The sequence below is a fragment of the Taudactylus pleione genome, unplaced genomic scaffold (assembly GCF_031769625.1).
Source record: "Taudactylus pleione unplaced genomic scaffold, aTauple2 ptg000188l, whole genome shotgun sequence".
Classification (NCBI taxonomy): Eukaryota; Metazoa; Chordata; class Amphibia; order Anura; family Myobatrachidae; genus Taudactylus; species Taudactylus pleione.
Genome location: NW_028284590.1, coordinates 4,275,742 through 4,548,811, shown reverse-complemented (window position 1 = coordinate 4,548,811; position 273,070 = coordinate 4,275,742). Strand labels below are relative to the sequence as shown.

The 273,070-nt window shown below is 45.7% G+C and overlaps 2 protein-coding genes across 4 annotated transcripts; one reads left to right on the top strand and one right to left on the bottom strand.

Annotated features, from left to right (window-relative positions):
* The first annotated feature begins 28,437 nt into the window (after window positions 1-28,437).
* Window positions 28,438-70,633, top strand: SLC19A1 (solute carrier family 19 member 1). 3 transcript variants are annotated; one of them, XM_088476371.1, is made up of 6 exons: window positions 28,438-28,686; window positions 29,514-29,779; window positions 43,325-44,078; window positions 61,126-61,318; window positions 61,928-62,069; window positions 69,624-70,633. In XM_088476371.1, the coding sequence occupies exons 2-6, from the start codon at window positions 29,528-29,530 to the stop codon at window positions 69,804-69,806; spliced, it is 1,524 nt and encodes a 507-aa protein (XP_088332497.1). In that variant the 5' UTR covers window positions 28,438-28,686; window positions 29,514-29,527; the 3' UTR covers window positions 69,807-70,633. The 3 variants fall into 3 exon arrangements, with proteins under 3 accessions (XP_088332497.1, XP_088332499.1, XP_088332498.1); XM_088476373.1 differs by lacking the exon at window positions 28,438-28,686 and adding an exon at window positions 28,743-28,855; XM_088476372.1 differs by lacking the exon at window positions 28,438-28,686 and adding an exon at window positions 28,743-28,903.
* A 21,619-nt stretch (window positions 70,634-92,252) lies between these two features.
* On the bottom strand, window positions 92,253-234,272 carry COL18A1 (collagen type XVIII alpha 1 chain). The gene is made up of 43 exons (XM_088476370.1): window positions 233,279-234,272; window positions 202,964-203,508; window positions 192,925-193,008; window positions 184,465-184,515; window positions 182,808-182,931; window positions 178,800-178,930; window positions 176,502-176,528; window positions 176,224-176,415; window positions 173,990-174,016; window positions 173,605-173,667; window positions 172,098-172,184; window positions 171,395-171,448; window positions 169,482-169,640; window positions 166,931-166,984; window positions 164,479-164,523; window positions 164,316-164,387; window positions 162,516-162,656; window positions 161,030-161,086; window positions 159,515-159,541; window positions 159,242-159,277; window positions 148,917-148,979; window positions 148,324-148,359; window positions 147,922-148,005; window positions 147,736-147,765; window positions 146,376-146,402; window positions 146,230-146,292; window positions 145,585-145,659; window positions 144,722-144,766; window positions 144,587-144,631; window positions 141,983-142,054; window positions 111,672-111,716; window positions 109,684-109,726; window positions 108,334-108,405; window positions 105,525-105,559; window positions 103,812-103,904; window positions 101,870-102,023; window positions 101,645-101,718; window positions 100,672-100,800; window positions 99,254-99,289; window positions 98,365-98,589; window positions 98,087-98,284; window positions 97,061-97,176; window positions 92,253-95,489 (listed from the first exon to the last, which is right to left on the bottom strand). The coding sequence occupies exons 1-43, from the start codon at window positions 234,231-234,233 to the stop codon at window positions 95,276-95,278; spliced, it is 4,905 nt and encodes a 1,634-aa protein (XP_088332496.1). The 5' UTR covers window positions 234,234-234,272; the 3' UTR covers window positions 92,253-95,275.
* Window positions 234,273-273,070: the final 38,798 nt, after the last annotated feature.

Genomic DNA, 273,070 nt, shown 5'->3' with positions numbered 1-273,070 from the left:
CAGTGTGTATGCATTGTGCGCATGCGTATGAATCGCAGTGGGCATGCGCATACCTTAGCGAAAATTCACAATGCATTCGCTCGCTGCGCATAGACAGCCCAGCAGAATGAGTGACAGGGGAAGCCGTTTGTAGGTGGTGACAGGGGCTGGCCATTAAAAACGGGAGAGTGGAGGTGCAAACGCAGGCGTGCCTGAGCCTCTCAACGGCGTTTTAGAGGTGTGCATACTTAAAAGACAGCATCACGTCACCAGGCTTGTTTTTACACTGAAGTGCTCGCAGTGCTTGCGGCAGGGTATGGTCAACCTCGAGCGCTGCGATAGCATCCGATGTACCAATGGTTTCATACACTTCCTGGACATGACGTGCACAAGTGGGCGTCTTAAAACAGGCTGGTGTGTGTCTGCATACACTATGTGATCGCTCTCTGAGAAATCCTGGGCGTGCTAATGCATTGCTGTGCGATAGTACTGCCTATGCAATTTGCATACACATCGTACGAGCGAGTGCATCTATCAAGCGGCTCTGAATCAGGCCCAGGGTTCTCATTCCTAATGCGCTGACTTCCTTGCGTAAATATACCAAAAAATTATAAAATTGTTATAATGCAATACATGTACCACTTGTTTTGTACAGCACAAAGAGTATCCTGATGTTAGATAAAAAATAACAATAATGTTATTTATTTTTTTGTACCTTTGGGTTTTTGAAAAAGATATAAGTAACATCAATGTTAGTAACAATGAAAAGGACATAACATTAGCAGTGACTGTTATGTATGAAAGAAGAGTAGCGATCGTTATAGACAGAACGGCTCATGTGCCTTCTCCCATGTGACAGAACGTGTAGGAGTTAAAAGAGATATGACAGTAGGGAGACAGATGGGAAGGAGGTGGAGGACGAGGGAGGCTTGCATGGGGGTAGATGATGTCTGGCTATATAGACTGTGACCCGTTGACTAGCTGACCTGTTTCTGTCTTGTCTACAGAAATTGCAGGGCACCCAGTGATAAACTAGTGCCGGCTATCCAACATCAGATTCCAGATTTGATATGATAAGCAATCATTGCAATTGTGTTTCTGGAGCAATATATGTGTCTCTTTTTTTTTGCCTTATTAGTAACAATACAACAAATATGAATACAGAACAATTCTGTAAATAAATAGGGGTTGCCTTCTCTCCCTCGCTTATAACACCGAAGGAACAAAAATAAGTTATGATTTTTTTCAACAGATAATACGTACATCTAATTAAGAAAAGTAAATCACCAGTTGAATTGCTCAGATGGCAATAAATAAAAAGGGATTATTGATGCTGTCGACAACTAGCCAAAAATAAGGTACCGTTGTCTACATCTCCTAGGGAGAGACATCCCAGATTCCCAGAGGAGCAGGTAATAACCCCACTACCAGGGTTAGACTGGCCCACAGGGGTACTGGGGAAATCCCCGCAGGGCCCCACCTCCTATTCTAATGTCAGGTTTCAGACAGTACACTTGAATTATACATTGTTACTCTATTACAGGGTTAGTTACCTGGTAGAGCGGTAACGATACTGGATTTAAACCTCAATACACTCCTGCCTATACCTTCTAAATCCTGCCTATACCTTCTAGAATTGTCGCTATTTGCGTACGCAGTCATACAGTAAATAAATGCCTTCAGACTTTGAAATGTGTTTCCAATGCACAAAGGTTATCATTCAACATAAAAACAGATGGTTACATGCTGTGATCTAAAGACAATTTAGCGCAAATAAATCATATAGACCCAAGGTACAGTTATTACATACGCACGCGCTCTGGGACCAGTTACCGGCATCAACAAGAAACCTCCGTCAACAGCATCAGTATGAAGACTCCAGATTGGGGTCTGAATGCACATATATACCCTTACAGGGATAAGCAATACAATAGGCAAGATTGGCATGATTCCATTGGTTTTCCGTCACGGTGCCTCTGTTACAGGACATTTAACAGGTTGATTCAAATGGACACAGGTCAGCCTCCAACAGCCTTTTGTCTCCTTTTTCCCGCCACATGCAAATCTAAGCTGCTAACATTACATAGTACATTTTAGTGTTTTAACTCTCCACAGTCCATAAGTTGCGAATGCATGTTGTGATCTTCTCACCGATGACACCGGAAAGCTGTTGAGACAGAGTAGATCAGTACAACACCAAACACGGTTTGCTTATCATGTACTAAACCTTAGATATCAAATAGTCTTTATTTCACAACATTAGTAATAAATGAATAAACCTTGAATATTACACTTTGAAGCTATGGAACCTTTTATGTGAGTGTGCAGTGTGTAAGTATTAGGGGTTTGGGAAAAGACGCTAGTTAGATTTATGTAGGGAGGACTTTTAACTTGGGGCAGATGCGTATGCATGAAGCTAATAGACAGCGTTCGCATGCGGGGTATTATGCATTCACTAATGTGCATATTTTAATGTGTGTATGGGGTATGGTGAAATATGCGATCGCATGATGCTAATAATAGCATCGCTGTATGTACTTAAGTGTGAGTTTCTCTAAAATGGCGCTGGGTGGCCATTCACAAAATGGCGTCGTGCAGATCTCATTTTTAAGATGGGTGTCTTGTGGCCATTCGCAAGATGGCATCGGTCCAATCTAATTTTAAACTGATTTTGTCTCAGCCAATTATCCAGCTTCGACAGTACACCCTTTGATAGCAACCAACATGCTATCATATACTGGTCTTAAAATTAATTTAGGCTTACATTATGACATATCATTTTAATGTTATATTATGGGATGGCACAAGGTGGTTCTTAATCCATCAATAATGTTTCTCTAGGAGGGGACATAAAACTACCCTTATACGCACACCGCGGATCTTGGGAGATCATGGGAAAGATGTGGGGATGCACCTATCCTATAAAGGAAGTCTTGAGGGGGAATAGGGACTGACATTATTTTAAGGTGTTCAAAAATATCATTTTAATAATAAATTTTCTGCATGTCTAAATTATAATACATTATACGATGGTATTTCCTAGTTCAGGGTTGTAATGCAGTTCTACATTTACTTCAGTATTCATATTGTCATTACTAACCACCATCATAATTTCGTTCTTCCGGTTTACCTTATCTTTACATTTTCCACACTTCAACACAGTAGGAACACACCTGACACATAAGCCAATTACTATGATGACAACCAGTATGAGGATCAGGATTTTACCTATGCTTGCAATCATTTCCTGGACCCACTCTCCTAGACCTGAGAACCATTTCCCTGGGTTCAACCATGAAACCCATTCCTCTACCTTCTCCTCCACTTAAGCCACTGAAGCATTATGGTTCTTTCGAAATTCCCATTTTAGCTGCAGAGTTTCATCCATCTTCCGGTCTATCACCTCCTTGGGGTCGCTGGTATCATTCGTGACATAAGTGCAACACTTCACTCCAAATTGGGTGGCCAAAGTTACGCAGTACCCTCCTTTGACAGCTGTTAAGTAATTTAACACTAGTCTGTGTTGCACCAGTTCTTTCTTGTACGCTTGCAATTCCCTACCTGTATACCTGAAGGTGTCATCATACATCTCGGTGATATTATCTATCAATTTAGCAAGATCTTGGATATATCTAAAATTTAGTGTACCCCGAGCGATCCTGGTGGGATCCAATGCTACTAAAACTTGAAAGCCAGTTGTCTCACTAATTAACTGTGTGGCTTTATGCACATCACTAGGTATCATATTTATTTTGCCTCTGTGTTCATACTGCATGTGAAGATATGGTGATGGTATGTTTTTATGAATACCAAGCATTTCAACATGTGTGAGGGTCATAACCTCTGGGACTACTGTTCCCAGGTAACACAAACCTTCGGAACTCGGAGAGAGCCACTTATACGCTTTCCTTCCACATATAACATATACATCGTCGGGGAGAACATAAGGAACAGTATGCATCATTATCATTAAACACATTTCCCTCGCAAATAATCCTATCTCAGATTCTCCCATCTGGCGAATACGTGTTTCTGATTGTATGACCTTAGCACAGTACCCTTCTGGTATTCTACCAACCATTTCTTTGGTGTTACTCAGTGTATATTTATACCGGAAGTGCCTTCCACCTGACCTAATTTTGCGTAGTAGTTCATAATTCATAGGCTCATGGTCAGCTCTTTGTGAGAAGGTCATCGTCTGATTATTTCCAGTCACCTCCCAACTTCCTGGGTCATTGGAGTTGGTGATGTTTAAACATAGAAGTGTTTTATCTACTTGGCACTTGTGGAGTTTAAAATGGGGTGGTTTGGTATTAAGAAATTTTCCATCCAGTGTCTTCCCTTTTGGCAATTCTAAAATTTCAGAGATATTTAATGGGAATGGCACCAATCCTACATTATGCTGTCCTTGGGGCACGTGAGAGAACACCCAACAGTCGGTTTGGTTCAAAATTTTGCCCACCATGGTGTAATATTCCTCTAAAGGATACCCACCCAAATACTGATTATACTTAGGTTGACAGTGCTGGATGCATCTCCCATCAATTACGGACCCACAGAACTCACACATACAATAATCCTCAGACGACAGACCTTTACACTGTCCCCGAGTATCCAAAATAGCAGATCTCTTAACAATTACAGTACTAAGATTGGTCAGACACTCCCCTGATTGGCATAGTACTCCTCCTCTTGACTCCACTCCATCAGCATTGCCATCAGCTCCCATCTCCTCTATCGGTCCCCCGTCACAGAAACCAGACATCCCCGAACAAACCAGGATGATGGAAACTCTGGAAGATAATATGAAAATGAACACAGCAGACCAGTCCATCGCCGCAGCAAGGACCTGCAAATTTCTTTAGCTCAGGTATCTCACTACAACCGTTTAATCCTCCCGAAACAAGCTCGCGATCGACAGGTCCACGTTATCAGCCTTGTCTCCGCCTTGTTTCTCCACCGGTTGGTTGACCTTTTTGCAGTGAGTGGAATGGACCCAGGTATCTCTCTCTGCCACCTTCAAAGATGTGGTACTCGTCAGCAACACCTGATATGGACCCTCCCAATGATCAGTCAAACAACCTGAACGTAAGAAATTTCTGATCATAACATATTCTCCAGGTTCAACATCATGACAGTTAGTTTCAGGCATATCATGTGACAACAATTTCAGTTTCTGCTGTTGCTGTTTTAACTGTTTACTCATTGATATAAGATACCTTACAGTTACCTCGTTGTTACCCTTCAAGTCTTCCTGTGGACTTATAATCAAATGAGGTTGTCTACCAAACAGTATTTCAAAGGGGGACAGATTTAGAGGGGGTCTAGGAGTGGTCCTTATGCTATGTAGGACCAACGGTAATGCTTCTGGCCATCCTAGTCCAGTCTCTGCCATGATTTTACTTAGTTTATTTTTAATAGTCCCGTTCATCCTCTCTACCTTGGCACTGGCTTGCGGTCCGTAGGGGGTGTGAAATCGACTGTTAATACCCATCAGTTTACACATATTTTGAAAAACATCACCTGTGAAATGAGTACCCCTGTCACTCTCGATAATTTTAGGGATCTGCATACAAACTCCTGCACAATTTTCTTGGCAGTAAACGCAGCAGTATTAGTGGCCGCTGGGTATACCTCAACCCAATTGGAAAACACATCAGTGCACACTAATACATACTTGAGATTCCTGCAAGGTGGTAATTGGATGAAATCAATTTGTGTTACCTGGAAAGGTCCGTCAGTCGGTGGAATGTGTGGGATGGTTCGGTAGGGATCATTTTTCCTCAAGCAGGTCAGACAGGACATTGCTCTCTTTTCCGCTTAAGAAGAAAACCCCGGTGCGCACCAGTATGCTCTCACCAATTTGCACATACCTTGCTTTCCCAAATGAGTCAGACCGTGCGCTGCCTCAGCCAGGCTGGGGTAGTATGCCTTGTCCGTCCCTCCAGAGTCAAGAGGACTCTTGCCCACATCCTTTGGACTTCCAGACTGACTTTTCCTGGATAGAACACAAATTTTGCATCTCAATTAATTTCAGCATATCAGTTGTTTGAAAAGACATAATTTGTTCCGTTGGTATATTCATTTTTATCCCTGCTGCCCATTTTGCAGCTTCATCTGCTCTCTTGTTGCCCAGTGACACCGGATCATCCTCACATGTATGGGCTTTACACTTATTTACTGCCACCGTTTTGGGCAGTTGAATTGCTTCTAGTAATTGTTTTATATGTCTGGAATGTGCAACTGGTGTGCCTGCTGCTGTCAAAAAATTTCTCAGACGCCATAGAGCTCCGAAATCTTGTACCACTCCGAACGCATACCTAGAGTCAGTGTAAATGTTAGCAGATTTGCCTGCTGCCAATTCACATGCTCTTTTTAGTGCTACTAACTCCGCCACCTGGGCTGAGGAGGACCAAGGGGTTCAGCTTCTATGATGTCTGTGTCATTTACAACAGCATAACATGTACATAATTCACCTGTGTCTGTTTGTCTATGACAACTCCCTTCCGTGTAAAATGTCACATCCACATTCTCTAAAGGTGTATCACGTATGTCAGGTCGTGCAGTAAAGGTCTGGTTCAGATATTCCATACAATCATGTGCATCACTATGTCCGCTGAACTCACTTCCCGCCAGCAACCCGTCTCCCTCCACCCTTTGTGCATCACGTTGCACATATGGTAAATACGTTGCTGGATTTAACATATTGCATCGTCTAACAGTGATGTTTGCAGGGGCTGTTAGAGCTAGTTCCCACTTGGTAAATCTAGCCGAAGAGACGTGTCTGGTTTGGGCAGAGTTCAGCAGAGAAGATACAGCATGGGGAGTAGAAACAATCATATCATGGCCTAGTACCACATCCTCACTATTACTGACCAATAGAGCGGTTGCTGCTGCACTTCTTAAACACGTAGGGAGTGATCTTGCCACAGTGTCCAATTGTGCACTCTAGTATGCTACGGGCCTACTGGCATCACCATGTTTTTGTGAGAGGACACCTGCTGCGCAACCATCGGCTTCCGTACAATACAAATCAAAAGGTTTTTCATAATCAGGTATTCCCAATGCAGGTGCTTTTGTCAGACTATCCTTAAGATTAAGGAAAGCCTGCTCTGATTCCTCTGTGCATATGACACTGTCGGGTTTTGAGGAAGAGACTAAGGACCTCATTCAGAGTCGGTTGTTGCGGCTGCACGGTCGTACGCCACCGATGTTCGCTAAACTGCGCATGCGTAAAATTCGCAATGCGCGTGTGCAAACTAGCTATTACGATCAGAAATTGCTCTCTCCTTCAACTTGGCCAGGTCGTTAGTTTGAGTGACAGGATGAGGCGTTTGTGCGTGGTAACAGGGGAAGGTGCTTGTGAATGGGGGAGTGGAGATCCGAACGCAGGCGTGCCTGACTATGCAAACGGCGTTTTATGGGAGTGCATAATTAACTAAGTAGTGTCATGGCACATGTGACATGGGAGGTTTTTACACTGACTAGATCGTAGTGCTTAAGAGAGGGTATGGTCAACCTTAGGTCTACGAGCAGCTCCGATGGTTCCCGATGGTTTTGATTAATCCTTATATGCCCGGAGATGACGTGTAACGGGAACAAGAATGGGACGTATTTTTAGTCTTATGGCCGCATCCTCCCTTCGCTCATCCAGCTAACGATCCCATCTTAATGATGCAACTTGCGAGCGCTTCATTTGCATATCCGGCCCCTTTTACCTTACGACTATGCGGCCGCAACGACCGACTCTGAATGAGGTCCTAAGCCCTGTAATGGCAAGGCCAAAATAGAAAAACCTGGGATCCACATTCTGCAGTATCCACACATTCCCAAGAAGGTATGAATTTGCTGTTGGTTCTGCGGCAGTGTCATGTTCTGTATGGCCTGGATTCAATCAGTAGTTAGATGTCGTAACCCCTGGGTTAGGCAGTGTGCCAAGTATTTTACTTCTGGATTGGCACGGCTGTAGTTTGTCCTTAGCAACCTTGTGTCCTGTTTGCGAGAGATGAAGCAACAAAAGTTTAGTATCACTTAAACATGACAAACGAATCAGAACATAGCAATAAATCGTCTACAAATTGTATTAGAACAGACACATTGGTAGGTTGAAAAGATTGTAAATAGTCGTGCAAGGCCTGGGAAAATATACTGGGGCTGTCTATGAAACCTTGGGGCAATCGTGTCCATGTGTATTGTACACCCCTGTATGTGAAAGCGAATAGGTACTGACAGTCAGGATGAAGAGGCACAGAGAAGAAAGCAGAACAGAGGTCAATGACAGTGAAATGGGTTGCATTTGATGGGATCTGCATGAGAATGACAGCTGGATTTGGCACTACGGGAAATTGGCTCTCTACCACCTTATTAACACCTCTAAGGTCTTCTACCAGCCTATAACCCCTCCCACCACTATTCTTTACTGGAAAGATGGGACTGTTGGCTACACTAGCTGTACAAACTAAAATTCCCTGTTGTAACAATCGCTCAATTATGGGATAAACCCCTAATTCTACCTTCTGTTTTAGTGGGTACTGGGGAATTTTTTGAGTTTGCCTACCGCCTTTTAAATTTACCATTATGTGGCTTACGTTTGCCATTAATCCAGTGTCCTGTCCATCCTTGGTCCAAAGTGAATCTGGAATTTGGGATAACATTTGATCTACGTGAGATGGATTTTCACTTAAACTAGTAGAGTGATACATTATCCTTTGGGGAGTGTCCAACATATCCCTCACCTCGTGCGCAACTCTCTCTGGGATATCTAAAAATACACCATCAGGGGTACAATATATGACAAATCCCATCTTACATAACAATTGCCTTCCCAGTAGGTTAGTAGGAGCTGCTGCTGCCAGGAGGAAAGAATGCCTGGTATGCAACGGCCCGATAGTGACCTCTGTGGATTTTGTTAAAGGATAATGTTGCACTTTACCCGTTACACCCATTGCTGGTACTGTCTCATTGGTTACCTGTAAATTAATGGGAGATTTTATCACTGACCTGGTCGCCCCTGTGTCTACAAGAAAAGGATATTTAGTACCAGCTACATCAACCATCATTACCGGTTCTTCCCTAGTACTTCCCGTTAACCTGACTATATGTAGACTACAGGTGTGACCTGACCCCTAGCGTTGGCTCCCACTCTCCAGTAAAGCATTAACGGCCACAATTGGAGCTGGTGGACATTTGCTGGTCTCTGTGTATATCCTTTATGCGGATATCCAGGTACTCTCTGGTTAGGGGGTCCTACCCTCTTTGCCGTACAGTTCTTACTTAGATGTCCTGGCTGGTCGTGGGTGGGGTGGATGAAAGGATTGTTGTGTGGGTTGAGCAGGAGGGAAAGGTGGTGGGTATGGGTAAGGATATTGAGGGAGAGGATATTGTGGGAGATATGGGGTTTGTGGATAGTATGGGAATTGTGGCTGTGTGTGATAAGTGGGGTAGGGCTGCGTTTGCGGTGGTGTAGGATTAGTGAAGACGTGTAGCTGTTCAGGTGCAGATGCAGGTGTGTCTGCTGGCTGTGATGTTACCGTCATTCCTTCTAGAGCTTGAATACTGACAGCCATTAGTTCTTGCTCTGGGTCTCTCTCTTTTTAGAGATGTTCTTGTCATGTTCAATTGCGGATTCTATGAGGGTGTCTACTGTGGCTCCCCTCCAGTCAGCCTTTGAGGTCTGAACCCGGGTCTTTAGGTTCTCTTTAAGACCATCTATGAGTACAGTGACAATCATTCCCCTGTGGTGAGTGCTATCTTTAATATCTTCTAACCCAGTGTACTGGGTGATAGCCTGCAGAGCCCGGTCACAATAATCTTCTGCAAATTCATTCTCTTTTTGTTTTATGGGGAAAATTTTGTTCCAGTTAACTACTACTGGAAAATATACACCCAATTGAGTTACAATGCGGGAAATGTTACCTTGATTAATTTCATCTGTTAAGGGAACATCTCCATCCAATACACAATCCGTGATAAATTTTGTCACGTCGGTATTGCATGGTAGACAGGCCCTTAACACCACTCGCCAATCTTTGTTGGTTGGCTCGTGAGAACTACCCAAATTTCTCAAAAATCTTTGACATTTGGCTAATTCCTTTTTGGGATCGGGGGAAATCATTCATTATGGAATTTAGCTCCGCTCTTGTCCAAGGACAATGCATTACTACTTCCCTCGTGGGCACTACTCTGTTCGCATCTGCATTCCCATTCGGAACTACTGGCAATACCTTCCACAACACTACCTTGCTGCACGTGCGTGCTATGTCGCGGCTCGCACGCATTGCCATTTAGCGCTGTGGGTGTTCTGGTAACGTGCTCGAGACGCTAGTTTGCGTCTCTTGCACACCTTTAAGTCACGCATCCCCCTCATGCTGCCATAACTTTAAACATTCGTTATATTTTACCTTTTTCACTCGAGAACGCACCAGACTGATATGATCTTGGACATTGTTCAATACATCCTTATCAAAACTACCAATTCTGGGAAACGGCCTTACACTCTTTAGTGTCATCTTAAACCATATATCACAGTACCTAATTGCATAAGCACCATACTTAGTATGCATAATACGACGTGCCGATCCAAGCGGCGCTTCCATTAGCAGCACATCATTGTCTAACATCTCTACTGTTTGCGTGGCTCCCATCCTGGGACAAATCCTATGTTTTTCAATAAAGATTTAAACTGGTGAAAGACAGTCAAGATACTTTCACTTACCTGCGGACGTCTTGGAAAAAGGGTGTATCCACAAACCCTATGGTAGACCTCTAGACGCCTCCACTCACCTATGGAAGAATAGCTGCTCCCACGCAGAAATCCCTTATTGACTACGTTTCAAACGCTAGGGGGCAATATATACCCTTTGTTTTCCAGTTGATTTTGTCCACCCTCTCAACAGTTCACAATCACAGTTTAGTCCAAAACTATGCGGTTCAATTATAGTGCTCAAATAAGCCTAACCGATTACTGAATACTATAATCACACTGGGAGCCGAACCCTAACAAAAATAACAACCCATACACTTGCCTTATGTAAAGTAAACGGTAAGCTGCTACCGAGTCACTAGGCCATTCGTTACGCCTAGCACTTAAGGGTCCTACGGTACCCTTAACATTTAGGTCCCGTGTTACACCCTAAACAAATACTCACAGTTACACACTTTTTTCCTGCGCAGAAAAATACACATTAACCCAGTTATTGGCAACAATTGATAATGTAATCTCAACGGCTGTATAAAACATGTGGCAGCAAGACCGGAAATACGTATACGCTATTGTGCGACTAGTCGCATACAGAATAATGCGACTATTACACAACCGTATTATGACTCTTACACTTAGCTGCGTATGCGTATGCAAACATGCGACTCAGCTGCGTACACAAAAAAGCGACCCAGCCGTGTACGCAATATTGCAAAATAAAATGGAAAAACAACCTATCGACGAAGGAAACAAACTTTTTCCTCCCTCGTCCCTGGATTCTCAATCAGCTCTCCTAAAGTCACAGTAACCAGTAGCGCACTCTCAGCAACAACGGTAGTAACAGATTCCGAACGCACACTGCGTTCTCCTGTCAGGCGCCTCCACCCTTTTGCTGAGAGTTCGATGCAGAGTGTTACAGACCGATTGCGAGATTAACACTGCGAGCCCCCAACTAACGATACTGGATTTAAACCTCTATATGCTCCTGCCTATACCTTCTAAATCCTGCCTATACCTTCTAGAATTGTCGCTATTTGCGTACGCAGTCATACAGTAAATAAATGCCTTCAGACTTTGAAATGTATTTCCAATGCACAAAGGTTATCATTCAACATAAAAACAGATGGTTACATGCTGTGATCTAAAGACAATTTAGCGCAAATAAATCATATAGACCCAAGGTACAGTTATTACATACGAACGCGCTCTGGGACCAGTTACCGGCATCAACAAGAAACCTCCGTCAACAGCATCAGCAAGAAGACTCCAGATTGGGGTCTGAACGCACATATATACCCTTACAGGGATAAGCAATACAATAGGGAAGATTGGCATGATTCCATTGATTCTCCGTCACGCTTCTGTTACAGGACATTTAACAGGTCGATTCAAATGGACACAGGTCAGCCTCCAACAGCCTTTTGTCTCCTTTTTCCCGCTGCATGCAAATCTAAGCTGCTAACATTACATAGTACATTTTAGTGTTTTAACTCTCTACAGTCCATAAGTTGCGAATGCATGTTGCGATCTTCTCACTGATGACACCGGAAAGCTGTTGAGACAGAGTAGATCAGTACAACACCAAACATGGTTTGCTTGTACTAAACCTTAGATATCAAATAGTCTTTATTTCACAATATTAGTAATAAATGAATAAACCTTGAATATTACACTTTGAAGCTATTGAACCTTTTATGTGAGTGTGTAGTGTGTAAGTATTAGGGGTTTGGGAAGAGACGCTAGTTAGATTTATGTAGTGAGGACTTCTAACTTGGGGCAGATGCGTACACATGAAGCTAATAGACAGCGTTCGCATGCGGGGTATTATGCATTAGCTAATGTGCATATTTTAATGTGTGTATGGGGTATGGTGAAATATGCGATCGCATGATGCTAATAATAGCATCGCCGTATGTACTTAAGTGTGAGTTTCTCTAAAATGGCGCTGTGCGGCCATTCGCAAAATGGCGTCGTGCAGATCTCATTTTTAAGATGGTGTCTTGTGGCCATTCGCAAGATGGCGTCGTTCCAATCTAATTTTAAACTGATTTTGTCTCAGCCAATTATGCAGCTTTGACATCGGGAACATAGATGAACAGATTATGCACTGTAGTATCCTTGTTGTCTGCAGGCTGTGACCTCTATAATGGTTAGCCATGCCTCTGTTGTGGCTAGCCTCACCCTTCAAGCACGGGCCCCTACCACTGCATTCCCCGGTGGGCCCTTCATTGCCTAGTCCGACACTGCTCCCTACAAACTCTACCCCTCCCCCCGATCACTTTCTTGCCTGAATGGTGGGCAGGATGTGATGGCACAATACAACTGGTATGCATGAACGCAATGTACATGGTCTACACATGCTCCGATGGACTGAAATTGGCACGTACACAATGGAGGTACTTGGCCAAGTGTGATTACATTATCATGCCTGCCCGACGTACAGAGCGGCCACGTGTGTTCACACACCTGTACACATAGAATGCTGGGGTAACCCTTGGCGAATATCCCTGGTATACAGGAATGCTGTGGTCTAAGTAGATTATATATATATTTATAAACATTAACACTAAAATTATATTTTGCCTTTTTCCCTGCATTATATTATATTCCCTGAATAACGTAACTATAACTACTGCCTGTACAAAGTACTGTTTGATTGATGGAACTATAATAACTACACACTGCTCTATAATTACCACATATTAACTACTGCCTGATTGATATAACCACTGCCTCAACTATAATTACTATATATATATATATAGAGAGAGAGAAAGATAGATAAAAAATAAATAAAAAAATAAATATATATCACACTGTATGTAAATATAGATACAGGATAGAGTTAAAATTCAATGTAGACATGAACAAGTGGTTCAATTTTTCTTCAGACCAAACATTACAATGGGGTAGAAACATGATCTAAGTGAGTGATTGTGGAATGACTGTTGTGCCAGATGGGGTGGTTTCAGTGCCTCAGAAGCTGCAGGGATTTTCATGCACACCAGTTTCCATCCAGTGCATGGCGGGCAGAGGAGAATGGCTAGACTGGCTCAACCAATATCTATTGAGCATTGTTTAAATGCCACCCGCCTTTGTGTATATTGATTCTGACCATGTGCATTCCTTTCTGGCCACAGTCTGCCCATCTTACAAGACGGCTACTTCCAGCAGGATAACGCTCCATGTCACAGTGCACAATGCCATCTGGAGCTGGTTACATGAACATGAGTTCAGAGTACCAATGGAGCACTTTTGGGATGTGGTGGAACAGGGAATTCATAGCATGAATGTGCAGCCGGCAATACTGCAAGCAAGTGCGATGATGCTATTAGGTCACCACGGACCATAATCTCTAAGGAATGTATCCAGCATTGAGCGTGTGTGCATCTATATATATTTCCAAATGTGTACATGAAGTAGTTGCTTACAAAAGTGCTCAAATCTAATCAGTACGCATATAGGAGCTGATTCTGGATGGCATATAGGAGTTGATTCTGGATGGCATATAGGAGTTGATTCTGGATGGCATATAGGAGCTGATTCTGGATGGCATATAGGAGCTGATTCTGGATGGCATATAGGAGCTGATTCTGGATGGCATATAGGAGCTGATTCTGGATGGCATGCAGAGTGGTTGCAGCTGCGGGCAGACACGGAAGCACAATTTACTTTTAATGTGAGAATCCGTATGGCTAATGTGGTGGCTCGTGCGTCTGCCAACGGAGACTCGGGCTGCCCACTGAGTTTACGCCAGCCGCCGCAACATCATTATTATTAACACTTGCACTAGCTCCATGCTAGGATCAAGAGTTCCGTCAGAAACAGGCTTCCCAATACTATACATATGGAGCATTTGATACATGCCCATGACACTCCCACAAGTAAAGGAGGTGCCGTGCGCTCGCATTATTGCCACCCCAAAACGCCCAATTTCATGTAAGGATAGATCTAACCAAGCTCCTTACGACTCATAGTGTGTGGATCTAAATCCCCATTTCCCATTCATTTTAATATACTATACCAGGCCTGCCAGCCTGTGGCTCTCTAGCTTTTGCAAAAGTACAATTCCCAGCATGCTTTACCAGCTAATTGATGGGAGGGTATGCTGGGACTTGTAGTTTCACAACAGCTGAAGAGCCACAGGTTGGCCAGGCCCATATTACACTGTTAGCGCTCTCCTGTGTATATTTTTTATGTGTGTATTTCAGTTTAAAGATTTACTTAAAAGTCTACTAGTTCACAATAATAGCACTGGGCTGGGCCTGATTCAGAGGTGTCAGGACTCGGTGCCGCACTGCGGCATGCTTACCTGTTCGGTGGCTATCTCCGTGGGCATTCAGCTCCCGATGCTGGCGCGAGTCTCTGAGGCCTCCATACAGCTCTACTCGGTCGTGGTCTTGCTCATGGTCGCTGCCATCTTGCTGACCGCACAGGAGTCAATTAAAGGGAAGTTCCTGGTCACATGATTGTGTCCACTAATAGCAGGGAGGCAGGGGGGATAAAAGGAGAGTTCTGAGTTCTGGAAGATGCCAGTACAACGTCAGACACCCCTGCATGAAGTGGCTTCAGGTACTGCGGTTCTGCTGCTGTCTCTGCATACCTTTCAGCATCGCTCCCCGCCAATAATCCTGCAACATCAACATCGGTTCCAGCCGATACTCTTACAACTTCGGTCCCAGACGATACTCCTACAACGAAAGAGAAGGATCAAGAGGATCCGTGCCTCCGCGCTCACTAATGATATAATGGGGTAGTTACTAGTCCTGTTGATCCCTATATATAGATTCCCCAAATCTACAAACACAATAAGAACAAGGGAACATAAAAGTGAGCCACCTTTATGTAAGTGGGGATCGCTCTCTGCTGAGGACTATGGACCTCATTCAGAGTCGGTCGTTGCAGCCGCTCGGGCATACGCCACCGATGTTCGCTAAACTGCGCATGCGTAAAATTCGCAATGCGCGTGCGCAAACTAGCTATTACAATCAGAAATTGCTCTCTCTTTGAACACAGCCAGGTCGTTAGTTTGAGTGACAGGATGAGGCGTTTGTGGGTGGTAACAGGGGAAGGTACTTGTGAACGGGGGAGTGGAGATCCGAACGCAGGCGTGCCTGACTATGCAAACGGCGTTTTATGGGAGTGCATAATTAACTAAGTAGTGTCATGGCACATGTGACATGGGAGGTTTTTACACTGACTAGATCGTAGTGCTTAAGAGAGGGTATGGTCTACGAGCAGCTCCGATGGTTCCCGATGGTCTCGATTAATCCTTATATGCCCGGAGATGACGTGTAATGCGAACGAGAAGGGGGCGTATTTTTAGTCTTACGGCCGCATCCTCCCCTCGCTCGTCCAGCTAACGATCCCATCTTAACGACGCAACTTGCGAGTGCTTCATTTGTATATTCGGCCCCTTTTACCTTACAACCGTGCGGCCGCAAAGACCGACTCTGAATGAGGTCCTATATGTGAGAGAACCCCAGTAATGTATAAAGGACCCAAATTATGTTTGAAACCATGCTAACTGCAAAGAATAGGGCAAGTACCATGTGAAGTTCAAGACACTCCCTTGAAATATGAACAATTAATGATTCCAAAGACCAGTGTAAGTAAAATAAACTCTAATTTAATTGGAAAATGTACTGTTAATGATTACTAAATGGGTAGACCTAGACGGTACAAATATTGCATGTGCAATATAAACTAGATGGGTGTAGTCGTGGTCACGATTTGGAGTGAAAAATGTCCAATCTGACTTTAGATTTATCGTGCATCCATTGCATTGTGTCCCAGATTGTCAGATCTGCCCTACAGCACGGCAGATCTGAAGATGTGATGTACGACGAGCGGGGACGCGTATCGGCATCGTGAGTAGAAACTCACAATTTGGGCATATTTTACACGATTTGTCATCACGATGCAAATCGTGCAAAATATCGCTATACATCTCTAATAGTAATGACAGGTACAAGCTAGGCCTCAATTTATGCCTTGTTTGATCTCAAGGTGATTTGATCATTCTATGAAAAGACTCCAACTGTATGAATACAATCTCTTTTCAACCCTGAATGGGGCCTAGCAAGGGTGCATGTATTACATCTTATATGCCTATGTATAAATTAATTATTTAACACACTGGTTACAGGGTCTATTTACTAAGCCTTGGATGGAGATAAAGTGAACAGAGACTTTTACCAACCAGCCAGCTCCTGACTGCCATTTTTCAAACACAACCTGTGACATGGCAGTTAGGAGCTGATTGGCTGGTACTTTATCTCCATCCAAGTCTTAGTAAATACATCCCTTAGAGCCTTCATGACCAGGTTTGGGCAACCCAGTCAGGGGGCCGCGACCTGCACGTCGGTCGCAGCCAAGTCCAAACTTCCCTGCGGGAGTCCCTGGTGAAGACTGCTGGCGTGTTACACTTCGCTCCCATTCTGGATTTTAGCCAACCCCTCACGCCGGTCCGATATTAGCCATAGTTGTCTAGCTTCCATTTCTCCTCCCCGGGAGATGTCCGGGGACAAGCAAGTGAGTTGTGGCGGGGCCTGACGGTTCGCGTCATTAAGCCCCGCCCCATTCACGTTAAACAGCCGCGATTGGCGCACATTGACATAGGGGGCGGGGCTAAATGATGCAATTCAAGAAGAATCGCATCATTAAGCCCCGCCCCCTACAGGGGAAGCCACGATCGCAGCGGAAATTCTCCCTATTCTTCCCACTTCACTAGGAAGTGGGAGGAATGTGGGAGAAGTGCCTACCCTTCCGGGGGTGAGGGGGGTTACCGCGAAAACTGGGAGAGTAGGCATGTATGATATTAGCCAAGCCCTCACGACGGTCCAATTGCACCACTAATTACATGAGGAAGACTTATATTCGACCACCCAGCTTCCAGCACCTCTACTAACACAGGCCAGAAGTCCCTCCCGGGAACACAAGACCCAGCTTCCCTGATAAGAGGCGCACGCAAAGCCGATATTTGTGCAGTTGAGCAAATACACTGCACAGCAATGAAAATGTTTCCGATGTGAAAATAGTTACTTCTAATTGATTTCAGCATGCAAAGAATGAATATGACATGTAAAACTCTCAGTTAGCTCTGAGTTCTGAGATATAGCCCATTTATGACGATGTAGGGGTATTCCTAGTGAAGTGGGCAGAATGGAGAGAATCTTACCAGCAATCTGCGTTCCACGCAGAGGGGGCGAGGCCTCATGACCCAATTAAATGAATCAGTTATTTGTCCCCTCCCCTATTCAAATATATGCGATTCACGGGATTACCCCCACAAGATAACTGTGGTGCACTGAGTGACAAGCATAGTGAGCGATTCCACCAAGACATTTCAGCAATGGAACAAAGATATCAGGGTAGGTGATCACTACTGTTGGACAGTGACAAGAGATGCCCCAGAAGAGGAGTACAAGCGGCAAGCAAAGAGAAAGCACCCCCATGAATAGGCCACTATATTACATAGTACTTTCCTATGCTGTGTGTTTGTTTTGTATGCTGTATGTTTGTTTCGTATGCTGTATGTTTGTTTTGTTTTGTGTTCTTATTTGTGATTGACTGAATTTAAACAACTGTTATTTATTTTCTAACAAGAAAATATCAGATTATTTTAAAATAGCTTTTCACTATGACTATATTACTAATGTACATACAGTATAGTGCAAGTAGTGTAGCTCAAAAAATAGAGCTAGTAAAAACATTCTGAAATCATTTTAGTTTTTCTTGACCTCAAGTTAGTAATGTATGACTATTTTTAGAAAGGAAACAAATTAAAAGTATTAATTTGTTGTACAGTGTTATTTGCTGATGTGCATACACAAAAAAGACTGAAAACCCCTACAGCGCATGCGCTACACTGAGGGTACGGGACCGCTGGGTCATTCCACGCCAAATCATCACAGCGTCCAACCCGACTGACTTAGATTTTCATGAAATTTGGTAGGATAATAGATGACATAAAGAAACTTTCATATGTAAAATTTTAGCCCTATAAACTGTGTTCATGCAACAGAATTGCAAACATGACAAAACATGTCACATTATTGCCTGCAAGGTCAACTAAAATGAATCATAACTTGGCTTCTAATTGTGGTAAAACTTTCATGTTGGTCTTGTTTTGATGCTAAGGGGCCATAGTTTTCATTAAAAATAGTTTCATATGTAAATATTGACTTTTACATTTCAAGGTCACATGATGTGAACTTTGACCATGAATATCTAAAAAAGTATGTTTAATTTTTTTGTACATAAAGTATGTAATACACTTAAAAACAATGGCCCTCATTCAGAGGCGGTCACAAGAAGCGATCGCTCTCTCTGAATGAGGGCGGCCGCTTCCTTTTTTTTAGAGCGGCCTCCTGGTCGCTAGCTAAGCTGTGGGTTACCACCCACAGCTTAGCGACCGACCAGGTTGATGGTCGCGATGGTGAACACCATCACGACCATCGGGAATTGCGACGAGACCCTAAGGTTGGGTCTCGACAACCGCAAGCCCCAGGGAGCTTCCTGCTCTGATCGAGCAGGAAGCTCCCCACTGACATCACTGATGATGTCAGTGCGGCCGCCCACAAGACGGCAGGCGTTCCTTAAGGAACGCCTGTTTGTGAAACCACCCCCCCCGCCCCGCCTACAAAATGGGGTGAGCTGTCAATCAACATCGACAGCCGCCCCTGTTGTAGAGAGCTCCGGAGCGAGAGAGTTTCTCTCTCGCTCCGGGGCTTGCGCACGCGCATGCGCAGGGCTAACCATTGACGCGGTTGCGAGCGCATCGGTGCTTGCGACCGGGTCTGAATGAGACCCAATATCTCTTTGGTATAAGTTACATTTTTGGCCGTGGTGGCGCATAGGGGGTGAGCCTAGGGATATTACCCGGCATTAGGATCGGAGTGGGGGGCATGACCACACGATCACATTATTTTGGTCCCGCCACCGCTACACAGTGCAGAGGTTACCAGTTGTGAAGCAGGGGACGGGGCCGTTATGACACAAGCCTCGCCTGCTTTTCCGGGGGCTGGGAGCGCCACACGATTTTCTGGAGGCTCCCATCCGTTTGTAGTTTTATCAAGAGTGTGACAAATGGAGAAGCAGTACATTAGGACCGGGCTTGCCTACCCTCCCGAGTTGGTCGGGAGCCTCCCGAATATCAGGTGCCGCTCCCGACCCCCCGAAAAGGCAGGCAAGCCTTCCGGCTGCAGCCTGCCCCCCCGACTCCTTACTAGAAACCCCCCGCAGCGGGGGGCCCGATGACACGATTTGCGCTGAATCGCGTCATTGTGGCTCCGCCCCTTGCTTCACAATGCCTTTATTTTCGGCATTGTGAGGAGGGGGTGGGGCCACGATGATGCAATCATGTGGCTCCACCCCAGGCCCCGCCCCCAACACGGACCCATTGCCTGGCCATGCCCCCCACTGTTTGCAGGCATTCAGCTCCCTCCCGGAAGGAGGCGGTCGTAGGATGCAAGCGGTCGTTCTGAAACACCCACAGCTCTAACGACCGCTAAGGGTGATGGTCGCGATGGTCAAGACCATCGCGACCATCGGGGCTAACGACGAGACCCTAAGGTAGGGTCTCGTCAACCTTAAACCCCAGGGAGCTTCCTGCTCTGTTTGAGCAGGAAGCTCCCCACTGACATCACTGATGATGTCAGTGGGGCCGCCCTCAAACGCAAGCGTTCCGACAGGAACACCTCCGTTTGGCCGGGCACGCCCCCGGCCCACCCAGCAAATGGAGCGAGCTGTCACTCAACATCGACAGCTCACCCCGTCTGCTACGAGACCCCTAACGACGGATCACCCGTCGTTAGCCGGGTCTCGTGCATGCGCATGACGGAGCCGGCTCCGTCGTGCAAATGCGCACTGGAGCAACATCGATTTTCTGTAATCCAGAAAAATATGTTGACTATTTAGGGGGCTAGATACTTTTGCAAGACACTCTATTTACAGTTATAAAACTAAAGTGGGAATTTACTAGAGGCAGTATGGTAAATGTCTGGCCTTGAACCGCCGACCCCAAAAGCTTTAAAAAAAAAAAAAAAAAAGCTTTGAGGATTTTGATATAAATACATTTCTGACCTGATTTTAAGGACCAATACCCTCACGTAAAGGCCATATCTTCTAATTATAAATTCCTAAGTGAGGACTTTGGGCCTGATTCAGAGCTGAACGCTCTGACCAGAGCGCTCGCTCTGAATCAGGGCCCTCCTACCTTTTTTTGGAGCTTCCTCATGGACGCTCGCATAGCTGTGGGTTACCACCCACAGCTATAGCGAGCGTCCATGATGATGGTCGCGATGGTCTTGACCATCGTGACCATCGGGCTTGCGACGGAGACCCTGCGGTAGGGTCTCGCTGCCGCAAGCCCTGGAGTGATTTTGGCTCTACCACTGACATCACTAGTGGGGCCGGCTTGAGACGGTAGGCGTCCCCATGGGAACGCCTCTGTCTGGCAGGCACGCCCCCGGCACGCCCACCAAAGGGGGCGTGCTGTCAATCAACATCGACAGCACGCCCCCTTTGGTGCGAGACCCGGAGCGTTGGTGAGCCCGTCGCTCGCCGGGTCTCGCACATGCGCACGACGGAGCTCCCTCCGTCGTGCGCAGTGGGGAACATCGACCCGCTTGCGAGCATCCTGCCGCTCGCGAGCGGGTCTGAATGACCCCCTTTGATCACAAATTGGTTAGTCAGGGGGGGATGCACAAATATCTGACACAAATCCCATCTCTTTCTATTAATGATTTAGTATGAGGGCTGCTGTGTTAGCGTACACTGCTGACTGCTAGTATATATAACAAGATTTTCTTAAACATGTATCATAGGACTTATTTGTACCCTCACAGACAATATAGAATGGGTTTATCTGATTCTCATATCTGCCCTAGCTCTGCCAGGGAGGAGGCCGCCCTCCTTCTGGAGACGGGTAAGGCGGGAGGCTGAGACTCAATTGGTCAACTATGTACCTTTTACCCCTGAGTGGGCCGTTTTGGGCATTTTTCCGAGGAGGCAGAGACTTACCCTGCAGTAGGAAATTATTACTTACTAATAATTTACTTACTATAAGTGCTGCTGCGATAAAGACCATCTTACAAGAGTGGATACACCCAACTCCTATTCATTTCCAACTATACAGGGAGAAACCCAATTTTATTTTCCGAATGGACCTGGTGGAAACGATGTTTTTTTTATGCCTTTTCCTTTTTTGATACATGGGAAAGCTTTATACAAAACCTTGAATACATCGACACAATCCCAGATCTCCCAATTCTTTTGGGGGATCCTCCCATTACACTGCCCGACAGGTGAGTGCCAGACACCCCCCTTTTTTAAATTTTGATTTTCACTGTATCTCCCACTAATGTTCATATCCAAACACTATATATGTGTTTGTATTTTTGAGTTATGTAAACGCCTACTCTCTGCAAAAAAACGTCACGGTAATGTCCTGGGACATATTTTTACTACATATTGTTTATCACTGTGTGTAATTCTTGGTATTATGCTTGATTTATTTGTTTATGTATTACAGATTTGCTTACGGTGTTTTTGCTTCTATAAATAAAAATATATATATTTTTTTAATATACAAAAATAAAAAGTGAGGTGGTAGTCGAGCAAAAAAGCGCAAGTAACTGTGTACCTGGACAAACAATGCTGCAAAGTAGGGGAGAAAATACATTTATTTTATTTATTTATTGCATGCAGGATAAATATCACACTTACCGACTCTCCTGGTAAAGATGCGGGAGTCTCACAATTTTTTTCGGGTAGTCCCCCGAATGCCCGTGGATGGCTCGCCTACATTCTACTAACTTCCTAGTGAAGCGAACAGGATGTGGAGACAATACCGGGAATCGCGGGCACAGGACTAAAATGACCAGAAACGCAAATTTTTCCCTACCCCTTCCCCACGGACTGCACTTTGCCACGACAGGGGCGGGACTTAATGATCCAAAGAGCCCAGCCCCAGTAGCGCATGCAGGGGGGGTGTTTCTGAGTACCCAGAAACCCCCCCTGACAGACTGGAGGGCAGGCAACATGTTCTTAAGCCCCACCCCCTGGCAGCAATTTTGCCACGATTCGCGGGTCAATATGGAGGAGGCAGAGCCAACATAACGAGATTTAATTAGATTCAAGTCATTTGGCCACGCCCCATCCCTATTGACCCGCGAATCGCAGCAATTTGCCACGAGGAGGTGGAGCTTAGGAACATGGTGCCAGCCTGCTAGATGCTGTCTCTATCAGATCTGCTGCAAGGTAATTTTTTTGTTATGTATGTGACATATATTTGTGTAAGGTATGTATGACATACAGTATGTATGTGTGGTATGTATATATGTGTGTGTATATATATATATATATATATATATATACTGTATGTGTGTATATCATATATGTATGTGTATACAAATATACATATATATATATAATATATATACGAATATATATATATATATGGACACCCCCCACCATAAAAATCCTGCATTTGCAACTGAGCCCAGCACTGAAGTTGTCAGCTGCATCTGGTTCAGAAGTGCACACAGTGTCGATATTCCCGCAGTTGGCCAATGTTGGAAGTACTGCACGCATACATGCCGACTATCTGGCTGCCCCTTCCGGGAGGGAGCAGCCAGATCGGTATTACTGGGGGGCGTGGCCAGCAAACAGGGGCGGGGCCGGCCAGGTGATAAGTTTTTCGGGCGGGGGCGGAGCCACGCGAGCACCTCATTTTGGCCCCGCCCCCGCTACACACTGCCGATATTACATATTCGCGTCACCGCCCCCCTTCGCTGCCGGGGTTATAGAAGTTATTGCGGTGGGACAGGAGGGATCCACGGCAGCCGGGAGACTTGCCTGCCATCCCGGGAGGTCGGGAGCGGCACCTGATTTTCGGGAGGCTCCCGACCAAATCGGGAGGGTAGGCAAGTATGACTGCACCGCTCATGCGCCCTGATGGTTACCGCCGGGAGACGCAAAACAAATTTGGACACAAGAGCAATGGATTTGAGTGGCCATTCCTGGGAAGTGACAGGGGGGTGATTAGGCAGATGCACCCGTGTCACTAACAGCGACTGCATCTAAAGAAATTGCACCTGCTATAGGGCTGGTGCGATGAATGGCGCTTTACGCGGCTAAACGCGGTGCATTTGGGCGCAATATGTGTGATAAGTAATGGGCGCCTGGGGCACTCTCACCCATCGGGAAGACAATTGAATATCACCTATCGGGTAGTACCATCTCCCAAAAGTAAAAGACAAAACACTTTAGTAAAAGAAAAACACTTTAGAAAAATCAATCCTATCTGTGCGGTTCAATGGAACAGAGGACCTCATTCAGAGTCGGTCGCAAGCGCTGAGCGCTTGCAACCGACTCGATGTTTTGGTCCTGCACATGCGCAGCGGCCACACTGCACGTGCGCAAGCCCCGGAGCGAGAAACTCTCTTGCTCCGGAGCTCACTACAAAAGGGGCGGCTGTCGCCCCGTTTTGTAGGCGGGGCGGGGGGGTGGTTACACAAACGGAGGCATTCCTGACGGAATGCTTGCCGTTTTATGGACGGCTACACTGACATCAGCAGTGATGTCAGTGGGGAGCATCCTGCTCGATCATAGCAGGAAGCTCCCTGGGGATTGCGGTTGCCGAGACCCAACCTTGGTCTTGACCATCGCGACCATCACCCTGGTTGGTCGCTAAGCTGTGGGTGTGGTGATTTGTCAACAGTCATCAGGTCGACATGGATGATATGTCGACATGATGAACTGTCAACAAACCGTCTCTAGTGGCCCAGTGGTCACTTACTTTCTCCCAGCTCCAGCGGCTTCTTCCAGGTCATGTGACAAGTCACTTCCGGTGCGGACCTGTGATGCACCAGCGTTCCGATAAGTATTTATCCACTTATATCTAACCCTTATCCCTCCCCCTAGTGCCTAACCCTAATCTCCCCCCACCCGGGTTACTGCTCAGTGTGAAAGGGCCCAGATTAAATAACCCGGGTTCAGCAACCCGGCATTTCCACCCGGGTAACGAGCTGGGTTGAACACGGGTACAACCTGGCTAGCTGTTCACAGCATAGGAAGAGCTGGTCGCTTGGAGATGATCTAATCTCCAAGCACCGGCTTGTCACGCGACGACAGTGACGTCATCGACCCAGCAATAAGCCGGGTCGGGTCTCCAGTCTGAAAGGCGGACTCAGCCGAGATGGATCCGGCAATGGGGTGTGAAAGGGGAATTAGTGGGCATAAGCAAAATTAAGGAGGCTGTCTAAGGTCTCACAGGATGTATTTTACAGCTTGTATTACGGAATGAAAAATCATAGCCAGCATCTGTATTTCAGCAAATAAAAGTACTTAGAGTAGTTTGTGGTACAATTAAATGTATATATTGTGTTTTAAAGTGTGTATATACTAGTATATACAAATGATTAAAATATTGGTAAAAAATAACACTTGCAACTCCCATCTGCAAGTTCAAAGAGCCATTTTCCATCTGTACAACACATCACCATTCAAGTCCATTTTAAAACCTATTTATTTTTTAGAGAAAATTACATTAAAAATAAAGTATCTTTATTTGTCTTATTTTATTATTTCAACACCTACATTATTATTCATTAGCGATGATGAACCAATAGTACTACACTATGGCCCGTATTCAATTTGAGGAGAAGAGTCGGAATTTCGCCAGGCGGAAAAGTATCGCCGTATTCAATTTGAAAGACGTTCTGCCTAGGCGGAAAGTCAATGCAATGTAATAGGCAGAAAAGTTTCGCCTATGAAAAAAAATAAATTGCAGAATTGGGGTTTTGGGGTGCAACGTTGCGGGAACCCCCGTGCAGCCTTCAGACAGTCCCCCAAAGGTAAACTGTGTCAAAAAAAAACAAAAAACACTTAAGGACTTTGAATTTGTGGGCGAAAAAAAAAGAGTTGGGGGACAAAGTTAAAAACTAGCGAACTTGACTCTGGGGGGGGTCCCCAAGTATGCCCCAAGTGTTTTTTTCATTGCAGGTTCTTGAGGAAGGTAGATTTTTCACAATTTTTTCAACTTAACTTTAGCAACTTTAAAATATGCTGACCCCCATTTTCATGTACCCCAAATTTGCTGGGATAAGTTATTTTCTGCAAAAAAACCTCCTGAATACTATTCTGCACCACTTATACAAAAACGCTATATAGCAGCTATTGAGCCCATTTAAAAACACCAAATACCTTCAGCAAGCCAAATCGGGGGTAACCATAGCTAACCCCCATGTCAGAGCATCTTTTGGGGGGGTGTCAGGCTGATTTCCCCAAATCTGACTTTACTTTCTGCCTGTTCAAGTTTGCCGGGTCCTGTTTTCGCGTACTTTCAAATTGATACGGGGATACGCGGGCGATACTTTTCCGCCTACAAAACACTGGATGTAGGCTAAATGTCCGGGAGGTGGAAAAGTATCGCGGGTGCGCTCAAATTGAATACGGCTCCATGGTGAGAATTCAATTACCAGCGATAACCCGTTTTTGCGTGAAAAGTTTTCACTTTTGGCTATCGCCCAATTCACTTGCAGGTGACGTTAACACGTGATAATTCTCCATAGGATTTGACACAAATTTTTATCACCACCCCTGAGCAGGTGAAAAGTTGGGGAAAATTCCTATTTTAAGGTAAAAATCTCGGGAGTTGGTTCAGAACCACTGACAAATTAGGCAACATTTTTTTTGTAATTAGCTTAATTTGGCCAATAGTAATGTCATTTTTGGGGTGAAAATGTTTAAAGTGAAGGAAAGTGGGTTAATTGATGTGGGACAGGTATATGGGGGTGCTGTATTAATGGGACAGGTATATGGGGGAGCTATAAGTATGATACAGGTAATTTTAAGATGCAGATGGGTGTTAGAGGTGTTTAATTAAAGTTGTTGTTTTTTAAATGGATTAAAATGTCACAAATATATACTTACAGGCATTTTATGCACCCCTAATTTAAGTAGAGCATTGTTATACAGAAAACTCTTCCTTTCTATAATTTTTTTCACTGTTTGAGAAAAATGTTTATAACAGCTATTTGACACAATTGAAGAACCTCAAATACTTTTATTACGGTCACTAATAGACTTCTATACTGTTACCCAATATTAGTTTGTCTTTTTTTGGGGTACAGGCAGATTTCTCCATTTTCACCTATACTTAACGAGAGTAAAACCAGCAAGAATTATTGGGTGAACACTCAACACCCATTTACTAATTGGATTGCACGATAAGTTAACACCCATATACAGGCGTAAAGTGAACACAGGTTTGAAGAATGCGGTCACATCTAGCAATTTTTCGTCGTATGCAGTGAACGTACATGTGCAATGTTAGGCATCCCTGAGCGATTCGGAGTTGAAGGCATCTCGCACATTTCTCTCTGTTGCTGAAATGGGTGTTCCCTGGGTGGGAACTGAGCGTGTGCACGTAAGAGACCATCTGCTGGGCATGTAGCCAGAGTTGCACCATATTCGTGCGTATGCCGGGCAAACACCTATTTCCGTTGAATCTCATGCACCTAGCACTGGGTAGGTGTATGCGCCAATAACTATGATAGCGGACAGAAATCCCAGCGACTTAGAAAATGGGCCAACATTACCAGTGATTTATATAGCGCGTGCATATTCCGCAGCACTTTACAGTGGGCCTGATTCAGCAAGGATTGCAACTGTGATTACACACGCAATAGGCCGATTGTTGCGTTCTGTGCATGCATCAAAGTGCGCGTGGTTGAAGTAGCCACTGCGATTGGGACTTCAATCGCAGGGACTACCCAGACCCATCACAGATTGATTGACAGGAACTACCATTTGTGGGAGGTGACGGGGGGGGGGGGGGGTCGGTGAAACGCAGGCGTGTGAGTTTGAACGCTGTTGCGGGGATGTCCATAAATTATCCACTGCATGGCATACACAGCTTGGGCTTTCACTGTGTGCGATGAGGTTAGCAAGTGTGTGTGTGAGGCTCCGATTGTAGTCGATGTTTTCGCAGACTTGCAAAGTATTATGGATGTGTGTAAGCTAAGGTGGGCGTCCTTATGTTATGCTGCAACGGCATAGCGATCGCATTGGATTAGTATATCATCGCAGTGAGACTGTGTGCGGAATCGCAGCCGCAATCCGTACTGAATCAATATTTGGCCAATCACATCAGTCCCTGCCCCAGTGGAGTTTACAATCTATGACCCCTACAACACACTATAGAGTTAATTTATGTCGGGAGCCAGTTAGTATACTGGTATATTTTTGGAGTGTGGGAGGAAACTGGGGTACCCAGGGGAAACCCAAGCAAGCACGGGGAATATATACAAATTCCACACAGTTAGGGCAGTGGTGGGAATCAAACACAAAACCTCAGTGCTGTGAGGTGGCAATGCTAACCATTACACCAACCATGCTGTGATAGAATCCCGCTTGCAGCCAGAATATGGCATTTTGGCAGAGAACATACAGACACCCATTTCACAACTGTTATTGCACAAAAACAATATATATATATATATATTTATATATCTCAGAATAAACAATTATTTTATGGAATCTACACTCATACTGTTCCAAGCAGGTTTGTGCATACTGGGGCTCACCCACTTTTATGGAACTATAAATTCCAGCATACCAAAGGTCCTAGCTGGGCAGAGGGTCTAGCTGACAGGGAATACTGCTGCCTACCTCTAATAATGATTTACACACATACAGCTCTCAGCCACCACTCATGACACTACTACTACTTCTACGACATGACCATGTGTCTATTGGCGCGTTCAAAACCAAACAATAAAGTTGTTTTATCACAGACTCATGCCGGGAGATGTAGTCCTCCAAGCAATGCCTGCGCTATAGTTACCCATGGAATGCCGAACGATGTCGCGCTGGGAATGACGGTTAGTGTCGTCGTGCAAGGCATGCCGGGAGTTGTAGTCACACAATGTGCAGAGCATTTACTTGAGACTGGAGAAGGGACATTTTAAAACGTGTTTGTGACTGAAGGAAGACAACAAGTGAGTACATACAGTACATAGAGTGATGGAGCCGGCTCGCTGGGGGGAGGCGCAGCCGGGCTGGGGTGGCTTAGCCAGGCTGATAGACCACAAGTCCCCTGGGCTACAGTCCCTGCATAGGAGACCACAAGTCCCCTGGGCTACAGTCCCTGCATAGGAGGCACGAGTGGTGGGATACTGATAGATGATATCTCTCTCTTTCTATCACACACACGGGGTGAGGAGACTGGGGGTGGCAGGGGGAGCACATGGCATGATACAGACAGCATGTATGAGTAAGAGACTGTGGGGGTCTGACAGAGAGCATGGATGGACAACAGACTGTCAGGGAGTCAATGCAACCCCATATGTCAGATGATCTCTGTCCCAGGGTGACCCTAGGGTGGGTGGCTGCAAGCAGCTGCTATTGGTGTGCCTGCATAGGCTTTGTTATACTTCCTACTCCCCAATCAGCATGCGGCGTGCATAGGCGTCAGCGTCAGTTCCCCATGTCTAGCTCCATAGCTTATTTTCGTTTTTTCCCGCTCTTCCTGGGTGTCAGCGCATGCCCGGCGCTGCTGGAGTCTGCCGACATTATGCCATAGACACTCAGTGGCCTTTGCCATCTTGTATCATTTTTAATATGTTATTTAAAAAATTAATATGTTATATGCACAGCAAAGGGGAAACATACTTCACATATTTTGATATGACTATACTCAACCAGACAGTTATGGTGCATTCAGGAAACTGGTCAGATCTCTGTTGAGGGGCATGAAGCAGAAGATTAAAATAACGGGTATGAATGTGACACGATTGGCATTAAATGAATATTGCTCTTTGCACAGGATTTAATGCGGTGATGGCTTCAGACTGTGAAAGGAATGGCAATCTAGAACCTCCAGAGGAGGAGGAGGAGAAGGAACATCAGTCACCGATTGAAGAACCTCAGTCTCCTCCTGAAGACCAGCCGCCTCCAGCCGAGGACAACCAGCAATGGAAGTGTCTACTCTTTTACCTCTGCTTTTATGGATTTATGAACCAGCTGCGCCCAGGAGAAAGCTTTATAACGCCGTTCCTATTGAGCCCCGAAAGGAACTTTACAAAAGAACAGGTAGAGTATTCAATAGACTGGTGTTTCTCAAACCCAGTCCTCATGGAACCCTAACAGTGCTGGTTGTCCAGTTCATCTAGCTGGAGCACAGGTGTGTTAATTGACGAATACACTAGATCTACATGTGGCACTAATAATTTGTGAGCATACCTAGAAAACACGCACTGTTAGGGTTTCCTTGATGTCCCAGTTTGAGAAACGCTGCAATGGTCAAACTTGCTCCAGGTTGTTTGATTCATAAATATGCAATCAAGCTTTCTATGATCCTATGTGACCTGTCTCTTTTTCTTGTCTATTATTATTACTTAGTAACAATAATAATTTGTTTATAAGGCGACATAAGTGTTCTATAGCGCCGAACAAGGGAACAGGAGGTTTCTGCAGATTAAGCTGCTATCTGTTTTCCTTTATCCCAGGAATCATACTGTGGTCTTTTAGTTCATTTGTTCAGTTTATTCTAGCTAAATGCCAAGAAAGCAAACATTTTGACACAGTTTCAGCAGATTGCGTTAACACCTAAATTGTTTATAACCTCAGCGCATAATGCAAGTTCTCTAAGGGGCTCATTATAAAAAGAACCTTTCAAGTCCTTTGACCGGCAAGTTAACTAGTAACAAGCGGATTTAAAGAGTTTCACTTCTACTGTACTCCACAATACAGAACAGTCCTTAGCTGACTTCTGTAATTAAAATGGTTATTGGTGTGTTATGATTTACTTGTTGAGGAATGTTGTAAGCAGCACCTGCTGGGTAAGCATATGAGCTATAACCTTTGTTCATTTCTTAACACCAGACCTGAGTCATCTAGCTGATGGCTTGTGAGTCTAAGGGGTTTATGTGCGAAGCAACCTGGCACTTCTGATTGAGTTTGTGGCCAATATTTAAAAGGGAAATGATTGTACTAGCAAGACACAGTTCGTAAAAGCATCACCCCCTTTTTAATATCGGACATAAACACGATCAGAAGCAGCGGCTTTTACAACCCCATACTTTTGTAAATAAACCCCTAAGACACGCGGGCAGCTATTTCTTCAAGAGAAACCATAGGTGCAAGATGTGTCCTCATCAGTTTTATAAAATGTGAAATATAGACCCATATTCAATTAGTTTCGCACCCGCGATACTTTTTCGCATTCCGCACTTTTCGCCGACTTCTTGTGTTTTAGCCGCAGAAACTCTGTGCACGCCCCTGCTATTCGCCATATTAATTTCCAAAGGACGCGAAAAACACGTCCCAGTGAAACTCTAACAGGCGAAAAATGTTGGCAGAAATGGGGAAATCAGCCTGACATCCCCCCGAAAGATGCACTAACATTGGGGATCAATCTAGATGTCACCAATTAGCCCTACTGGAGCTATTTGGGATACTTAAGTGCTGTCAAATGCTCCAAAATAGCAGCTTTGCAGAAGTGGTGAAGAATAGCATTAAGCATTTTTTTTGGAGAAAATAAGTAGTCCTGTCAAATTTGGGGTACTTGAAAATGGGTGCAAGCATAGTTAAAAATCGCTAAAGTCAAGTTTCAAGTGCTGCAAAAAACGCACCTTCAGCAAACACCTCCCCCCATACTATCAGACCCCCCAAAAGTCTATTTAGCAAGTTTTCGCTTTTGTACCCCCACTTTGTAGTTTTTCGCCCCCATTTTCAAAGTGCTTTTTGGGGTGTTCCTCTTTTATTTTTTTTTTTTTTTGCATTTTGTTTGACGCAATTATCCTTTGGGGGTCTGTCCAAAGGGTGCAGAGTGGTTTCCGCACCTTTGCACCCCAAAACCGCAATTCTGCACTTTTTCCACTTTTTTCTGCAACGTTTGGGTACATTGTATTGACTTCCGCACCGGCGAAAAGTCGCAAGAATTGAATACGGCGGAAACCTTCCGCCTGGCAAAATGGTGATACTTTACCGCGGATTCTGACTTTTCGTCTGGATTTGAATACGGGCCTTAGTTGTAGACTATTATTATCAGTGCTGTATATTACTTCCCTACAATAAACTTTGGGTGTCAAAGCAAAAATAACAAACAGCTTGGAGATGTTCTGCAGCTTTGAATGCAGAAATGTAGAAGAAAAAACATCCCCTGACTGCTAAAAGTGTTGACAGCAGAGGCCGTACAAATCATACTGTTGTTTTTTGCTTAATAAGTGCTATTGTTAATAAGCTAATGCAGCACTTTTTATATTGAAATAGTTCCCAGTTGATAGCAGCTCTTACAGTGCAGGAAAGGGAGTGCCTGTGTGTACTACGTACATGTCCTGAGGTGCTGTGTGCTGGGTTTTGCATTAAGAGGAGCTGTCACCTGTCACTCATGAGTTAATACATAGTTCACATAGCGCCTAATACCTCATTTGAGTACTAAAAAAAAAAAAAAAGAATAAGGAAATCTCTCGCTCTGCTTGAGTTGGGCAGAAATCTGATTATTTGCAGCCAAGAGCTCGGATTAAATAAAACCGTTAAATCCACAACCTCATTTGCTTGATCACAAGAGTTCAGTTGCCTTCCCTGTTTGCCCTATTGTACTCTCCATTCTTGCGTATGATTCCAGATGTCTCTAAACTTAAGGAGAAGCTCATTAGTCACATTCTGAGTGCAGCTCACAGTTTGGTCTCGGCACAGAGCTCTCTCCACTTTTCGGCGGTCATCGACAAAGCTTGTATGTCACATGGAGTGCATAGGCCTAACTATCATTGTGCACTCGTGTGCCAGAATAACTGAGACAGTCACCTCCAATCCCAGTACATGCAACTAGACCCCCGCATTAAATGGTATCTTTCGCAATTGAAATACTATATTCTGGCAGGTAACTCTGCAATCCGTTGTCACATAATTCAGTGGAGATGGCAGCGTATCGTGATTTAAGTGACTTTGATAGTAGGTGCCAGGGAGATGGGTCACACTATCTCTAAAATCAACAGTAAATTTGGATTTTCAAGTCCAACGATTTCAAGAGTGTACTGCGCCTACACAACATCAGGGATGACATCCAGCGTGAAACACTTATGAGGCCGTTGAAAGTCTCTGGACGATCGTGTACAGCATTGTCTGGCACACTGTGCAACATTGAAATGACGTGCGACATTGCCAGAAATAACAGAAAAAAATTCATGCTGGGGCAACAAGAGGCCTCAGCGTTCGAACAGTGCAACATTCCCTTTTTTTTTATGGGGTACAGGAGCAGACAGCCCACTTGGGTCTCATTGTTGACCTCACAGCACAAGGCTCTACACATCGCCTGGGCTAGTGAACACCACCACTGGGCACAAGATCACTGGAAACTCATAGCCTGGTCCGACGAGTCGAGGTTCCAACTGTTTCGGGCAGATGGTCGATTATTCGTGTGGGGAAAACTCCATGAGGCAATGGACCCCGCATGCCAACAAGAGATAGTCCAGGCTGGTGGTGGCACTGTTATGTGGGCTGTATTTCAGCTGCAGATGTCAATGACCTGCGGATGCTACGTAACCATCCTCTCAAATCATTTGCACCCGATGGAAGTGGGCTCATTCAGCACAGCAATGTGCCACCGAACAGATCCGTAGCCACCAGATTATGGCTGGAGGAGCTTTCCTCTGGGTTTGGCTTCATGAGTTGTCATCCTTGTTTGCTGGATTTGAACCCAGTAGAACACATGTGGGATGCAGTTTAACCTGCCACAAATGGCAAGGTTCCACCACCAGCGAAACTGTGGACCATTAATCAGGAAGCATGGTGTACACTATCTACACAGTACTTCGGAGAGCTTGAGGAGTCATTACCCAGTTGTGTTGCTGCTGTAATATGATCGAAAGAAGGACCTACGGGTTACTAGACAGGTGTCTCGCTTACAATCTAGAAGAGCTGTGGGTGAATACTGAAGGGAAAAAAGGGCAGAGGCTGAAGACTTAGGAGGAGGGATGGTAAGCTACAATAAAAAGATGAGTTTTAAGGGCATGTATGAAAGGCTGGATGAATGTCTAGTTGAGTGTGGGAAGCAACCTGAGAGAAATTGTGAAAATAAGAGTGGGGAGTGGTAATCAGGGGGGAGGAGGAGAGGTGGCAGTCATTGGCAGAGCGAAGAGGGCGGAAAGGTGAGGAAATTAGGCTGGGGATGTAGGGTGAAGAAGTGAGGTTGAGGACTTTAGGATGTTGAAAAAAGAAACTGCCAAAGCATTTCCTCCCAACATGGGGGAATCAGGATCTCGTGCACGAGCCTTTGGTGTCCGGCCAAAAAGCAGATGTGCTACCCACTAGACTGGTGTGCTTGTAGGTCTTTCCCAGATCGCCAGAGGGAGGAGTTTTCTCTCCCCCACTCCGGCATTCGAAATGTTAATACATCTCGGTGTTATTGCTTCCTGCTTCAACTTGAAAAGAGACAAATGCGGTACAACTAATTTACAATATCTTACCTAACCAAGGGAACTGAAACGTACATTGCATTGAAAAAAAAAAAAAATAATCGCATCAAAATAGTTTGAGAAGTATGAAAATCTCTGCAATAATTCAACTCCACGACTTAGCACATGAGCAACCGGAACCGAAAGAGGCCACCATGGTGTAGTATTTTAGAATATAATTTATTCCAGAATAATAAGATATAAATTAGCCTCTTACAATATAAAAAATATAAAAAGGCTTAGCTGATCCATCCAAAGATTTGACCTTCCACTGGATCTAAATTCCTGCATTATCACTGTGACAAGGGAGGCCTTTAAATGCGCCATTATCACATAAAACACAGGTTTGCGGTAAAAAAAGCTGTAACGAATTTGTGATGCTTATAGATTTTTGGCTTCTGAACACGAAAATTACTCCCGATTTTGCTTATCACATCACGTTTTTCTTCAAAACGTGTATTTATGAATGTAATTTTTTTCATATTCTTTAAAGTAATAAACTGTATTCTGTCTACATTTATTATAAAACATTGTCTTAAATGAATTCAGTCGGTAGTATAGAACGTTGCAATTCAGTTCATGTCATAAAACTTCCCCCCGCCTAGTGCCAGATTAAGGTCCACATGGGCCTGGAGCTGAAATTTACAAAGTGCCTAAACCCCATGCTGTCTAAAGGTGTGTGTATATATATATATATATACGCACGCACACACACACACACACACACACGTTTTGCCCTGTGCTGGCTCATTTTAAACCCTGCCTGCCACCACACAGTACATATACAGTACACACCACTCATACAGTACAGTATACACACTAATTGATGCTACTCATCAAGTAGCCATCATAAACTAAACTGAAAGAAAGCATTTTTACAGGCCCTTAGAAAGTTAATAAAAGATGAACATTTTGGGCTTGTAATGAATATTGTGGAACTTTCGGCGTGGACTTTGTTCAAACAAGTGATTTCAACATTTTTAGGCAATGTCAAGGATCCAAACTACAAAGAAATTGTTAGGGAAATGCTTAATAGTTACAGAAACCTTGGCTGCAATATGAGTTTAAAGGTACATTTTTTTTAATTCCCATATTGAGCATTTCCCGAATAATCTCGGAAACTACAGTGAAGAACAGGGTGAACGGTTCCACCAATCCGTTAAAGATGTAGAAAGAAGATACCAGGGTCGTTGGGACATCAGCATGATGGCTGACTACTGCTGGATAATACACAGACGACACAGAAAAAGCTTATAAGCGAAAAGCGACAAAATGAAATTTGAAGAAAAAAAAAACAAGATATTAACGAATTTTTTCAATAATTATGGTTTTGTTTCTATTATTGTTTGATTTTATTGTTATTTTATTATGTAATTAAGACAAAAGCACAGTCTGCACTTCTTCGTATTTCACAATAAATATGTCAAATATGTCAAAAACAATTAAACTTCTTGTAAACGTCTTGTTTTTTGTTTAAAATGTATATAACCCCCTTATAGGTAAATGTGATTTTTTTTTTTTAATATACTATTTCTTGATGTACACAGGAGTATAATTAAGAATATAAAAGTGTTATTAAAAAAGTTTTCAATACCTTAAATTTTGCAGACCTGTGTAATTATTTGTTTAATTTATACTGATATTATAAGAACGATGAGTCTGTTTGTTCCAAATTGGCACAAAAACTACTAAACAGATTTTCATGATCACTGCATCATTTCGTAGTGGAAAATCCTAGAAATGACCTGCAATTGTTTCATCTCGATTCGTCAAGCGTTAAAGCTGAGCAATAACAAAAACAACATTTATTGACATCATTAATGTAAGAGATAGGTGTGGCACCATGCACGCGGCATGTAAGGGGTGGGAGGAGAGGAGCTTTTGGGCTGTGTTTCACTTGAATAGGATAGGCTACATTGCAGTCTGTGCACAGGGCACACAGTGACATTGGTATGAGTGGTTGGTGAGGGTGCTGCTGCCACCAGTCTGTATAGTGCTGCTCATCACGTGGACCACTCCTGTGACAGTCCCCTATGCAAACCAATATATCTAAAACGCCTAAAATAAAAAATGTTGACAGAAGCAATTTTTTTCGTGGGTGACAGCTAGAAATAAATACATAATATATTTATGCTCTACACTAAATAAAATCTGTAGGAACCTGGAAGTGACAGGTCCTGTTTATTGAAGCAATTTGATCACCATGCCCATTTGTGCATCGGTATACTGGTGGAATTCAACTTAGCACTTGTATCCACTTCTTAACTCACAACAAACAAGAAAGAAACCTCCTCAATCCATTAGGACAATATGGCCTATGTGCCCTGTGGTATTAACTCCACCAATGTCTGAAAAGAGGATTTTTTTTTTTCTATAAGAAAGTCACTCATCTGACATTGATGATGGCGGAAAAAGGTGTCTCAGCATGGTTCCAGGATATCCTACAGTATGAGTGCTCGATTGAGTTCAAACCTGGTGACTGAGAAGGCCATGAAATATTCACCAAGCCATCGGACCACAATTGCCCTGTGTTTGAAAGGAAAGCTGCAAAGTGAGGTGAAGATGATCACTCCGTACCATTAAGTAACAAATAGCATTGACCTTGCTTTTCAAGAAAACATGGACTTAAACCATGCTGGGAATATGTGCCCATCGGAACCCTGTACTATTGAAAAGAAGCTCTCAGGTCTGTAGTGTTCTTTAGGTTGGTGGTGCACCTTCATTCTTCCATTTGTCGTGGACATTTGTGGCAGTGCATTGCCACGTGTGATGGTCGGTTTATACACTGCATCCATACAAGGCTATCCTACTCTGAGTATTTAAACTACGCGCTGGGAGGTAGTGGTCTCTGTGTATACCACTAAGAGCAGCTGTAAATGGGTAGCGAGCCCAATAGTAAAAAAAAAACAGAAACGTTTTGAACAGTGCTATAGTGGGGAAGAATGTCACACACAATATAAAAATATGTATATAAATATACTAATAAAAACCTTATTAAAGGGCATGACAAGTTCAGTCTACATTCATAAACATCATATACAAAAACAACTTATTTCCAATCGTGCAATATTCATATAGATATATAGAATAACCTTTGTGTAGTTCGCATAGTAATAATTAAGTTAAGTCCAGAATACCATGAATATTGTTATAAGCGTTACAGTATCCAAATCAGCCGGTATGCTAAATGGTAAAGAGGGTATTATAAATATACACACATATATGTAGGCTCTGGTGGAGCTTGCTCTTGGCTCTGGTAGTATCGCTCACCACTCCACCTGAATTATATTTCCCCACAATTATGTCAGCAATTGGTAGAGAATCGACAAATAGTCTTTGTAAATAATATTGTTAATAGAGCCGGCTTGCCGTGTGCTCCCAAACAGTCACCGCCGGTTTCCAGGCACTATGGTGTTATGAGGGGGCCGACAGAACTGGCTTGCGACCTGTCAGATGTCGCTCCGATACGATTATATCCCCTGGTCTCTCCGGTGTTCAATCTCACTGGTCTCCAGACACTGATGTATTATAGGGGGCCAGCGGAGCTGGCTTGCGACCTGCCAAATGTAGCTCCGGTGCAAATAAACTCCCTGGTCTCTCCGGTACTCGATCTCTATTAAGCGGGATGTGGAGTACAATCAGTGGTGCAGCAACATATTGATCAGCGTCCTCCTGGTCAATAACATACCAGTTTGTATTTTGCTGGTGGAAAGTAACAAATCAGGGTTGTAGGCTTCCCAAACAGACCTTCTGTGGTGTTCCTTCCGATAAGCCGGATTTTTTCAAAGAAAATAGGTGCATGCTGGGTATCTTCTTAAGTGCACTTATATGTGTTCCTTAATAGGTTTGATAATTAACACCTGAATGGTGTGATTGATTCTCAGCAAACATGCTGTGCAGGTTCATTTGCACAATAACTTAAATATGGAAGCTCAATTCCGCCACTGTGATGAAAAAAAACAACGATGGCCGGGCAGTGCGCACTCGCGAGCGAGAAATCACTCGCTCCAGCGCTCACATCCAAAAGGGGCGGCTGTCTATGTTGATCGACAGCTCGCCCCGTTTGGTAGGCGAGTCGGAGGGGGGGGGGGTGGCTACACAAACTGAGGCGTTCCCGAAGGAACGCCTGCCGTTTGTGGGAGGCACCACTGACATCACCAGTGATGTCAATGGTGAGCTTCCGGCTCTATTTAGAGCCAGAAGCTCACTGGAGCTTGCGGGAACGAGACTCTACCACAAGGGTCTCGTCGCAAGCCCTGATGGTCGCGACCATCACCTGGCCGCTCGCAAAAGCTGTGGGTGGCCGAAACAAAAAAAAAAGCCCTGATTCAGAGCGAGCGCTCTGAAAGAGCATCCGGCTCAGGATCAGGGCCACAGTATCTCAAAATATCGAGGAACTTTCTCACAATATTGACTTGGTATCTCAAAATAATAAGAAACAGTATTGAAGTTTTCATAAGCTTATGTGCTATTTCCATGAGGCAAAGCAACAGAAGCAAGTGTTCAAAACAAAGCTTAGCAGACCAACATGGATACAATCATTGAAGACTATTTTAGGCGTGGATACACAAATCGTGAAATTTTGGAGGAATCGCATAATATTAAAATAAGCCTCCGGACGCTGGAGAGAAAGCTACAAAAAAACATCTTTGGTGGAGACTAAATAAGACAGATGAGGCAGAAGTGGCATCCTTAATTTACCAACAGCTACAAACATCTGGCAAACTGCACGGCTACAGGTGGATGCACCAGAAATGTTGGATGGCCGGGATAATAACTGACAGAGAAACTGTAAGGCAATTGATGTGACTGATGGATGGGAAGGTTTCTGGCTTGAAAAAGGCTACAGTGTAGCCGAAACGCGTTGCTGCTGTTGCCTTTCCTAAAGGATTTCCTGGATTCCTTCCCTGCTTGTATGAGGATCCATTAACTGCATATTGGCGTGAGATTCCGCTGGAGAGAGCAAGATCGTGACGGAGAAGGGCGCTGACTTGGGACTTACTACATGCGGCTATCCCCATCAGTATTCACCACCTGATCGTGCTTCCTAATTGGCAGGTCAGTGAGAGGGGAGCTGCTGACCGCTGCTTGTCCCCCAGCCTTGTCTGGTGAGCGAGACGGGACGATTGACCGCTCACCGCGACTATCCCTTAGCCGCTCCGTCAGACACTTTTTGGGACAGATCTCTCCTTACCCACGGAGCCGCCTACATATGCAGTACAGTGCCCGACTGCTTCTGGCACGGAGTTGAATGGTCCCCGGCACCTGGTCTGATTAGAGACAGGAGTCTCTTTTTTTCGGCAGGTATTCAGGCCGTATAGTGACCTCCCGGGGATATGCTATTTCATATATAGATTCCACTGCATTTTATCTACAAGTACCTCATACACGGGATTTATTAATGCCTGCAGGGATTTGAATTGGAACTTCCAGATTATGAATATGGTTTTATGTGTTTTCAATTAATTTCTATTAATCTGTGCTATACATATTAGTCTAGTGATACCTTTATGTATTTGTTCTTTGTATTTTAATATCCATATTTAGAGCTCTACTTATTTGTTTAGTGTTACACTATCTATGCTTATGTGGACTAGGAACCTGATCAACTGCGGTCCTGTACTTAACTGTTAGATTACTAATTACTAATTTTTATTTGCATTTATTGTATTTTTATGCGTTCACCCTCTATTAAGGTTGAATAAATTGTTTAATTTCAAACTATACTTATACACATATGTGGTATTGTCTATGTCTTGATGAAGTTGTCACTGCCTGGAATGACCATCGCATAAGAACAACCAATAATCCTCGGGCTCCTAATGGTCGCCCTTCCATTATGTAGTTCCCAACCATTATGGGGCTCAGAATTTCTTGCAGCCCGCTGATCAAATGAAGACAGAAATATGTCGAGAGGACTGCAGTTTTAAGGACTATCCTTGTGATGAGGATGTGTTTCACTTATGTATGGAACTTATGACTGAGCACAACCTGGCAATGTCTGAAGATGAGTATGAAATTACTGATCTTTATCTAAGACTTCGTCAAATGATTATGGATGGGCTGGGAGAGTAAAGTACTTGATGTGCTTTGAGAGAACACCATTTGAAACAATTCCTCTGTTTATATAGCTTAGATCTTCCAACTACTGTAGGTGCAGGAGAGAAAGAGAACACTCTGGACATCTCCTTGGCTGCCCCCAGATGCAGAATCACCATATTGGAGTGTTTGGCGCTCAGTCTCACGATTACTACGATTCATAAAGTTTGTAAACACTCATCAAAATCTGATGCCAGAATATTTTGTATACAGACAAAGGTTCATAGAGCAGCACGTCATAAATATTATATTTTTAATTTTGAGCAAAACCATGCGTAGGTGTTGCATCTGTTTTGAGTGTCATTTTTTTCTTAGATTTATTATGTTGCTGATAAATAGTGTAAAATAGATTATGCTTTGTGTGAAGATGGGGCCTAGGTGAATCCTTAAGCAACCTGGTGTGGAGGAGGAAAACTATTTTACGGGTATGTAGACGACGGAGAAATAACACACAGCAAAGAGAAAAAACTTTTAACTAATTCGAAATTTATTTTGAAATTGTTGCAAAGCTGGCATGTATCGAACAATGTAGAAAAAGTCAGCAAAGCTATTAATGCCAAAATGTAACTTTGGTAGTATTAACTCTATATAACAAAAGCATTGTTTCCATAGATATTAATAAACAAGATTATTTAGTAATTGTGCTATCAATTGTTATTTTGAATTTATTTATTTATTATCAGTTATTTATATAGCGCACACATATTCCGCAGCGCTTTACAGAGAATAGTTAGCCATTCACATCAGTCCCTGCCCCAGTGGAGCTTACAATCTATATTCCCTACTACATGTACACACACATAGACACTAGGGTTAATTTTTATCGTGTTTTTTTTGAGCCAATTAACCTACCAGTATATTTTTGGAGTGGGAGGAAACCGGAGCACCCGGAGGAAACCCACGCAAGTCTATTTAGCTAGTTTTTAAGTTTGTACCCCGACTTTGTACTTTTTCAAAGTAACTTTTTAGGAGGTTTTTTTCTGCAGGTATGGGGAGGTGTTTTTTTGATTGCAGGTACTTGCTGAAGGTACATTTTTCACACTTTTTAAGACCTCACTTTTGCGAATTTTTAACCATGCTTGCAGCTATTTTCATGTACCCCAAATTTTCAGGGACTGTTATTTCCACCAAAAAAAACCTGCTAAATGCTATTCTTCAACACTTGTGCAAAGATGCTAATTAGCAACTAATGAGAGCATTTAAGTACCCCAAATAGCTTCAGCAGGTCCATTCGGGGGTATCTCCCATGATCCCCAATGTTAGTGCATCTTTTGGGGGGTGTCAGGCTGATTTACCCAAATCTGACAGCACTTTTCGCCTGTTTGCATTTCGCTGGGATGCGTTTTCGCGTCCTTTGGAATTGAATACGGGGATAAGCGGGGACGTACCCGATAAGTATCCGCTGCCAAAACACGCGATGTAGGCGGAAACTAGATTCTGCTGATGGCAGCAAAATTATCGCAGATAATTGAATACGGCCCATAGTATTCTAGAGATATCCGGATGCTTATGAGTTTAAACATACACAACAATTTAAAAGATTATAAAAGTCTAATTACTATTATAGAGAGAGTTGCAAGGAGAATATATCGAATACTTTTATATGTATGGATTAAATATTTCTTACATTTTTATTCTTGCGTTTCCAAAATAATACAGCATCTATTTATTTTATTTTCAGCATATCTATTCTTAGATACTGTGTATAAAATGTATATTTTTATTTATTGTTTCTATTATTATTCAAGGACTTCCTTAAACACACAGAGATAGTGATACATTTGTAAGAGGCATCGTCTAAAAGAAGTATATAATGAAAATTTCCACATAGGGGGATATCCAATTAGCCGCTGTAAATTACCTCGCCCGGAGCTATCCAATTAGTCCTGAAGGCGACACTTATCAGGGACACCCGATATGAAGGTGTTTTTCTCCCGATCGCGGCAGAGAAAATACATAGGGTCCACAAAAAGTCGCGGATCTATGTATTTTCGTGAGAAAAACAGAACATTTTCGGACGTAATAAACGGGGTTTAATTGGATAGCACAATAAAAAAAAAAAATCACCGAACATCAGCGTAAAAAAAACCCTTTTTTTTTTTACGGGCAAAATTTTTTCGGATCTGATTGGATACCCCCCATAATGGGATAAATATATTCAATTATATAATAAAATCCCATAATATAACAAACTACATAAGGACTTACAATTCTCAGATGTCTATATGTGCATTTATCTATGTACTATCCGTTTGTTATTGGTGTCCCCATTTGTATTTTTGTCAATCAACATTTACCTAATGGGACAGATCATGAAAAGACAGCTACTCATAATACATTGTCCGAACATATATATTCCTCCATATTGAAATTACTATCACCTATCTATAGATGGGTATATATATATATATATATATATATATGAATGTACCGATCTATAGATAGGTGATAGTAATTTCAATATGGAGTAGTATATATTATGAGTAGCTGTCTTTTCATGGTCTGTCCCGTAAGGTAAATGTTGAATGTTATTGTTGTCCCCATTTGTATCTTTGTCAAACGGATAGTACATAGATAAATGCACATATACACATCCGAGAATTGTACCTGTGTATAAATGCAAGACAATAATAGCTATGGGTATGTACCTACAATACCACCTATGGGTGGGTGTAAACCTGCAGTGTGAACGTCCACCAGTTGTTACACCCTGCTGATGGTTTTTCCTCATAGATCTATGCTCATGTGACCTCAGAGACTGTTTATTGTGAAACATCACCAAGTTAAGCTCCTGTTTGTGATCCAGTAAAACGTGCTCCAACAATCGTACACCTGAGGTCTCCTTTTGCAACCATGCTAGCCATTAATATTAACAACTAGGTAAAATCCCGCAGTTTTATACATGACCATATTAGGTTATTTGCTTTATTAAATCTTTTCAACTGAGTTTTGTTAATCAATAGTGCATTCTATTAAGGAGAACTATTGTAGTAGTGTAGATTATGTTTGGTCTTGCCTAATCCCTGTTTGGATGCCCTCAGCTTGGTTCCCTCAGTTTTTGAAATTTCTTCTGTCTTTTTAGGTCACCAATGAAATAACTCCGGTGCTGAGCTACTCGTACATGGTGGTGTTGGTGCCTATTTTCCTTCTGACAGATTACCTCCGCTACATTCCAGTGTTGGTCCTGCAGAGCCTCAGTCACATCTCTGTATGGTTGATGCTCATCTTTGGTACAGATGTCCTTACTATGCAGTTCATGGAGTTCTTTTATGGCATCACCATGGCAGCCCGTGTTGCCTATTCATCATACATATTCTCACTGGTTTCTCCAGCCAAGTATCAAAAGGCAGCAAGTTACTCCCGGTCCTCTGTGCTTCTTGGAGTTTTTGTGAGCTCTGTGTTGGGACAGCTTTGTGTCACACTGGCCGGCGTTCCTTTTCAGACTCTTAATTACATCTCTCTGGGTTTCATGGGGTTTGGGCTGATCCTCACCGTCTTTCTGCAACGTCCCAAGAGAAGCCTCTTCTTCAATAAAAGTATTTCTAAGCAAGAAAATGGGGTGCATCAATCTGAACTTCAAAAGATAAATCCTGAAGCCAAAGATGAAGGATTGTGCTCGGGGTGGAGAGAGTTTGTAATTATCCGAATGCTCTTAGAACTGAAGGGAACTGTCCGTCATCCCAGGCTGCGCATCTGGTCCCTGTGGTGGATTTTTAACTCCGCTGGGTACTACCTTATGCTGTATTATGTGCAGATTCTGTGGAATGAGATCTATCCTCCGGCAGACAACCGAAAGGTATACAATGGGGGTGTTGACGCTGCTTCTACACTTCTTGGTAAGACTACTTAGTGATGCATTATTAACGGAAATTTATATATTTGTTTTCATCTTGACGCATTGGGCTAAATTGTAATAACCTACGAACCGGCTATTACATTTAACCCCTGTGTTTTATTTGTATAAGCGGCACTCAGAGGTTTCAATAATACACAACAACTGTCTTCCTGTGGTCAACGTTTCAATGTCAAAGCATTTTCGTCATTGTGATGTCTTGGGGTAATTAGCTGGTAGATGGGTGTCAGTGGTGCAGATGGGTGTCAATCAGGGTCCACACATCTTTTCAGGTAAAATAAAAGAAAAGTGCTTTACTGTCAGCATACTGTAGAAAGAAAATAACAAATGACTGGCCCCCTTTCAGGGCACTGACTCACTTCTTCACCCCCGACTACCTTTGGGCAGCTAGTCTGTATATAAAGTCTCTGCCTGCTTCCCTGCAGGTCTATCACCAGCTAGGCTTGGTTGCCACAGCTACACAAAGCACAGCTCAGTCCTGGTGGCCTTCCCTGTCTCTTACAGGTATAGGCTCTGGCTTCCTTAGCCTGCAGTGTCACGACTGGCTCAGGAGGATCTCCTACTGAGGAGCTGAAAGCTGAGGTCCTGGGTTGTGAAAGGAATTGGAGGTGAGGGGCCTGGATATATCCTCATTCACAAGTATCGGATGTTGACGAGACCTGACCAAAGGCGCGGAGTCTAACTTCCTGGGAGGTGTTCACTAGTGACCCCTCCAAGCAGAATATGGGTTTAAGCTACACCCAGCAAGCAGGTCGCGGCCCTTTGATCAGCTATCCGATACAGCAGGTGGGAAATGGAGGGAGATAGCACCAATAAGGCCCAGGAGGGTGTACTTCTGAAAGAAGCACTAGCGAGGATTCTGTACTCTCTGGTACCGCGTTGGTACAGTATTCGGATGTTGCACTGAGAACGTGGGCTGAGAATCCGGATGCACCCCTGGCACAGGAGAGTGATACTGTAGCTGTATTTATATGTTGTGCTGAATACGCGGGCAAGGTAACAGATGCACCGCTGGCACAGGAGAGTGATACTGTAGCTGTACTTGAGTGTTGTACTAAGTACGTGGACAAGGTATCCAGATGCACCGCTGGCACAGGAGAGTGACACTGTAGTTGTACTCGGATGTTGTACTGTATGGCAAGGTATCAGACGCACCACTGGCACAGGGGAGTGACTAGAAATGACTCGAGGGCGAAGAGGTAAGGGAACCTGGAACTAAGTGACGGCAAGCAAACACTAGCAGTGACGACGTTGTACAAACTACTTCCTGTTGCCCAGAGCCCAGTAATATACCCTAAGGTAGCAGTCAATTGGAGGGCAGCGTCAACTGACAACAACCATGCTACCATTGGACGAAGGGTCAGTCAGGTGATGAAGACTGTCATGGCTGCGCCCATGACGGCAACCTCAGTAACTAAGTCACGGACCAGCACATGGACGTCCAAGTGCACCTAAGGCATAATCCTCAGCACATCATTCGCTGCCGCACCTGACGTCTGACCGCTGGAGAAGTCAGGGGCAGTCGGCGCTGTTGTGAGTAATAGCCGATCCTAGGCTGAAACCTGACATGCAGCTTAGCGGCTTCACTGTCGAAAAGTTCTGAGATGAGTGGCAGAGGGTATCGTTTTTTTTAATGGTAATTAGATTTAGTCCTCGGTAATCTATGCAGGGTCTGAGCCCCCTGTATTTCTTTTCAAGAAAAAGAATCCAGCCCCCAGCAGGAGAAGAAGATGGTCTGATAAACCCCTTGGTTCGGTTTTCTTTAATGTAATCGGACATGGTTGCTGTTTTTGGAACCGAAAAAGGGTAAATTCGGCCACGAGGTGGCTTTTTCCCAGGAATGAGATCAATGCCACAATCCCAAGAACGATGAGGAGGTATTTTGTCTGTAGCCTGTTCATTAAAAACGTCAGCAAAATCCTGGTATGGTTCCAGCAGACGTGGATCTGGGATAACTTTCAATTGATCAGGAATAGGAGACTTAAGAGAAGGTGTGGTAGAAACTTGATGGGCACGCACAGGAAGCACACTGGACAGACATTGATGGAAACAACTAGGACCCCAAGCAAGGCATCCTACTCGGAGAGAAACCGGGTGGGTAACAGAGGAAATAGAATCTCCTAGAATGACGTTACTGTCTCCCCCCGAGAGAGCTAGCTTGCTGGGTAGAGGAGTGACCAGCATACCCAGGGTACGTGCCAAGGACTCTGAAATAAAGTTCCCGGCGGCTCCGGAATCTACCAAGCCTTTCAAATCTTTTGTACTCGACCTGTAGGAAAGGGACACCGATAAGAGACTATCCATTAAATGGGATGGCTTGATCAATACCCCCAACTAGACGCTCCGAGAATCGGTTAAGGTCTCGCGTTTTCCACGAGAGGACAATTTTTCAGAATATGGACTGGAACTGCACAGTAAAGGCAGAGTTTGTTCTGGAACCAACAGGTTCGCTCAGCCGTGGTTAGCTGAGATTTATTAGCCTGCATAGGTTCTTCTTTACTTGTTGCCGCAGAAGAAGAGTGTGCATCCAGTAATAACTGGTCCCGAAATCGATCCTCTCGTCCTCTACTAGCCAACCGGTCTCTATGGCGTAAATCAATCTTTATACACTGAGAGATTACTTTGGAGAAGGACTCTGGAAGATCCCGAGAGGCTAACTCATCTTTCATCTTCTCTGAAAGTCCATGTAAAAAGGCAGCCTTGAGGACCTCTTAGTTCCATTTTAGTTCAGAAGAAATTGTTGGAAATTGGACTACGTACTGTCCCAACGGTACGGGTTCTTTGTCGGACTCGAAGGAGATCGGAGGAGGCCGAGGCAGTGCGGCACGGCTCGTCGAAAAATCTTTTGAAAGAAGACAAAGTTTTCATAGTTGGACACTAGAGAATCTGCTCGTTCCCATAAAGGGGAGACCCAATCCAAGGCGGTTCCAGTCAGCAGTGAAATAATATAAGCCACCTTTGACCTAGATGTAGGGAAGTTCTGTAGCAGGCATTCAAACTTAATTTTGCATTGATTGATTGAAACCTCGGCAACATCTTGGGTTTCCATCAAAGCGTTCAGGGATGCCAACTGAAGACGAGGCTTCTGAATCACCGGAACTGGAGGATGAGCTGGAGGATTTGAAGAAGCGGATACGGTAGGAGGATGAAGTAACGTGGCCAAGGTTGACTGGATGGAAAGTAGTTGCCCAGAGAGCTCTTGTAGATATTGAGTCACTTGATGTTGCGCTGCCTCCTGATTATTCATGTGAGAGGCGAGATCTTGCAGCGACCCTACATTCTGGGATCCTGTAGCTTTCATAGGGCCTGTACAAACTGTCATGAATGGCTCAGGAGGACCTCCTACTGAGGAGCTGAAAGCGTTCAGGGGATGCCAACTGAAGACGAGGCTTCTGAATCACCGGAACTGGAGGATGTGCTGGAGGATTTGAAGAAGCGGACACGGTAGCAGGATGAAGTAACGTGGCCAAGGTTGACTGGATGGAAAGTAGTTGCCCAGAGAGCTCTTGTAGATATTGAGCCACTTGATGTTGCGCTGCCTCCTGATTATTCATGTGAGAGGCGAGATCTTGCAGCGACCCTACTCTGGGATCCTGAAGCTTTCATAGGGCCTATACAAACTGTCATGACTGGCTCAGGAGGACCTCCTACTGAGGAGCTGAAAGCTGAGGTCCTGGGTTGTGGAAGGAATCTGAGGCGAGGGGCCTGGATATATGTCCTCCTCATCCACAAGGATTGGATGTTGACGAGATCTGACGAAAGTCTTAACTTTCTCGGACCCCTCCAAGCGGGATATGGGTTTAAGCTGCACCCAGCAAGCAGGTTGCAGCCCTTTGGTCAGATATCCGATACAGGTGAGAAATGGAGGGAGATAACATCGATGAGGCCCAGGAGGGTGTACTTTTGAAAGAAGCAACGCGTTGGTACAGCATTCGGATGTTGCACTGAGAATGTGGGCTGAGAATCCGGACACACCCCTGGCACACCCCTGTAGCTGTACTTGAGTGTCGTACTAAGTACGCGGGCAGGGTATGCATATGCTCCGCTGGCATAGGAGAGTGACACTGTAGTTGTACTCAGATGTTGTACTGAGTACGCTGGCACAGGAGAGTGACTGGCTAGATATGACTCGAGAGCGGAAGAAGCAAGGGAACCTGGAATGAAGGGACGGCAAGCAAACACTAGTAGTGACGACGTTGTACAGGCAACTTCCTGTTGTCCAGAGCCCAGTAATATACCCTAAGGTAGCAGTCCATTGGAGGGCAGCGTCAACTGACAACGACCATGCTACAATTGGACGAAGGATCAGTCAGGTGATGAAGACTGTCATGTCTGTGCCCATGACGGCAACCTCAGTAACCAAGTCACTGAGCAGCACATGGATGTCCAAGTGCACCTAAGGCATAATCCTAAACGCATCACTCGCCGCCGCACCTGATGTCTGACCGCTCGAAGTCAGGGGAAGTCGGCTTTGTGGTGAGTAATGACCGTTTCTAGGCCGAAACCTGACATGCAGTTTAGCTGCTTCAGTGTCCCACAATCTGAGATTTGCGGTCCTCTCTGCCTCCTGCAGGTCTGGACTCAGGCCCCCTGGCCACAATGGCCTCCAGGAACACTGGGTTCTGTAGCTGCCAGTCCTCCTTGGACTGATTCCACATCCAGCCTGAGTGTCTGGCTGCCTCGTTAGCCCTCACCTGAGCTCCCTTCACAAGGCAGCCCCTAGGTGCCCCGTATCCACTTGCCAATTAAAATGACCGATTGTTCATTAATAGTGCATGAATTGGGCGTGAATATGTCGAAAACGACCAGCGATGCGCGATTCTGCTGGTCGTTTTTGACATCAATTATCGCCTGAACATGCTGGTCAGTCTGCCGATAACGACAGTTTGACCATGTTCAGGGATGAGGGAGGGTGCCTACACTGAACGACATATCGTTCAGTGTAGGCACTGCAGGGGAAGAGGAACGACTGTACGATTACAATGTTGTAATCATACGGTCATTCCACTATCTGCTAGTGGATACTCAGCATTAGTTTAACGACCCTGTGTGGGCATATCTTTCCTGCCCCACACACAATCTGCTTCTCACCAGCATCACCTCTGGTGTATGTACGTACCAAATTTTAGATGCATACCAGCTTGTCAATCACTTCCTTTACTTGTCAGACGTTTCTGTTTCTTTGAAGCTCAGAAAGATACAATTTAAAACATATTAAACATAAAAAATTAGTCGTATCCGCTATAATATTATAATAATATATATAATTAATAATTATAATACAGCTGAAGTTATTGCAGCATCGAGGAAATCATGCTAGTGGAGAGGAAGGGTGGTCCAAGATTGTGTCCTAACACATTTTTATCTGATATGGATTCTTAGGACTTTATAAGGGGTTGTGTATGATATACAGACAGTCGAGATGCCGGCTGTCAATAGACTGACAGCGGCATCCCGAGGCCTACAATCCCAACAGGGGAACGGTAAGTACTGTTTCCCTGCCCTATTCACTCCCTAACCCTCCTTTCCTGCACCCTAACCCTCCCCCCTTAGTGCCTAACCCTAACCTCCCCCCGGTGGGCCTAACCCCCCTCCTGTATGGAGCCATACCTAACCCTTTCCCCCATGGCTAACACCTACCCAGCCCCGCTATACTTATGACTGGGATTCCAGCGTCAGCATCTCTAGCCTTGTCGGGATTTCGGCGCCGGTCGTCTCGCCTTGATTGGGATTTCGGCGCTGGGATTTGACAACATCCCCTTTTATAAGGTATACACTACTCACACATTGCACAAATAGTGTTCTGTAATTCTACACTACTCACACATTGCACAAATTGTGTTCTGTAATTCTACACTACTCACACATTGCACAAATTGTGTTCTGTAATACTTCATGTAACGACAACATGCCCAGCCTGTGCTCAGATACGCCAACATGACGCAGCTGGGTGGTTGTGACGTGGGTTTCACCTAAGCTGCCACCACGAAGAGTATTAAAATATCGCTCTTACGTTCGCCAGACACTTAAATCTCACTTAAACTCACAATTATTACACAAATATAGCATGGGCCACTCCAGGCACATGAATTCAATAGAGCACAGAGATAACGCTGATAAAGTTATAGGATTTATTGAGAAATATCTCCAGGATTATATTCCAAGAAAAATAGGTAAATAAACAAGACATACATATAATTACACAGAATGACTTAAAGTAAAAAGAAAAGGTATAAAGGATCAGAATCCTAAGGGGTCTTACACTGAGATCTGGATGGAGGGAGACCACCAGGCATCACGATGGGTAGCACCCTTAGGTTCCAGCTACACCCTGAGAGTGAACAACTAGCAGTGTGGGTTGCTGGGCCTTATAGTCCCATGACCTTCTCTCCCCCAGCAGCCTCCACCCTTACAAGGCTCAAAAATACTGTCCTTTATTCTCCCAGGGTCTGTGTAGATGCAAATTAGCACAACTACAAGACCCAACACTCGTATAACTCCCTGGACCTTGAAGGTATTTTATGTTCGGAAGACTGATAGCATAAGGTGTTACAAATGACCCTTCTAGCAGCCACTGTGACTGTGTACTGGACTTGCACCATGGCCCCCCTATGGTAAGAGCAAAAGTTACATCCAGGAAGCTTTTTCTTCACAAGCTAGGTATCACTTAGCCATTTGTTCTGATTAGCTTATGGAATCCAGTTTTTATACACTGTACTCATTCCTAGCCATTCCTGAAGTATAGAATTATAATAACACACACATTTTATTCAGAGCACACAATATACATAAAGTCATGACATGGGGCTTTGATGAATCGCCATGATCCATGGCGATGGTCACACTACACTACTCACATATTGCACTAATTGTGTTCTTTAATACTACACGACTCACAGATTGCACAAAGTGTGTTCTGTAATTCTACAATACTCACAGATTGTACTAATTGTGTTCTGTAATACTACACTACTCAGATTGCACTAATTGTGTTCTGTAATACTACACGACTCACAGATTGCACAAAGTGTGTTCTGTAATTCTACACTACTCACATTGCACAGTGTGTTCTGTAATACTACACTCCTCACACATTGCACAGTGTGTTCTGTAATACTACACTACTCACACATTGCACAAAGTGTGTTCTGTAATGCTACACTACTTACACATTGCACTAATTGTGTTCTGTAATAGCTCACTACTCACACATTGCACTAATTGGGTTCTGTAATACTACACTACTCACACATTGCACAAAGTGTGTTCTGTAATGCTACACTACTCACACATTGCACTAATTGTGTTCTGTAATACTACACTACTCAGATTGCACTAATTGTGTTCTGTAATACTACACTACTCACACATTGCACAGTGTGTTCTGTAATGCTACACTACTCACACATTGCACAAAGTGTGTTCTGTAATGCTACACTACTCACACATTGCACTAATTGTGTTCTGTAATAGCACACTACTCACAGATTGCACTAATTGTGTTCTGTAATACTACACTAACACATTGCACTAATTGTGTTCTGTAATACTACACTACTCAGATTGCACTAATTGTGTTCTGTAATACTACACTACTCACAGATTGCACTAATTTTGTTCTGTAATACTACACTAACACATTGCACTAATTGTGTTCTGTAATACTACACTACTCAGATTGCACTAATTGTGTTCTGTAATACTACACTACTCATATTGCACTAATTGTGTTCTATAATACTACACTACTCACACATTGCACTAATTGTGTTCTGTAATACTACACTACTCACAGATTGCACAAAGTGTGTTCTGTAATTCTACACTACTCATATTGCACAGTGTGTTCTGTAATACTACACTACTCACATTGCACAGTGTGTTCTGTAATACTACACTACTCACATTGCACAGTGTGTTCTGTAATACTACACTACTCACACATTGCACAAAGTATGTTCTGTAATGCTACACTACTCACACATTGCACTAATTGTGTTCTGTAATAGCGCACTACTCACACATTGCACTAATTGTGTTCTGTAATACTACACTACTCACACATTGCACTAATTGTGTTCTATAATACTACTCTATTCACACATTGCACTAATTGTGTTCTGTAATACTGCACTACTCACATTGCACTAATTGTGTTCTATAATACTACACTACTCACATTGCACTAATTGTGTTCTATAATATTACACTACTCACACATTGCACTAATTGTGTTCTGTAATTCTACAATACTCACAGATTGCATTAATTGTGTACTGTAATACTACTCTACTCAGATTGCACTAATTGTGTTCTATAATACTACACTGCTCACACATTGCACTAATTGTGTTCTGTAATACTACACTACTCAGATTGCACTAATTGTGTTCTATAATACTACTCTATTCACACATTGCACTAATTGTGTTCTGTAATACTACACGACTCACACATTGCACTAATTGTGTTCTGTAATACTACTCTATTCACACATTGCACTAATTGTGTTCTGTAATACTACACTACTCAGATTGCACTAATTGTGTTCTATAATACTACACTACTCACACATTGCACTAATTGTGTTCTGTAATTCTACAATACTCACAGATTGTACTAATTGTGTTCTGTAATACTACACTACTCAGATTGCACTAATTGTGTTCTATAATACTACACTACTCACACATTGCACTAATTGTGTTCTGTAATACTACACTACTCAGATTGCACAAAGTGTGTTCTGTAATTCTACACTACTCACATTGCACAGTGTGTTCTGTAATACAACACTACTCACACATTGCACAGTGTGTTCTGTAATACTACACTACTCACACATTGCACTAATTGTGTTCTGTAATACTACACTACTCACACATTGCACTAATTGTGTTCTGTAATACTACACTACTCACACATTGCACTAATTGTGTTCTGTAATACTACTCTATTCACACATTGCACTAATTGTGTTCTGTAATACTACACTACTCAGATTGCACTAATTGTGTTCTATAATACTACACTACTCACACATTGCACTAATTGTGTTCTATAATACTACACTACTCACACATTGCACTAATTGTGTTCTGTAATACACTACTCACACATTGCACTAATTGTGTTCTGTAATACTACACTACTCACACATTGCACTAATTGTGTTCTGTAATACTACACTACTCACACATTGCACTAATTGTGTTCTATAATACTACTCTATTCACACATTGCACTAATTGTGTTCTGTAATACTGCACTACTCACATTGCACTAATTGTGTTCTATAATACTACACTACTCACATTGCACTAATTGTGTTCTATAATATTACACTACTCACACATTGCACTAATTGTGTTCTGTAATTCTACAATACTCACAGATTGCATTAATTGTGTACTGTAATACTACTCTACTCAGATTGCACTAATTGTGTTCTATAATACTACACTGCTCACACATTGCACTAATTGTGTTCTGTAATACTACACTACTCAGATTGCACTAATTGTGTTCTATAATACTACTCTATTCACACATTGCACTAATTGTGTTCTGTAATACTACACGACTCACACATTGCACTAATTGTGTTCTGTAATACTACTCTATTCACACATTGCACTAATTGTGTTCTGTAATACTACACTACTCAGATTGCACTAATTGTGTTCTATAATACTACACTACTCACACATTGCACTAATTGTGTTCTGTAATTCTACAATACTCACAGATTGTACTAATTGTGTTCTGTAATACTACACTACTCAGATTGCACTAATTGTGTTCTATAATACTACACTACTCACACATTGCACTAATTGTGTTCTGTAATACTACACTACTCAGATTGCACAAAGTGTGTTCTGTAATTCTACACTACTCACATTGCACAGTGTGTTCTGTAATACAACACTACTCACACATTGCACAGTGTGTTCTGTAATACTACACTACTCACACATTGCACTAATTGTGTTCTGTAATACTACACTACTCACACATTGCACTAATTGTGTTCTGTAATACTACACTACTCACACATTGCACTAATTGTGTTCTGTAATACTACTCTATTCACACATTGCACTAATTGTGTTCTGTAATACTACACTACTCAGATTGCACTAATTGTGTTCTATAATACTACACTACTCACACATTGCACTAATTGTGTTCTATAATACTACACTACTCACACATTGCACTAATTGTGTTCTGTAATACACTACTCACACATTGCACTAATTGTGTTCTGTAATACTACACTGCTCACACATTGCACTAATTGTGTTCTGTAATACTACACTACTCACAGATTGCACTAATTGTGCTCTGTAATACTACTCTATTCACAGATTGCACAGAGTGTGTTCTGTAATTCTACGCTACTCACAGATTGCACTAATTGTGTTCTATAATAGTGCACTACTCACAGATTGCACTAATTGTGTTCTATAATAGTGCACTACTCAGAGATTGCACTAATTGTGTTCTTCGGGTGACTGAGTCATACTCTCTGTATGAAGTGCTACGATTCAGCGGCCACAGGTTTTTTTTCCACGCCAAGTTCCTTGTGCTTCATTTACATACTCAGTCGCACACAGATATACAAGTGTCACATATCAAATTAATCAGCGCAGTCTCCTCCAGTTTCTGGCATGGCGCCCAGGACCCAGTGGCTGATTTACGCCAGGCATGTCGCACCGCATGGCGTATTGAGGCTCGGTGTTTGAGGACACATCTGTAACAGCCATCCTTCATTTTTATATAAGTATGCGTATAAATATAATGCACACACACTTTCCTTTACTACAAAGTTGAGCATCCTGTCTATAACCAGTAAATACACACCGAGCATAAGAAGATATGTCAATAAGAATAGAAACGTGTAATTCATTGACATTAGAAATATTGACATGAGATACAGTAACAAAGGGTCGTTGACAGAGGATTAGAGCGTGTTTTGCCGAATGAGTAATGACGAGTTGTTAACCAGTGTTTGCGCAATATCCAGGGGGGAGGAGGGCGTAAGGGGTTAAAAGTGGATAGAAGGAGTTATTCCCAGAAGGGGGAGGGGACAGTACGGCCGGGAAAGCATGGCTATGCGGTATTATGTTGTATTATGTGAAAGTTAAGAATCGTTCTACAAAAGGCACTTGCGTTTTGTTGTGTGGTTCTCAAGTTTTTGTAAAGGTTTTTGTAGAGGCGTAAATGACGGTGCCATATATTCCTTGTGCTATGTGTTGCAAATTCTCCTCCGTACAGCCGGAAAGGAAGGAGATAGTGGAGATTTCCTATAGTTCATTCTAGCACCCTGCACCTGTCATAACCCACGCGGTTTCTCTTTCCTGCCTGGGGTGTCGCTCTCTGCTCTGGTGCTTCTAGCACACTCTGGTCTGTATCTCCGCAGTTTGTTCCATCAGCTGAGTGTGCTAGAAGCACCAGAGCAGAAAGCAACACCCCAGGCAGGAAAGAGGAACTGCATGGGTGCAGGGTGCTAGAATGAGCACGAATTTCCAAACCGCTGCAAACTGGCAGGTCACGGCGGAAATGAAATGGTAAGTAACTTTAGATTTGGTGTTTTGTGGCTCCGGGGAGCTAGAGGCATAGATGTTACTTTGGGAGACATGGGAGATTGAAATGGAGAACTGAGTGAACTCAGTGGTCAAAACATCATCCCAATATGCAGAATGGCCGGAGACTTCCACCAGATGTGAATATATGTGCTGCTCTGCCCACAGTGACACCAACCTGAATCTGACGCCTGTGGATAAATGGCGTGGAGTTTAGCAGGCACCATATACCATTGGTAGTAGTGGATAGATGGAGTGGAGTTTAGCAGGCACCATATACCATTGGTAGTAGTGGATAGATGGCGTGGAGTTTAGCAGGCACCATATACCATTGGTAGTAGTGGATAGATGGCGTGGAGTTTAGCAGGCACCATATACCATTGGTAGTAGTGGATAGATGGAGTGGAGTTTAGCAGGCACCATATACCATTGTTAGTAGTGGATAGATGGCGTGGAGTTTGGCAGGCACCATATACCATTGGTGGTAGTGGATAGATGGCGTGGAGTTTAGCAGGCACCATATACCATTGGTAGTAGTGGATAGATGGCGTGGAGTTTAGCAGGCACCATATACCATTGGTAGTAGTGGATAGATGGCGTGGAGTTTAGCAGGCACCATATACCATAGGTAGTAGTGGATAGATGGCGTGGAGTTTGGCAGGCACCATATACCATTGGTAGTAGTGGATAGATGGCATGGAGTTTAGCAGGCACCATATACCATTGGTAGTAGTGGATAGATGGCGTGGAGTTTAGCAGGCACCATATACCATTGTTAGTAGTGGATAGATGGCGTGGAGTTTGGCAGGCACCATATACCATTGGTGGTAGTGGATAGATGGCGTGGAGTTTAGCAGGCACCATATACCATTGGTAGTAGTGGATAGATGGCGTGGAGTTTAGCAGGCACCATATACCATTGGTAGTAGTGGATAGATGGCGTGGAGTTTAGCAGGCACCATATACCATTGGTAGTAGTGGATAGATGGCGTGGAGTTTGGCAGGCACCATATACCATTGGTAGTAGTGGATAGATGGCATGGAGTTTAGCAGGCACCATATACCATTGGTAGTAGTGGATAGATGGCGTGGAGTTTGGCAGGCACCATATACCATTGGTAGTAGAAGTAGTAAAAATTCTCTTTAATAGCCACAGTTAACAAAAACTATGCAACATGTTTGTGGATCATCGACCAGTCCTCCTTGTCTAATGAAGTCCCTATGCCTCTCTCCCAGGTGCCCTAGGGTCCAGATGATTCCCATATACAGTATGCTAAAGGAGGGAGGCGGTTCCCTGTAGATCAGGAGTGTAAATACACAGTCTCTCAAAAGGTACTAAAGTCCTTAGGACAGTGAACTTTGTGGCTGAATGAATCCTACACCTGGACATAACATAAGTGGAGAGATTAAGGGAGAAGATGTTTATCTTGAAAGTCACAAACTGTTGCTGGGGCCTGATTCCCCCAGTATATGCAAATATTAGTGACTCTAGTGTGAAGCCAGTGCAAACTGCAGACCCCAGAGGAAAATCTGTATGCTTCCAGATTGAGGGGTAAGAAGAGAGGGGTACGGTGGCAGAGTAAGTTGCCTATTCCGTCTATCTCAAAGAGACAGGGTGAAAATTACAGATCACGGGCAGAGGCTCTGAGTGGACTGCAGGGTCTGGTTGAAGGATGCGGGTACAGTGATCGGGAGGGTTTGATACAGTCCTACTAGCCCAGGAGATGTATAAAGAGATCTTTAAGCCAATAGATCTTGTTTAATAGCCATCAGCATATTCGTGTTCTTAGCACCTAAATATCGGATAGTTAATGGCATCCATACAAAAATTAAAATAAAGCGCACAGAACAAATATTTATAAACTCCACTAAAAAGAAAATAAAAAAAATCTGGTTGCTATGGGCAACAGTACATTATTTGTGTGTGTCCCTCCATGTTCCTATGCTACTACTTCATCTTTCACCTTGATGTGTGGGTGTGTTGCCATGGATCACTTAGAATGCAGTGTCACTGCTGTGGTCTTTCATTCCTTTGCTTAGAGGTTTTTGGAAATAGAGGTATAAAAACCATGCACGCTTGTAAAGACATTTTTGCTTCTGGTGCATTAAAAAGCAACAGAATGTGAGGCCGCGAGGTTATAGACCTACTTAATGTCCTCTCCTCTGATGGCATTCCAGAGCACCTTCCGCACTTAGGCCCTCATTCAGAGCCGTACGCTCTGAGCAGAGCGCACGCTCTGAATGAGGGCCGGGCTCCATTTTCATGGAGCGTCCTCCTGGACACTCGTATAGCTGTGGGTCACCACCCACAGGCTATACGAGCGTGCATTTTGATGGCCGCGATGGTCGTGACCATCGCGACCATCGAAATTGCGAGCCGGAGCCTGTGGTTGAGGTTTTCAACCGCAAGCTCCGGAGTGATTTTGGCTCTATCAGAGCCAAAATCACTCCCACTGACATCACTAGTGATGTCAGTGGGCCGGCTTCTGACGGGAGGCGTTCCCGTGGGAACGCCCCCGTCAGGGAGGCACGCCCACCAAAGGGGGCGTGCTGTCTATCAACATTGACAGCACGCCCCCTTTGATCGGACACAATGAGCGAAGGAAAGTCCTTCGCTCGTCGTGTCTGGCGCATGCGCACGACGGAGCTCCCTCCGTCGTGCGCATGCTCAGTGCAGACCATCGACCCACTTGCGAGCGGACAGCCGCTCGCGAGTGGGTCTGAATCGGGCCCTTAGTCCTACTGAGCAACACACCCTCTCGCTGAGGGAACCCTGTACACTTTGCAGGACTTGAAATTAAGGTTCTAATAACTTGCTCGGAGTAGCACAGAGAGCCTAAGGAATAGAGCTTGGTACAGGGTTTGACAAATTTTTCTAAAATCTAGGAGCCAAGATGAAAGTGTAGGAGCCACCACCGTCCCCCCCAAAAAAAAATTACAGGAGTGAGTGAGGAGCACAGCTCTGTGTGTTATGCAACTGTTATACACACTATACTACACAAAATGGTCACAATTGAATGGATACAGGAAAATGGAGGCCCCCTCACTGCTCTGCACAGCTCCCCTGCTCCACCCCCCACCCTCCAGTAAGAACGGACCACGTTTCACATAAAAATAATAGTGCCAGAAAGTACAACAAAACCCCCCTCCCCTTGTGGTCACACCATAGACCCTACTGCCGGAGAGCTCTATGCAGCCGGATATAGGAGACAGTAGAAAACCGGGACGCACAGGAGGATCATCGTAGACTGGGACAGACAGCAGGGATCAGAGCAGGCCAGGATGGAGAGGAGTCGTCAGTGCAGGCTGGGACGGACACAGGCACAGCAGTCACCGCAGGCGACACTCAGCACATACACTCCTGTGCATGATATGAACACTGCAATACTATAGGCAGGAATCTCCGCCTGAGCTGATGAGGATCTGCTTCCTCCCTCACTGCTAAATCTAGTAGCCAGCAAAATCTGGTAGCCATGGCGACCTGGTCCCCGGGATTTGTCGAGCCCTGGCTTGGTGTACATTCTCCGGTGGCCAGGTAGATGCATAGACAAAGATAACAGCAGATTCATAAGTCCCCTTTTCTGTACCTGGGATAGTGGGGAGGCTCCTCGATTTATCTGTACCATGTTATGGGGCAATATCTATGGGCATGTAATAATTGTAGCGTGGATGAGCGATTGTAAATACAGTGGCTTAACTCTTAAGCTGGGTACACACTACACGATCCTGGGTCGCGGCCGACGACACGACCGATATGTCGGTCAGCTGTACACACTAAACGATATATTGTGCGAACGCACGATATATATCATTCAGTGGCCACAGGGTGTCATTCAAGTTCCCTTCTGATCGGCCTGCACTGCAGGCACATCAGAAGTTGCGATAAACGACCGGCAGGAACGCGCAATAGTTCGTACACACTAGAATATGTGCCCGATAAGTTGCCCCGCTTCGCCATGTCGGCTATTTCTTTATGTTCTCTCTCTACCCTCGAGAGTGGTGGTGCGTATTATGTTGCAAAAAAACTAGATGACCACTTAGGGGTATATTTACTGAAGTGGAGACGTTGCCCATAGCAACCAATCAGATTCTACTTATTTATCTAGCACGTTCTAGAAGATAATAGCCACAATCTTTTTGCTGGGGGCAACATCTCCACTTCTAAAACTCTAACTTTAGTAAATTTACCCCTTCGAGACTGAATGTATAACCATCTTTTGTATGTAAGAAATGGCGATCGTAGAACATCTCTAGCTCTTTTTATTTATTATTTAGGTGGCGTGTCGGATTTAGAGACCTGGGGGTCTATTTACTAAGCAGTGTTAGGAGATAAAGTAAACGGTGATAAGGTACCAGCCAATCGGCTCCTAATTGCCATCTCACAGGCTGTGTTTGAAAAAATGGCAGTTAGGAGCTGATTGGCTGGTACCTTATCACCCTTCACTTTATCTCCTAACACAGCTTAGTAAATAGACCCCTGACCTCAGACGGTTAATGACTGTCTGCCATTGCCACGTCTACTTCTAAATTGCAATAGTTATAACAAGTACTAAAAAATATTATACTCCAGAAATGCTATGGCATTTAGGGCCTGATTCAGAGCCGGACGCAATTAGCGCTCGCTCGTCCAGAAAATAGGGTTGGCTATTCAAATGAACCGTTCGCTCTTTGCGGTCTGTTCACGCCTCTAGGTCTGAACGAGCGAACAAAACTTGCGGTCGTTTTTTGGGAAACTACGCCCCCTGGCCGCTCGCATCCTACGTCATGTCCGCTATTTATTAGATTAATCGAGTACATCGACCAGGGTATGAACTGCTCGCTATTCTTGTGGTTGGTTTTTGCTACCACAATTTTGCGAGCAGTTCTGGCTATTAAATAACCCAGTGACGTGGTCAATGACGCTGCTGTTTTAATTATGCACACCCGTAAAACGCCCGTTTTGACCTTTAAGCACGCCTGCGTTCGGATCTCCACTCCCCGTTTTCAAGCACCTTCCCCTGTTTCCACCCACATACGCCTCCTCCTGTCACTGAAATTATCAGGCATTCGCTATTTTGCGAGCACATGAATTTTGACCGCACTGACTGGTTCGCGCATGCGTATAACTATCCGTACGCATGCGCAGTTGGGCAAACATCGCTCGGAGCGAACGAGCGGCCGCTTACGAGCGGCTCTGAATCCGGCCCTTAGTCCCGGGGAGAATGGAGCTGCCATTGAATTAATAGTACTCTGCCTAAAATTTGGCCAATTATTTCTGCCCTGTATAGTTTCCTAAGCCTGTAGCAGCCCATTCCCATGTGAATGCAGAGACAGCGATGCCCCTGAAAGGAGGGCTATCCAGTCAGTGGTGTATATCGTACTGATAAGCTGCCAGGTGTACTAGGATTATTTACTTAAGAAAAATCCTTGGTAATGACTTTGTTTATGTTTGGCCCCCAGGAGCCCTCACCTCGTTTGCTGCCGGCTATGTGAAGATCCGCTGGAGTCTGTGGTCCGAATTGGTCATTGGATTAGTCACCGCTTTCCAGGCCGGACTTCTCATCCTCATGAACACAACCACAAATATCTGGGTGTGCTATGTGGCTTATGTCCTTTTCCGCAGTTCATACCAATTCCTGGTTCCCATCGCCATGTAAGTATACTGGTAGTTTCACACACGTTGAAAACCGCTACAACTAATTCTGCCATTGACCGTAGGGCTGTGCAAACCACAGGAGCCAGTTAGCCAACGTTCTGGCAAAGAAATGACTGCTGGTGCCGAATTGTTGGGAATCCTTTTTATTGAGGTCAATTGATATACAGTTCCTCAGAGAACATGATTCTTCTAACTCCAAATTGTACATTATCTTGACCACCCTTGAATTATAGTAGTAGAGATGTAACAATCTCTGAAACTAGTTTCCGATGATTAAAGGAAAATGTATGTTTTGGTGGAATATTTAAAGTACTTTCCAATATGTTTGACATTGTTCCTTGCTACTGGTGACCGAGTCTTTTCTCGCAATGGCAACGTGTCGTCCTCCGATAAGATGCCACCAGCAGAAGCATAAGGGAGACGCCGATAGTCAGGACTCCAGAGCCCAGTAAAGAATCCTTTTGGGACCTGGTGGTACAGTACTTTGGATATTCCAAACGTGATTTGTGTAGTGTGAAGGGAAATTACTGTTTAACTATTAAGTTGTGATTTACATCATCATGTCACAGAGTCTTGTGCACTAAATATTTATTGATGTATTTTAAGTTTCCAGATTGCAAGCTCTTTGTCCAAAGAACTTTGTGCACTAGTGTTTGGAGTGAACACTTTCTTTGCCACAGTCTTGAAAACCATCATTACCATTGTTATCGCTGACAAGAGAGGCCTGGCTCTCTCTGTGCACCCACAGGTAACAGATGTGTGATCGTGCAACCGTGACAGAAATGTGTAACCATGTAGGGAAACATTAATAGGTTTGATTGTTTTATATGAGGTTCATCTATGTACAGTATGCCAGAGGGCTTATGTTATGGGCGTTATGAGTACATAGTGCTCTGGTGAGTGTGTGTGTTATGTAATTATGTGCCCCCATGGTAAACAAATGTCTGTGTGTGTTTGCTTGGAGCAAGCCAATAATTTACATCCACCATGTCGACCCCAGTTTGTACCCTTGAGTAATATAAATATATATAATCTGTCCAAGGATTCGGCACTCAGGTCATATCGTACACAATTATTGAGTAAAAATCTGAACAACCAAAATGTATTTATTATATTGTGACTTTATAGCTAGCACACACTTAGAGCGTCAGTTCAATGTCACCAGGGTCCCGCCCCCCTTTGCCACGGTGCTTTGTACAAAGCAGCTTGTACAGTGGCGGAACTCCCGGAGACAATGGAGTCAGTTGCCGCCGGGCGCCCAGCCCTGAAGGGGGCATCTGGCTCCATTGTCTCCAGGGTCCCGGCCGTTCCACTTCCTTCCACCTACCTACCCCTATACCGCTACCACCGGCTTCACTGTAAATAAAAGAAAGCCAGAGAGAGGAGCCGCAGAGCTGAGCGCCAATCAGCATCAGCGGCGCTCCTCCTCCGGCTCTACTACACACTCTGTGCTCTCGGGTGGCTGCGGACGTCACCACATATCATGTGACCGCCCGCGACCTCACCCTGTGCCTGCCCTGTGCTCCTCTGAAGAGCCGCCCAACACTGCAGAGTGCAGACGGACCGTGGTGGTGGAGACAAGACACTGTCTGTGTAGAGTGCGGCTGGGACCCGGGAGACAGGATCTGCGTGGGCAGCGCAGCGGGCTGTGGCACTGGGGAGACAGGCAGCAAGAATCAAGTATCAAGTAAGTCTGTCTGTCTGTCACAGTGTCTGGCAAGCCAAGCAAATGGGGTCATTGCCTGGCGTTGGGCTCGGCGGAGGGGGGGGGGTGTTGAGGGAGGGGGGGGATAATATATTCACTATGCATATATTTTGTCACTCTGCCATGTTAGGGGGAGGAGGGGTGTGCTGAGAGAGCGGTGGATGATAGATTTATAAAGCTTATTTTTTATCACTGCCATGTTAGGGGGGGAGGGGTGTGGTGAGGGAGGGGGGTATGATATATTTATAAAGCATATATTTTATCACTGCCATGGTAGGGGTGTGGTGAGGGAGGGGGGGGATGATATATTTATAAAGCATATATTTTATCACTCTGCCATGTTGAATCATTGTACATGCCAGAGTGATAAAACATATGCTCTTTAAATATACTCCCCCCCCCCCCCCCCCTAACATTACAGTGATAATAAAACATATGCTCTATAAATATAACACCCTCCCCCTTACATGACATAGTGATAACATATATACTCTTTAAATATATCACCCCCCCCCAGCACCTACCCCACCCCCGTAGCCCCCCAAATTCATGATGCATTTAAATTTAGAGCAAGGTTATACTGTTTTATATATATATATATATATATATATATATATATATATATATATCATAAAGATATTATTTGTCAAATAAAAGGTGGGAGCAGTGATTTAGCAAAAAGTAAAGTGAGACATTTATAATCTTTCAGTGCTACATGTGTAATTGGGTAAATCTTGCATCATGTCATAGGGGCCCATTTATTAATAATTGCCTTTGCAATGCGATCAGGGCATGCCAGTAACGCCCCTGACTGTATTGCAAAAAGCGATCCTATCAGCCGAATGTATCATCCGGGACATGCAGGGACACTGGGCCTAATTCAGACCCGCTTGCGAGCGCAGGACGCTCGCAAGCGGGTCGATGGTGCCCTAATGCGCATGCGCACGACGGAGGGAGCTCCGTCGTGCGCATGCACGAGACCCGGAGAGCGACAGGGTAGCCGTCGCTCGGGGTCTCGCACCAAAGGGGGCGTGCTGTCGATGGTGACTGGCGGGGTCGTGGCTTCCAGACGGAGGCGTTCCCATGGGAACGCCTATTGTCTGGGTCCGGCCCCACTGACATCAGTCTTGACCATCGCGACCATCATCATGGACGCTCGCATAAGCTGTGGGTGGTAACCCACAGCTATGCGAGCGTCCAAGAGGCCGCTCCAAGTTGAGGTAGGAGGGTCCTGATTCAGAGCGAGCGCTCTGGTCAGAGCGTCCGACTCTGAATCTGGCCTTCGGGCTCCGAAAGGATCCCGTCACTGCGATGTCTCCAGAGAGTGGCCGGCCAGTGCAGGGGGTGGTGCGCATGCGCAGTTCTGTGGACTGCACATGGATATCCGCTGTAGCCGGGGAGGGTTCCGGCGTATCCCTCCGCCGACTAATAGTGCGCAATGTAGCCCATAGGCTACAGCGGCTAACGTCTTCTTCAGATGGCGTTAGCTGCAGGGGCCAATATTGGGAATGCATCGCATTCCGGATATTGGACCATTTGGCAGCATCGCAGGAGGTGTGTCTGCCAGCGGGACTGGAGGGACCGTAATACATTTGGGGAATTTACCTCAAATATTCAGAGATAAAAAGATGTGTGTTCCTGTGGCAGTGAAATGTGGCAAATATAAATGGGTTAAAAGGATTTGTGTACTTTGTGGGTTAGGGGATACGAAACGATGGTATGGGTGGAGTAAATGCATCCAATAACTGTTACTGTATTTAACTGAAAAATTTAAAATAATTACACTATATCTTTGAATTAACAGTCCATCTACCCCAGTGATTCCCAACCTCGATCCTCAAGGCACACTAACAGTCCTGATTTTAATGACATCCATGCTTAAGCACAGATGGTTAAATCAAAATACCTAAGGTACTAATTAATACACCTGTGCTCAACTATGGCTATCCTTATAACTTGGACTGTTAGTGTGCCTTGAGGACCGTGGTTGGGAACCCCTGATCTACCCTATCAATTATTTAGCAAACACCCCATGAACAAACACACATACTATGAACTCATTCGTAGCCATTACTCCTAGTGTTATAATATTTATTCTCATTATCTGGATCCAATTATCTGTTGAAGCTTGGGGAGTGCTACAGCGCACTCTCCATGTTTGCTCCTACGGGGAGGCTTCAATCTATAACAAAGATGGCTATCATTTTGTATTCTGCACATGTGTGGTGCCATCTTGTATTCTGTGTCAGAGCGCCACGGTGGGACACGGGCGTGACCACTTAGCTCAGTGAGACCCCGCAATATACTGCAATCCACAGCTATCATACCTGCTTGTATCCTGCACCACTACCCCCATACAATCACGTCTGGTGACGGTATGCTCCGCTCCAGCTCCATGCTAAGAGTCTGTTACAGTCTTAACATGGAGTATGGCTATACATCCACATTACAACTAAATAAACGGCGCCACTGGTTAAGTATTGGGCCTTTTGATTTGGGAGGGCTCGCGTGTACTATTACTCTACCATACCACAGCCAACAGTACACCACATACTTTAGTATTCGCTCCCCTTAAGAAATGCTCTATGGCTTTTTCTGGAGCGCCATGAGCTGCTTGAATACAATCCTAAGAGTAGGGATGTGGTAATTTAGGGGAGGCTGTTGGCCCTTGAAACTCTAGGGGCCTGATTCAGACCCATTCGCTAGGCTGCGTGCGCTCGTAGCTGGCCGATTTTCGCACACTGCTTTTAACATAAATTATAACCACAAAACTTAAAAAAAATTAAATGAACATCATTCATAAGCTTCACTTAATGTAATTCCCTAGTATTTAACAATATACCCCTACATCATCATAAATGGGCTAACAGAGTTTTAAATGTCATATTCGTTCTTCCCATCCTGAAACCAATTAGAAGTAACTATTTTCATATTGGAAACATTTTCACTTTTGCGCAGTGTTATGGGATACTTGTACATTATAGTAATTTCTGTCACCTGATTGTTCTCCACTTATTACAATTTGCACTACATTTGTATTTGAGTAAAGCAGTTGGATATTCCAAAACTTGGACCATGTCTGCAAATCCTGGTAAAGGAAAACTCATTGGTGCTGCACGAAGGACAATTAAGAAACGTAAGCAAGCTTCAGAAAGTGAACTATTGCAAAAGATTCCAAAACTTAGTACTTATTTCAGTAACCCATGTCAAAAAACTTTGGTGCATCTTCAGAAGAAACTGAAGAGTGTCAGAGCAGAATGCGGGAGAGATTCAGAAAGATACTGATGAGTCTACTTCAGAACAACTACTTGAAGGGTCTGCAGTAGCACCTGAAGAACAGAATGATGCTGAAACATTTCCTGAAACAGAAAGAGACTGTGAATATACTACAACAGTAGAGCGTTTACCACCGACTGCTGACAGAGCTCATTTTGGAGCAAAAACTCTGAATTCTTTTGAAAAGAAATTTGTTGTTCAAAGTGGCTTCTATCAGCCAAAGGGCCCTTTCCCAAAACAGAAAGAGGGCTCTTCCAAAGGTCGCAGTTTCAGCGAACACTTTTACACACGCCGCACAAAGTCTGGCTTAAGTTTACAAAGAATATGGCTCTCATATAGTCCAATTGCTGACAAATGCTACTGCACCCCATGTCGGCTCTTTAGTACAACACAGAATCAAGCGTGGACTGAGGGAACAAATGATTGGAAAAATCTGCCACGCAGCATAGAGAGACATGAGAATTCTACAGCACATTCAGAAGCTTGTCAGGTGTACAACATGTGGAAAACTGATTGCACTGTGGATCTCTTGGCCGACAAGCAAATATATGAAAATCAGAAATACTGGCGTCTTGTACTGGATCGTATTGTAAATGTCATCATTACGCTTTCCAGATGCAATCTAGCGTTTCGTGGTCATCGAGAGCAGGATTATGTTGAGGATAAGCCTGTGCTTGGCTCACATGGAAACTTTCTTGAATTTATTCATCTGATAGCTAGATATGATCCAGTACTTGAAAATGTACTGAGTAAGCCAAAGGGGTCCACAAAATATTTAAGTGGCTCCATCCAAAATGAGATCGTTGACATTCTTTCCAATCGTGTGAAGCAGCAAATCATAGATGAATAGCACATGCTCCATTTGTCTCTGTGATTATGGACACAACAATGGACATTTCAAAGACAGACCTATTGAGCAAGATATTTCGTTATGTCACAATTGAGAAGAATGATGACTGCATACCAGTCACTTTAAGAATTAATGAATCTTTTGTGGGATAAGGTGAAGTTAAAACTCAAAAAGCAGATGATCTGGCAGCAGTCATACTGGAAGAAATTGAAAACATCACAGAACTGCGGAAGTTAAGAGGGCAAGGATACGATGGGGCAGCCAACATGAGCGGGGCATATGGTGGAGTCCAGACTCTGATGAAACAGAAGGCACCAAAAGCTCAGTATATTCATTGTTGTGCTCATGCTTTAAATCTTGCCATCAATGATGCAGTGAAGCATGTACAGGATTTAAGGCAATTTTTTGATCTGCTTGAAAGACTATACATCTTCAGTGCTATCAGTAGGTGGAATCGTCTACAAAAGGAAGGCAACAGCTCAGTTACTCTCAAGCGACTTTTCCCTACTCGCTGGTCATCCAGGAATCAAGCCTTACTAGCTCTTCGGACTCGATTTGTGGATGTCATGAAGCTGCTTACCATCTTGTCATTCGCCGGGAAGAATGGTGAGGAAAAATGCGAAGCAACATCACTTAAGAAATATTTTGAGAGTTTTTCCTCAATTGTAACTGGGATTGTCCTGTCAAAGGTTCTTGGACCACTGGATATTATATCCAAATCAATGCAGTCACAGTCAAGTGATCTTAACACTCCTGTTGTGCTACTGCAGTCATTTGTACAGGATATGTTGGAATTACGCAACAACTGGGAAACTACGGTGTCCTTGGCAAAGGAGTTAGCAAGTAGTTGGGGGATAGAATGCATGTTCTTTCCATCAAAACGGATTCGCCAAGTCAAAAGTTTCCATGATGATCTCTCAAGGGATTCTAGACTACAGTCTGCTGAGAAACGCTTTCAAGTGGAAGTTTTTAATGCACTTATCGACATCACCATTATTCAAATGGAAACCCGTTTTCAGGCAATGCAGAAGATTTACAAACTGTTTATGTGCATACAGCCAAAGATCATTCTTGAGAAGAGCGTTGAGGAACTGATCGGGCTCTCGAAGTTTCTCACCAATCAGTATTCTGATGATATTTCTGATGAACTTGCCGACCATTTAGTGCTATTTAAATTGACACTCAGTGTAAAACTTGGTAACATTAATTCTGTTAAAGAATTAGCAGAGTTCCTGTTGATCAATCATCCGGAATTGGCCAGCAGTTTTTCAGAAGTGATCATCGCAAGCCTGTTGTATTTAACGCTTCCTATCACAGTTGCATTAGCAGAAAGAAGCTTCTCCAAGTTGAAACTCATTAAAACATACCTGCGCAGCACGATGTCCGAAACTCGATTGAGCTCCCTTGCAATTTTATCAATAGAAAACCAACGATTGAACAGTGTAAACACTGAAGAGCTAATTGACAGTTTTGCAGAATCAAAGGCCCATCAAAAACCTTTCTGAGCAACTCTACACTGCTGGTTTATTTATATTTTGTTTGTGTTGTGAGGACTTTAAACTGACTCAATTCGTTCATAAAAAAAGTGATCATATAATCACTATGTTCAACGCACTTAGTTTAAATATAGTTGGTGAGGTGTTAATTTACCTGATAATAAATCGTAATTTGTTTCACTCTTCATTGACTTCAACTATGTATCATTTTGAATGCTAGGTGTGTTTACAAAGCCATGTCAAGCTTAAATTTGTTTTAAACTTGTGGAGGGGAGGGGGGGGGGCATCAACATTTATCTTGCCTCCGGGCAACTGAGATGAAGTTACGCCACTGAGCTTGTATGTCCTGCAGTATACTCGCCTTTTCAAGGGGATGTAGTTAGTATGCCGGCCGTCGGAAGCCTAACCCTAATGCCGAACCCAAACCCTCCACCTAGTGCCTAGCCCCTAACTCTAACCCCAATTCTTACTGTTGGGATGCTGTCTCCGGAACTCTGACCGGCGTCCGGATTCCTGAGCTGGCATTGTGAGCGTCAACATCCCGACAGCCGGCATAATAACTATATCCCATACAGAGAATTCGTCTCCTTTTTTTTTAAATGGTTTTGCAGAATGTGGTGGTGTGTAGTGGTGTAAGGTGGAGTTGTGAGCAGTCTTGTGTTCTTTTTCTATTGTACAGTACTAGGCAACACAATGAGTGTGCTGTGATTGCCATTGGGATACAGGGTGAGTTGTATCCAAACGTCTGTGGAGGACAAGTGAAGTAGTTGCTTGCAGCAACCAATCGCCTTATATTATTCATATAGTATATTCTATAAAATGATAGCTGGAAGCTGATTGGTTGCTATGGCAACTTCTCCACCTCCCCCACAGTTACAGAATGATCAGTATTGTACAAGAGTGACTGCTATACGTGGTGACACACTCAACCTATTTTTGACGCTTCACTCTTTTTTTTCTTTTTTTTTTCCTTAGTTTTATGTCTACTTTGCCTACTTTACACTCCTGGCCCTGGCATACCTTGTTGCTGCTGCCGTGGTTATCATCAAGCACAAGCAAGTTGAGCGTGTTGAAGCGAATGGCAAGACGCAACCGGAGGCACCCGCCGAGCAGAAGGCGGTGACTGATACAATTGCTAGCATCGAATCTCATGCATAAAGCCACCAGACCGTCTCCAAACACAAGAAAACAGTATTCCAGTATTAGCACATACTCCTAATCAGCCTGTGCTAAAAGCAATGCTGCTGTCATTAGGACAATATATTATTAGGAATAGTGAGAGCAAGTTGTGCTAGTATCAAGGTACCTATTGTACACGCAGCGAGATCTTGCCTCTCCGCATAAATGAAGAGTAGGTAAACATAGCTGCTTTGGGTCATTCCCATCTAGAACCCTTAACACTGGTTGGCAGACTGAAAACTGATGATCGAATCCACTGCAGAGAATGTGAGAAGGATCTCAGGGATTTGGCATTGCCATAGGACAGAAGTTCTCGATCTTGGCTGTTAACAAAGTAATTCATTAAGAAAGTTTATACGCCTTAGAGAACATTCTCGCTGCACCATCCGTGCCAGGAGGTTAATCTTTGGATGACTTTTAACATCTCTACAGTTTGAGAAGAGTTGCTTAACTAGAACTCTGAGTACAAGAGAAACGGTTTTGGATGTCCGCACAGTCTTACACTGTAATCACTGGAGGAACAATGAACTTTAAACTGTGAAGTGCCCGAACAAAGATAATTTATTGTCTGGTTCATTATTTAATGAAAACAGTTTTAAAGGACAGTGATAAGCAAAATAGTGTGACAGGTATACACTAATGATGGGTCCCCACTATGGGACTAAAAGTGCACTTATAATTTTTATTGCCTTAGCTATACAACAAAGTATGCGGTTAATTTAACAAACACCTATTATTTTTTTTCCAGCAAAATGTACTGTGTGCACTATTTTCATACCTGCTGTACCTTTGGACCAAAATAAATACAGAGCTACAGAATGTGCGTGCATGAGTTTGTGTGGGTTTTTTTCTTCCTTCATTAAGATTTATTATATATACAGATACACTGAATATACAGTCAGGTGCATAAATATTGGGACATTGACAGAATTTTCATATTTTGGTCTCTCTTCACCACCACAATGGCTTTGAAATGAAACAAACAAGATGTGATTTAACTGCAGACTTTCAGATTTAATTTGAGGGTAATTACATCCAAATCAGGTGAACGGTGTAGGAATTACAACGGTTTCTATATGTGCCTCCCACTTTTTAAGGAGCCAAAAGTAATGGGACAATCTAAACAATCCTAAATCTAACTTTCACTTTTTAATACTTTGTTGCAAACCCTTTGCAGGCAATTACAGCCTGAAGTCTGGAACGCATAGACATCACCAGATGCTGGGTTTCATCCTTGGTGATGCTCTGCCAGGCCTCTACTGCAAATGTCTTCAGTTCCTGCTTGTTCTTGGGGCATTTTCCCTTCAGTTTTGTCTTCATCAAGTGAAATGCATGCTCAATCGGATTCAGGTCAGGGGATTGACTTGGCCATTGCATAACATTCCACTTTTTATCCTTAAAAAACTCTTTGGTTGTTTTTGCAGTATGCTTCGGGCCATTGTCCATCTGCACTGTGAAGCGCCGTCCAATGAGTTCTGAAGCATTTGACTGAATATGAGTATATAATATTGCCCGAAACACTTCAGAATTAATTCTGCTGCTTTTGTCAGCAGTTACATCATCAATAAATACAAGGGAACCAGTTCCATTGGCAGCCATACATGCCCACGCCATGACACTACCACTACCATGCTTCACTGATGAGGTGGTATATTTTGGATCATGAGCAGTTCCTTTCTTTCTCCATACTCTTCTCTTCCCATCACTCTGGTACAAGTTGATCTTTGTCTCATCTGTCCATAGGATGTTGTTCCAGAACTGTAATGGCTTTGTTAGATGTTGTTTGGCAAACTCTAAGCTGGTCTTCTTGTTTTTGTGGCTCACCAATGGTTTACATCTTGTGGTGAACCCTCTAATATTCACTCTTGTGAAGTCTTCTCTTGATTGTTGATTTTGACACATATACACCTACCTCCTGGAGAGTGTTCTTGATTTGGCCAATTGTTGTGAAAGGGTTTTTCTTCACCAGGGAAATAATTCTTCTGTCATCCACCACAGTTTTTCTCCGTGGTCTTCCGGGTCTTTTGCTGTTGCTGAGCTCTCCGGTGCGTTCTTTTTTAAGAATGTTCCAAACAGCTATCTTTTGCTATCTCTCTGATGGGTTTGTTTTGATTTTTCAGCCTAATGATGGCTTGCTTCACTGATAGTGACAGCTCTTTGGATCTCATATTGAGAGTCGACAGCAACTGATTCCAAATGCAAATGTCACACCTAGAATCTACTGCAGACCTTTTACCTGCTTAATTGATAATGAAATAAAGAGGGAATAGCCCACACCTGTCCATGAAATAATAGCTTTTGAGTTGATAGTCTCTACTTTTGGCCCCTTAAAAAGTGGGAGGCACATATAGAAACCGTTGTAATTCCTACACCGTTCACCTGATTTGGATGTAATTACCCTCAAATTAAATCTGAAAGTCTGCCGTTAAAGCACATCTTGTTTGTTTCATTTCAAAGCCATTGTGGTGGTGAATAGAGGCCAAAATCTGAAAATTCTGGCAATGTCCCAATATTTATGCACATGACTGTATATATGTGTGTGTTTTGCAAGAAATGTTTTATTTACTATAATATCGGTGATTATGTATCTATACATAGTATAAAATAAAGTCCCTGGTAGGCGTCTGTGTGTGTGTGTTCGGGCTTCCAACTAAAATGCGGCATGAGGTGTCTGTAGGAAATAAACACCTCCCGCATGCAACTGCGATCTGAGGGTGGCATCCGCAGACGCTGCTTTGGATCACCATCGATACACGCCCCCCATTTACATGAACGCAGCCCGCTGATGCCCCCAAACGGCATGGTGTGGCTAATGCACAGGGCTTAAACTGCACGTGCAGACCGCAAGCATCGTATATGTACGTAAACCATCGTGCCCACAGTATTGGAGCCACCCTGCAGCATGTGTTCAATCAAATGACCTGCTCTTGGAGATTGGGATGTTGTAGCTTTACTTAAATGGTCACTCACTTCCCAAAATGATCCAACGTAGATTACCACTAGTTGAATGACGTGACCATGGCTGATGCCTGCTAGAGTACCTGTCATGTATTGATTCTTTGCTAGATGAGTTGGCTGGAACAAGGTAGATTTCTACTCTACTCGTGCCTTGAATAATGGGTATTAGTTGATGAGTTGGCCCCAGATGCTCAGAAACAGTCTGTGATCATCACCCCGTTTCACCTGTGCAAGTGTAAGATTATGCTGATTTTGATGGACAACGTCCAGCGCTTGGTCAATACCCGGCTGCAAGGGTTCAAAGGCTTGACTCAGGCTTACCTGGATGACATTTCCATATTCTGGTAAGACCAGTTGTTAGTGCATGTAGGCAAGTGTTAAGAAAATTATAGGGGCCAAATCTGGCAAATGTGAGGATGTCAGAGGTGCAATACCTTAAGCAGTTTTGGGGGAAGATGAGTTGGGTCAGAACAAGAGAACGTAGCGGCGAACTGAGACTGGCACCAACCCATGACCCAATGATACTGGCATTCAGAATGACTGCAGTATACTACAATTTGTCTGTGACTTTTGTGCTCTAACCAAACCTCTGACAAACTTCAATCAGAATTGGAAGTGTAGAAATGGAGATGTCTAGTCTATAGCTGTCATTAGCCATTGAAAAGGCTCATGTACCGTGGGTGCTGAACTATAACCAAGATGTTTTTGGGTGTGTGTGCAAATTGATGCATCATAGTATGAGCTCGGACCGTTACTCAACCAGGAGGGGCCCGGCATTCCACCAAACGTAGAGTTGCACGCATTTCGCGATGCAATCTAATCTGCATGCATGCCTGGTTTACCACCCAGGGGCGTAGCTAGGTATTTGAAAGCTCCATAGCAAAAGTTTGTAAGGGCCCCTATGTTCCACTCAGTGGCGAAAAATGTATATAACACATGTAACTTTAACAAAGGAAGATGGTCCCCCCTCAGCTCTGGGTCCCATAGCAACTGCACCCCTTGCACCTATGGTAGTTATGCCAATGCTTCCATCCAACCTATATTGTGTGCAAACTTAATGTCTCCAACCCGGGTAGCCTGTATTAGCGTGAACACACTCCCACTGAACTCTGCCTGCGTTGAGAACCAGTTACAGCGCAGTTCTAACTTTGTTTGTTAAGATAGGCACACACTGTGCGAAAATTGGGCCGAGCAGCCAATTTTCAGCTGCCTGATCCGATGATTCACAGTGTGTACACAGCACTCATGGCCGATTATTGTTTAAAAACCAGTCAGCGCTCCTCATCCATTTGTTCCTGCTGCGTGGCTTTTGTCAGAAACGAGTTGAGACTGCAAATTTCACAGTGTTTACACCAGGGGTAGCCAACCCACGCCTCGAGAGCTACTAACAGTTCACGTTTTCCAGACCACCTAGCGGGTGCACAGGTGTATTCATTACTGACTAACACATTTTAAAAAATCCACAGGTGGAGGTAATTTTTTCACTTGTGATTCTGTGAGGAGACCTGGAAAACATGCACTGTTGGTAGCTCTCGAGGACCAGGGTTGGCTACCTCTGGTGTACATGATTTCTCCAACATTTCTGCCCAATAGTTTATTTATAACACAACCTTTGGCAATATTAAGAACAGATAGAAATTATAATTCAGTAGTGTGTACACTGCAAATCGGATGTTCTTGTGATAGTTTCTTTGATCAGAAAATCGTCTACTCAGTAGGACCGTGAGTAAAAATTTTCAGGTGTGTACCTAGCTTAAATGTAGATGAATTCAAGAGATCTGTGCCTCTGGCATTGTGTGGAAAGGGGGAAGAACAACCCTGCTTATAATGTTAGATTAGGAACAAGAGCCCATCTAATCCTTGTGATAATTTGGAGAATCAGGTCTGAATAAATGTTAGGGGACAAGGACTTGATTGCTTCCTTCTAAGGAGCTGTTGGTGGTAGCGATTATTCTATAAGTGAAGGCACCACCCTGTTGCAGAGTTGACACAGTCAGTGAGTGTCTGCTTTTGGCAACACATCTGTAGGAGTGTTTATTAAGGGCAGGTTGCTGACAGTAAGTAAAACCTCTTAAGGATTTGCAAACCACATAACATGGCCTTCTTGGTTGCCCTGTACATACTTACAGTGCATCCGGAAAGTATTTCCAGCACTTCACTTCTTCCACATTACCCCATAAAGACAATGTGTAAAAAAATTTTTTTAGATTTTTGCAAATTTAATTTAAGAAAAAAAAAACTAAGAAATCACATGTACATAAGTATTCACCGCCTTTGCTCAATACTTTGTTGATGTACCTTTGGCAGCAATTACAGCCTCAAGTCTTTTTGAATATGATGCCACAAGCTTGGCACACCTATCTTTAGGCAGTTTCGCCCATTCCTCTTTGTAGCACCTCTCAAGCTCCATCAGGCTGGATGGGAAGCATCGGTGCACAGCCATTTTCAGATCTCTCCAGAGATGTTCAATCGGATTCAAGTCTGGGCTCTGGCTGGGCCACTCAAGGATATTCACAGAGTTGTCCCGAAGCCACTCCTTTGATATCTTGGCTGTGTGCTTAGGGTTGTTGTCCTGCTGAAAGATGAACCGTCGCCCCAGTCTAAGGTCAACAGCGCTCTGGAGCAGGTTTTCCAGGATGTCTCCGTACATTGCTGCATTCATCTTTCCCTCTATCCTGACTAGTCTCCCAGTTCCTGTCGCTGGAAAACATCCCCACAGCATGATGCTGCCACCACCATGCTTCACTGTAGGGATGGTATTGGCCTGGTGATGAGCCAGGTTTCCTCCAAACATAATGCCTAGCATTCCTGCCAAACAGTTCAATCGTTATCTCATCAGACCAGAAAATTTTGTTGGTTGTCCTTTCTGAAAGGTTCTTCTCTCTCCACGGAGGAATGCTGTAGCTCTGGCAGAGGGACCATCGGGTTCTTGGTCACCTCCCTGACTAGGGCCCTTCTCCCACGATCACTCAGTTTAGACGGCCGGCCAACTCTAGGAAGAGTCCTGGTGGATCCGAACTTCCATTTACAGATGATGGAGACCACTTTGCTCACTGGGACCTTTAAAGCAGCAGATATTTTTCTGTACCCTTCCCCAGATTTGTGCCTCGAGACAATACTGTCTTGGAGGTCTACAGACAATTCCTTGGACTTCGTGCTTGGTTTGTGCTCTGACATGCACTGTCAAGTGTGGGACATAACATAAACAGGTGTATGCCTTTCAAAATCATGTCCAAACAACTGAATTTACCACAGGCAGACTCCAATTAAGCTGTAGGAACATCTCAAGGATGATTCAGTGGAAACAGGATGCACCTGAGCTCAATTTTGAGCTTCATGGCAAAGGCTGTGAATACTTATGTACATGTGATTTCTTAGGTTTTTTTTTTTAAATTAAATTTGCAAAAATCTCAAACTTTTTACACGTTGTCATTATGGGGTATTGTGTGTAGAATTTTGAGGACAAAAATGAATTTATTCCATTTTGGAATAAGGCTGTAACATAACAAAATGTGGAAAAAAAAAGCACTGTGAATACTTTCCGGATGCATTGTAGATACATACAGTACATGTCATAATATTAAACTACTAAGTATATGTGTCTTTTATATTATTTTAACTAGTGACCCTGAATTTACGGTGATTATCTTTTTTTTAACCGAGCTCTTATAAGATTCCCTTGTAGACGACATTAATTGTTTTTCCTCCTGACGGGAACGCGAAAAGATTTAGTTTTGACATGACACTCAAGAGGGCCATGTAAAGTCATCCATGAGAAAAACTTAGGTCAACTCCAGCCACATTAAGTGTCTGTCCCTGTGCTGTATTTACTGTCATGCCAATTTAGCCAACACTTACCGGGAATAGGACTCATTTGAAATTAAAGAATAATTTTTCACATAAATGAGATAGGAACGGTAATATAAGAGAAAAACTGAAATTCGAAATCAGGGCTTACATCAATTTTTTGGAGAAACTGGATAATACGTATTAATCTCTACATGGTATAAAATAAAGTCCATCGTTGTGATATATCTGTAATGGTTTAGGCAGCGTAAGCCAAGAAAGTGCTTGGACGTCCATTTTTTCATTGACTTGTGTCACTAAAATCGTTACTGCTCAGCTCCCTTTAGTCAGACATTAATGTTTCATACACCTAAATCTTCCTTGATAAATGCTCTATAGAACAGTGACAACTGCATCAAAATCCATCCAGTGGTTCTCTTTATTTGTGCTTGTTTTGTCAGCCAGCGGCACTGTAGCAAGCCTCGCCATCTTAGCGCCTCGCCATTTTAGCAAGAGGCTCCCCCCTAAGAGTGATAGTAGATGGTGGTCAGCCAGCATAGAGACGCCCACTGCTGGCCACTACCGCTATGTCACATCCGTAATACCTTGCAGTCCTGCGTATACATCGGCCCCTCACGCACAACTGCAACAGGTCTGACCTTACTCAGAAATTGCTAACCTCATCGCACGCAGTGTGTACTCCAGCTGCGCATGCCGTCGCAGTGGATAATTTATGCACGTCCATGCAACTGCGTTCAAACCAACAGGCCCGCCTGTGTTTCTCCAACCACTTCCCCGTCTCCACCCCCAAACGCGGTCTACCTGTCAATCACCCTGCAATGGCTTACCGTGCCCTGCGTGATCGCAGTGTAGCAGTCGCACACGTGCACTGCGATGCATGCGCAGTATGCAACAATCAGCCATCTGCGTACGCTGTTGCAGTTGTGGTCTGTAATGAATCAAGGCCTAGATGCATATATTCTCTGTGGCTGGACCTCCTTATGCGTACGTTACATTTCATAGCCATTATCATCATCATTGTGCTCTTGCACCAGCCCTATCCCTGGTGTAAAAGGTGAAACTAGTACGCACAACTCTCCATAACCCATAATTCCGTCCAGTGGTTCTCGAGGTTAGCTCGAACAAACAGACAGGCGCCTACCAGGGACCATTTTTTCATTGACTTTCTTCACTAAAATCATCAGTGCTCGGCTCCCTTTGGTCAAACATTAATGTTTCATACACCTAAATTTTCCTCGATAAATGCTTTATACAACAGTGAAAATGGAATCAAAATCTGTCCAGTGGTTCTCAAGATTAGCCTGAACAAACGGGTGTGGATTGAAAGATAGGCAGTAAAAAGGTCTACAATGTCTATATAGACACCAGTTGTTAGACAGTCAAAAGGTCGACAGGTACAAATGGTCAACAAAAAAATGGTAGACACATTTTTTTTTTCCCAACCCTAATCTTCCCCCTAACCTTCCCCTTGGTGCCTAACCCTCCCTCCTGGTACCTAAACCTAACCATCGTAGTAGGTGTCTAACCCTAACTGTCCCTTCCCCTCTGGTAAGAGCCTGACCCTCCCTCCTGGTGCCTAACCGTCGGGGTAAGTGCCTAACCCTAAAACAAAAACCTATTCACTGTCTAACATCTGGTGTCTATCTAGACATTGTTGACCTATTTACTGTCGATCTATAGACCGGATCCCCGAACAAACAGACGCCTACCAGGGACTTTATATTATACTATGTATGAATTAAGCAATGAGCTCTGGTGGGGTTGGTACAGGATCTTCCAGGTTTAAAAAGTGAGACCCAATCAAATCCTATCCAGTTTACAGGTAACACGTTCATCAGTAGGAACCTCCTGTGTACTTATAGCTGGAAAGAAATGTTCTCCAGAAAATTGGAAACTCTTTGCTCTACATTTAAATTGAAGACCGGAGCTCATGCAGCCTACATGGTGCAATCTGTCCTGTGTAGCCTAGGATCCATGAGGAATACGGATTTGTATTTGTAGAAGGTAAAAAAATTGCACTTTCGCTTTTAATGAAAGATTGAGGAACTGTTGAGCACCAACCTAGGTTCATGGGACATGGGCCCTCATTCAGACCCGGACCTGGTCGTTAGATGTAAGCGGTCGCTCTGAATGAGGGCGGCCGCTTGCATCTTGAAGTGCGGCATCTTGGTCGCTAGCTAAGCTGTGGGTTACCACCCACAGCTTAGCGACCGACCAGGGTGATGGTCGCGATGGTCAAGACCATCGCAACCATCGGGGCTTGCGACGAGACCCCAAGGTTGGGCATCGGCAAGCGCAAGCCCCAGGGAGCTCTCTGCTCTGATCGAGCAGGAAGCTCCCCACTGACATCATTGCTGATGTCAGTGGGGCCGCCCCCAAACAGCAAGCGTTCCGTTGGGAACACCTCCGTTTGGCCGGCCACCCCCCCTGCCCGCCTCCCAAACGGGGCGAGCTGTCATTCAACATCGACAGCTCGCCCCCTTTCGTGCGAGACCCGTAGCGACGGAGCGCCCGTCGCTAGCCGGGTCTCGCGCATGCGCACGTCGGAGCCGTCTCCGACGTCCGAATGCCCAGTGGGTCAACATCGAGCCGGTTGCGAGCGCTCAGCGCTTGCGACTGCGTCTGAATGAGACCCATGGTCCTTAATGAGCACATGGTAAAAAAGAATAAAGTTTTCATGCGATACATTAAAAGGCAAAACTTCAGAATGATGTACATGTATAATACTACATGAGGCCGATTATTCATACCAAACAAAAAATGTGTCAAATATTATAATCACACCATGTTTGAGGGTTATGATTATAGCCCCCCCATATGAGGTTGCAATCCAGGAATTGGAAAGAGAACGTCTCTGATAAATTTGGGCCCCCAGAAAGGAGTCTGTTGCCCTCCGTTTAGGTGATCAATGTGTCGAGCCCTTTTCAAAACTACTACTCACGGTAGTTTTTGGCCTGTCAATTGCACCAGTTCTAAATCGACAAGTCCCCCAGTCTTATTCGCCTCCTCTTCCTGAATTATTGCTAAGGGACATGCCTTGGAGCTGTCATAGCACCCACCACGGTACTCTAGTTGCCATTTATACAGTAGATTTCTACATCCAATAGTAACTGGCTGGTGCTATTCATCTATCATAGTCTAAATGTATAGTGGTCACCCTACAGGTGCAGACACAGGCTATTAATGCTGCAGTACATTTTATTTGTGCTTGTTTGTCAGCCAGCTACACTGTAGCAAGCCTCGTCATCCTAGCCTAATGCTGCCCATCCACTAGGCGATTTTGACAGGCGATTGCACGATGACGACGTCGTTATCGTGCAATCGTTTGCAAATCGCCCACAAATCGGGCACTTTATAGTCGGAAACGACCGGCGATGCGCACACCCGCTGGTCGTTTCTGACATCAATCATCGGGCAAACATGCTGGACAATCTGACGATAACGTCAGGTTCAGCATTTTGCCAGATGATTGATGAGCCTGCACTGAACGACTGCTCGCTCAGTGTAGGCTTATCACAGACATAGAAACTACAGCACGATTACAATGTCGTAATCGTGCTGTTATTTTTATGGTCTGCTAGTGGATGGGCAGCATAAGGGGGATAGTAGATGGTGGTCTCTCCTAGTGCAAAGGAGCTAATGTACAGTTGATTGAAAATTGGCTGTAACTGTGCCCGTATTGCATGCACGGAACTAAGGGTCTCATTCAGACCCGCTCGCGAGCGCAGGACACTCGCAAGCGGGTCGATGTTACCCCAATGCGCATGCGTACGACGGAGGGAGCTCCGTCGTGCGCATGCGCGAGACCCGGACAGCGACCGCCAAGCTGTCGCTCCGGTTCTCGCACCAAAGGGGGCGTGCTGTCAATGGTGACTGACAGCACGCCCCCTTCGGTGGGCGTGCCGGGGGCGTGGCTGCCAGACGGAGGTGTTCCCATGGGAACGCCTACCGTCTGGGTCCGGCCCCGCTGACATCACTAGTGATGTCAGTGGGAGTGATTTTGGCTCTGATAGAGCCAAAATCACTCCAGGGCTTGCGGCCACGAGACCCTACTTCAGGGTCTCGTCGCAAGCCCGATGGTCGCGATGGTCATCGCGACCATCATCATGGACGCTCGCATAAGCTGTGGGTGGTAACCCACAGCTATGCGAGCGTCCAAAAGGCCGCTCCACATTTAAATAGGACTGCCCTGATTCAGAGCAAGCGCTCTGGTCAGAGCGTGCGGCTCTGAATCAGGGCCTAAATGCATAAACTGTCTGTGGCTGCACCATCCTTTTCCGTACGCTTCGTTTCATAGCTATTATAACTTGCACTTCCCTATCCCTGGTGCAAAGGGTGATATTAGGCGGAATTATGAGTACGCACAAATCTGCATAACCCACAGTTCTGTTGATGTAGCTGCTCTGAACATTGGCCCTGATTCAGAGCCGGACGCTCTGACCAGAGCGCTCGCTCTGAATCAGGGCCCACCTCCATTAATATGGAGCGTCCTCCTGGACGCTCGTATAGCTGTGGGTCACCACCCACAGCATATACGAGCGTGCAAAATGATGGTCGCGATGGTCTTGACCATCGCGACCATCGGAACTGCGAGTAAAAGCCTGCGGTTGGGTTTCTCAACCGCAATGCCAGGAGTGATTTTGGCTCTATCAGAGCGAAGGAAAGTCCTTCACTCGTCGGGTCTCACGCATGCGCACGACGGAGCTCCCTCCGTCGTGCGCAGTGGGGAACATCGACCCACTTGCGAGCGTACTGCCACTTGCGAGTGGGTCTGAATGACCCCCATTTTCTGTATGAGATATGTTCCGCAAATAGACTTGTGATCCAACACAGCACCAGCCCCAAATAGACTAGTGATCCAACACAGAACCAGCCACCAACCTCCCCTCGCTAACTCTAACCCCCCCCCTCTATTATACTACCGTGTATGCAGTATTATATCTACCATGTACAGTATGTCCCGGCATTATGTGTTCTCCTGATTCCCTACAGTCCGGTGCGGTGGAGCTCTGTGGCACTTACACAAAATAACCATTATTATTGTCGCTGATTTGTGATTATTTTGCTTTTTCCCCGAATCCTTCTAATAAGAGACCGAGGGCCTGATTCAGAGATGTACACAATGGTGATTACGTAACACAGATCGGGCAATAGTTTGCCAGTGCGCATGGATATAAGTTGCACCGCACGCGTGCAGTGATTGCATTGCCATTACGGACGCACAGGGGATCCACTCACAAGTTCAGTGACAAGTAGTCAGCATTTGGGGGAGCTAACGAAGGCTGGGGGCTGTCAGAAAAACGCAGGAGTGTCTGACCGTTTAAACGCCGTTACATGGGCGTGCATAAATTAGCCCCTGCCATCTCCTACGGGGCATGAGAGCCCTCTGCGTGTCAGGAGAGCTGCCCAGTCTGCGGCTTGTCAGACCTTCCGCAAGGGCAAGAAGGACTATCGATGTACATCGATATTTCTGTAGGTAATAGATGACGTGCGTATGTAAGAAAGCTGCAGTGGGCGTCCTTATGCTCAGGTGGTCTTTGGAACCATTAGCATTGTCAAAGCTGGATAATTGGCTGAGACAAGACCAGTTTAAAATTGTATCGCAGCGACGCCATCTTGCGACTGGCCGCAAGACACCATTTCAGAAAATGAGATCGCAAGATGCCATTTTGCGAATGGCCGCCTAAGCGCCATTTTAGATAAACTTACACTTTAGTACATGTGGCAATATTACTATTAGCAACATGCGATTGCATCTTTCACCATTTCTCATACACACATTAATACGCACAATTGCGCTGTTAACTAGTCGCATATTAGAGAATGCATAAGACTTTGTATGAAATCGCTGTTTTATTAGCTTTATGCGCACGCATCTGCCCCAAGTTAACTAGCGTGCTTATATCAAACCCCGCATACTCACACATTATATATTCACACATAAGGTTTAATAAGCTTTAAAGTATAAGATTTAAGTTGGTTCAGTTAGTATAAATGCTGTGAAATAAAGATATTTGATAACTAGGGTTTTATACATGTTAAGAAAGCTGTGTTTGGTTTCGTACTGATGCGTACTCTGTCAACAGAATTCCGGTACTATCGGTGTGGAGATCGCTTCATGCATTTTCAACTTATGGACCGCAGAGACTTCAAGCAACAAAATGTATAACTGTTAGGATTTTACATGGGGGCGGGAGGGCAGAGACCCCCAATTGTTAGAGGCTGGGTGAGTCTATTTGATCCAGCCTGTTAAACTCTCTGTAACAGATGCTTCCTCCCTGAGAACCAATGACATCAGCAACAAACTTCTCTATTGTCCGGACTATACTGGGGGGTATAATTATGTGTGCTCAAACACTGGGTTTTTAGTCTTCTTGCTGAATGCTGAATGGCGACGGGGTTTCTTGCTGATGCCTATCATCTGGTCCGGAAGCGCTGCGTATGTATACTGTACTTGGGGTCTGTATAATTCCTTTGCGTCTAATTGTGTCTGGATCAATAGCGTGTAACTGACTGTACTTTTTACTTGAATAATACTTTGTACTTCGGAACCACATGTTCCAACTCTGGAGTCTTTTATTTACTGTATGACTGCGTACGCAAATTAGCATCATCCTTAGAGGTTTATAGGTAGGATTTTAGAAGGTACAGGCAGGGGTATATAGAGGTTCAGTTTCAATATCGTTAGTTGGGGGCTCGTAGTAGTGAGGTCACTTACCTACTCACACGGCAGATACCGCTTTCGATATCTCAGCAAAGGGTGGAGTGGCCACATGCAGGGTTTTCCTATAACCGCTTTGTGCTGAAAGATCGATATCCGTTTTCGTGTGAGCAAAGGAAGCTGACTAGAATCCAGGGACAAGAAAGGAAAAAGTCTGTTTTCCTTTGTTGATAGAACCTAACGTTTAAAAGGGGTACCGCAGTATTGAGTGCGCGGTTGAGTCGCAATTTTGCGCGCAGTAAAGATGCACTTTTGCGTACGCAGCTAAAAAGTCATTATACGGTTGTGTGGTACTCGCATTATTGTGTATGCGGCTGGTCGCACAATAGCGTATACGTACTTCCGGTTCTGCTGCCACGTGTTTAAACAAAGCCGTTGAGGTCTACCTTTTTCAATTGTTATCAATATCTGGGTTAACGTTTGTTTTTCTGCACAGGAAAAAAGTGTGTAACAGTGAATATTTGTTGGATAAAGTTAAGGGTATCGTATGATCGTTAAGGGCTAGGTGCAAGGGTTAGTCTAGCCGCTCGGTAAGTAGCTTTACCGTTCTATACACAGTAGCAGGTGTACATGTTGTCTTTGTTGTAGAGAGGTGCGTGGAAGTGGCCGACTTATAAACTTCCATAGGTGTGGAAGTTGCCTTACTAAATCTTATCCGGGTGTGGAAGTTGCCTTTTTCAAATCTTATCCAGGTGTGTGGGCGCCGCCGACTTAAATCGTCCACAGGTAAGTGAAAGTATCTTGATTGTCTTTCACCAGTTTAAATCTTTATTGAAAAGATTTTGTCTCAGAATGGGAGCCATGCAAACAGTAGAGATGTTAGACAACGATGTGCTGCTAATGGAGGCGCCGAACGGATCGGCCCGTCATATTATGCATACTAAGTACGGTACTTATGCAATAAGGTATTGTGATGTATGGTTTAAAATGACGATGAAGAGTTTTTGACCGTTTCCCAGAATTGGTAGTTTTGATAAGGATGTATTAGATAATGTCCGGGATCACATTGGTCTGATGCGCTACCGAGCGAAAAAGGTCAAATATTGTGAATATTTAAAATTGTGGCAGCATGAAGGGGATGCGTGGCTTAAAAATGTGCAAGCGACGCAAACTAGCATTGCGAGCGCATTGTCAGAGAATGCATCCGCAACGCTGAATTGCAATACGGGCGAGCCGCAAATTGGCGCGCACGTGCGGCAAGGTAGCATTGTGGAGAGTATTGCCGGCAGTTCACGCTCACCTCCCCCACCTTATGTGGATGGAGGTGCAAGTACAGTTACCAAAAATACCAATAAAAATGTAACAAGTAATTTGTACCCCCTCTTAAGTAACCATAAAGAAAATGTTTATGATGTAGAAGATGAGCCTATTGTAATGTCTGCCATTTCCCATGCTGTGCAAATGATAGATGCTGCATCACCACAATCACGAGTGGTGCCGCCATCTCCATCGGTAACAGCAAGGGAAGTGTTAGTGTCCTCTGCACCCGTAGAGGAAGTTGTTCATACCATACGTAGCACCAGCAGATTAAATCCCCAGCCAGGTAACCAGGTCAGAGGTAGCAACGCTACCAGTCTGCATCCCATTCGGATGATAACTGTTCCGAATGGAAATGCAGATGCGAACGGTGTAGTGCCCACGAGGGAAGTAGTAATGCATTGTCCATGGACAAGAGCAGAACTAAATTCCATCATAAATGATTTCCCCGATCCCAAAAAGGAACTAGCCAAATGTCAAAGATTTTTGAGAAATTTGGGTAGTTCTCATGAACCAACTAATAAAGATTGGCGTGTGGTGTTAAGGGCCTGTCTGCCACGCAATACCGACGTGACAAAATTTATCACGGATTGTGTATTGGATGGTGACGTTCCCTTAACAGACCAAGTAAACCAAAGTAACATTTCCCGCATTGTGACTCAATTGGGTATATATTTTCCAGTAGTAGTTAACTGGAACAAAGGGCCTGATTCAGACCCACTCGCGAGCGGCTGTCCGCTCGCAAGTGGGTCGATGTTATGCACTGAGCATGCGCACGACGGAGGGAGCTCCGTCGTGCGCATGCGCCAGACGCGACGAGCGAAGGAAAGTCCTTCGCTCATTGTGTCCGATCAAAGGGGGCGTGCTGTCAATGTTGATTGACAGCACGCCCCCTTTGGTGGGCGTGCCGGGGGCGTGCCTCCCTGACGGGGGCGTTCCCACGGGAACGCCTCCCGTCAGAAGCCGGCCCACTGACATCACTAGTGATGTCAGTGGGAGTGATTTTGGCTCTGATAGAGCCAAAATCACTCCGGAGCTTGCGGTTGAAAACCTCAACCGCAGGCTCCGGCTCGCAATTTCGATGGTCGCGATGGTCTCGACCATCGCGGCCATCACAAAGCACGCTCGTATAGCCTGTGGGTGGTGACCCACAGCTATACGAGCGTCCAGGAGGACGCTCCATGAAAATGGAGCCCGGCCCTAATTCAGAGCGTGCGCTCTGCTCAGAGCGTACGGCTCTGAATGAGGGCCAAAATTTTCACAATCAAGCAAAAGGAGAGTGAAACTGCAGAAGACTATTGCTACCGGGCTCTGCAGGCTATCACCCAGTACACTGGGATAGAAGATATTAAAGATAGCACTCACCACAGGGGAATGATAGTCACGGTACTCATGGACGGTCTGAAGGAGAACTTAAAAACTCGGGTCCAGACCTCACAGCCTGGCTGGAGGGGACTCACAATAGATAACCTCATAGAGTCCGCCATAGAACATGATAAAAACATCTCAAAAAAGAGGAAGATCCAGAGCGAAAAACTAATGGCTGTCAGTATCCAAGCTCTGGGGGGAATGACTGTAACATCACAGCCAACAGACACACTCGCACCTGCACACACACTTACACCTGCCCTCACTAATCCCACACGACAACAAACACTGCTCTATTCCACTAACCCAATACAACCACAAGTCCCATACTCATATCCCCCACAATACCCTTACCCTACCTATCCTTACCCATATCCACCACCTTTACCCTCTGCTCAAACCTCACAACAACACATGTCTTCACCTGATCCACGGACATGTGTTAATTGTAAACAAACAGGACACTTAAGTAGAAATTGTACAGTAAAACGAGTAGGAACCCCACATCAGGGAAGACCTGTATATCCGCATAAGGGATATGCACAGAGACCAGCTATGTTCTGACTCGTTTATGTCATGTTTGAATGATACTAAACTTTTGTTACTTCATCTCTCGCATACAGGACACAAGGTGGCTAAGGACAAACTACAGCCGTGCCAATCCAGAGTAAAATATTTGGGACACTGCCTAACCCAGGGGTTACGACATCTTACAAATGATAGAACCCAGGCCATACAAAACATGACACTGCCACAGAATCAACAGCAAATTCGTACCTTCTTGGGAATGTGTGGATATTGCAGAATGTGGATCCCAGGTTTTTCTATTTTGGCCTTGCCTTTACAGGAATTAGTCTCTTCCTCAAAGCCCGATCGTGTCATACACACAGCGGAATCAGAGCAGGCTTTCCTTAACCTTAAGGATAGCCTGACAAAAGCTCCTGCATTGGGAATACCTGATTATGAAAAACCTTTTGATTTGTATTGTACGGAAGCCGATGGTTGTGCTGCAGGTGTCCTTACACAAAAACATGGTGATGCCAGTAGGCCCGTAGCATACTACAGTGCCCAATTGGACACGGTGGCAAGATCACTCCCTACTTGTTTGAGAAGTGTAGCAGCTAACGCTCTATTGGTGAGTAAAAGTGAGGACGTAGTATTGGGCCATGATATGATTGTCTACACTCCCCATGCTGTATCTGCTCTGTTGAACTCAGCTCAAACCAGACACGTCTCTTCAGCTAGGTTTACCAAATGGGAACTAGCCCTAATCGCACCCGCAAACATCACTGTTAAATGTTCAGCACGCTGAATCCAGCAACGTATTTACCATATGTACAACATGATTTACAAAGGGTGGAGGGAGACGAGTTGCTGGCGGAAGGTGAGTTCAACGGACATAATGATATGCACGATTGTATGACATATCTGAATCAGACCTTTACTGCTAGACCTGACATAAATGACACACCTTTAGAGAATGTGGATGTGACTTTTTATATGGATGGGAGTTGCCATAGACAAACAGACACAGGTGAATTATGTACAGGTTATGCTGTTGTAAATGACACAGACATCATAGAAGCTAAACCTCTTGGTCCTCCTCACTCAGCCCAGGTGGCAGAGTTAGTAGTACTAACTAGAGCGTGTGAACTGGCAGCAGGGAAATCTGCTAACATTTACACTGACTCGAGGTACGCGTTCGGGGTGGTGCACGATTTTGGGGCTCTATGGCGTCTGAGAAATTTTATGACAGCAGCAGGCACACCAGTTGCACATTCCCGACACATAAAACATCTTTTAGAAGCAATCCAACTGCCCAAAGCGGTGGCAGTAATTAAATGCAAAGCCCATACATGTGAGGATGACCCGGTGTCACTGGGCAACAACAGAGCCGATGAAGCTGCAAAATGGGCAGCAGGGTTAAAAATGTTTTCTTCGACTGAAAAAATTATGTCTTTCCAAACAATTGATATGCTGAAATTAATTGAGATGCAAAATTTGTGTTCAATTCAGGAAAAATCCATTTGGAAGTCCAAGGGATGTGGGCAAGAGTCCTCCGGGCTCTGGAGGGACGGACAAGGTAAACCAGTAGCCCCCAAGGCATATTACCCCAGCCTGGCTGAGGCAGCACACGGTCTGACTCATCTGGGAAAACAAGGTATGTGCAAGTTGGTGAGGGCATACTGGTGCGCACCAGGGTTTTCTTCACAAGCAGAAAAGATAGCAATGTCCTGTCTGACCTGCTTGAGGAAGAACACAGGGAAAGCGATCCCTACCGAACCGTCCCACATTCCACCGACTGATGGACCTTTCCAGGTGATACAAATTGATTTCATCCAATTACTACCCTGCAGGAACATTAAGTATGTATTAGTGTGCACCGATGTATTTTCTAACTGGGTTGAGGCCTACCCAGCGGCCACTAATACTGCTGCATTTACTGCCAAGAAAATAGTTCAGGAATTTGTATGCAGGTACGGTATCCCTAAAATCATCGAGAGTGACAGGGGTACTCATTTCACAGGTGATGTTTTTCAAAATATGTGTAAGCTGATGGGTATTAATAGCCGACTTCATACCCCCTACCGACTGCAAGCCAGTGCCAAGGTAGAGAGGATGAACGGGACTATTAAAAATAAGTTAAGCAAAATTATGGCAGAGACTGGACTGGGATGGTCAGAAGCGTTACCTTTGGTCCTACATAGCATAAGGACCACTCCTAGACCCCCTCTAAATCTGTCCCCATTTGAAATATTGTTCAGTAGACAACCTCATTTGATTATAAGTCCACAGGAAGACTTGAAGAGTAACAACGAAGTAACTGTAAAGTATCTTATATCAATGAGTAAGCAGTTAAAGCAACAGCAGCAGAAACTAAAATTGTTGTCTAATGATATGCCTGAAACTAACTGTCATGATGTTGAACCAGGAGAATATGTTATGATCAGAAATTTCTTGCGTTCAGGTTGTTTGACTGATCGGTGGGAAGGTCCATACCAGGTGCTGCTGATGAGTACTACATCTTTGAAGGTGGCCGAGAGAGATACCTGGGTCCATTCCACTGCAAAAAGGTCAATCAACCGGTGGAGAAACAAGTCGGAGACAAGGCTGATAGTGTGGATCTGTCGCTCGTGAACGACTGAATCCCACGGAAATTTTAGAATTACAAAAAGGGAAAACCTTGGATGCAAAATTTCTCCTCATTTCAAACTCTATCAATTCCAAGTAGATAGATCACTTTTGTGTTTAAACATAACCAACCCCAATAAACCAGGGAGTTGGGAAGTGACGGGGAATAATCAGACGATTACCTTCTCACAAAGAGCTGATAATGAGTCCATAAACCATGATCTGTTACCCTCAATTAAATCTAGTGGGAAACATTTTAGGTATCGGTATACACTGAGTTCCACCAAGGAGATTATTGGTAAGGTGCCAGATGGTTATTGTGCTAAAATAATGCAGCCAGAGACTTGCATGCACCAGATGGAAAACCCAGAAATAGGATTGTTTGCAAGAGAAATGTGCTTAATGATAATGATGCATACCATCCCTTATGTTCTCCCTGATAATGTATATTTTGTATGTGGAAGAAAAGCGTATAAATGGCTCTCCCCGAGTTCCGAAGGTTTGTGTTACCTGGGAAGAGTAGTCCCAGAAGTTATGACCCTCACACATATTGAAATGCTTGGTATACATAAAAACACACCATCACCATATCTTCACATGCAATATGAACATAGAGGCAAAATAAATATGATACCTGGTGACGTGCAGGTATCTCACAGTTAATTAGTGAGACAACTGGCTTTCAAGTTTTAGTCGCACTGGATCCCACCAGAATTGCTCGGGGTACATTAAATTTTAGATATATTCAGGAACTTGCTAAATTGATAGATAATATCACCGAGATGTACGATGACACATTCAGGTATACAGGGAGAGAATTGCAAGCGTACAAGAAAGAACTGGTGCAACACAGGCTAGTGTTGAATTATTTAACTGCTGTTACTGGAGGGTATTGCGTAACGTTAGCCACCCAATTTGGAGTAAAATGTTGCACCTATATCACCAATGATACCAGCGACCCTAAGTAGGTGATAGACCGGAAGATGGATGAAATCCTGCAGCTAAAGTGGGAATTTCGTAAGAACCATAATGTTTCAGTGGCTGAAGTAGGGGAAAAGATAGAAGGATGGGTGTCATTGCTGAACCCAGTGAAATGGTTCTCAGGTCTAGGGGAATGGGTCCAGGAAGTGATCGCCAGCATAGGCAAATTCTTGATCCTTATACTAATTGTCATCATAATTGGCATATGCGTCCGGTGTGTTCCTATTGTGTTGAAGTGTGGAAAATGTAAGAATAGAGTAAAACGAAAGAATGAAATTATGATGGTGGCCAGTATGAATACCGAGGTAAATACAGAACTGCATTACAACCCTGAGCTAGGAAATACCATCATTTAATGTACTATATTTAGACATGCATAGAATGTATTATTGAAATGTTATTATTAAAACACCTCAGATAATGTAAAGTCTCAATTCCTCTTCAAGACTGCTTTTATAAGACTGGTGCATTCCCACACCTTTCACATGATCTTCCAAGATCCGCGGTGTGCGTATAATAGTAGTTTTATGTCCTCACCCAGAGACACATTATTGATGGATTAAGAACCACCTTGTGCCATCCCATGATAACACTAAATAATATGTAAGCCTAAGATAAAAATTCCAATAACAGATTGTGATAGCATGTTGTTTGCCATCAAAGGGTGGACTGTCGAAGCTGGATAATTGGCTGAGACAAGACCAGTTTAAAATTGTATCGCAGCGAAGCCATCTTGCGACAGGTCGCAAGACGCCTTTTTTAGAAAATGAGATTGCAAAACGCCATTTTGCGAATGGCCGCCTAAGCGCCATTTTAGATAAACTTACACTTTAGTACATGTGGCAATATTACTATTAGCAACATGCGATTGCATCTTTCACCATTTCTCATACACACATTAATACGCACAATTGCGCTGTTAACTATTCGCATATTAGAGAATGCATAAGACTTTGTATGAAATCGCTGTTTTATTAGCTTTATGCGCACGCATCTGCCCCAAGTTAACTAGCGTCCTTATATCAAACCCCGCATACTCACACATTACATATTCACACATAAGGTTTAATAAGCTTTAAAGTATAAGATTTAAGTTGGTTCAGTTAGTATAAATGCTGTGAAATAAAGATATTTGATAACTAGGGTTTTATACATGCTAAGAAAGCTGTGTTTGGTTTGGTACTGATGCGTACTCTTTCAACAGAATTCCGGTACTCTCGGTGTGGAGATCGCATCATACATTCTCAACTTATGGACCGCAGAGACTTCAAGCAACAAAATGTATAACTTAGGATTTTGCATGGGGGTGGGAGGACAGAGACCCCCAGTTGTTAGAGGCTGGGTGAGTCTATTTGAACCAGCCTGTTAAACTCTCTGTAACAGATGTTTCCTTCCTGGGAACCAATGACATCAGCAACAAACTTCTCTATTGTCCGGTCTATTCTGGGGGGGTATAAATATGTGTGCTCAAACACTGGGTTTTTAGTCTTCTTGCTGAATGCTGAATGACGACGGGGTTTCTTGCTGATGCCTATCATCTGGTCCGGAAGCGCTGCGTATGTATACTGTACTTGGGGTCTGTATAATTCCTTTGCGTCTAATTGTGTCTGGATCAATAGCGTGTAACTGACTGTACTTTTTACTTGAATTATACTTTGTGCTTCGGAACCACATGTTCCAAGTCTGGAGTCTTTTATTTACTGTATGACTGCATATGCAAATTAGTGTCATCCTTAGAGGTTTATAGGTAGGATTTTAGAAGGTACAGGCAGGGGTATATAGAGGTTCAATTTCAATATCGTTAGCATATTATGCAATGCAGCTGCGATAGCATTAGCGTCCATCTCTGAATCGGGTCCTGAGGTGTGTAAAGTGTGTGATACACATGGGTCCAGGGGGTCCCCGTACTGCACACCCTGCACCCAGAGGGTCCCTGCTCCGCGGTGCCATCTTCTCAGTGACATCTTCGGTAAGATGGCGCCACGCAGTGAAAACAAAGACTCTAGCACTATGACAGAGCCTTTGCTCTCTTGTCCGCATACGCCATCTGCCCGAATATCACTGGAAAGATGGCGCCGCGGAGTTGGAGGAGGGACCCGCTTTTCACCACAAGGTAAGATGTCAGGCTGTACGATGCTCTTGATACACATTCCCTGCACACAAAACCTCTTCCCCAATAAAAAAACAAATAACACACAAGATATTAGTCCTAGGAAGTATTTATAGAAATGAACTATAATATCCACAGGTTTGATTTCTTTTCTTTTTTTTGAAATACAAAGATAATGGTAGAAAACTTCCATCTGTTTCCTGTCTTCGAAATATTCTAAAAGCATTTGAAAAAAAAATAAAAAATAAAGACATTTTTTTAGCACCTTTTATTTTAGACGTACGAGGGATTCATGTGCTCTGATGGCTGTGTTGTACCTCACACCTGAGCGCATTCCCAGCCGCACCAGGCCTACCGTTTATATGTACACAGGTAGAAAGCTAGAACCGTCATACTGCAGCTTTTACAGGGCACCATTTCTGCACAATATAGTGCTTACATGAAATTTACTAAGGTATATCACCAGTAAGTTCAGTGAATGCTACACTCGGGTGCTGGTCCATTGGATTAAGTGTGGCTCTCTACAGGCGCACTTGCTTTGAAAACGGCAGTGCCCGGTGGGGTGCTTTGCACACAGCTCCCAGGCCTTTTGGGCCTGAATGCAGATTTCATTGCAGTAACCCCTGTCTTCTGTAACTGGCTGCAGTTTAGGCTGCACGTTATGTAGAAAGTTAGTTGAGCAGAAAGTCCTGTGGCGACAACCAGTGACTGGACTGAAGTCTTTTTCTAAAGCATCTCAGTGTATTCATGTATAAACTCTCTGCCTGTATAAACACTGACGTTTCTGCCCAATGACTGAGGAGGATTATCAAGATATAAAGAATCTTTCTGGTGCACATAAAGAAATGTATAAGCTTGCTAATATCCAGTGTAAAACGGTGCCTAATCAATATTATACAGCACCATGGCTTAGAACTATGTAATGCAAGCAGAATAATAATATGCTAAGAGAAAGAACATGATAAATAGTTATCCCATTTATTTCTGTGGAATTATTTTACCTAATGATCTCTGGTAGATCCAGCAGTAATCTTGTGTGGCTGGATCTGCGAGCAAGTCTAAAGTTATACAACTATTGCAGGACAAAACGTTAACTTGCCACACATCTAAAGATTATCATTCCAACCAGTAGTTGGCTGGAACTGAAGTCTGGTAATATAAGGGAACAAATGACAATTGACCCTTTGCTCCCAAACACGGGAAAACTGTCGTTTTATACAAGTTGCCTAAATCTGTTTGATTTAACCGACTTGTCTGAACAACTGTTTTTGTCCATTTTGTAGCATTGGAAGTAAATGGACGATTGTTATGTAGTCACATACATTACCAGATTTTCCTTCCCTAGATGGCTGGTCGGAATGATAATCTTTAGATGTGTGACCAGCTTTAGACAGCATGTTGCTTAGTGGTATTATATGATAAAATCACATGACTATTACATCAGTTCCCTACTGGGATATTTTCATATCAATGTCTATTTGTGAGGCCTCTATTTTTCACGTTCTTTAAAGGCTTACTTTAGCAAGAGCATTAGCATTTTGTATGTATACAATATAGCATTTTGTATGTATTTTTTTATATCCCACAAAGCATTTATATCTTCATTAACAGGATAGAAACATCAGTCTTAATATTACGTGTATATATATATATATATATATATATATATACACACACACTCTGTATGTGGCTGTGCTTCCTTGCAATAGTTCAATATACTAATCTTATATAATCAATCAGTGCACATAGCATACTCTTATACATTCCTCTCCATTATTGAATAAACAGACTAAGGGGCTTGCTTAACATAAATTACAGTCTGCCATTGTCCTGGTTATGCTATTGTCATTTTCCTATCTGCTTTTGGCTGGTATATAATCATTCTTGAAAGCCTAGTGTCAGATGCAATTACAGATGACTGTTCTATGCTACTGTGGCTCCCCTAAGAGGTATAGCAAGGTACTGCAGCACAAGTGAGTGAAATAGTGATGTTGCTGTCTGACTGGTACCCTGCATACGACAGCTAATATCAACAGAAAATATAAAAAAAACAAAAATTAAATTTGATAATAAATAATGTGATGTTCTCTTCGTTTTGCAGCGGTTGTAGCTGTGTGCACCTGGATTCTAACCTGTATTGTGTACATTCCTGGTAGAGCTGGGAACGGTCAGGCTTAGGTGGAGCCACAAGCTCATCTTTCCTTTTATCTCATCCGAACACGTTAAAGTGTATAAGCGAATACATAACAAAGATTCCTAAACACATTCATCCTGTATTAAAAACTAGAAGGGTAACGTAGCAAAACATGCCCTCGTTAGTACAGAGAGATCAAGTACAAAGCAGCCGCAACATAGTGAGAACTGTATTTACTTAAAGGCTGTCAACCTAAAGACCGCCTGGTGGAAACCAAGCGGATGGACTGGAATGAGTCAGTAGGCTGAACGCTGCTTTCTAAACACTGTAGATCCACAACATTTCGATGTTCATGGCTTTGATTTTTTTTTAAGGTGTATCCTCATAAATATTGTGGTGATCACCTGGTGTTTGCCAAGGAGAGAACTAGGAAACAGACATTGACAAGAAATTAATGCAGAGATATGTGTGTGTCTCTGTAACTAAAAGTGGTTAAATATTACAGAATAAAATAGAGAATATTTGAACTTGGATGCAAAGAGACCAAGGGTTTGAGGCACCCATAAGCTTTGCACCCGACGCACAACTGCCTTGCTCTATCATGCTGGCTTCCTCTTAGGACGACTGGGTCAACCCCGTGCTCTGGAGAAGACTGGACGAAGATGGCACAGCTAGAATCAATATGATCTCAGGTGGATTCTCAAAGCGTGTTTTTGGAATTGCAGCCACTTTCACAATGTGAAACTGAAAGTGATTGGTTTGTTTTTGTTTTTTTTATCTCGAGCTGAGGCAGGGATTAGCTCAAACAGTGTATCCAAGTGATATGGCCCCACGAAGACTGGGACAGTAGCACTGCACATAAATGTTCAGATAAGAGCAGCTTCAGACTCTTTGGTCTTTGGACGCAAGAGATGGAACCTTGGGGGGTCCATGTGCAGCCTCTGTCAGGATAAGCACCACTCCAGCTGTTCAATGTGCTCCTACTTCTGGCCGGTGGACATGAAGCTGTTTTCGATGCACAGGACGATAAAGTTCTTGTTGCAGCTCTGGGGACGTTGCTCTAGGAGCTTCCCGCTTGATAGAGATGATGCCTGACCGGTGACCGCGCTCTCGTCTGTGCGCCAGGTTTCGCAGTAGCTCTCAGTGAGACGGCGGCCTTTTGTGTCGGACCCGTGCCAGATCATCTTCTGTGGCCTAGTGTAGAGACACAGAGTTAGACGTGCCCTAGACATGATACCTATATAGCATGTGCTAAACCAAATGATATTAATAAGTGTACTGTAACTACAGAAACCCTTCATTGCAAATGTAACTAAACAAATTCAGTTTCTATCACCTTCTGCCTACTACATACGTGAAGCGAGGTCATTAAACATTGAGCATTATGGCTTTCTATGGCTTCATCACAGTGGAATAGTCAATAATTAGCACGTAACACGAATACAACAAAGGCACATCAAAAAACTGAATGAACCAAATATATGCAATTTAACTTCCATGAAATAGTTACTTAGAATGGGTGAAATATATTGCTTTCATAGGCAAACGTAGGGGGTTTTCCAGTTGCCTGGAAACCCCCCTCCCCAGACCACATCATGATGACCACAATGTAGATAGCATGTAATACTAAAGTTGCAGGTTTCCTCAGTGTCACATATGAAATAATTAGCACTACGGTACCTGTTGAACTTTTAAAATGTGTGAGCCAGTAATGATTACACTTGTGCAACTAACTGGGAGATCTGGAAAACATGCACTGTTAGGGGTGCACTGATATAGTTAATCTATAGGGTCAATTAGTAATGCTGTATAATAATACACTATCCAGTGCATAAGGAGACCAATCTGTACATATAGGCTGGTGTTAGGTTTTTATGCTGCTCCCCCAGTTTTCCAAACTTGCTCAAATGATCTGGAATGGAGCCCACATCTGACATAATCAGCTCAGACGGGATGGCCCTACTTCCATATAATGGCATACTGTGATTGCTGGTCCTGTGTATGTCAGAATTATTACACACACTATACTTCGTATGACGTATATTATAGCTGGATAAGTGCTGATTATGCCCTCTTCATGTAATGGGCACACTTGCTTTAAAATCAAGCACTTGGATACCCCCTTCTAGAAATCTTGCGTTTGCCCCTGTGCTAGTCTAACATATGGGGGTACATGTAAAAGCCTGTCGACTGCAGACATTGTCGAGTCCCGTGCGAGACTGCTGATGTTTTAAAGTAACAGTTATTTTAAAGAGCAAAATCAACCTGGTTTACCCTGTAGTATTTTAAAAAGGGATCTCTACCATCAGGATACCGTTATTTATTGGTTTTTTACTATTCTTTTGAAAATATTTCTTATCACTGTGCTTCTCTCTGTGTGCTTTTCATCAAGGCCTTTACTACATCCAGGCATTCTCGTTTATTTTAAATTGACTTGAATACAAGAGAAATCTGCTTGGTGAACACAATAGTAGGTAGTGGGTGCATAGAGGTATGGTATGCTACGTTCATGGAGAATGCGACTAAACAACGCCGCCTTGATGGTATAAAGGCCTCGGTGATGCCAGAAAGTTACAGCCGTGTATTTAGTTATAGCTGCAGAAGGACTTACACAAATCAACACATTAAAGTTCTCTGAAGGTTAAAAAACATCTCTTTAAATTTAAAAGAAAAAAGTGAATAACTTTACTATTACTACTAGTAATATGCCATACGTTGGGGATACTTTCCCAGGAAAGTATCAGGTATATTTCAGTTTATCCTACCAAGTAGAGTCAGTTGTAACATCTCTGCCATCAAATGAGTAGATCCGAGCTCCCGGATTCATCTGTCCCTCGGAACCGGAGAAGAGTGAGTCCCAGCTGTCAAACAGTGTCTCATCCTGGAATCAGAGAGTCCCGTATTATGTAGAGTTATGTGACAATATAACATTAGAGAGGTGTCTGAAGAGGGAGATGTTGACCTTAAGATGTAACTGTAAACTTTTATCCACTATCGTCAAACTTAAGAAATTTCTGGTCTCAAAAATCACTGACACTTTTCACATCACACACACACACATATATACCCACACTATCCATCCACAAGACGGCACTCCGCTATTTTGAACTGTATCTCACGGGTGCCGGATCATGGACGTGTATATATATATATATATATATATATATATACACACACACACACACACACACAGAATGATCTACTTTGTAGTCTTGAACTGTGTTTTGTGATTATGTGGAAACATTAACAATTAACCCATGTACAATTATTTCATAAGCTTTTCACTTGCTCATGATTTAGAGCTGAATGTAAGGATGTGGCTCCACATCTATATTTTTAGTTGCATCTTAAGATGTGTTTCTCACAAAGATGCGACAATTATCACCCACTTCAAATATTGCATCCGGTCTTTGCAGGTGCCAAATTAGCGGTTTCAACAGCTGTGTAACTCAAACTAAGATGCATCTCAAAAGGAGCTTGTTAATCCATCAGCTGCACGCCTTTACTGTACTGCATTAGCCCATTACACCCTTCTTTCCAAGGGCAAGGTTCCAAAGTTATATGATATATGTAACTCTTATGAATTCAAGTTGCGTGCGTGCGAAGTGTGTCCGGTAGCGGCTATACATGTATTTACATATTTGCACTAAAGTGCGACTCTAAATCAGGGCTTTGATGTTTTTATTTACAATAGAGATTGTGGAATAATAATAAAAATATGACCGTTACGGACACAGTAAGCAGACCTCAATATCACCATTGAGGCATAAAGTAAGTAACGCCAGGCTCACCCTGAGATTGACAATAGGCACCGAGAGCCTGTCAGCTTTCCGGACAATGCTGTACAGATCCTGCAGGCGGGAGGAGAGGAATGCTCTGAATGTCCCTTGAAGTCCGGCTTTGCGAGCCTGTTCAAAGCACTGGAAATCCACCCCGCGGATGGAACGCATGCTGCCACTTAAGGGACCGTTCAAAGCCACTAGGTGCAGCTGCAACAGGAGAATAAGATGCGTTACATTACATGAAGCCAACACGGGGAAACCTGACAGCACATTGCACCTGCGCTCACCGCGGCCTGGTATTCCTGGTGCCGGTGTACAGGAGAGGAGGGATCATTTCTCTCTGGCTCTACCGGTCCGGGAAACACAGAAGGTGGCTGACGTTCTTCTCTGCCTGGATATATGGGAGGTTGCTGCGCGGGAACTTTCTCCTCTGTAGATTGAAGGTACCCTGAGTCTCTGTTGCTAGAAGGATACTGAACCACAGGCGGCTGTTCCACAGCCACTTCATTGCCCTGCAGGAATAAAATCCCAGTCACAAACTAATCATAGATTTGGCGTACACAACACGGGAAAGTTAGCGGCTATTAAATGCTATCACATTGCTATCAAACAGGTCGTTAAGTTTGCTCCCACTTGTAATGTCTCGCTCTCCTAATGCTGGGCACACACTGTATTGTCAGACCCATGGACATTTTATCTGACAGGCCTGAAACCAGAAGATACCACAGCCATACAGTGCGAGATATTTCACAGTGTATGGCCACAATATCTGTGAATGGAACAGGAGAAATGTCGCACGGTCGGCTGCAGCAGCACATACACCGCCAGCTGCGAGCGACTAATTATAGGGCATGTTTGAAGATTTTTCATGCCCTACCGTCCGTTAATTGCTGATCGGTTGCGGCCATACACTATGCAATGATCGTCCCGATCCACCGATAACCTGCGGGTCGGACAGATAATTACATAATGTATGCCCTGCTTAAATTACAATGTCCTAATCTTCCTTCTCAGCACGCGATGTGTACATTTGCTTCTTCTAGTTATGTACAGATATGTTAGCAGCTGTATGTTTGTAAGATTATTTAAAAGATGAATAAAAACAGACTTGATTTAAGAAAAAAAAAAATAACAAAAAAATGACGCACTCAAAAAAAGAAAAGAATGTGCACTTACCCGGCCAGGACCATTCAGCGTTGCATAATCTCCGAGCTAGCAAAACACAAAAACAGTATTTCAAGATACAACCAAATTCATATCCACCTCTAAAGTAATAAGATATTTTTACCCCAATCCCCCTCCATCTTTAGGGGCTGCTTATGAAATACCGACTGTTCAAATCCCAACCCTGGAAGCCTGACACATCACAATCCCGATGCTGGCTTATAAGTATATTTAACCCTCCCCCTCTCCCCCTAACCCTAATCATCTCTTGGGGGTGATAAACCCACACCCTAAACCTAACCCTCCTGGGGGGGTGCCTAACCCTAAGTCCCCCCAGGGGTGCCTAAACCTAACCCTCCCTCCCCTCCCACGGCTAATAGGTCACAACGCCCGGCAAACCTACGGTCGGTATGCCAGGCCTCGGGATTTCGGCGCTGGGATAATGATAGGAGTCGGTATTTAGACGCCTATCATGGGGCTGGGCTTTCAGTGCCGGGATTCTGGCGGAGGGCATTTTCGACCACCGGCATCCTGACTATGTCCTCTCTTTAGTATGCAGTTAACATAACATCTGGCTGTAGCTGCATTGGAGGGGGACAAGGGCCCCCACAATTTAGTTGCCCCGAGGCTTCCACATGACATACAGGGAGATTTAATAAAGCTTGGAGAGAGATAAATACGAGATAAATAGCACCAACCAATCAGTTCCTAACTGTCATTTTTCAAACACAGCCTGTAAAGTGACAGTTAGCAGCTGATTGGTTGGTGCTATTTATCTCCAATTTTCTCTCTCTCCAAGCTTTATTAAATCTCCCCCTAAATCCGGCCCTGCCCAGCTCGTTGGTCTGAAAGGGTTATAATAACTGTCATTAATCGAGCACAGCCTGCAAAATGCCAAATGCTGATTGGTTGGTAGTTTTATCTATCTTCATTTTATTTCTCTTCAAGATTTGATAAATCTCCCTTTGAATATATATTTTTTTTATATTTCCTACTGCAACTATGAGTTTGAGAGTGAGGGGTATATTCACTAAAGTGCAGGTTTTTAGAAGTGGAGCTTTTGCCTATAGCAACCAATCATATTCTAGCTATTATATTCCAGAAGGTGCTAGATAAATGATAAGTAGAATCTGGTTGGTTGCTATGGGCAACATCTCCACTTCTAAAAACCTGCACTTTAGTAGATATACCCCTTCGTTATTTTTAAAGACAACACAGCTCTATAAGGGGAAGAAACCTATTATCTAAAATTTTTGGCATCTTTTAATATATAAGTAAATGGTTAGTTTATGTCTGCCAACTACCTGACATCATGCCGATTATTCTGTGATATCACTGGCGAAGGTTACAGGTCGCACTTATTTAAAATATTCTAGCTACTTAGAAAAACAAACAAAGGTGCAGATGGTTCTCAGAAGTTGATAACTCACAATAATCTTTCGGAATCCATCCCTCACTCGTACATATAATTCTGCCTGTTCCAGCACCAGGACGATGGTCCCTTCCCGCAATGTATGACCCAGGTGTAGCATGGTCTGAAACGTCTGTAGCACTGTAGCCTAAGAAATAAAGAGGGAGGGCAGGGGGGTTAGATAATATAATGTACTCAAGTAAAAGAAAATCTCTTTCTCCAAATAAAGCACAGATTCTTCAGTGTAGCCTACATAAAGCATCCTGGCATTAAGCATATGTTCTATCCGTCTGGAACAGTTACTGAAAACATTAACAACATGTTCATTTTAGGTTTACCTTTTCAGAATGCACACAAGTGACCTTTGAACAGGAAATGAGCTTTGGTGATTATAATACAAACCAATTACCTAATATGGATTTTAATTAACAGTCTAGCTACATCCTCTGCATGCATCTGACTTATTACAGTAGTCAGTTCTAGGAGATATTCACAACAATAACAGATCACAATGGGCAAAAAATGTTACATGATGTCAAAGGTTTAGGACTGCAGATCTACAGTATATATATATATATATATATAGACTATCGGCATGGGGTAACTATGTGCCTGCTCAGGAAGTCTGAAACTTAAAGGACAGATCTACAGAGAGATCTGCAATATATTCAAACGTTAAACAAAATGTTCACGCGTGTCGACATTAAATATAAGGCTCAGTAAGTGAACTCAAGGCTCTCCACTACAAGTGCCAGCATGCCCTGTAGTCACACAACCGCTGGGTAGATATTAGGCGATATATTGGATGATATGTCGCTTTGAGGCAAATTGGAATGACATACCCTTCACATGGCATAGTGTGCGCGCTCAATCGAGCGTTATGAGGCTTAGCATCAAATAGTAACAATGTATATTGGCAGATCTGTGACTCCATCATAACCCACAATGGTTTCCTATACAGCACACGCTATGAATTCATGTCCTCGTCTTACCGTAGAAGAGCCTCCTGCCCCTCCTGGGATTCCTGGTGGCCCTGGAGGTCCAGGTGGTCCTGGAATGCTCACAGCTGTGAAATACAAATGATGTATTAAAATGACTGTTATTATTCCTGTTCGATAGGAATCCCTCGTACAAAACTAAATAAACAGTCAGCCATGTTAGAATAGCAGGTCTGCATTTGTGCTGTTGATCATAGTTACCAAGTGTAGTCTGCTAACCTGGTCTATTAGGTCCGGGATATGACTGCGAGCCAGGAGGACCTGGAGGTCCAGGAGGGCCTGGCTGTCCGTGTCTACCTTCATATCCAACGCCGGGAGCACCTGGTGGGCCACGTGGACCTGGCGGACCAGGGATACTGTCTCCTTTAGATCCCTGGGAACACGTAGATGATATTGTTTGAAAGGGATAGATTTTGCATACATATTGGACAAACAAAAGGAGGGTTAATGTGAATAAGATATATGGGCACAACCCAAATAACAGATACTGAGGTAGAGCCGCCAAGCGTAACCTCGGGCCCCATTGTAGACACTTTTGGGTCAATGTGCGACCGATTTCCCTTCTTAGGTGCGCGCACAGCTGCAGTGCTACGCTCACAGCTTGGAAGAGGTGTGACCACCAGAGCTCCAGCCTCCCCCACCATCATCATTGACACTGCCAGGAGCTTAATATAGACACAAAGGGCTCTATTTATTAACATTATGTTTACTAACATAAAGTGAAAAAGGGTGTTTTCACACCCTTTTCACATTATTTTAGTATCACCTACAGTTACGAAAGGGCAATTGGAGTAGAATTCGTATAATTCTACTCCAACCCCTAAGTATCACTTATTTTTAGTAAGCAGATCGCATTTCCCATAACTGTAATGGGAAATGTGATCCTACCAAAGTTACTAAAAATGAATTGTAAAAAAATACCGGGGAAAGCCCTGTGATAATAACGCCACCTGGAGATGGCGTTATCCATGGTCTCCCCCGGTTACAGGGCTCCTACTCTGCTCTAATGTGCAGAGCAGAGCCCGGAGCCGGCCCCAGTGATCAGCACGGCAAAAAAAAAAAAAAAAAATTAACTTACCTGACTCCAGGGACCGGTGGTCAGGGCTCCGGTGATGACTCCCATCTGGTCAGCTTTTCTCCCATGGAGCACTGCGGCCCGGTCATCAGGTGATCGGGTCCCAGTGCAGTATGGGATATCAGCTGACCGGAGGCATGGAAGACATCACCGGAGCACCGATGACTGCAGGTAAGTGCTATTAAGGGAGGGGGGGGGTCACGGGGGGGGTCTGCTGTCGCGGGGGTGGGGCTTAGTGTTGGGGGCGGGACTTAGCACCCGGGGAGGGGGTAGCAGCGGTGGCCGGTCGGTGCCTGCGCAGAGGCACTAGTCACGGTATTTGTTTCCGAAAACATTGTGACTAGAGAGCGGAGGGGATTCGCAGGGACAGACCTTTCTCGCAAGCTCTGTCCCTACAAGGGATTTGTAGTAAATCCCTGTGATATTGCCTGAATTCGCAATGCAAATTCACTCGGTAATATCACACTACAATCTACATTACAAATGCGGATTGTAGTAAATACAGCCCAAAGTCACAAACACTTTAACCATGTCTCCCCTATCATTGTCCATGTTGATAGATTCACAGACAGAACTGGGAATTATGAAGAAACTTGTAAATGTGGGTAACATTGGATCAATACATATAGGGTGTGATTCAAGGTCCGACGCTATTGCTATCGCAGCTGCTACCAAGGTAGCATCTGCGATAGAACTATTATAGCAATGCAGCAGGAGGCATCACGTCTCCTGCATGCATTTCTGTTTCGAGCATTGTGTATATGGACGCAGCATCGAAACATCTACGTGATCCTCTGCCGGCTTCAGTGACCATGGGGTCACTCAAGCCGGTGAGCGCAGTTGCTCAAAAGAAGCCAGGAAATCTCCGTCAGCCAACGGAGACTCTGGCCTATTCTCTCCCCCCAACGGCGGTGACGACACGCCTCCATTTGGGGAAGCGGAGGCTATTGCCTCCCCCACCCGGCCTAGAAACGGTAGCAGACTGCCAGTCTACGGCTGCTCTGCATGCACATGTCGTCGCCTGCAAAGAACAGCACAATGGGAGATGTGCGCTAACCATCGGAATTAGACTCCTAGTTCACTTACTGGTAAACCTGGATATCCGGGATTACCAGGGGGCCCTGGAGTTCCTTGGCCATATCCTCCACCTCCAGATTCTCCCTTTTCTCCCTTCTCTCCCTGGTTGAAGAAAACACAACTGTCAGTGAGAACAAGATCTAACGGTCGCCTTTTTTTGTCCATAATAGTTGGATTTTTTGTTTTTAGATAATAAATGCTCATATGTATTTATCAGATACACACACTACTCATCAATACATATAGAAAGTAATTTACAGAGAGCAAAACATCCTCTCATTATCATCATCATTTATTTATATGGCGCCACAAGTGTTCCGCAGCGCCTTACAAAGTACATAAACACATAGGTTGACCAGTGACTTACAGTACAATACAATACAGCACATGAAAAATATACATTGCTACATTCGCGACCATAACACCCAGAGAAGCAACAGAGCAAAGAAACCAAGTGTTAGGTGCCCTAGTGGGGAGTAAGAAGTAGATGAAAGTAGAGAACGGAGAAGCACCAGAGGGTAGAGGGCCCTGCTCGCAAGAGCTTACATTCACTATATACATTCATGTAAGCCAGAGGTTCCTAAACTCAGTCCTCCAGGCACCCTAACAGTCCAGGTTTTAAGGATATCCATGCTTGATCACAGGTGACTTAATTAGTACCTCAGTCAATTTGATTTCACCACCTGTGCTCAACCATTGATATCTCTAAAACCTGAACTGTTGGGGAGCCTTGAGGACATGCGTTAGGAAACCTCTGATGTAAGCCATGAAACAGGAGAAACCAAGTAGTAATTTAGGAATACTTCTTGACTTCAGCGGCGTCTCCAATGAACAAAGTACGCGTGCATCGGTATGTGCGCAGGGCGGAATATCTGGGTGCACTTTGGTAAGACCAAGGTGTTTTGTGGAGCACACCAAGGAGCTCATTCAGACCTGCTCGCAAGTTGCGGCCGCTCGCTGGCATAAAGGGGCCGGATATTTCAATTAAGTGCTCGCACTGCGATGCGTAAGGACGCCCACTATGTTTTAGCGAGCTACGGCAAAGTGTGCTCGCAAGTGTCTAAAGACGCCCCCTTGCCACTCGCAAAAACACACGTCATCTCCGGGAAATGTAGGATTAATCGGGACCATCGTGAGCCATCGGAGCTGCTCGCAGCCCTTGGGGTTGCCTTAACCCACTGGAAGCACAGCGGTCAGTGTGGCCTGAAATACATGCAGGTGATATGTACAATGATGCTACTTTGCTAATTATGCATGCCCTTTAAACGCATTTTGGCGGCCTGACACGCCTGCGTTCGCACATCCACTCCCCAGTTCACAAGCACCTTCTCCCCAGTTCACAAGCACCACCCACAAACGGCACTATCTGTCACTCAAACTAGCGACCCGATAGTGGCTTACGAGCAATCAAAATCAGATCGCAACGACTGGCTTGCGCATGCGCAGATGGGCGAAAATCGCTCAGAGCGAGCGCAGCTTAGCGACCGGGTCTGAATCAGGTCCCAAGTGCACTTCGTATATGAGTTCATATTTTGCAGCATTACTGTTGTACTTTCTTAGCCGACCACGACGTGGGGAACATCTTCAAAACGGCTCTTCGATTAACATTAAATTATAATCTACAGCAAATAATCATTATTTGCAGAACAATTCACTAAAATCTCATGAAATGACGTCTTCTACGTCTAGTTGCACATTGACACTCTCATTCCCAATACTCACCCGTGACAAGGAGCTCAAATCATATGGGAAGGTTCCTGCAATAGATCAAAATACTGTTAATGTAAGATTAATGATATGCCCCTCAATGCACACTTTACAGCCCAATGCTGACTTCAACGTAACTCCGCTAAACTTCCGTCCACCGCCGGAAATTTAATGCGAATATCCGTCTGTATTCTGAGTCGCAACACGGATCCCTGCGACTGTACCACCACCAGTCCTCTGTTTACTCGGTCACTCGGTGACAGTGGCTGATGGGGAGTTTGACTGGGACATCCCATCGGCGTACACAAGAGGCAGAATATGGTGCGAGTCTGGCAACATGCTTGCTGCACGACCACTAGACTCTTCTACTAGGTGCCTACAGCCAGTTGCCACCCAGCTGACAGGCAGTAACACCCACTCAGGGACGCAGAAGAGCGTCAGAGATGCGTCGGTCTCAGAATCGCTCTGAAGTGCACAGAGATGTGTAGGTGATGTGCGTAATACTTAATATTTAATGCATACAAAGACCTGTCATTCTGCAGTGCACAACTTGGGGGAATTGCATGAAAAAGTGGCGAAAACACCCTCAATGCTAAAAAATAGCAAATCATTTTGGATAACAGTATAGAAGGATATTCGTGTCCATTCCCACTACGGCCTTAACTGTGTGGAGTTTGTACGTTCTCCCTGTGCTTGCGTGGGTTTCCTCCAGGTACTCCGGTTTCCTCCCACACTCCAAAAATATACTGGTAAGTTAATTGGCTCCCAACAAAAATTAACCCTAGTGTGTATGTGTGTGAGCATGTGATACGGAATATAGAGTGTAAGCTCCACTGGGGCAGGGACAGATATGAATGGTAAAATATTCTCTGTACAGCTCTGTGGAATATGTGTGCACTATATAGATAACTGGTAATAAGTAAATAAATAAATAAGCAAAGTATTTGAGGTTCTTAAAACATGTCAAATGGTGGATATTTACCTCTTTTTCTTAACAGTGGAAAATGAATAATAAGATAGTAAGGGGTAAATTTACTAAAGTGAGAGTTTTTAGAAGTGAGTTTTAAAAGTGATGCTGCCCATAGTAACCAATCAGATTCTACTTAACATATAACTAGCACCTTCTAGAAGATAATAGCTAGAATCTGATTGTTTGCTATGGGCAACATCACTTTTAAAACTCACTTCTAAAAACTCTCACTTTAGTAAATTTACCCCTAAGTGTCTTTCAACAAATTAAAGCCTCTACATTATTTTGGGGTATAGAAAAATGTACGCAAAGTTACACTTGTAACTCCCATTTGCTGGTTCAAAAGCTCATTTCCCATCTATACAACACCCTTAATTACATGTCCCACATAATTCAACCCTTTTATTGAGCTTTTTATAGAAAATCTCCTGAAAATTAACCTGTCAGTATTGGGCAATTGATGCTAATTATATGCCTCCGGTGCCATGATTATTCATTGGGAGGGATGTATAACAGGTTTTGCACTGAACCCGACATTTTCCTTTAAAATAAAGAATTTTCCTTACTATCACTTACGTATGGGCTGCAAATGAAAATCTGCGCAAACTACAATTGAGACCGTTAACTTAACAATGATTTTGTAATTGAGTAGCAAAAAGTCCAAGCTGCAGGTTTTTTGCCATGTTAAGCAATTTTCTGCCAACTCGCGGTTAATAGAATCGGCCCCTAAGTGGACTTAACATGAAATTTAGGAAAATATAACATTAATAGTATAGGCTGAGCAAATGATGTAAAGTTGTTTTTTAACATACTATTCTTGATACAATAAGCTATAAATCTGTGTACCTCTGTTCCTAAGGGAACGCCTCCGTTTGTGCAGCCACCCACCCCGACCCGCCTACAAAACGGGGCGAGCTGTCATCAACATCGATAGCCGCCCCATCTTGTAGCGATCCCCGGAGTGAGTGATTTCTCGCTCGCTCTGGGGCACGCGCAGTGTGCACTGCCCGGCCATCGACCCGCTTGCGAGCGCTATGCGCTCGCGAGCAGGTCTGAATCAGGCCCCAAGCACCTTCTTGCCAGCATGTGAGACCTTCCCACTGTCATTGATAATCATGAGCATTTATATTCATTAGACGGGTGACATCATGCAGAGATGTCAAAATGTGAATTTAGCAGACACTGCTGTAACATTTGGTAACTGTAACATATGTTTACATGTTGTCTATTCAGATGAATGTTTAATGTGTAGTCATAACTCCAGCACCAACACTCCCTATTCGGAAAGATTGTATTGATTCGTTGACCCCAAAAGGGGTGTGACCTTACTATAAATAGGACACGGTGTAGGCTGATCTTGGCTCAATTATTTCCTTCTGTTGGTTTTTGAAATTTCGGGGTCAGTGGCGACTATAGAGGTGTTGATGCAGCGTAGTTCACGATTCAAATAGGGGAGTCACACCAACTGCCAGTGAGCCCCGGCCGGCAAAGTTTGGCAGCGCTTGGGGTGGCAGTTGGTGTAGCTCCCCTATTTGAATTTTGGACTGCGCTGCAGCCCCGCCTCTGTAGCTGCCAATGGTTGGGGTGTATGTGTAGTTGTGTTTGGATGACAGGCCGGCTGTAAAGGTGGCTGGTTATCACATAATGTATAGCAGTCCTACTGTTCAAGTCTTTCCCTTGTCTCTGCAGATTTGTTCCAATGCGGCAGGCTATTGAAGGTTTTTCATGTCTCAGCGCTGACTATAACATACTGCTACTGTTCCTGTATTACTTATTTTCATAGTTAGAAATAATCCCTTTATACATTTTCTTAGCTTTGTTACTAGTTTTTTTGTTTTTTGTTTGTTATTTTACCTGGCGGACCAGCAGGGCCGACGTCTCCACGATCACCTTGTATTCCTGGAAATCCTCTCTCACCTTTCGCACCTATAATAGTAAAGTGGTAAACTGGAGTAAAATAGGGGTCAAAGGGGTAGATTTTCTAGCAACCAATCAGATTCTAGCTATTATTTCACTGATGCATTCTAGAAAATGATAGATACAGTCTGATTGGTTTCTAGGCAATACCACCACCACCACTAATCTGTTTTAGAGGCTTTAGTAAATCTACTCCAAAGTCCCCAGAGAGGAAGATATGAAATCACTTTACACTTTAAGGGCCGTATTCAATTAGAGGCGAAAAGTTCGAATCCGCAGAACAGTATCGTGGATGACGTCATTTCGGCAGGCGAAAACTTATCCCCGTAATCGGCAGAAAGATTTTGCCTATGAATAGTAGGCGGAAAAAAGTGCAGAATTGCGGTTTTGGGGACAGTCACCCAAAGATAAACTGTGTCAATAAAATGTTTAAAAAGACTTTAGAACACTCCAAAAAAGTACTTTCATTTTGGGGGTGAAAAAGTGAAAAGTTGGGGGACAGACTTAAAAACTAGCGAAAGAGTTCTGGGGGGTCCCCAAGTATGCCCCATGTGTTATTTGTTTGCAGGTGCTTTCGGAAGGTGGATTTTTTACGTGATTTAAAACTTCACTTTAGCAACGTAAAATATGCTAGCACCCATTTTCAAGTACCCCAAATTTGCTGGAAGTAGTTATTTTCAACAAAAAAATACTGCTTAATGCTATTCTTCACCAGTTGTGTAAATGCGCTAACTGGCAACAATTGTCACAAATTAAATGCCCCAAATACCTTCATTAGGGCTTTTCGGGGGCATCTATAGTGATCCCCAATGTTAGTGCATATTTTGGGGGTGTCAGGTTGAGTTCCCCATTTTTGACGGGACTTTTCGCCTGTTTCAGTTTCGCCGGGTGCCGTTTTTGCGTCCTTTCTAATTGAATACGGGGAATAGCGGGAGCGCGCCCGTTACTTTTCCGCATACAAAACCAGCGATGTAGGCAAAAACCACGCCAGACAAAAAAGTATCGCGGGTGCGAAACTAATTGAGTATGGCCCTAAGTCCTTAAAAATATCTGCGCTTCCCCTGAGGGTACATGTACTGCAAGTTGAAAGACAAGTTAAGGAACAATTGTTGACCAGACAGGAAAAGTACACCTAGAACACAGACAGTGTAAAAGTGGCACACACAAGAAAACAACCACAGCGATGTAATCAGAAAGATATAAAATCACATACACACACACTAAAAAAGTGAAAGCAAAACAGTGATCAATGGAAATCTCTCCTTTATTATCTACACAAAACATTACCTGGATATCCTGGTGGCCCAATAGCACTTTGTTCACGGTATTGCTGGAAAAGATTTAAGCAATTGTATTACATCCCATGTGAATGGATTTATAGGTTTCCAAAGAAAATGTTCTATGTTGTGCATAATTTTATACCTAATGGGTTAAATTAGCAAAACAGCACAACGTGCCCGCAGCAAATCAATTAGATGTTTGATTTCATTGCCCTAGAAACTGAGCTAGAATCTGATTAGTTGCTTGGCATCAGTTGCAAACGCAGGATTTCTAGAGGGGGATTTCCAAATGCTTGATTTTAGAGCGAATGTGGCCAGTCCATGAAGAGGGCAGAATTAGTACTCAACCAGTTTTAATAATCGTCATACAAAGTGTATTGTGTATCATAATTCCAGCATATACAGGACCAGCGATCACAGTAACCCATTATATGTGTCATACATAGTGTATTGCGTGTCATAATCCCAACATATACAGGACCAGTGATCACAGTAAGCCATTAGATGTGACAGTAGGGCCATCCTTCCTGAGCTGGATGTTTTTATTTTAGATGTGGGCACCATTCCAGACTATTGGAGCAAGTCCGGGAGCCTGGAGGAGCAGTAGAAGAACCTAACACTGCCCTGGACATATATGTACATATTGGGCTCTATAGCAGTGCATCCCTAATAGTGCATGTTTTCCAGATCTCCTAGTTGGTGCACAGGTTATTTATTACTGTCTGATACCTGTAAAAGATCCACAGGTGGTGCTAATTCTTTTATTTTTGATACTGAGAAGAACACTAGCAAAATTCTATTATAATACTATTTCTACAGTGGTCATGTGTGTACTGGGGAGGGGGGTTTCCAGGCAGACTGAAACCCCCCCTGCGTTTGCCTATGGGCATCACAGTATATCTGTGCACATCTCACCATTGTATTACGCCATATTATTGAACATACTGTCGGGTACAAATGTAAGCAAAACGCTTACCCTTGTATTTTGAAAGCAGACCTGTTTCCGCACAGTACTTAAGTTACTGATTCCGTATTCCCAGTAGCAGCTTGTCGTTTTATTTTCTACTTAAAGGGACCTGGCATATCCCTGGTCACCTCAGAATGCCTGCCGCTCCGTCCCAGCCTGGTCTCTCTCTGTCCGCTGCTCTGTCCTGCCCCGCCCCCGCTCTGTCCTGTCCCGCCCCTGCTTTGCACTGTAATCTCTCTGTCCTCTGCTCCACCCCCCGCTCCCCTCTCTGGCTACGGTCTGTCCTGCTCAATAGCTCCAATGTCTCGCTCTGCCCTGCTCCATCCTGTCCCCTCCCTCCCGCGGCTACCATCGGATTCTCCTCCACTCTAACAAAGTTAGAGTCGGTCCGGTTACTCTAGCAGTGGGAGCTGTTGGAGAGGCGGCGCTCTCCATGGCTCCCACTGCGCATGCATGACGACGGGACATGAGTCGGGACAGTACTTTAAAGATTATTATATAGATAAATACAGTTGTCAGTTAATGAACATATTGAGGCTGACATAGTGTTTTCGCACTGTGCATGCTCCGGAGCCGGGCGTACACTACTATGGGTAATTCATAAACGCATGCAACTCAGTCACATCCCTTGCAGCAGAAGGGACATAAATAGGTGGTAATGGGGAGTTCACATGAAGACAACGTTTAGTGACAGCGTGTCAATGGAATTACGGGCCAGCAACGATGCGCCTGTTTTTGGATGGATTTCTTACACGAAGGATAAAGCTGGCTCAAGTGTGCGCTGACCATGAAATCAAGCGGATGTGAGCAGTGTGGTCGTACAGAGGCGTACAACTTTGCATCAGCCCGAGTCATCCCTCTTAGAGAAGGGGCAGTCTATCACACAGGAAGGAGATGAATGATTATTTTTACGTTTTCCATGTATCTGATGTAAGATGTATGGCGTGTTCATCACGGTATAATTATCATGCAGGGTCAAGATCAGCCCTAGGAACCAAATTATGCACATATTCTTTAAGGATACTTACCGGGCTTCCTGGTGGTCCAGGTGGGCCTGGAGGTCCTGGTGGTCCCTAAACAAAGATAAGTTGGAAACACAGTTGTCAGAAATCTCCACCGGCCCAGTAATAGCGCCCACCCATAATGTGATCAGATATCTCCACCGGCCCAGTAATAGCGCCCACCCACAATGTGATCAGATATCTCCACCGGCCCAGTAATAGCGCCCACCCACAATGTGATCAGAAATCTATACCGGCCCATTAATAGCGCCCACCCACAATGTGACCAGAAATCACCACCGGCCCAGTAATAGTGCCCACCCCCAATATGATCAGATATCTCTATCAGCCCAGTAATAGCGTCCACCTACAATGTGATCAGATATCTCTTCCGGCCCAGTAATAGCGCCCACCCACAATATGGTCCAAAATCTCCACCGGCCCAGTAATAGTGCCCACCCACAATGTGATCAGATATCTCCACCGGCCCAGTAATAGCGCCAACCCCCAATGTGATCACAAATCTCCACCAGCCCAGTAATAGCGCCCACCCACAATGTGATCAGATATCTCCACCGGCCCAGTAATAGCGCCCACCCATAATGTGATCATAAATCTCCACCAGCCCAGTAATAGCGCCAACCCCCAATGTGATCAGATATCTCCACCGGCCCAGTAATAGCGCCCACCCACAATGTGATCAGATAACTCCACCGGTCCAGTAATAGCGCCCTCCCACAATGTGATCATAAATCTCCACCAGCCCAGTAATAGCGCCCACCCACAATGTGATCATAAATCTCCACCAGCCCAGTAATAGCGCCAACCCCCAATGTGATCTGAAATCTCCACCAGCCCAGTAATAGCGCCCACCCACAATGTGATCAGATATCTCCACCGGCCCAGTAATAGCGCCCACCCATAATGTGAACATAAATCTCCACCAGCCCAGTAATAGCGCCAACCCCCAATGTGATCAGATATCTCCACCGGCCCAGTAATAGCGCCCACCCACAATGTGATCAGATAACTCCACCGGCCCAGTAATAGCGCCCTCCCACAATGTGATCATAAATCTCCACCAGCCCAGTAATAGCGCCCACCCACAATGTGATCATAAATCTCCACCAGCCCAGTAATAGCGCTCAATGTCATCAGAAATCTCCACCAGCCCAGTAATAGCGCCAACCCCCAATGTGATCAGAAATCTCCACCAGCCCAGTAATAGCGCCCACCCACAATGTGATCAGATATCTCCACCGGCCCAGTAATAGCGCCCACCCATAATGTGATCATAAATCTCCACCAGCCCAGTAATAGCGCTAACCCCCAATGTGATCAGATATCTCCACCGGCCCAGTAATAGCGCCCACCCACAATGTGATCAGATAACTCCACCGGCCCAGTAATAGCGCCCTCCCACAATGTGGTCATAAATCTCCACCAGCCCAGTAATAGCGCCCACCCACAATGTCATCAGAAATCTCCACCGGCTCAGTAATAGCGCCAACCCCCAATGTGATCAGAAATCTCCACCAGCCCAGTAATAGCGCCCACCCACAATGTGATCATAAATCTCCACCGGCCCAGTAATAACGCCCACCCATAATGTGATCATAAATCTCCACCGGCCCAGTAATAGCGCCCACCCACAATGTGATCATAAATCTCCACCAGCCCAGTAATAGCGCTCAATGTCATCATAAATCTCCACCAGCCCAGTAATAGCGCCAACCCCCAATGTGATCAGAAATCTCCACCAGCCCAGTAATAGCTCCCACCCACAATGTGATCAGATATCTCCACCGGCCCAGTAATAGCGCCCACCCATAATGTGATCATAAATCTCCACCAGCCCAGTAATAGCGCCAACCCCCAATGTGATCAGAGAACTCCACCGGCCCAGTAATAGCGCCCTCCCACAATGTGATCATAAATCTCCACCAGCCCAGTAATAGCGCCAACCCCAAATGTGATCAGAAATCTCCACCAGCCCAGTAATAGCTCCCACCCACAATGTGATCATAAATCTCCACCAGCCCAGTAATAGCGCCAACCCCCAATGTGATCAGATATCTCCACCGGCCCAGTAATAGCGCCCTCCCACAATGTGATCATAAATCTCCACCAGCACAGTAATAGCGCCAACCCCCAATGTGATCAGAAATCTCCACCAGCCCAGTAATAGCGCCCACCCACAATGTGATCATAAATCTCCACCAGCCCAGTAATAGCGCCAACCCCCAATGTGATCTGAAATCTCCACCAGCCCAGTAATAGCGCCCACCCACAATGTGATCAGATATCTCCACCGGCCCAGTAATAGCGCCCACCCATAATGTGAACATAAATCTCCACCAGCCCAGTAATAGCGCCAACCCCCAATGTGATCAGATATCTCCACCGGCCCAGTAATAGCGCCCACCCACAATGTGATCAGATAACTCCACCGGCCCAGTAATAGCGCCCTCCCACAATGTGATCATAAATCTCCACCAGCCCAGTAATAGCGCCCACCCACAATGTGATCATAAATCTCCACCAGCCCAGTAATAGCGCTCAATGTCATCAGAAATCTCCACCAGCCCAGTAATAGCGCCAACCCCCAATGTGATCAGAAATCTCCACCAGCCCAGTAATAGCGCCCACCCACAATGTGATCAGATATCTCCACCGGCCCAGTAATAGCGCCCACCCATAATGTGATCATAAATCTCCACCAGCCCAGTAATAGCGCCAACCCCCAATGTGATCAGATATCTCCACCGGCCCAGTAATAGCGCCCACCCACAATGTGATCAGATAACTCCACCGGCCCAGTAATAGCGCCCTCCCACAATGTGGTCATAAATCTCCACCAGCCCAGTAATAGCGCCCACCCACAATGTCATCAGAAATCTCCACCGGCTCAGTAATAGCGCCAACCCCCAATGTGATCAGAAATCTCCACCAGCCCAGTAATAGCGCCCACCCACAATGTGATCATAAATCTCCACCGGCCCAGTAATAACGCCCACCCATAATGTGATCATAAATCTCCACCGGCCCAGTAATAGCGCCCACCCACAATGTGATCATAAATCTCCACCAGCCCAGTAATAGCGCTCAATGTCATCAGAAATCTCCACCAGCCCAGTAATAGCGCCAACCCCCAATGTGATCAGAAATCTCCACCAGCCCAGTAATAGCGCCCACCCACAATGTGATCAGATATCTCCACCGGCCCAGTAATAGCACCCACCCATAATGTGATCATAAATCTCCACCAGCCCAGTAATAGCGCCAACCCCCAATGTGATCAGAGAACTCCACCGGCCCAGTAATAGCGCCCTCCCACAATGTGATCATAAATCTCCACCAGCCCAGTAATAGCGCCAACCCCCAATGTGATCAGAAATCTCCACCAGCCCAGTAATAGCTCCCACCCACAATGTGATCATAAATCTCCACCAGCCCAGTAATAGCGCCAACCCCCAATGTGATCAGATATCTCCACCGGCCCAGTAATAGCGCCCTCCCACAATGTGATCATAAATCTCCACCAGCACAGTAATAGCGCCAACCCCCAATGTGATCAGAAATCTCCACCAGCCCAGTAATAGCGCCCACCCACAATGTGATCATAAATCTCCACCGGCCCAGTAATAACGCCCACCCATAATGTGATCATAAAACTCCACCAGTCCAGTAATAGCGCCAACCCCCAATGTGATCAGATATCTCCACCGGTCCAGTAATAGCTCCCACCCACTATTTGATCAGATATCTCCACCGGCCCAGTAATAGCGCCCACCCACAATGTGATCAGATAACTCCACCGGCCCAGTAATAGCGCCCTCCCACAATGTGGACATAAATCTCCACCAGCCCAGTAATAGCGCCCACCCACAATGTCATCAGAAATCTCCACCGGCTCAGTAATAGCGCCAACCCCCAATGTGATCATAAATCTCCACCAGTCCAGTAATAGCGCCCACCCACAATGTGATCATAAATCTCCACCGACCCAGTAATAACGCCCACCCATAATGTGATCATAAATCTCCACCGGCCCAGTAATAGCGCCCACCCACAATGTGATCATAAATCTCCACCGGCCCAGTAATAGCGCCCTCCCACAATGTGATCAGATATCTCCACCGGCCCAGTAATAGCGCCCACCCTCAATGTGATCAGATAACTCCACCGGCCCAGTAATAGCGCCCTCCCACAATGTGGTCATAAATCTCCACCAGCCCAGTAATAGCGCCCACCCACAATGTCATCAGAAATCTCCACCGGCTCAGTAATAGCGCCCACCCACAATGTGATCATAAATCTCCACCAGCCCAGTAATAGCGCTCAATGTCATCAGAAATCTCCACCAGCCCAGTAATAGCGCCAACCCCCAATGTGATCAGAAATCTCCACCAGCCCAGTAATAGCGCCCACCCACAATGTGATCAGATATCTCCACCGGCCCAGTAATAGCGCCCACCCATAATGTGATCATAAATCTCCACCAGCCCAGTAATAGCGCCAACCCCCAATGTGATCAGATATCTCCACCGGCCCAGTAATAGCGGCCACCCACAATGTGATCAGATAACTCCACCGGCCCAGTAATAGAGCCCACCCACAATGTGATCATAAATCTCCACCAGCCCAGTAATAGCGCTCAATGTCATCAGAAATCTCCACCAGCCCAGTAATAGCGCCAACCCCCAATGTGATCAGAAATCTCCACCAGCCCAGTAATAGCGCCCACCCACAATGTGATCAGATATCTCCACCGGCCCAGTAATAGCGCCCACCCATAATGTGATCATAAATCTCCACCAGCCCAGTAATAGCGCCAACCCCCAATGTGATCAGATATCTCCACCGGCCCAGTAATAGCGGCCACCCACAATGTGATCAGATAACTCCACCGGCCCAGTAATAGCGCCCTCCCACAATGGGATCATAAATCTCCACCAGCCCAGTAATGGCGCCAATCCCCAATGTGATCAGAAATCTCCACCATCCCAGTAATAGCTCCCACCCACAATGTGATCATAAATCTCCACCAGCCCAGTAATAGCGCCAACCCCCAATGTGATCAGATATCTCCACCGGCCCAGTAATAGCGCCCTCCCACAATGTGATCATAAATCTCCACCAGCCCAGTAATAGCGCCAACCCCCAATGTGATCAGAAATCTCCACCAGCCCAGTAATAGCGCCCACCCACAATGTGATCATAAATCTCCACCGGCCCAGTAATAGCGCCCTCCCACAATGTGATCATAAATCTCCACCAGCCCAGTAATAGCGCCCACCCACAATGTCATCAGAAATCTCCACCGGCTCAGTAATAGCACCAACCCCAATGTGATCATAAATCTCCACCGGCCCAGTAATAACGCCCACCCATAATGTGATCATAAATCTCCACCAGCCCAGTAATAGCGCCCACCCACAATGTGATCATAAATCTCCACCAGCCCAGTAATAGCGCTCAATGTCATCAGAAATCTCCACCAGCCCAGTAATAGCGCCAACCCCCAATGTGATCAGAAATCTCCACCAGCCCAGTAATAGCGCCCACCCACAATGTGATCAGATATCTCCACCGGCCCAGTAATAGCGCCCACCCATAATGTGATCATAAATCTCCACCAGCCCAGTAATAGCACCAACCCCCAATGTGATCAGATATCTCCACCGGCCCAGTAATAGCGCCCACCCACAATGTGATCAGATAACTCCACCGGCCCAGTAATAGTGCCCTCCCACAATGTGATCATAAATCTCCAGCAGCCCAGTAATAGCGCCCACCCACAATGTCATCAGAAATCTCCACCGGCTCAGTAATAGCGCTAACCCCCAATGTGATCAGAAATCTCCACCAGCCCAGTAATAGTGCCCATCCACAATGTGATCATAAATCTCCACCGGCCCAGTAATAACGCCCACCCATAATGTGATCATAAATCTCCACCAGCCCAGTAATAGCGCCCACCCACAATGTGATCATAAATCTCCACCAGCCCAGTAATAGCGCTCAATGTCATCAGAAATCTCCACCAGCCCAGTAATAGCGCCAACCCCCAATGTGATCAGAAATCTCCACCAGCCCAGTAATAGCGCCCACCCACAATGTGATCAGATATCTCCACCGGCCCAGTAATAGCGCCCACCCATAATGTGATCATAAATCTCCACCAGCCCAGTAATAGCACCAACCCCCAATGTGATCAGATATCTCCACCGGCCCAGTAATAGCGCCCACCTACAATGTGATCAGATAACTCCACCGGCCCAGTAATAGCGCCCTCCCACAATGTGGTTATAAATCTCCACCAGCCCAGTAATAGCGCCCACCCACAATGTCATCAGAAATCTCCACCGGCTCAGTAATAGCGCCAACCCCCAATGTGATCAGAAAGCTCCACCAGCCCAGTAATAGCGCCCACCCACAATGTGATCATAAATCTCCACCGGCCCAGTAATAACGCCCACTCATAATGTGATCATAAATCTCCACCGGCCCAGTAATAGCGCCCACCCACAATGTGATCATAAATCTCCACCAGCTCAGTAATAGCGCTCAATGTCATCAGAAATCTCCACCAGCCCAGTAATAGCGCCAACCCCCAATGTGATCAGAAATCTCCACCAGCCCAGTAATAACGCCCACCCACAATGTGATCAGATATCTCCACCGGCCCAGTAATAGCGCCCACCCATAATGTGATCATAAATCTCCACCAGCCCAGTAATAGCGCCAACCCCCAATGTGATCAGAGAACTCCACCGGCCCAGTAATAGCGCCCTCCCACAATGTGATCATAAATCTCCACCAGCCCAGTAATAGCGCCAACCCCCAATGTGATCAGAAATCTCCACCAGCCCAGTAATAGCTCCCACCCACAATGTGATCATAAATCTCCACCAGCCCAGTAATAGCGCCAACCCCCAATGTTATCAGATATCTCCACCGGCCCAGTAATAGCGCCCTCCCACAATGTGATCATAAATCTCCACCAGCACAGTAATAGCGCCAACCCCCAATGTGATCAGAAATCTCCACCAGCCCAGTAATAGCGCCCACCCACAATGTGATCATAAATCTCCACCAGCCCAGTAATAGCGCCAACCCCCAATGTGATCTGAAATCTCCACCAGCCCAGTAATAGCGCCCACCCACAATGTGATCAGATATCTCCACCGGCCCAGTAATAGCGCCCACCCATAATGTGAACATAAATCTCCACCAGCCCAGTAATAGCGCCAACCCCCAATGTGATCAGATATCTCCACCGGCCCAGTAATAGCGCCCACCCACAATGTGATCAGATAACTCCACCGGCCCAGTAATAGCGCCCTCCCACAATGTGATCATAAATCTCCACCAGCCCAGTAATAGCGCCCACCCACAATGTGATCATAAATCTCCACCAGCCCAGTAATAGCGCTCAATGTCATCAGAAATCTCCACCAGCCCAGTAATAGCGCCAACCCCCAATGTGATCAGAAATCTCCACCAGCCCAGTAATAGCGCCCACCCACAATGTGATCAGATATCTCCACCGGCCCAGTAATAGCGCCCACCCATAATGTGATCATAAATCTCCACCAGCCCAGTAATAGCGCCAACCCCCAATGTGATCAGATATCTCCACCGGCCCAGTAATAGCGCCCACCCACAATGTGATCAGATAACTCCACCGGCCCAGTAATAGCGCCCTCCCACAATGTGGTCATAAATCTCCACCAGCCCAGTAATAGCGCCCACCCACAATGTCATCAGAAATCTCCACCGGCTCAGTAATAGCGCCAACCCCCAATGTGATCAGAAATCTCCACCAGCCCAGTAATAGCGCCCACCCACAATGTGATCATAAATCTCCACCGGCTCAGTAATAACGCCCACCCATAATGTGATCATAAATCTCCACCGGCCCAGTAATAGCGCCCACCCACAATGTGATCATAAATCTCCACCAGCCCAGTAATAGCGCTCAATGTCATCAGAAATCTCCACCAGCCCAGTAATAGCGCCAACCCCCAATGTGATCAGAAATCTCCACCAGCCCAGTAATAGCGCCCACCCACAATGTGATCAGATATCTCCACCGGCCCAGTAATAGCACCCACCCATAATGTGATCATAAATCTCCACCAGCCCAGTAATAGCGCCAACCCCCAATGTGATCAGAGAACTCCACCGGCCCAGTAATAGCGCCCTCCCACAATGTGATCATAAATCTCCACCAGCCCAGTAATAGCGCCAACCCCCAATGTGATCAGAAATCTCCACCAGCCCAGTAATAGCTCCCACCCACAATGTGATCATAAATCTCCACCAGCCCAGTAATAGCGCCAACCCCCAATGTGATCAGATATCTCCACCGGCCCAGTAATAGCGCCCTCCCACAATGTGATCATAAATCTCCACCAGCACAGTAATAGCGCCAACCCCCAATGTGATCAGAAATCTCCACCAGCCCAGTAATAGCGCCCACCCACAATGTGATCATAAATCTCCACCGGCCCAGTAATAACGCCCACCCATAATGTGATCATAAAACTCCACCAGTCCAGTAATAGCGCCAACCCCCAATGTGATCAGATATCTCCACCGGTCCAGTAATAGCTCCCACCCACTATTTGATCAGATATCTCCACCGGCCCAGTAATAGCGCCCACCCACAATGTGATCAGATAACTCCACCGGCCCAGTAATAGCGCCCTCCCACAATGTGGACATAAATCTCCACCAGCCCAGTAATAGCGCCCACCCACAATGTCATCAGAAATCTCCACCGGCTCAGTAATAGCGCCAACCCCCAATGTGATCATAAATCTCCACCAGTCCAGTAATAGCGCCCACCCACAATGTGATCATAAATCTCCACCGACCCAGTAATAACGCCCACCCATAATGTGATCATAAATCTCCACCGGCCCAGTAATAGCGCCCACCCACAATGTGATCATAAATCTCCACCGGCCCAGTAATAGCGCCCTCCCACAATGTGATCAGATATCTCCACCGGCCCAGTAATAGCGCCCACCCTCAATGTGATCAGATAACTCCACCGGCCCAGTAATAGCGCCCTCCCACAATGTGGTTATAAATCTCCACCAGCCCAGTAATAGCGCCCACCCACAATGTCATCAGAAATCTCCACCGGCTCAGTAATAGCGCCCACCCACAATGTGATCATAAATCTCCACCAGCCCAGTAATAGCGCTCAATGTCATCAGAAATCTCCACCAGCCCAGTAATAGCGCCAACCCCCAATGTGATCAGAAATCTCCACCAGCCCAGTAATAGCGCCCACCCACAATGTGATCAGATATCTCCACCGGCCCAGTAATAGCGCCCACCCATAATGTGATCATAAATCTCCACCAGCCCAGTAATAGCGCCAACCCCCAATGTGATCAGATATCTCCACCGGCCCAGTAATAGCGGCCACCCACAATGTGATCAGATAACTCCACCGGCCCAGTAATAGAGCCCACCCACAATGTGATCATAAATCTCCACCAGCCCAGTAATAGCGCTCAATGTCATCAGAAATCTCCACCAGCCCAGTAATAGCGCCAACCCCCAATGTGATCAGAAATCTCCACCAGCCCAGTAATAGCGCCCACCCACAATGTGATCAGATATCTCCACCGGCCCAGTAATAGCGCCCACCCATAATGTGATCATAAATCTCCACCAGCCCAGTAATAGCGCCAACCCCCAATGTGATCAGATATCTCCACCGGCCCAGTAATAGCGGCCACCCACAATGTGATCAGATAACTCCACCGGCCCAGTAATAGCGCCCTCCCACAATGGGATCATAAATCTCCACCAGCCCAGTAATAGCGCCAATCCCCAATGTGATCAGAAATCTCCACCATCCCAGTAATAGCTCCCACCCACAATGTGATCATAAATCTCCACCAGCCCAGTAATAGCGCCAACCCCCAATGTGATCAGATATCTCCACCGGCCCAGTAATAGCGCCCTCCCACAATGTGATCATAAATCTCCACCAGCCCAGTAATAGCGCCAACCCCCAATGTGATCAGAAATCTCCACCAGCCCAGTAATAGCGCCCACCCACAATGTGATCATAAATCTCCACCGGCCCAGTAATAGCGCCCTCCCACAATGTGATCATAAATCTCCACCAGCCCAGTAATAGCGCCCACCCACAATGTCATCAGAAATCTCCACCGGCTCAGTAATAGCACCAACCCCAATGTGATCATAAATCTCCACCGGCCCAGTAATAACGCCCACCCATAATGTGATCATAAATCTCCACCAGCCCAGTAATAGCGCCCACCCACAATGTGATCATAAATCTCCACCAGCCCAGTAATAGCGCTCAATGTCATCAGAAATCTCCACCAGCCCAGTAATAGCGCCAACCCCCAATGTGATCAGAAATCTCCACCAGCCCAGTAATAGCGCCCACCCACAATGTGATCAGATATCTCCACCGGCCCAGTAATAGCGCCCACCCATAATGTGATCATAAATCTCCACCAGCCCAGTAATAGCACCAACCCCCAATGTGATCAGATATCTCCACCGGCCCAGTAATAGCGCCCACCCACAATGTGATCAGATAACTCCACCGGCCCAGTAATAGTGCCCTCCCACAATGTGATCATAAATCTCCAGCAGCCCAGTAATAGCGCCCACCCACAATGTCATCAGAAATCTCCACCGGCTCAGTAATAGCGCTAACCCCCAATGTGATCAGAAATCTCCACCAGCCCAGTAATAGTGCCCATCCACAATGTGATCATAAATCTCCACCGGCCCAGTAATAACGCCCACCCATAATGTGATCATAAATCTCCACCAGCCCAGTAATAGCGCCCACCCACAATGTGATCATAAATCTCCACCAGCCCAGTAATAGCGCTCAATGTCATCAGAAATCTCCACCAGCCCAGTAATAGCGCCAACCCCCAATGTGATCAGAAATCTCCACCAGCCCAGTAATAGCGCCCACCCACAATGTGATCAGATATCTCCACCGGCCCAGTAATAGCGCCCACCCATAATGTGATCATAAATCTCCACCAGCCCAGTAATAGCACCAACCCCCAATGTGATCAGATATCTCCACCGGCCCAGTAATAGCGCCCACCTACAATGTGATCAGATAACTCCACCGGCCCAGTAATAGCGCCCTCCCACAATGTGGTTATAAATCTCCACCAGCCCAGTAATAGCGCCCACCCACAATGTCATCAGAAATCTCCACCGGCTCAGTAATAGCGCCAACCCCCAATGTGATCAGAAAGCTCCACCAGCCCAGTAATAGCGCCCACCCACAATGTGATCATAAATCTCCACCGGCCCAGTAATAACGCCCACCCATAATGTGATCATAAATCTCCACCGGCCCAGTAATAGCGCCCACCCACAATGTGATCATAAATCTCCACCAGCTCAGTAATAGCGCTCAATGTCATCAGAAATCTCCACCAGCCCAGTAATAGCGCCAACCCCCAATGTGATCAGAAATCTCCACCAGCCCAGTAATAGCGCCCACCCACAATGTGATCAGATATCTCCACCGGCCCAGTAATAGCGCCCACCCATAATGTGATCATAAATCTCCACCAGCCCAGTAATAGCGCCAACCCCCAATGTGATCAGAGAACTCCACCGGCCCAGTAATAGCGCCCTCCCACAATGTGATCATAAATCTCCACCAGCCCAGTAATAGCGCCAACCCCCAATGTGATCAGAAATCTCCACCAGCCCAGTAATAGCTCCCACCCACAATGTGATCATAAATCTCCACCAGCCCAGTAATAGCGCCAACCCCCAATGTGATCAGATATCTCCACCGGCCCAGTAATAGCGCCCTCCCACAATGTGATCATAAATCTCCACCAGCACAGTAATAGCGCCAACCCCCAATGTGATCAGAAATCTCCACCAGCCCAGTAATAGCGCCCACCCACAATGTGATCATAAATCTCCACCAGCCCAGTAATAGCGCCAACCCCCAATGTGATCTGAAATCTCCACCAGCCCAGTAATAGCGCCCACCCACAATGTGATCAGATATCTCCACCGGCCCAGTAATAGCGCCCACCCATAATGTGAACATAAATCTCCACCAGCCCAGTAATAGCGCCAACCCCCAATGTGATCAGATATCTCCACCGGCCCAGTAATAGCGCCCACCCACAATGTGATCAGATAACTCCACCGGCCCAGTAATAGCGCCCTCCCACAATGTGATCATAAATCTCCACCAGCCCAGTAATAGCGCCCACCCACAATGTGATCATAAATCTCCACCAGCCCAGTAATAGCGCTCAATGTCATCAGAAATCTCCACCAGCCCAGTAATAGCGCCAACCCCCAATGTGATCAGAAATCTCCACCAGCCCAGTAATAGCGCCCACCCACAATGTGATCAGATATCTCCACCGGCCCAGTAATAGCGCCCACCCATAATGTGATCATAAATCTCCACCAGCCCAGTAATAGCGCCAACCCCCAATGTGATCAGATATCTCCACCGGCCCAGTAATAGCGCCCACCCACAATGTGATCAGATAACTCCACCGGCCCAGTAATAGCGCCCTCCCACAATGTGATCATAAATCTCCACCAGCCCAGTAATAGCGCCCACCCACAATGTGATCATAAATCTCCACCAGCCCAGTAATAGCGCCAACCCCCAATGTGATCTGAAATCTCCACCAGCCCAGTAATAGCGCCCACCCACAATGTGATCAGATATCTCCACCGGCCCAGTAATAGCGCCCACCCATAATGTGAACATAAATCTCCACCAGCCCAGTAATAGCGCCAACCCCCAATGTGATCAGATATCTCCACCGTCCCAGTAATAGCGCCCACCCACAATGTGATCAGATAACTCCACCGGCCCAGTAATAGCGCCCTCCCACAATGTGATCATAAATCTCCACCAGCCCAGTAATAGCGCCCACCCACAATGTGATCATAAATCTCCACCAGCCCAGTAATAGCGCTCAATGTCATCAGAAATCTCCACCAGCCCAGTAATAGCGCCAACCCCCAATGTGATCAGAAATCTCCACCAGCCCAGTAATAGCGCCCACCCACAATGTGATCAGATATCTCCACCGGCCCAGTAATAGCGCCCACCCATAATGTGATCATAAATCTCCACCAGCCCAGTAATAGCGCCAACCCCCAATGTGATCAGATATCTCCACCGGCCCAGTAATAGCGCCCACCCACAATGTGATCAGATAACTCCACCGGCCCAGTAATAGCGCCCTCCCACAATGTGGTCATAAATCTCCACCAGCCCAGTAATAGCGCCCACCCACAATGTCATCAGAAATCTCCACCAGCTCAGTAATAGCGCCAACCCCCAATGTGATCAGAAATCTCCACCAGCCCAGTAATAGCGCCCACCCACAATGTGATCATAAATCTCCACCGGCCCAGTAATAACGCCCACCCATAATGTGATCATAAATCTCCACCGGCCCAGTAATAGCGCCCACCCACAATGTGATCATAAATCTCCACCAGCCCTGTAATAGCGCTCAATGTCATCATAAATCTCCACCAGCCCAGTAATAGCGCCAACCCCCAATGTGATCAGAAATCTCCACCAGCCCAGTAATAGCTCCCACCCACAATGTGATCAGATATCTCCACCGGCCCAGTAATAGCGCCCACCCATAATGTGATCATAAATCTCCACCAGCCCAGTAATAGCGCCAACCCCCAATGTGATCAGAGAACTCCACCGGCCCAGTAATAGCGCCCTCCCACAATGTGATCATAAATCTCCACCAGACCAGTAATAGCGCCAACCCCAAATGTGATCAGAAATCTCCACCAGCCCAGTAATAGCTCCCACCCACAATGTGATCATAAATCTCCACCAGCCCAGTAATAGCGCCAACCCCCAATGTGATCAGATATCTCCACCGGCCCAGTAATAGCGCCCTCCCACAATGTGATCATAAATCTCCACCAGCACAGTAATAGCGCCAACCCCCAATGTGATCAGAAATCTCCACCAGCCCAGTAATAGCGCCCACCCACAATGTGATCATAAATCTCCACCAGCCCAGTAATAGCGCCAACCCCCAATGTGATCTGAAATCTCCACCAGCCCAGTAATAGCGCCCACCCACAATGTGATCAGATATCTCCACCGGCCCAGTAATAGCGCCCACCCATAATGTGAACATAAATCTCCACCAGCCCAGTAATAGCGCCAACCCCCAATGTGATCAGATATCTCCACCGGCCCAGTAATAGCGCCCACCCACAATGTGATCAGATAACTCCACCGGCCCAGTATTAGCGCCCTCCCACAATGTGATCATAAATCTCCACCAGCCCAGTAATAGCGCCCACCCACAATGTGATCATAAATCTCCACCAGCCCAGTAATAGCGCTCAATGTCATCAGAAATCTCCACCAGCCCAGTAATAGCGCCAACCCCCAATGTGATCAGAAATCTCCACCAGCCCAGTAATAGCGCCCACCCACAATGTGATCAGATATCTCCACCGGCCCAGTAATAGCGCCCACCCATAATGTGATCATAAATCTCCACCAGCCCAGTAATAGCGCCAACCCCCAATGTGATCAGATATCTCCACCGGCCCAGTAATAGCGCCCACCCACAATGTGATCAGATAACTCCACCGGCCCAGTAATAGCGCCCTCCCACAATGTGGTCATAAATCTCCACCAGCCCAGTAATAGCGCCCACCCACAATGTCATCAGAAATCTCCACCGGCCCAGTAATAACGCCCACCCATAATGTGATCATAAATCTCCACCGGCCCAGTAATAGCGCCCACCCACAATGTGATCATAAATCTCCACCAGCCCAGTAATAGCGCTCAATGTCATCAGAAATCTCCACCAGCCCAGTAATAGCGCCAACCCCCAATGTGATCAGAAATCTCCACCAGCCCAGTAATAGCGCCCACCCACAATGTGATCAGATATCTCCACCGGCCCAGTAATAGCACCCACCCATAATGTGATCATAAATCTCCACCAGCCCAGTAATAGCGCCAACCCCCAATGTGATCAGAGAACTCTACCGGCCCAGTAATAGCGCCCTCCCACAATGTGATCATAAATCTCCACCAGCCCAGTAATAGCGCCAACCCCCAATGTGATCAGAAATCTCCACCAGCCCAGTAATAGCTCCCACCCACAATGTGATCATAAATCTCCACCAGCCCAGTAATAGCGCCAACCCCCAATGTGATCAGATATCTCCACCGGCCCAGTAATAGCGCCCTCCCACAATGTGATCATAAATCTCCACCAGCACAGTAATAGCGCCAACCCCCAATGTGATCAGAAATCTCCACCAGCCCAGTAATAGCGCCCACCCACAATGTGATCATAAATCTCCACCGGCCCAGTAATAACGCCCACCCATAATGTGATCATAAAACTCCACCAGTCCAGTAATAGCGCCAACCCCCAATGTGATCAGATATCTCCACCGGTCCAGTAATAGCTCCCACCCACTATTTGATCAGATATCTCCACCGGCCCAGTAATAGCGCCCACCCACAATGTGATCAGATAACTCCACCGGCCCAGTAATAGCGCCCTCCCACAATGTGGACATAAATCTCCACCAGCCCAGTAATAGCGCCCACCCACAATGTCATCAGAAATCTCCACCGGCTCAGTAATAGCGCCAACCCCCAATGTGATCATAAATCTCCACCAGTCCAGTAATAGCGCCCACCCACAATGTGATCATCAATCTCCACCGACCCAGTAATAACGCCCACCCATAATGTGATCATAAATCTCCACCGGCCCAGTAATAGCGCCCACCCACAATGTGATCATAAATCTCCACCGGCCCAGTAATAGCGCCCTCCCACAATGTGATCAGATATCTCCACCGGCCCAGTAATAGCGCCCACCCTCAATGTGATCAGATAACTCCACCGGCCCAGTAATAGCGCCCTCCCACAATGTGGTCATAAATCTCCACCAGCCCAGTAATAGCGCCCACCCACAATGTCATCAGAAATCTCCACCGGCTCAGTAATAGCGCCCACCCACAATGTGATCATAAATCTCCACCAGCGCAGTAATAGCGCTCAATGTCATCAGAAATCTCCACCAGCCCAGTAATAGCGCCAACCCCCAATGTGATCAGAAATCTCCACCAGCCCAGTAATAGCGCCCACCCACAATGTGATCAGATATCTCCACCGGCCCAGTAATAGCGCCCACCCATAATGTGATCATAAATCTCCACCAGCCCAGTAATAGCGCCAACCCCCAATGTGATCAGATATCTCCACCGGCCCAGTAATAGCGGCCACCCACAATGTGATCAGATAACTCCACCGGCCCAGTAATAGAGCCCACCCACAATGTGATCATAAATCTCCACCAGCCCAGTAATAGCGCTCAATGTCATCAGAAATCTCCACCAGCCCAGTAATAGCGCCAACCCCCAATGTGATCAGAAATCTCCACCAGCCCAGTAATAGCGCCCACCCACAATGTGATCAGATATCTCCACCGGCCCAGTAATAGCGCCCACCCATAATGTGATCATAAATCTCCACCAGCCCAGTAATAGCGCCAACCCCCAATGTGATCAGATATCTCCACCGGCCCAGTAATAGCGGCCACCCACAATGTGATCAGATAACTCCACCGGCCCAGTAATAGCGCCCTCCAACAATGGGATCATAAATCTCCACCAGCCCAGTAATAGCGCCAATCCCCAATGTGATCAGAAATCTCCACCATCCCAGTAATAGCTCCCACCCACAATGTGATCATAAATCTCCACCAGCCCAGTAATAGCGCCAACCCCCAATGTGATCAGATATCTCCACCGGCCCAGTAATAGCGCCCTCCCACAATGTGATCATAAATCTCCACCAGCCCAGTAATAGCGCCAACCCCCAATGTGATCAGAAATCTCCACCAGCCCAGTAATAGCGCCCACCCACAATGTGATCATAAATCTCCACCGGCCCAGTAATAGCGCCCTCCCACAATGTGATCATAAATCTCCACCAGCCCAGTAATAGCGCCCACCCACAATGTCATCAGAAATCTCCACCGGCTCAGTAATAGCACCAACCCCAATGTGATCATAAATCTCCACCGGCCCAGTAATAACGCCCACCCATAATGTGATCATAAATCTCCACCAGCCCAGTATTAGCGCCCACCCACAATGTGATCATAAATCTCCACCAGCCCAGTAATAGCGCTCAATGTCATCAGAAATCTCCACCAGCCCAGTAATAGCGCCAACCCCCAATGTGATCAGAAATCTCCACCAGCCCAGTAATAGCGCCCACCCACAATGTGATCAGATATCTCCACCGGCCCAGTAATAGCGCCCACCCATAATGTGATCATAAATCTCCACCAGCCCAGTAATAGCACCAACCCCCAATGTGATCAGATATCTCCACCGGCCCAGTAATAGCGCCCACCCACAATGTGATCAGATAACTCCACCGGCCCAGTAATAGTGCCCTCCCACAATGTGATCATAAATCTCCAGCAGCCCAGTAATAGCGCCCACCCACAATGTCATCAGAAATCTCCACCGGCTCAGTAATAGCGCTAACCCCCAATGTGATCAGAAATCTCCACCAGCCCAGTAATAGTGCCCATCCACAATGTGATCATAAATCTCCACCGGCCCAGTAATAACGCCCACCCATAATGTGATCATAAATCTCCACCAGCCCAGTAATAGCGCCCACCCACAATGTGATCATAAATCTCCACCAGCCCAGTAATAGCGCTCAATGTCATCAGAAATCTCCACCAGCCCAGTAATAGCGCCAATCCCCAATGTGATCAGAAATCTCCACCAGCCCAGTAATAGCGCCCACCCACAATGTGATCAGATATCTCCACCGGCCCAGTAATAGCGCCCACCCATAATGTGATCATAAATCTCCACCAGCCCAGTAATAGCACCAACCCCCAATGTCATCAGAAATCTCCACCGGCTCAGTATTAGCGCCAACCCCCAATGTGATCAGAAAGCTCCACCAGCCCAGTAATAGCGCCCACCCACAATGTGATCATAAATCTCCACCGGCCCAGTAATAACGCCCACCCATAATGTGATCATAAATCTCCACCGGCCCAGTAATAGCGCCCACCCACAATGTGATCATAAATCTCCACCAGCTCAGTAATAGCGCTCAATGTCATCAGAAATCTCCACCAGCCCAGTAATAGCGCCAACCCCCAATGTGATCAGAAATCTCCACCAGCCCAGTAATAGCGCCCACCCACAATGTGATCAGATATCTCCACCGGCCCAGTAATAGTGCCCACCCATAATGTGATCATAAATCTCCACCAGCCCAGTAATAGCGCCAACCCCCAATGTGATCAGAGAACTCCACCGGCCCAGTAATAGCGCCCTCCCACAATGTGATCATAAATCTCCACCAGCCCAGTAATAGCGCCAACCCCCAATGTGATCAGAAATCTCCACCAGCCCAGTAATAGCTCCCACCCACAATGTGATCATAAATCTCCACCAGCCCAGTAATAGCGCCAACCCCCAATGTGATCAGATATCTCCACCGGCCCAGTAATAGCGCCCTCCCACAATGTGATCATAAATCTCCACCAGCACAGTAATAGCGCCAACCCCCAATGTGATCAGAAATCTCCACCAGCCCAGTAATAGCGCCCACCCACAATGTGATCATAAATCTCCACCAGCCCAGTAATAGCGCCAACCCCCAATGTGATCTGAAATCTCCACCAGCCCAGTAATAGCGCCCACCCACAATGTGATCAGATATCTCCACCGGCCCAGTAATAGCGCCCACCCATAATGTGAACATAAATCTCCACCAGCCCAGTAATAGCGCCAACCCCCAATGTGATCAGATATCTCCACCGGCCCAGTAATAGCGCCCACCCACAATGTGATCAGATAACTCCACCGGCCCAGTAATAGCGCCCTCCCACAATGTGATCATAAATCTCCACCAGCCCAGTAATAGCGCCCACCCACAATGTGATCATAAATCTCCACCAGCCCAGTAATAGCGCTCAATGTCATCAGAAATCTCCACCAGCCCAGTAATAGCGCCAACCCCCAATGTGATCAGAAATCTCCACCAGCCCAGTAATAGCGCCCACCCACAATGTGATCAGATATCTCCTCCGGCCCAGTAATAGCGCCCACCCATAATGTGATCATAAATCTCCACCAGCCCAGTAATAGCGCCAACCCCCAATGTGATCAGATATCTCCACCGGCCCAGTAATAGCGCCCACCCACAATGTGATCAGATAACTCCACCGGCCCAGTAATAGCGCCCTCCCACAATGTGGTCATAAATCTCCACCAGCCCAGTAATAGCGCCCACCCACAATGTCATCAGAAATCTCCACCGGCTCAGTAATAGCGCCAATCCCCAATGTGATCAGAAATCTCCACCAGCCCAGTAATAGCGCCCACCCACAATGTGATCATAAATCTCCACCGGCCCAGTAATAACGCCCACCCATAATGTGATCATAAATCTCCACCGGCCCAGTAATAGCGCCCACCCACAATGTGATCATAAATCTCCACCAGCCCAGTAATAGCGCTCAATGTCATCAGAAATCTCCACCAGCCCAGTAATAGCGCCAACCCCCAATGTGATCAGAAATCTCCAGCAGCCCAGTAATAGCGCCCACCCACAATGTGATCAGATATCTCCACCGGCCCCGTAATAGCGCCCACCCATAATGTGATCATAAATCTCCACCAGCCCAGTAATAGCGCCAACCCCCAATGTGATCAGAGAACTCCACCGGCCCAGTAATAGCGCCCTCCCACAATGTGATCATAAATCTCCACCAGCCCAGTAATAGCGCCAACCCCCAATGTGATCAGAAATCTCCACCAGCCCAGTAATAGCTCCCACCCACAATGTGATCATAAATCTCCACCAGCCCAGTAATAGCGCCAACCCCCAATGTGATCAGATATCTCCACCGGCCCAGTAATAGCGCCCTCCCACAATGTGATCATAAATCTCCACCAGCACAGTAATAGCGCCAACCCCCAATGTGATCAGAAATCTCCACCAGCCCAGTAATAGCGCCCACCCACAATGTGATCATAAATCTCCACCGGCCCAGTAATAGCGCCAACCCCCAATGTGATCAGATATCTCCACCGGTCCAGTAATAGCTCCCACCCACTATTTGATCAGATATCTCCACCGGCCCAGTAATAGCGCCCACCCACAATGTGATCAGATAACTCCACCGGCCCAGTAATAGCGCCCTCCCACAATGTGGACATAAATCTCCACCAGCCCAGTAATAGCGCCCACCCACAATGTCATCAGAAATCTCCACCGGCTCAGTAATAGCGCCAACCCCCAATGTGATCATAAATCTCCACCAGTCCAGTAATAGCGCCCACCCACAATGTGATCATCAATCTCCACCGACCCAGTAATAACGCCCACCCATAATGTGATCATAAATCTCCACCGGCCCAGTAATAGCGCCCACCCACAATGTGATCATAAATCTCCACCGGCCCAGTAATAGCGCCCTCCCACAATGTGATCAGATATCTCCACCGGCCCAGTAATAGCGCCCACCCTCAATGTGATCAGATAACTCCACCGGCCCAGTAATAGCGCCCTCCCACAATGTGGTCATAAATCTCCACCAGCCCAGTAATAGCGCCCACCCACAATGTCATCAGAAATCTCCACCGGCTCAGTAATAGCGCCCACCCACAATGTGATCATAAATCTCCACCAGCGCAGTAATAGCGCTCAATGTCATCAGAAATCTCCACCAGCCCAGTAATAGCGCCAACCCCCAATGTGATCAGAAATCTCCACCAGCCCAGTAATAGCGCCCACCCACAATGTGATCAGATATCTCCACCGGCCCAGTAATAGCGCCCACCCATAATGTGATCATAAATCTCCACCAGCCCAGTAATAGCGCCAACCCCCAATGTGATCAGATATCTCCACCGGCCCAGTAATAGCGGCCACCCACAATGTGATCAGATAACTCCACCGGCCCAGTAATAGAGCCCACCCACAATGTGATCATAAATCTCCACCAGCCCAGTAATAGCGCTCAATGTCATCAGAAATCTCCACCAGCCCAGTAATAGCGCCAACCCCCAATGTGATCAGAAATCTCCACCAGCCCAGTAATAGCGCCCACCCACAATGTGATCAGATATCTCCACCGGCCCAGTAATAGCGCCCACCCATAATGTGATCATAAATCTCCACCAGCCCAGTAATAGCGCCAACCCCCAATGTGATCAGATATCTCCACCGGCCCAGTAATAGCGGCCACCCACAATGTGATCAGATAACTCCACCGGCCCAGTAATAGCGCCCTCCAACAATGGGATCATAAATCTCCACCAGCCCAGTAATAGCGCCAATCCCCAATGTGATCAGAAATCTCCACCATCCCAGTAATAGCTCCCACCCACAATGTGATCATAAATCTCCACCAGCCCAGTAATAGCGCCAACCCCCAATGTGATCAGATATCTCCACCGGCCCAGTAATAGCGCCCTCCCACAATGTGATCATAAATCTCCACCAGCCCAGTAATAGCGCCAACCCCCAATGTGATCAGAAATCTCCACCAGCCCAGTAATAGCGCCCACCCACAATGTGATCATAAATCTCCACCGGCCCAGTAATAGCGCCCTCCCACAATGTGATCATAAATCTCCACCAGCCCAGTAATAGCGCCCACCCACAATGTCATCAGAAATCTCCACCGGCTCAGTAATAGCACCAACCCCAATGTGATCATAAATCTCCACCGGCCCAGTAATAACGCCCACCCATAATGTGATCATAAATCTCCACCAGCCCAGTATTAGCGCCCACCCACAATGTGATCATAAATCTCCACCAGCCCAGTAATAGCGCTCAATGTCATCAGAAATCTCCACCAGCCCAGTAATAGCGCCAACCCCCAATGTGATCAGAAATCTCCACCAGCCCAGTAATAGCGCCCACCCACAATGTGATCAGATATCTCCACCGGCCCAGTAATAGCGCCCACCCATAATGTGATCATAAATCTCCACCAGCCCAGTAATAGCACCAACCCCCAATGTGATCAGATATCTCCACCGGCCCAGTAATAGCGCCCACCCACAATGTGATCAGATAACTCCACCGGCCCAGTAATAGTGCCCTCCCACAATGTGATCATAAATCTCCAGCAGCCCAGTAATAGCGCCCACCCACAATGTCATCAGAAATCTCCACCGGCTCAGTAATAGCGCTAACCCCCAATGTGATCAGAAATCTCCACCAGCCCAGTAATAGTGCCCATCCACAATGTGATCATAAATCTCCACCGGCCCAGTAATAACGCCCACCCATAATGTGATCATAAATCTCCACCAGCCCAGTAATAGCGCCCACCCACAATGTGATCATAAATCTCCACCAGCCCAGTAATAGCGCTCAATGTCATCAGAAATCTCCACCAGCCCAGTAATAGCGCCAATCCCCAATGTGATCAGAAATCTCCACCAGCCCAGTAATAGCGCCCACCCACAATGTGATCAGATATCTCCACCGGCCCAGTAATAGCGCCCACCCATAATGTGATCATAAATCTCCACCAGCCCAGTAATAGCACCAACCCCCAATGTCATCAGAAATCTCCACCGGCTCAGTAATAGCGCCAACCCCCAATGTGATCAGAAAGCTCCACCAGCCCAGTAATAGCGCCCACCCACAATGTGATCATAAATCTCCACCGGCCCAGTAATAACGCCCACCCATAATGTGATCATAAATCTCCACCGGCCCAGTAATAGCGCCCACCCACAATGTGATCATAAATCTCCACCAGCTCAGTAATAGCGCTCAATGTCATCAGAAATCTCCACCAGCCCAGTAATAGCGCCAACCCCCAATGTGATCAGAAATCTCCACCAGCCCAGTAATAGCGCCCACCCACAATGTGATCAGATATCTCCACCGGCCCAGTAATAGTGCCCACCCATAATGTGATCATAAATCTCCACCAGCCCAGTAATAGCGCCAACCCCCAATGTGATCAGAGAACTCCACCGGCCCAGTAATAGCGCCCTCCCACAATGTGATCATAAATCTCCACCAGCCCAGTAATAGCGCCAACCCCCAATGTGATCAGAAATCTCCACCAGCCCAGTAATAGCTCCCACCCACAATGTGATCATAAATCTCCACCAGCCCAGTAATAGCGCCAACCCCCAATGTGATCAGATATCTCCACCCGCCCAGTAATAGCGCCCTCCCACAATGTGATCATAAATCTCCACCAGCACAGTAATAGCGCCAACCCCCAATGTGATCAGAAATCTCCACCAGCCCAGTAATAGCGCCCACCCACAATGTGATCATAAATCTCCACCAGCCCAGTAATAGCGCCAACCCCCAATGTGATCTGAAATCTCCACCAGCCCAGTAATAGCGCCCACCCACAATGTGATCAGATATCTCCACCGGCCCAGTAATAGCGCCCACCCATAATGTGAACATAAATCTCCACCAGCCCAGTAATAGCGCCAACCCCCAATGTGATCAGATATCTCCACCGGCCCAGTAATAGCGCCCACCCACAATGTGATCAGATAACTCCACCGGCCCAGTAATAGCGCCCTCCCACAATGTGATCATAAATCTCCACCAGCCCAGTAATAGCGCCCACCCACAATGTGATCATAAATCTCCACCAGCCCAGTAATAGCGCTCAATGTCATCAGAAATCTCCACCAGCCCAGTAATAGCGCCAACCCCCAATGTGATCAGAAATCTCCACCAGCCCAGTAATAGCGCCCACCCACAATGTGATCAGATATCTCCTCCGGCCCAGTAATAGCGCCCACCCATAATGTGATCATAAATCTCCACCAGCCCAGTAATAGCGCCAACCCCCAATGTGATCAGATATCTCCACCGGCCCAGTAATAGCGCCCACCCACAATGTGATCAGATAACTCCACCGGCCCAGTAATAGCGCCCTCCCACAATGTGGTCATAAATCTCCACCAGCCCAGTAATAGCGCCCACCCACAATGTCATCAGAAATCTCCACCGGCTCAGTAATAGCGCCAATCCCCAATGTGATCAGAAATCTCCACCAGCCCAGTAATAGCGCCCACCCACAATGTGATCATAAATCTCCACCGGCCCAGTAATAACGCCCACCCATAATGTGATCATAAATCTCCACCGGCCCAGAAATAGCGCCCACCCACAATGTGATCATAAATCTCCACCAGCCCAGTAATAGCGCTCAATGTCATCAGAAATCTCCACCAGCCCAGTAATAGCGCCAACCCCCAATGTGATCAGAAATCTCCACCAGCCCAGTAATAGCGCCCACCCACAATGTGATCAGATATCTCCACCGGCCCAGTAATAGCGCCCACCCATAATGTGATCATAAATCTCCACCAGCCCAGTAATAGCGCCAACCCCCAATGTGATCAGAGAACTCCACCGGCCCAGTAATAGCGCCCTCCCACAATGTGATCATAAATCTCCACCAGCCCAGTAATAGCGCCAACCCCCAATGTGATCAGAAATCTCCACCAGCCCAGTAATAGCTCCCACCCACAATGTGATCATAAATCTCCACCAGCCCAGTAATAGCGCCAACCCCCAATGTGATCAGATATCTCCACCGGCCCAGTAATAGCGCCCTCCCACAATGTGATCATAAATCTCCACCAGCACAGTAATAGCGCCAACCCCCAATGTGATCAGAAATCTCCACCAGCCCAGTAATAGCGCCCACCCACAATGTGATCATAAATCTCCACCGGCCCAGTAATAACGCCCACCCATAATGTGATCATAAATCTCCACCAGTCCAGTAATAGCGCCAACCCCCAATGTGATCAGATATCTCCACCGGTCCAGTAATAGCTCCCACCCACTATTTAATCAGATATCTCCACCGGCCCAGTAATAGCGCCCTCCCACAATGTCATCAGATAACTCCACCGGCCCAGTAATAGCGCCCTCCCACAATGTGGACATAAATCTCCACCAGCCCAGTAATAGCGCCCACCCACAATGTCATCAGAAATCTCCACCGGCTCAGTAATAGCGCCAACCCCCAATGTGATCATAAATCTCCACCAGTCCAGTAATAGCGCCCAACCACAATGTGATCATAAATCTCCACCGACCCAGTAATAACGCCCACCCATAATGTGATCATAAATCTCCACCGGCCCAGTAATAGCGCCCACCCACAATGTGATCATAAATCTCCACCGGCCCAGTAATAGCGCCCTCCCACAATGTGATCAGATATCTCCACCGGCCCAGTAATAGCGCCCACCCTCAATGTGATCAGATAACTCCACCGGCCCAGTAATAGCGCCCTCCCACAATGTGGTCATAAATCTCCACCAGCCCAGTAATAGCGCCCACCCACAATGTCATCAGAAATCTCCACCGGCTCAGTAATAGCGCCCACCCACAATGTGATCATAAATCTCCACCAGCCCAGTGATAGCGCTCAATGTCATCAGAAATCTCCACCAGCCCAGTAATAGCGCCAACCCCCAATGTGATCAGAAATCTCCACCAGCCCAGTAATAGCGCCCACCCACAATGTGATCAGATATCTCCACCGGCCCAGTAATAGCGCCCACCCATAATGTGATCATAAATCTCCACCAGCCCAGTAATAGCGCCAACCCCCAATGTGATCAGATATCTTCACCGGCCCAGTAATAGCGGCCACCCACAATGTGATCAGATAACTCCACCGGCCCAGAAATAGCGCCCACCCACAATGTGATCATAAATCTCCACCAGCCCAGTAATAGCGCTCAATGTCATCAGAAATCTCCACCAGCCCAGTAATAGCGCCAACCCCCAATGTGATCAGAAATCTCCACCAGCCCAGTAATAGCGCCCACCCACAATGTGATCAGATATCTCCACCGGCCCAGTAATAGCGCCCACCCATAATGTGATCATAAATCTCCACCAGCCCAGTAATAGCGCCAACCCCCAATGTGATCAGATATCTCCACCGGCCCAGTAATAGCGGCCACCCACAATGTGATCAGATAACTCCACCGGCCCAGTAATAGCGCCCTCCCACAATGTGATCATAAATCTCCACCAGCCCAGTAATAGCGCCAATCCCCAATGTGATCATAAATCTCCACCATCCCAGTAATAGCTCCCACCCACAATGTGATCATAAATCTCCACCAGCCCAGTAATAGCGCCAGCCCCCAATGTGATCAGATATCTCCACCGGCCCAGTAATAGCGCCCTCCCACAATGTGATCATAAATCTCCACCAGCCCAGTAATAGCGCCAACCCCCAATGTGATCAGAAATCTCCACCAGCCCAGTAATAGCGCCCACCCACAATGTGATCATAAATCTCCACCGGCCTAGTAATAGCGCCCTCCCACAATGTGATCATAAATCTCCACCAGCCCAGTAATAGCGCCCACCCACAATGTCATCAGAAATCTCCACCGGCTCAGTAATAGCGCCAACCCCAATGTGATCATAAATCTCCACCGGCCCAGTAATAACGCCCACCCATAATGTGATCATAAATCTCCACCAGCCCAGTAATAGCGCCCACCCACAATGTGATCATAAATCTCCACCAGCCCAGTAATAGCGCTCAATGTCATCAGAAATCTCCACCAGCCCAGTAATAGCGCCAACCCCCAATGTGATCAGAAATCTCCACCAGCCCAGTAATAGCGCCCACCCACAATGTGATCAGATATCTCCACCGGCCCAGTAATAGCGCCCACCCATAATGTGATCATAAATCTCCACCAGCCCAGTAATAGCACCAACCCCCAATGTGATCAGATATCTCCACCGGCCCAGTAATAGCGCCCACCCACAATGTGATCAGATAACTCCACCGGCCCAGTAATAGTGCCCTCCCACAATGTGATCATAAATCTCCAGCAGCCCAGTAATAGCGCCCACCCACAATGTCATCAGAAATCTCCACCGGCTCAGTAATAGCGCTAACCCCAAATGTGATCAGAAATCTCCACCAGCCCAGTAATAGTGCCCATCCACAATGTGATCATAAATCTCCACCGGCCCAGTAATAACGCCCACCCATAATGTGATCATAAATCTCCACCAGCCCAGTAATAGCGCCCACCCACAATGTGATCATAAATCTCCACCAGCCCAGTAATAGCGCTCAATGTCATCAGAAATCTCCACCAGCCCAGTAATAGCGCCAACCCCCAATGTGATCTGAAATCTCCACCAGCCCAGTAATAGCGCCCACCCACAATGTGATCAGATATCTCCACCGGCCCAGTAATAGCGCCCACCCATAATGTGATCATAAATCTCCACCAGCCCAGTAATAGCACCAACCCCCAATGTGATCAGATATCTCCACCGGCCCAGTAATAGCGCCCACCTACAATGTGATCAGATAACTCCACCGGCCCAGTAATAGCGCCCTCCCACAATGTGGTTATAAATCTCCACCAGCCCAGTAATAGCGCCCACCCACAATGTCATCAGAAATCTCCACCGGCTCAGTAATAGCGCCAACCCCCAATGTGATCAGAAAGCTCCACCAGCCCAGTAATAGCGCCCACCCACAATGTGATCATAAATCTCCACCGGCCCAGTAATAACGCCCACCCATAATGTGATCATAAATCTCCACCGGCCCAGTAATAGCGCCCACCCACAATGTGATCATAAATCTCCACCAGCCCAGTAATAGCGCTCAATGTCATCAGAAATCTCCACCAGCCCAGTAATAGCGCCAACCCCCAATGTGATCAGAAATCTCCACCAGCCCAGTAATAGCGCCCACCCACAATGTGATCAGATATCTCCACCGGCCCAGTAATAGCGCCCACCCATAATGTGATCATAAATCTCCACCAGCCCAGTAATAGCGCCAACCCCCAATGTGATCAGGTAACTCCACCGGCCCAGTAATAGCGCCCTCCCACAATGTGATCATAAATCTCCACCAGCCCAGTAATAGCGCCAACCCCCAATGTGATCAGAAATCTCCACCAGCCCAGTAATAGCTCCCACCCACAATGTGATCATAAATCTCCACCAGCCCAGTAATAGCGCCAACCCCCAATGTGATCAGATATCTCCACCGGCCCAGTAATAGCGCCCTCCCACAATGTGATCATAAATCTCCACCAGCACAGTAATAGCGCCAACCCCCAATGTGATCAGAAATCTCCACCAGCCCAGTAATAACGCCCACCCACAATGTGATCATAAATCTCCACCGGCCGAGTAATAACGCCCACCCATAATGTGATCATAAATCTCCACCAGTCCAGTAATAGCGCCAACCCCCAATGTGATCAGATATCTCCACCGGTCCAGTAATAGCTCCCACCCACTATTTGATCAGATATCTCCACCGGCCCAGTAATAGCGCCCACCCACAATGTGATCAGATAACTCCACCGGCCCAGTAATAGCGCCCTCCCACAATGTGGTCATAAATCTCCACCAGCCCAGTAATAGCGCCCACCCACAATGTGATCATAAATCTCCACCGGCCCAGTAATAACGCCCACCCCCAATGTGATCATAAATCTCCACCGGCCCAGTAATAGCGCCCACCCACAATGTGATCATAAATCTCCACCAGCCCAGTAATAGCGCTCAATGTCATCAGAAATCTCCACCAGCCCAGTAATAGCGCCAACCCCCAATGTGATCAGAAATCTCCACCAGCCCAGTAATAGCGCCCACCCACAATGTGATCAGATATCTCCACCGGCCCAGTAATAGCGCCCACCCATAATGTGATCATAAATCTCCACCAGCCCAGTAATAGCGCCAACCCCCAATGTGATCAGATATCTCCACCGGCCCAGTAATAGCGCCCACCCACAATGTGATCAGATAACTCCACCGGCCCAGTAATAGCACCCTCCCACAATGTGATCATAAATCTCCACCAGCCCAGTAATAGCGCTCAATGTCATCAGAAATCTCCACCAGCCCAGTAATAGCGCCAACCCCCAATGTGATCATAAATCTCCACCAGCCCAGTAATAGCGCCAATCCCCAATGTGATCAGAAATCTCCACCAGCCCAGTAATAGCTCCCACCCACAATGTGATCATAAATCTCCACCAGCCCAGTAATAGCGCCCACCCCCAATGTGATCAGATATCTCCACCGGCCCAGTAATAGCGCCCTCCCACAATGTGATCATAAATCTCCACCAGCCCAGTAATAGCGCCAACCCCCAATGTGATCAGAAATCTCCACCAGCCCAGTAATAGCGCCCACCCACAATGTGATCAGAAATCTCCACCGGCCCAGTAATAACGCCCACCCATAATGTGATCATAAATCTCCACCAGTCCAGTAATTGCACCAACCCCCAATGTGATCAGATATCTCCACCGGTCCAGTAATAGCTCCCACCCACAATTTGATCAGATATCTCCACCGGCCCAGTAATAGCTCCCACCCATAACGTGATCATAAATCTCCACCAGCCCAGTAGTAGCGCCCACCCACAATGTGATCATAAATCTCCACCAGCCCAGTAATAGCGCCAACCCCCAATGTGATCAGAAATCTCCACCAGCCCAGTAATAGCGCCCACCCACAATGTGATCAGATATCTCCACCGGCCCAGTAATAGCGCCCACCCATAATGTGATCATAAATCTCCACCAGCCCAGTAATAGCGCCAACCCCCCAATGTGATCAGATATCTTCACCGGCCCAGTAATAGCGCCCACCCACAATGTGATCAGATAACTCCACCGGCCCAGTAATAGCGCCCACCCACAATGTGATCAGAAATCTCCACCAGCCCAGTAATAGCGCCCACCCACAATGTGATCAGATATCTCCACCGGCCCAGTAATAGCGCCCTCCCACAATGTGATCATAAATCTCCACCAGCCCAGTAATAGCGCCAACCCCCAATGTGATCAGAAATCTCCACCAGCCTAGTAATAGCTCCCACCCAGAATGTGATCATAAATATTCAAAAACAAACTAAAACCGGTCACCTAGGTGGTACTGGGGAGCACTCACGCTGAAAACCAATGCTGTATAGTTACTGTACCATATACTGTAATGTGTATTAATGGACCATTTACAACAGAACCCCCACCTAGCCCCAGGTATTATGTTCCTACCTTTAAGCTGGGAGCTCTGAGCTGTTCTATAACAAGAGCCACATACGGTAGGACGTTGGTTTCTCCACTCCTTACCACATACAGTATAGCAAATTTGCTCCCATGCTCTAGAGCTTTTACTATTACTATGACATTGCTGAAATAAAGCTCACCCTGCCCCCGAAGCCACTGGGATCAGATGGCTCTCCTTTCTCTCCTTTCACTCCGTTCATTCCAGGCCGACCCTAGGTATAAAATGTAGAAGATGGTCTCAGTACTGTGCCACTGTTATACTGCGGGGAGGTTGGAACCGCATGGAAGAAGCTCACTGTTAGTTGTAAATATTAAGAGAAAACATAATAAAGATAAAAAAGAAATGGACAGAGGAAACTGACTTAAAAAAGCAGCAAGTTAGTGGGTTCTGGACAAACATATCGCACACTTTGGAGGAGAATGTAATTGTTGCAGGCTGGTGTATATGAACATATGTGTCTGCTTACGTTTCCAAATATGTATTTAAAGATACATGCATCCTAAAACAGGTGCAACCTTAAATCTAGCATATAGATGTATACAGGACCGGAACTAAGGTGCGTCAGTCATCATCATCAACTGGAAGACTGAAATGTGTAGGAGCAGGCTGTACACTTGGTAAGAGTATCGCTAACTATTGGCCCGTATATACGGGTTGATCAGATATCGTTGTCTGATCGTCCTGCATGTGCTGGATGTTTGAAATCGAACATCCAGCAACATGCACCAACCCCCCATCAACTATAATGACCCGTGATTAACGATCGCGGGTCCCTATAATAAAAAGGCTAACCTGGTCGATATCGACCAGGTTGGCCTGCATGCATGGGCGATGGCCGATATCATTATCGACCATGCGTGCCTGCGCATCGACCATCGTTTGAAGGGGCCAGAAACTGGTCGACTTGAATGATAACGATATATCGATATCGTTATCGTTCAAATCGACCAGGGAAATCTGACCGTGTGTATGCACCATATCACAGCAAACCTTGTCCTAAAGTACTACAAACATAATATTTGTACATTTCTACTAGCATACATAGGGCCGGACGGCTGTCCGCTCGCAAGTGGGTCGATTTTATGGACTGAGCATGCGCACGACGGAGGGAGCTCCGTCGTGCGCATGCGCCAGACGCGACGAGCGAAGGAAAGTCCTTCGCTCGTTGTATCTGATCAAAGGGGGCGTGCTGTCAATGTTGATTGACAGCACGCCCCCTTTGGTGGGCGTGCCGGGGGCGTGCCTCCCTGATGGGGGCGTTCCCACGGGAACGCCTCCCATCAGAAGCCGGCCCACTGACATCACTAGTGATGTCAGTGGGAGTGATTTTGGCTCTGATAGAGCCAAAATCACTCCGGAGCTTGCGGTTGAAAACCTCAACCGCAGGCTCCGGCTCGCAATTTCGATGGTCGCGATGGTCTCGACCATCGCGGCCATCACAATGCACGCTCGTATAGCCTGTGGGTGGTGACCCACAGCTATACGAGCGTCCAGGAGCGTCCATGAAAATGGAGCCCGGCCCTCATTCAGAGCGTGCGCTCTGCTCAGAGCGTACGGCTCTGAATGAGGGCCATAGTTACTAAAAACAAGAATGTCCAATAATAAATATTATGTTGTATGAATTTAGTCTTAGATGTAAGATAGGGCTCAATGTACAGCTTGGGTGGGGCTGGTTGGGGCTGTTGCCTGATGTAAGTCTGAGCACAGAGTCACATTTTGGGCTAGGAACAAAGGGAACCGTATTACTAAGGTTATTGTGGGATTAAGACTAATTATTATTAGAGATGTGCGTTTTGTTCTTCCAAAACCACTCTCAATTGTTTTGGATCTGGGTTTAAAAAAAATAAATATATATATATATATATACATACATATCATATATATATATATATATATATATACATATATATATATATATACACAAAAAGAATGTAAATACATCTACAATCATGTAATTTTTGCAATCCAAAACCCGAAATTCAGATTTACAACCCGAATTTCAAGCCGTGGGAAGATCAGAACCGTGACCCGGACCTGTCTAGATCTCCTCAGTAGATCAGAACCGTGACCCGGACCTGTCTAGATCTCCTCAGTAGATCAGAACTGCGACTCAGATCTGTCCGGATTCCCGATATTCAGGTGGATTAGAATTTCTAGAGAGCCGAACGGCGCATCTCTAATTATTATTATAATCATTATTATTAATTTATCTACTGCCCACACATTCGTCACCAATGTACCTACCATGAAAGTAGTGATATCAACATGACATTTATGTTAGTAGATGGAAACACTGCACTATAATTGAGTTGGTTCCATGGATCGGAAATGCTAAGTTATCACTTGTTGTAAATGAGTATTTGTCTTCCAAAGGTCCCCGGGGAGAGTGAGACAGACTAGATGCGGTCAGCATGCGACGGTCACAGCGTCGATAGTGCAAAGTTGACATTTATGAAATGCCGACAGCTAACATGTCAACATCTTCACAATGTCGACATTGCAAATGTCAAAAAGTGAAATGCTGACGTTTTGCAAACTTCCTTAGGTTTAGTTTTAGGATTGGGGTTGAGGATAGGGACATACTGTACTTACTGTACTGTACCATTGTTAGCAGGTTGACATTGCTTCAGGAAAGATAGATAGATAGATAGATAGATAGATAGATAGATAGATAGATAGGAGATACAGAGGAGCTAGAAGACAGAAGAGTCACAGAGTCCTCTACACTACATATTATACTCACAGATCGTCCTGGGAACCCAATTTCTCCTTTCTGTCCGGGTTCGCTCTGGAGACACAATAAGACAATAGGTTACAGTTCTGGTCTCAGCATATCACTTCCTCACTCCTGATGATCGTACTGTTCCATCATACTCACCAAGGGTCCAATGGGTCCAACAGGGCCTCTTGGTCCAGACTCCCCCTATAAACACAAATCAGTGGAGGTTATTATGCTGTTATCTGTAACATAGAAACCGCATCACATTAGTTACTAAAAAAGTAAAGTAATAGTGTTATAAGCTGTGATAAGTGTTTCCCATCAAGGTTCACAGGAGGAATTAGTTTTGGACAGTCTGTCAGTATAAACCGTGCTCAAGAAATCAAGTCACCAAATTACAGCATCACACGGCACGAAAGGAGCCATGCGGATACCATTGTGTCCTGTTGGGTATATATGGGCATACTTCTTCCAGTATTTCCCATAGTCTAGGTCAAGATTTTTATTCCAAGTATAATATTTGCATCAATAACTGTCACTTTTGTGCATTAGATATAGATAACAGAAATCCCTATACATCCACGGTCATGTCACACATCTGGCATAATGATGAGGAACTCAAAGTAGTAGCTCATTAAAGGGGATTATTCCTCATGGGGGAGTGATACTCTTGATTCACTAGATCGGGATTATTTAAATTGAAAAACATTCAAAAACACCTACTGTGTGAGCATGTGTATGGCACAGGCACAGGACATGAGGACCCAGAGATCTGGCCTAGGTCTCACCTAGATAGAGATACTATTTTCTAAAACTTTTTTTATGTGTCAGGATTTCCCAGCTTACGTGCTCCTGAAACAATCTCATATAGATCAGTAACATCTACAGTGCAGATCGCAATCTCTCCTTCTTTATACTGAAAGTTGCTGACCATCACTCTCCATCCTGTTCTTTCTTTATTTACAGCAGAACCCCAGTAATATACCAGTATACTACACTCCAAAGTAACATGCTCCTCTCACCTTCTGTCCTTTGAAAGCTCCGGTAAGTAGGGTGCCATCAGGTCCCAGAATCATGCCAGACTCTCCCTTCTCTCCCTAGAAACAACAAGAACGGCAGTCTCATATAGCAAGCTGGCAATACACAGCAGGGATGGGTAGAGCTGATCATTTTGATGCATAATAGAAACATTTAAAAGGCAACAACTATTGTTTGTGTGTTTTTTTTTTTTTTTTAAATGTCTATGGTTTTTCATCCCATACACAGCAAACTTTATAATAACAAACCCAGAAGTTTCTTTATTGACAGTTTAGCACTTGCGTTTATTCGCTCTTCTGTTTTTTGTAACATATTAACCCATTGCCATTGTTATTCCATTATGTGTTTTCTAATGCATGCAGAATGCTCGAAACCCATGGGTATAGGGTTAGGGCTGTGTCACACTGGCACTCTCTGTCCGGCTGCAGGGAGCCTGCATCTATCTGTGTCTCCTGTCTGCCTGGCATGTGAGCACCAGGTTCATGTCATGCTAACAGTGATATGGTCTACGAGCAATGCCCCAGCCTTCATCCTTGTCGTTCAGATAAATGACACAGCTATACATATGGTTGATGATAGATATATGCGTGCTAAAGGTCCAGTGTGCCTTACATATATGTTGCTCTCACCTTCTGTCCACTCAGTCCAGGGTAACCTTGGTCGCCCTGATCTCCTTTGAATCCTCTGGGGCCCTAGAAACATGAATTATATAATGTCAGCAAGTGCAAATAAAATAACTACACAAGTAAGTAAAACACACATCTGATCAGCTTACTTGGAGTCCAGCGCCAACATCACGGCCCTACAAAGAAATGGATCATAGAGATTATAATGTAAGAAGTGTAACAGACACCAACAGGTTGCTCTCTTCTATCTGCCCCTCTCTCAACTATCCACTAGAAGACAGGCAAAAGACTGCACGATTATGACATTGTAATCGTGCAGTTGTTTGTCAGTCTGTGATGTGCCTACACTGAACGAGCAGTCGTTCAGTGTAGGCACAATCAATCATCTGCAAATATGTTGAACCTGACGTTATCGTCAGGTTGACCAGCATGTTTGCCCGATGATAGATATCTAAAAGACCAAATTTTTAAACAATCTGCAAATTATCGAACGATATCGTTATTGTTCAATGGCTCATTTTAATCGTCTAGTGGGAAGGCACCATAACGGCTTCAATTTAGAAAGTTGTGGCACTTGTAACAAGGGAGAATTATCAAATCTTGAAGAGATTACGTAAAGAGCGATAAAGTACCAACCAATCAGCTTCTAACTGTCATCTTACAGGCTGCATTTGAAAAATGACAGTTATGCCGGGTACACACTGACTAGACGATATGTCATCTGATCCGGCGGATCGGACGATATATTGGGCACATCGGCCAGTGTGTACCCGCTATGCCGCTGACGATGTGCGTTCCCGTGCATCGTCAGCGACATCGCCCGTCGGACCCGCATGCAGGTCCGATTGCAGCATGCCCGCTACCGTCGTTTGTACGACATCAGCGCTGGGTACACGTCGTTTGGTGTATGACCAGCTTAAGAAGCTGCTTGGTTGGTACTCTCTCTCTACACTTTATCTCTCTCCAAGCTTTGATAATCCTCCCCCCATATCTCTCTCCAAGATTTGATAGATCTCCCCCCTAGCTCTGGTCGGATGTATTTAAGTGCTGGATGGGCCATAAACAGTTTGTATTTTTAATGATGGATTATTAAACCAATGCACACATATATAGCGTGTGTATTTACTACAGGAGAGTTAAGGAAATGTCAACCCAAGTACTAGCTAGCACCATATAAATAGTAGGCCTTGGCATCAATGTCTCACTCTCTGGATCTTTAGAGCATTACATGGGTAGTCATTGTTGGATTATCAGGACACATTTGATACAGATGCATTTGGAGCAGGGAATATGACTAAAGGGGTAGATTTAGCAAACCTAATGAGGACAAGTGGAGATGTGGACTATAGCAACCAATCAGATTTGTAGTTAACTAGTACTTTCTGTAAAGTGATAGCTACAATCTGATTGGTTGCGATAGGCAACACCTCCGCTTTCCTCTTTAGAAGGTTTTGATAAATCTCCCCCTATATATGTATCATTTCATGGTAACAGCTCAGAGCCACTTACCTCTCCTCCATTACCTCCTCCAGTTATTTCCTGAAAGAGAAAAAAAAAACAAGGAGAGATGATTAGAGATATTCAGGGTTTCCAATGTGAAGATGAAAAAAAAAAACTACAACAAGATGGCGTAAAAATGAAGACAGAATATAGAAGCAAAGAAGTCTGTGCAGCAAAACGTAGATATCGGCTTACCGAGCTGTCCCTTGATCTGTAAATGACCTGACCAGGAGGTCCAGGTGGCCCAGGAAGTCCAGCTCCGTCACGGCCAGGTTCCCCCTGCAAACAGGATGATATGTTATGATGACTTATCTCTGCCGATGTCACATGGACTGGGGTGAGCTTCGGTTCCCCTGTAGTCGGCTTGCGCATGTGGACCTATAGGTATTTCTTTCTAAATAATACATGTTCTATAACTCAGTCCCATGTTTCGGTCTTATTTAGCAGGAAGGACAATCCTACAACTCCTAGATACTTATGTACTCATGTTACTCATTCCCAGGACATAACCAAACACATCCTCTATTGTTGTAACCCTGAGAGGAGACAGACCGGGTGCCAGGAAATAAATATGATCTGATTATCCATCAAACTCACCCGTTCACCTCGATCTCCTCTATCTCCCTTTGGACCCTGTAGAAACAAAAATATTTTTTTAAATCAAAGACTTTTTAAGTTATGTTCCTATTGTCTACCGTAACAGTATGGAAGAGATAATTGAAGATGGTGAAAATTTAAAGCCTCAATTTATCATCATCATGTATCACCGTCATGGCATATAGGGTAATTAGTTACATAATGCCGCGATTTACCATTATTTTATCGCCATGGCAGCTGAGCAATAATTATAGCGATATTAAAGGGAGAGTTATCAGTCTGGACGCTGAGCAAGACAAACAGGAATGAAAGAGCTAATGTAATAACGAGTGATATTCTTGTGATCACTCTTTACTAATCTTAAATGGTGCTCCAACCAATCAGCTCCGTCCTGTCATTTTTCAAACCCATGACAGTTAGGAGCTGATTGGTTGGAGCACCATTTAAGATTAGTAATGAGTGATCACAAGAATATCACTCGTTATTAATTATGCCCTTTAGTGCTTGCTAGTGAAGGCATCGGTCACACTTTGATAACCGGACTGAAAAGCCCACACAGGGTTACATTTCCTGAAGAGATTTCCATCATTTACCTCAGGACCCGGGAATCCATCCATTCCCGGCCTTCCATCCAAACCATGAGGTCCCCGGTCTCCCTAAGGCAGACGGGAAGGGAAAAGAGAAATTAAATAAAAGCAAACACCTTTTTGATATTATTCCATGATTCCACATGCCAAATAGCAGATTCCCTTCTCCTCTTATTTACTATATTTAGTCAGACTACAGAGGAAAATTAGAACAATGAGATTGGGAATGCAATTAAAATATTGTTGAATTCACAAACACAAATTAATTACAAGATTTTGATATCTTAGGGCCGTATTCAATTAGACTCGAAAAGCCGTTTTCCGCAACAAAGTATCGCAGATGACCTCATCTCGCCAGGCGGAAACTTTTCGCCGTATTCAATTCCAAAGACTTTTCGCGTATGCGAAAAGTCAATGCAATGTAATAGGTGAAAAAGATTCGACTCAGAATAGGTGGTGAAAAGAAGGGCATTTTTTTATTTGGGGGTGCAAAGGTGGGGAAACCACCCAGAACCCTTAAGACAGCCCCCCAAAGGTTCACTGCGAGCACCCCAAAAAAGTACTTTCATTTGGGGGGCGAAAAGGTACAAAGTGGGTGTACAAGCTTAAAAACTAGCAAAATAGACCTTTAGGGGGTCTGCAAGGATGGGCCAGGTGTTTTTGGGATTGTAGGTGCTTGGAGCAGGTACGTTTTTCACAATTTTTTTTTACTTCACTTTAGCGACTTCAAAATATGCTAGCACCCATTTTCAAGAAACCCAAATTTGACAGGACTACTTATTTTCACCAAAAAAAAACTGCTTAATGTTATTCTTCCCCACTTGTGCAAAGACGCTAATAAGAAGCTATTGAAACAACTTAAGTACCCCAAACAGCTTCATTAGGGCTATTCGGGGACATCTACATTGATCCCCAATGATAGTGCACCTTTTTGGAGGGTTCAGGCTGATTTCCCCATTTCTGACAGCACTTTTCGCCTGTTCCGATATCGCGGCTTTCCGTTTTCGCGTGGTTTGGAATTGAATTCTGCCTACAAACACGCAATGTAGGCGGAAAGTCGGACAGGCGAAACCTTTCCGACTTTTCGCGGCTAATTGAATACGGCTCCTAGTCGATGACTCACAATACATTTTTGAAGAAATGAAAGCGTGAAAACAAAGGAAACATTAAATGATAAACTAAATAGTACATTTTATAGAAATAATAACTGGTATGGAGTGTTTACTTAATATAAATCTAGATATTCAATCAACTAAACATATCCACTGAGCTCTCTAACAGTAGGCTGCCATACATGTCCACTGCGCTCTCTAACAGTAGGCTGCCATACACATGTCCACTGCGCTCTGTAACAGTATGCTGCCATACATGTCCACTGTGCTCTCTAACAGTAGGCTGCCATACATGTCCACTGTGCTCTCTAACAGTAGACTGCCATACATGTCCACTGCGCTCTCTAACAGTAGGCTGCCATACATGTCCACTGCGCTCTGTAACAGTAGGCTGCCATACATGTCCACTGCGCTCTTTAACAGTAGGCTACCATACATGTCCACTGCGCTCTCTAACAGTAGGCTGCCATACACATGCCCACTGCGCTCTCTAACAGTAGGCTGCCATACACATGTCCACTGTGCTCTGTAACAGTAGGCTGCCATACATGTCCACTGTGCTCTCTCTGTCATACATGTCCACTGCACTCTCTAACAGTAGGCTGCCATACATGTCCACTGTGCTCTCTAACAGTAGGCTGCCATACATGTCCACTGTGCTCTCTAACAGTAGGCTGCAATACATGTCCACTGCGCTCTCTAACAGTAGGCTGCCATACATGTCCACTGCTCTCTCTAACAGTAGGCTACCATACACATGTCCAATGCGCTCTCTAACAGTAGGCTGCCATACATGTCCACTGCGCTCTCTAACAGTAGGCTGCCATACATGTCCACTGCGCTCTCTAACAGTAGGCTGCCATACACATGTCCACTGCGCTCTGTAATAGTATGCTGCCATACATGTCCACTGTGCTCTTTAACAGTAGGCTGCCATATATGTCCACTGCGCTCTCTAACAGTAGGCTGCCATACACATGTCCACTGCGCTCTGTAATAGTATGCTGCCATACATGTCCACTGCGCTCTCTAACAGTAGACTGCCATACATGTCCACTGCGCTCTCTAACAGTAGGCTGCCTTACATGTCCACTGCTCTCTCTAACAGTAGGCTGCCATACATATCCACTGTGCTCTCTAACAGTAGGCTACCATACATGTCCACTGCGCTCTCTAACAGTAGGCTGCCATACACATGCCCACTGCGCTCTCTAACAGTAGGCTGCCATACACATGTCCACTGTGCTCTGTAACAGTAGGCTGCCATACATGTCCACTGCTCTCTCTGTCATACATGTCCACTGCACTCTCTAACAGTAGGCTGCCATACATGTCCACTGTGCTCTCTAACAGTAGGCTGCCATACATGTCCACTGTGCTCTCTAACAGTAGGCTGCCATACATGTCCACTGCGCTCTCTAACAGTAGGCTGCCATACATGTCCACTGTGCTCTCTAACAGTAGGCTGCCATACATGTCCACTGTGCTCTCTAACAGTAGGCTGCCATACATGTCCACTGCTCTCTCTAACAGTAGGCTACCATACATGTCCACTGCGCTCTCTAACAGTAGGCTGCCATACACATGCCCACTGAGCTCTCTAACAGTAGGCTGCCATACATGTCCACTGCTCTCTCTAACAGTAGGCTGCCATACATGTCCACTGTGCTCTCTAACAGTAGGCTGCCATACGTCCACTGCGCTCTCTAATAGTAGGCTGCCATACATGTCCACTGCGCTCTCTAACAGTAGGCTACCATACATGTCCACTGCGCTCTCTAACAGTAGACTGCCATACATGTCCACTGCGCTCTCTAACAGTAGGCTGCCATACATGTCCACTGCGCTCTCTTAACAGTAGGCTGCCATACACATGCCCACTGCGCTCACTAACAGTAGGCTGCCATACACATGCCCACTGCGCTCACTAACAGTAGGCTGCCATACATGTCCACTGTGCTCTCTAACAGTAGGCTGCCATACATGTCCACTGCGCTCTCTAACAGTAGGCTGCCATACACATGCCCACTGCGCTCTCTAACAGTAGGCTGCCATACACATGCCCACTGCGCTCTCTAACAGTAGGCTGCCATACACATGTCCACTGCGCTCTCTAACAGTAGGCTGCCATACACATGTCCACTGCGCTCTCTAACAGTAGGCTGCCATACACTTGCCCACTGCGCTCTCTAACAGTAGGCTGCCATACATGTCCACTGTGCTCTTTAACAGTAGGCTGCCATACATGTCCACTGCGCTCTCTAACAGTAGGCTACCATACATGTCCACTGCTCTCTCTGTCATACATGTCCACTGCACTCTCTAACAGTAGGCTGCCATACATGTCCACTGTGCTCTCTAACAGTAGGCTGCCATACACATGTCCACTGCGCTCTGTAATAGTATGCTGCCATACATGTCCACTGTGCTCTCTAACAGTAGGCTGCCATACATGTCCACTGCGCTCTATAACAGTAGGCTGCCATACATGTCCACTGTGCTCTCTAGCAGTAGGCTGCCATACATGTCCACTGCGCTCTCTAACAGTAGGCTGCCATACATGTCCACTGCGCTCTCTAACAGTAGGCTGCCATACACATGTCCACTGCGCTCTGTAATAGTATGCTGCCATACATGTCCACTGTGCTCTTTAACAGTAGGCTGCCATACATGTCCACTGCACTCTCTAACAGTAGGCTGCCATACACATGTCCACTGCGCTCTGTAATAGTATGCTGCCATACATGTCCACTGCGCTCTCTAACAGTAGACTGCCATACATGTCCACTGTGCTCTCTAACAGTAGGCTACCATACATGTCCACTGTGCTCTTTAACAGTAGGCTGCCATACATGTCCACTGCGCTCTCTAACAGTAGGCTGCCATACACATGCCCACTGCACTCTCTAACAGTAGGCTGCCATACATGTCCACTGTGCTCTCTAACAGTAGGCTGCCATACGTGTCCACTGTGCTCTCTAACAGTAGGCTACCATACATGTCCACTGCGCTCTCTAACAGTAGGCTGCCATACATGTCCACTGCACTCTCTAACAGTAGGCTGCCATACACATGCCCACTGCGCTCACTAACAGTAGGCTGCCATACACATGCCCACTGCGCTCACTAACAGTAGGCTGCCATACATGTCCACTGTGCTCTCTAACAGTAGGCTGCCATACATGTCCACTGCGCTCTCTAACAGTAGGCTGCCATACACATGCCCACTGCGCTCTCTAACAGTAGGCTGCCATACACATGCCCACTGCGCTCTCTAACAGTAGGCTGCCATACACATGTCCACTGCACTCTCTAACAGTAGGCTGCCATACACATGTCCACTGCGCTCTCTAACAGTAGGCTGCCATACACTTGCCCACTGCGCTCTCTAACAGTAGGCTGCCATACATGTCCACTGTGCTCTTTAACAGTAGGCTGCCATACATGTCCACTGCGCTCTCTAACAGTAGGCTACCATACATGTCCACTGCTCTCTCTGTCATACATGTCCACTGCACTCTCTAACAGTAGGCTGCCATACATGTCCACTGCGCTCTCTAACAGTAGGCTGCCATACACATGCCCACTGCGCTCTCTAACAGTAGGCTGCCATACACATGTCCACTGTGCTCTGTAACAGTAGGCTGCCATACATGTCCACTGCTCTCTCTGTCATACATGTCCACTGCACTCTCTAACAGTAGGCTGCCATACATGTCCACTGTGCTCTCTAACAGTAGGCTGCCATACATGTCCACTGTGCTCTCTAACAGTAGGCTGCCATACATGTCCACTGCGCTCTCTAACAGTAGGCTGCCATACATGTCCACTGTGCTCTCTAACAGTAGGCTGCCATACATGTCCACTGTGCCCTCTAACAGTAGGCTGCCATACATGTCCACTGCTCTCTCTAACAGTAGGCTACCATACATGTCCACTGCGCTCTCTAACAGTAGGCTGCCATACACATGCCCACTGAGCTCTCTAACAGTAGGCTGCCATACATGTCCACTGCTCTCTCTAACAGTAGGCTGCCATACATGTCCACTGTGCTCTCCAACAGTAGGCTGCCATACGTCCACTGCGCTCTCTAATACTAGGCTGCCATACATGTCCACTGCGCTCTCTAACAGTAGGCTACCATACATGTCCACTGCGCTCTCTAACAGTAGACTGCCATACATGTCCACTGCGCTCTCTAACAGTAGGCTGCCATACATGTCCACTGCGCTCTCTTAACAGTAGGCTGCCATACACATGCCCACTGCGCTCACTAACAGTAGGCTGCCATACACATGCCCACTGCGCTCACTAACAGTAGGCTGCCATACATGTCCACTGTGCTCTCTAACAGTAGGCTGCCATACATGTCCACTGCGCTCTCTAACAGTAGGCTGCCATACACATGCCCACTGCGCTCTCTAACAGTAGGCTGCCATACACATGCCCACTGCGCTCTCTAACAGTAGGCTGCCATACACATGTCCACTGCGCTCTCTAACAGTAGGCTGCCATACACATGTCCACTGCGCTCTCTAACAGTAGGCTGCCATACACTTGCCCACTGCGCTCTCTAACAGTAGGCTGCCATACATGTCCACTGTGCTCTTTAACAGTAGGCTGCCATACATGTCCACTGCGCTCTCTAACAGTAGGCTACCATACATGTCCACTGCTCTCTCTGTCATACATGTCCACTGCACTCTCTAACAGTAGGCTGCCATACATGTCCACTGTGCTCTCTAACAGTAGGCTGCCATACACATGTCCACTGCGCTCTGTAATAGTATGCTGCCATACATGTCCACTGTGCTCTCTAACAGTAGGCTGCCATACATGTCCACTGCGCTCTATAACAGTAGGCTGCCATACATGTCCACTGCGCTCTCTAGCAGTAGGCTGCCATACATGTCCACTGCGCTCTCTAACAGTAGGCTGCCATACATGTCCACTGCGCTCTCTAACAGTAGGCTGCCATACACATGTCCACTGCGCTCTGTAATAGTATGCTGCCATACATGTCCACTGTGCTCTTTAACAGTAGGCTGCCATACATGTCCACTGCACTCTCTAACAGTAGGCTGCCATACACATGTCCACTGCGCTCTGTAATAGTATGCTGCCATACATGTCCACTGCGCTCTCTAACAGTAGACTGCCATACATGTCCACTGCGCTCTCTAACAGTAGGCTGCCTTACATGTCCACTGCGCTCTCTAACAGTAGGCTGCCATACATGTCCACTGCTCTCTCTAACAGTAGGCTGCCATACATGTCCACTGTGCTCTCTAACAGTAGGCTACCATACATGTCCACTGTGCTCTTTAACAGTAGGCTGCCATACATGTCCACTGCGCTCTCTAACAGTAGGCTGCCATACACATGCCCACTGCACTCTCTAACAGTAGGCTGCCATACATGTCCACTGTGCTCTCTAACAGTAGGCTGCCATACGTGTCCACTGTGCTCTCTAACAGTAGGCTACCATACATGTCCACTGCGCTCTCTAACAGTAGGCTGCCATACATGTCCACTGCTCTCTCTAACAGTAGGCTACCATACATGTCCACTGCACTCTCTAACAGTAGGCTGCCATACACATGCCCACTGCGCTCACTAACAGTAGGCTGCCATACATGTCCACTGTGCTCTCTAACAGTAGGCTGCCATACATGTCCACTGCGCTCTCTAACAGTAGGCTGCCATACACATGCCCACTGCGCTCTCTAACAGTAGGCTGCCATACACATGCCCACTGCGCTCTCTAACAGTAGGCTGCCATACACATGTCCACTGCACTCTCTAACAGTAGGCTGCCATACACATGTCCACTGCGCTCTCTAACAGTAGGCTGCCATACACTTGCCCACTGCGCTCTCTAACAGTAGGCTGCCATACATGTCCACTGTGCTCTTTAACAGTAGGCTGCCATACATGTCCACTGCGCTCTCTAACAGTAGGCTACCATACATGTCCACTGCTCTCTCTGTCATACATGTCCACTGCACTCTCTAACAGTAGGCTGCCATACATGTCCACTGTGCTCTCTAACAGTAGGCTGCCATACACATGTCCACTGCGCTCTGTAATAGTATGCTGCCATACATGTCCACTGTGCTCTCTAATAGTAGGCTGCCATACATGTCCACTGCGCTCTATAACAGTAGGCTGCCATACATGTCCACTGCGCTCTCTAGCAGTAGGCTGCCATACATGTCCACTGCGCTCTCTAACAGTAGGCTGCCATACATGTCCGCTGCACTCTCTAACAGTAGGCTGCCATACACATGTCCACTGCGCTCTGTAATAGTATGCTGCCATACATGTCCACTGTGCTCTTTAACAGTAGGCTGCCATACATGTCCACTGCACTCTCTAACAGTAGGCTGCCATACACATGTCCACTGCGCTCTGTAATAGTATGCTGCCATACATGTCCACTGCGCTCTCTAACAGTAGACTGCCATACATGTCCACTGCGCTCTCTAACAGTAGGCTGCCTTACATGTCCACTGCGCTCTCTAACAGTAGGCTGTCATACACTTGCCCACTGCGCTCTCTAACAGTAGACTGCTATACATGTCCACTGCTCTCTCTGTCATACATGTCCACTGCACTCTCTAACAGTGGGCTGCCATACATGTCCACTGCGCACACTAACAGTAGGCTGCCATACATGTCCACTGTGCTCTCTAACAGTAGGCTGCCATACACATGTCCACTGCTCTCTCTGTCATACATGTCCACTGCACTCTCTAACAGTAGGCTGCCATACATGTCCACTGCGCTCACTAACAGTAGGCTGCCATACATGTCCACTGTGCTCTCTAACTGTAGGCTGACATCTTATGAGATGTTTTTCTAACTGAACAGACATAAAGTGAGGGGCAGTATTATACACTAAAGGGGCCTATACATCAGCAATCACAAAACAAGATTCATGGATTCTGCGTTTTTTTATCCAATTTTACAATTCTCCAATCCACCAATATGCATCCATACATTGCCGATATTTTCAGTGACTTGCAAATAATTTCCACAAAGGTACGGATCTGCCAATCATGAAAGTTTCATCACTTTACTAGTAATGGTCTGCAAACCAGCTTGTCGCTACCATACACTAGCAATCTACAGGCCCGATTGGTCCGTGAAATCCACGTTGGACAACCTGATTTACCAATTCCGATCACTTTTTGGTCGGTAAACCCCCGTACATTGCCGATATTTTAGGACAATCATCTGCAAAATGCAGAATTGCCCCAATTAATCTCAGATGTATGGGCCCCATTACTCAGAAATGCAGAGCTAGTGATGTCACAGCAGCTTAACAGACTACATTCTCAGTTTTTTAATCTGCATCTCATTTCAGAAGGACGTGGATTAAATAGATGGCTGATAGTGTATCTGTGTTGTGTGTAGGGCTTAACATTTCAAATATAAAAATAGGACACTTATGTGACCAGCTTGCTCAAGCCATAAAATCCACCCTGTGCTTTCTTGTTCGTCTTAAATGCTGTAAAAAATTATTCCATAGCAAAAACATCCACTTGTCTTGTTCATTTGGAGTTAGCAGAAGTTTAAATTAATAGCACAAAAAACAGCCACCATACAAAACTGTGATACAAGGGAGCTGGCTGTAAAGGAATGAAGAGGTAATAATTTAGGGGTCTATTTACTAAGCAGTGTTAGGAGACAGAGTGAAAAGTGATAAGGTGCCAGCCAATCAGCTCCCAACTGTCATTTTTCAAACACAGCCTGTGAGATGGCAGTTAGGAGCTGATTGGCTGGCACCTTATCACTTCTTATCACTTTTCACTCTGTCTCCTAACACTGCTTAGTAAATAGACCCATACTCTCTAACAGGACTGCAGTGGAATGTCAGGTTGACACTTCATAATCTATTTTATCTTCTTCATTGATATCTGAAAATGATGTTCGGGTTAGTAACAATTTAAGGGATTAAGGGGCCTATTTATCATGACTTAATTGTCACAAAAGCATGTGAAAAAGCACATTTTCACCTGCAATTGTGACAATTAAGTATTCGGGCCATTCATTAAGTAGGTAAAGCAGGAGATATCACAGATACTGTATCTCTTACTTACCTTTTGTTTGCGGAATGGCCCGCTGTCCCCATACACTAGTATCACAGATATCTCTTACTTACCTTCTGTTTGCGTAATGGCCCGCTGTCCCATACACTAGTATCACAGATATCTCCTACTTACCTTCTGTTCATGGAGTGGCCCGCTGTCCCCATACACTAGTATCACAGATATCTCTTACTTACCTTCTGTTTGCGGAATGGCCCGCTGTCCCATACACTAGTATCACAGATATCTCCTACTTACCTTCTGTTTGCGGAATGGCCCGCTGTCCCCATACACTAGTATCACAGATATCTCCTACTTACCTTCTGTTTGCGGAATGGCCCGCTGTCCCATACACTAGTATCACAGATATCTCCTACTTACCTTCTGTTTGCGGAATGGCCCGCTGTCCCCATACACTAGTATCACAGATATCTCCTACTTACCTTCTGTTTGCGGAATGGCCCGCTGTCCCCATACACTAGTATCACAGATATCTCCTAGTTACCTTCTGTTTACGGAATGGCCCGCTGTCCCCATACACTAGTATCACAGATATCTCCTACTTACCTTCTGTTTACGGAATGGCCCGCTGTCACCATACACTAGTATGGGGACAGAATTCATCAAGCTCCGAAAATATTATGTCTTCAGAGCTTGACTGCGGGGGCATTCACCATCTTCAGATGGCGAATACCCCTGCTTGGGGTTCGCAACCCGCTCTTCCCTATGGGAAGTAGGTCCGGGTTGTGAGAAGGAATCCTTTCGGATCCCTCCGCCCCTGTCCGGCTCCTTCTGGACGTTGGGGCTCTTGTGCGCATGCGTGACCTGTATGTCGCGCATGCGCACCGCCATCACTGCTCCGACAGGAGCAGTGAAAAGATTCACTGCTCCGAAAAGGTGCAGTGAAGCCGCTCGCGGTGGCAGCTGATTTCCCATCAGCTGCCACCACGCCGGAGCAATGATGAATTGCTTCGGTGGCCGCGGCGAATTAGAATGTTAATTATCGGGGTCCGTTCGGACCCCGATAATTAACATCATGAATAGGCCCCTTAGAAGCCACAATTATAAGCATGTTACTGAAGGATAGGGTTTGTACAATTGCATTCACATTGAATTATAATGTTACCTTTAGTCCTGGAAACCCTGGATTTCCTTGGTCTCCCTGAAAAAAAAAAGCTGATGTGTATAAAAATGTTCAATCCGTAATGTAGCTACAGATATACAGTTCATATACAATGTTCTGCTAACAGCGCTGTAATTTATAGTGTAAGCTTTAATCAGTATGAAACATGATAAACTATGAGACAAACGCATGAGCACAATCCAGTACTATACAGACAGGCTAAATCATCATCCACACACTGCCCACACACATGAGAAATAAAGTAAGAAGTCCAACCTTTGCCCCTGGAATTCTTGGCATTCCCTGATAAAAAAAGAACATTTAGAAATATATTTTAGTCAATACTAAGGATAAACTTGTGCTTATCTTACATGTTTAAAAATAAGTTTACTTGTCAAATGTTATGTAGAAAATTACATTTATTAAAGCTCCATGTTCCCTTTCCAAGACAAAAAATAATTCACCGTTGAAAAAAAATCTAAAGTCGATTTTTTCATTTTGTCAGTTTACTGATCACTTTAAGAGCCGTATTCAATTTGAGCGGACCCAAGATATTTTTCCGCCTCCCGGACTTTTTGCCTACTTCGCCTGTTTTGCAGGCGGAAAAGTATCGCATGCGTGCCCGTGTATCCCCGTATTCAATTTGAAAGTACGCGAAAACGGGACCCGGCAAAACCTAAACAAGCGAAAAGCCTGTCAGATTTGGGGAAATCAGCCTGACACCCCCCAAAAGATGCTCTGACATGGGGGTTAGCTATGGTTACCCCTGATTTGGCTTGCTGAAGGTATTTGGTGTTTTTAAGTGGCTCAATAGCTGCTAAATAGCGTTTTTGTATAAGTGGTGAAAAATAGTATTCAGGAGGGGTTTTTTTGCAGAAAATAACTTACTCAGCATATTTGGGGTACTTGAAAATGGGGGTCAGTATATTTTAAACTTGCTAAAGTAAAGTTTAAAAAAATCAAGAAAAATCCACCTTCCGCAAGCACCTGCAATGAAAAAAACACTTGGGGCACACTTGGGGACCCCCCTAGAGTCTAGTTCGCTAGTTTTTAACTTTGTCCCCTAACATTTTTTTTTTCGCCCCTAAAATGAAAGTGATTTTTTTTGGGGTGTTCTTAAGTGTTTTTTCAAAAAATTTTGACGCAGTTTACCTTTGGAGGACTGTCTAAAGGCTGCACGGGGGTTCCCACAACGTTGCACCCCAAAACCCCAATTCTGCACTTTTTTCCGCCTGCTATTCATAGGCGAAACTTATTCGCCTATTACATTGCATTGACTTTCCGCCTAGGCGGTAAGAATTTCAAATTGAATACGGCGATACTTTTCCGCCTGGCGAAATGACGTCATCGGTTAAACTTTTTTGCTTTTCGTTCCAAATTGAATACGGGCCTAAGAAGGGTAACAATAAGGTCTTAAGGTGCCCATCCACTAGACGATTAAGTTGAGCAATTGAACGATTAAGATCGTTCAATCGTTCATAAATCGTTTGCAAATAGTTTGCAAAAATGTCTAAAAAGACCAGCGATGCGCGTGCCCGCTGGTCGTTTAGACATCTATCATCGTGCAAACATGCTGGTCAACCTGACGACCTGCATGTTTGCAGATGATGGATGAGCCTGTACTGAATGAGTCAGTGCAGGCTCATCACAGACTGACAAACGACTGCACGATTACAATGTCGTAATTGTGCAGTCGTTTTCATGTCTGCTAGTGGATGGGCACCTTTATAATAAAAACAGACCAAGTCTAAGCCGCTAATTCCCTGACAGACAAAATATTGCTTTGATTACCTGTGACACCTGTGAGCCTTGACCACCATAACCAATTCCAGAACCTTCCATGTCATCCTGGAACAAGGAGAATAGAGTGCCACAGTGATTACTTGAAATTAATGGAGCTATTATTGCATTACCCTTTAACCTTCTTCATGTCTTCTTAGCTTGCTCATCCTTTCCCCATCTCTAACTTTGTACTTTCCTTCTTAAATTGGGCTACTAAACACATCTTACTGTCCAATGGTTCATTTTATTTTGAGGAACCTACCATAGGCTCTTGCTTGATTCTTGTGAACAAGTTTTTCAAAAATATTAATCATACCTTCCATGAAAATCTTATACATTATTCCTGGTGTCTTAGAAGAGCGAAACGCGTGTATAAACGATTGCAGGTTATATATTCCCTTCTGGGTGCTTAACTGCTTTTGTCCTTTTGCCACAGTAGAATATTTTAGGTTCTTTACCATTTTTTTTATAACATATAATGAATACAGTAGTCGTATTTGCAAATAGAGAATGTTGTTTTATTTTGAGTCCTTAGTAACTATAAATTTATGATTAATTCTGTTTTTTTTCTTTTTAATATTTGTATATTAATATTTTTTATATTTTGAGGGGGGTCTAAAGTGGTACTAAGTATTATGCACCACACTATTACAGCCATTCACAAACCAATGGGGAAAATATATATTTTTTTTCTATTTTCAGAGTGCCAGTGACTTTTGTAGACTTAACATAAAAGTAGACATGATAACATATTCACAGTCTATTATACAAACATCTATCCTCTGTGCGCTACAAGTCGCGCTATACATAACGCGTGAGCTACGTGTGACTCGGTAGCACCGAGCGTCTTTTCGTGCAACTTTTTACCTTCAGATGCGTCTTATTCGACTGCATGTCCAACTGTTGACCGGTATCAAACCTTACTTTTCTAGGAAAGTTTATTGAGAAAGTGGTGGCAACTCAGCTAGAAGGTAAAAAGTCGTATGAAAAGATGCTCGGCACTACCGAGACCAGACACGGCATGGCGCGACTAGAAGGGCTGTTTACCGTGCAAAAAGGCTAGATGTATAAGGACACATCTGTATTTCTGAGATTACATTTATTATTAATAAAGTATTATTGTTTTAATTCATAGTTGTCTAGTCTCCCGGAATGTTCGTGAGCACTCTGGGGAGACTAGACTGGTCTCCCAGACCCTACACACTTCCCCAGTTAAGGGGGCTTGACAATTGGATTCAAGGCAAATAACATCATTAAGGCTCAGCCCCTCCGCAGCACAATACTGCTAATTGTGTCCTTGTATCATAATGGACGGGGCCACGATTATGTACTACACATACTGTACATCCCCTGCACTTCCCTCATGGACTACCCACATTGGAATTTCCCAAGGGGAGACCATTCTCTAATTTGGTTAAAGCCACATAAGCTTCATTCAGTCATCCTACCATCTCCTGCTAGTCTAACCTTCTTTACCTGTTATTATTCTACTTACAAATCCAACTGCAAAGCCACGTGATGACGGTCCTGGAGGTCCTGGGGGGCCGGGTAATCCTCGTGGCCCAATTGGTCCAGGAAGTCCAGCTAACCCTGTTTCTCCAGAGACGCCTGGAACTCCAGATTCTCCAGAGCTGCCCTGTAATAAAGAAAAAATTATTATAGTAGATTATATATACAGTACCTGCAGTGCAAGCTGGGAATTTTAAACTGGGTACACACTGGAACAACAGGCATTCATTCCGACATCGGAACGAATGCCCTTGAACAGAGATTGCCCGTCCACACTTGAACGAGTTGATGAATGCCGGAACGATCACTGTTCCATCCTTCATTAACTTACCATAAGTCACTATCGATATCGTTAGGCTTGATGTGCAGCACATCAAACCTAGCGGTTGTCGCTAGCGACTGCAGGGGGCGCAATCGTCTGTACACGCTGAGCGATGCAGGTGGTTTGTTGTTAGGAAATGGCAAATCAGCCTGACAGTGCTCCAGTGTGTACCCAGCTGTACCCACAGACACAAAATCATGCTCTAGGACCCAACAACATCAAGCCTTTAAGTTTCTCCTTCTAAATACAAGTCGGATGGGGGACAATTCAATAGGACAGCTACTGGAGTTAAAGGAAATGCAAGCGTAAAACGCACATTATTGTGATATAGGAATGCTGGGCACTGTAACCAGCGGACACTCTGCGAGTGGTCGAGGAGAAGCTCATTGCAGGATGCATGGTTACTTGGTTTTTATTATCCATAATAATTATGTTTGGTACAAATGTGTAGGCAGTTCTGTAAGGTGTTTCCAAAAACATAGCATTTTAAATAAGTACTGTGTGCTTGTCTTTTTGACCCCAGAGAAGGTATTTGGTCCTACACAAGTGTTTTACAATCAAATACACATTGTGATTGTTCATTGTAGACAAAGACCTGTGTCCATTTTGCCTTTTTTTTTAAATCATATCTGACGTGCGACTCAACTCCTGCCTTGCCAAAGTGGCCTTCTGTGCAAACAAGAGGTTATCATCCACTAGGGGGCGCCAAGGTACACAAAAGTGCAGTCCTCTATGTTTTAATGTTGTAGGGTTTTCCCAATTACCTCTTTATTAAAAAAAGTAACAATAATACTGTATGTAAGTGTTCTTTCTGTGTGATTTATGTATGTCTTTGGTCCTAAATCTTCATTTTTGTATCAACACAGTGTTTTTGTACTTTCCGTTTTGTCATTTTTGTTATTTTGGGATTAATAAACCCTGTGAATTAGTCTGCTATCATTCTTTTCCATTCCCTGCTGCAAAAATCACAAAACCATTCCCTTTGCAACACACAAAAATACAAATCCATTAATCAAAGGGTTAAATTCAAATAGCCACGAGAACTGTCGACACATCTGCCTGTGTCTTATCTCAGAGAATGATCTCTGCTCGTGGCCTATGGAGACGGTTTTTATATGTGGCTAATTGAATCTCGACCAAAGCATCACACACAACAATCTACAGCGATGCACTTCAGGTTATGCCACAGGATGCGTTCCTCTTGCACTGAATGCCAGGGGACATTTAGGTTTGTCACCTTCACAGGACATAAAAGAAAAAAAACATTATAAAATTCTAAAAAAAAAAAAAAAAAAGGCAGCCGATGGTATTTGGCCTTCTAAACGCAATCCTATAAATAGTTTACGCAGGAGTCAATCTCCTCTGCATGCTGGGTGAAGGTCAGGACCAACTTCCTGCACTCCATGCTGGTAGAACCAAATACGGCATCAAAACAGTGCATGCTGGGAGTTTGGCGCTTATTACCTGGGAAACCGCCTCATGGGAAAATTGAGCGAGAATCTCCCTCAGATAAGAGGGGATTTGAGGCAGGTTGTTCTGTGAGACATTGAAATATTTCTGAGGAAAATATTCAGATTAAAGTACTGAAAATTCTAATTACGCATAGACACACAAATCCTTCACTTACTTTTTGTCCAGGAGCTCCGGGGAGTCCAATATCTCCATCTTCACCCTAGACAGAAACCAGATAAATTGATTATTTTAGTTTTATTGGAAGTACACATTTGAGATGAAGACATAAGGTACAATAGACAACAGTAATCCGGAACCTCAGTTTTCCAGTTCTTGCATCAGCACACTGGGTTTTGCTTTGCAAGATGACATCTATACAGTTTGTACACATATGCAGAATTCAGGCCCTTTCTTTTACATAACGGTGGTGATCTTTTCTAGAGCTCTGTAATCCTGGATTATTTTTATCTGATCCAAGGCGATACTTAGTTATATTTTCAATCAGAGCATAAAATGTGTTAGGCACAAGCACTACAAATGTAGCTGTAATGAAAAATGGATTTAATTGATTACAAGGAACATTGTAATGACACCTGATTAGATATTACTTGATACACTATAATGTGCCATAACTGAAATTATGGGATGTAGTCGGCATCCCGGTGTGCGGGATGCCGACGGTCTAAATACCGGAGCGGAAATCTCAACAGGTCGGGATCCCGGCACCAGTATCCCAATCGCCGGCATCCCGAAGGAAAGTATCGGGGTGTTAAGGGGAGGTTAGGGTGCTGGGTTAGGCACTAGGGGGAGGGTTAGGCACCTGGGAGGGGGTGTTAGGTTTAATGTGCGGGGAGGGGGAGATTAGGTTAGGCACTAGGGGGGGAGATTAGGGTTAGGCACTAGGGAGGGATGGTTAGAGTTAGGGTAGGGGTTAGGGTAGGGGATGGGAAAATACTTACCATTCCTATGGATGTCGGGATTCTGGCTGTCGGTATTCTGAACAGCGGCATCCCGACAGCCAGGATTTCATACCCAACCCGATATTATAGTGCCAGGTTCTATCTGTGTGCACCTGAGTCTGTATATGAAGCACAATGGAAGTTAAAATGAAAAAAGCTGCGGCCGCTACATTGTAGCACTTCCTATACAGATTCAGGGACTCAGTCGCACACAGATATACCAGAATCACATATCAATTTAATCAGCGCAGTCTGCTGGTGCGTCCTAGTCGCATTGCAGTGCGACTTAGACGCATTTTCGGGCAAAAAAATGCTAGCAGAATCTCACAGGACCTGGCACCCCTAGACGGGCTTTTTAGCGTGACTGTATAAGGACACATATATATAGTATATGATTTTGGAAAAGCATTTTAGCTTTTAGCTTACGTATACACAAGATTAAGAGTTATACCTGAGTTATGTGCAAGGTTTTCTTTCTTAATATTATTCAAACCTAACAATGATTACAAATGTATCTGATGCGTGGGACGTAAACCTGTCACTTATGGTACTGATCAGGGGCGTCTCAAGAGAGGAGGGGGCCCGTGTGCACTCCCCGTGCGAAGCCCCCTCCTCTCTCGCCGGTGGCCGGCAGCCGAATGACGCAGCTGGCCAGCCACCGGAGCCTTAGTAGACTCCGGGCACTAGAGTGTGGCCGGAGTCTACTACGCATGTGCAGAACACCGGAAAAATGGCCTCGGTGGCCATTTTCCGGTGTTCTGAGCAGCGCTGACACCCGAAGCGGGACCACGGACAGGTAAGTTTAAAATAATATGGGTGCAGGGTGTGCGGTGCGGGGCCCCCCTGGACCCAGGGCCCGTGTGCCCCGCACACACACTACACCCATTATAGATATGCCACTGGTACTGATGCATGCATCTTGTGATTCGTATAACTTTGCATAGGTGTGAGTGCAACTGCATTTTATTCCAAGTGCATTCATATTTTACATCTGCGTTTGTGATGCAAATGTCTTCAAACTCAGCATCACCCTCCAAAGGGGGAGATGTAGCAAATCTTATAAAGAGATAAAGTGATGCCCATAGCAACCAATCACCTTCCACCTGTCATTTATCTATCATAGGGGGTGGGGTATAGGGGGAGGAGGAGCCTGTGCTGCTGCCTCAAACTTGTAACTATTTGGTGCCCAGGCTCCTCCGGCTCCACCTATACCCAAGGTCTCCAGTGCCCCCAATTGCATGAAAGTGAAAGGACAGTTAGAAGCTGATGGTTGCTATTGGCAACTTCTCCACTTAAGAAGATTTGATACATCTTCCGCCTAAATCTGCGCATAATACTGCAGGGCTAATGTATGTAACACATATGCACCATTCATTTAGGAGAGAGATAAAGGGGCAGTTCAAGTTAGGTTATTAATCTCATATTTTATATTTTGCATAAGTAAGATATCAATCACAGTTGCTACATTGCTAGTTAAATTTATTATTAGTGATTTTAGTTTTGGCTAAATAAATGGCAGCAGTTATTACGTCATTCAACTGATATTGTCATCAAGGACTGATGTTTCAGTACAATGCTCAGGTATATGCCTCCTTCTTCCACATGTGTGTTCCCAAAATAAAATCATATAATACTATTACTGAACAGGAACATATACAAACACCTTACCCTCTCTCCGGGAACGCCTGAGGTCCCTGCGGCTCCATCTTTTCCAGGGGGGCCCTGATAACAAAATCACACAACACAGTCTGATTTGTGCTCCCACAGGTGGTGCAGGAAAACATACAGTAACTACGTTCCCCATGCAGCCGCTATAAATGAGTTAGGAATCACAGAAGCCGACCAATTGTAGTGTTGAATAAAATGGAACTCAATGCACAATGCAGTGTAGTAGAATGCATGTAATCAACATGTGCTGTCACCCTTAGCAACCAACTAGATATCCGTTTTGTTCATTCGAGAGCAGAGAGAGCTGAAACCTGTAATGTTGGGCTGCAGGTGGGGCCCAGATTGTGTTGTTGGGGTTCCCTGATTATTAGATATAAATACAGACTGTTGAGAGCCACCTGTTTGGGGATAGTGGGGCACCTACACTTGGGGCTCCAGGGATAGAAGCATGGACACTTGTGGTCACAGCTGAAATAGGCTGAGCGCCACTGATCTGGAGACTGCAGTACTAATGCCAGCTGATGTTAGACTGACCGACACTGCTTGCACTATTATATAAAATAAGTTACTGGGTGTTTAATAATCTGCTGCTCTTACAGGTAATGTATAGAATAAATCTCTGACAAAGATGAATGATCTGCTTCAATTCAGTATCTTATATGCTCAACATCTATCTGTAATCTCCAAAGGGCTAACACACACAAAGAGGTCTATGTACTAAGCCTTGGAGAGAGGTAAAGTGGACGGAGATAAAGTACCAGTCAATCAGCTCCTAACTGTCATGGTACAGGCTGTGTTTGAAAAATGATAGATAGGAGCTGATTGGTTGGCACCTCTCTCCACTTTATCTCTCTCCAAGGCTTGGTATATTGGGGTACCGTAGATGTGTTATAGTATATTGGGGTACCGTAGATGTGTAATAGTGGCACTTATCGTGCTGCTATAACTCCTCCTGCTTCATCTCTATACCGAGGCGAAGCAGGAAGCGCTAATGATGAGATGTATTATCATCTCATTGGCCGGAGCGGGGGAGTGATAACTCCACCCCTCTGGCGATCCCTGCCTGAGCATACAGCGCATCAGTCTAGTGCTGATGCGCTGTGTCTCACTCAAGGCCGGCAAAGTATCGCGAGATCCCACGTGCAGCCCTGGAGCCAGCAGCCCCCGCAGCAGGGACAGCGTTGCCCTTGCTGTGGGGATAGGGCATCGCCAGGCTGCAGCTGTCGATAGCAGCACCGATAATGACAGGGGCACATATTGTGGACTATTTATCCCTTATTGTTGTATTTCCCAAATGTGATCTAAGATTCCTCCCCCTTTTCCCCTCCCCTCTTTGTTTTTCTATACCCCCCCCCCCCCACATTATGTTTACTGAGAAATTTTAAAACTCTTTAATAAAAACTACTGATGGAGAAACTCTTCACACTACAAAACATTCCTCCACATAGACTTCTATCATAGGGCCTGATTCTGATTTGCACGTAATCTGCACGCAATTCCGATGTTCATGACATTGAGCGATTATTTGCAGCCGGGCATGCGCAAAAAAATTACTGAGAACCCCTATGGCGCATGCACAAAGGGCGACCGGGTCTGATGGTACCAGAAATGTTGCGGAAAAAAGTGATGGACGTTTTTGGGTGGTGACTGAGAGTAGTGCACTAGTAGTGCCCGCAATAAGCCTAAGGCAGGGATGGGGAACCTCAGGCCAGAGGGCCGTATAAAGCCTCCCGGAATCATATGGTCTGGCCCTCTGAGTTTTTTTCTACTAGCTTCATTTGGCTAGCAGAGTGCCTAGAATAGCACCCTGCAGCCAGAATCTATGCAGCAGTGCCGCTTGGAGCGTCCTTAGGTTGCTTCAGATGGCCACACCGCTGCCCTTACAGCTCACAGGAGCATCCTCAGGATGCTCCGGACAATGCTGTAATCACCGGTGATTGTGGCCCCGCCCCATGTGTGACATCACACTGAGTGGGCGTGGCCTGCACCAGGCTCCCAAATAATGTTATATATATCAAAATGGCCCTCAGCAGAAAAAAGGTTCCCCACCCCTGGCCTAAGGAATGGTGTAATTTTTGATAGTGCGACCAATGGTGGCGCATAAGTACAGTATTACAGCACATATGGGTTCTAAACGTTTATACAAGGGAAGGCACTCGCATAAGATCGCAGATGGGCGACCACCAATAGACACTGCTGTATGCGCTTTTGCATGTGACTCAGCATCGGGCTAATGAGCAGCAGCCACTGTGATGGAATTGAAATTGCAAATATGGCTTCACTACACATCTCCGCACCTGCTCAGAGGGCACCTCTATGGGCACACATTGCAGATCCCCTCACCACTGATTCCATAACGGCAGTGCCAGTTACACCACAGCAATGACTCTTCCCCTTATATTATAATATATCTCAGTACAAAGCGTTTACTTCATACATGTTTACAGCTTAAATATTCTCCTCTCCTGCAATCTGTGCAAACAACGACTCCCTTACAGCACAAGACATGCAGCACCGCTGGATAACCCCATAGAACACTACAAGACATTACCGAAGGACCAGGGAGGCCGGGCTTTCCATCTGTTCCAGGATGACCAGGTAGACCAGGGGGACCTGGCATCGAGGTGGTGTTCGTTCCAAACTGTCCTGGCACACCTGGTAATCCAGGTACGCCAGGAGGACCCGGAGGACCAGGTAAACCAGGTGGTCCCTGAAAATAAAACAGGAGACAAAAGATAAGAACATTATGTCAGACAGCAACCTCGGGAGGACGGGGGGCAGATAAGAGACTCTGGGGGAGATTTATCCAGGCTTGGAGAGAGATATAAAGTACCAACCAATCAGCATCTGTCATTTTACAGGACATATTTGAAAAATGACAGCTAGAAGCTGATTGGTTGGTATTTTAGCTCTCTCCACTCTATCTCTCTCCAAGCTTTGATTCATCTCCCCCTCTGACGTTTCCAAACTAACAGTATTTAAACCTAACTGGGGGAAAAAGCACATAAACAATGTCTGCCTGTCAATGTGAATGTAGTAGTGTTTTATATTGTCATTTATCTAGTCTTGTAGCAAACAATCAGATGTACAAAATATAATTACACAGTATACTGCTGCCAGGGGATAATAAATATAATATATATATATATATACTTTAAGCGGAACAAGGATCAGTAATAATAATAATTTTGGAAACCGGGGAAAAAAGATATCCACAGTGGTATAGCCAAACACAACCAATCAGATGTTAGCTATCTTTTCTCCATAACATCCTAGATAATGATAGCCAAAACCTGATAGTCTGTTTTAAAAGCTTTAGTAAATCCCTCTCCCACATCTTAACAGTAAATATTCTTATAATTGATACTTGTTAGTGGTCTGTGAAGGTATATAGCACAGTGATAGACTTTAAATACTCCATACTCTACTAAGCGGAGTGTACCTGTTAGGCAGGGCTTTATAATATTCCCCTATGCTCTCAATATGCAAACGTTGGGGGTTGTGCAGGTCTTTGATTTGCTTGTAATATATTCAGACCACACCCCCAGTGATATCTGATTTGCCACTGGCACTAGGTCAAGCTTCTAAAATTAGATGATTATTTATTATCAGTTATTTATTTAGCACAGACATATTACTCAGCACTATAGTGGAGCTTACAATCTATATACCCTACCGCAATGGAAACACATATACCCTAGGCTTAATATTTTGGCTAAAGTCAGTCAACCTACCAGCAGGTGTTTGGACTGTGGGAGGAAACTGGAGTGCCCAGAGGTAACCCACGCAAGCACTGGGAGAACATACAAACTCCACACAGATAGGACACCAGTGCTGTGAGACGGATATGCTACCTACTACCACTGTGCTAAGCCATATACATATAAATTATACAATTTTGATACCAAAGTTACGAGTCTGACCCGGGGGTTGGAGCAGGGTTCTAATCTGGATCAGCCCCGGAATTTACCCCTTTCAAACTGCAGCGCCGACCCAGGATATTCCAGAGTCGGCGCCGTTCACACCGGAGCCGGGTCTGCAGTGACCCGGCTCATCCGGCATTGCAGTGAACGCTTGGAGATGATGTCATCACCAAGCACCACTAAAGCCGGCCAATCAGGCGGCATGCTGCATGATCCAGGATCTTGCCGATTATACTGCAGGGTGGCATGGGAACTGCCCATGGTCAACCCTGCAAAGTACCCGAGTGGGATCCCCGGGTCCCTGGAATCGGGTGGATCCATTTACACTGGCAAAAATCCCAGGTTGATGCGCATCAACCCAGGATTTTTAGGTCAGTGTAAAAGGGGTATAAGTAAGGCACCAGAGCTTTGTGAAGCCGATTCCTGCAGTTACAATACAAGACAATACCTGCAATGGGATTACTATGTTAATCTCATGATGTACACAGAGAAAAATAAAGGGAAAATTAAAAACTGAAGCGTCTTTTTAACCCAGACTTACCCTGACGTTCTCCAGATCTCCCCCATATCCAGAACCCTCCATATCAATGAATGTCTAAAAACAAAGGATGTGAAATAAATATATATCATATATGACCAACAATAATTACCCTTTTGTTAAATAAATATTGTATCTACCTATTTCCTGAGTGTCTATTTTGGGACCATTTATTTTGTTTTTAAGAGTTCTCATCGACATCAATTATAAGAGTTTACAAACTACTCAAAACCACATGTTTTCAATTAAAGTTATAATTGTAAAGCTGGCAAAAGTCATCAATGATGTCTGGATTGTGTTAGCAAGTCCAGAATCCTATGATACTTTAGTTTATTTTTTCTATTTTAGTCTGCATTACATCAGATTAAACTAAATGTAGTTTTTTGTGACATAAATGTTTTATATCCGGGTTCTCGTCGTTGTCATTTTTCTCGGCTGATACAGATTCATACAAATACACAGAGCAGGTTCTCATTGATGAGAAATTCTAGGTTTGAATTTATTTAAAAGGCCATTCTGAAAGGTTGAATAACTGTCTGGGATATGCAATAGATCGTTTGCCCCAAGAAATTATAATAAAATTACAGGGCATTTCCTTGGCCTCCCCCTAGCCCACTATGGTAGCCCAGCTTCTGAGAATGTTCTATGAAAAGAGAGTGAATCTTCAAAATTCAACACCAACAAGTGGCTTTGAGAAACTTCTTACCAATTTATCCGTTTTGGAACCTGTGCCAGGTGGACCGGGTGGCCCTGGTGGTCCAGGGAGACCTCTAATGCCAACTCCAGTTTCACCCTAAAAATGGAAACATGATAACCATTTATACAGAAACAAAGATAGTACATACTGTACATTCTTAATTAGGGTGATTGCCTATTGCATCATTTGTGCAGATACATGTATCTGCACAAAGCATAGATATATCTAAGTATACATATGATTGTAACATACATATATAGTACATGTCAAATTGTCTTGTAATGCTGGGTGATTATCATATTGTGTTAAGTGTATATTTTCCAGAAAGCATAATATTGAAATTGGCTGTAATACCTTTTTCTGCCACTAGATGGCACTTTAAGAAAATCGTACTAAACATGTCATATGGATGAAAAGTACGTAGAGAAATGCTGAGATTTGTTGAATTCAACTATTATATTGGTATCTTGCCTTAAAATAAAAAAAAATAATCAATTTAGAACCTCTATGGTCTGAGTAGATGGGACAGTAAGTCACTTGCAGGAACAAAAAAACAGGTATGCGGAGGAATAGTGCCAGTAATTTGACAGTCAATGAAGTTTTTATTTATTTATTATAATAAGCAGTAACCGTCATTCAGTGTAAACTGTGGTTGTCATAGAGACCTCATAAATGTGCAATGATTTAGTGGCAAATCATGCATCAATCGTGGCAAATATATATATTTTGCTTGTGATGGCAGCAGGTTCAAGCTAAAAGGCGATCTGACGTGTGCCAACTGTGTTCTGTCTTCATGTTACCATTAATGTATGTGCGGATCTAATTTACAAAAATAGTTATTACGTAGGATCCCTCCCCGGCACTCGCCACTCTCGCGTGTGCGGTGAGCAGACGTTTCACGCGCAGTAGTGCGGCGACCGTGAAAGTAATGTGATTGTTATGCAATCATGGATGACTATGTTGCATTTTGAAGTGGCGCAGTCCTTATTACGATAGACATACTCACTTTGCCACAGTATGCTACACTCTTACAGCATTCTAAGGAAGAACTCCGTAACATATAACAATACAGAGCTGTTTCCATATACAGTATTCTGTATACCAATCTGCATGCACACCTATGCGACATATAATGTGCCTGCTTATGTATGGGTTGCAGATAAAGTAATACAGCTATACGAATAGAAATGTTGCCCATTGTATGTACCTAGGTGCATGCAGAGCCTGAACAAAGTCAGGTATTTCTTTCGGAGCATAGTGGGTCATATACTATATAAATATATAAATCACAGGTGTGTGTGGGAGGGGCTATACATACTATATAGAACCAGCTGACACTGGAGCCATGTTCCTGGCCAACCAGAATGGTTCATATAAACTTGCACAATGTTAGATGCGTTTCTGCTGCTACATATAAAAAAAAAAAAAAATGCTAAAACAGGCAAATGATCATATCTGTACAAGCTTGGCTATTAATAAACATAAATGGTTCATTTGGGAAAGATATAAAAAATACCTTATCTCCTTTTTGGCCGGAATCACCTGGGGTTCCTGGGAAGCCCTGAGGCCCAATTTCACCCTGTGCGTAACAAAAATTCACAAAAACAATTACACACAGTATATTACATATATATATATATATATATATATATATATATATATATATATATATAGAAATACATACATAAACACATTATATAATAGCAGGATGATATGTAGATGAATATAATAGACTTTTAGGTGGAGGCAGAAGTATAGTCTTTGCTTTTATTCTCACACAAAGCCATCAGGATTATATAGCATTAATAAAACACGTTTTTTTGCCATGCTGACAGATGGTCTGGAATACAATGGGGTCACTGACTATACTGTAACATATATATATATTATAAGTTACTTACAGCTTTCCCATCTTCACCAGGATCACCCTGAAATCACATATAAAGAAAGTTTAGCTATTATTAGGAAATATCAGACTTCTTGATGACCAGCTTTTCAGAAACCAAAATTGTATATAGCACCGCCTGCCTGTTACCAATAACGATCACAATTCGAAATATTAAATATTTAATAATAAGATATTACTCGATACATATTTTTACTCACTCCAGGCCTGAGTAACAATTGCGGATCTCCGTCTGTATTCGGCGTTGGCCACATCTATGCGGCCGCATACAACCCCGTCTATCCGCTTGTTAATATAACCGCCATCACTATCAGTAAGCAATTGCACCAGCCCTATACCTGGTGCCAGACGGATCTCTATGTATACTTAGCTCGGAACAGGTCGCAACTCTGCCTACACGACCCTCGCACTACTTAGCCTAGGTGCGAACAGTTATACTCATTCAGCCGCAGGGGTAGATTCCAATGAGATACCTATGACTCTGACTTTCCCTGTAGATACTCAGCAATGGATTTGTGCTCGGCTACAAAGAACTGCAAGAATGTATTACTGGAAAACTTATCAATCTGTATTTTTTCCCTGTCTCTGCACATGGCTGAGACTTATGGCACTAGGGCAGATCCAGTAGGTCAACCCTGCGGTTGGAACTGTGGATAGTGTGGTAAGAAGCATGGTGAGCCAAATGGTACAGGTTTATTTGTCTGACATTAAAGCCAAACAACCAATCACATGGGGCGCCATTACATATGACCGGTTGATGACCACACATATATCGCTTCGGTTATCAAATTACCAAATTTACCAGCACGTCCGGAAAAAATTCTGGGTTCGTTCCAATATTTTTCTATCGGGCAAAACGATAGTTTAACCTCAGTCCCCTTGCAATGATTGACTAACCTGGCCAACAATGAGGAATCTGACAGACCAGAGCTACTTGTGAAGCCAGCATAAGACTTGGCACAGTGGATCCAGGAAGGATCCATAAAGATTTAAACTGGCCACATATGTAGATATTTTGCCAATTCAAAATGACTGGACAAATATCCAACTCACTTGACTTTCAAACATAAAATGCTTACACATTATGCCAACAGTAAAGCATCCTGAGACCATTCATGTGTGCGGTTGCTTCTCAGCCAAGGGAGTGGGCTCACTCACAATTTAGCCTAAGAACACAGCCATGAATAAACAATGGTACCAAAACATCCTCCAAGAACAACTTCTTTCAACCATCCAAGAACAGTTTGGTGAGGAACAATGCCTTTTCCAGCATGATGGAGCACCTTGCCAAAAGGCAAAAGTGATAACTAAGTGACTCCGGGTACAAAACATCGAAATTGGCCAGGAAACTCCCCAGACATTAATCCCATTGAGAACTTGTGGTCAATCCGCAAGAGGAGGGTGGACAAACAAAAACCCACAAATTCTGACAAACTCCAAGCATTGATTAGGCTAGAATCAGTCAGTATGTGGCCCAGAAGTTGATTGACAGCATGCCAGGGCGAATTGCAGAGGTCTTGAAAAAGAAGGGTCAACACTGCAAATATTGACTCTTTGCATAAACTTAATGTAATTGTCAATAAAAGCCTCTGACACTTATGAAATGCTTGTAATATTACTTCAGTATACCATAGTAACATCTGACAAAAAGGTCTAAAAACACTGAAGCCGCAAACTTTGTGAAAACCAATACTTGTGTCATTCTCTAAACTTTTGGCCATGGCTGTATATCGTACACATCGTATAGTGTGTAGTGTGTACGCCCAATCCATCGATCATTGAATCGTCCCACTAGACGTGCTGCACGTCCAATAGGACGATTCAATGAAAAACATGGTGTAGTTATACACAGCATGTAACGATACATTGCGGTGTCGTACGGCAGATCATGCAGTGTATGTGGCATGTTTGATTTATCGTTACATTGCTTGCCGCCTTGCTGGGTCTCACTGTAGTGAGGTGTGTAGCAACTTTTATACTTCTGCTTTGTTGCTGATTTAAAAAGATGAATGAATAAATACATAATTAAATAAATATAAATAAACGGATAATTGATGCACTGTACATGTATATCCTTATTCTTCATTAGGTTATCAATTTCAGTTTATCACTAGCTTGGCAACCTTTTGGCTCTTCCGTCAGTTGATGAACTACAACTCTCAGAATGCTTTGCCATTTAAAACAGGAAAGAGCCTGACAAAACAAACAACTTCCACATATATAACTTACAGGTTCTCCTTCTTTCCCTAGAGGTCCCTGGGGACCTGGAGGACCCGGGGGTCCTGTTACTTGCTGCACGGTGCTGCCATCACTCTTCTGCAAAACTGACGGCCCTGGTGGTCCAGCTGGACCTGGCGGTCCGGCAAGTCCGGGGTCTCCTTTCTGTCCCTTTGCTCCTGGATATCCGAATCCTGCTCCACCCTAAGGAGAGACAATTTGATTTGTTATTTGTGGGAGATCAATCAATAGAGCTTAATCCACAAGAACATGCCCAAGGAGGTACTCACTTTAACTCCAAGTTCTCCTTTTTGGCCCTACATTAATTAAAAGGCAAGTATTAATATCACATTGTCTGAGTGAAACATATCTTCACAAAGGAAATACAAATTAAATACTATTATTATTATTATTATTATTATCATCGTATTTTATTTATATGGCACCAGAAGGTGTCTACAGCACTGTACAGTATACTGGCCAACATATGATTCCTCCCCTCCAGGAGATGCAGATGACCACTGATGGGGGTGAGGCCGGTGCTTCTTGTCCTTAGACTCGGCCCCCTCACGGCATAATGGGTCTATAAGTCTGTACACACTGGACGATGTGTGTACGGGGCGGTGTCATCAGTGGCGGGCCCGGTGGTATCCATACTTACTGATGCCGGCCACGATGAACGACGGCAGGGGGGGACGGGACCTTGCTGCTTCGGCAGCATGGTATCGTTAACGATATCCCCAGATTGAGTTGCATGTACAGCCGACTGGGGATAACGTTATCGTTCCGCGGGAGCGCACACCGTTCGTCGGTGAGTGCATACACACTGGACGATATAACATTGAACGATATCTTTATCGTTCATGGATATAGATATGTGTGTACGCGGCCTATGAAGACAGGGTAGGTCCAAAATGGCCCAAATCTGAATAGAATCACATTATATTGGTCCTGTCCCCTCCCCATGGACCCGTGATTTGGGGTATTCTGCTCCCCATCCCGTCCATTTCACTAGCAAGTGGACACGATGAAGGAGATTCAACTACTCTTCCAGGAATCCGTGGAGCTTCCTGAAAATTCAGGAGTCTCACAGATTTTTGTGGAGGGTAGATAGATACAGTAGGTATTCTGTACAAGGATTGATAATACAATCGTACATCAATACATAGGATAACTAACAGGGTGGATGAGTGGGGGAAGTGAGGGTGTCCCACTCAAGTTACCAAAAATGTGCTTGTGGAGGGGAGAGGAGTAGGAAGGAAACCAACAGTCAGTTATCCTGTAACCAACGAATGGGCAGGCACCCAGGACCAGTTGCTGGGGGGGGGGGGGGGTATGGAAGGCTGGGGTACAAAGGTGCAATGGCAACAGGGACAGGGCTAGGATAGAGAAGGAGGGAAAAGGGCTCTGCCCGTGAGGCTAGGGCCATTATTTAATATTTGAGGCACAGGTGTATAAAGCTATACAGGGATATAATCATCCTTATCATCAGTTTAGCCAAGTAACTGCAAATATTATAGACACACTAACCCCATTTATAAAGCTTCCCCATACAATTTGCCTAATAGAGTTATAAACAAAATCTATTTATATAGAAATGTGTACAGAGAGGATTTCAGTCCATTATCTAACAATGGCTGCTACATACTGCAATTACACAGCCAATCAGAAGCACCAGCACTGTTCTCATCTCAAGGCTTTAGTGTGTGTGTGTGTGTGTGTGTGTGTGTGTGTGTGTGTGTGTGTGTGTGTGTGTGTGTGTGTGTGTATATGTGTGTGTATGTGTGTGTGTGTGTATATATATGTGTGTGTATGTGTGTGTGTGTATATATGTGTGTGTGTGTGTTTATATGTGTGTGTGTGTATGTGTGTGTGTGTATATGTGTGTATATATGTGTGTGTGTGTAAACAATTCTCATCTGTACATGTACCACTCCCCATCCCAGCTGCAAATATATTTGTATACAGGCAAGGAGGTCAGGAGCGGTACGGACCTCCAAAGACCACTCACGAGTGCCTGGTGTGGCTGTGTGATTACTGACTGTTTTTCCAACTAGTCCGCAACCGTAGGTGGAACATTACACCAAACAGTGTTTCCGCACTTACATGAGTACTGCATACAGCACAAAGGAAGATTTTGATGTTATAATCCCTGTAATAGGAGACAACATATGTAGGGACGGTATAAGGGACAGGATGCTCTCCAGTAGTGATACTTGTGCTGTCAGTCACCAATGTGCTTCTCACACAGTCACTGCCGGAGGTGCATGGTGATTGGTCTGTGTATCACAGAGTTTCCTCGTGTAGTGACTGTACAAGGAGAGCGGTGTCTGGGACTAGAGGAGAGAACCAGGCTTGTGGCTATGTAAGGTGAGGTGGAAACCTAATCACTGTCACCTGAGACAAAGCTCTCACCTCGCCTCAAGGTAGTAATGACCCTGAATGAGCTCATAAGGGAACTTCTCCAGAACCTTAATTCCTGTGTGAAACATTTCGCTCACCCCTTCGAGGCCACAGGTTTCATATGTGCTGCAGTCCCATCTTTTACTTTATAGGAGTTGATAATAGAGGAAACCTATAAAACGTACCTTGTCTCCTTTAGCGTCAATGCTTGAGCTTGTACTGACTCCGGTCTCCCCTTTTGGACCGATTAGTCCCATGTCGCCCTTCTCACCGCGGTCTCCCCGATCTCCCCGATCTCCCTTCTGCCCAGGCTGACCTGTAATAGAGGTTCCACAATCACCTATAGCAGGGGCGCCAACCAGTCAGAGACAAAGGGCCAAAAAATATCTGTAGTCAAGACAAAGAGCCGATAGCATGTGCGTGCGCAAAAATGGAGCGTGGCCTAGCTGTCACAAGTCCACGTCCAATTTTTGTGTGCACGTCTTTGGTATGACATTTGCCATGACCTTGTGTCACACCCCCGTTTTTAGTCATGCTGGGGGCGAGCCCAACACATTGAAAATACAATGTTTTCACTGTTGAAGTAAAAAACCAGAGCAACATAGAAAACATTGAAAAAGCCATGTTCACATAAAATACACAGAAACAAGCCAGAACCACATAAAATACATATTGAAATCCAGAACCACATAAAATACATTGAAAAGCCAGATCCACATAAAGTACGTTTTAAAAACTACATCCATATAAAATACATTTTGAAATCCAGAACCACATAAAATACTGTACATTGAAAAAGCAAGATTCACACAATACAGACTCCAATTCCTCCATGTGCCACTCCAGCCCCCTCCCTTGCCATTCCAGCCCACATTCATGGGTCATTGCAGCCCCCCCCATGCCACTGCAGCGGCCCCTCATGTGTCACTCCAGCCACCCCCCCCTCCCACACACCCGGGAGTTATCTTAACAGCCCCACTCTGCCCCTATAAGCATGAAAGCAGGCATCATCCCCCCAGCAGCTCTCAGGCTGCCAACCTATTATGCTGTGTCTTCTGTAGTTGTGCCCATTATGCAGTGCCCCCCTGTCATTGTGCCCCTTATGCAGTGCCCGCCTGTAGTTGTACCCATTATGCAATGCCCCCAGTAGTTGTGGCCCTTATACAATGTCCTCAGTAGCTATACCATTTATTCAATGTCCCCAGTAGTTATGCCCCTTCTGCAATGCCCCCTGTAGTTGTGCCCATTATGCAATGACCTCAGTAGTTGTGTCCCTTATGCAATGCCCCCTGTAACTGTGGGCCTGATTCAGAGGCGCTCGCTGTTTGCTCAGGGAGGGTTTTTTTGTTTTTTTTCCTGCCTCCAGGCCGCTCGCTAAGCTGTGAGTGACCACCCACAACTTTTGCGGGCGGCCTGGCGATGGTCGATTATCGCAACCATCGGGCTTGCGAGGAGACCTTGTGGTAGAATGTCAGTAGGGCCGACCACAAACGCCAGGAGTTCCTAAGGGAATGCCTGCGTTTGTGCAGCCACCCCCCCTCCCCGCCTACAAAACGGGGCGAGCTGTCAATCAACATCGATAGCCGCCCCGTCTTGTAGCGAGACCCATTGCGACGGAGCTGCCGTCGCAGTACGGGTCTAGCTCATGCGCACGCTGGAGGGCGGCGCATGCGCAGTCGGGGACCATCGACCCACTTGTGAGTGCTGTGCGCTCGCGAGCGGGTCTGAATCAGGCCCTGTGTCCCTTCTGCAATGCTCCCTGTAGTCGTGCCCCCTAAGGTAGTGCCCCCAGTACTAGCTCCCACTCCCCACCCCTGCAAAGAAACTTACCTGTCTTCAAGCTGGCACCGCTCCACGCCGTCAGGGCTCCCGAGTCCCACCGTTGCTGCCGCTTCCGCTGCCTGCTGGATCTTACGTGGGCTCCTCACATCGCCGGTGACGTCATGAGGTTACCCGCGCACTGCGTCACTGGATATGCTGGCCTCTGAAGCGATCAGAGGCTCCTTTATCCTCTGATCGCTTCAGAGGTCAGCGTTCACAGGGCCTGATTCAGACCCGCTCGCGAGCGCTGAGCACTCCCAAGCGGGTCGATGTTGGGCAAGTGCGCATGCGCACAATGGAGGCTGCTCCGTCGTGCGCATGCATGAGACCCGGATAGCGACGGGCAAGCCGTCGCTCCGGGTCTCGCAAAAAGGGGGTGTGCTGTCGATGTTGAGTGACAGCATGCCCCCTTTGGTGGGCGTGCCAGGGGCGTGGCTGCCCAGAAGGAGGCGTTCCCATGGGAACGCCTACCGTCTGGGTCAGTGGGAGTGCTTTTGGCTCTGAGAGCCAAAAGCACTCCAGGGCTTGCGGCCAACGAGACCCTACCGCAAGGGTCTCGTCGCAAGCCCGATGGTCTTGACCATCGCGACCATCATCATGGACGCTCGCATAAGCTGTGGGTGGTAACCCACAGCTATGCGAGCGTCCAAAAGGGCGCACTATGAAAAAAAAAAACGGCCTAATTCAGAGCGGGCGCTCGTTCAGAGCGTCCGGCTCTGAATCAGGTCCACAGTTCCAGAGGGGTCTGCCGAGCCGCGAGCCTCATCGGAAAAACAAAAGAGCCGCATGCGGCTCGAGAGCCGTGGGTTGGCCACGCCTGACCTATAAGATTCACTTATGCTAAGCAATCTCAGGAACTCATTATTATTAGTAATACTATAAAGACAATAAAAGGGATTAAATGAGTATATCATGTCTTCACAATGATGATGAAGCTCCCTTCATGCCCACCACATAACGCATCGATGTGGCACGTGACTGGTCCTCCTAGCGCACATCGAGGTGCACAATCTGGGTCTGATTCTGAGGTAGGAGCTAAGCAAAATATGAGCACGTAACTGTGCATCTTGGTATAACCATGTTACGCTGCAGGTGAGGTAGATGTAAAATGTGCAGAGAGAATTAGATTTGAGAAGAGTGTGTCCAAACTGACATCTAAGTTACAGTGTAAGAATAAAGCTGTCCAGCATCTGTCGGCATTTACCCTGCATGCAAAAATAAGAATTGTGTTTGCACCCCTTGTATTGCAGCATGGTTTGCCAAAGAGCACAGTTACTTGCTATTTTTTTCTTTACTCCAAACTCAGTATCAGGCCCTCAAGCTCCACTCTAGGGACATGTCTCCTCAGCCTAGAAGAGGGCCTAGTTGTGTGGAGAGGTGGAAACATGCTTCCTACCACCATATTTAGTGCAATAAGCTGTCCTTCTAATATACTCCCTGGTTTAGCCTCATTTATGGTTTAACCAATCATGCGAGTGATGGTATACGGGGACTGTCTGTACTATATGTGGCAAATTTGTGTGTGTGTGTGATGTACATAATTGTTTTGCTGTCAGAGCACCTGGATCTCAGCTTCTTCACTGAAGTTCAACATGAGGCACAAAACAAGACCCGATAAAAGAATAGCCCAGTCACTTCCAGCTCTAATGCTGGGTAAACACGGGACGATCTGTTCAGCGAACGATATCGCTGAACGATCTCCCTTGAAATTCCTGGTGTGCTGGATGAACGATATTGTTCATCCACACGCGAACGATTTCACCAACGATGAACGACCAACGATAGTTCTCCCACATAGAAAATTAACAATATCGTCGAGATTGCCCCATGGACGATATTGTTATTGATCAGCGGGATTGCGCATCGTTGGTCGTTCATTGGATACAAACGGAACGATATGAATGATATATCGTTGAACGATATAGTTATCGTTCATATTGTAATGATAGATCGTTCCGTGTGTATGCATCTTTAGATGGTGAAAAATTCAAGCTCTTCTGTGGATTGAAAATGTCTGGCCACCCAAACATCTGCCGGTTCCAGCACAACGCAAGACACTCAGCGTACCCTGAATGGAACTATTCTTAAAAATTCACAATAACAATTCATTATATAATTATATTTTAAATGTAATATAACACAACATTTTCCAATGGCCTTTTCCTATAAAGAATGAAATCCAGACCATGGAGGAGATGTATCAAACCTCCGCAAGATGACAAGTGGAGAAGTTTGACCATAGTAACCAATCAGCTTCTAGCGATCATTTTATAGAATAGCTTGAAACTGATTGGTTGCTATGGTCAACTTCTCCACTTGTTTGATACATCGCTTCCTATGTATTTCCACACAACATTTCATGGGATCCTGACCTGCTACTTCCACTTTCTGTACAGTCTCCTTTGTGATCACAATCTCTCTTTCCACGGCCGGCCTCTGTATGGGAGGTACTGTGATGGGTGCTTGCTCCTTGATTCTTATCGGGGCCCGAGTCACCTAATTGATAATACAGGAACAAGTCACTTAGTTAATGTACCTGCGGGAGTGACATCCTTCCTTCTCACATCCTTGCTCCATTTACAAGGATTAAAAACTGGACGTGCACCAACCACTCACAGCTTACGTTGTCACTGAGCCAGCCATACACAAAGCATTCTTATTATAATCTCTATTAATGACTTATAGGGATATCCACTTGCTGATGACTTTTATTTCTTGGCTTGTACATACCTGGCTCCCAACCGTCCCACTATAAAGACCCCTGACGCTGGGAGGTATGTACTTACACTCCTTTACCTTTTATTAAAAATTAGTTCATTCTGTTTCTACCTTCCCTTTGTGCTTTTTATTAATGTATTTATATCCTAAGACAAGGACAAGCAGCTGTTTATATTTTCTGCCCTTAGTTATGACCCCTTAGTTATGACATAACTTCTCTCTGCCTAATTTTCCTGCTTAGTTTCTGGGATATTTTAAGAGAGTAGTCCAATATGTTACTATGTTGAAAGGAAAAATGTGTGCCGGTATTCATTGTCAGTGTGGCTCCCCTATTTGAATTTTGGACTGCACTTCAGCCCCACCTCTGGAGCCGCCACTGGGTTTAACCATTGCTAAAATTAATCTAACTAAGGGCCTGATTCAGGGGCGCTCGCTAATTGCGAGCGCTCACTCTGAATCAGGGCGGATTTTTTTTTTTTTAAATCCTCCTCCAGGCCGCTCGCATAGCTGTGGGTGACCACCCACAGCTTTTGCGAGCGGCCTGGCGATGGTCGCGATTATCGCGACAATCGGGCTTGCGACGAGACCCTTGTGGTAGGGTCTCAGTTCCCGCAAACCCGAGTGAACTTACTGCTCTAATAGAGCGGGAAGTTCACTACTGACATCACGAATGATGTCAGTAGGGCCCGCCCACAAACGGCAGGCGTTCCTTCGGGAACGCCTCCGTTTGTCCAGCCACCCCCCCTCCCCTCCCCGCCTACAAAACAGGGCGAGCTGTCGATCAACATCGACAGCCGCCCCGTTTTGTAGCAAGCCCTGGAGCGAGTGATTTCTTACTCGCTATGCGCACTGGCCCACCATCGACTCGCTTGCGAGCGCTGAATCAGGGCCTAAGTTCAAAAGATCTAAAGGTTGCTATATGGGCTGGCATAGTACATGTACTTATTCACTACAGAATGTGGGGACATGTCTAAACAAATTCACTTGATACATGGCAGATGAATTCTCCATCAGACACAGAGCTGCTATATAGGTTTCATTTTGCACCGAAAAGCAGTAGAAAATATAATGTTATTATCAAAGAAAAGTTGCACAGACTCCAGTTATACTGTTAAAGCCCAGTGGGTATAGAATACTGGCATATAACTATACTTACCCTGAAGTCTATTTTGCCGCACTGATTACAGATATATAGCAAGTATACAAATTCATTAATGAAATTACATGATAGATGGTCACAACAGAATGTTTGTGAGGAGATATTTTTCCACCCATATAATTCATTAACTTTTTATCAAACATCCATCTTACCTCCACCACCACCTCTTTTTCTGGCATGCCACTGCCGAAGTCTCCAGAGATCTGTAACATTGAGAGCGGAAAACACTGGTTCAGCATATTAGGTCGCCAGTCACCTCTTTGACATTCATAACGTTGACATGAGAATGTCGACACTGTGCAAGTGTCTACAGACATCATGTTGACATGTTCAGCATGTCGGCACTGATAAAATGTCGACGAGGCATTTTTTTTTTTAGGTAACCCTAACGCCAACTCTAACTAGTATGTTGATATTTTGTCTGTGTGCACATCTTGCAGATATCGTTCAATCAATCACAATATCGGCCAGTGTGTATGCGGTTTACGATATCCCCAGACGACTGTTCATGCAGCCCAATCTGGGGATATCGTGAACGATGCCATGCCGCTGAATGCAGCATGGCCCCTCTAACCCCCCCATCGTCGTCCATCGCTGGTTGACATCGGCAAGTGTGCATACACACGCCGATGCCGGCACCACCGATGACGATATTGACGCATACACATAACGTCTAGTGCAGAGGTTCCCAAACGCGGTCCTCAAGGCTCCCCAACAGTTCAGGTTTTATAGATAACCATTGTTGAGCATAGGTGGTTAAATCAAATTGACTGAGGTACTAATTAAATCACCTGTGCTCAACCATGGATATCTCTAAAACATGAACTGTTGGGGAGCCTTGAGGACCGTGATTGGGAACCTCTGGTCTAGTGTGTATGCGGCTTTAGTTTGCGGCTAGATCTCCTTCAGCTAAAGGACCCTGACGTCATCATTTACTATCCACTTTGACATCTATTGAGAATAGTAACCTGTGGCGAGGGTACAAGTTTCTACTGTTGGTGGCCAGATACTACATTTAAGACAAAATAACAGTCCATTCAGGGCATGGAACTGCACTTCCGCCCTCACTTGACAGCACATCCGGGTCCATTAGGTGAAAAGGATCTAGGCTCAACCATATAGCTTATGACTGACAGGGCTTGCAGGGGCCAGTAGTGCCATTGGAGAAAAAAAACAAAACACTGCAAGGTATGTTAAACACACTGCCAGGAATGCTGAGAGACGCCTTAGTAATTCCAGCTTGGGCCTGTGTTTTCTAGGGGTTCATGCTGTACATGCTAGGGACTGGTTGTATGACAGTATGACAGGGAGGACCCTATGCTGAGTTTCCCTGTTATAGTTTAACCAGGCCAGCTTGGCCTATACTAGTGCTGGCAGTGGCTTTTGCACTGTTCATCCCTCTAAATTTGCTGTTATCACCAATGCAGTGGCTCAGTTTAGCCTATATGAAAGCTAGTGCTGCAAACATGTATGTTGTGTTGCACTCAACTCAACCACAAGATGGCAGCACCCTGCCACTAATTTCTAACAATGGCTTATGGCAGAGGTTCCCAAACTTTTTTGAATCACATCACCCTAGTATTAGCACTGTTTTCACGGCACCCCTCAGTTTAAGATTATTATTGAGAGATTCAGAAAAAAATCTATTAAAATAGTACAGTGAAGTAAATTGTGCTGATCTGTCATCCTTAGGCTCAGTTATGTGGTGGTGGACAGGTTTGCACTTCTGTTAGTTCACATGTTTACATTACATTGACCATAAATAACTTGATTTGGTGCTGGACCACCAACCTGAGGCACCCCTGCAAGTGTCCCGAGGCGCCCCAGGGTGCCCCGGCACACAGTTTGGGAACCACTGGCTTATGGCCTTTTTTTGCGGTATTTTTTCTGTTCAAGGTTTTAGGACAGACTAATATGTTTCTCAGGTGCGCACCACTAGCCAATGAAATAGCAATGTTCAGCCGTTAAAAGTCTCTATGATTAGCAGCAATGCACACATAAATACACATAAGTACACATTAATATGCAAAGGTACCTCTTCAAAAAAGAATTGACATTTCACTGCATGAAAGGAATCGGCTGCTCCTGATGCATTTAATTAGCCCTACAAAATGGCTGCCAAGGGGAACAGCTGCATTTTAGTTGATTCCTGAAAGGTACATTTGCAGTATGGACAATTTACTGTCATTAGATAACCAGTCGGAAAATTGAAGAGGATTTTTCCATGTTCTGCGGATGTGCCGTCAGTTATCAGTAAGAACAATAGAAGAAAAGCGCTATCTAATCTTACATATCCTGAGGAAAATGATTGCGCCAAAGTAAATTTCCTAAATAGCTTGATAAAAAGTAAATTCTTCAGTATCTGTGACACCAGCAGACACCAGATAAAAATATACTTCAACATGATGGTTGTTTTTCTCTGGCTTTATCATCCAAGAGGTGTACAGTTTTCTTTTTTTTTTTTCTTTTCTCCCTCTCTCTCTCTCTCTCTCTCTCTCTCTTTCTCTCTCTCTGGGCACATTCCTCCTTATAAGGCGGGAAGTGATTGCCCCATTATATGTCAGCTCTGGAATTCAACCATATGTATATGTCATTGAAGAAGTCACTGAAATCCAGTTTCCAAATGAACAAGTTTTATGTTTCCCACAATAAACCTCTAAACCACTGAGCAGGTCCACGGACCAATGAATAACGCACATCTGCAAAGTGGCCAAACTCTCAATAGCAAGAGAGAAGGAAAACCCCACCCGGACCATCGAGAATAGCTATCCTCAGCCACATCTGGCACATCTCCTCCATGGTGGAATATAACATGGGGCTGCCAAACAGGATAACCAAGTATCATAACACTTGAGAGTTGAGACTCCTGGTACCAATTGAATCACTCACCCCCGACATGAGTAAATTGCCAGCCCCCACAAATGAATAACTAGCCCCCTGTGATGAATAACTCCCTCAATATGGCATGTACACCCCACACCCATTCCCAAACCCTTCTCCCTTCACAGCACCACACAGCCTTAATACTAAACATGATTTCTCTCTTATATTTATGTATCAAGCAGTGAAAAATGTGGAGGAGTGGACCAGTGGAGACGTTACCCATAGCAACCAATCAGCTTTCAAGTAGGGATGTGCGCCGGAACATTTTTGCCAGATTTGGATTTGGTTCTAATTCGTCGTCCGCCTTTGGATTTGGATGTGCCAAACTGCGGTGACTGGCTTTGGATTTGGATTTGGATTTTTTTTTACAAACATTGACAAAAAAAGCTAAAATCACATAAATTGGTCTTTTTTTTCTTCCTAGAGTATTATTAACCTCAATAACATTAATTTCCAGTCAATTTAGACCACTTCACAGCTTATAATATTGTTTTCAACATTATTTGCCAAAGGTTGCAGTGAGCTGACTGGTTACTAAGCGACAAAGCTGCGGCGCAGCGGCACAAACACCACAGTATAAAGCACATCTATGACACATTGCCACACAGCAGTGGCAAAAATGAAAAGTAGTGCACTCACCCAGTGGGGTACGGCCAGCAGAATCACAGTACTTGTTTACATAGTGGGCTACGGCCCTAGGAGTCACAGTGCACAATCTTATTCACATTACACCGCACATAGGCCCTGATTCAGAGCCGGACGCTCTGACCAGAGCGCTCGCTCTGAATCAGGGCCCACCTCCATAATTATGGAGCGTCCTACTGGAAGCTCGTATAGCTGTGGGTCACCACCCACAGCCTATACGAGCGTGCAGGTTGATGGTCGCGATGGTCTTGACCATCGCGACCATCGCCACTGCGAGCCGGAGCCTGCGGTTGAGTTTCTCAACCACAAGGCCCGGAGTGATTTTGGCTCTATCAGAGCCAAAATCACTCCCACTGATGTCAGTGGGCCGGCTTCTGACGGAAGGCGTTCCCTTGGGAACACCCCCGTCTGGGAGGCACGCCCCCAGCACGCCCACCAAAGGGGGCGTGCTGTCAATCAACATCGACAGCACGCCCCCTCTGATCAGACACAACGAGCGAAGGAAAGTCCTTCGCTCATCGCGTCTCACGCATGCGCACCATCGACCCACTTGCGAGCGGACAGCCGCTCGCGAGTGGGTCTGAATCAGGCCCATAGTGCCCCTGATTCACATTACACCATAAAGTAGTGTCTCTTATTTATGTTACGATACACAGTAGAGCCCCTTTTACACAATGCCCACAGTAGTGCCCCTTTTACACAATGCCCATAGTAGTGACACTTTTACACAATGCCCACAGTAGTGACCCTTATATACAAAGCCCACAGTAGTAATGCCCCTTATACAATGCCCACAGTAGTAGTGCCACTTATACAATGCCCACAGCAAAAGTGTCCCTTACACAATGCCCCCAGCAGTGGTGTCCCTTACACAATGTCCCCAGCAGTGGTGTCCCTTACACAATGCCCCCAGTAGTGGTGTCCCTTACACAATGTCCCCAGCAGTGGTGTCCCTTACACAATGTCCCCAGCAGTGGTGTCCCTTACACAATGCCCCCAGTAGTGGTGCCCCTTTGCAGTCCCCTTAGTAGTAGGGCCCCCTATGCAGTGCCCCCAGTAGTATGCCCCCCATTAGCAGGTCCCCAAGTAGTATGCCCCCCATTAGCAGGCCCCCAGTAGTATGCCCCCATAAGCAGGCCCCCAGTAGTGTGCCCCCCCAGTAGTATGCCCCCCATTAGCTGGCCCCTAGTAGTATGCCCCCCCCAGTAGTATGCCCCCATAAGCAGGCCCCCAGTAGTATGCCTCCATAAGCAGGCCCCCAGTAGTATGCCCCCCCAGTAGTATGCCCCCCCAGTAGTATGTCCCCCATTAGCTGGCCCCCAGTAGTATGCTCCCCAGTAGTATGCCCCCATAAGCAGGCCCCCAGTAGTATGCCCCTCCCAGTAGTATGCCCCCATAAGCAGGCCCCCAGTAGTATGCCCCCCATTAGCTGGCCCCCAGTAGTATGCCCCCCCAGTAGTATGCCCCCAAAAGCAGGTCCCCAGTAGTATGCCCCCCCAGTAAATGCCCCCCATTAGCAGGTCCCCCCAGTAGCAGGCCCCCTGTAGTACGCCCCCCAGTAGCAGGCCCCCATACACACATAAAAAAAAAACTTACCTGTATCCCCGCTCCAGCCGCCGTCTGCTCTGCTACCACGCGACGAGGAGTGAGCCGGAAGACGGAGCTCATGAGTGAGCTCCAGCCGGCTCCCTCCGTGCAGCAGCCAATGAGAGTCTGTGTGACTCTCATTGGCTGCTGTAACAAATACACAGCTGCCGCTGGTGGCTGTGTGTTTGTGTCTGTGTAGGGCAGACCGCTATCACAGCGCTCTGCCCTACACTCGAGGAGCCCTGATGTCGGATTCTCTAGTGAGAATGTCACATCAGGCGGCCGCGAACGGGGATCCAAGTCATGCAGGGTTCGGGTGGACTCGGATCCCCTATGTTCGGAGCGGTTCGGATTCCACAGAATCCGAACCGATCATCTCTACTTTGAACTATCATTTGTCAAGTACAGTCTATAGAATAATAGGTAGGAGCTAATTGGTTGCTATGGGCAACTTCTCCACTGATCCAGTACTCCACACTTTTCACTGCTTGATACATAAACCACATTATCATCTGGCTTCAGTTAAGAGCTGTCTACTTTGTATCCATGCCTGTTAATTCCTACGGACAACACGACACATTGCAACCTGGCTCCAACATAGTTGAACAGGCTTAAACATAACAAATTTTTTTTAATCAATTCTAAATATTCTATATAAACTAGTTTGACAAATGATTCATGGTCGCTTCGAGCATCTACAGTCATTATATAAATTTACGTTTAGGATTAGTGTTGTGAATTTTCACTGACAATGCATAGATGTCTACATATCCAGCTGAGCAAATCAGGGCCTGATTCAGAGCTGAACGCTCTGACCAGAGTGCTCGCTCTGAATCAGGGCCCTCCTCCATGAAAATGGAGCGGCCTCCTGGCCGCTCGCATAGCTGTGGGTTACCACCCACAGCATATGCGAGCGGCCAAAAAGATGGTCACGATGGTCTTGACCATCGCGACCATCGGACTTGCGACGGAGACCCTGCGGTAGGGTCTCCCTGCCGCAAGCCCTGGAGTGATTTTGGCTCTATCAGAGCCAAAATCACTCCCACTGACATCACTAGTGATGTCAGTGGGGCCGGCTTCAGACGGTAGGTGTTCCCATGGGAACACCTCCGTCTGGCAGGCACGCCCCCGGCACGCCTACCAAAGGGGGCGTGCTGTCAATCAACATCGACAGCACGCCCCCTTTGGTGCGAGACCCGGAGCGATGGCAAGCCCGTCACTCGCCGGGTCTCGCGCATGCGCACAACGGAGCTCCCTCCGTCGTGCGCATGCGCAGTGGGGAACATCGACCCACTTGCGAGCGTCCTGCCGCTCGCGAGCGGGTCTGAATGACCCCCTCAGTCTTAACAAGTAATGCGGTCCACCATGCAACCGGGTCTGACCTGACGACATTGTCCTCTCCACACCGCGCAAGCAGCCCGCTGGCCACCTAGCTACGGAACACAAATGGCCACCAAGGACTCGCACCACAGCAGAACTCCCCCACCTCGGCTCAGATGTGAGGATTCTGCTTCCCCACAACTCTGCCACATGAAGCTCCTTACAATTCACTTCAGGTGAGAGAATTGCCCATCCCTGGTCTAGATGGACTTTGGTGCATTATAATCTGTATTGTGATGTATTTACGAAACTTGATTAAAATTAAGGGGTCTATTTACTAAGCTGTGTTAGGAGATAAAATGAACGGTGATAAGGTACCAGCCAATCAGCTCCTAACTGACATGTCACAGGCTGTGTTTGAAAAATATGAGTTAGGAGCTGATTGGCTGGTACCTTATCACCATTCACTTTATCTCCTAACACAGCTTAGTAAATAGACTCCTAAATGTCTTTACATTTAAAATCCTTCCCTTCAATAAACACTAACATACAATGCATAGTAAATAAGGGCAAACAGTGAGGACTGCCTTCTGCATACATAGTACTGAGAATCGCATTGTGAATCTGGTCAACATTAAAAAAATGTAGACAAAAATTTTCAGGGACACTTTTAAAAACCGGGAACATTTCTGCAAATTAAGGACGGTTTGCAATAATGGTGAATAAAATGTTAGAATGTATTTCCATTTATACCTAGGGGTCTATTCATGGAGCAGGGCTTTACTCTGTGTGGTGCTATTCACAGAGCGGGATACCGTGGAGAAGTTCATTACTTCTCCAGCGGCACCAGGCCTGGTGACGGGGAGACAAAGGGGACACCTGTACCGGGCCCCGAGATTCTGAGGGGCCCTGAACCCTCAGGAATTTGGGAAGCCCAGTTCATGTGTCCCTGCTGTGTAAGCATGCACACGGCACGACGATTGTGGCTAGATCCTCCCGACTAGTCCTGGCAAACACAGGGAGGCTGGACCGGTGCAGTGTGCGTGACCTCATGACGTCACGCCGCTGAATCAGCCCGAGGAGCCACCGGGTGTGAGAGCCACCAGAGAAGACAGAAAAATACAGGCAAGCGCAGCAGGTAAGTGTTAGCCGTGGCCGGGCTGGGCTAGAGAGTCACGGGTCCGGGGTTGGGAGCTACAGATGAAGGGGGTGGCAGACACAGGGGATGGGGGACATGTGACAGGGCCTGGGGAAGAGGGGGACATGTGACAGGGGCTTGGATAAGGACCAGGAGAGGGTATAGGGGCCCCAAAAACATGAGTGTATCTGGCCCCAAGATTTCTGTAGCCGGGCCAAGAGCGGCACCCACGTTCTGTGAATGAATTGCATCATCATACTTTTGTTTTGTGAGTGCGATTCATAGAAGTATGGAAAGCTCAGCTTTCCGTTTTGCTTTGCATAATCCATTCGCCATCTCAGGACGGCAAATGGATTCTTGTTAGTGGAGAAGAGCAGCGAAGACGGCTGTCTCCCTGCCTTCTCCCAAGCCTCTCCACCCCCTTCTGTGCCAGCAGCCAATCAGAAGAGCCCAGAGCATATGCATATGACGGGCCACCTCCTGCTGACTGCCCCAGTGCCGCTCTGTCCCCTACACCTGCCACAGCTATAGTAAAGTGACCCGTCACCTCCCACACTGACTGCATGTTGCCCCCCGGGCCCTCACACCCCTTTCCTACCCCTGCCACCACTAAAGTATGCCAGGTCACCTCCTCCTCATTGTCCACCACCCCTCCGCTCTGACCCCACCAACCGCTGCCGCCGAGGTGACCTCCGTCTACACAGATGCCGTGCACGGAAGACTCACAGCACACCACCAGATGACAACAGTGCACAGAGAAGACCAGATTGCCGAACCTCCATTTATCGCATCGCATATCAGGTAAGTGTACATGAATTGCTACTTATCAAAACTAAAGATCGTATCGAACTGATGTCATCTATAGTGATAAGTAACAATTCTTTACCGAAGTTCTTCATGAATAGACCCCGGAGACACTGCAGCATGATACAACTTTATTAGAACAAAAATAAAAGAGCGTGATAAGCTGAGGAGAATGTTAGTCATGATGAGTAATGGAGGTTACACAATCTCATACAGATACAGATGATGAACTCACCACATCGGAATCATCTCCTTCTTCATCACATTGTAGCTCCGCTGCCCTCGGGTCATTTTTGATTTTTAACTCTGCTATTACTCCCTAGAAAATACATAAGAATATTGAATAAAACAACCAATCACTCTGAACAAAACATTCAATTATCAAAATGGGTAAAGGAATTGAACAGGTAACATACGTGTCGACACCATTACCCGCCACCATTTATAAGTGTTTGTTAAATATATATTTATTCCAGAAAATAGCCAAAGGGCATAAGTAAAATATTCTAACAATAATGCACAAAATAGTTTCATAAATTGCGACTGACTTTACAACCAAAACGGCATTCCTTACCTGGTGCTAGAAACCCAGACATTGTTTAAACTGGGCTGTACTAATTAATTAAGTGTTGTTCTCTTATTCCAGTTACTACTGTATTTTCATACCATGGGACCTATTTATCAAACAACATTTGCTGCCTATCTCCTGAAAACATACCCAAAAATATAAAGAATTGCCCCCGGTATTTGCTGCAGTCCCTCCAATTCCGACAGCAGACGCATTTCTATAGGGGGCTGTAAAACTCAGATTTATCAAGCTCGGGAATGTTGCAATTTGGGTGGGACTGTCCCGATCTGAGGGTTCTGTCCTATCCTAAGACATCTTTGTCACACAGGGCGGTAAGTCCCGTTCTCTGCCTCGCTGCAGTAGTGAACAGGTGCGCAAGCGAATGGATGGGCGTTTGAAGGGGAACGGTGGCACAAGGAAGTCGAATGGACATTGATTATTTTGCCCCCATATATCAATCGAACACAAAGAAGGGGATCAATGTACATTTAACCTTAGAAATAAAGGAAAGACAGTATATTACTGCATTGTTAAACCAGGCGAATGACTGTAATCCCCAAATATGGTAAAGACCCCTCCTTTTCTCCCAGCTACTGCCTTTATCCCTCCTCAACGTAGATTGGAAATTTTACGGCAAGTTATTGGCTAACAGATGAAGGGGGCTCCTGCCCAATCTTATACACACACTGACCAAGTGTGTTTTGTCCCAGGTCGTGAAGCCTGTGACAATACTACCAAAGTTATCTCCCTCCTGCATTATGCCTACACATCTGATCTCCCGGCATTTATATTATCCACTGAGAAAGCCTTCCTGAGAGTTGACTGGGACTTTATATCAGGTGCGCTGAAACATGGGACTGGGTCCTACTTGCTACCACTGCATTCTTTCACTCCATAGTGCCCCCTCCGCACGAGTTAAGATTAAAGTCTCCCTTTCCACCTCTTTTGACATCCGGAATGGCACTAGGCAGGGTTGTCTCTTTTCCCCATTAATTTATGTGCTTTGTATGGAAGCCCTGGCATGATCCATTAGGTTAAACCCTTATATTTCTGGTTTTGATAAAGCTGTGATGGTGCACAGCGAAACGCGTTAAGGGACTGGCTGATTTACTCTCCACTACTCAGAACCCAATGGGAGCCGACACTTGTCCACTGGCGTCCCTGCATTATTTACCACCTGCAGATTGGACCCGTGCTACAAGAATCTGTGCTATTTTTAAACTCTATACTGGTGTCCCTGCACCATCTACATTACCAGTTGATTTGACATGTGCTACAGGGAACTACGTTAAAGGTGACTACCCTAACACCAACAGACCAGACCAGTGATATATGGGTCTATCAGATTTGCAAAAGCTTTGCCAGCATTGCTATAGGGATACCACTACCTTGGACACTGGATCTGGTAACTATCACTCCGTGTTGGTTTCAGTTTTGTATAGCGCCAAGAGACTGCTCCTTGTATGGACTCATACATAAACTAAAGCCCCAATTAATTACAACATCTGGGACTGAGTATATAGATTATGTGGGTTGAGTGATCTTTTTACTTTTACTAGTATTGTTCTATTTAATTTTTGTATTCTTTTTGTAGTATGTATTTTAGTATTGTGATCATATGCATATGAATTTATGAGATTAAAATTTGTATTTATATGTGATTTATGCTTATGACTATCACTACAGAGCGCTGCGTCTTTCCCCATTTTTTTGTACTATATTTCTGGTATTCGACTAGGAAACAGGGAGCTTAAACTGGCTCTTTTTTTGTGGATGACCTCTTGGTCGCTAACCCAGTAATTTCCCTTCCAAATCTGATGGAAGAGTTTAGATTCTTTGGTGCGCTCTCTCATTTTAAAATAAATTATACAAAATCTGTGGCTCTAAATGTAACTATGGTGGCCCCAGCTCTCAAGAGCTCTCTTAAGCACACTTTCCCCTTTCTCTGGCACCCCACACATTTAAAATATTTAGGAGTTTTCTTGACCAAGGACTTGTCCTTCTTATTTCAGGCCAACTTTACTCCCCTTTTGTCCAAATTACAGGCTGAGTTACAGATCTGGCGATCCAAAGCTTTCTCCTGGTTTGGGAGACTCGAGATCTTTAAGATGAACTCCCTTCCTAATATTGTATACCTCCTCCAGACCATCTCAATACACATTCCTCCCAAGTGGTTCCTAGACGTCCAGAAATGTATGCAAGATTTCTTGTCCTTTATAAACATAGGAAAGATGGCTATCCACCTATCTAATGTCCTTGGCTACTACCAAGCCACTCTCTTCAACTGGGTATTAGAATCAACCAGAGGTACCCCAGCCAGGCAATGGATCTGCATTGAAGAACAGATGTGCCACCTCCCAGTGACTATTCTTCCCTGACTTCCCACCTGCAGAGAACTCTACCCTTTTGAATGTATTTTTGTTTCACCTCGAGCTCCTGAGCATACCCTATATCTACTTTATCAGCTTCTCCTCGACTGTTCAGATGCTCTTTCGCATGGGAGCATGAACTAGGCCGAGAACTTGAAACAAACAGTTCGATCAAAATGTGTAAATTGGTGCATGCCTGTTCTCCGTGTACTTGTGTTGTAGAGACGCAGTACAATTTGATCATGCGCTGGTACCGCTGTCCAGATGTCCTGAGCAAAATACACTTTGGTGTCTCCAAAATTTGTTGGAGATGTTCATTATCTGTGGGCTCTCCGCATTTGGTGAGAATGTCCAACACACTGGCCTTACTGGGATGTAGTACTTAAGCTCTCGGCTGAAATTCTTGGTGAATCAGTACCCTCAGATCCCACTTTCTGTCTCTTTTACCTGTCCTCATTACCCATAGCGAGCTACAAAAGGTTCCTCCTGAATCATCTAAATAATGCTGCCAAAGCAGTTATTCTGATATGTTGGCGATCCTCATCTCCTCGAACCATCACAGACTGGCTTTCCATGACTGACTTTTACATGGACATGGACGACCTATTTCTTTCACTGTCTGATGACTATACGACTTTCAGAGACACTTGCTACAAATCCCATTAACCATCTCCTTCCTTAACCCCCTCCTGTCCATCTCACCCTTAGCTCCCCTCCTGAAGTCCTGATCATTTGGGTTCACCCAAGGGTACTTTGACCGAGACCTTACTAGCCCCATGAACTTCACTATCTGTTTGAAACAATACTATTAGTTTCACCCTGCAGAACAAGTTGACCATTTCGCTCTTCTCCTCTTCCATCCTGATCTTGCCTGACTACTTTCCTCCATTACCCTCCCTTACCCCCCCTCCCTTTTTCTCTATATACTTTTTGACCTGTCTATATTTTGAGCTGTAATTCAATAACTCAATACTATTATTTGCACTAAAACAAGCGACTGAGCAAAATGTTTGATTTTCATTGCCCTGGTCTGCAGGAGCAAATGATGCCTGGAAAGCATGTATTCACAATCATCCACTAAACACAATGGAAATAAACTCAGATGGAAAGGTAGGTACTACGCCCTTCCTATGCCAAAGGTGCCTTGAAACAAACCATTCATATAAAAGCATCATTATTTTCTTGAAGGTGCTGGTCTCCTGCGGCTGATATCAATATTCCAAAATATCGATGTGTTTCTGCAGATTATATTGGGAAGTGTCAATGAATGCTAATGATCAGACCAAAAGATCAATAGGAGCACTGTCCGTCCATCGCTAGAGGAAAGACTAACTCTTCAAAGCACTAAGCACCTCCCCAGGGTGTGGCCACAACCTAGTCTGTTACCACGCCCACATCAAAACATGAACACACCCCCTGTCCTGAATGAAAAAGCCTAGTTGAGGAGTATTGAGTATCGCCTCTGAGGACATATGAGCAGCAACAAGAAGTTCATGCTGACAGTTTAATCCATGATTGGCCAAAAATCACTTGAGAGTGATTTAATCTAGGATCGGCTAGTTAGCATTTAGCAGGCATCACTATTCAATCACCGACTAATACATATATTAACTAAGTGGATTACATCAAACTCATCACCATTATTATTAACCTAGAAAATCCACTTCTTAATAATTGTGAACAAAAAAAAAAAACATGTTTCCTGATTTAGAGAGAGATAATACAGAGCAAACAAACGTGGTAGATTCCAGTTGTCTCCTAATATTTGCACTGCAGTTATTCTGTAAAACAATATAATTGCTAACATGATGTCGCTTTGTGGGGTTTTAACAAAATTAGACTTATCTGTAACTGAATCTTGGACGCCAAGTACAAAACAAATCCCAACAATCCAGATGTAACAAAAAAAAGGAACTATGTCTCTCTTGCAACATTTGCTATATATTGAAACATCTCTGTATAAATAGCTGAACATGTCCAAGTAGATTAGGATGTGTGTGTTCTAAGAATTATCAGTGTTTATAGTTCATTGTTACTTCCTATTCAGTTGAACATAAAGTCCAAATTTACAGACTTGTGACATGCAGTTGAGCGGAGAGGTTCCAGTAAATCCAGGGAGACTTGACATGTGACTAGCCAATGAGCAGCCAATGAGAGTAGGAGCATGGGTGATATTAGAAGGCAAGGGAGAGTGAAGTGTGAGGTGGTATGTACACTGAACTGCCAAAAGTCATGGGATAGCAGTATGTAAAGGTATGTTATGAATTCCAATGACCACTCCTAGTAAGCCATCTAGAACTCAGGCTTTCAAGGTCTTCTGCCACTAACAACCGCCTGTTGTTCCCTTAGAGATTAATAGATCACCGGTACTTAGACGGCCACCTGGACTTACTGCTCAGAGTAGTAGCAGCTTACAGGAGTGTCGGTTGGAATCCAGTGATGAGGAAAAGAGTTAACACAGGAAGAGCCAATGGTGTAGCTTAGAGAGCTGATGGTGCGGCTAGTGTGCCGATGGTGCGGCAAGAGCCGATGGTAGAATGCCAATACCAAGTGCTGCGGCTTTGAGAGTCGATGCTGCGGCTTGTGTGCCGATGCTGCGGCTTGTGTGCTGATGATGCGGCTTGTGTGCTGATGGTGCGGCAAGAGCAGATGGTAGAAAGCTGATTACAAGTGCTGCAGCTTTGAAAGCCGATGGTGTGGCAAACATGCCGATGGTGCGGCTTGTGTGCCGATGTGCAGCTAGAGCCGATGGTAACAAGATAATTACAATCTGCTGCGGCTTTGAGAGCCGATGGTGCGCCAAATGTCAATGGTGCAGCTTGTGTGCCAATGGTGCGGCAATAGTCGATGGTGCTGCAATAGCCGATGGTAGAAAGTTGGTAGTAGGTGCTGCAGCTTTGAGAGCCGATGGCAGCACGGTAGTATTGGTGCGGCTAGGAAGCCGTAGGAGAACTGGAGAGCCGGAGACAGCACAGAATCTTCACCACGAGGAGGAACAGAATGCTGACCATGCAGCCGAGCCAAGGGAGCCCATAGGAACGCTATAGTCGGCGAGGCGGCAAAAGACCAGTGTGTACAAATAGAAGGACCATCCAATCACGCTGTGCTAACTATAGCATGTGACGTCCTGAGGTGTGCCGATCGCCTAGCAACCGAGGGAACCAAAACAACAATATGCAGGAAAGGCGAACTGCTCGAGGGAGACAAGTCGTGACCACGACTTGTAACAAGGCAATGGTAAGTGGTGTCAATGTACTGTGATGTCTTGGAAATGCCCAAACCTGCATCAGTTGAAATCTGACATCTCATGAGTGAGTTTGGACACCGGCTTGAACAGGGCATGATAGTGGGTGCCTGACGGATTGGACGTTCCATTTGCGAAGCTGTGCAGACATTCAACATTCCTCGATCTACGGTGTAATGTGTGTACCGGGAATACCTCATGGAAGGCATTACCACCCACCGTGGAGAGCGCAGTGGACAGCCACGAGTGCTTAATGACCATGACCACCCACATCTGTTCAGAATTGTCCATGGTAACAGTCAAGTGAAACAAATCAGTCCTGTGTTATGCCAACAGTAAAGCAACCTGAGACCAATCAGCAGCGGCTTCACATTAGCGGCCGCTCATTGGCTGGGACCCACGTGGACTCAGCCAATGAGTGGCTCCTCCACGTGGGTCCCCGCCAATGAGCAGCTGCTAATGGAAGCCGCCGCTGATTGGCTCGCGCCCGACACTAATGGTACCTCATTCTCCATGAGCTGTCATTAGCGTAATGTAACTACATGCTGTAGCGTGTAGTTACAGTGTGTCCGGGGCCTTATTTGGATTACTGCAGGACAAAAGGTGAGTATTGGATCTTTTTTACAGGTACTTCCATTGGATGCTTTACGTGGAGAAGGGGACGTGAACACCTGGCAGCAGGTAAGTATGTGTGAGTGTGTATGGATGTAATAAATCTTTATTTTCACGGTGTGTGTTGTTTTTTTTACACATTTCTTTACAGGTGAACTACACGTACCAGTGGGCCCTTAATACCCTGCATGCTGGTACTTGTGGTTCTCCAAATACCATCATGCTGGGGAGGCTTGCTAGGACCTGTAGTTCCACTGTAAAGACAATGTGAATTATTCAAATTTTTACACACTACACCTACACTATCAACCTGCCACCCACCGCCTAGGGGTGGCGGGGATAGCCCCGGGCTATCAGCCTAGGCCAGGGGTGCACTGGAGAGGTCCCCAACTCCCCAGGGATCTCTGGCCTGGGCTGACTAGCGGTCAGGACTGATGCTGCGGCTGGGAGGCCCGGTGAAAGGGCTCCCCTGGCAGTGGAATCAGCCCCCCGCTAGAAAGGGCCCAGAGCTGGTTTTAAATATAGGGGGGACCTCACGCAAAAAAATGTCACCCTATATTTAAAACCATTTCTGGCCCTGCAGCCAGGTGCTGGTTCTTAAATAATGGTGGAACCCTACACATTTTGTTCCTCATAATTTTAAGAACCAGGACAGGCTGGCAAGTCCGGGGCTGGTTAAGCTTTAGGGTGGGGGCCCTATGTAATTTTTTTCTTAAACTTTGAACCCACTTTTTTACAGGCTAGAACACAAGCAGCTTACACATATCTCACTGATATGTGCAGGCTGTTTGCTCGGGAGAGTTTTGCAGAGAGAAGACACTGCAATCTCAGGTGGGTAATCTCCTGCAAAACCTGCTACTCGGGGGAGAAATCTCGTTCTGCTTCACCATCGGTCATCTCACTCTCAGCTAAACTTCCTTCTTTGTAAATTTGCGAGTCTCAGGAGCTTTAAATCACCCGAGTTTCGGTGAAGCTAAGCGAGTTGAAAAAAAAAGCAAACTCTCCCAGACTCGATTCTTAGTAAATTTACCCCACAGTGTTAATACTGATGAAATGCTGACATGGTCACAATGTTGACACTGCGTTTTTAAGGCAATGTTGACATTTTCACATGTTGACATTTTGCCCATGTCGACATTTCGCAGATGTCGACATGTTTATTTATACACGTTACAACCGTATCAACATCATAACATTCCACATTCTGATGTGAACATAACCAAAAGCTTACACTTCCGCAGCACGATAACTTGATGAAAGGGTCATGTACAATATTCTACTACACAAACCAATACACTGCACTGTATAAAGAGATACGGAATTCGTGAAAAAAAGAGCTGGGAGAGTAGGAGAGTATGCTGGGAGTTGTAGTTGTATAGTAGCATAGTTTCCATTACCCTGATACAAAGAAGTATTGTATTGTGTTACTCTTCTAAGAATAATAACAGCAGCGGATACACTCTGATTAGTGATTACAGAGGATATCCCTTCCTAATTGAGTAGCTTAATGTAAAACTATACTTGGTTAAAAGCTTTTTAAGTGATTTGCAAAACAACATTATTTATCTGTGGTTTAGCTCAGTATATTATAAAGGATTATTCCGTTTCCTAAAGCTATCAGACCACACGGATCTTCCCCTCATTGTATCCTCAAGATTTCTGTGCCCTTGCAGACTCTCTCTCTGTTATGTGCAGGGGCAGAGAAAGTGACCTCTCCTATCCTGCTGGCACAGACATCGCTCTACATAAAGTCACATACAACCAACAGACTTGTCATTCCCTCAGCTGTCCAGCAGCTGTAGCGGCCCTCCCTCTGTACAGTAATTGTCACACACATATTCTCCCATTCCCAACTCTCAATTTCCCCTTTGTCTCAGCATCTCCGAAATTTCCAAGGGAGGAAAACGCCTGCTTTGTTCACACATTTCAGACAGTAGATTCCAAGCATTTTACCCAGAATTCATCCATTTACACCCCCAGGAAAGAGTCTGGAAATCCATGTAGCAAGCACAAAAGATATATATCAATGGGAAAAGAAATAGACACAACGGAGGGAGTGAAAGGAACTACTCAGAGATAAGGAGACACTAAGCACTTAGTGATATGACATAATCACACGCCAAGCATGCAGAGTATTGTACATCAGTGTCATTATATGATATATAGCGCTAGATTAAAGTATTCTTGTCCGCAACAACCAGTGGAGGAAGCTTTTCTGGGTTCTGAACTATTTATTTGCCTAGTTGCCTACTCTCCTTCAATGTCAGAGAGACTCCCGAATTAGGAGACCTGTCCGAGGGCAAGTATGCCGGCCAGGAGTTAGTAACAGCCACACGATTGGTGACAAAATGACAGAGATCCTGCAAAAACCCCCAGTAAACACCTGCTGTCAGGGGTGTGATTACGCATGTGAGATACTTCATACATTATTTGTTGTCCGGTGAGCAGCGCCATGAGCAGGGCTCACCGGCGCCCTGTGCCAGCCCCACACACAAACAAGACTTCATGAGAGGACCACTGGAAGGAGAAAGTGTAGAGCTGCCCCAGATTGCTCCGAGCAACACTGCTGGCAGCAGGGAGCCATCACAGACACCCTGCTAGCCAGATGCAGGGGCCATGGGGCAACTGCAGTGTGACACCCACCCTGGGCAACTGCACACCTCCCTAACGGCCCTGCCAGTGAGGTCAGCAGCAATTAATTCTGCCTGTTATTGGGTTGGTTGAATGAAACGTTATCATGATGATTTCTTCCCTATGCACAACAGACTTACTGTCACTAATCCAATATGACTACTAGCAATCCATGGAAACTATAGCTGCTTTAAATCGGACCATGTACATGAGCATTAAAGTTGCCATAGATATTATGTGCGCGGGGTCCAAAATGGCCGCTATTCCAGACTGCTGTGATTGGCTCAGGATTAGATGTCCATCCGAAGTGGCAGAGAACGTCAACACCCAGTGACCATAAAATGTTATTTTGTGCGGTCATCAGGTGTCAGGACAAGGTCTACGATTGTCAGAACAGCTTCAGCCTCCAGTTGAAGAAAATGGCTGATAACAGAGAACAATAGCTTGCATTCAGCTGCACTGTACATGTTATAGCATGTATCAGTAATAACTTTTGCAAATATTTATATATATTTTTTTATTCTATTAGAGGCTATTTACAAAGGCAATTTATATTCTAGGGTTAGGATGCAGGAGGATTTATGTATGTGAGCTGGAATGTGGATCTAATATTCTGGATGTGTTTTATTATCTGTCTGATTAAAACTTCATAATAACAAGCTAGCGTGTAACCACCTTAAGCTAATATATCATGCGGAGACATAGTCATGCAACAGGGGTTTTTTTTGGCTTTGCTTCTGGAGTTTAATATTTTGGCACCACCACCACTACTGTAATCAAACAGAGGATCTCCTTTATTTTCCTGTTAACAGGTGACCGGTTTGTAACTTTATCCTGAAAAGACCTTTACCTGATAGCGATCGAGGTCAGCACCTCCAGCCTGAGCGACGAAAAGCCCGGCCCCATCTTCTAGTTCCATCTCATCAGGTGACCTCTCGAATCGAACCCTCTCCAGCTCATCGCAGTCCATGAATAGCACAACCTCCTCTTCTTCCACACTCAGGGCGAAACGCGTCCAGCGGTTCGTCAGTGATGGGACATTAAAGGTGGCGGCAGCGAAGGATCCGACTGAGCCCGGCTCTGTGTAGTAAAAAATTATCTGCTGCTTACCATCTTTCACTTCAGACAGCTTCACCCCGACGTACATTATGGTCTGTGAGGCGTCAGTAATCGAGAACAGAATTCCCGCCTTGTTAGTGGTCGGCTGAATGTGGAACAGCAGAGAGAAGTCTCTAAACATAGGGTTTGGGAGGTGGTACTGCGCCACCTGTCCCATGTTGGCGTCCTCTTTGAACACATATCCAGGACTCTTGTCAGGACCAAAGATTTGGGTGATCTGTTCTGGAGGTGGATCTCCAATGAGCTCTAAGAGGCCGACTTCTATGCTCCCCCGTTCTGTGAAAAGATCAAAGGACAATGGGAGAAGTTAGAAAATAATTCTACAAAACAAGTAAATCAGACCCATCCATGTGCCAGCAATTCCGTCCGTACAGTAAGACACTAACAAGCATACAAAAACAAAAACCACATAAGTAAATAAATTCTTACAATATGTAAAACAGCCAAGGCATAAACAATGTAACAAGCAAAGGCAACCTAAAATATTTACCAGGCATTATTCAAATATTCATCCATTAAATGGTGTCATAGAACTATCTATGTATCTATGCATCAGCCACAAAAGCAATGATCATTTGTCCCTCCAGTAAACGGCATATTATGGATCATACACACGGTCAGATTTGTCAGATCTGTCAGATGAACGATTGAACGATTTTTGACTGCATTAAAATAAATGGAATCGTCAAGTCTGACTGCAAACACATCAGATGTCAAATATCGTTATCTGACCATCGGGAACGTGCATCGTTCATCGTTCAGGTATGTCAGATTTTCCTTTCATATATGAACGATTGAACGATTTTTTAAATCGTTATCGTTCAGATCTGAAGAAAAATCTGACCGTGTGTATGCACCATTATAGTCAGATTGTTATGTCTTTGTAGATGCACTATATTTGTATTTACGATTAATCTTCAAATAAAAGACACAAACCAAGGTTGCTTCATTTTATGGTAAGTTTAACCTATTATTTTCTAGCAATATAAATAGTAATAATTAATAAACCATTTCAATGGAGTGAGCTGCATTGTAGTTCCAACATACAAATATAGGGTTCAATTCAATTAGGGGTAAGCAGGGAAAAGTGCCAATGCAGTTTACACAATACTTGCAGATTACTGTATGTAACCCTATGGGTCTGCGAGTAAAATTCTGCGAGTCCGGGCTACTCTACAGATGCATCCACATACATCTGTCCTTAGTGCGCTACAAATAACGCGGGAGCTCCATGTGACTCGGTAGCATCGAGCATCTTTTCGTGCAATTTTTAAAATGTGAATAGGAAGCACAAGCAGCTTATGCTGATTACAATGATATGCGGCATGCCTATATTCTGCGTGCGACTGCATCTGCATGCAAAATGCTACGTTACAGTGTTAGCGGCTGTGACACTGTAAAGTAGCATTTTGCATGCAGAAGATACCCCTGCAGTCACACACAGCATATAGGCATGCTGCATATCATTTTAATCAGCATAAGGTGCTTCCTCGCATCACTGTGCAAATAAGACGCATTTGAAGGTAAAATGTTGCACAAACAGACGTTTGTTGCAACAGAGTCACATCACGGTATGGCGCGACTAGAAGGGCTGTTTAACGTGCAAGGAGGCTAGATGTATGAGAAAACATCTGTATATGGCCGCACTTAGGGCCTGATTCAGACCCACTCGCGAGCGGCTGTCCGCTCGCAAGTGGGTCGATGTTCTGGACTGAGCATGCGCACGACGGAGGGAGCTCCGTCGTGCGCATGCGCCAGACGCGACGAGCGAAGGAAAGTCCTTCCCTCGTTGTGTCTGATCAAAGGGGGCGTGCTGTCGATGATGTTTGACAGCACGCCCCCTTTGGTAGGCGTGCCACCCTGACGGGGGCGTTCCCACGGGAACGCCTCCCGTCAGAAGCCGGCCCACTGACATCACTAGTGATGTCAGTGGGAGTGATTTTGGCTCTGATAGAGCGAAAATCACTCCGGAGCTTGCGGTTGAAAACCTCAACCGCAGGCTCCGGCTCGCAGTTTCGATGGTCACGACCATCGCGGCCATCAAAATGCACGCTCGTATAGCCTGTGGGTGGTGACCCACAGCTATACGAGCGTCCAGGAGGACGCTCCATTTTCATGGAGGCCGGCCCTCATTCAGAGCGTGCGCTCTGCTCAGAGCGTACGGCTCTGAATGAGGGCCTTAACCCCAGTCTGTGGTCTGAGTACAAAAGGCACAGCACCACCCAATTTCAGAGAGAGGATCGAGGTAGCTTCCACTGGGATGAGGCTGTCATTCCCTTTATAAAAAGGCAACGACGTTTGTACGTTTAATCTTTTACTTACTCAGACTTGGAAAAATGCCAAACATTATAAAAATGACTGAAACAGAAAACACATGTATATATTTTTTGAGCATAGTTCCACTTTAAATGCAGGGCTATGATAACTTTCCTTGAAACTACTCTATGGCCAATGCAGAGTTGAATGCTAGTCGGCGATATTTGCCCCCGCATTGCCTGCACAAAATTAAGGAACCTGATCCAGAAGTGGACGCAAATGTCGCAGCTGCAGGATGCGTCTTGTGCCCGCTTATCTGATCTGCTGCCTGTGGGCCTGATTCAGACCCGGTCGCAAGCGCTGAGCGCTCGCAACCGGGTCAATGATGGCCCAGAGCGCATGCGCACGACGGAGCCGGCTCCGTCGTGCGCATGCGCGAAACCCAGATAGCGACGGGCAATCAGTCGCTCCGGATCTCGCACCAAAGGGGACGTGCTGTCGATGTTGAGTGACAGCACGCCCCCTTTGGTGGACGGGTCGGGGGGGTGGCTGCCCAGACGGAGGCGTTTGTGGGAGAGCTTTCGGCTCTGTTTGAGCCGAAAGCTCTCTGGGGCTTGCGGCCACGAGATCCTACCACAAGGGTCTCGTTGCAAGCCCGATGGTCGCGATGGTCTTGACCATCGCGACCATCACCCTGGCCGCTAGCATTAGCTGTGGTTGGCAACCAGGAGGCCGCTCCATAAAAAAAAAATAAGACGCCCTAATTCAGAGCAAGCGCTCTGTCAGAGCGTCCAGCTCTGAATCAGGGCCCGTGGGCCTGATTCAGAGCCGGACGCTCTGACAAGAGCGCTCGCTCTGAATCAGGGCCCTCCTACCTAAAATTTTTAAGCGGCCTCCTGGACGCTCGCATAGCTGTGGGTGACCACCCACAGCTTATGCGAGCGGCCAAAAAGATGTTCGCGATGGTCGGGCTTGCGACGAGGCCCTGTGGTAGGGTCTCGCTTCCGCAAGCCCAGGAGTGCTTTTGGCTCTATCAGAGTGATGTCAGTGGGGCCGGCCCCAGACGGTAGGTGTTCCCATGGGAACGCCTCCATCTGGGCAGCAACGCCCACGGCACGCCCACCAAAGGGGGCGTGCTGTCACTCACCATCGACAGCACGCCCCCTTTGGTGCGAGACCCATAGCGAGGGCTTGGCCGTCGCTATTCGGGTCTCGCGCATGCGCACGACGGAGCTCCCTCCGTCGTGCGCATGTGCACTAGGGCACCATCGAGCCGCTTGCGAGCGCTCAGCGCTCACGAACGGGTCTGAATCAGGCCCTGTGTCCGAAGACTCAGCATCGGTTCAACATCGTGACCATTGGTCGCAGTACCGGCCCTCTGAATAACCGTCTTTATGCCCGGAAATATTGGACTTCCGGGACCAGGACGAGGACGCAGCCACTGGCTTCAGCACACACAGAAAATCGGGAGGACACGCCCCTGTTTTCTTTATAGCTCCCTGTTGCCTCCCAAAAAACACCTGCAGCCTGCGGCTGCAGCTAACAGGGCACTGCGATCAGAGCCGCAGTACTACGGCAAGACACTAATAATAGTTATACCAAAAGCACCGGTCAATTGCGCCCGAATCTAGACTGCACCCGAGGCTGAATCAGCCCCTTACTTTCACCCATATGCATTGCTGAATTGTATGCATCTCAGCAACTGGACCATGGGTGTAACTACTATAGGTGCATGGGGTGCAGCTGCTATGGGGCCCAGAGCAGAGGGGGGCCCATCGTCCTTGTCAATTGTGTTATATACATTTTTCACTATTGGGTGGCACATAGGGGCTCTTACAAACCCTTGCTATGGGGCCTTCACATACCTAGTTCCGCCCCTGGACTGGACCATCCTTATTGGTATGCTTTATTTGATACCTGTCATCATTATTACTGAGCACTTTACTACGCCAGCCCTATCCTTGGTGCAATAGAAAGTTACGTCTGAAGACAGAAGGCTGAGGGCCTGGATCAGCAAGGATCGCAACTGCTAAAGTGCACGCAGACGGACGACTGTTTGTCACTGCGCATGCATCGCAGTCTGTGTGCGCAAAGGTACCACTGCGTTCGGGTCTGCGATCGCAGTGACTACACAGTCCCATCGCAGAGTGATTGACATAAGGTACCGTTTGGAGGTGGTGACGAGAGGGGCAGTCGGAGAAACGCAGGCGTGCCAGTGCGTTTGAACGGCGTTGCAGGGGCGTGCATAAATTAGCCACGGCAATGGCATACGCAGCCTGAGCTCTCACTGCGGGCAGGAAAGTTAGCAATTTAGTGGTAGGGTCAGAACTGCCTTAAATGTGCGAGTGGCTCCGATGTACTGCGATGTTACCGATGTTTTGGCTGGATTGCAAGGTATTACGGATGTGCGAGACGCCGCATGTTGTCAGAGAGAGTGCTTTGCGATTGCAATTATTAGCATACTTTCGCAGCAGAACTGCGTTGCAGTAGCGATCCTTGCTGAATCAGGGCCTGATTCAGAGCCGGACGCTCTGACCAGAGCGCTCGCTCTGAATCAGGGCCCTCCTACCTAAAAATGGAGCGGCCTCTTGGAAGCTCGCATAGCTGTGGGTTACCACCCACAGCTTATGCGAGCGTCCATGATGATGGTCGCGATGGTCAAGACCATCGCGACCATCGGGCTTGCGACGAGACCCTGCGGTAGAGTCTCGCTGCCGCAACCCCAGGGGTGCTTTTGGCTCTATCAGAGCCAAAATCACTCCCACTGACATCGCTAGTGATGTCAGTGGGGCCGGCTCCAGACGGAAGGCGTTCCCATGGGAACGCCTCCGTCTGGGCAGCAACACCCCCGGCACGCCCACCAAATGGGGCGTGCTGTCAATCACCATCGACAGCACGCCCCCTGTGGTGCGAGACCAATAGCGACAGCTTGGCTGTCGCTATGTGGGTCTCGCGCATGCGCACGACAGAGCTCCCTCCATCGTGCGCATGCGCATTAGGGCACCATCGACCCGCTTGCGAGCGGGTCTGAATTAGGCCCTCAGTCCCTGAGTGCGTTCTGGTCCTCCCACTCATACTACTGTATAACTATTATTAGTGCTGCTGCTGGCAGGAGCGTATCTATAATGGGTGCGGGGTATGCAGTGCACACGGGGCCCTGGGTCCAGGGGGGCCCACACGGCACACCCTGCACCGTTTTACTCTTTATACTTACCTGTCCGTTGTTTCCAGCGTGCTGCCCTGCAGCACCGAGCCGGCGGCCATTTTCCTGGAGACCCACACATGTGCAGTAGGATTCTGGCACTAAGCCAGAATCTACTGCTGCACCCGTTGGCCGCTAGGTAACAGGGGAAGGTACTTGTGAACAGGGGGTGTGGATGTGCGAACGCAGGCATGTCTGACCGTCAGAACGGCGTTTAATGGGCGTGCATAATTTGCAAAGTGGCATCATTGCACACGTGACTTGGTTGTTTTTTAGCCTGACAGCTCGCAGTGCTTGGGGTAGGTTAGGTCAACCCCAAGCGCTGCGAGCAGCTCCGATGGCCCTCGATGTTTCACGAAATATCAGACTCTTCCCGGAGATGATGTATGCTGCGAGTGACAGCTGGGAGGTTTTATAGTCCAGCGTACGCTAACTGCCGTCGCTCACTAAGACAGAGGGCGTCCTTACAGCGCAAAGACCGATCGCTTGATTTGCATACCCGGCCCCTTTTTGCAAGCGAGCGATCGCATCTTGCGAGAGACTCTGAATGAGGTCCTGAGTCTGCACAAGGGCCCCCTCCTCTCTTAAAACGCCCCTGGCTGCTGGGGTCTATTGCGATTATTTATTTAATATTTGCAACAATTGATTCACAGCAAGAAAATAGATTTCAATTTTATTTTTGAAAGGGGACGACAACAGATGTTTGTATTTAACTTGGGGAGTACTTTCCTTTTATATTTGTCAGATTTCATTGTATTTTACATGGTAGAATACAAATACGTGGTAAGCGCATTGTAAATGCGTTTCTTGTGCATATAATGCTACATTAAAGTACTATCTGTATGTCAAGCATTGCGTAAACCTGGCATATATCAATTGTTCTCCTCTGGCGCCACCCCGGTGCAGGTACCACTGTTCGCTTCCAGTGTAAAGCTGGTACATATGCTACCCTTGCAGAGATGTGTCCAGCGCATACTTGCCTACCCTCCCGATTTGGCCGGGAGCCTCCCAAAAATCGTGTGCTGGCCCCGGCCCCCCGGAAAGGCAGGCAAGTTTCCGGGCGGCCAATGACCCCTCTGGACCCCCTGCAATAACAAAAGAAACCCCCGCAGCGGTGGGCGGTGACGTGATTCACGCTGAATCGCCTACTTTTTGCCCCGCCCCCTGCTTCCCAAGGCAGGTAATCTCGGCATTGTGTAGCAGGGACGGGGCCAAAATTCTGCTAATGCATGTTCACGCCCCCCACAAAATGCCGGGTAAGCTGTACACCCTTGCCCCCTTGTGCCAGCCACGCTCCCCTGGTATGCCGATCTGGCTGCTCCTTCCCGGAAGGGAAAGTCAGAATGTTGGCAACCCTGGTCCAGCGCTGTTAGCCGCAAAAAAAGAAGGTGTTTTTTTATTTTTAATTGGAGGCATTTTACACCTGCGTTTTTCGCCACAAAATGCTTCCAAATTTTAAAAGTTCATAGGCCAGCCTACATATGCTTTTATTATTTTATTTATTGCATTTTTTGTTTTGTTTCATTTGTTTGTTTCATTTTTTGTTTTATTACTTCACTATATGAGGTATATTTACTAAAGTGCGGGTTTTTAGAAGTGGAGATGTTGCCCATAACAAGTACAACCATTCAGAATCTACTTAACATTTATCTAGCATCTTCTAGAAGGTAATAGCTAGAATCTGATTGGTTGCTAATTGCTATGGGCAACATCTCCACTTCTAAAAACCCGCACTTTAGTAAATATACCCCTAAGAGTCCCCAACCTAACTGATATTCCATGGATCTGTTACCTTTACTTACTGTAACCTGTCAGTCTATAGCCCTCCAGTTTATAAATATGTTTCCTAACCCTTTTTCTTCAATCTTCCCCATTGCAATGCAGTTTAATATACAACAATACCCATTTATCATATGACTATATGGCTCTTACATATTGCTGTAATGTAAGTTTTCAACATGGTTTAGTGCCTCAGATGCTATGCTAATCAAGAATGGCAGAAGTAGTGGAAAACATCTACAGATGCTTCCTTTCCCAGCAAGATTTTTCCCAGATTTCTGTCCGTTTATCACTTTATCCCAGGAGATATGCTACTTAAAGAGTCTTCATGGGAAAATTCTTACGCGAGGGGAACAGCTGATATTTTAATACCTCTCTGAACTAAATGCAACTGAACTGTACATAAAGAGTCCTTTAACTGTGCAAATGTACTACGTACGTCCGCAGCTAATCGTATTCACTGTAATCACTCAGCAATTTCTCAGTCAAATGCCAGCATCTGCCATATCTCACTAACGCTTGCCACTCCTGATAAATCCAGTACCATGCTGGTCTATCCTCCCAATTATTTTGCGTACAAGCAGGGGAGGGGAGTCTCTGGAGGTTTTCTGAATGTCTCATTAGCTCTGTTTGCTCAGAAAATGTTATGGAATTTGCTACCTGCATGCTACCATATTTCTGTGAATGTCCGCAACTAGGGCCTGATTCAGTACGGATCGCTATTGCGATCGCAACTGCGAGTACGCAGTCTCATTGCGAAAAATATACTAATGATTGTGATCACAATGCCGTTGCAGCCAAACATGAGGACGCCCACTTTACCTTAAACACAACCGTAATACTTTGCAAGTCTACGAAACCATTGGTAACATCGAGAACCATCGCAGCATCACGTACACTCGCACAAGGTCTGATCTTACTCAGAAATTGCTAACCTCATCGCACGCAGTGAAAGCTCACGCTGCGTATGGCATCTCAATTACTAATTTATGCACACCCCTGCTAACGGCGTTCAAACGCACTGACACACCAGCGTTTCATCGACCACCTCACCATATCACTACCCCCAAATGGTCACTTCCTGTCAACCACTCTGCGTTCGGACTGCATACACATGCGAAGAACACAACAATTGGCCGATTGCATGCGTAATCGCAGTTGTGATCGGTAATGAATCAGTCCCCTAATCCCAAATCACTGATATGGATCAATAATTAGTAGCCCTTATGTTTAATTGATAAACCCCAGTTGTGAGACTGCCAGCTCTAAATATTGGTTAAATATAGGCTCAATACTGACTGCACACAAAATGGCTGCCTCCGCTATGAGTGGGTTGTGAATTTAGGGGTATATATATATATATATATATATATATATATATATATTATATATATATATATATATATATATATATGGATGATAAAAACTCCTTTTTGTGCGTTTTCGCAGAAAAAGGGGTTATTATAGCTTCTGTAAAATGTACTAAAGGCCGAGATATTTCCAAGCGGTGCCTTCGGCCTCTGCACATAACGCTGCCAAGTGCCAACAGCATTTACGAAGCCAAGTAGTATACAGCATCATCTGAGTATGGTGCTATGTGTTACTTAAAGTTCCCACACCGGCTTGTATTGTCTTCACACATTCACTGTCGGTCCATAATGAGATCTTGAGGGTATTTGAGATCTTGTGTATGCGCATTGGGGGTGGCATGGAGTCATGAGTTAGCGCATCACCACTAGGCTCTGGCGCTCTGGGATTTGGCGAGTTTGCCAGAGGGGTGATGTAGTACATCTTGGCGCTACGGCTTCCTGCTTCGCCTCAATGTGCCTTAATAATACGTTTCCCATAGTGTCTCAAATTCAAGAATGGCAGAGCTTAGTGGTCCTGGAACAATCCTGAAACTCGCCGACTGTCAATCACGCTGCGAGTAAACAGTTGCTAACTATGGTAACGTACCTTGACACATGCGCAGTGCGAATTTGAAGCAAGCGCAGTTTACTGACAATCACTGAAATCCGTAAACATCCGCATTGCGGACAAGGTACAACCCTACAACCCTGAATAAAGCCCACAGAACGTACAGCAAAACTGCGCTGTATCCCAGAGCTAAAAAGAAAATCTTTGCCCCTTATGTAATAGCCTGGGAGACGCAGGCACGGGCGCAATTCCTGGGAGTCTGCCAGGTTTATTTTTTCTTTATAAGGTAACCAACATGGTTTTGCCTTGTAAATTATTGCTGCTTTATTAATACATGTAGAGTCGCCAAAATCGCGCCTGCATCTTACAGGCTATTATATAAGGCCCTATGTCTGGGATGGTATCCGGATGAAAGATCGACAGTTAGAAGGTCGACAATGTGTAGGGTCTACACCAAATGTTCGACATGTACTAGGTCGACAGGGTCAAAAGGTGAAAAAGTTTAAAAGACAGACAGGTTCAAATGGTCAGCATCATTTTGTCTTCAACATTTAGGGTTAGGGTTAGGCACCCGGAGGAGGCTTAGGGTTAGGCGCCGGGGAGGGGGGCAGTTAGGGTTAAGCACCTCAGGGGAAGTTTAGGGTTAGGCTCCTGTGGGAAGGTTAGGGTTGGGCACTGGAGGGAGGGTTAGGATTAGGGTTAAAATGAAAAAAAAAAAAAAAGTGTCGACCACATGTGTGTCGACTATATGAGCCTGTCGGCCGGTTAACCCTGTTGACATTTTGTGAGTCGACCTTTTGTATCTGTTGACCTTTTGTCACTGTCACCCTAGCGCATGTTGACCATTTGGTGTCGACTTTTTTACTGTCCATCTTTTATACCACACCTGTCTGGGACATGTAAGTGCATGGTTAAACAGCACACATTCCAAACATGATACTTTAACAACGCAAACCGAGAAATATTCCTTTTATCTGACACTTCTGTAATTATTGCTTCCTGACTCATCTTGTAAGACTGAGGATCCCTTATCTCACTGTGTGACTGTATGAATGTGCTGACACGATGGAGAAAGTCCTTATCGGTTCCTGGCTCTGCGCTCAGAATTCACACTCCGGGGCGCAGATTAAGAGATTTCGGACTACAATACAGCTCTGTCCGGCTTGTGAAGTACAGTGGTGATGAGACGCCAGCAGTACAAGAACCGTATACCCAGTGGGGAAACTCCCTGGCCATAACTAGCTGTATCAGTAACTGAACTAATTGCTGCTGAATAGAACAAACAGCTGCTTTAGAGAAGGCAAAGCTGCTTAGCATGGAAACAAGTATTTGCCACGGGATGGAGTCTATAAGGCAGTGATGGAGACTTGGACTGTGCATTCATATATAAAAGGAGGTACAGCATCACACAGATGGGTAATAGACCGCAGGTTATCCTGAAATGCCATGAGCCGTTCACATCAATATATAGCACTGCACCCCAATCCTTTAGTATCTATAGTATAGAGCAGTGGTTCCCAAACTTTTTCAAATCACAGCGTCCTAGAGTATCAGGATATTTTCCTCAGCACCCCTGGGCAAAAAGTTTATTATTGAGAAATTCAGCAAAAATGAAATGAAGTAAATTGTGCTTATAGGTCACCCTTAGGGGCAGTTATGTGGTTGACAGGGCTGCGCTTCTATTTGTCCACATATTTTTTGATTGGCAGCCATTAGCACTGGTTTTGCCTCTCACACTGACTAAAACTAAGGCCCTGATTCAGAGCCGGACGCTCTGACCAGAGCGCTCGCTCTGAATCAGGGCCCACCTCCATTAAAATGGAGCGTCCTCCTGGACGCTCCTATAGTTGTGGGTCACCACCCACAGCATATACGAGCGTCCAACAAGATGGTCGCGATGGTCTTGACCATTGCGACCATCGGACTTGCGAGTGAAACCCTGTGGTCGGGTTTCTCAACCGCAAGCCCTGGAGTGATTTTGGCTCTATCAGAGCCAAAATCACTCCCACTGACATCACAACTGATGTCAGTGGGGCCGGCTTCAGACGGTAGGCGTTCCCATAGGAACGCCTCCGTCTGGCAGGCACGCCCCCGGCATGCCCACCAAAGGGGGCGTGCTGTCAATCAACATCGACAGCACGCCCCCTTTGATGCGAGACTCCGAGCGATGGAAAGCTCCCTCCGTCGTGCGCATGCGCAGTGGGGAACATCGACCCACTTGCGAGCGTACTGCCGCTCGCGAGTGGGTCTGAATGACCCCCTAAGTTTATTAGATACTGGACCACCAACCCGAGGCACTAATCGAAAGACTAATCAAATCATCTAGTAGCTGGTTCCCTCCGAATTTTTCCTCAGGATAGCTGAGGATAGCTGAGCTGGGGTGCCTCAGGATAGTGTCCTGAGGCACCCCAGGGTGCCATGGCACCCAGTTTGGGAACCACTGGTATAGACACAAATTTGAACCTTCATCTGTTGCTCATTGCCAGGCAATTCCCAAGGATATGATAAAGCCATGCAGTGACACCTTATAAAAAAGGATGGTTGTGACTACTGCCTGGGGCTCAGTGCTAAAGGGGATACACTCACAGTGGTGCAGGTATACCTGTTCCCATCTCCGCCTGCACGCCACAAACAAAGTACAGAAGACGGGCCACATGCCCCAGACACTCCAACAAGATGCACTGCAATCGCCCATATTACAGACAAGAGTAATACAGCCACGCACTGTACAAACCACCTGCACTCATGTCCTCTGTGAAAGTGCGTATCCATGGTGCAGCGCATGGTCTGCAACTGCTTATTGTGGCAAATTCATCGTCTACTGATAATCACGGGAAGAGTCCTCTTTATGGACTTGTTTCCAACTCAGAGTCAGGCTCATATGGGGGAGATTTATTAAAGCTTGAAGACAAATAAAGAGGAGATAAAGTACCAACCAATCAGCTCCTGACTTAGGGATGTTCATCAACCGTCGATTATTCAAATCATTGATGGTTTACGGCTGATGCCGAATGTATTTGACATTGATGGGGGAGAACCAGATGGTTTCCCTCCATCGATGTAAAAGCATAACCGAATGGTTTTTAATTTATTTTTTGACCAAGTGCCAGGACACTGAGTATAGCTCTGCCCCCTTCCTCGGCACCCATGAAGCCCCGCCCCCATGTTCTGATTGGCTTATGGGCCAGTCAGTCAAAAGACAGGGATGACCAACAGTTGGTGAAACCATCGATAGTCATCCAGTAAATAATTGTAACCATCGATGGTTACTTGTTATGCCAACATCGATGGTAACCATCAATGATTACACTACCGATGGCCATCCCTATCCTGTCATTTTTCAAACACAACCTGTAAAATGACAGAAGCTGATTGGTTGGTACTTTATATCTCTCCACTTATCCACCTACTCTTGTAAAACTTAAGTATTTGCCTCATTTGTTACCTCCTTTATTTCCCCATTCATCAAATCCTGAAAATACATAATTTTCAGAATTTGATTGCCATCCGAGGGAGAGGAATCCCTGGTTGCGAATCCCTTCACCCCTGTTCAGATCCCAACATCGGCTGCCGGGTTCTTTGTGTACATGAGTGAACCCAGCTAAATAACTACCTGAAATGTTTTGTTTTCCAAACCACTGTACAGATAGAGATATGGCCAGCTTTATTGATTACACAGCAATGCATGTTTCAAGAGTTTAAAAATATCATCAATTGACATAGAGCGGGGCACTATATATCTCGCTACAGTATGTCTTCAAAGAAGTTTCCATATTTACTCAGACATCTCATTATGTTAATTATCGGGGACCCCGATAATTAACACACTAACTTGCCGCAAGCGCCGCAACAATTCCGGCGTGGAGGAAGCTCCGTAAATCAGCTGTCTCTGTAAGCGGCTTCACTGCTCCTTTCGGATACATGCACACAAGAGCCCCGACGTCCAGACAGGGGCGGAGAGTTCCGAAAGGATCTCTTTTCGTGACCTGGGACGCGGAAGCACTCACCATCTGAAGATGGTGAATGCTCTCGCAATCAAGCCCAGAAAATATTGTATTTTCTGAGCTTGATGTATTCTGTGCCCATACTAGTGTATGGGGACAGCGGGCCATTCCGCCAGAGGAAGGTAAGTAGGAGATATCTGTGATACTAGTGTATGGGGACAGCGGGCCATTCCGCCAGAGGAAGGTAAGCAGGAGATATCTGTGATACTAGTGTATTGGGACAGCGGACCATTCTGCCAGAGGAAGGTAAGCAGGAGATATCTGTGATACTAGTGTATTGGGACAGCGGGCCATTCTGCCAGAGGAAGGTAAGCAGGAGATATCTGTGATACTAGTGTATTGGGACAGCGGGCCATTCTGCCAGAGGAAGGTAAGCAGGAGATATATGTGATACTAGTGTATTGGGACAGCGGGCCATTCCGGGAGAGGAAGGTAAGCAGGAGATATCTGTGATACTAATGTATGGGGACAGCGGGCCATTCTGCCAGAGGAAGGTAAGCAGGAGATATCTGTGATACTAGTGTATGGGGACAGCGGGCCATTCTGCCAGAGGAAGGTAAGCAGGAGATATCTGTGATACTAGTGTATGGAGACAGCAGGCCATTCTGCAAGAGGAAGGTATGCAGGAGATATCTGCGATACTAGTGTTTGGGGACAGCAGGCCATTCTGCCAGAGAAAGGTAAGCAGGAGATATCTGTGATACTAGTGTATGGGGACAGCGGGCCATTCTGCCAGAGAAAGGTAAGCAGGAGATATCTGTGATACTAGTGTATGGGGACAGCAGGCCATTCTGCAAGAGGAAGGTAAGCAGGAGATGTCTGTGATACTAGTGTATGGGGACAGCGGGCCATTCCGCCAGAGAAAGGTAAGCAGGAGATATCTGTGATATCTCCTGCTTTACCTTCTTGATGAGAGTGGCCCAGACACTACAATTGCAGGTAAAAATTTTAATATCTACAAAAACAGGTGAAAATGAAGTGATGATAAATAGACCCCATAGTAACTGATACAACAAGAAGCTTGATCTGTGAATTCTGCTTACTTTTTATACTGCTGTATTGAGAAATAACTTACCTAAAAATCCTGCTGGTTAGTTATGTGCTGTATTAGACGGCCACTTATGTACCAGTGCTAAAAAAAATAATTTTTACTAGCGTGCAAATGGAACCTACTGGGTTCAGTGACCCCATACCCACTTCAGCTTGAGCCTGCAGTCGGAAGTTGCTGCAGCAGGGCAGAGTCTTATGGAGGATGATTGCTTTATTTGTGAGTAAGCATGAGGACATCAACACAGGGGCTAATTAGCATGCAATGCTAAACACAGATTCTCGATTATCGGGAATCTGTGTGTGCGCAGGACCCGTTTTGCTCATGTGCAGAACGGGTCCTGCGTGATCACACGCAGCCCCTGCTATGCCTCTGACTGATTAACAGGTAGAGGCATATAAGGGGCGGTCCGGGGGCGGACATGGCTAGCGTTCCCGGAAACAGGGGCGTGTTGGGCTCGTTTTCCAGGAGGGGCAAGGTCAGGGGCTGCGTCCACGGATGCAGTTTCCTGGCCTTGCAAACCAGCCAGCCTACGTAAGCTGAGGCTTACTCAGCTGGCCGGCGTCGGCCACCATTGCAATGTTATCCCAGCCTGCGACCTCGGTGCAGCAGGGGGTGTCAGACACCTGCTACATTTGCATATTTGCAAGGACGGAATTGCAAAGCTGCTTGTGTACAGTTTTGCATTTCCGTCCTGTGCTGAATCACCCCCAGAGTGTTATCAATTGCCCCCTTCCCTACGCCATATGGAAGCTGAAAGTACTGATTACACCCTCACAATATCACTCACGTTTCACATGCTGCAATACTGGCATCTTCTTAAAGTCAGTGGGTAACCGGTCTTGCAATGCACTTACAGCATATCCTTTTTTTTTGACACCCCTGGCCAATAACAGTGAATCAAAATGACTTGGTGGTGATTGGCAGTGCTGGTTACACATTGCACCAGCTCTATCTATAAGGCTGCAAACACCTGGGTGTATAGATACTGTACATTTATCTATGTCTCCCCTTGTCCAATGTAGAAGGGGAAGGGCAGACGTACCGCATTCCAGCAGAGAAATAACATTGCATGTAGACACACATTCAGTACATGAGAGATAATATATTGCACACAGCAGATGTGAGTCTGTCATATTAACTATATATATGTAGATGTAGGGCTGTCAGCTTCCCAACCTTTTTTTTTTGGGGGGGGGGGGGGGGAGGAACACAGGTCTTCCTATGGGGAGATGTATCTGAGCTACTGCAGAGTGGAGAAGCTGCCCATAGCATCAGCTTCGTTCTAACTGGCTTTTATAGAACACCGTCTATAAATGGAGAGGTAAAAGCTGTTTGGTTGCTATGGACAACTTCTCCACTCTTTAGTAGCTTTGATCTCGCCCATGTCTCTTATGTTTCCAACTTATTGATAACACTGGCATGCAATGCATACCCCATTCTTACCAGACATTTGCGGGATATTGGGGTGTTTTGAGGGGATACCCGCGGATATTAATGGTTCCCCCACATGTATGAAAGAATTAATGCAGCAGATATCTCCTTTTCCAACAGCAGCCACAGCCTTCGTAGGTTTCTATGGGGCCTGCAAAGCGGTCAGATTTGCCATCTCCAGATGATGTTGCCCTATAGTAGCCTACGGGCTGCAAAATTTACCAGGAGAGGGTTCCCCTCCCCGGCAAAGGCAGCCGGACCCGCGCAGTCAGCAGCAGAACAGCACTAGCTCCGGAAGTAGCATCATTTCTGGGGTCCTGTCCCTGCATGTGTATGTAAGTACATTCAGGGGAATTTGAATTTTTTATCGACGCGAATAGCGGCTATAAGGAATTCTAATTATAGTGTCTGAGCCTAACCTGAAAATTAGTAAATAACTAAATATGCCCCTAAATGAATCTTAGGGAAAACAGTGTAGTAATGAGTACCTAGGCTCAGGAAATGGCATAACATAGATTCAGCAGTTGTGTAGGGTACCGCTCAGGGCCCAGTATATACTGATCCATTCCTGCATTTGCGTGAGCTTTGGTTTGTCGGCCGTTCTGGCTGCGAGATTTAAAGGGGGCAATAATATTAATTGCAAAATCAGGAGTGTTTTGAATTTAAAATTATTGCCCTTAAATCCAGCGTCCAGACCCACCAACAAACAGCTGCTGTGATGAGCTACCACTTAGTAAGTACACCCCTCAGTGTATCTGGACTTTATATTAAAGTTTTTTTAGGTAGTTATGTAGCTCTGTATATGAAGGTTGGTGATTTGCTCACTTACTGACACTTACTGCCATGCATTATACCACAGAAATGAGTAACTGTAATGTGATTCAAGTAAGACAGTATCACATGATGAACTAATCCAAAAACATTCAAAATAAATATATCTAATTCTGTGTCTTCCATAAAGCAACATGTGTTTCCTCCAGAAGAAAACTAAACATCTAAATGACAAGTAAATAGCAACTGGTAACATTTAACATGACATGACGTTTCCCATGGGAGATTCATTATCTCAATGCGCTCCAGATTTTCTGTGTGCAGGATATAAAAGGACCTCAGGACTTGGGATACAGGCAGTAACGGGCAGGGAGAAACTGCACTGGAAACCCAAGAGAGACAGAGGAGGGTGGAGCAAGAGGGAAGAAAAAAATAAAAGATCAAAAAGGTATTAGTATAGACGTAATAATCTATGGCAGGCCTGGCCACCCTATGTTTCTACAGCTATTGTAAAACTACAACTCCCAGCATGCTTTACCAGCTGATTGGTGGGAGGTATGCTGGGACTTGTAGTTTCACAGCAGCTGGAGAGCTACTGGTTGGCCAGGCCCGGTCCATGGTCCTGATTCAGAGATGTACGCAATGCCGATTTATCCGCAGACCGAGCGATTGTGTGTAAGCCGCACTATGCACGCGCAGCAATTGTTTTGCGATTACACCCGCACAGATGATCCATTCGCAAAGTGAGTACCAGGAAGTCACCATTTGGGGGAGTGACTGAGGGGTGGTTAGAAAAACGCAGGCGTGTCTGACCGTATCAATGCCGTTACATGTACATGCATAAGTTATCCATTTCGGTCTCCTTCGCAGCATGAGAGCTCTCTGCATGTCAGACAGGTCAGACTTGCCAAAATAAGCAACAAACAGTATAATGAAAAGGGGCGCAAATCATATAAATGTTGTATATCATTAAAATATAACTTTTATTTATTACATATAAAAAATTGATGATTCTAAAAAGAATGGTGAAATATTTATTTTTAATTGTAATAAAATCTGTTTTGAGGACAGTGGGCCCGATTCAGACCCAGACGCTAAGCCGCGGACGCATGCTATGGGCGATTGGCGCCCGTCTGGGCATGCGTATGCATGGCAGTGAGCAAACCAATCATTGTGATCGGGAATCGTGCGCTCTTAACACAAAGACTGAGTGCTACTTTGAGTGTCAGATAGTGGCGTTTGTGGGTGGTAACAGGGGAAGGTGCTTGTGAACGGGGGAGTGGTGCTGTGAACGCAGACGTGTCTGGGCGTCATAACGGAGTTCTATGGGTGTGCATAATTAGCATGGAGGCGTCATTGTACACGTCACTTGGATGTATTTCAGCCTGCAGTGATCGCAGTGCTTGCTGTGGGGTAGGGTCTACCTCAAGCGCTGCGTGCAGCTCCGATGGCTCTCGATGGTTCCGATTAATCATACACTTCCTGGAGATGACGTGTGTTAAGAAAGAAAAGTGGGCGTCATTACACCGGCGTGCGCTCACTCTGCCGTCGCTCTCTAAGACATAGAGGGTGACCTTACAGCAGACAGCGCGATCACGGAATTTGCACACCCGGCCCTTTTGGCAGCGAGAGAGCGCAGCTCAGCGTCCGGGTCTGAATCGACCCCAGTGTGTTCTATAGAAAAGGGATTTAATGGTTTGGTATGCCTATAAGTATCACATTTTTCCTATTTGATTCTATCTGAATCTTTCATATTATACTTGGCAACTATTTTAACCACTGTTCACCAATTAAACGATGTTGCAATATCCTGTATTAGCCTTGTATTTTGTTTAGTTGAACTATCCAAACTCTTAACCTGCTGATATAATATGCACTTTATTTCCTATACTGAGAACAATAAAGATATATTCTTCAAAATATATCTTATTAGTGTCTTATTGTCATATTATTATATCTTAGTAAGGAGACAAAATAAACATGTGTCCCTGGATGATTCTGATTGTGTATCCAATTATTTCACTAAATGACACATGTAAAATAGTATCAGTAATCGTCTGTCTCTCGCTGATTCTTAAGCTGGCCGTACACGCTACAATTATCGTGGCAATCCGCCAGATATCCGCGGGTCGCCCCGATAATTGTAGCGTGTGTTCGGCCGACCGAGGGTTAAATATTGCTCGGTCGGGCATGCCGGATTGTCCAGCATGCCTGTCCGATGCGATATTTAGGGGGTACCCTGTTGGCCGCATCATGCTGTGTATGCCCAGCTGCGGCCGACAGACCGACATTTCCTGTGTTCCTTCCCATGGAAATGTCTCCTCCGCCGGGGGCGGACCGCAGATGTTGGGGTAAATACACTGTGAGATATCTCACAGTGTATGCCGCGGACATCTGCGGCTGGCAGGCTGCCAGATAAAATGTCTGTCGGTCTGACAGACATTTTATCTGGACGTGTATGCCCAGCTTTAGATAAGCGGTTATTGATTCAGAGCAGCAATTTGGATTGAAGTATTAAATAATTATTGTTTAATTGTTGTTATAAAATCTGTTTTGCAACCGCAGTGTGTAGTCATTCAGTAGTGGTTCAGAAATTCGATTCTTAATCATTAATCATAGATAAATCTGGATGTGTGTATACAATCCAGGTCTATATCAATAGCTGTTTTATCATAACATATCATACACTGACGTTATCAGGCGTCTTAAGAGAGGAGGGGGCCTGTGTGCACTTCCCGTGCGGGGCCCCCACCTCTCTCCCCGGTGGCCGGCAGCCGACTGGCACGGCTGGCCAGCCACCAGAGCCTTAGTAGACTCCGGGCACTAGAGTGTGGCCGGAGACTACTGTGGATGCGCAGAACACCGGAAAAATGGCCACAGGGGCCATTTTTCAGTGTTCTGAGCAGTGCTGACACCCGACGCGGGACCACGGAAAGGTAAGTTTAAAATAATATGAGTGCAGTGTGTGCGGTGCGGGGCCCCCTGGACAGCACCCATTATAGATACGCCACTAGTTATCAAAGTTGTGAGTGTTACCAACAGAATTGCAGCATAAGCAGAGGATATCATTAAGTTCCCTCCATCTAGTCTATGATCAGATAGTATGACTGATATAGTTATTAATTAGAGTAATGTCTGTAGCTGAAACAAAGTGCACATAAGTAATCCATTGCAGTCTGCTTCGCAGCATGAGAGCTCTCTGCGTGTCAGACAGGTCAGACGTGCCGCTAGGGCTGCATGGCTGGTCGATGTGTGTCGATGTTACCAATTTTTATGCTGGTACGCGATGTAGGACGTAGATGAGAAGGCAGCAGTGGGTGCCCTATGCCTGGGTAAGCTTTGGAACTATTAGCATATATTTTCGCAGCTGCGCTCCGTGCGGAATTGCAGCTGCGATCACATTAGAATCCGTCTCTGAATCAGGCCTTACGGCTAATAAAAGCACGAGGAGGAGCGGTAGACATAAAATTACAATAAGCAAATGGTAAGCTAAGCAGTTGTAGCTTGGTTATATGAAAGATTTTATTTTAGTAGTATAATAATTAATAGGCTACGTGTTACACATTAGTCCTCACATGCCCAGTCAATGGTTTTACACATTAGTCCTCACATGCCCAGTCAATGGTGTTACACATTAGTCCTGTACTGTCAATTACAGTGTTACACATGGGTTGGGTATGAGATCCTGGTCAGAATACCGATAGCGGCATCCCGACAGTAAGAATCCCGACACCCATTAGGAAAGAAGATAAAACTAACCCTCACTCCTAACCCTCCCTCCCCGTTGCCTAAACCTAACCTCCCCCCTAGTACCTAAACCTAACCTCCCCCTCCCTGCAGCCTAATCCTAACACTCCCTCCCCGGTGCCTAAACCTAACCTCTCCCCCTAGAGCCTAAATCTAACCTCCTCCTCCCCACACCCTAAACCTAAACCTCCCCCCTAGTGCCTAACCCTAAACCGCCCCCTAATGCGGTCTGGATTCTGGTGCCAGAATCCCAATGCTGTCGGGATTTCGGTGCCGTGTATTTCGACCGTCGGCATCCCGTATGCCGGGATGCTGACTACATCACGTTACACATTAGTCCTCACATGCACAGTCAATGACAGTGTTACACATTAGTCCTCACATGTACTGTCAATGACAGTGTTACACATTAGTCCTCACATGTACTGTCAATGACAGTGTTACACATTAGTCCTGTACTGTCAATGACAGTGTTACACATTAGTCCTCACATGTACTGTCAATGACAGTGTTACACATTAGTCCTGTACTGTCAGTGACAGTGTTACACATTATTCCTGTCCTGTCAATGACAGTGTTACACATTATTCCTGTACTGTCAATGACAGTGTTACACATTAGTCCTCACATGTACTGTCAATGACAGTGTTACACATTAGTCCTCACATGTACTGTCAATGACAGTGTTACACATTAGTCCTCACATGTACTGTCAATTACAGTGTTACACATTAGTCCTCACATGTACTGTCAATGACAGTGTTACACATTAGTCCTGTACTGTCAATGACAGTGTTACACATTAGTCCTCACATGTACTGTCAATGACAGTGTTACACATTAGTCCTCACATCTACTGTCAATGACAGTGTTACACATTAGTCCTGTACTGTCAATGACAGTGTTACACATTAGTCCTCACATGTACTGTCAATGACAGTGTTATACATTAGTCCTGTACTGTCAATAACAGTGTTACACATTATTCCTGTACTGTCAGTGACAGTGTTACACATTATTCCTGTACTGTCAATGACAGTGTTACACATTATTCCTGTACTGTCAATGACAGTGTTACACATTAGTCCTCACATGTACTGTCAGTGACAGTGTTACACATTAGTCCTGTACTGTCAATGACAGTGTTACACATTAGTCCTCACTTGTACTGTCAATGACAGTGTTATACATTAGTCCTGTACTGTCAATAACAGTGTTACACATTATTCCTGTACTGTCAGTGACAGTGTTACACATTATTCCTGTACTGTCAGTGACAGTGTTACACATTAGTCCTGTACTGTCAATGACAGTGTTACACATTAGTCCTGTACTGTCAATAACAGTGTTACACATTATTCCTGTACTGTCAGTGACAGTGTTACACATTATGAAATAAAATCGTGAGTGGTGCTCACAGGCGCCTAGCACAATGATCTGCTGCAATTATATTGTCAAAAAATGGTATCACCCTTTAATACCTAAATATGTATATTCAATAATAATTGTGACAATGCAAGTGCGCACGGTGCTAAATGTATGGACAAAATTGTTATAATACTTCCCAATTTTATATGTTGGGGTCCAATATATGATGATCCGTTGTTGATGGTGTTCATGTTTATATGGAAGACATAAACATAGCAAACATAGTGTGACATTGTACCAACAGATTTATTTATAACTCAAAATTAAAATAAGTGTGTTCCTCACAACACACCTACCATGTGCATCAAAAACATATCTATAAATATGACATGCAATATGTCTCTGGGATGTATATGCTTATACTTTCATATATAAGGGCTGATGCCCGTTGTCTCCAGTGTAAATAATGGGGAATTACCAGAAGTCCTTTGTATATGGGCCTGTAGTAATCAAGGTGGAGGTCTCCGGATCTCCTCCCTCTTGGATCCTATCAGGGAGCCTTCCATATATATTTCCTCCTTAGTAAGTAGTCCTGTCACATGTGACAACGCGTTTCAGGAGCTTTACTCCCTTCACATAGACAAGACACATAGCCTTGAGGAAGGGAGTAAAGCTCCTGAAACACATTGGCACATGTGACAGGACTACTTACTAAGGAGGAAATATATATGGAAGGCTCCCTGATAGGATCCAAGAGGGAGGAGATCCGGAGACCTCCACCTTGATTACTACAGGCCCATATACAAAGGATTTCCGGTAATTCCCCATTATTTACACTGGAGACAAGGGGCATCAGCCCTTATATATGAAAGTATAAGCATATACATCCCAGAGACATATTGCATGTCCTATTTATAGACATGTTTTTGATGCACATGGTAGGTGTGTTGTGAGGAACACACTTATTTTAATTTTGAGTTATAAATAAATCTGTTGGTACAATGTCACACTATGTTTGATATGTTTATGTCTTCCATATAAACGTGAACACCATCAACAATGGATCATCATATATTGGACCCCAACATATAAAATTGGGAAGTATTATAACAATTTTGTCCATACCTTTAGCACCGTGCGCACTTGCATTGTCACAATTATTATTGATTATACAGTGTTACTCATTAGTCCTGTACTGTCAGTGACCGTGTTACACATTAGTCCTGTACTGTCAATGACAGTGTTACACATTAATCCTGCACTGTCAATGACAGTGTTACTCATTAGTCCTGTACTGTCAATGACAGTGTTACACATTAGTCCTGTACTGTCAGTGACAGTGTTACACATTAGTCCTGTACTGTCAATGACAGTGTTACACATTAGTCCTGTACTGTCAATGACAGTGTTACATATTAGTCCTGTACTGTCAATGACAGTGTTACACATTAGTCCTGTACGGTCAATGAAAGTGTTACACATTAGTCCTGTACGGTCAATGACAGTGTTACACATTAGTCCTGTACTGTCAATGACAGTGTTACACATTAGTCCTGTACTGTCAATGACAGTGTTACACATTAGTCCTGTACTGTCAGTGACAGTGTTACACATTAGTCCTGTACTGTCAATGACAGTGTTACACATAAGTCCTGTACTGTCAGTGACAGTGTTACACTTTAGTCCTGTACTGTCAATGACAGTGTTACACATTAGTCCTGTACTGTCAGTAACCGTGTTAGACATTAGTCCTGTACTGTCAGTGACAGTGTTACACATTAGTCCTGTACTGTCAGTAACCGTGTTAGACATTAGTCCTGTACTGTCAGTGACAGTGTTACACATTAGTCCTGTACTGTCAAAGACAGTGTTACACATTAGTCCTCATATGCACTGTCATTGTTCAGTTCTTATGAAACTCCAGGATTTTAAAAGCACTTATGCATAAAATAAATGAATCCATGTATTTGCTTTGTGTAAGGGTGAAAGCAGTGATGATAGTTGGCAAGCAATGATTACTTTGATCTTCAATCTCATGTTTCCTGGTAACCGGCCACCAGGGTATAGAGAAAAAGAGGGCCCCTTCCATACAGAAGGAGTATTTGCTATTTGTACAGATAAGGACTTGGCAGAGAAGATAGGCACACATGATGCTGACCCCACATTCAGGGTAATGTAATCATGTGCCAACTTATCATCAGAAAATACAGAGCACAGGAACAGAGTCAGCTGGTTCTGTAGAAGACGTCTATGCCAATTTTAATTCTTGTGAATAGCCACAAAGGCAGGACAATAATAATTACAGAGAACCATCCGTTACCATTTCCCTATATTTATCCATATACTGTACCTACCTGGAGGGGTCTTATCTCAGGTCTCAGAACCTGACACTGTCATAGATGCCATATGGTGCATACACACGGTCAGATTTTGTGTCAGATCTAAACGATAACGATTTAAAAAATCGTTCAATCGTTCATATCTGAAATAAAATCTGACATGTCAGCCTGCAACGATGAAAGATGAGCGTTCCCGATTGTCAGATAACGATATCTGACATCTGATGTGTTTGCAGTCAGATCTGGACGTTTTCATTCATTTTAACACTGTCTGAAATCGTTCAATCATTCAAATCATTTGTAAAATCGTTCAAATCGTTGGTGAAAATCATTAAATCGTTCATCTGACAGATCTGACCGTGTGTATGCACCGTTAGACTTAAATGTCAAACGCTATTTGCTCATTAATGCTGCTCACAATTATTTTCTGCTACACTTGCCAACTTTTTACTTGGGCCACCAGGAGATGCCAAAAGGCAAGCTCAGGTGGGGGGAGACATGATGCCATGAATCGCATCACCCCAGCTGTATAATGCCGCAGTTCACTGCAATTGTCTCTGGAAGTGGGTGCATATCTCCCAACTTTCATGCACAGGCTGTTTAGTAGGGATGGACATCGAATTTAACACCATCAATGTTTTCCTTGTGATGGTAATGTTTTTACCAATCGAGACACTGAGCCGCCATCGAATGGTGTTGAAGCGATGGTCATTAGATGTTAAAATATCGCTGAATTCACATGTAACATCGAGAACAGGCGCGGGTTGCTATTGCAGAAACACCCACGGGTGGTACTAGAAAGGTATATTTCCCCTTCAGTAGCCGTAACTGGAAGTGACATGGGTTGAGGGCGGAAGTGCAGTTTCCTGCCCACACGGGGTCTGATTCAGAGCCGCTCGCTCGCACTGTGCGCTCGCAAGCGGCCCGATGTTCTGCGTATGCACACGCTTCATTTTGCACGTGCGCGAACTACACACTGCGTTTGCAACCCTCTCGCTCGCTCAGCAAAGGCAGCCGAGGGTAATGAGTGACAGGAGAGGCCATTTGTGGGTGGTAACAGGGGCAGGACACTAATAACAGGGGGTTGGAGATGCGAACGCAGGCGTGCCAGAGTGTTTCAACGCTGTTTTCAGAGGCTTGCATAATTAACAGGCAGCGTCATAGTACACGTCACATGCCATTTTTTTACCCTGATTTCCTCGCAATGCTTGCTGTAGGGTAAAGCTCCCGCAAGCACCGCGTTCGCATACGATGGTGCTCGATGTACCAATGTTTTAATACAATTCCAGGAGATGACGTGTGCTGGTGGGCGGCTCTGCTTTTGCGATTGGGCGTACGCTCACACAAAGTGACCGCTCGCTAAGACATGGTGTGCGTGTTTTTGCCTTGGCGAGCGATCGCTTCCCGTGGCGTCACTTTGAAAAATTTGCATTTGCATCTAGCGAGCGTACACAGATAGCGACCAGGTCTGAATCAGGCCCACGGTCCACAAAAACAAAAAGTTGGCCCCTCGCGGGCTCGCCACGCTTCGGGCTCGGTGGCTCGCTACGCTCGCCACAAGGTTATATTCCCCCTCTATGCTCACTTGGATGGTAGGGAATGACGTTGGACACTGGCTGATGACGTCAGGGTACAGAAATTGAAGGGGATCTATCCACTTCCATGGTCCCCCACCACACATGTTTGACCCCCCCCCGCGCAACTCGCAAACACACACAAACCGCTGGACACTGTGGCCCACGGTTAAATACAGTTAAACAGATGTATTAATAAAGTTACATTTTATATTTGTTACGACCTATTTGTGTACCACAATATCTCTTTTGCCTTTTTCCCTAACTTCGAGTCCTGCCAGACCACAGTGAATTTTTTGTTTATGGTGCAAGCAGGTTGGAAGGTGCAAGTACCTGCTCCCCCAGCCAGCATGATGGTAAGGAGTAGTGGCAAAGGCACAGGAAGTTGCCGAACAGGGCTTTATGGCGCAAGCACCTACCCAGGGCAGGCTGTGGCGGAAATATTTGCAAAATCTTTTTAAAAATACTAATGAAATAAGCTCCTGGAAATCATATCTGTCAAACTGTAAACCCTGAGCTGTGATGTCATCAGTTTAGTGTTCATTAAGTATATTACAGGCCAGGGAGAACTTACACTCTACTGTAATGTTTTACTAATAGTAGAAATCTCCTTGGATTTCTGTGACCTGTATAAAAGGACTTTCCACTACAGCCTTGGCCTTTCCGCTTCTAAAATTCTCACCAAACTCCTCTTAAATCCACAGTAGGCAATGCATTATCACATATATAACGCTAGTTGGGTATGGAATCCCGGCGGTCAGAATACAGGCAGTGGCATCCCGACAGCCAGAATCCCGATGCCCAAAGGTAAGTAGCCTAACCCTCCTCTCCCACAGCCTAACCCTCCCCTCCTCGCGGCCTAACTCTAAACCCCACCCCCCCCCGTAGCCTAACCCCATCCTCACCCTGCAGCCTAACCTTAACCCTCCCCCTAGTGCAGCACAGCCAATGCAATATGTTGGTGAACGCCGACGTTCACTGACATATCGTGGGTACACACTGGCCGACGGGCAGCAGATATATTGGCTGATTAATTGATCGGCCAATGTATCTGTCAGTGTGTACTCAGCATAAATAGTTTGTCCCAATCCAATGTTTATGTTCAGATGTGGTTAGACAATATTTTGTCGTTGTATTTATAAATACATATTAGGCCCAGTCCAAAAGCCAGCTTCCCGAATTATGATCTATAAGATGTGTAACACAATACTGCCATAATGCTACCCTCTGTTATCAGCCCTTTAGATTGCACCTATTGCCTCCACATTATGCAGGCGGTGATTTATTTATTTTTTTCGGTGGAATCAAGATTCATCAGATTGCAGCCAATCAGTTGTCAGAAACCAGTGACATCACTGCGAGGTGCAAGTCTCTACTGGATTTAGGTAACTGGTCGATTTAAAACATGGAAGGCTCTATCGGGCGACAAAAATGTGATGCAGGTAAAGTAAATTATAGCATAACCCTAAATGTAAGTTTATTGTAATATGGTGGTTGAAATGCAAAGCATTGAAATCAATGAGATGTGTAGATTGGCACCTTTGTCGTGGGGGAGGTGTATCAAACTTTCTAAAGAGCACAAGTGGAGAAGTTCCCTATTGCAACCAATCAGCTTCTACCTATCATTTTATAGAATGTGCTTGATAAATGACAGGTAGAAGCTTATTAGTTGCTACAGGCAACTTCCTCCCTTGTATTCTATAGAAGGTTTGATATATCTCCCCCTGTGTCTGAACTACAACTTCCACAAAGCTCTACAACTTTCAAGTCAGTTACGTTTTGGGAGTATCATTTCAGAAGAGGACGTAACTACCATAAGTACAGGAGAAGCTGCTGGGAAGGGTCCCAGGACTGAGGTGGGTCATGCATATATGTGGGTCACCCACCACTGGGGGGTACATGGCAGCGCTCTCTAACATTGCTATTGGGCATACAAATGTCTACTTACACCCCCTGCTGGAGAGGTGCATCTGTATTTCTGTAAAGTCATATAGATGTGTCCACATCCACTTGTCCTCAAATCGCTCCAAAAAATACCGTTTGGCGTGACACAGACTTTGAGACTTAGCCGCCCCATGCAACTTTTTTTTTTCTTTTTTAAATGCATCTTAATCTACTACTTTATACCAATTATTTTGCAAACAAAAATACTAATCCAAAATACTTAAGGCCTGATTCATTACGGATCGTTATTGCGATCGCAGCTGCGATTATGCACACAGATCTGCTGTGAAAACATGCTAATGAATGCAATCGCAATACCATCGCAAAGCCAGCATAGAGACGCCCACTACCGCAATCTCACATCCGTAATAACTTGCAGTCCTGCGTATACATGGGGAACATCGAGTATCATCGGACCCCCACACACAATTACAACAGGTCTGACCTTACTCAGAAATTGCTAACCTCGTCGCACGCAGTGAGGACTCAAGCTGCGTATGCCGTCGCACTGGCTAATTTATGCACGCCCAAGTAACGGCATTCAAACGGACAGGCACTTCTGCGTTTCTCCGGAATCAGTATGATTTACCACCGGCCATGGCCGGCGGTTCAAATTCCCACAGCGGCTGCCCGACACAGGAGGAAATCCCGATTGTCCAGAGAGGTAAGTATAACTAATCTAATTCCCCCCCTAACCCTCCTTTAGTGTGCCTAACCCTAATCCCCCCTCTAAGTGCCTAACCCTAATCCCCCCTTCCCTGCTGCCTAAACCTAAGTCCCTGGGGGGGGGTGCCTAACCCCAAATCCCACCTGGTGGTTCCTAACCCTAACCCCCCTCCCCTAGCCTAACCCTAGCCTCCAGGGGGGGTGCCTAACCCTAAGTCCCCCCCGGGAGCCCTAAACTTAACCCTCCCCCCTGCGGCTGTCTGCGCTCGGCATCACTTCGATCGGGATGCCGGGCGCCGGTCTCCTGGCGTAGGTAACATGACAGGCATCTGGATTTCGACGCCTGTCATTTAACCCTTGCTGGGATTAAGCAGTCGGGAAGCCGGCGGCCGGCATTGCGTCCGCCGGCTTCCTGACTGCTTCCCGATTCTCCGACCAATCCCAAACGCTGCCCTGACGTCACTCACTCTGTGATGGCTTTGTATCTCAGTGAGTGATCGCAGAGCAATCGCAATGCTAACTCACGCATGCGCAGTACGCAACAATCGCCCAGCTACATACGCTATCGCAATAGCGATCCATGCTGAATCAGGCCCTTGGTACACTATTCCCGAATTAACATGCAGAAAAGTAAGCAATCTGGGTAAGAAGGCAGAAAACAAAGGTCCTATACGAGTGACCCACGCCATGCATCGTTATGTCATATGATTAGTTTATACCAATTCCTTTGCAACAAAAAAATTCTAATCCTATGTACTTAGCACACTGATGGGAAGGTGCACCTAAAAGTGTAATATATAAATATTCAGGAACAGACTTAGCAGCTGTGCTATCCACAGACCTTCACATCACTGCCAATCCCTGTAATTAGAACTGCATACTTCATTTAAGAAGTTTCCTATAATCAGCTTTTTACATCAAACCACATAAGCGGTCTTGTGACTAAACTCATTTCCTACCATTGCAATTTAAAAGAAAGCGACCTTTTAGGCAAACATGCTCTGTCGAAAACCGACTACTGACAACTCACTTACCTGACCGCTCCGAAGAATTAGAGACTTCAACGGTCTCCGAACCTGTGAAAAAATGAATATATACACAAGAAGCCCCAGAATCCTCCTCAGGGAGAGAGTCACATGACACGGGCAGAGGTGCTCCCTGCAGAAAGTCCCAGCAGGAATCCTGTAAGGCCCTACAAAACCCCAGGCATGGGACTGGTGGCGACACTAGAGAGGATGTATTACACCTTGGCACCAGTAGCAAACAGAAAAACCACTCCAGGTAGCGGTGACAATGAGAATTAAGAAGCCCCTCCCAATCATGCAAAGCAGACTCAATTTCCAGCATACTGGTATGATTCAAATAATTTGGCAGCATAAAAGTTTCAATTCCCAATTTGCGGCAGAAAGGCAGATTGGTAGGGACGGGCAAGCAATGAGCGTTTGATGGAGTCAATCTGGGCAAGTGAAAAGCAGTCTTTGTGCGACTATTTCTAAAAGCTGTAGAGGTAGAAGCTTTAGTGCTGGTTAGTAAATCAGGATCAGATGTACTGGCATTATGAGGTCCCACTGAGTGTATCCCAAGTGTATTAGGAGCAGGAGTAATATCAGCAGTGGCAGCTATCCCAGAATGTTTAGGAAGGCCAATTCTCTCGTCAGACTGATTTGACTCAGAAATATCATTATGCATATTATTTGTCATAGGTAACACTGCCTCTGAGGAATTTATCACATAATGGGATAGGCCACTGGCAATAGAGCCTGTTACTGGCATCGGAATCGCCCTACGCATGCTGCCTGTGTGACCCGCCGCCGCCTGCGTGGTCTGCGGGTCCAGTGGGGTGGGATGAAAGTGTGATCCATCTAATTCCGAGCTGCCACCCTTGGGAAGTGACTCTACATTATTGACTCCCTCCTGGCCGCTTCCTGAGAGTGATTTGATGGGTGGCGGTGTAGCGCCAGCCTCCGCTGCCGTGTCGGCTGGAAAAGAGGAAATACCTGGTTGAGGCGATGTAAGATTCCTTGAGGACACCTGAGTGAAGTTTAATGTCTGGTTGCTGGACCTGGAAAACTGAGTATGTTTGTGTGTGCCTGTGATATCGTTCTCTTCCTGCCCTGTGCCAACGTGACTTAAATTGACGCTCTCGTTTATCTGACCGCCGTGCACGGTCGTATTGGTCGCGGACCCCAACCCGCGCTGAGCAGGGGGATGATTCGGAGAGGCCTGCGAGTTATCCTCCTCATTCTCTTCCCACACATTCATGATATTTCGAATATTTTCCGCAACATTAAGGATCTCTGCTCCCACGCCGGCCACATTGTCCTTATCCGTAACCTTTTCAGGTGTCGAGTCGCTGGGAAGAGAAGTGAATTCATATTTAGATGTGGGTGTCGGAGTCAGGGCAGAGTCGACAGTCCCCTCGTCCTCGTGAATCTGAAAAATACGAAATATTTGATTTTCCTTCGGCTGTCTGACAGTGGCAGGTGATGGCAGGACCTTCTGCGGACTCTTCGATGAGACTGGTGAAGTCACAGTACTGGGTTGCTGATGGTGTGTGGTTCCAGTGCTGCCATTTGTTGTTGCAGCTGCTGGGACAGAGGTTTGATTAGATGGAGGAGACAGAGGCTTAGAAGCTGTGGATGGAGATGTTGTAGCTGCAGGCTCTGATGTTGTAGAATTTGCAGGTGTCAGGTCCTTTACAGGCAGTAATGTTGAGGAGCTGTAGTCTGTAGCTGTCACTGCTTCAGTAAGGTTCCTGTCTCCAGGTAGTGATGTGACAGGTGCAAGTTCTGCTGCAGCAGTAGTCAAGACAGGAGGCGGTGTGCTTGGAGGGGCAGCAGAGGTTGTCTGTTTTGCACCCCAACCAAACCAGTTTAAAATCTGTGCCTGAGATAGTGCAGGTGAGGCCACCATCAGGACAGCAAGCACAGGCCAGACCTGTGCCAGTGCCATGGCGTAGAGGATCTGCAAAACTTTCACAGACGTGCCTGTTCACATTGGTTTGTCCTCTACAGCTCGCAAAATACACATTACCCTTTAAATGAGATGAACTGCTGGAGGTGTGGCTACACAAATACCAATCCAACCCTCCTTATACACTGGTTACACACTGAGCGTGGAAAAGCTGAAACAACCTCGCAGTACTGCACAAATGACCTAACCCTTGACAGTGAATATAAAACAAATGACAAAAGGCATACTGTTGCTGTGCTAAGGTCACTGAGATAGCCTGCAAGTGGAAGGAAAATCCATGTTCCCAGCATGAATTCAAGAGCTATGTGATTATTATAGCCCTGCAATGGAATGACTGCATTCATTAAGAGTTCAGGAAACACAGAGTTGCATATGGTCGTACTTTACATTACACACGGTCACATAACAGTGCTATCAAACATACAAGTTTATCCTTAACAATCAAAGTAAATCCAAAATGTATATATATATATATATATATATATCAGTATATATATAATATATATATGTATATTTGAATTAAAGCAACACAGTACTAACTGATGGAAAGAGTTAGTATCTAGTACAAAGGTCTTTCCTGCTCTGCTGCTTGCAGCATCCCATGCTGAGCACTGAGGCTATATTCAGAGGGGGGGAGTTTGGAATGCATGTAGATCTTTAATTGCTCAATTAGTAATTAGTTACGGTTTGGGAGGGGGGCTAATTTTACAACTCAGTCTCAGAAAATAATTTCAGAACTATGCAAAATATACTGATTGCAAAGAGAATATAAAAAAATATATAATAAAATACAAAAGTGTTCCTACAGTAATTTATTCAATAATACATTTCACTTGCACTCTTCCAGAAGCATTTCAAACAACACAGTTGCAGTAGAACATTTGGCTTCCGACTCCTGTCATTCAAGTATCTCTGAACATTAAAGCGAGAGACCTGGAATTCCCACAACATTAGATAAGAGCCAATCAGGGTTTAGACAAACTTTTCCTTTCTTTGTGGTTCTTTGTCAGACTCGATGTTACCTACGTTTCCTTTGTGTATTGTGATGAAAGTTTGGGAAGACTTGCCCAAACAAGATTGGAACAGATGCCAGGAATTCCCAGTGTTTGCTCTTGTTTTTTTTTATGGTTTGACTAAAAGCCAATGAAATGAAAATGATATCTGGAATAAGCTGGCACCTGAGGATAAGGGGCAGAAGTATCAAGGTCATTTTAGTAAAAATCTTGCGATAATGGTACTTTTTGCGTGGTTTTCATGCTAATTTATTTTATATGTATTAAACTGACGCATTTGATATTTGCCACGAACCTGTTCAAATTGTAACATATCATCAAACAGAGCAGTTTTCTTTTTTTTTCAAAAAAAGTGTTACTTTTCAAACAGGTCAAGCACAGAAAGGGATTTTCAGTGTTCACTATCTTTTGATGGTGAGTTAAGTAGAAATTTGTGAAAATGCAGTGTTCCCTACCCTGAATCTCTGTGCTGCCCCTCTCTCCCAGCACAGAGGGGGTCATTCAGACCCGGTCGTTAGCGCCGATGCGCTCGGACCGGGTCGATGGCCCCCCACAGAGCATGCGCACGACGGCGCCGGCGAGCGCATGCGTGAGACCCGCTACAACCAACAGCGCCGGTCGTAGCAGGTCTCGATCCAAAGGGGGCGAGCTGTCGATGTTGATTGATAGCTCGCCCCGTTTGGAAGGCGGGCCGGGGGGGTGGCAGCCCAAACGGGGGCGTTCCCATGGGAACACCTACCGTTTGGGGGCGGCCCCACTGACATCACTAGTGATGTCAGTGGAGAGCTTCCAGCTCAGACAGAGCCAGAAGCTCTCCGGGGTTTACGACAAGGGAGACCCTACCCTAGGGTCTCGTCGTAAGCCCCGATGGTTGCGATGGTCTTGACCATCGCGACCATCACCTTAGGCGGTCGTAAGGCTGTGGGTGTAAACCCACAGCCTTACCACCACAAAGGAGGACGTCTTGAAAATTCAAGACGTCCTCCCCTCATTCAGACCGACCGCACACTCTGTGCGACCAGCTCTGAATGAGGTCCAGAGAGCTTATCTTTTTGGCAACAGTAGATTTAATAGATTTTCTCTACTTGTCACAACTTCTGATACCTATACACCCGTCTCCTCTCATTTTAGCTAAACAGTGTCCACACTAGGGGATCGGTATGGAATGCCTCCGGAAGACCGGCACCATTGAAGGTCCCGACAGCTAAAGGTAAGTATTAACTAACCTAACCCACCCCCCCCTAACCCTCCTTTAGGGGTGTCTAACCCTAACCTCCCTCCCAAGTGTCTAACCCTAAGCCCCCCTGTAAGTGCCTAAACCTAACCCCCCTTCCCAGCTGCCTAAACCTAAGTCTCCCGGGTTGGGTGCCTGACCCTAACCTCCCCCCGGGGGTGCCTAACACTAACCCCTCCTTCCCTTAGCCTAAACCTAACCCTCCCGGGGGGTGCCTAACCCTAAATCCCCTCTGGGAGCCCCTAATCAGGGCCGTAGCTAGGGTAGTGCGGCCGGTGCCATTGCACAGGGCACCACAGGTCAGGGGGCGCTGTTTGGGCCTGTCAAATTTCTGTATATTATCATTCTTGCTTGTAGTTTCCTCTTATTTCATCCCCAGCATCTCCTGGCCTCTCCGATCTCTTCCCTGGCCCTTCCGAATGAAGCCATGGCCCTTTTTTGGGTGCATTGTGTCCCTTTGAAAAATTAGGGGGGCGCCAATGCTCTTTCTGGCACAGGGCACCAAAAAGTCTAGTTACGGCTCTGCCCCTAATCTAATCCTCCCCCACCCCCGGCTGTCCGCGCCCAGCGCCCGGCTTACATTCGATCGGTATGCCAGGCGTTGGGCTCCCGGCGTAGGTAAAATGACAGGCATCGGGATTTCGACATCTGTCATTAGATACCTGCCGGGATTAGACAGCTCCTGCATCTGGCTAGCCTGGTGCCGGGAGCGACACTCCAGACAGGCCCCCCCCCGCTCGGAGAGTCCTCAGGACAGGTGCCACCTGCTCTTCCCAGTGCTGGTGGCCCTGCCCTTTATGTGCAACATCATGCGGTCAGGGGGGTGGGGCCAGAACAGGGCACCCGGCCAGCTTGCCACGCCTCTAGTGTACTAATGTCAGTGGGGTCCATCTACATGTTTGGGGCAGCTAATTCATGTGTTGTGATTGCTTGAATACCTCTATGCACTTTGCTCTGATTGTGCTCTTAGTAGGAGTAGTAATATAATGCAGGTGAGAAGAAATTTGGTGAAAGTTCTACAGAAGCGGACAAAGTTTATCGCTGATGTTCACTATGACTTGGATCTCTTAGTTTCCCTCAAATGACCCTGACAATCACACTCTTCACCCAGGACCGCACTGTGATCAAGCACTGCAGCCACTTGGGATGCGTACCCTCTCACCACCAGAAGCGCCAAATAGTAACTGGCAAAGAAAGCTGTGACCAATGCCACCTGCTGTAACTTCTCAGGCCCATCAGCCATTCCTCTGGGTACTAGAAGATTCAAGTTTCCTGAGAACATAAATCCAAAAAAGCAAAACATCCAGATGCTTTGGCAACTACCAAGAGAGTAGACACAGATTGACCCATTGGCTATCATTTATTTCCTCTGCAGTTTTACAAGTTCCCAGCTGAGTTACTAGCGCAAAGAGCAGGGGAATGTCATCATTCGCGAGGGTGTTTGGTTAGACCCCACATTTCAGTAACTCAGATAGATGTAGCACAGCTAAGCAAGTTCAGCTGTATAAACCAACACTCAGCAGGGATCATGTGCCCCCTCTGCACATTGTGGTTGTTGTAAGAGATGTGCGGTTTGAAAAATGAACTTTGCATTAATTCCTACCATGAGACACTAAGCTTAGAGCCATGGTCAAAAAACAGAGCGCAGGTCTCATTTGCTTTTTGTTCTAACAGGAAAACAGAGATGATACAGAGTTGAAAATACTGTCTGTAAATCTGACATATAGGCTAAAGGGAGATCAAACGAGTTGCAGCTTTATTCATCGGAGGAAAAGCGTCATTTTCTATCATTTATATAGTGATTGTGCATGTGGGACTGACTAATCCAGTGACAACACTATTAAGACCACAAGATCCTCATTTTTTTGGTCATGTGCTATGTCACCAATGAATGAAATATATTTACCTTTGCAAAGCCAACAACATAAGTAAGATACAGCACAATACTTTAGCCTCATGCACAATGGGCGTTTCACACACATCAACAGCATTTGGTAAACTGTGACATACACATACACACACATACACATACATACACACATTATGGGGGAGGTTTATCAAATCTTGGAGAGAGATAAAGTAGAGAGGTTGCTCATAGCAACCAATCAGCTTCTAATTGTCATTTTTCTAGCCGAGTCTGTAATACTACAGAAGCTGATTGGTTGGTACTTATATCTTTCCACGTTATCTCTCTCCAAGATCCGATAAATCTCCCGCTATGCTTTTCACAGTCAGAGGGCGGGAGGCATCATTGCAGTTATTGTGGTCAAACCTCCGAAGATGACAGTTTTGGAGGTTTTGGCGCTTACCGCATACGCACCAAGCTCCGGAATTGTGATACATTCCGTTGCTGGATGCGGTAGGCAACGCCATCATTTTGCATTCGTTCCTAGCGGTTAAATTACTATTCAGTATAAATGTTGTGGAATTATTACAATTATTAATTTATTATAGAGAGTGCCATTTTTACTGACACTTAAAAATGCTACATTAAAATGTATTAAGAAGTGAAGGTAAAATCAACAATTACAACACAGTGGGACGTCATGGGCCATAAATAAGATACAACACTATACAAATGGAGGATGATTGCCTGAAGCGACCAAAGTATACTCCAGCCGGCACTGCAGCAGCGATACTGACTACAGGCTGCCAATCCAGTCACTTTGCTAGCCAGAAGATCGGGCCATGGGACAGCGACAGTGCCGCCCCCCAGGGGCCTTAACCTTGTGCGATGGCACATGTTGCACACCCATAGTTACGGCCCTGCTTGCATATTCCCAGCACAGTAAAGGTTTGTCCGTATAATTGTGAACATGTGTGGAGCGGACACCCAGATGCATATACCTATGTCTAAAGGTGCATACACGGGATGATTCGCTCCATGAGCAACATCGTCCCGTGTATCCCCGGCAGGGGTGTGCTCAGAGTCGTTAACGACACTGAGCACAAGCACTGAACGAAATCAAGAACGATTTAGTTCAGTGCAGGGCTCCCTCCCTCATCCCCGAACATGTTCAACCTGACATTATCGTCAGGTTGGACGGGAGGTTCGGGCGATGAACGTTAACTACCAACTGCAAACGGGAGCGCGCATTGGTAGTTATCGTTCATCGTTTTGGGGCTGAAACTGAACTATTTTTTGGACTGAACGATAACGATATCATTATCGTTCAGTCGTCAAAAAGAAATCACTGCGTGCGTACGAACCTTAAGACATATTATTTATGGCTGGTTAATGGGAGGTGTAGATCCTTTGATGATGTTGATGACCAGCTCTAGTTAACTGCTGGTATTGGCTGATTGCAAATGCACAGCTGATGTGGGCAGGTGTTTTTGACATTGCTTGGGTACATTATGCATTTTTTGTAGACTTTAGAATTATTGTTTTTATTTTATTTAATTTTTTGGACACAAGAGTTTTTTTTAGCGATAAAAATGCCTAGCTTATTGAATGTGTATTTCACCAGCAACACAAATTGGTACAAAACTATTGGCGTACATGTATATGATGTATGCCTGGTTTAAACCGGGCGTACATGCCGCTGATGCGGAGTCGAACACGTCTCCCGCATCTAAAGCTCAGCATATGGGTCTCAATAAATTATTTTCGCGTGCACGACTTCTAGCGTCAATTGCCCCCATTTTGCAACCCAGTCTGCATCAGGACATAGGAATGAATTCAGTACAAGCTGGATCAAGTCCACAGATGGACCCAATTATGCAGATAGATAAACCCGTGCTCATAATGTAGGGCTGAATTCCTCTCGCTAAGACGTGTCTACCAATGTGTCCTGTCAACAACAAGAGCAGAATTAGAACAGAAGAGAGAGAAGAAACAGGCACGGACACATTAATGGGGTCTTTCTTACGGGACCACACAGAACGTTGTAAAGCACCATTTATAGCACTGGGCATTTAGTACATATTTGGCAGAAAATATATTGCTGAAAACACTGGGAGACATTTTTCCTATAGGCTGTGCTTCTACATATAACATACCAAAGGAAAAAAAAAAAGAAAAACATCATAAAATGAGTACAGATACAAAAACTTAATCATCAAAATATTGCGATGGTGCTTAAATATCAGTTTATTCCCTATTATTATTTTCGCTTATGATCTTAGACGGAGATGTAGATTCTAGATATATATTAAGCCGCAGCATCACTAAAGAGTAGCTTTGCTGGGAGCGGCTCGTTGGACCTTTGTTAGGTTATGAATGAATAATCCCCATTGTTGTCTAACAAGAACAGCCGCATAATCTCTGGCACGGGCCAGACAATCGGTTCTAATACCAATAGGAGCAGAGATCGTATAGCAATTAGGCTAAGGGCCCACAAGGTGACAAATGTTGCTGCAGCCACTTAAATGCAGAAAGTTGCTTTGTCTCAAGGGCAAGATCTTTGCTTGACTTGGCAAATTAGCTACGAGAGCTTCAACAGATTAAAAAAATTGTTTGGTTAGAATGGCATTGTGAAGAACGGTGAGCTGTAACAAGCTGAATAATGCAGAACTGTTCTTTGTATGTAACTAGGTGCGAAGAAGGAGCTCATTTGAGACTACACCTAATCATTATTATAAATTATAAAACTTTATTTATACAGTATAGTGCCAAGATTGTATGCAGCGCTTTATAAAATATATATTTAATTGTTCAGATCAGTCCCAGTGGAGTCTACAATCTAAATTCCCTACCCTACAAACATGCCAACATTTGTTGGCATCCAGGGTGCGCTATCCTCCATATTGCTTCACACCTGAAGTTTTTGTCCATTCCTAACCAAGATGGCCGCCGTAATTTAGTCTGCACATGCGCGGTGCCATCTTGACTTAATCACTGTGTTTGAGCACCATGGTGGTATACGGCAGTGTATACGTTAGCTCTGTGGGGGATCTTGCGATATCCTGCTGCCAGCGCCTACATACATGTCCGCTGTATGCTCCGCTCCATCTCCGCTACCCGTATGTGTATCTGTGAGTACAGTTCTAGTGTTACTGAACACTATAAATAAACCAAAGCTCCAGGTTATTAGGAATAATGTGATCCTCATTTTCGATCACAAAAGCAGCTTCCAAAGAAACCTATGGGGGCTGCATATTTGCCGAATTTTCCAAGCTTGGCCAATGCCATTTCCAGATATGGTTAGCCTATGAACTACTTCCCTCAAAAAATACCAGGCACTCACCACTCGCGAATGCGTAGTCAGCAGACAGCGCATGCGCGGAACGTCACCCAGCTCCCAGAGGAGAAGTGATGTGATCGCATTACACTCCGTTGGGCTGGGCTCCGTTCGGAAACCCTGTCCCTGCGGGTGTATTTTCATACATCCCGGCGATCTATAACTTGTTATTGCCATGAATAGTGGCGATAACAAATGATAATTATAGGGTCTAGACCCCGATAATTGATAAATGGGCCCCGGAGTGCTCTATACCACTTGTCCATTACTGTATGACATTCTCACTCTCTACTTCCATTCTGTAAACTTAAGTAACTAAAGTTGGGCATACATTATGCAATTATTGGCCTAATCTGCAGATTATCAGCGGATCGCGATGATAAATGCATAGTGTATGGCATGAAAAATCTTCCAACATTCCCGACTGATCCAAGCATTGGACAGCCGCATCTGGCAGTGTATGCACCGCTACGGCCGACTGCCCGACATTTCCCCTGTTCCTTCACAAGGGAGGAACAGGGGAAATGTCTCCTCCCTATGGGGGGAAAGCAGATATCCTGTCCATATACACTGTGACGGGAGCAATAATAAGCAAATGTTAGTTTCAGCCTCCTCCTCATGCTGTAGCGTGCGCCAGAATGTTCAACCCCCGAGACGCCCACTTTCAGTGCCCATGCTCGATGCAACAACGCCAGCGGTTCTGGGCAACCCAACATCGGCGTACCATCGCGTGCACCATCAACACTTGCAATATGGCAGGTGCAGTTTCTCCGTCTGAACACGGCTCTACGGCTGAGGTTCTGCAGCTGAGAATGCAGATGCTTTCTCTGACACGCCCACGGTACTCCTTTAAAACGCCCACACGGGGAGGGTGGATTTTCTTGCGTCCACTTCAGGTCACCGCCCAGGTACTACTATCGCTTTGACTCTCGGTTTCTGATGCCTTCTGTAGCGTACGCAACAGCGCACTTGTAAGTATACTCAGTAATGCATGCGCCATAGGGGTCTTCAGAATATATTGTGCATGTGCAGTAGCAAGAAAATCGCTAAACAACGTGAACATCGGCACTGCGTGCAGTTAGCGCGCACATTGGAGTCGGGCCCAGCATTAACGCTTTTCAGAATACACAGACATTACATTCTAATGCTGCTCAATAATAACTGCTGTGATCACATGCACCTGCACAGCCATCGAGAACCGTGGCTACTTGAATGTGTATATATATATATATAGTGTAGCATACTGGGTGTGTATATATATATAGTGTAGCATACTGGGTGTGTATATATATATATAGTGTAGCATACTGGGTGTGTATATATATATATATATAGTGTAGCATACTGGGTGTGTATATATATATATAGTGTAGCATACTGGGTGTGTATATATATATATAGTGTAGCATACTGGGTGTGTATATATATATAGTGTAGCATACTGGGTGTGTGTATATATATATATAGTGTAGCATACTGGGTGTGTATATATATATATAGTGTAGCATACTGGGTGTGTATATATATATATATATAGTGTAGCATACTGGGTGTGTATATATATATATATAGTGTAGCATACTGGGTGTGTATATATATATATAGTGTAGCATACTGGGTGTGTATATATATATATAGTGTAGCATACTGGGTGTGTATATATATATATATATATAGTGTAGCATACTGGGTGTGTATATATATATATATAGTGTAGCATACTGGGTGTGTATATATATATATATAGTGTAGCATACTGGGTGTGTATATATATATATAGTGTAGCATACTGGGTGTGTACGGTTGCAGTCTGCAGAACATAAATTGTCTGCTTAGATATTACCGTTCCCTTAACCACAGGAATAAACTGTTTTGCAAGTCTCCCAGGAAAGTTATCCCACACTTCCTGCATGCTTCACTGGTGCTAATAAAATGCAAGTAATGCAGCTGAGCAATCATTTACATTCAACAGTTAACAGAGTAATAAATCTATGGTTGGTCTGCCCTTTATTGTGTGGAAATGTACTATAACTCACAAGCTGTCAATGTCCCTGAGGGCATACATTTAACTTTCCCATTACAGGACCTTAAGTCAGGGCAAATAGTCAATAGTAGATATTTCTGGGGTGTGGCTTGATGGCAGCTAAATTCAGAGCCTGTGTTTTATTAACCTCTCACAGCTGTAAACAAAAATACTTTATATTCTCAGAAAAAAAAAACATATTATATTAGTAATTAGGAATACTTAATGGAAATGTCTCCCAAACAGAGTCAAAAGATGAGTGACAGAAAAACAGTAAACACTACGTACTAGACAGGGCCAAAAGCATCTGTTTATCACTGAAAAGCTGCTTCATCCTGGCGGGTCCATGACAAAGCAAAGATCTTAGCTGGGGAAAAAGCTGCTCTGGGATCCAGGGTGCATGTGGGTTCAAAGTGTCATGATTAGAGGCTAGAGACAGACATTTCAGACATCCAGGGCCGGTTGAAGGGCCATATGGGCCTGGGGCTGAAAATGACCAAGGGCCTACTGTGAGACGCAAAGGAGGCGTGACCAGTGCTGTGTGGGTGTGGCCAGTACCATGTGGGTGTGTACACTCCCAACACTATCAGCTCAAATGTCTCCCGAAATAAAAGTATAAAAATTGCATCATATTGTGAGGTAATTAGAAAAACAATTTTAATCATTTTTATTTTAGGCCGACCATGTGGCTTGCTGTTAACTTGTCATCATCATGCTGCTTGATGATGGACCTATTTTTATGTAGAGTCCTGGAGCTGTAGCTCCATCCGCCCCATTGTTAATGTGGCCCTGCAGATATCATCTACCTTCAGTTAGAGGGTATTAAGGATCATCAGGAGGCTTTGTAGGACAGACCCTGGGGAAAAAGTCTTGTGAATATAAGGGGATCCTGAATCTACATTACTCCAGCTATAGATACCTATTGGAGTTGTTTCAAGCAATATTACGAGAAATTCGTAAAGAGCAACAGGAATTAAATTGTGCTCATCAGGCCTTAGACCGACCCTCCAAGCAAAGAGTTGTCCCCCAGGGATGTATTGTAGTGCCAGGGCTCAAACAATTTAGGACTGTGTTGACTCTTTAAGACTAGACTCCTGTTTCATTTTCTGCGATTAGTAATTCATCAAGTACAATATAATTGGGGTTTCCTTTTAGGCAAGCTACTTGAGGAACAACAATGTACAATCTTTACTATCAGGCACTTGAAAGATCATAAAGACTCTCTATGTGCCTGAGCAGAAATATTGCCTTTGCAATGAATTATCACAGGTCTTCCAGTTTATCAAAACAATAAAATATTAAAGGTGTGACTATTTCTAATTCTCTAAAAAACTACGTCTTTCGTGAGCAAATATCTATGGAAATATCCACAGGGCATATGGATTCTGGTTTGGACTTTTACATCAGAAGTATGTCGCCATATTAATTAAAGATGTGCGCCGACCCCCATGTTTTGGTTTTGGATCTGGATCTCCCCTGGTTTGGGATCTGGATTGGTTTTGCCAAAACCTCACCTCCGTGTTTTGTTTTTGGGTTTTGTTTTTGGATCTGGATTTTTTCTTACAAAAAAGCTAAAATCACATAAAATGGGCCTGTTTTTGTTCCTACAGTATTAATAACCTCAATAACATTCATTTCCAGTCTATTCTGAACACCTCACAATATTGTTTTTAGTCCAAAAGGTTGCACAGAGGTAGCTGGATGACTATGCTAAGCGACACAAGTGGGTGGCACCAACACGTGGCCAATCTAGGAGTGGCACTGCAGTGGCAGACAGGAAGCCAATCATTATTATGGTGCCCACTTGCATGTAGCACGGACTCGGGAGATCCGCGCTACATGCATCTGTGCGATTGACACAGACCTCGGACGGGTCAGTGAGACCCGTCTGTGCTGCTGTGTATTTCAATTACATAGATGCACGCATGTACCAGGAGATCCATGCTACTTGCATCTGTGTCATTGACACAGAGCACTGACGGGTCCGCGGAGAAGTGGACTGATAGCTACAGGGATACATAGGTGAGTATGTGTACATGTGTGTGTGTAGGTGTGTGTACATGTGTGAGTGCATGTATGTTTAATAAACTTATACTGTCACGGTGTGTGTGTCCTGTGTTTTTTTTAAACCTTTTTTTTACAGGTGAACTACAGGTACTAGTGGGCCCTTAATGCCCTGCATGCTGGTACTTGTGGTTCTCCAAGTACCAGCATGCGGGGCAGGCTTGCTGGGACCTGCAGTTCTACTTGTAAAGACAATGTTTGCTATTATTTATTTACACCACACCACACAATTAACCCGCCACCCACCGCCACCAGGGGTGGCGGGGATAGCCCACGGGCTATCAGCCTGGGCCTGGGGTGCCCTGGAGAGAGGGACCCCTTTATTGGGGGGGTCCCCAGCTCTCCAGGGATCCCCGGCCTGGGCTGGCTAGTGGTCAGGGATGATGCTGCGGCTGGGGGGCCCGGTGAAAGGGCTCCCTTGGCTGTGGCATCAGCCCCCCGCTAGAAAAAGTTCGGTGCTGGTTCTGGAAGATACAGGGGAACCCTACTCATTTTGTCCCCTGTATTTCCAGATCCAGGACCGGATCAGAGCCCAGTGCTGGCTGCGCAGAATACGGGTGACCCCTACGTCGTTTGTCCCCCGTATTTTGGCAACCAGGGCTGGTTCTGACTAGCCTTGTGCTGGTTGTGCTCAAGTACGGGGGACCCCTACGTCGTTTGTCCCCTGTATTTAAGCACACCCAGCACTGGGTCACTAATGCCCCGGACTGGTTGCGCCTTTATTTTGGGAGGGGGGGGGGGGGGCACGCCATTTTTTTCCTTTTTTTCTTACAAAGGTTTTTTATTTTTTACCGCGGCAGCACAGACGGGTCTCACGGACCGTCAGTGCTTTGTGTGAATGACAGAGATGCAAGTAGCACGGATCTCCCGAGTCCGTGCTACATGCAAATGAGCACCATAATGCTGATTGGCTGAGAGCCGTGACAGACGGCTCTGTCAGCCAATCAGCGCTTTGCCCATTGAAGGCAAAGGCATTTTTAAAAATGGTCGCTCGAGGCAAAACCTCGAGATCCGACACAGAGGATCGAGAGGTTTTGCCTCGATTAGGGATCCGGGGCAGGAGGAGAGATCCGAGGGGTGCCTCGGATCGCCCCGGATCCCCGAAGTTCGGGTGGGTTCGGTTCTCAGGGAACCGAACCCTCTCATCCCTAATATTAATGTAAATGTTCTAAATACACAACAAGGTGAATTCACCCTCAGTCTGTGATTGACGCTTTTATATTACACCAGCAGTCCTGCTAGTTCTGGGACTTTAACTTCACCCAATCTCACTGATGATCTCCTATGATTGCAGCTTTCCAGCTGTCAAACAAATGTCATTCCTTCCTATCTGTAATTCTATGCATGAATACCAAGTTTCTCCAGTCCTCAGGGCTTAGTGACCTTACTTTTTCTCTAATCAAGTCTTCTCATCAGGACTGCTAGGCTCATCTTTTATATAATGGAAAGCACAAGACTTGAAACGAATCCAGCCCTTAAATTGAATAAAGAAACACATGCAGTTCATCCACCGGAGGCCCTTAGCTATAACCACATATTCCATTTCACCAAACATCTCCCCCATATTTTGCAGAGAGTATTTGCTCCATACAATACCATGCATGACTGCTCTTTTATTACTTTTATAAAGAAATTAGTCTCTATATCCACAATTATTTTTGGACAGGGTATAAGAACCCATTCTAATATACCGACGGACATCGGGATGAGAAAATGAATGCCCAAGGCGTATAATATATCCCATTCAAGGTGAGTACACTGCATATTGTGTAAAATCTTGGATTGGATAAATTGATCTGTACCATGGAGGCTTGTTGTATTTATTTCCCCATTTACAACACTATGTGTGGGAGGAATTGAAGACCTCACCTTAAAGGCCAACGATGTATTTTGCAACCACTGCAGGACCAAGGTGAAAATTGGGTCCAACGTCTACAACTCACTTCTAAAGGGTGAGTGTATATCAAACTATCACGATTTATAAAACATTGTTACGGTTTTACATTATATATTTTCTTTTTCATATATTTTTTTGGAGAAAAATATCAAAAAGAAAAGACTTTCATTAGATCACAGGAAGCGCCGGAACCACTTCACAATACTAGAATCAGCCTAAGCCATGTATTGGAAGGGAGAGCACCTCAAGCTCTAAAGACAGATGGCGACTGCTACCGTTCTTTCCCGCCACAAGAAAGCCGACACCAAACAACTCAATGAATAAGGGAGGGAGGGCGGGATACAGACGACCAGATACATTTCTATGAAATGGCTGCCAAGCTGCAACTCTGAAATAGCACTGAAAACCCCACCCCCTGCCAATCCTATAGGCTAACCAAACCTAACCCCACCCCCTGCCAATCCTATAGGCTAACCAAACCTAACCCCACCCCCTGCCAATCCTATAGGCTAACCAAACCTAACAACACTACCTCACTAAACAACTAGCCCTTTCTTGTCCAGAGGCTGACACCCACAGGCTCAGGTGTTTAATTAACTCCATGCATATGAAATGCAATCCATCCTACTTCCTACAGTACAATGCACGACTGCTCTTTGCACTTCATAAAGTACATGCACGACTGCTCTTTGCACTTCATACAGTACCATGCACGACTGCTCTTTGCACTTCATACAGTACCATGCATGACTGCTCTCTGCACTTCATACAGTACCATGCACGACTGCTCTTTGCACTTCATACAGTACCATGCATGACTGCTCTTTGCACTTCCTACAGTACAATGCACGACTGCTCTTTGCACTTCCTACAGTACAATGCACGACTGCTCTTTGCACTTCATACAGTACCATGCACGACTGCTCTTTGCACTTCATACAGTAACATGCACGACTGCTCTTTGCACTTCCTACAGTACAATGCACGACTGCTCTTTGCACTTCATACAGTACCATGCATGACTGCTCTTTGCACTTCCTACAGTACAATGCACGACTGCTCTTTGCACTTCATACAATACCTTGCACGACTGCTCTTTGCACTTCATACAGTAACATGCACGACTGCTCTTTGCACTTCCTACAGTACAATGCATGACTGCTCTTTGCACTTCATACAGTACCATGCACGACTGCTCTTTGCACTTCCTACAGTACAATGCACGACTGCTCTTTGAACTTCCTACAGTTCAATGCACGACTGCTCTTTGCACTTCATACAGTACCATGCACGACTGCTCTTTGCACTTCCTACAGTACAATGCACGACTGCTCTTTGCGCTTCCTACAGTACAATGCACGACTGCTCTTTGCGCTTCCTACAGTACAATGCACGACTGCTCTTTGCACTTCAAACAGTACCATGCATGCCTGCTCTTTGCACTTCATACAGTACCATGCATGACTGCTCTTTGCACTTCATACAGTACCATGCATGACTGCTCTTTGCACTTCATACCATACATGTGTATGCACTTGTCGATGCCGGCACCCCGCCGGGTCCCGTTGTTAACAAGGTCGGTACACACTAGACATCCCATTATGGGCGGGAGAGACTTCCGGGTGTATGTGCCAGAAGCCCATCTGGCATACGCAGCAGGTCACAGGAGCCGCGGGTGGTGCAGTTAAACCCGCATTTTTGGGGTTGACCGTATTTCTCCTTTTGTTGCATCCCGCCCTATATGACGAGTGGCTAAACATGGAAAGCACTTTGGGGGAGATGTACTAAATCTTGGAAAGAAATAAAGTGGAGAGAGATAAAGTGCCAACCAACCAGCTCCTGAGAGTCATGTTACAGTCTTTATCTCTCTCCAAGGCATAGTACATTTCTCCTTTACACAAAATGGCGAGATTGGGAAATAGCGCCAATGGCATGAAATTTATCACAAGATTTCCTGCCATATCAGCAGATGTAGGCTTCGTGGATATCCCATACGCTAGTGAGGCTCCCCCCAGCCTGACGTTACTTGGAGGCGTGCCATGTGGGCATGCCTCCAAATAATGTCACATAGGGGGTGTGGCCTATGGTATTTAGAACACCCCCCATTTTCAGTCAGATTTACAGTGCGCGATGTTGGGGCGCACTGTAAAGAGATGGCACAGGGTGCTCCGACCCCTGGAGCTGGCCCTGGTTCAGTCGTCCATTAATCGTGCACGAATCAGGCAGCAAAATGTCATCAACGACCAGCGATGCGCATTCACGCTGGTCTTTGCTGTCATCGCTCATCGCCCGAACATGCTGGTCAACGTCAGGTTGGCCATGTTCGGGGATGAGGGTGTGTGCCTGCACTGAACAATATAGTGTTCAGGGTGGGCACTGTGCAGTTAGTAAACGACTGAACGATAACGATGTCGTTATCGTTCAGTCTTTACACTGTCGCGTAGTGGATATGCGGCATAAGGTTTACAGCATTATACATTCATACTTGATATAACGTTTAGGAACAGTTGTTGTCAAGTTGAATTACACTTTGTTCACAAGGGGGGAAGGATTATCTTGTTGCAGGTGTAACATGTCATATTCTTTATAAGAAAAAAAAAGTTTATATTGGATTCCTATGACATAATACAAATATATTTGCAAATAAAATATAATTTATTTTTTTTTGGTGGAAAGGAACTAACTGTGCATACAGCTGAGAAAATGCAATCACCATCTCCTGGGTAGACAGTGGCAAACACCACAGCCAGCAACAGATACAAAAGTCCAGCTGTCTAATTAAAGTAATTGGGGGCAGAGGGGCACTGTAAGTATTTAGCGTTATGACTGACATCTTGTAGTGCTGTTATTTGCCATCACTTTTCATTAACTAATTTTTAAACAGATATATGACTTTTCTGTCACCATATGTCCCTGTTTTCAATGAGCCCCTTAGGTTTTGGTGGACAGAAAAGGGCATCTATTTTCTGCCATCATCATATTATGGGCGGGAGGTACTACGCATCACATTATGGGCGGGAGGTGCTACGCATCACATTATGGGCGGGAGGTGCTACGCATCACATTATGGGTGGGAGGTACTACGCATCACATTATGGGCGGGAGGTACTACGCATCACATTATGGGCGGGAGGTACTACGCATCACATTATGGGCGGGATGTACTACGCATCACATTATGGGCGGGAGGTGCTACGCATCACATTATGGGCGGGAGGTACTACGCATCACATTATGGGCGGGAGGAACTATGCATCACATTATGGGCGGGATGTGCTACGCATCACATTATGGGCGGGATGTACTACGCATCACATTATGGGCGGGATGTGCTACGCATCACATTATGGGCGGGAGGTACTACGCATCACATTATGGGCGGGAGGTACTACACGTCACATTATGGGTGGGAGGTACTACGTATCACATTATGGGTGGGAGGTACTATGCGTCACATTATGGGCGGGAGGTACTACACGTCACATTATGGGTGGGAGGTACTACGTATCACATTATGGGTGGGATGTACTACACGTCACATTATGGGTGGGATGTACTACACGTCACATTATGGGTGGGATGTACTACACGTCACATTATGGGTGGGAGGTACTACGCGTCACATTATGGGTGGGATGTACTACGCGTCACATTATGGGTGAGAGGTACTACGTATCACATTATGGGTGGGATGTACTATGCTTCACATTATGGGTGGGAGGTACTACGCGTCACATTATGGGTGGGATGTACTACGCGTCACATTATGGGTGAGAGGTACTACGTATCACATTATGGGTGGGATGTACTATGCGTCACATTATGGGTGAGAGGTACTACCTATCACATTATTGGCGGGATGTACTATGCGTCACATTATGGGTGGGAGGTACTACGCGTCACATTATGGGTGGGATGTACTACGCGTCACATTATGGGTGAGAGGTACTACGTATCACATTATGGGTGGGATGTACTACGCGTCACATTATGGGTGAGAGGTACTACGCATCACATTATGGGCGGGAGGTACTATGCGTCACATTATGGGCGGGAGGTACTACATGTTACATTATGGGTGGGAGGTACTACGCATCACATTATGGGCGGGAGGTGCTACGCATCACGTAATGGGTGGGAGGTACTACGCGTCACATTATGGGCGGGAGGTACTACGCATCACATTATGGGTGGGAGGTACTACGCGTCACATGTCACATTATAGGTGGGAGGTACTACGCATTACGTAATGGGTGGGAGGTACTACTTGTTACATTATGGGTGGGAGGTACTACGCATCACATTATGGGTGGGATGTACTACGCGTCACATTATGGGTGAGAGGTACTACGCGTCACATTATGGGCGGGAGGTACTACGCATTACGTAATGGGTGGGAGGTACTACTTGTTACATTATGGGTGGGAGGTACTACGCATCACATTATGGGTGGGATGTACTATGCGTCACATTATGGGTGAGAGGTACTACGCGTCACATTATGGGTGGGAGGTACTACGCATTACGTAATGGGTGGGAGGTACTACTTGTTACATTATGGGTGGGAGGTACTACGCATCACATTATGGGCGGGAGGTACTACAGGTCACATTATGGGTGGGAGGTACTACGTATCACATTATGGGTGGGAGGTACTACGCGTCACATTATGGGTGGGAGGTACTACCTATCACATTATGGGCGGGAGGTACTACGCGTCACATAATGGGCGGGAGGTACTACGTGTCACATTATGGGTGGGAGGTACTACGTGTCACATTATGGGCGGGAGGTACTACCTATCACATAATGGGCGGGATTTACTACGTGTCACATTATGAGCGGGATGTACTACGTGTCACATTATGGGAGGGATTTACTACGCATCACATTATGAGCGGGATGTACTACGCGTCACATTATGGGCGGGATGTACTACGCGTCACATTATGGGCGTTTTCAGAGTTGTGACCGCATTTTAGCGTTATTACATCCCGCTGTATGGGTCTCACTAGTATATTATACAGCGTGAACACTATGCTTGAATCATGCACATTTATCCCAATTTTTAAGCATCCCAGTTTTTGCTGTCAGAACAGCGATCTGGCACTATGTACTATGTACTCAGCATTCATCCATCCAGTATTCATAACTGTTTTTCCATCTGCTTTAATTAAAAAGGTCAGGGTATAATCCCTGGGGTACACCACTAATAATAACCCAGCCAAGTCTGAATATGTTCAGTTAATAACTATCCTTTGTCTTCTGTCAGCCAGTTCTCCACCCATGCACATTTTCTTCTTGTCATTCTCACAATCATCATTTCACTGTTCTGTGATGTTATAAAATTAAACTTTCCATATACTGCTGACTTACGTTAGAGCATAATTGCCTACGCTCCCGGGACGGTCGGGTGCCTCCAGAAAATCGGCTGGTGCTCCAGTCCCCACGTGAGTGTGGGCAACTCTCCCATTTCTGACACCTTCTGGGTTTTGTATTTCTGTAACCACTGTGATGTCATAGGATGTGATGTCATAGGATGTGATGTCAATAGATAAAAATATTCTTTACAGAAATTTTTTTTTTTTTTAACCTTAATTTACCGCCAAACATGCTTTTTTTTGTTCTACTAACACAAAAATGCGTTCAATACGTTTTCGGAGGATTGAGGCATTTTTGAGCATTGCTATCTACAGCAGACAAGCGCACGTTCAGAAGCACCGGCTTCTAGGGACCGCATTGCGGGCTTGCCAACAATCTGGCTGCATCTTCTGGGAGAGGCAGCCAGCTCGGCACAGCTATAGGGGGATAGACACCATTTTGAGGGTGGGGCAAGAGCGCGACCACGCGATCACCTCATTACGATTCAGCGCAAATCACGTCATCGGCTGCCGGACCGGGCAAATATGAAAGGTGCGAGCGGATGCCGGCAGGGGTTGCAGGCAGGGGGCGCCGGGCAGGAGACTTGCCCACTCTTCCGGGGGGCCTGGAGCGACACCCGATTTTTGGGAGGCCCCCGACCATTTCGGGAGAGTAGGCAGGTATTGGCTGCAGCCCCTAGAAGCCGGGTAGGGCAGATGGGAAGACAGGAGAGTGGAAGACTGGAAGCACTCTCTTGGTCAATCTCATTCCCGACTGGCAGTCCCAGGAGGAGAAAACACCTTCCCCTGGAACTGTCTGTCCTGTGTGTGATTGGCAGATACTGATAGTGCTTCCTATGCAAAGTCACTGCCAGTGCAGCCGGCTGTGGATTTTACGGGGGGGCTGCAGGTAAAATCTGCCACTGATCGCTATAATTTAACAATGGAATATCAAAGCAGATAGTGGAGATACAGTATCTGCTCGGTTCACCCTCTTTACACTTGCAAATGAAGGCCCTGATTCAGAGCCGGACACTCTGACCAGAGCGCTCGCTCTGAATCAGGGCCCTCCTCCATTAATATGGAGCGTCCTCCTGGATGCTCGTATAGCTGTGGGTCACCACCCACAGCATATACGAGCGTGCAACAAGATGGTCGCGATGGTCTTGACCATCGCGACCATCGGACTTGCGAGTGAAACCCTGTGGTCAGGTTTCTCAACCGCAAGGCCAGGAGTGATTTTGGCTCTATCAGAGCCAAAATCACTCCCACTGACATCACTAGTGATGTCAGTGGGGCTGGCTTCAGACGGTAGGCGTTCCCATGGGAATGCCTCCGTCTGGCAGGCACGCTCCCGGCACGCCCACCAAAGGGGGCGTGCTGTCAATCAACATCGACAGCACGCCCCCTTTGGTCCGAGACCCGGAGCAATGGAAAGTCCTTCGCTCGCCGGGTCTCGCGCATGGGGACCATCGACCCACTTGCGAGCGTACTGCCGCTCGCAAGTGGGTCTGAATGACCCCCAAAGTTCCTACAGGTTACTGTGGATGGAATTCAATTGTTTCCAGCCTCCATCGCGCCCAACGGAGCTATTCAATTGTTGCTCCTGTTGGGCGCGATCAGCTGCTTGCGCTCCATTTCAGCTCGCAGCCCCAGAGGGTTGCGAGCTGAAATCGGCGAAAAGTGACCTGTTTGGGCGCCCAAACGGCACTTTTCGCGATCTCGCCCAGTACTTTGGTCGGGGTTAGCCGATTTACACGGCTAAACCCGACCACTTTGGGCGCGATCAGCGCGAAAAGCTGGCACAACTGAATAGCGGCCCGCAATCTCCCGTCACTTTAGACGGGAGATCCGGGCCGCAAAAGCAATTGAATTCCGCCCTATGAGGACTGTGTAAAAGTCAGATTAATCAGGCTCCAAAAAGAACTTAACCGTTTGATACAGTAACTCCCACATTTTCCACATTCTTTTGTGAGCCTGCAATAAAATATTGATTTATTGCCCCAATATATAATGGTTACCCGTGAAATGCGGCTATAATAAATTATAATTATTGGGCCAACAATGCTGTAATTGGAATAGGATCTACACGGTAAAAAAATTTTTTGGCAACTAATGCCTTAAGTTTCCTTCAGTGTTCCCCAGGCATGCGGATATTGCCACTGATATTGGCAAACTGACCTGATGTTGACCTGACCTGATGATGTAATTGACCGGATCAATGCCTGCAAATGTCCCCACTCGGCCTGTGAGTACAATCTTCCGAACAGGCCTCCAGCTGATCTTTCCTGGGCCACAATAATTGTTTAGTAACCAGGTGCTCTGCCCACGTTCCGAGAGGCAGGGTTGGCAGTGTGTGTGTGGTCAATGTAGTCCTGTTCTGGATTTCCAAGTTATTTTCTCATATACACTTATTCCAAGAAACAAAAACAATGCACTCACCACCATTATCTGTTGTTCTTTGTACAGTATGAACAGTCGCGTTATGTTCTGTATCAAAGCAAATACTGTGCTCAAGAAAGACGTGTAGGCCAGGAACGCCAGATGCAGCAGATGCGATCTTAAGCAAAACCACAATATTTATTGAAACATCCTGAAACCGCACAAACAAATACAGGAAAATTAATGTGTAAAAAACATGTGGACAAGCCGGCAGCAATATTGTTTATCCTGTCGAATATCGCTACAAAGATCAGTAACATATGTATATAAAGTGTTCACGGTGATGGCCATAAATGCAACCAAAATATACATATATAACAGCTGTTGTCAATGTAAAAAACAAAATCAAACAATTGCTCTATCTCACAGATCTACAGCTCAGAGTGGAGGTGCTCTGGGCCTGATTCAGATCCGGACGCTCTTTTAGAGCACTCACTCTGAAACAAGGTGGCATTTTTTGGGGGGGAGCCGGCCTCCTGGCCGCTCGCTAAGCTGTTGGTGACCACCCACAGCATTTGCGAGTGGTCAGGTGATGGTCAAGACCATCGCGACCGTCGGGCTTGCGACGAGACCCTTGTGGTAGAATCTCGTCTGCTGCAAGCCCCAGTGAGCTTCCTGCTCTAATAGAGGCGGAAGCTCACTACTGAGGCCCACCCCCAAACAGCAGGCGTTCCTTCGGGAACGCCTTCGTTTGGTCAGGCACCCCACCTGCCCGCCTCCAAAACGGGGTGAGCTGTCAATCAAAATCGACAGCCGCCCCGTTTTGGTGCGAGACCCGTAGCGACAGAGCGCCCGTCGCTGGCCGGGTCTCATGCATGCGGCGTGCACATGTGCAGTGAGGGACCATCGACCCGCTTGCGAGCACTGTGCGCTCGCAAGCGGGTCTGAATCAGGCCCTCTGTGCAGAGTACAGAAAAGTGACACAAAAATGTGATAAATACCAGTTTTCTGGATAAAAACCTCAGACACCCATTTAGCAGGAGGAGGGTTTCCGTATGCCCGGAAATACCCCTATCTCCATTGATGTGCTGAAGATCAGGATGCTGTATGCTGGCTGACCCTTTCTCTGGGACCTACAACCTTACTGTATGCGGTCTCCCCACTATGCTTAGAGAGGGATGGGTGGCCCTAGTACAGTAAGTACGCACCTTACTAGAGGGGAAGCAGTCACATAAGCACTTCTTAGGAGACATATCCATTGCACCTACTTCTCCCCTGGTTCAAGTTCTGACTACTATCAGTATGAACCTTCCATTACCTGTATAATAAGTAAATACGTAATACCAGTTCTAGGGATCATAGCACACTTGCCGGCTTTTAATTTTTCCCTTCCTGGAGATTGCGTCATATTGGCCACGCCCCCTCCCTGCAGACCTGCGATTCCCAACATTATCTCCCCATTCTGTCCACTTCACTGGGAAGTGGGCAGGATGCGGTTGATCCACCCACTCTTCCGGGGGTCCGGGGTACTATCAGAAAAATCCTGAGTCTCCCGCAACTTCCGGGAGAGTAAGTGAGTATGTCTCATAGCCTAGGCTAGTAGCTCCAAAAATGGGGGGTCGGGATGAAGTGTGGGGTCCCCCAGAAATTGTCACTAAAACCACTAGGTTGTGCCAGCCATAGCTGGTGGTCATAGGCGTACTTATTATGGGTGCAGGCGGCCTAGGTGGGGCCCCGCATCGAACATCCTGCACCCAAAATATATTTACCTCGCTCCAGCAAGCGGGTCCCGGCTGCTCTGTGGTGCCATCTTCCCAATGACACTGGTATTGTGCCGGTGCATCTGCTCCCTAGTGAGCACGCACTATCTTCCCGAATATCATTGGGAAGATACTGAGACGGAGGAGGAGGGACCCACTTGTCAGAGTAAGGTAAGTTGCCTGGTTTGGGTGAAGTGGGGGGGGGGGCTGCTCACATTAATACGCCCCTGCTGGTGGCACTGTAATAGGAAAACATGCAGCATGGGGGTCCTCTGCCATAGTGCCAATCCAGCCCTAGGCTGGTCACCATGGGACTGTATAGGAGGATTGACCTGAACCCCCCCCCCAAAAAAAAGTAATAATAATTGCTGCCTTAGTAAGATCAGGCTTAAGGAGCAATTTCATTGCTTGTCAGGCAAATATCCAATTATTTAGTTTTTGGATAGTTTTATACTGTGAGGCAGCAATATCATACAGGTACATGTCAGGGCCGTAACTAGGGTGGTGCGGCCAGTGCCATCGCACAAAGAGCGACCAGGCAGCCCGTCACAGTCCACAGTGGTGGTCACAGCTCCTGGCTGCTGCAGTGTTTGTGGGGAGAAACGTCATGATGTCTTTCCTGCAGTGCCTCATAATGATGTGAGTGACTGGTTAGGGTTACACAGACATGGAGGTGAAGGTGGGTGCTGGGGGATGCAGACATGAGGGTGCTGGGGGATGCAGACATGAGGGTGCTGGGGATGCAGACATGAGGGTGCTGGAGATGCAGGCATGAGGGTGCTGGGAGATGCAGGCATGAGGGTGCTGCGGGATGCAGGCATGAGGGTGCTGGGGGATGCAGGAATGAGGGTGCTGGGGGATGCAGGCATGAGGGTGCTGGGGGATGCAGGCATGAGGGTGCTGAGGGATGCAGGCATGAGGGTGCTGGGGGATGCAGGCCTGAGGGTGCTGAGGGAAGCAGGCATGAGGGTGCTGAGGGATGCAGGCATGAGGGTGCTGGGGTTGCAGGCATGAGGGTGCTGGGGTTGCAGGCATGAGGGTGCTGGGGGATGCAGACATGAGGGTGCTGGGGGATGCAGGCATGAGGGTGCTGGGGGATGCAGACATGAGGGTGCTGGGGGATGCAGACATGAGGGTGCTGGGGGATGCAGGCATGAGGGTGCTGGGGGATGCAGACATGAGGGTGCTGGGGGATGCAGACATGAGGGTGTTGGGGGATACAGGCATGAGGGTGCTGAGGGATGCAGGCATGAGAGTGCTGGGGGATGCAGACATGAAGGTGCTGGGGGATGCAGGCATGAGGGTGCTGGGGGATGCAGACATGAGGGTGCTGGGAGATGCAGGCATGAGGGTGCTGCGGGATGCAGGCATGAGGGTGCTGAGGGATGCAGGCATGAGGGTGCTGGGGGATGCAGGCCTGAGGGTGCTGAGGGAAGCAGGCATGAGGGTGCTGAGGGATGCAGGCATGAGGGTGCTGGGGTTGCAGGCATGAGGGTGCTGGGGTTGCAGGCATGAGGGTGCTGGGGGATGCAGACATGAGGGTGCTGGGGGATGCAGGCATGAGGGTGCTGGGGGATGCAGACATGAGGGTGCTGGGGGATGCAGACATGAGGGTGCTGGGGGATGCAGACATGAGGGTGCTGGGGATGCAGACATGAGGGTGCTGGAGATGCAGACATGAGGGTGCTGGGAGATGCAGGCATGAGGGTGCTGCGGGATGCAGGCATGAGGGTGCTGGGGGATGCAGGAATGAGGGTGCTGGGGGATGCAGGCATGAGGGTGCTGGGGGATGCAGGCATGAGGGTGCTGAGGGATGCAGGCATGAGGGTGCTGGGGGAAGCAGGCATGAGGGTGCTGAGGGATGCAGGCATGAGGGTGCTGGGGTTGCAGGCATGAGGGTGCTGGGGTTGCAGGCATGAGGGTGCTGGGGGATGCAGGCATGAGGGTGCTGGGGGATGCAGACATGAGGGTGCTGAGGGATGCAGACATGAGGGTGCTGGGGGATGCAGGCATGAGGGTGCTGGGGGATGCAGACATGAGGGTGCTGGGGGATGCAGACATGAGGGTGTTGGGGGATACAGGCATGAGGGTGCTGAGGGATGCAGGCATGAGAGTGCTGGGGGATGCAGACATGAAGGTGCTGGGGGATGCAGGCATGAGGGTGCTGGGGGATGCAGACATGAGGGTGCTGGGGGATGCAGGCATGAGGGTGCTGAGGGATGCAGGCATGAGGGTGCTGAGGGATGCAGGCATGAGGGTGCTGGGGGATGCAGACATGAGGGTGCTGGGGTTGCAGACATGAGGGTGCTGGGGGATGCAGGCATGAGGGTGCTAAGGGATGCAGGCATGAGGGTGCTGGGGGATGCAGACATGAGGGTGCTGGGGTTGCAGGCATGAGGGTGCTGGGGGATGCAGGCATGAGGGTGCTGGGGGATGCAGACATGAGGGTGCTGGGGGATGCAGACATGAGGGTGCTGGGGGATGCAGACATGAGGGTGCTGGGGGATGCAGGCATGAAGGTGCTGGGGGATGCAGACATGAGGGTGCTGGGGGATGCAGACATGAGGGTGCTGGGGGATGCAGACATGAGGGTGCTGGGGGATGCAGGCATGAGGGTGCTGGGGGATGCAGGCATGAGGGTGCTGGGGGATGCAGGCATGAGGGTGCTGGGGGATGCAGACATGAGGGTGCTTTAAACAATTATGGGGGGGGGCGCCGATGATCTTTCTGAGACAGGGCACCACAATGTCTAGTTACGGCTCTGATACATGCAGCCACACGTCTTTAATGTACAATTTTACAACTCTGCATGGAAACAGATGTTCGGATATTGTTACACCTCCCCCCAGTGGATAATTATTGGTACTACACTTCTGCCACATGATTGCCAGTGCCACTCTAAGGGGCGTATTTATTACAATCCGCATCACAGATGCGGATGGTATATGATAAATAAACTAAAAATGACAATACGATATTTGAATAAATCGCAAGGATGTATCAAATATCGCATTCAGGGACTGGGCTTGCGAGAAAGCTCTGTCCCTGTTAGTCCTCTCCGCACAGTACTCAGGGTATTTTTCTTAAAAAATACCTTGAATGTGTGACCGGGCATGTATCACCAGCTCACTCCTCTGCCCCTGTGACCCCCTCCTTCCTGACGAAACCCCTCCCACCGCAATCCCGCCCCTCTACCCAACTAAGCTGACACTTACCTGCACGGTGATCGGTGATCGGGTGAGCTCTTCTGTGCCTCGCTGAGATCGTGCACTGTGACCCCGGCATCTAGACTTGTGCTGTAAACTAAGATGCTAATTTACAGCACAAGCTAGATGCCGGGGTCACAGAGTGGGATCCCGGCGATCCGCTGAATGGAGGCACAGAGGAGCTCACCAGCAGGGTTGTCTTAACAGCAGTGTGGGCCCTGGGCAAAGCAATGCACTGGGGCCCCTACCCACCCATTCACGGGAATAAAATGTAAATGGTCAATAAAATTAAACCCTCCTGCATGCCCAACAGACCTCCCACACATGCAGAGAGACTCTGTCTGACTGGTCTAAAGCCAGCGCATGAAGTGAAACTGGGACTGAGTTGAGTACTCGTCACCAGGGGGTGGGGGGGGGGGAGGTTAGATAAGAATACAGTGCACCAGCGGCCGGCTTATAAAAATATCACAAATTTACCAACTGGCTGCGACTGCAGGGGGGCGGGTTGGCGGGCCCCTACAAGCTATGGGCCCTTCGGCAACTGCCCAACAAGCCCAATGGAAGAGATGGCCCTGCTCACCAGATCACCGAGCACTGGTCCCCTGGATGAAGGTTAAATGTTTTGTTTTACTTTTTTTTTTCAGTGATCCAATTGTGGACACACAAGGCCGGTAACAGGCGCTGGTTCCTGGCTCTGCCTATCAGAGCAGAGCAGGAGTTAGTGTAACAGGGGAAAGCCCAAAAAATGCCATCTCCAGGTGGCATTACTATCACAGGGCTTCCCCCGGGTGTTTTTTCACTATTTTATTTTAGTAAATCTGAGACAGATCACATTTCCCATTACAATTGTGGAAAATGCGATCTATTTACTAAAATAATGCAAATTTAGGGGCTTGGAGTAGTTTATTATGAAAACTGCTACAAAAGCCCTTCAATACATTTAAGAAGTACTAAAATAATGTGAAGAGGGTGTGAAAACACCACATGAATGATAAATTGAGCCTTAGAAGATAAATATAAAAAACCTGAGCTATAAAGCACATGACTGGCCCCCATAACTCTGACATACAGGAGGAACAACTTGTAACTATGCGGTCTATTTACTAAGCAGTGTTAGGAGACAGAGGGAAAAGTGATAAGGTGCCAGCCAATCAGCTCCCAACATCCATCTCACAGGCTGTGTTTGAAAAATGACAGTTGGGAGCTGATTGGCTAGTACCTTATCTCCTTTCACTCTGTCTTCTAACACTGCTTAGTAAATAGACCCCTAAATCTTCTATGTACTAAAGCTTGATGAGAGATAAAATTGTGAGAGAAAAAGTATTAACCAATCAGCTCCTAACTGTCATTTTTCAAACACAGCTTGTAAAATGTAAGTAAAGGTGCCCATACACGGTGCGATGCACCGTGTAGGGCAACTGCTGATTCGTCGGCAGACGGATTGTGCTGCCACCGCCGGCAATCGTGCGGTCCCCGCAGACCGCACGATATGCCGGCTCCCCCCTCCTCCATTTGAATGGGATCATGCATCGCATTCCAGATCAGATGGTTCTGCAGGAAGATCTGGGGATGTACGACCCTGCGGGAGCACGCAGCACGATATCAGGTCCGATATCGTGTCCATACACAGCACGATATAGCACCTATATAGCACGTATATCGTGCCGTGTATGGGGGCCTTTAGAAGCTGATCGGTTAGTGATTTATCTCTCACAATTTTCTCTCTCTCCAGTCTTTGATAAATACCCCCCTTAGTGTATTCTATTTCCAGTGAAGCACATTCATTTGATGCTTTCTTCTATTTGTTTTATTTGTGGAGACAAGATTATAGCACTCTTATGGATCATTTTATCACTATTATATCCTTCCATTTTAAAAGCAGACTTTCCCAATGTAAAAATGTTACTTACCATAAGGATTAACTGTGACATTTTCAATCTTATAGGAAAGGTAAAGTTGCCAATCCAGGAAACAATGTATCACAAGCAGGAACTTGTATCTAGGTCTGAGGTCTGACATGATCATTCAACAAAATATGTAACACAAGTGAGCATAGTGCTGGAATGAAGGGCTGCAATCTGTGGGGAGTGAACAGGTCCTTGTTTCCTTATGAAGTGCCCCAGGTTAATGTGCAGTGATATAGAACAGCAATGATGTATTGGAACAGCATTACCATTGGATTATCAATACTGTGGATCTACTTTAAATGATATCAAAATTCAGTAAGATTACAATCCATATAAATGGTATACGCTATATACAGCGCTTCTTAGCTCAACACCCATAGGCATCTTTCTGTTTTGCTGAATGGATTGTGTACTTGTGCATTATAGTACTGTGATACACCGAGGCTGATACAGCGTTGAGCGGACGCCATAGGGGGCATAATTGGACTGTGATGGGCGTTCATTAAGGGAATGTCAACACTAGTCAACATCAGGCCCAGTTCTCTAAAGCAGCAGTTCTCATCCTCAACCCTTAAGTATCCCCAACAGGCCATGTTTTCAGGATTTCTGTCTGTGGAAGCAGGTGGGATAATTACTTACCCAGCAAAATAGATGAACTCAAATGTGCCTGATTAAAGAAATCCACAAAACATTATCTGTTGGTGGAACTTGAAGATTGGATTTGAAAACCATTGATCTAGAGGGTGGGGCCCCCCAAAAAATTATAGGGGACCAGACCCTTCATCCAGAGAGTACCAGGTCCATGTTGGACAGTACTGGTCTCCTCTTGGTACCATTGGTTACCAGGGTAATACTGTCCAATTATAGTGCATTCTTTTGTGGAACTATAAGTGCTAGCCTGCACTGACAGCCAGTAAGTCATCTTGCATTGTGGCACTTGTAGAAGTACAAAGTCATCATACATACGGGCACAACTGCATACTGTCAATTGTAGGCTGCAACACTTATAGTGCCCACCCATAGCATTATAAGTAAGATAGTGAGAAACACAGATGCATTCTCTATCATATACTCATTTATTATCACCAGTGCTGGACCAGGGCGATTTTGCCATCCTCGATCATGTGACGTCATGATGTCCCACCGTGAGGGTAGGCCCACCGGCACCAGGAAGTACAGTACAGAGATAGTACAGGCTGCAGGGTGCATGACCCAAATGCATACTTGCCTACCCTCCCGAGTTTTCATGTAGCCTCCACACCCCCAGAAGAGTAGGCACTTCCCCCACACCCCGCACACTTACTAGTTAAGTGGGCAGCATAAGGGAGAATTTTACCTGGAATCAGAGGCCCGTGCTGAGGGGACAGGGCCTAATGAGGTGATTCTATGATATTTGTGTAATTTGGCCCCACCCCTAATAATTCAGGTAGACCAGCTCCGCCCCCATCACTGCCCACCTGCATCTCCCCTCTTGGCTTCTCACGGAGAAGAGAATATAAAAAGTAGGCCAGTATGCCCAAATGTCCTATCATACCTCCCAATTATTCTATTCTATGATGCAGATGCGGGACATCTCACGGGTCACAGGGGGCGTGGCCTCATGCCCGCTGGGCAATTCCCCTTGGAGTGTGATGTTTTATGGGCATGGCCACGTGTTTTCATCATGCTGGGGGCGAGCCCAACACTCTTTCAGCTGCTGGACTGCCCCAGACTCTCCCAGCACTAAATGGACACTGTGTGCATGCCATAGCCACTGCAGAGTGTGTCCCCTTCTCCGTGGCCCGTGGGTGGGACAGCGGGAAAGTACCCAAAAAGCAAGACTGTCCTGCTGAAATCAGAGCGTTTGGGAGGTCTGCAGTGCACAACTTTAGTTATGGTCCCAATTATCGCCATACAACATGCATATATTCCTACCCACATGCTGTGAATCCTTGACCTGTTTCGTCTAAAATATCCTAAACAGCAAGGAATATTGCAATAAAAAAAAAAAACATAATATAATAAAATTATCCACTTTAAAGCAAATTCTGTAGAATCAAAGCAGGTAAATGAGCAGGTAAGTAGGTGTCGGAATATCTGTGTGTCCCGGCAGACAAAGGCGAAGTGTTGGGTGTGGGCACAGGAATACGTATCAGCCAAAACCTGACAGTTAGAAAGTGAAGGTATAAAACAGACCCAAATCTCACATCAAGGTCATTCCTGTCTCAGCAGGTAACTGCAGTGATGGAACACAAACATGTTCCACCTTGTAAGCCTATGAATGGGAAGCTGTCTGAAGTTCACCAGATGCACTAAATAATTACATGCATTGTGCTGGGTTTTGGATATGAAAACATTGGCATTATTGGGAACCGTGCTATAGCTTGAGGTAACGCTACAGTTACAGAAACACATAAAGCAGAGAACGCTAATACAAAGGAAAGAAGAAACCTTTTGTCCAGATAGTGTCTTATTGTTTAGCGCAGTGACGACCCCCCAATAGCATACCTGCGATGTATCATAACACTGAGACAAGGTTTTGTCTAAAGAACAAAATCTTCATGAACGAACTTTGTATTTTTATTTAAATTCCCAATTAAAACAAAATCATATTTTTGAAATGTAGAAAACACCTTCCGGAATGTCTAAAACTGGGTGCACACTAAGACGATGGGTAGGCCGTCCAGTACTATCGGAGGATTGGTAAGTGCACACACACTGACCAATCGTCTGCCCGATGTGTCGTGATTGACGTCACAACTGGGCGGGCATTTACATGTGCCCCCCCCCCAGTTGAGCTGTCAGTCACCCGCGGCCTCTGCAGCAAGTGTACGGGCGGTCGGCCGACAAGTATAACCTCCAGTATAAGGAATGGAAATAAAATGCTTAAATAGGAAATAAAACAAACAAAAACATTTATTTAAATTTTTAAATTACAAAATTAAAAATGGTTTCATATCAATCCAAGATGTTAACCCCTTCATGATCAGACACATAATTTTCATTATTTATTCATTACTTTATCAGCAAATATTCTCCATCTCTTTGTCTACCAAAGAAAATTTATCAAACATGAGCTTTTTTTTGGGGGGGGGGGTGGGAAATACAAGCAAAAATTAGCAAACTACAGTACATACAGTTTTACTGAATTAACGAGAAAACCCCTGGTTCTGCGAGGCCAGATTCTGAGTTTGAACACATTTGCGACTGTAGAATGAGCGCAGCTTCAAGCGATTTTCTGGCAAACTGCACATGCGTCACCGGCTACCTACGCCCCTTAAAGTACTTATGAGCGATTCTGAGTGGTGCGTATCTCAGCCGCTACTCACGTGTGGCTGGATGGGCATTACTGACTGGCAACGTGCTGACTGCGCGTAGAGTAAATTTGGCGTGTACACAGAGTTGTACCTAAAGGTGGGTACACACTATAGTGATATATCTGCAGAACGAGTGATCTGCAGATGATGGTCATTCATACACACTGAACGACCATAATCTGCATGCTGCTAGGGGTTGGCCCGGACTGGGGTCGGGTAGGGGGCGTGGCCTAGTCATGGAAGGTGTGACCACGCTTCCTTCAGGCAAAAAAACAATTTGTGCTGCGGGCTGGGGAGGGGGGTGCTGTGTGCCTTTCAGCCCCGCACAGAGCCAATGGGGGGGCGCGATCAGCGTGATCGCTCCCCCCCCCTTTGGCATAGGAGATTCTCCAGCTGCTGCTTTAGCAGCCTTGGACAGTCTCTCAGTGCAGCCCAGCACACAGCTGCTGTGGATGGGGAGCTGTGCCGGACCCGGGTAAGTAGTACCTGCTCGCGGCTCCCCCCCCCCCGCTCTTGGCGCCAATGTGCTGATCGCCCGTACACACTTGCCGATGGACAGATATGTCTGCAGACATATCTGTTCATTGGCTGTGCAGCACAGCCAATGCGATATGTTGGGCGATCAATTGATCGCCCAATATATCGGCCAGTGTGTTCCCAGCAAAATTCTAGGCTGAGCACCATCAGATTCAGTCCGATCGCCTGCACCAAGCTTAGGGCAAATGCTCATACTAGTGATCATGGTTGCTCTCACAAGTGGGGGACTTTGGGGGCGGGAGGTGCAGTCACATAGATGTATCAGACTCTGAGCACTGGTGGATGCTGGTATGGGAGGGGCGGGAGCATTATTATCAGGCAGACAGAGTACAGTAACATGTCTACGTTACCAATGCTCTACCATACAATGATCAGACTTGAACAATGTTTGTAACAGTCACGGGTCAGAACGTCAGTAATAATTGTATTCAGGTCCTGATTCAGGGATGTATGCTAACCCGATGGATACCGCACACCTCTGATATTAAGTGGTCTGCGCTTGCCAAGGACCCGTTCTGCGCATGTGCAGAACAGGTCCTGAGATATAGCATGGAGTATCCCCTTGCCTGATTGATGGGCAGAAGCCTTTGGGGGGTAAGTGGGAACGGCCTGTGTTCCCCGAAACTGAGGCGTGTTATCTGTTTTCCAGGGTAAACGAGGCCGGGGTCTGCATGGATGGACGCACATTTCTTGGCCTCACATGTGACCAGGACCCCGGCCAATCTGAGGTAAGCATCAGCTACCGCAGCCTTGGCAAAGGAGCAACCATCGGTTGCGATGGTGATCCTAGGCTGTGACCTCAGTTGCAGCGCTGGGATCGCAGATGCAGCAAGAAGGTTTCTAGACACCTCCTGCTGCATTAGCATCTGAGATGGACGGAATTGCACAACGGCTTGTGGGCCTGATTCAGAGCCGAACACTCTGACCAGAGCGCTCGCTCTGAATCAGGGCCCTCCTCCATGAAAATGGAGCGTCCTCCTGGACGCTCGCATAGCTGTGGGTTGCCACCCACAGCTTATGCGAGCGTCCATGATGATGGTCGCGATGGTCAAGACCATCGCGACCTTAGGGCTTGCGACGGAGACCCTGCGGTAGGGTCTCGCTGCCGCAAGCCCTGGAGTGATTTTGGCTCTATCAGAGCCAAAATTACTCCCACTGACATCACTAGTGACACTGACACCCACCAAAGGGGGCGTGCTGTCAATCAACATCGACAGCACGCCCCCTTTGGTGCGAGACCTGGAACGACGGAGAGCCCGTCGCTATCCGGGTCTCACACATGCGCACGACGGAGCTCCCTCCGTCGTGCGCATGCGCAGTGGGGCAACATCGACCCGCTTGCGAGCATCCTGCGCTCGTGAGCGGGTCTGAGTGACCCCCTGTGTGCGGCTCTGCAATTCCGTCCATCTCTGAATCAGGCCCTCAGTCCATACCTGCCGTTATTGCGGGGGAGATAGGAAGGGTGGGCGGCAGCTGGGGGAATTGCCTGCCTTCCCGGGAGGTCGGGAGCGGCACCCGATTTTCGGGAGGCTCCCGACCAAATCGGGAGGGTAGGCAAGTATGCCTCAGTCCCTGCTCCTGTTAGAGTCTGGTTCTGAGATGAACACATTGCTAATGTTTACACAGTTCCCCGATTATCGGTGATCTGAACACGTGTCTAAGTCCCACTGCGCATGCATCAAATCTCATTACTATCAGCAGTCAGTGAGGAGTTGGCTGCAGTGTGATTGGCAACTGGAAAGTGGCGGCCTCAAACGCAGGCATGTCGCAACCGATTTGGGGGCGTGTCGCAAACTGTGATTGCGTTCCCTTACGCTGTAAAAATGGCTCCAGCGTCTCAATACAAATCTTGGCGGATGCGACATTTGCATATTTACAAATTTGCAGCAGCGGTGGCCTTAGCTAGCGTTCCTCTCTGAATTAGGCGCTTGGTCTTTACTTTCACATTTATAAACATCTTGTTGCATAATAACACTATACAGGACAACTGATGAGTATAAAATAAGTTATTATTTTAATGTTGACAATAAACGCAGAGGTCCAACTATTGGGCTGACTGTCATTTAATCAGATCAGATGGGGTCCAATCAGGGGAGTTTTATTTTGACCACATTCGAAGCTTTGTCCATATAGAACACTGTCCAGCAGTTAATGGTTGAAGACAATGTGTCACCTTCCTGCGAGGGAATTAGCTTGGTACTATAAACGCAGAGAGGACCAGGTATGAGAAACACTGCTCTATGTTATTGATAATCTGAGGAATCCTGGAATTAACAGATGCTACTGTACATCAGTGCCACCTAGTGGTATAGAGCTATCACTGTTGTAAAGCTACAGTACACCAGGACTGCTCCCAAGTCTTGTTACTGATACTGACATACTGTAGCCTTCATTTACTTTCATTACACAATAAATCATGTGGTTTTGATTTAGGATGTGCAAAATATTAAAATGAGCATTTGAATATCTGCCAGCATGGCAACATGTCACGAGTAATTATAATAACAGTTGCACTTAAATTGCAACAACCGTTCACTTCAAAAGTGTTGCACAGTTACAGTATATCTGTGCATGAATAATCTCTGGACAAGCGGAACAGCAGAGATCCTAATTAGAGATGTGCGGGTTCTCCAGAAATCCAAATCCACCTGAATTTTGTAAATCCTGAGGAGATCCGGGTAAATCCGGGTCCTGGTACTGATCCTTTTTGTGGTTCGGAATTCGTATTTTAAATCCGAATTTCGGGTTTTGGATTGCATAAATTACATGATTTTAGCTGTTTTTAAAACCTTTTTGCTATATTTTATTTAAAAAATCCAGATCCAAAACGAAAACACTTGAGTGTGGTTTGCTAAACCAAAATTCAGACCCAAAACATTTAAGGAGATACAGATCCAAAATCAAAACCAAAACACGGGGGTCGGTCCACATCCCTAATTCTAATACAGTAAAATTAGTGACTTTAAACAGTGCTCGAGCTTTCTCGTGTGTAAGGGCAGGATTTCCCGGGAGGCATTTAAATGTAAATAAACGTTATAATGAATGGCAGCAATCACACAGGAAAATACAGCTTCACGTGGTGATATAAATCCACACTCCAACATGAGCTCTGTCATTCCGGGGAGATTTTTGCTACACTGAGCAAGTCCTGCTTTACCTCATGGTGTCAGTCCCTAATTACATCAGGAGCTCTGATCACTCCTGACCTCAAACCTTAGACTGCACCCTGACCCCAGAGTTAAGGTAAGGGTTATGCAGTAGCATGGGGTTACTTTGTAAAATCTTCCACCCATAAGTGGTATCATCCTCTTGGGGAAAAAAACATTCTATAAATAAACATAATAATAATACTAATAATACTAATAATAATAATAATAATAATAATAATAATATTTTTAGATAATCTTCCACCCATAAGTGGTATCATCCTCTTGGGAAAAAAAAGTTCTATAAATAAACATAATAATAATAATAATAATAATAATAATATTTTTAGATACTCTTCCACCCATAAGTGGTATCATCCTCTTGGGGAAAAAAAAACATTCTATAAATAAACAATAATAATAATAATAATAATAATATTTTTCGATAATCTTCCACCCATAAGTGGTATCATCCTCTTGGGGAAAAAAACATTCTATAAATAAACATAATAATAATACTATTATAATAATAATTATTATAATTAATAAATAATTAATAATAATAATTAATAATACTTTTAGATATTTCCATGCTTTTATTCTATAGTGTTAAACACTGTGGGTGGGATGCATTATCCTCAATAATGCGGTCAACCCTCCGAAAATACATTGCCTAATAGAAGCCTATGAGCTTCTTTTCAGAGACTTCCTCTAAAGCAGTGATTTTCAACCTTTTTTAACTCGCGGCACACTACACAAGATTTTAAAATTGCCAAGGCACACTATCCGGCGATGCGGTGTGCGCGGACTATGAAAAAACAAACTACATTAGGACCCACAGGAACAAAACACACTACATTGGCCCCCACAAGAATAAAAAACACACTACATTGGCCCCCACAAGAATAAAACAATCCCATTGGCTGGCCTAACAGAAAAAAAAAACCACATTGCTCCCCACAAAAAAAACAACCATACCACATTGCGCCCCACAGAAAAAGAAACCTATGGCTGGCAATACAGAAAGAAAAAACAAAACATAACTCATTGTTCCCCACTAAATAGGCAAATATATGGCTGGATAACATATGGCTGGTTCTCACTAAAAAAAATGACATGACTGGTTCCCACGAAAAAATAAACTATGGCTGGTACCCACGAAGAAGAAAAAAATGTCTGGTCCCCACAAAACCCACATTTCTTCCCCCCTTGTCACTCACACTGCAGCAGGATCGCGTGCGGGCGGGCTTCCAGGCAGGCTGCAGAGCCTGCCTGGACAGAGCGTGGGCTGGCTGATTGGCGCAGGGCGTTGGCTGGCAGAGCGGGCTGGAGGGCAGTGGACAACGCGGCGTGCGTGACCTGTGATGTCACGCCGTCGCATCTTTGCAGGTCACTACCCGGTCACGCCTGAGTCTCCCAGAGGAGCTCAGCGGCCCGGGATGCTGAAGTACAGTAAAATGTGCCCGGTGGCTCTGACAGCCCCGCGGCACACTTCACAACCGGCCACGGCACACCGGTTGAAAACCGCTGCTCTAAAGGGATCCAATAGAATCCCTCCCAGGGTCTCCCATGACTTGGACATGCATTGGACGATGGCCGTGCATGCACAGAAGCACTCCAGGGTCATAAAAGAATAAAGAGCTGTCCTTTGCTTAAATCTTCATGTATACGGCGTAACTAAATGCTGTGTATCATCAGCCTTGGCTGATCTGTCTGCCATCTTAAGTGCCAGTTACTATTAAACGAACATATTTAAGAATCACCATTGAACTTCCAATGCAATTTAAGATACGCATTCTGAAATGTTATTTCAACGTACATCTTGATTTACAAAATAAGGCCCCCATTTACTAACGAGTTTTATCACCGAAACGAGTAATACATTTCACTGCAGAGCCGGCCCTAGCCAAATTAGTGCCCTAGGCAAGATTTTGGGTGGTGCCCCCCATAGGATCCTGAAAAAGTGGGTGGCCTCACAGAAGGGGCGTGGTCTCACTGTGCTGTGGCCCCTTCCCCATTGCGCTGTGCTCCCGGCACCCAGCACAGATCACAGGACAGCACACATCACCCAGCACAGCACCCTTCTACCAGCACAGATCACAGCACAGCACCCCTCACCCAGCAAAGCACCCCTCTCCCAGCACAGTACCCATCACCCCTCTCCCAGCACAGCACCCCTCACCCAGCAAAGCACCCCTCTCCCAGCACAGTACCCATCACCCCTCTCCCAGCACAGCACCCACACTAACCACTATCCGTCATCCAAGTGCCTCATCCCCGCAAACCGCTGCTGCCCGCTCACTGCTACTGTTGCCAGGTCAGATCGGAACTGTCAGCTGAGCTCCGATCATGGACGCTGCACAGTGACAGTAGCAGCTGCCAGAATCTCTGCCCCGGCCGTGCATGCCCCAAACCGCTGCCGGCCCAAGATGGGCTTGGGTGTCCTCAGGCAATCCAAATGCCCTAGGCATTTGCTTAGTTTGTCTATGCCTAGGGCCGGCTCTGTTTCACTGCTAAGGGTATTCAATATGGGAGCGAAAACATTGTTTTTGCGTTAATATCGCACCTATGATGTCATTATCGCAGGTTCGAAAAGTCTTTGATAAAAAACGGGGATAACTTTTCACCATTGAATAGGTGTCGAAAAAGAGTGCACAATTGGGGTTTAGGGGTGCAGGCTTAAAAAAAATAGCCTGCACCCCTGGGAATGACATTTAAAAAAGAACTGTGTCAAAAAAAGTTTTAAAAAAATAGGGACACCCCAAAAAATTAATTTTAAAAATTGGGGTGAAAAAAAAAAAAAGGGAAAAAATTGTTTAAAAATAGGGAAATAGGTTCAGGGCTATTCTGCATGTATGCGGCAGGTGTATTCTAGAATAGAATTATAGCGGCAGGTGCACAAATGCAGAATTTTTTAAAACTTACTTTAGGGACTTACAAATATGGTAGTACCCATTTTCATGTACCCCAAATTTGATGGGACCACTTAAAAAAACGAAAAAAATAACCTGTGCTCTTCTGCATCACTTCTTCAATGTCGGGAAAAAACACCTGCTGCGGCTATTTAAATCCCCGACTTTCATTTAAAGGCTAAAACGGGGGTACCCATAGTGATCCCCCATGTTTTTACAACTTTAGGGGGGTCATACAATTTTTTTAAGGAAAAATTCGTAACTTTACGCAAATCCAACTTCGCAGACTCCCGTTTTCGTTAATTTCATATCGGGATACTTTAACGCAGGTAAAAACTCAGATATGAAACGTAAAACGTAAAGCGAAGTTTACGTTTCATATTGAATACCCCTCTGTGTATGATAAATGGTGCTCCAGCCAATCACCTCCCAACTGTCATTTTTCTAACAGTTGACAGTTGGGAGGTGATTATCATACACTGTGACATATATCACTTGTTTTGGTGATAAAACTCGTTAGTAAATGAGGCCCTAAATTTGACTCCCCCGAGTAGTAGAACTCAGGATATACTATGCAATTTGGGAGTACTCATCCCCGTCGGTGCTGCACCGGTTTCTCTCCTGGTTTGATTGAAACACATTAAACAGCGCTGTGTGAATTTTTTACACAGGCTTTGATTGGTCAGAGAATGCGTTAAAACTGAACACAGCCCTGTTTTTGTTTTTCTAGCAATCTAGGAGAGGATTCGGTGCGGCCCCTTCTCTTTTCCTCCTCACCCCCCTGTTATTGAAGTATAGGGAGGACCTGGAGCAGTGAGGACAGTGGTAAGTAATGCAGAATTCCTTAGCTTGGGGACATTATATCTATACTAACACTGGCCAGTGTCAAGGGCTTC

Excerpts from the sequence above, each read along its gene's own strand:
- COL18A1 (XM_088476370.1), bottom strand. The coding sequence starts at position 234,233 with ATGGCACTGGCACAGGTCTGGCCTGTGCTTGCTGTCCTGATGGTGGCC. Across the intron at positions 159,278-159,514 it reads CAAGAATTCCAGGGGCAAAG|GGAGACCAAGGAAATCCAGG; the intron begins GTTGGACTTCTT and ends TTTTTTTTTCAG. Across the intron at positions 146,403-147,735 it reads GAGGAGGTAATGGAGGAGAG|GGCCGTGATGTTGGCGCTGG; the intron begins GTAAGTGGCTCT and ends ATTTCTTTGTAG.
- SLC19A1 (XM_088476371.1), top strand. The coding sequence starts at position 29,528 with ATGGCTTCAGACTGTGAAAGGAATGGCAATCTAGAACCTCCAGAGGAG. Across the intron at positions 29,780-43,324 it reads GGAACTTTACAAAAGAACAG|GTCACCAATGAAATAACTCC; the intron begins GTAGAGTATTCA and ends CTGTCTTTTTAG. Across the intron at positions 44,079-61,125 it reads CGCTGCTTCTACACTTCTTG|GAGCCCTCACCTCGTTTGCT; the intron begins GTAAGACTACTT and ends TTTGGCCCCCAG.